At 38.4% G+C, this 288,358-nt stretch overlaps 1 protein-coding gene across 2 annotated transcripts; it reads left to right on the top strand.

The window, feature by feature from the left end:
* The first annotated feature begins 159,765 nt into the window (after positions 1-159,765).
* CDH6 (cadherin 6) lies at positions 159,766-284,530 on the top strand. Of its 2 annotated transcripts, none has more exons than XM_014866309.3 (12): positions 159,766-159,959; positions 228,343-228,705; positions 252,631-252,925; positions 256,809-256,928; positions 258,882-259,049; positions 261,166-261,353; positions 263,431-263,684; positions 269,211-269,347; positions 271,760-271,881; positions 272,917-273,034; positions 273,165-273,416; positions 278,295-284,530. In XM_014866309.3, exons 2-12 carry the CDS (start codon positions 228,478-228,480, stop codon positions 278,783-278,785), a joined length of 2,373 nt encoding a protein of 790 aa, XP_014721795.1. In that variant the 5' UTR covers positions 159,766-159,959; positions 228,343-228,477; the 3' UTR covers positions 278,786-284,530. The 2 variants fall into 2 exon arrangements, with proteins under 2 accessions (XP_014721795.1, XP_044635397.1); XM_044779462.2 differs by lacking the exon at positions 159,766-159,959 and adding an exon at positions 160,082-160,220 and having other exon boundaries at positions 278,295-281,090.
* The last annotated feature ends 3,828 nt before the right edge of the window (positions 284,531-288,358 follow it).

Below are 288,358 nucleotides of genomic sequence, written 5' to 3'. Positions count from 1 at the left end.
GCACCCCCATGTTCATTACAGCATTGCTTACAATAGCCGAGAGAGGGAAACAACCCAAATATTCACTGATGGATGAATGAATGAAAATAATGTGATACAGACATAGATATATAGAATAGAATATTATTCAGCCATAAAAAATGAAGGAAATCCTGCCCTTTGCAACATGAATGAACCTTTAGGGCATTGTGCTACGTGAAATAAGTCAGACAGAGAAAGATAAATAGTATACGATCCCACTTATCTGTGGAACCTAAAAAAATCAAACTCATGGAAACAGAGAGCAGGTTGGTGGTTGCTGGGTTGGGGTAGGGTGGGGAATGAGTGAAGGTAGTCACAGGGTACAAACTTCTAGTTATAAGATGACTAAGGACTGAGGATATAACTTGAAACTTAGTGATCTTAATTAATACTGTATTGTATATTTGAAAGTTGCTCAGAGAGTAGATCTCACTACACACATACACACACACACACGAATTGTAGCTATGTGAGGTGATAGACATGTTAATTAACTTTATTGTGGTAATTATTTCACAATACGTACATATGTCAGATCATTATGTTGTACACCTTAAATTTACACAATGAGGTATGTCAATTATATCTCAATAAACCTGGAGGAGAAGAAAAGAAAGCTCACTTTCTAGTGGTTAAAAACATCCATAAATATGTAATTAGCATAGCAAAGACTTCTATAGCATTTACTATGCACTAGGCACTGTCGAAAGAGCTTAACACATATTAACTCATTTAATCTTCACAACAACCCTATGAAATAAATACTACATTATTGCTATTTTACTGATGAGAAAAATAAGGCACAGAGTGGTTGTTAACATGCTCAGGGCCATCCAGCTAGTAAGCAGCAGAACTAAAATTCAAAGTCGTGTACTCTGGCTCCATAACGCTGGACTGCTTGTCAATAATAAGTCATAACATAGAAATATACTCATCGTATTGTGGGAACACAGTGCAGATATATCTAATTCAGATTTATTAAAGAAGGACTAAAGAAGTTATTTTAATAATAATAATAACTAATATATACTGATTATGTACTAATACATTTTGTGCTTATTTACCATGTTCTACATACTTTAATTGTGCTGACTCATTTTGATCTCACAACAACCCCACAAAGTCGGCTCCATTACGTATTCCCATTTTACTAATGAGAAAAATAAAGGGTTTAGTAACTTTTCCAAGGTCACACAGCAATTAAGTGGCTGAAGCTTCTGTAGTAGTCAGAGCAGAACTTTGTCTCTAAAAATTAAGTGGCAGTAGCCCAGTAACCAGGTAAGTGACCAAGAGCATGGGCGATAAAGACAATAGTTTTCCCAGAAGCCCACCTTCTAGACTTTTTTTTTTATTTTTCCTTTTTCTCCCAAAGCCCCCCAGTACATGGTTGTGCATTTTCAGTTGTGGGTCCTTCTAGTTGTGGCATGTAGGACGCCACCTCAGCGTGGCTTGATGAGCGGTGCCATGTCCGCACCCAGGATTCAAACTGGTGAAACCCTGGGCTGCCGAAGCAGAGCCGGCAAACTTAACCACTGGGCCATGGGGCCAGCCCCTCTTCTAGACTTTTTGATTCCGTTTCATTGCCCATAATTTTTCTGGAAAGAGTCTTGAGAAATGATTACGTTACCTGTAGTATGGTTTGGCCCCATTAAAATCACAATTCCATTGATAAAGGGAAGAATGGCTATTGAGTAAGTAATCAGCAGGATCTGCTACCATGAGAGATGCATTTGAGGGATGGGGAGAGGAACTCATGAGGGGAGTAGACAGGTACATTATGAGAAGCATGTGAGAGCAGGATGTCACAGAAGCATCAAATGCAGCCCAAGTTCCAAGAACAGGATGACAGAAATACACCCACGGCATTTGGCAATCAGGACATCACCGGCGATGTTCGAATATAAATGGAACTAGAGTGGTAAGGGAAGAATTCAAACAATCCAGTGCATCCAAAAGTGTGAGCACTAAAATAAAAAAGTTTTAATACACCTGATACAAAGATGTACAAAGAAGTTAGGGCAATAGTTTATCCTAGGGGGACTGGCAAAAATAACTCTATGGTCTATCTAGAGATAACCTTATGTGACACTCCCTGGGCTACTCTACCTAAGTTTAGCAAATGGTCACTGCTTTCTGAGACAGACATGAGAAAATAAGGAGACTCTGTTTCCTTTACACTTTCCTGTCCATGAAGTAGTATTACCATCTACTGCAATGATAGAGAATGGGAAGCGGGCTCCCCTCCTTCAATTACATATTCTGTAGCCATGATTTCTTCCTTTTGCTTCTGGATTATAGAAAGTATATTAACAGCTATAATTGCAAGGCAGGTGGTCAAAAGATCAGACAGGCTGCTTTTACAAAGTACACACTCTATTTTAACTAGCTCTCATAATTTGTATCTTAGTTATTTGTATATTTTTTATCATATTCTAATGTAAAAGGCATTGAGATATTACTCTTAATTCCTAAGAGCATATTGGGGACAAAAAACTTACACTTTAATGTCTATTTTGGTGGAAAATGAGCAATCTTTTAATAAAGAGGAAATTTGCAGAAATATTTTATTGATTTTCTTGAAGTTATCCTGCATAAGGTGTCCTAATTTCCAAGACATGGAATATTTGCTATATTAACAATTTATTCAAAGTCCAATTTGTCTTTTCAAGTATATTTTGCACCTAGAAATCATAATAAAGTTTCATGTTAGAGATAAAAGTAAAGTTACTTTTTCAGATTTCACTTTAGTAGAGAGGCTCAAATGCCTCTCCTAATTTTAAGTCTATTAAAATTTATCAAATGTAGAGCATTGGTTTCTTTAGCCTTGTATAGCAACTAAAACGGAAACTTTGTCAACTAATTGTTTTAAGGAATGCCCATGATATGTACAATCTGTTGGGTTTAGGCTCTTTGTTAAAGTACCTTTCTGCCCAGAATGTACTTTTTCCCCTTTATCACATTTAGAAATATATATCTTGAAATATAGTATCTTTACAATACCACATTCAACTGAATTTAGTAGTCCCTTGGGAAAAAACTAGATCCAGTTATGAGAAAACAGAAGGTTTTTGTTAAAAATCTATTAGATTAAAAGCTATAGAAGTGTATTCCAGCTCTGTCTCAGCCTGAGAGGCCTTTTAGGAGGGTCTAGGGTCTAGACAACTTATGTGAGAAATAATTAGAGAAAAGATGAACATATCTGATGGTGTTCAGATCTTAGAGGGCACTTGGAGGGCATGATTTCTCCAAATATTTAGATTATTAAATAGTAGTAAGAACCAAAAATAAAAGATAGATTTCAGTATACTTTAGGAAGAAATTACTACGATTGGAAATATCCAACCTTAAAATTGATTAAATAGTGAATTCTTTTTCATTTGAGGGATTCAAACACTTGAAAACCAACTTAACAATGGTTGGTTAGATGATCCTCTATAGGAGAGTCATCTCCTGGCACAGCCCATGGGGTGCCATTCACATTTTTTTTCCCGTGTGAATGACATCTCACTGGCCCAGCTCTGTAAAATAGTTTAGAAACTTAGATCTTCATTGGGTAAGAAGATGAAGGTAAAGTATGTCACTGGAATGCAAATGATGGGGTTAAAAAAGAGAGTAAGTTTTGGGGAGGGAGAAATACCACATGACAGCCTAAAAGACCCAAGGGACAATAGAAAAGGGATTAGCCTGGTAGAATTCTGAGATTTCAAAATTGTGTAACCACACGAATAGTGGGTGGGTTTCTTACAGAGAGGGGATTTGGAACAGGGAACCAGTTTTTGGAAGAATTCAGAAATAAATAATGCTATTGGATGATGACATGAAGTCCCCATGGAAATGTGTGTAAGTTTTATCACCCCAATGAGATTGCAACCTATTGAAAGTCCAGACTCTCTCATAACTTTTTATTCTATCCCCCACCAGTGCTGAAAAGAAGAGTTTTCACAAAGTAGAATTAAAACACACTTGAATTGAACTCACCATGTTTTACATCATGCACTGGTTTAACTCAACATACATCTAGCCAGATTCTCAGTGTGTAAATTATGCCATTGGCATGAGAAAGGGACTGGAAACCTGCATTAACTTTTGTCAGCCACTAAGATACCATTCAGAAAATTACAGCTTCCATGGCTGAAATGAGTTAATATCCTGCCAAATAGAAAGAAATGTGTTCTCTCCATGTTGCCAACAGATTAACTTAAATGCTTGTAGTAAAGACCATTGAACCCATTCAATCAGGATTATATTTGACCAAAGTTGCAATTTCATCAAAGGATATTGTGAACAAGAGCATGCACAAGATTCCTATTAGACATAATTAGAGAAATGCACAGAAATGAAACTTAGATGATACAGGAGAAAGAAAAATAATGTTACAGACTGTAAAGCTGAGTATGTAATAACAGACACTTCAAATTTCAACCATGGAATTGTCTTCATTGTAGATATTGACAGATACAAAATATATTATCATATTAATTATTAAAGTCAAGTTTGAGTTCCAGTAAGTACCATAGTTAGTGTTCAAGAAGTGTTTACTGAATGAGTGTCATGCATTCATTTATTCTACAAGTAGATGCTGCAAATCAAGAAGCTTAGGGAGGGAGATAAACACCAATCCCATAAACGCAGATACGTGTATATTTACAAATTGTGAAAGGGTTAATATGGTTAGCAAGGGTCAGTATTGAAAGTCAAGAGAGTTTACATCCGGCTTCTGTTCTAGACTGAAAGGATAAGAGAGTAGAATCTTGTCTTTTAAATCCCTGTTATTAGCACACAGCACAGTGCCAGACACACGGTATATTAGACTTTGGACTGAAATCTGAAGAGCAAGTAGGAATTAACCAGGCAAAGTCTAGAGCTGAGAGTGGGTACAGTTGAAGAAACTTCCAGGGCCAAAGGAACGTATGAAAGATTCCAAGATGGGGAGGAAAATGGTGCATTTGAGGAACTTTCAGATCACTACAGTAGTTGGAAAAAAGAGAGCAAGGGGGAAAGCAACAGATGCAGGAGATCACATGTGGCTTTACAGCTCATGTTAAGGATTTTTATTGTTATCTTGAGAACAATGGAAAATGCTTGAATGTTTTTAAGAAGTAAAGACGCATTATCAGATTTGTTTCTGTCAAAATACCACTCTAGTCGCAGGGTGGAAAATATGTAGATTGGAAAGTAACTAATGGATGTCATTAGGAAAGTATTGTAGGCAAGGGATGATGCTAGCTCAGACTAGGGTAGTGGCAATGGGGATAAAGAGAAATGAATGAATTTGGGGACATAAGTAAAATTGATTTGCAGTATGTGGCAGACTATTTTTGGCAGTTATGAAAACATAATAAAGTAACTTTCCTTAAGGAGCTTAGATTCTAATTTGGGGAAAATGCAATACATATATAAAATACAGCATCATAATAGATGTTTATAAGCATAGAAAAGAAAAACAGCAGGGGTGGATGAGCCACTGCTTTAGATAGAGTGCTCAAGAGAAAGCTTCTTTGAGGAGGTAATGTTTGAGATGAGAAGTGAATAAAGAACAGGATACAGCCATAGAAAGATTTAGGGGCAAGACATTCCAGGCAGAGGGAAAAGCAAGTGCTGAGGTCTTCTAATAGAAATTATCTTGGTTTACTCAAAGAAGGGCAGGCAGACCAGTGTAACGAGCACAGCACGGAGAAAGGCTGAATGAGGCGTGGTCAGAGGTATAGCGTTCACTGTCATGGGAAACACAGGAGGATGATTGAATTTGGGACAGTAAGCCGTAAGTGCAATTTTAGACATGTTAAGTTTAAGGCACTTGTGAAACATCTAAAAAGAGACTTTTAAGTAGGCACAATATGTATGTGCAACACTGGAGCTAAGAGAATTCTGAGATCGAAATATCGGAGTCTTTATACAGATGGCAAATTAAACCGTGGATATGAACAGGATACTCTAGGCAGAATACACAGAAAACAGAAGGCAGCAAAGAATGGGGTCTTGAGGAATCTCAACATTTAATGGCCAGGTAGAGGGAAATGAGCCTATAAAGAAAAGGTGTCATCTGAAAGGTAAAAGGGAGACCCACCTAGCTGAAATCAAAGGAAGTGAGTATTTAAGGGGAGTGGTCAAGAGTGTCAGTTGCTACTGAGAAGCAGAGTACACAGAAATGACATTAGAGATAACGATTTCACTCGTAGTCTTAAAGAGAAAAATTTGGGGGAAGTAAAGAGAGAAAAAGCCAGATTCGAGCAGACTGAAGAGTGAATGGAAAGTGATGAAATGTTGCCACTTGGGTAGACGAGTCTATTGAGAATTTTGGATCTGAGGACAAAATTTAAAGAGGCAGAAGCTAGAAGAGAAATTGATTCTGAGACAGGTCTTCTGGTTTGGTTTGGTCTTTTATTTTATCTTCGGAGAGGAAGATGTTTAAGCATGTTTAGATGCTGAGAAGAAGCATCAGAATATATAGCAAGAGAAATTAAGGCAAAGGTCTTACTGATACCGAGTGCAAATGTATTTTCTCAGTCTTGTCATTATTTATTAGTTTTAGCAATTTCTTATTCTGAGTATATACAAAATCTAGGCAAAAGAATATTTTATATAGCACAAATTCCTATTGTTTTCATCATTGTCATAATTAATTTTCTTCTTTGAAAATATTCTAAGAAAAATAAGTGGGAAGTGTTCATATTTAATATGTACTATAAATATAATTATATACACACATACATAATTTTACATATACTTACAACATAATTTTATATATATACATACATATATATAATTCTATTTCCTAGATTTGGCTTTTCTTTACTAATTAATTTCATCATAACATTTCGTAGTGTGTATTCATTTTATATGATAATATTTTATTTAAGGTTGCATTCATGTTGACTTTTTCTTTCCTTTTAAAAAATTAAAGATTATAGGAAAAAAACACAGGGGAAAAAATTCTAAATGTATTTCAGCCAGCAGTTTTCACCAAAGAAATTTGAACTGAAAAAATATTAATTCATAGATACATTCACTACATCTTCATAATGGTTTTATGGTCAATATGACTAAAAATGAATAGATAAGAAAATCAATGAGAAAGAAAATCTCATTCAGTTGGTTCTCAACATTAAATGTTGTAGTCTGAAAAGATATAATATTCAAATATCTAATATGTGATGTTCGAATTCCTAAACCATCATTTAAAAAAAACAGACTGTACTATATGTACATTATTCCTCTATAATAACTATATGCCTCAGCATTAATGATTTTTTAATTTTCTGTCTTGCAAGGACAAATTGCAAGATAAGATTGAAGATATGTATGATGCAAATTATCTTGAAACTTGACTGACAAGATAAGGAGTTTGAGTTTCAGATTGTATCACAGTAAAAAACCTCTGAAATGTTTGACCAGCAAATGGAAGGTGTGTGATAAAGTGTGAGGTTGGTTGGCACCATTAAAGATTAATTCCATGTTCAATCATTCATTTAAGAAATATTTATCGAGTGTCTCCTACATACCAGACAAGGTTTAAAAAGGTGAAGCATGGGCCAAATGCCTGAAATACTGCTATTTCAAATCATGAAAGTCAGGGCAATCTTCTGCAATCTGATTTGTCTATCCAAAAAGGAATGCTGTAGGTATTTCTTGTGAACACGCTATGAGACTGCGGGATTTAGCAGAGATGGAACCAACAGAGAGTAAACATAATGAACTCAAAAATAAAGGAATTTATAAGGCACTGGAGATTCAAGAAGCAAATACATGACACAAGGACACCAAAGAATATGTTTGTCAAGAAACTTGTCTGAGGGGCCGGCTGAGTGGCGCAGCAGTTAAGTTCGCGTGTTCCACTTCTCGGCAGCTGGAGCTTCGCCTGTTCGGATCCGGGGTGTGAACATGGCACCGCTTGGCACACCATGCTGTGGTAGGCGTCCCACACATAAAGTAGAGGAAGATGGGCAAAGATGTTAGCTCAGGGCCAGGCTTTCTCAGAAAAAAGAGGAGGACGGGCAGTAGTTAGCTCAGGGCTAATGTTCCTCAAAAAAACAAAAAAGAAACTTGTCTGAGATTCTGAGTGACTATGTGCGTGCACTCACAAACTCACACGTAGCTATTGCTTTGCCTATGATAGCCAGATCTGACCAATGTGGAATTTTGTTCATGAATTCTCCCACTGATTGGCCAATGCCAAATGCTAGAGGTGCAATTGGATAATTGACCAGAGGCATAATAGTGATTGCCAGGAGCTTATGTGCCTGACATTCTAATAAAGAATTTGTCCTAGAGAAGACCAATCAAGTAATGATAAACTCATAGAAAAGGATAAACTTCAGATTCACCAAATCAAAAGGTGACTGAGCAACTGTGCCTATTGAGACTGCTCTGTTTTTTTTCTTTCTTTCTTTCTTTCTTTTTTTTTTTTGAGGAAGACTAGCCCTGAGCTAACTACTGCCAGTCCTCCTCTTTTTTCTGAGGAAGCCTGGCCCTGAGCTAACATCCGTGCTCATCTTCCTCCACTTTATTTGTGGGACGCCTACCACAGCATGGTTTTTGCCAAGCGGTGCCATCTCCGCACCCGGGATCCGAACCGGCAAATCCCGGGCTGCAGAGAAGCGGAACGTGCAAACTTAACTGCTGCGCCACTGGGCTGGCCCCCGAGACGGCTCTGTAGGTGGTGTCTAGCCTCAAGGCCAGAGCAAACCCCACAAGGTTTAGTGCCTGGTGCCAGAATGTACGGGGAGAATTCACCCCTTTCAGGTCTGAGAATCTTCCTCAAATGTAACTGAGATAAATCTAAATTTGAAAGAATACAATTAGGCTTAGAGATGGAATCTAAATAATTTCTTAACTGTGTGGAAATATGTTGTTAGTAAGAAACTTAACCAGGACCCTGAAATAACCCACACATAACATATTCTTCAGGTGCTGGCCCGTGACCTAGCAGTTAAAGTGCCACGAGCTCCTCTTCAGTGGCCCAGGGTTCACAGGTTCACATCCCGGATGCAGACCTGCTCCACTCATCAGCCATGCTGTGGAGGCATCCCACGTACAAAGTAGAGGAAGACTGGCACAGATGTTAGCTCAGGGCTAATCTTCCTCAAGCAACAAAAGAAGATTGGCAATGGATGTTAGCACAATGAGAATCTTCCTCACAAAAAAATATATATATATACTTTTCAGTTGGTGGGATATACATGGCCAAGTCTGAACCTAGGCATACACACAAAGAGCAATAGAGAAAGATTATTTATCATTACATGCCACAGTGAAAATTTTCATTGCTTCAAAGTATTTTATGAATATTTCTGAGGGATTGAACTGCTTGTCACAGTGTTGACATGAAGTCATTCCAATGTTCTTCTGTAGTAATGAATCCTGGCAAAAGTTAAGCACAAAACAATGAACTGACAGCACTGATATTTCTCCATACACTTTCTGTTAATCATTATTCACCAGTTATATATTTTTTTATAACTTACCGGTCCAAAAAAAAAAATGCAAGCACACCCACAGATGCTGGTGATTAATGATGAGTCCAGATATGTGTAAGGCTAAAGAACAAATGATTAACCACTTCATCATTGCCCCACTGATTTCGAGAACCATGTCAGCATGCAGGATTCTCTGAAAACAAACAGACTTACATACCATCAATTGGTTTCAGGCAAGATGTGGTGCTAATTATTGACTTTTTAAAAGGTGTCAGCTTTAACAAGTGACCTCAGAGGTCTCAGATACCATGAGCTACCACCTAATTCCCAGAGTGGCCAGAATCAGGGAAATATCTAAACTTTGGGCAATCTCCAGTGAGAAGAGTCGATTCTAGAGAGTCTGTGCAAAGTGCCTGACCTCAGACAAAGGATCTTGTTTACAATCTTAGTCATGCAGACATGACAGCTTCTGATGTCGGTGTGTAAGCAAAAAAGAAAATGAAGCTTATTTTAAATGTACTGAGATCTAGGGGAAAAAAAGCACGTTTTATGTTTATGGAATTCTAATAGTTCAATTGCATTCTATGAGAAGTTTATCATCCTTCCATATATAATATGCATCTGTCTTTGAAATAATTGCATATATTGATGATACCTTCACACACACGACACTTTTATGCTATATGCTGTGTACTTTGTTTTCGACTGATTTCCTATTCTTAGCTTTTTGCATTGAGGATTAAGACAAATTTAAAAAATAATTGCTGTAGGTACAAACCCTAGCCACTTTCATCATAGTTATCCAAACTTTACCAAAAACTTATAGTTAATCATACTCTTTGGCTAAGATTCTAATCTAGTCTTTAAAAACACTCTAAATTTTAAAGTGACTGGTTACTTAGATCAAGTTATTAACCTTCTTGGTTAAGATATGGCATGATATTTGTACAACTTTTCCCCAAAATAATACTTTTTCACTTTCTTCCAAAAGTTTTCACTTTCTTTCTCTTTCTGTCCAAAAAGTCAGATTTCATACATTTCTTCATTGTTTTTAAAGTTTAAAGCTCTTTATCTTACAAATATTTCATCTTAATAGCCTGCTATTCTCCAAGGCTGGAGGATTTTATAGAACTTTACTCAAAATACTTGTGAAATTCTTAGGATTAACAATGATTGCTTCAGACAATGGGCAGAGGTAAGAGGTATAAGAAATAATTTTATTTATGATTTTATTTCTGTATGTACTGCCACCTGGGAATTCTGGCAGAAGAATGGTGCTTTGGAAATGTAATTTATTAATAATTTGTTTCATAACTGTTTACAGAAAAAAGGAAAACAAAAGGATCTGTGAAAAGCCATAAAATTCCCCAAGAAATTGACTCACTGATGGTGTTAAGTATTCACAACAAAAATAAAAGGACAGCTCTTAGAATTGCTCTTCTGACCACAGAACCACATTGGCAACTCCCAGCCAGGGTGCACAGCTTCTTCAGAGCAGACTACATAATTTTCCATGGTACAAATTCACTAGACAAAGTTTCTGCCTCACCCAATATACAATTACGGATTACCGCGGGCCCTTATCTCCTAAATGCCTTACTGTCACCACTCCTTACTCATACCGTTTCTTTTGGGAAAAAAAAGGCAATCTGATACAAGGATGACTTAGAAATAGTAATTTGAACTTCAGCAACTCATTTGTTTGAATAAGTCACGCAAAGACCAGGAAATATTTATTTTTACCCTATCAGAAATGTCGGACCTTTGTTGCTACAGGCTGTCCAGACTAAAAAGGATGTGGGGAAGCTTTCATTGATCCATAGATGAATGGCAGAAATGAGAAAAATATTTCCTGTGAGAAAAATTTAAAAGAATTGTGGTTGTTTAGCTGAGAGAAGAAAATGTTAAGAATTTGCCAAATTTAAGTATGGACATCATTTTAATTTCGGGAAGAAGGAAGGAGCATTGCTGATTAATTTTTCTTAAATTTGTAGTGTTAAATTAGAGACAGTTCTCAAGTGTGGCTGCACATCAGATTATTTGGGAGATGTAACAAACACTGCTGCCTAAAGCTCATTCTTAAGTCTGTGGAGGTGAGGGGTGCCCGGCACCTGTAGGGGTTTTTTACTTTTGGGGTTTTTTTTTTCTTTTTTTCGAGGAAGATTAGCCCTGAGCTAACATTTGCCAACCCTCCTCTTTTTTTCTGAGGAAGACTGGCCCTGAGCTAACATCCATGCCCATCTTCCTCCACTTGCATCTGTAGTTTTTAAAAGCTCTCTAGATGTTTCCAATGTGTAGCTAGGGTTGAGAATCAATGTAGAGAACATTTACATCGTTGAAACCAGCTGAGGAATTAAGGAAGACATTTTAGGTCAGTTTTTCTCAAACCAGGGCATCTATCAGCATCAAGATCATCTGAAGAGCTGCTTTGAAATGCACAGGACAGGCCCATTTTTCCCACACCTTTCATCCAAACCCATAACATAACATTCTGATGGAGACTCTCTCCTCATCCAAATATCAGTCAGGCTCCTCTGAGCCCTCTTCATGACTAGGCCTTGACCGTGGCCCTCGCTGGACCTGCCTAAGCCAATTTTAGCAAGAATCCTGTTAAGCCAGTTTCGAGAGAATCCATCACCGGTTGATATCTGATGACCCTTGATATCTGACCAAATTCCTCATCCTCTACCATCTCGCCCTTGCTATCAGATCACATTGGCCTGCCTTCAGCAAGAATTTTTAGCTCAGTTTAGCAAGAAAATTTCCCCTACCCTTGATGTCTTCTCTTGATAATTTTCCATCCACCAACCTAACCCCTACGTCTTGGCTAAAAATCCCCATTCATTCCTGTCTTTGGAGTTGAGCTCCAGTTCTCTCTCCCCTGTTGCTACAGTCTTGACACCTATTGCAATAGTCAAGAATTTAACAAGTGTCAAGAATTTAACAAGTGTCAGAATGATTTTTCCTTTAACATATGACCTTCTGAGGCAATGATATTGGTAGCCTTCCTCCTCTTATGCCCAAATTGGAAAGCACTTCAGTCAGCCACCCAGGTGACACCACTCTAAAATGTGCTATCACTTGAGTGCTATGAACTTCAGTTCCATCAGGGTCCCCGGGGAACAGTGCAGTAGAAAATTGTACGTATAAAGAAAGGATATGTGCTTTTTTTTCCCAAAAAGATAAGAAGAATAAATGTGGCCCAGCAGTAAATATTGTAGAAATAAAATCCCTTTGGGATAACAGAAATGCAGAACTGTAAAAACGTATAAAGAGTTTGATTGATGGTTTTGTTAGTAACAAGGTATGTATTAAAGAGAGAGAGGGGAAAAAAGCAACAAAATAAGAAAAAGAAATACAAGCCAGCACTTTTAAGAGAATATGATTTCAGAAACGGAAAGGAATATTAAAGTTCAGTTCCAAATCCAGAATGGGATCGTGGAGAGGAGGCCAGGTAACAGATTCCTGAATCAGGACCCGCAGGTACAAACGTCTTTAAGGAAAGCGGATTATCTTTCTTTAAATATGTTAATGATTGACCTTGAAATTTAAGATGCAGCAAAGCTGCAGCTGGTAAATATATTCATCTCGATAGCAGACATTAGCTACTGTTTCACTTCCCATGTGATGCACCCTTCCAAGACATGGAAATCACTTTGTAATGTTTTTCAAGAAAAATTCCATAAAAATAGCATTAAAACACATAAAAGAATTTAAATTTTCAAGAATAAAATAGAGAAGGCAACTTTATATCCTTATTAAATTAATGTGCCTGAAAGCTGGGGACTTAACCAGATAAGCTTGCAAGGTCTCTTCCATTTCTAAATCTGTCTTTCTTCAGTTCGTCAGCAAGTTTATGGAGAATCTATTTTTAGACTTATTTTATAGATGGGAAAGTAGAGGAAGTAATGGTAAATGGACTTCCCAAGGTGTTAGAGAGGATGTCTATCTGAGTTAAAATTATGATTTACGATTCCTTAATTGCCCAACTAATTACCGAGCCTGCTGTTAAAAGCACTAAGTTATACTTTATGAATATAAAGTTTGATGCACACTTCCTCTATCAAGAGAGTTACATCAAATAGAAAGCCTGATCTACTTTTCATGGGTATTTAGAATTGAATGTTGCATCAATTACATGTGGTTTTGAGAAATATGCTGCCCACAATATGTAGGATAACATATACAGGACTAACGGACACCGTTGTGAATTCTTTGATCTTTGACCTTTCTTGCCTTTCAAATTCTCTTTAGGATGAATTAAACATACAGAATATACCCGCACCAAGGTAAACCAAGAGCTTGGAACACCAAAACACTTGGTTATTACACGCATTATCTGAAAAAGGACGACAGGCCTACATTTTATTGAACAGGTGTTGCACCAATTTGAAGTTTTAAAACTTCGAATCATTCAAGAAATATGAAGTGAGTGCTTCCTCTATGCCAGGCACTGAATGGGAATGTGCAAGAAGGCAGCTATGAGCTGAGAAGGGACCTAATCTGACTTGTGTTCAGCAAGGATCACTCTGGTTGCTGACTTGTGAATAGATTTTAGGGGGTATTATAAGCTGAATTATGTCCCCCTGAAATTCGTATGCCAAAGTTCTAACCCTCTAAAGGAAAGCAGACTTTGCCACCCCAAAATACGTCTCTTTGGCATATTGATTATATGGAGCTGATTATTTTTAAGAAACAGCAGATACAAGAGAAGCTCTGAAAACTGACTAGAAGTTACCCTTTTGTAAGAGAAATTTATCCTTATAAAGGAAATCTCCATTTGTAAGAGTGTCTCCCTCTCTGTACCAGGAAGAGAAGGATGACTAAATCTCTAGAAACTCTTACCAATGGAGAAGGCATGGACTTAAATCTGCATAATAACCGTATCTTTGTTATTTGTTTGTTGTGCTTTTCCTGGTAACCTCCTATAGCTGGCCTCCCTCCCCTCAACATCTTCTTTTCACTTTCGTTGGAGATGGTATTTAAGATGGTGGCTTGGGACGTTTAGGGGAGTTACTCAGTTTTCCTTGGTATCTCTCATGTTTACAGGAGGTATACATGTTATCAAACTCCTGTTTGTTTTTCTCCTGTTAATCTGTCTTTTATTATAGGGGCTCTTCAGCCAATAACCTAGAAGGGTAAAAGGAAAATTACTTTTTCTCCCCTACACCCCAGTACCTCAGAAGATGACTGTTTTTGGAGACGGGCTCTTTAAACAGATAACTGAGGTGAAATGAGGTGATATGGCTGGGCCCTCATCCAATGATTGATACCCTTATAAGCAGAGGAGATTAGGACACAGACACACACAAAGGAAAGACCACATGAAGACACAGGGAGAAGACTGGCCATCTACAAGCCAAGGAGAGATGCCTCAGAAGAAACCAACCCAAGTGACACCTTGATCTTGGATTTCCAGCCTCCAGATTGTGAGAAAAATAAATTTCTTTTGCTTAAGCCACCCGGTCTGTGGTACCTTATCATGGCAGCCCTAAACTAATTCCGGGAGCGATCCAGGGAAGGTACAGAAAAAAGGAAACTATCCAGGTACTATTTTAGTTATTCTAAAACTGAAAGGGTAAACTTGAATTCAGAAATGGCTCTCTTTCCATCATTTTCTTTAGTTAAAATTTTCTAAATGAAACAGTGATTATACTACAGGGATGCAGCATGAGTCTAAAGACACAAAAGAAAAGCAAAGGACTTTATCGTGATTATTTTCTTGCTTTCAATGCCTTTTGTTCATGGAATTAAAATTTTTTATATAATAAACATCACATAAATGTTTCCAGTAAAATTTTAAAGCTAGGAGAAGAAAATGAGTGGAAACAAAAAGTCGTGGGACTGAGGATTTTAAAGTACCATGCCCCAAATACTGTCTGTACAGTTGTAGCTGGCGATGTTAGGTCATTGTTATGCTCATGTTGCTACTTCTGAATCTCCCCTCCACGTAGGGCCATGTAGTTTATTAATTCATGAGGTTATTAACAAGCAAGGGCTTGTGCCACCCCATATGCGTGAAGAGTCAATTATTACGTCATCAGCCTTTGGGGGAAAAAAAAAGTAGCTTTATTTGTAAGATGGATTTGCAAAGAGACAAGATAAATATGCTCTCAGATCTGTCTCCTCGATCAAGGGCTTGGGGCAAAATTTATGGGATGAAGGGCAGGGCAGTCTGAAGTGTGGAGATAGATGATTGGAGGTACGGAGAAGAGGTTAATTGATGATCTGTGCAAGCGTAGTCAAGCTTCACGGCTCTTCAGAGGATACATGTTAACAAAATAGTGGTGTTAGCACCCTCTGAGGGTGAAGTTTTCAGCCTTTTCACATCGAAAGTGTCACTTATCAGGCATTTACGTAGGCCCAGTTGATGGGTTGGTGGTCTCAACCAGCCTGAATTGGACAAGCAGTCATTTCTCAGTTCCTGGAAAATCACTCTCCATTACTCTGTTAATAAGATGAAGTCAGTTGAACTGGTCCTAGAGGGCCCGTGGTTACATAGTCAGTGGAAGACTGCAAGGAATGAATGTCCTAGAGGTTGACGTTGCTCACAATTTCATCTCTCACCTTGATTTTGGCTTAGCTTTTATCCATGAACTTCTGCTTTAGGAGTTTAAAAACTGGGGTTATGAGGGGGAGAATTGTAAAAGTGGGCCCCAGGAATGACTCTTCTCTTTGAAGGATCAAAAACTCAAAAATTGTGTCTCCTTTCTCATTATTCACTTTCCTCCCAAATCAGCTAACTAACAAGGAAGCAAGGGGAGTGGAGGAAGATATCTCCCACAGAGCTGGTTACATATTAATAAATAAATCCAATTTTTCTCACATGCCAAAATGTGACCACTGGGGATCTTCCTAGTAAAACATTAACCAGTTCTGTCCTTATTGAAACAAGGCAATGAATAACAAGGGAGGACTTTAGCTCTAATCTGAAGCCATAAAACAAAGTGTATGAGGCATAATAATTCAACAAGAAGGAGATTACTGACCCTTCCTAGACTGGCAGCTCTTTAAATTAAGATGGCTCCTAAGAGAAAAGGTGAGGTCTTTACAGGTCAGGCAGCAGGCTGTCTTGTTAAAATTAAAGTTGAATATTAGTCCACTGAGTTTATAAGGAAAATGAAGCAAATATAAATAGGAAGAATAAAATTCTCAGAGTCGTGCAGTGAAGTATCACAAAACCAGACAGACTTATGTATGAAATGGAGCTCTATCACTCTTCAATTGTCGGACCATGGAAAATTAACATTTTTGAGCCTCTGTTCCCTTATGTACAAATGGGAAAATAATACCCACCTCGCAGAGAGATTTTGAAGATAAAATAATATATGTAAAGCATTTAGAAGATACAGCAAAATTACATTTTTATTTCTTCCTTTCTGCCTTTACCATGAATCTATTTATAGCATTGTCTGCTATCAACCAACATTTATTGAAGAGTATGAAAGTCAGACACACTTTCCAGTTTGTCAAAGTGTCCTCCAAACTCTGTCTTAGGAGGCCAGGGTGACCTGGCACAGGTTTCTACACTTTCTTCTTCCCACTTCACCTTCATCACTGTTTCTATCTTTATTTGCCATTGTAGTGTCTAGAGAAGGAGCTCTGGGCCATTCTAGTGGCTGGGTGAGAAAGTGTGGAAGAAAAAGTAATATTAATGGCATTGTTTGAAACATGGATATTAATTTCATAAGAAATACGCCTAGTAGTCAACTGAACATCAAAATGAAATATAAACTGGATGAAAATTATTTGTAGTTTATATATTTTCCTTCTGTTTTAAATGGAAGCAGTCCTCCTGAAAAATTCTAAGGAGAGAGGTTTATGAGTAAGTTGCCAGCCCTCAGTACGGGCCTGATAGACTGTAGGTACTCAGAAATTATTTCAAATGGAACCCAACTGAAGATCAGCAGGCATAGAGTTAATTAAAAGTGTAGAGGTACTCCCAAATTTCAGGGGACCCATATTTTGATTTAGACAAAGCATCCAACATAAGCTCAAAGAACAAATAACGACACATTGAAAAATGCCATTTCCAAGATGAAAAATGGCTTGGGAAAGAATAAATACTAGTAAGAATGCAAACTTGCACCTAGTTTTAGGTCTTGTAGGAGATAAATCTTACCACTGGATTAGGAACAAGGAAGAAGAGACTATGCGAGTATGAAGAATAAAATAATGAAACTGGATCACAGAAAAGTACAAATGAGGGCCACCTGTAGCAAAGGGCAAACCTCATGGAAATAAAAATGTCAAAAGAGATGAGTTAGGTAGGAAAGAATCCACTGGGTGTGGAATTGGGCCTGGCAACAAAGGTAAGTGGGAGACTTTTTGAAGCATGCTCTAGCATAGTCACTATTCTAAAAGAAGAAAATATTTCTGATAATGAGAAGAAGGCATTAATCTTAGGAAGCGGCTGTGGTTGTGCCTGGGGTATGAGCATGAGGATCAGCAAGAATTCCTGACATTCCATCATCTCCTGGCAATATGGAGACAGTATCATGACCCCAATAGAAACAGCAGGATAGCACCCAAGGAGGTCTTGGCCATGGTTTTACAGGAAGTTGACTTCTAGGAATGGCTACATAATTTGCAGGACCTAATGCAGAATGAAAATGTGTGGTGCTGGCTGGGAGCAAGGAAGTCAATCTTTCCTTCCCATGGGCCTGCAGCCCCACCCCACAACAGATAGTTGTACCCCAGTGTATTGCAATGTCTACGCTGTGTTGCACTTGGTACTTGGAAGGGGAATGGGAAAGCGTCTGTCTAGGTCAGTTCAGCCTGCTATAACAAATTACCATGGACTAAGTGGCTTAAGCAACAAATATTTATTTCACACAGTTCTGGAGGCTAGAAGTCTGGTGTCAGCTTGGTCTGGTTCTTGGTGAGGGCCCTCTTCCTGTCTTTTTGCTGCAGCCTCACGTGGTAGAAAGAGAACTAGGTAGCTCCCTGGTCTCTTCATAAGGGTACTAATCCCATTCACGAGGGCTCTACCTTCATGACCTTATTACCTCCCAAAGACCCTACCTCCAAATACCATCACATTAGGTTGGTTCCAACATATGAATTTTGAGAGAGAAACATTCAGCTTATTGCAGGCCCCCTGCCAAGTTGACTGCACAATGCACCATGGCACTGCCAGGCTGGGTAGGAGATGGTCACAGCTTTATTCCACAATGAGACACCAGGAGGCATTTGCCTAACCCTTCCCTTCCTTGTGCTAATGTCCAAGCTCCCCCAGAAGCAGAGGGCAGTGGCAGAATGCAGACATGTCCTGCCAACATGACCCAGGGGATGGTAGTCATGGTGATGCACGAATGGAGAGGCCAAGAAGAATCCAGAGCAGCAACTGGTGGGCACCAAGAGGCAGAGAACCAATTCTGGGGAGGTAGGGAGGTAGAAGTGGGGACCACGCCTGAGCCAAGTCTCCGAGGCTCCAAGGCTCAGAGCCCCCAGCACATGCTCTAACGTTGCATTGAAATTCACTTAAAGAATAAAAAGTCAAAGACAAAATTATTACAAATTTCAAGACTGCAACCACAGAGCATTAAACCCCAAGCAAGGGATGCTCCTGAACATGGGGCCCTGAGCAACTGCACTGGTCACTGGCCATGAAGCCCACTCTGCCTGTTATGTTTTTCTCGGTGCAGTGGCTGGATGTCTGGTCATAAACCATTTTTCTTCTAACTTCTCCAAACTTAGAGTAATTGTGTCAATCTCCAGCCCTCTTTGCCTTCATCCATTCCCACTCCGTAATAATGCATCCTCTTACTATTTGCCTTGATCCCTTTCAATTGTTTAAAAAAAAATCTGAAACATCTATAAAATTTTAAAAAGAGAGAACTCTTAAAATTGTTGTGTGCTTTCTTTGACCCTACATCAAAGAGCATAGAACTTTTTCTATTCAAAACTAGTTATTTTTATCATTGTTATCATTATAAAATCATGCACTTACATAGTAAAATACATTTCAAGAAATACTAAAAAGCAGAAAAATTAAAATCTCTCAAAATTCCCATCCCTGGAATCACTTCCAAGAGTAAGATTAGTTCTATTTAGTTCTACTGGTTATTATTGGGGTAGCTTTAAATAAAATATTTGTACCTTTAATTTTTGCTTTGTCTACAGTAACAAGATTCCGAACTCCCCTTAAATTTCTTCCAGTCATGTTGCACTGCTACGCTCTCTTGTATGTCAATTCATCATCTTTCCTTTTTCTTTTATCCTGAAGACATACTGGGTAAATTTTTTATATAGCATGCTATGTCTAATGTTTTTGGTTCCTACATGCTCAAAATGTAAATTTTTGTATAATATTTAATAGACAGGTTGAATTATTACTGAGAATTACAAGTTGACTGTCATCTTTGCTATAATTTTTAAGTCATTGCGTCATTGCCTTTTAGGATCCAGGGTTGCTAAGACTGCTGCTCTCTTTCCTGTTGTAAAGGAATTATCTTCATGTCTCCAGAAGCTTCTAAGAATTTTTCTTTTCTCTTGGAATTTTGAAATTGAAACAAGATATTTCTATACTTTATTTTCCTTCTTCCATTAGTTCGTCTTAGTATTCAGTTCACCCTCACGGTCTCCTGAGACCTGAACTTTCTACTATCGGGGGGAAATTTCTCTTGTTAACTTTTACAATTATTTCTTCTTCTTATAGAACTTATAGTAAGACTTGTTCAACTTACTTTTACATTTTTCATCTCTAAATTTTATCCTACATTCTGGGAGAGTTTGTTAACTTTATCTTCCATATAACCTATTTTGCTTTCAGCCATGCTCATTGCGTTAATCATTCCGTCCACTAAATTTTGTACTTTGGCACTCGTATTGTTTAATTCCCAAAAGTATTTCCCATTCTGTTGTCCCATTCTTTTTTGGAAGTGGTATCTTCTGAAATCTCTGTGGGATTAACAGTTAGCATTTTTTTTAAACTTTGTGTTTGGAATTATCTCTGTTTCTTCTGAGATCATTTGTTATGTTTTCATCTTTGTGCTTCTCTTTATGCTATTTGTTTTCCTTAAAAGAGTAGTGCTCCTAATGTTTGTGCATTTATGAGTGAAGTTCTAATTGATTGAGTTAAACAATTGGCAAGAGCTTCCTTTGCATTTACATAAGTTGCCCCCTCCCACACCAAGACTAGTCTTTAAAATAAAGCTTGGTTACATGTCCTAAGGCTTGGAAATGGGTAGTGTGTGTCCCAAAGCAGACTTGCCAATGGGAAATGGGCACCATGAACAAGCAGTCAGGTGGAGAATTTCCACAACTGAGGGAACAGCAGTTCAAAATTCATCAACAGCTCAGTTTCAGTATACTGGCTTTGTGTGTGTGTGTGTGTGTAGTAGTATGGAGGTGTGTGTTCATGCGTGTCCGTTGGTGAGGTTCTGAAGCTATGGGGAGCTCTACCATGCTTCTCTCTCGGCTCCCCACATTAGGAGTTAATGCCAGGCAAATTGGGAGGTGTCACATCTTTAGAGAAGGCAGCAAAGTCATGAATGGGAGCCTCTTTGAACATGCAAGAGGAACGGCTGTTTCCAAAGCTATTGCTAAGTGATTTCCCTGAGAATTGTCCTTGGCCGGGCCTATTTGTTCATGCCACTGCTTTTATTGGGGACTTCTGTTCCGAGAGCTTCTCCAGGCTCTTCTGGGAAAATGTGCTTGTCCTTGGTCCTGTTGGCTGTGATTCTCTCACTTCTGATTTTTCCATCACTCCAATTCCATCTGCTTTTTATCTTCATGGAATTCCTCAAAATGAAGTTGTGTTTTCCAAGGCAGTTTTGATTTCTTTCCTTAAAAAATATATTTTCCATCATTGCAATGAGATCTTTGGCAGGAAGGAAGATAGAAGGACATGCTTGAGTTATCGTCTTGAACCTCCAACTGCTTGATCAATTTTAACATTAATTGGTATAAAACTTGGCCTTAAATTAGTGCCCGTTTAATATCTGAGTATTGTAATTGGCTACAAAATCCCTATCAAACTCTTCTCCTTTTCAGTCAGGGAATGAGATCCAGTCATGGCTGTGATTGAAATATTAGACTTAATTTATCATGTTGAAAAAAGTTTCAAAGTAAGTATAGACACACTCAAAGAACAATTGTGACATCTCATTTGGGGAACAGGCAAAGATGAAACGTGGTTAATAAAAGACAGCAACATAAGTTAAACTGAGTTGGGGGAGAAAATAAACTGTATCTTTCCTAAGGGTAAAAGCATTAAAGGGAAAGTACTGCAAGAGATACAAGACACTTGATTGACTCTAGATATACAGAAAGCTAAAAAGAAAGGGTGGATTGAGAATAAATTACAGGGAAATGGTGGTTAAAACTCCATATATGTGAGAGTACATTAATATCTGATCACTGTTCAAAATGCCAGGCACTCGTATAAAGCAGCCACAATTAGACACAGCCTTATTAATTAACAGTTTACATTTTCAAGGTGCCTCATTACTATAATTACTCACAACAGATCAGGAAAAGACTTTTCTCACATCTTACAATGAGTCAGCATTAGAAACAGAGATCTGAATCCTCAATTCTAACTTAGTACCTTGACCGTTTTGATCTCATATTACTTGAATATATTTCCTACAAAGAAAGAACGAACATATTTATAATTTAGGCACAGAGTTTCCATTAATTTTGAACATGGCCCCATAATACAATTTAGCATTGCAGTTTCTAATGAAAGGACTAATACAGTAGATGTGAAAGAACATAAATTAATAGCTAACAGGTTAAAAATCAGCAAAATCTTAAAAGCCCATCTGTCAAATGTTGTGCCACTCACTGAGATATTGTAAATCAATGAAATGACAAATATCAAGCTGTTAACTTAGAAAGTTTATATCTTCTGTTACACCATCATGGAAATTGGGTCAGCCAAGTGTCTGGAGATTCAGAAGATTTTTTTTTTTTTTAATTTAGAACTCTTCAGGGTTGTTTTTTTTTTTTTCTGGTCAAAAAGCATAGCATTCTAGTTTTAAAGAATTTTTTAATAGAGAGCATTCCTTAATAATGACTACAGAGTCAGGTCAGCATGTGATTTCCAGCAAGAGATACCATTACTGGTAGAGAATGAACATAATAGTGCTTCTAAGTACCTTTTAGCCAAGAGAGTTTGATCTCGTTATTTTGTTTAAATTGCTAGAGCCATACTTTCATCTTTCTTTGGTCATGTTCCCAGAAAATGGTGATGTATTTAAGCAAATAAATAATTTGTATCTGTTGTTTCAGAGGAGTAAGGAAATGACAAAATTAGTTTTTTCCCCGGGTCAACATGTGCTTTGTGAAAATGGGATAAACAGAAGATGACTTGAACAAAATTGGAAGCTGGCCAATGGAAAAAGAAAAAAGACTTCTCTTTGATATATCTGAACACTCATTAAAAAGAAAAAAAGAAATGACTAAAAGGTAACTCACCCGCCTTCATCAATACCATGTTTCACGAGGAAGAGATGAATTCTCCAATGGTGAAAATGATGATCTTTTCCACACCTGAAACAGGAAGAAAATCTGAGATAGTCAAGACTTTCAGAAAACCCATTCTAATCTAGTAGTGAAATGGTCTGTCCATCACCCATAATCATACATTTTTAATTGTGTTGACATCTCAGAAAGACCAATTGAATTTCTCATGTTTGGAAGAGTGCTATAAAATAATATGAGACTTGCACTGATCTTAAATCCACCATGATAATATAATTTAAATTTTTCATTGTATTTTTTCATCTTATTCCATGCCATGTATATGGTTAAAATACTTATAGTTGTTTTTCTCATAGTTGTTTATTTCCTTTAAAATGGTAAAATAGAAATTATGCTTCTAAAGATAAAAGTTGAATTATTTTAGAGAATTCTGGTCAGTAATCAGGATTATTTTCTTTACTAACTAACTACTGACAACTACTATAATTTATTTCAGGTGAACTTTCATGTTCTAAGGGAGAGGGGAAAATGGTGACTATAGTTAATAATACTATATTGCATATTTGAAAGTTGCTAAGAGAATAGATCTTAAAAGTTCTCATCACAAGAAAAATAAATTTGTAACTAAGCGTGATGATGGATGTTAACTAGACCTATTATGTGATCATTTTGCAATATATACAAATATCAAGTCACTATGTTATACACCTGAAACTAATATGATGTTATATGTCAAGTATATCCCAATAAAAAAGAACTTGAAGAATGCATCTAGATGATGTCTCAGAATTTAACCTCTTTATTTTACACATGAGGGAAACCAAGGCCCAGAGAGATTAGGAAATGCAGTCACACGGTTATTTTATTTCGTTGCAGAGCTGAGAATTAAACTCAGAACTCTGACTTTTGGTTGGTTAGCCTTTCCACAATATCATGTTGCATAGTCTTACTTTACAAAGATTTTAAAAAATACATGAAATGAGATGGGAAAAGAAATTAAAAGCAACTAAGAGCTTCTAAGGAAGAGGTAGATTAGTGAAAATAAAGATTTTTTTTCCCACTCTTTTTTATGAAATCATGTTTTAGATTTTAGGTTGGGTAATTATGTTTCTATCTAGAAAGAGTCATGATCAGATTGCTAGATATGTGACATAAAGAAGGATTAAGTCCAGAAAGTCAGATTCCTTTGTTTTTCTTCACAGAATGGCTGCTCACCTTCTATTTTTTGTGCTGTAACCCACTTTCCAAATGACGTTATTGCCATAAATAGATCAATGAACCCATCGTAATAAATCATTACCAGGTCTTCGAAAAATAAATCCCTAAAAGACTATAGATAGAATGTAGTTCTTAAAGAACTAGACATAAGAGCAACAGGTAAGACAAGTCCTTTTGGGAGAAGTTAAAGTGGCATTGCCACTGGCAGAGCTACTAGTTGATGCATGAAAGAAAACACACCTTAATATAAAGTAAGATTCTGATGGAAACATGAGATATTACCAAAGTCCAAATAAGTCCATTCAGTTACAATCAGAAAGAGGGAACTTATAGGATTCTGGCAAGGGAAGTTCTTTGGATAAACAATGGGGATGTGAAAGGCAGTTCACAGAAACAGAGCTCACAGTGAAAGAGAGAGAGGATTACAACATGGCATCCAACACCTGCTTTCCTCTCTAGAACCTGTTTTAAATTTCACACTCGAGCATCCCTGTTTCAGTTATTTACTTTCCTGCCATGAGATTTGTGGAGGACCCTAATAAGTAAATAAATAATGCAGTGACTCCGACAGAGACAAAGATCAGCGTGGAGAATAAGAAGCCACAGATTCATTGGAGGAATCGTTAAGAGGGTCAGAGACTGTTTTCAGCTCAGAAAGTCTATTAGTTCAACTTCTGAAGCCAAGAGGAGATTTTATGAAATCCAGTAGAATTTAAACCATGGGAAAAAGGAGAATAATAGCAATAAAGGTATTTTATCTAGTTAGCCCTTCTTGAAAATTCCACAAGCGAAGACACAATAGAAATATAATGATGGGTTTAATTCAGTAAGTCTGTGTAAGAAGGAATATAGCAAAGAAGAAGATATGATCACGGACAATTAAGTCTTGACATAAGATTTTTCTCTGATGTACCTATGATCTGATGAAGGAAGTGTAATTTGTAATCATCCACCCCAGGTTTTTTTGTTTTGGTTTTTTAGCCATTAATTTATGATACAAATAAGCAATGAGAAGGAACCTCAAACAGTGTCTTTGTTCTTCAGGTTTCATTTGAATAAAGAACAGTAACTTTAATCTTCTTCTACCCATATGTCTTTAATATGTTAGCCAATAGAACTAAAATCAAAGTTGCTTTAAATAGCTGTCTGAACTGTCTAAAGTAAACACAAAAAAGTGTTTAGCTAACATACAAATTGTCAATTTAATATCACCATTCTTTGAAATATTTTCCTTATGAGTCATAGTAACCAGATAGAAAAGCATTTGCAAAATAAAAAATAAACACAGGAAAATAAAGAAACTTAAAGGAAGATCATCTTTCCATGAAATAAATTCATTTCATAATATTAAAAAAATGGAAAGCAGCAGTTTCCAACACGTGCAAAAAAATAACATACATTACACATCTATATACATAAAAGTGTTCAGTAATATAAAAATATATAACAGTGCTGCTCAAAGATACAGATAGAAACATTCCAGATAAGAACAGAATTTTAAAAATCTGAAGTTTTCCCTAGGCAAAACTGTTTTTGCCTAAATTTAAAAACAGAAGTCAACAACAAGAAATATCTCAATAAAGGAGAAAGGAGAATCTCTTCAATAAATGGTGTTGGGCCAACTGGAAAGCCACATGAAAAAGAATGAAAGCAGACCATTACCTTACACCATGCACAAAAATGAACTCAAAATGGATTAAAGACTTGAATGTAAGACCCAAAACTATGAAACTTCTAGAAGACAGCATAAGCAATAGGCTCTTTGACATCAGTCTTAGCAGCATATTCTCAAGTACCATGTCTGACCGGGCAAGGAAAACAAAAGAAAAAATGAACAAATGGGACTACATCAAACTAAAAAGCTTCTGCACAGCAAAGGAAACCATCAACAAAATGAAAAGACAACCCAACAATTGGGAGAAGATATTTTCAAACCATATATCAGATAAGGGGTTAATATCCAAAATATATAAAGAACTCATACATCTCAACAACAAAAAAAAACAACAATCCAAATAAAAAATGGGCAAAAAATCTGAACAGAGATTTCTCCAAAGAAGATATACAGATGGCCAACAGGCATATGAAAAGATGCTCAACATCATTAACTATCAGGGAAATACAAATCAAAACTACAATGAGATATCACCTCACTCCGATCAGAATGGCTATAATCAACAAGACAGGAAACAACAAGTGTTGGAGAGGATGTGGAGAGAAGGGAACCCTCGCACACTGCTGGTGAGAGTGTAAACTGGTGCAGCCACTATGGAAAGCAGTATGGAGTATCCTCAGAAAATTAAGAATAGATCTACCATATGATCCAGCTATTCCACTGATGGGTATTTATCCAAAGAACTTGAAAACACAAAGGCATAAAGATATTTGCACCCCTATGTTCATTGCAGCATTGTTTTCAATAGCCAAGACTTGGAAGCAACCTAGATGCCCATCAAGGGACGAATGGATAAAGAAGATGTGGTATTTATACACAATGGAATACTACTCAGCCATAAGAAATTATGAAATCCAGCCATTTGTGACAACATGGATGGACCTTGAGAGTATTATTCTAAGTGAAATAAGTCAGAGGGAGAAAGTCAAATACCATATGATCTCATCCATAAGTAGAAGATAGAAACAATGACAAACACACACATAGCAATGGAGTTTGGATTAGTGGTTACCATAAGGGAAGAGGGGGAGGGTAAAAGGGGTGATTAGGCTCACGTGTGAGGTGATGGACTATAATTAGTTTTTGTGTGGTGAACATGATGTAATCTACACAGAATTCGAAATGTATTATGATGTACATCTGAAAGCTGTATAATGTTATAATCCAATGTTACTGCAATAAAATTTTAAAAAACACTTAAATTTCAAGGATAAATAAGCAATCCAAGAAGCATCCTAGAAGGAAAAAAAATAAAACAATGTTAGCCTCAGGCTTTTCCTCTGCAAAAATAAATACCAGAATGTAATTATATGCAAAAAAAAAATCCTTCAACTTCAAAACCAGTATTTCACGGATTAATTTTATGCTAGCCAAGTTACTCTTTACATCAAAAAGGAAACTGGAAGATATTCTAAAATCTGAAAGATTCAAAATATTTATCATCCTATTATTTTCTGAAGGAATCATATTTTTTTAGTATGAGTATATCCCATGCAATATTTGGGATACACTTATACTGAAGTAAAATTTATTGTTTATCTGAAATTCGTATTTGACTAAGTGCCCTGTATTTGATCTGGAAACCCAGATTATGCATAAGTGAATTAGACTGGAAAAAAAAGGAAACAAACTGGTTATATAAGGAATTTTTTAAATAGCTATGAATTTAGGCTACTATGTAGAAACTACCATGTTGAAGTCACCATGGTAGTACCAAGTAGTAAGCACCTCTTAATTCCAAGACGTCTAGATCCCCTGTGTGGTTCTAAACTAGGGGTTTTCCAACACAGCCAGGGACTGATAAAAACATATGGGAGAACCTTACCCTATATCATAGTCAGCTATTTGGAGCTGACTCCAAATGTTGGGAATTTCTTCTACCATCTAGAAGATTGGGTTGTGTCATTGCTTCATCTCAGACAAAAATGCTGATAGAATCTAACTCTTTATGTAGCACATGAGTCACCTGTATTCTGGCCATACAAAGTACAGCCTATATTCTCTTCTTTTCAAATCGAATGTTCCTGAGATCTCAATGCCTAACTTAGAATTGAACTGGGTGGGTCTGCATCACCAGGTTATGTCCCCTTCCTCAAGGGACTGAAGTTTTTGACATCTTTCTCTGTTTCCTGATGACTCCCTCTCCCTAAGCACAAACTCTCTTTGTTCCCAGCATGCACTGCAACACATTACCCTCCTGGGTGGAACAAGTGCCAAACTATAGAAATAAATAAATAAGAACTCCAACCAACAACTACTGCAAAAACTCACTATATAGTCCATATCATAATAAAACATCAAGCATAATGGCAGTTATGAATGTGCATTAAACCAAGAAAGTAAACCAAAACTAAATTCCGGGAATTTCACTTAATTAATGTAAAATTCACTTTAGTATTCATGTATTATTGTATTGTAGGAGAAATAACACTCCAATATTACTTGCTGTTTGTATCTTTTGTTCCAAGATTGTATTAAAATTCTAACCTGCAGCTTTTTGAATTTATAACTATAATTTAACCATATTCAAAAATAACTCAAAAAGATCAAACGCTTTCTATAATATTGTACATTGCTAATTGATTAGATAACGATGATCCAGAAACTCTAAATTTTTAAGTTTAAATCACTCAACATGTACTGATCACCTGCTTTGCACGTAGGACTCTGCTAAGATCTTTGGAGAAATCAGATACATGGCACTGTAATATGATCTTCCTTTGAATTACAATCTAATTATCAAAATAGGAAAGTACTATGATATAAATTAAAAATGTCAAAATGTAAAATACTTTCAATGACAGTACAATATTTTCTGAATTTTTCAACTAACTCTGGCTCTCGATATCTCCTACACATGTGCTTTTTAACAAAACAAAAGTGTCATGAGAAAAGTTAATTAAGGATGGAATTAAGAATTCAGCAATGCAGTTTCACCCTGCCATGCTTTCCTGAGATGAGCTCTTCCTAATCCTGCATATGCTTTTCCTCTTGCCCCTTTTGCGTAACCAGGTTTGCACAAGCCATAATTACTACAGGGTTTGCTGCATGGCTGCTGTATCTGTATGTGCTATTTTTTGCAACATCTCTCACCTTTTTACAGCTGATGAGTTTGTCGTCAAATATCTGCATGCTCAATTCCGTTCTGTCAGGTTCAATTAACTACTGCTGGGAACAATATTGGATCTCATGACCTAGTTGCTTCTCCATCTCCTTAGTGATTGCCAAATGGAACAAATACCCATAATCGAAAATAAAGACTAAAGAAGTTATTTGAGCAGAGGATAAATTAAGGGATAATCTACTACCAAACAGGGTAAGGAAAGCATCAGCATGCAGAGAATGCAATAATCCCTTCTTAGAACTCCCTTGACCTTTTCCATGGCTCACATGCCCTCCATGTGCCCATAAGGGCCTCTAGCATTTCCATGCTTAAGAAGCTGTTTTCAGTTTTGCCTAAAATCGGGTGATTCTTTTGCTTCTGTCATATTGTCTTCCACTCATCCTATGCACTCAGAGGTCTATAGAAAATTTTTAAATTGAAAAACCTTCTAGAGCAAAAGGGTTATTGTGAACTGAGTAATTTAATTCTTTGACTCTGGAAAATTTTTAATTTTAAGGGCAAATGGAAATGTGCGTATCATGCTTCATGGTGTGATAAGGGACATTTGTCTATGCCCTTCAAAAATATGTGTTTCATGGGGCTGGCCCCGTGGCCGAGTGGTTAAGCTCGCGCGCTCCGCTGCAGGCGGCCCAGTGTTTCGTTGGTTCGAATCCTGGGCGTGGACATGGCACTGCTCATCAAACCACGCTGAGGCAGCGTCCCACATGCCACAACTAGAAGGACCCACAACGAAGAATATACAACTATGTACTGGGGGCTTTGGGGAGAAAAAGGAAAAAAAATAAAATCTTTAAAAAAAAAAAAAATATGTGTTTCATAATGCAAAAAAGAATGAAAAAACTTTTAATAGGTCAGTTTTATTGCACTATCTCACTGTGCTCAAATCACATTGGTTGGTCCTTGTGTAAGTATTCATAGCCAGAAACCCCCCTGTCAATGTTAATATCCCAAATCAATTACACTGTGAGTAAAACTCAGGCTAAAACTCACTGTGAAGCAAGAAAACATAATAATTTAGTGCAATAAAAACTTCATACTTAGCTATAAAATTCCAGGATTTTAAAGTGCTCTAGTTGTTTAATTAACGTAAATAATCAAACATAGCTCAGGCCCAAACTCCCTCCTTTCACTCAACAGTATGATTTTTATCCAAATTATGCTATGACTGTCTCAGGTCCTCATTCCAAAACACTGCAGCAGAATTGACCTTAGAAAGTCAGTTTCCACAGTGAGAAAATTTCTAAGCTCCTTTGACCATATTTCAAAGGAAAAAAAGAAACCAATCTTCTTTAAGAATAATGACTTCTTTTTTTAACTTCGTACCATTCAAATAGTTAAAGAATCACTTAATTTACAGATACAATGATGATACACCAACCTAAAGAAATCCACAGTTTTGTTAAAAAGCAAACAAAACAAACAAAAACAAATAGACTGCATATTTAAGAAATTCTTTTCATGAGAGAACTCGAGGGTTATAGACAAAGTCTAAGTTCTGGTGTCCAAGCTGACAGAAAACATTATTTGATGAAGATTTTTATAAAGTTCCAACAAATGCAACAATCTCTACATGAGTCTGACGTTTATTATAGTCAAGCCCAAATGACTTTAAAAGAAGCAAATTCAGGACTCTCCATCAATGAAAGATTCCTATTTTGTAAATCTGATCTTTCAGTTTTTTCTACATGGTGGAATATTGCAAAGTTCACAAGAAGAAGCAAATGGTATTGGAAGCCGTGGACCTCTTTGAAAAGTCTCCCCAGGAGCAGGGCAGATAGGCGCCTGCCGTCAGATACATCATCCTACTGTGATGTTAATAAGATGAAGGATACCAGTACAAAAAACAAAGTAATTATAGGGGGAGGAAAATACTTTCTATTTCATGGACTGCCTCTCCATGCAGCCTGCGCTTCAAGGCAAGTGCTTTTGTTATCCTAAATACACACGTTAATTAAACGTGCCTTTAGAATTTTGCCCTTCATTAATAGGTCAGAGGAGAGTCACGAAAGGGAAAAATCACTGCCAATTGTACAAGTTACTAGAAGATGCCTGACCTCTAAACTTCTCAGTTCTTTTGTTCTGCCTTTCAAGAAAGTTGTTTTCCCACCAATTTTTCAAATACACGTCACAAACGTCAATGCCAATTGGTTACCAGAAACAGCATGTAGATTAAAGGGGTAATAGACTAATTGGACCATTTTATGTGCACCTGGAAGTAAAACAAAGAAAATGGAAATAGAATATAGCCATGGAATTCCTATAAAATTTATTTGGCTCTTCACTGATTCTCTTCTGTAGGAAATTCATGTCTGAAAAGAGATCGAGTCACCCCTGGCAATCAGCCAAGTGGGAAATTCTGTATTTAGTCTTTCTAAATTGTCACAATAATCATATGATTACTTAGCTTAATATGGTTTCCTGAATATATAACTGAAAAGGAAAGAACTGAATTCTGATTTGCTGAATCCAAGAAGGTCTGAAATTCTAAAATGAAGCTCTCGTGCAGAAGCTTGGCATGAGTACATTTCCCTAAATGTATCAAGTGAGAAGCATGGAGATTGTCAAGAAGTAGGGATATTTTGCAAAAGGAGCAAAGCATGTATCTAGATCCCTAGTTGGTTTAACTAATTGGTGTGGAGGGAAGTAAATTAGTGTCCCTAATGCACATAGTTCAAAGCCTGACAACATGGGAGCGCATAGGTTATGATCTGATGCTACATAATAGTAGCTGTGCCTTAGACGAACATTCTGGAAAGAAGTTAGATAAAACAAGCATGTGTCCCCGACCTTAAGAAGAATCCCTTCTAGAATACTGTTTCAGCCCTCTGCATATATGATTTACTTGATATTTGCCTGCTTTCCAGAGCTTAGAAAATAGGGTGTTTTTTTTCAACGATAGAGAAAGTTTGAGCCACAGAGACGTAAACTGCTACAGATAATACATGAAAAGTAGTGCTAAATATGCCATAGACTCTCTCCCACAATTCTTCAAGAATGTGCTCTGTGATATATAATTGCTTCGTGGAGTCAGGCTCAGCGGAGGAAAAGGCTGGGGGGTACACTCAGGGAGAAGACGTGAAAGGGAACGCCATTCTTTTGGCAAGTCTCTTATTTCGCTCTTATTGCAAGGAAAGCACATCCAGTCTGTACAGATGTGGAAAATGTCCTTAGAATAGAAAATCTTGGAATTGGAAAAGAAAGCAGTGGTCACCTAATCCAATCCCTCCCCATGAGCAGAAAATGACCGTGAAAGATCCAGGATTTTATAGCACTCAACACATCAAGTGATGAAGAGCTCTCTGCCATTGACAGGCGCAAATATTTTTGGACAACCGTGACTGTGAGAAAGTACAACCTTTTACAGAACCACTATCTCCTGCCTGTGGCTTCTCTCCATTGGTTTATTCCCTAGGACTTAATCCAAAATGCTGATGAAAATATTAAACAGGGAAGAGTCAGCGGCCTTCCTCCAAATACGCAATGATCATCTGGTCGACACTCATTGCTTAATCACCTAAGGCTCACCTAATTGTACCAGCCTCTGTGTGAAAGTGGCTCCCTGAAATTCCTGAGCTGCACTGTAACAACCCCAACAAACTTCAGCAGAGATTTGGCAAGACCATTCTGAGCAATTTCAATTTGGCTGTGAGTTATTAGCACTTTCTCTTTTAAGTATCAGCAGACCATCTCTTCTAGAATTTGGCTCGGCATAGAGGAAGGGTGCCAAAGCTGATTTCATACACTTCTCAATGTAGTCAGGGTTAACCCTAGACCTGCTTAAAAAAAAAAAGTTCTAATCTCAGCATCCTTATAAAGTTATAATTATGCCACAGCTTGAACAATTGAGAGGAGAAACTGATTTGACACTCAGCAATTCCACATGGGACAAAATCTCTTATGAGACCATTTACGTTTTTAGCGATGTCTTAGAACATTGTAAAACAATGACAACAAAACATAAAAATTGCACTGGAAGACCAATGCTTTAAGATACTATTTTAGATATATTTCTACAGAATGTACGTATCGACCACTTTTTACTTCAAGCTCTTCCCTTAGCTTCAGCACCTCTACTCTCACTGTTCTCCAAACTTCTATGACTTCTGTTAGTCCTTTTCACCATCTTCTCTTCCTCCAACTATCCTTTATTATTGAGAGTGTCCTCATTTTCTCTACATTCTTTCCTTCAATAATGTCTTCTCATAGCTTCAGCAACTACCGAAAATCCAGTAACTCCCCAAATCTGTATTCCAGCCCTAAGCACCCCCTGGAGCCATGGACTCGTGAGTCTAAAACCCCATCCTCTCTCATCCCTGCCTTCAGATCATGCTGGTCTCTTTCTGGGTTGCCCTTTCCTCCCACCTTTCCCGCTGACGTAATTTGCTCACTCTTCATAGTGCAACATAAATGTTCAATCACGCATATTAACTGGCTAATACTCACTGCACTATATCTGCTATATGGGTGCTTTTCTCATCCCTACACCAGAAGCTTCTTGAAGGCAAGAACCGTATCATATTCATCACTATATTTCTAGGACTTATAACAATGAACGAATTATACTAGGGGCTAAATGAAATAGTTGAATTAAATAGAATATGAAATGAGTTTCTCATGAAGCAGTGAAGGTGCTGGTACTTACAACTCAATCACTGAATATATAAAGCAAGTGCTTTTCCACAGGAGTATTTGGTGTGCATGTCTACAAAGCATGCATGGTTTATCCCATCAATGGCCTGTGCTTAATGCTCCCTAGGTCCCGAGGTGTGGTAATCTGTGAAAGCACTGTACCAAACTTAAATTCCTAGCATGAGTGCACAGATAATAGTATCTGAAGCCAGACCTTTGCCTTTCTCTTAGAATAACCCGACTACCACATTCTCACAGTAAAACAGAATATTTGTCAAAGTTCGCACGATTTCTTAGTGAAATATTCTGCAAGGTATGAAATGTAGCCACCTCTAAATAAATAAATTGTTGCCTAGCATCCCAAAGTAAAACTGAGCGAGAACCTGTATCTTTTTAATGCAAATTAACATTGAGAATGTTACGTCCCCCAGTCCTTCTTGTGTTTTCTAAATTCACAAGATTAAATGCTCCGAGTGTTTGTTTCACGGGCTCTAGATGTTCATGGCAGTGTTGCAGTGAGAACCACAATAGCTCACAGAGGACTCCAGGGCCTCAAGTGGCCACAGAGAAATGTGCGAGGAGTGGTTGCAGGGACAAGAGGTAAGGGCAGATGCTGAAATGATAAATGGAGCAAATTTTCCAGTAAAAAGAATGAAAAGAGAAATTCGTAGCAAGAGGAAGAACCCGAAAGCAAAGGAAACTCATAGGACCATATGAGACAGAATACCCCTCCTGGGGCATGGCACCGTAATAATGGGAAACACACTGAAGTAAAAAAGGATGAAGGCGTTAGGAACTAAGAATGACTCTCTGCTTCAGCTGCGTGCTGGGCCTGGGCTGGCTGCTCTACACACTGGCTCCTTTTTATAAATGAAATATTTATTTTGAGAATAGCAGCTTCCTCTCTAATAAATTTTATTATGGACTGAATGTTTGTGTCCCCTCAAAATTCGCATGTTGTAGCCCTAACCTCCCACGTGATGGCATTTGGGAGGTGATTATGTCTAGATGGGGTCACAAGATTTGTGACCTTACAAGAAGAGGAAGAGACCAGAGCTCACTCTCCCTCCCCGATGTGGGGCTACAGAGAGAAAGCAACCTCTGCAAGGCGAGAAAAGGGTTCTCACCTAGAACTCCACCATGCTGGTACCCTGATCTTGGATTTCCCAGCCTGTAGACCATGAGAAAGAAATATCTGTTGTTGAAGCCACCTAACCGATGGTATTTTGTTATAGCAGCCCGAGCTTACTACACAAATCTTATGTATGCCCCTGTATAAATAGCATTCTGCTATAAATGAAAGAAGTCCAACTAATGTTTCTCTGTACCACCCACTTCCTACTATAGAGATTCTTAAAAGTGATATCCAAATCATCTTATTACTTGTCTTTTCTTTAAATTATGCATATTTGCACAATATGCAAAATAAATGTGCATAGCATGGCAGAGGATGAACCAGGTTATACGTGAGTATAAAATATATTCATTAAGGAAAAAAATTTATCATGTAGGATCAGCAATATTAGTTGGGACAGTAAAATGAATATGTACTTATATATAATTAGAGGAAGTATTTCTTTCATCTTTCTCCATTCCTTTGGCACCTAAGTACACAAGAAATATTCTCTGAAGTCAATGAGCACCATCTACCAGATTTGGAGGACACGATGTTGAGAATAATTCAAAAGGAGTTCCATTTTCTAACTTATGGATCGATGCCTTAAGAATTAACAATGTACAACACAATAGGTAAAAATGAACAATGTAATAACAAATCTTCATGTGCCATTATATGACCTTGGGTTTCTCATAATTATGTCCTTTCTCCAAACCTCCTTAAGGCTCAGGTACACTCAAAACAGTACTTACCAACAACAGCAATATTTTACATCATAACCATGTGAAATAGTAGCAACGTAGATGAGAATATAAGTAAAGGTTATCTGTAACAGTTTCCCATGATGCTTCATAAAATGATACCTTTTTAAAAAAATATATCTCAAGGTACATAATATGCAAATACATAAAGATAGAAGCTTCTGTTTGAGAAAGCTCCAAGTGATGAGAATGAGGGCTGCTGTTAATTGTTCCATATGACACTAGTAACCCTCTGAAATCTGAGGGCCCTGGACATTTTTAACGTTATTTTCCAGCTTTCAGTGGTCAGAATGGAAGGAAATCCACAGCAGTTCCACTCCCAGTTCGATAACAGCCCCCTGGAGCCCCTGCTCAGCCTCTGTCACGAAGGGATAAATTGGCTGTACTCCATTCTCTTCTACCCCACACCTTTTCCACTTCTGAAGAGGAGAGTTGTAGATGCCTAAGACCAAAGTGAACATTGTCACCAGCTTCTAATCAAGGTGTTTGTTTGCTTTCTGCAACATAGATTAGCCCCAGTTCCGTCTCCAAAAGGAGACCTTTCCTAATCTGCTTGTCATTGTTGAAGGCACCACCATCCTCTACTCCCCACATCTTTCGAGCACAGGTTGACACCATTTCCCAGTTAGCACAGTACTGAATCCCTTATGGATTTGCAAAGAACATTAAAGAATAATATTACCATGGCTGCAAGCACAGAGAGGAAGTGCAGATGCTAAATCTGCAGCCCATTGCCATTTCCTTTCATAACAACTTGCAGTTGTGCAAATTAGTATATCTCCTGAATGCCTTGAAAGGAGCAGATATGAGTTTAGTGGGAGTTGTGGCTCATTGACTTTAGTGAGAGCGTATGACTCAAATCCTCTGAGTTTTATCAGGGGATGAGTTAGGTTAGGTTAAAGCAAACCTTGGAGCATAATTTGATTGGTTTTTCCTCCATCAGTGATGGATGCTTGATAATCACTTTCTGCCTATTATATCAATAAATCAACTGCAATTCAATTTTAATCTGTAAATAAAGTTAAATCAGGGCTATGAGGATATTACACGCCTGCATTAGCTACTTAGAGGTGTCATTACTGTCTGTGGTTATTGAGCCGAATGTCGTTGTTTGAGTTTTGAAGTTCTAGTTTTAAAGAAGCTGAGACGAATTGCTGAATGTTCTTACAAGAAACGCCATACACTCTGGGAAATTCGTACCTGCCTGAAATTGCAAACATAAATTATATAATATCAGAACAAATAAGGATTTCTAGCTTCAAGCACCAAGTGATATTATCTTCTGATTGTCAGTAGGCATGCAGGGAACACAATATAGAATAAAGCTAAATGCTCCTTGCAGAGAAGGGGAAAAAAATGGGCTAATACTCCCATCTCAGCCTGAGAAACTAAAGCTAGAAAAAAATCCAGTCTGTCAACCTGGCATGCTGGACTGTACTCACTTGGACCTCATCACAGGGCAGTTTTATAGCACCTAGTACATTACGGTGCTCACTAAATATCACAGAGCACTACTAACCACTTCGCACACGTGGCAAGGCACTGTGGGCTCTAAGTCTTTGACATCGTGGGACAGGTCTGCATGAATGCGAAGCGCAGCAAGCTGGAGGAAAGCAAGCGTCAGCCCGGGAGATGCAAAGAGAGGCTGGCCAAACCTCTGCGAGGATGACGAGAGAAAGGACAGCCCAAACGATGGCGACCACTGCCTTTGGCCTGTTTGTGTTGACGGAACAATTCCTCAGCCTTCTGTGACTAAAATCTACTAAGAAAATACCACAGCAGGGGCCGGCCCCATGGCCAAGTGGTTAAGTCTGCACACTCCGCTTCAGCGGCGGAGGATTTCACCTGTTGGGATCCCGGGCACAGACCTAGCACCACTCATCAGGCCATGCTGAAGCGGTGTCCCACACAGCACAACCAGAAGGACCTACAACTGGAAGATACAACTATGTACTGGGGGGCTTTGGAGAGAAGAAGAAGGAAAAAAAAAAAGATTGGCAACAGATGTTAGCTCAGGGCCAGTCTTAAGAAAACAAAAGAAAATACCAGGGCATAATTTTATACCACTCATGTTTGACTCACCAGATTTCATGTCAAGTTACTGAGAAGTAAACATTCCAGAATGGTATTTTCCATTTAAGCTGGGTTATAGAAGTCATGCAGACACATTCTGAACAGGAATATATATACATATATATATATATATATTTATCACATGAATAAAAAATATTAAAAGAAATCAGCCTTAACCCCTGTTAAAAAGCTGAACTGAGCACATTTACGCACCAAATTAAATGTGGACAAGACTTCATATGGATTTCAGCATATTAACCAGAATTTACCTTAAAAAGAAAAATAGATCTGGACAGACAATGGACTTTTAATATAAATGTAATTTTCCTATATCCTGTTTAACTTTTGTGTTGTCAAAACCACTTCCCTTTGAACCACTTATTTAAATTAAATCATCAAGCCTTAAATATGTTTTTGTAAGTTTGCTTGGTTATATTATGGGAAAAAGTTGAGGAAAAGAGAGCTCACCACCAGGTTACTGGGCACCAATGTCAACAGACTGAAAGTCCAGTTCCACTATTAAAGCAGCAAAGAAAACAAACACTAATTCGTATGCAGAGTCCACAGCACAGGATAGGAGAGCTGAAGGAAATCAAGGAGTAGACCTAAAAGGGATTCATGCATCTGCATCTGCTTTTCTGGATTATGTGTCAAAACGGGTTCGTGAGTAAATCCTGAGAGCATGTGGTGGAGACACATGCTTTTATCTCAGGGTATGAAAAAAATGTGAAAGGAAATGAAAAAAATTATAGATAGACAGTTGGAGATAGATATATATGGGATGTACACATGGAAATAGATATATAATAGAGAGAGAGAAAACAAGCATCTCAAGATATGATGATTACATAAATTACAAGGGTTCAAGTGGCCCACTCCACAGCATTCAGGAAAGAGTGTTAGAAATAGTTACATCCAGCTTATTTCACAGAAATTCCTGGAGTTGACGCCACTAAGTTCACATTCAGACTCTGCATGAGTATGACTCCCTTTCAAAGTTTAATCAAAATAGCCCAAGATTCAAAACAGCATTTTAAAATCAAATTATAAATAGGATCATAAGAAATGTCCTGAAGCTGTGCCTCCCGAATCGTCAAGGTCACATTAAGCTATGACTTGGTCCTGTTTTAGTCTCAGGCATATTCAGTTTCACGGACTGGAACACACTGTTGAAAACTAAAGCTTTGCTAAGCCACTAGCAGTTTTTCATTCATCAGTGGGAGGAAGGTGAACTCCACAGACAGAAGAACCACTCCCAGGCACCGCTCACTCCAACAACATTCAACAAATGCATATTGTGTGATTTCCCACGTGTGAGACTCATTACCCAGAGCTGTCAACACCTCCTCCACCCACTGGCAGTCTTAGTCAGCTGTCAAGCCCATCCCTTATATCCCCACCCCCCCCACACACTGATTTCAAGTCTTGGGAAAATGTACCGTTCTTCAAAATAAGATGGGGCCCCTTCTCACATACAGTAATTTTCAGTTAGCTAGCATGTTAACTTTGCCAGAAAACTCCACAGCTTTAACTAATTTTGGAAAACTGGTATTTAACAAATTCATTCCTATTTTGCTTATCTGGCTTTCCATACACTCGTGAGCAACCACAGCTTATATTCAAAATCTTCCATTCTCCTTCCTGGGACAAGTGCCATATAAAGAGAATCAATATACAATCTCCTTTCAGAGAAAAGGATATGATAATGTCCTCTGTTTCACGACACTAGCCACCCATCTTTGTCAAGTGTGGAACATTAACGAAAGTGGAAATGTCATATTCCATCTATGTGATAGAACAAACTGAGAAAGGTTCTAATTTCTCTTTACCATTAGACAAGTGGGCTTTACTCTGATATAAGGAAGTTAACGAGTAAAGGAGATTGAAATCTTTCCATTGGAGACTGCTCCATTGTTGCCCAGATGTCTCAGCACTACTAGAAATAATGATTACTTGCTTACAACTAAGCTGATATATATCATGCTTTTATTAATTTTTCCTTAAAAGAAGAATAGAAGTAATTCATCAACTGAGTAATGGCTCAAAACCTTAATTTTTACCACAGTTGTAGAATGTAAGTGTTGGAAGGGCCTGTACACAGCATCTTCTCCACGATAATAACCGTGACAAGTTGTGATTCAACTTGTCTATGGTAGAAAAATACTTCCCAGAAAACTCGATCATATCTTTGGACAACCTTAATCATTAGAAGTTCTTTCCTTTAACCAAAATGTTAACAGTAGTTACCCCTAGGGAGGTTGAATGAGAAAGAGCTGTGAAGAAGGCTTTCACTTCTATATTAATTGAATTTCTCGAAATGATAATGTATTAGTTTGTAACTCAAAATAAGTAAATAATAGGTGTTTCAAAATTTGGCTTCATTTACTTTCCACTCATTTATCTCTGTTTTCCCTAATAAGGACTCCAAGAAGCACAGATGAAACTCTTTCCATTTGGTCCCGTGAAGACAGTCTCCTCAGTCTTTCCTTGTCTATAAAGAACGGTCGTACTTCCTCCACAAGACATTTTGTTGAGTACTGTTGGGAGAAATTCTCTGTGGTCTCACATTTCTGCACATCATGCGAACAGAGGTATTTACTGCCATTCTTCCAGACGATTTTTTCGACAATGTTTTCATAATGAAGAGTCTTAGAATATAGAAACAATGTCTCCCTCTGGAACAGAAGGCAGGCATCCTTACCACCCATTATAAAAGATTTGGTTTCCCTAGGCTTATGGTTCCTCTCCTGTAAAAGAACCCACTATAAGTACATGTGTTACTTGGTCCTCTTTGCATTGCCCTGTGGGAACTGAGGCTTGGGGAACAGGCACCAGAAAATCCAACATTCCGGGTACTACTATTGCTTTTGACAATAAAATCCTTTATTTCTGACCCAGGAGTCTCCTGCCTTCTGCCAGCATTCATGAAACTGTCAGGCTAGCAAATAAGCTTGCAAGGATGGTAAAATCTCAACCTTTCCCAGCTTCTGACAGGTACTGTACACAGTTGAATTGAAAATATGTTCTTATTCTCTAGGAGACTATAATTTTAAAATGTCATACTTGTAAATTTTTGAATGAGATATAATTGGAGAAGCTTAAAACTATATTTGAACACTTTAAAACTAAGGTATAAAGAAGGAGCAGAGTTATAGTGGTCAGAAAGTCTGCTCAGCAAAAACTAAAACAGAATCATCAGATATATTAAGGAAAGTTGGAGTGTCCTATGATTGTGAAAGGAGCATTTTTATTTCAATGATCTAAGATAAACTTGAAGAGCTTTAGAAATGGCAATATTTTATCCCCATAACCTGTAACTCAAAAGCTCCTAAACATCTTGCCTTTTCTGTTTGTCTAGAGGATGCTCATGAATCATATCATAGAAACAGCTGCTCTTCCACTCCATGTCCCAGCTACTACACAGTGAACCCCTCTGGTCTTCTGAGGTCTGCTTATATAGCTCCCTCCAGAAGCCATTCCCTAGGGTCCCTGTGGGGTGAGGTGGAGGGATGGCAACAGCCAACTCCAATGACTTGGAAGACAAATTTCAGTCACGCTTTGTGACTGCTGAGTCATTTCCCTTCTTCAGTGAGCACTTGGGGAGCTCAGATTTCTTCAACTAATTGAGCACTTAATATACAGCTATAAATTAATCACATTGAAATGGTACTGATTATTTCATTAACTCCAAACCAATCCAATCTAAATTGTCGCTTCTTTAGATCTCAACTGCCAAGTTTCTTCTTTATCTAAAAATATTGATTCTGATTTAAAATATGCTTTGAATTACACATGCAGATAAATAAAGATTCAGTTTCTGTCGAACTTTTTGGAAATACAGCTGAAGGAGGTGTGTGTTTCTGATCCATTTTTTTTCCTGCAGCATATACGGCAGTAACTGCAATTTGTAGTCATGTGAATAAAGTGAGGTCAGAACACATTTTCATCCCACTGGTCCCATGGCAGACTGATGAGTAAAAAAGCTCTTTGCTCTCCTATTTTTCTCTTTCCCCTGAACGTCTTGACTGGCAGGCTGGTAGATAATCCTGTTCAGAGTTAATGTGTAGTAACAGGATTGAGGGGAACTGACTTAAGAGGCTTTCATCTGGGTTGGGACATATCGATGCCATATTTAAAGATGCTCTCTCTGTTCACCCTTGTGAAGATAAATGTCTGAACATTGAGCTTAAAAGCAAACCGGAGAGAGGCACTCAGAGATGGGTGATGAATTCTCGAACCGTGGGAAGGAGCCTTTGCCAAAGAGGCATGTTGCTTTGTAAAGAAGTGCAGTGTAAAAGAGAATGGAAAAAATAATTAAAATGCTCTTCCTTCTCTGGTCTGTGTTAGCTGGAAACCAAATTCTTAACGTGTGTAGAGGAAACTCAGCTATTTTAACTCATGAAGAGGAGTCCTTTTGAACAACAAGGATGATGGGATTCATACTCCTCTGCCCAATAAAATAGACCAAAATCCTGGCTGGGTAATATATTTGGCAATTCATCAGCTACTACCCTGTGCAGAAGCATCTATAATCATAAAATACTATTCCAGTCTTTTATCAGCATTTAACATGATAGTCACTCTTATCTCAAGAGTTGGAATATATGAATCTCAAAAGTAAGGGACTGTCTAATACATCTTTGTTTTCTTTCCCTTCAAAGCCTAGCTCCATGTCTTTTCATTAGGACAATCTCAACCAGTATATGTTCATGTGATTTGCTAGTGGTATTTGAGAGTTTGCAAAGTGGCCTAATGGTGAAATTTAAGCATTGAAGCAGAAGAATTTATAGTGAGGATATACCCTTCCCTTAAAAGCCATTAGTTATCCATTTGGTTTTCCCAAAGAGCCTGAGGAGACAGATGGCAAAAGGGTAGCATAGGTTTCATGGAAGTGAAAGTGGAGGGGCACCAACATCAACACCCCCTGGCTTCCTTGAGGTCTAGATCCCCCATTATTCTGACAATATCCAGTAGTCCCCCTTATCCACAGGGAATACATTCCAAGATGACCTAGTGGATGCCTAAAACTGTGGATAGTACCAAACACTGTATATACTATGCTTTTTCCTATACAGACATACCTATGGTAAACTTTAATTTATAAATTAGGTACAGTAAGAGATTAACAATAGTAACAAATAATAAAGTTGGCTTTGGGGCCATCATTAAGTAAAATAAGGGTTACTTGAACACAAGCACTGCAATATTGCCATAGTCATCTGATAACCGAGAGGACTACTAAGTGACAAATCTGCAGTAGCATATACAGCATGGATATGCTGGACAAAGAGATGATTCACATCCCACGTGGGATGGGGAAGGACAGCTCCAGATTTTATCATGCTACTCAGAATGGCATGCAGTTGATAACTTATGAATTGTTTATTTCTGGAATTTTCTGTTTAATATTTTCAGACTGAGATTGACTGAGGGTAACTGAAATCTCAGAAAGCAAAACTGCAGATAAAAGGGAACTACTTATTGTTCCACTCTACTGAATTGGAATGCAATTGCTTTTTATCAGTAAATAAATATTTTAACAGTATCCTTAAGGTATTCCTCCATGCAATAATCTGACCTACTGTATCCTCAGGATATGTATGTGCTCCTTGAATTCTCTGAATAAATATACATTACTCATTTTGAAACTCTCTCACTACCAGTATTTGCTCTTAACTTCGGTGACTTGTTTCAAGGAGATGCCACTCCCCATTTTAGAAGGTATATTTTAACAATGCTAATATGCCTCAAAGCACGGCATGCTAATGTGCTGCCAACGACAAGAGATAACTTATATCATCACCATCTTTTTTCACAGGATATAAGTTGATTGTACCATAAGCTTCGTGAAAGCAGTCACCATATGTGTCTTGTTCCCTCTTGAGAACGAAGCACCTAGAATTGCACTTGATTCATGTAAGGCCCAATAAATTATCCATGAATGAATGAATGAGTTAAACCGATGTGATTACATTTGTGATTTTAAGAACCCTGAATTAGGCTATTTTACTGGATAGACTTATGCTACACCAAAATCGTCTTGGGAGTGTTTCTGTATAAGGCATTTCCTTCCTGGATTTCCTCCAAAACTCCAGCTCTCTGATTCTGACAACTTCAAATATCTTTAATGATTTCTTTAAAGAGCAATAAAACGGCAGGCTACTAAAAAGGAGATAACTGTACCATCCCTGCTCGTGAATGGACTTAGCAAGCATTTAAGGAGCCTTAACATCAATCTTCCACAGCTAGATTTATAACGCATCCATTTTATGAATTGCTTTGACTTAGATCCTAAAGCCCCTAGGCACAATTTTGCAGGCAGTTCCTATGACACACATACATTAAACTCAGAAGCAGGAAATATGATTTTCCTAGAGGCTGGTATTCACCTACTTTGATTATTCTGCATAGTAAGTCAGGTTATGTTGGCAGGTCATTATCTGATGGATATTGCCAACTATAGGAGAAAAACAGGGCAAAGGGGCCTTACATTGAATAAACTCAAACACATCTAAACCATGGGAAATATTTTATTAAACTAGAGGCAAAAATTAGAGTTAATACCTTCAGCATCTATTCTAGCCTAAGCACTGAATATTCATTTGTGCCTTTTTAGAGTATTTAAAGAATCCACGCTTTATGAAGAAAATAACACAGTTAAATGAAGTACTAGACTTTTCATTTTGCCTTTGAGATTGCAGATTGATTTGTTGAGGTCCTCAGGTCTCCCCGAATAGGTAACAATTTCTAAAAGACACAGACGTATTGGTCAAATGTGACCTCGAATGAGTTACCTATCACACTTCATCTCTTAATAGTACACAAATCAAATATCTTTACCACATCTGTATAATTTTTAAAACACTGTTTTGATATATTCTTCTTGATATGCATATTTGGCAAGCCCATCACCACTCCCTCCAAAAATGCTTTACAATTAAGTGTAATTGTAAATGAAATCAAAGGGTCATAGAGGTTTATAGTTGGTAGATACCGTGTAATCATCTTGCCAATCCTCCCTCCCACTGTATCTGTCATTATACCATGTCTGACAATTTCGGCTTTAATTCCCCCACATAGGGAACTCAGTAGTTAGCAAGATAGCCTACTCCATTACTAAGCAGCAGTACACATGAAAAAGAATTTCTTATAAAAATAACTTCCACTTCTACTGCACTTTATGTAATTTACAAAGTGTTTTTACTTATATCATCCCATTCTATCCTTATGACACCAAGGCCTAGTAGGAATTATTAATCCTGTTAAAAAAGAGACAACGAGCCCAAAATGGAGTCACTGTATGAGCCCCACATCAGCAAAACAAGACTTAATACCCAACCTAATTGCAGCTTCAGCCTCTCCCAGGAATGTAAGCTTTAACCAGTCAACCTGGAGTTACCTGGTCAGCACTAGTGAGGTAATCTGCCCGAGAGATCTCTTCCATTCCCCTCAGAAGGGTCACTTTCCTGAAACAATGCATTCTTTGCTAAGAATTTCCTTTTTCCATCTCTTTTCCACCTTTGAAAACCTTTCCTTTTCTACAGCTTGGCAGAGCTCCTTTCTGTTTGCTAAATGGGATGCTGCCCAATTCATGAATCATTGAATAAAGCCAATTTGACCTTTTAATTTACTCAGTTGAATTTTTGTTTTTAACAATCCCGTTTTCCAAATAAGAAAATTGAAGCTCAAAAATACACAAACATATAAAATAATAGAATGGTCTAATTTTCAAATTTCAAGCTATGAAACACAACAGTTTACAGATCTGATAAATATATGTCTTTGGCAACTGCCTTTATTCTCTCCAAAAGCAACCCCTGGCTTGAGGTAATATTGCTTATTTAGATTTTGATGAGGCTGCAGAATTAGTACATCCTTCAACCTGCGGAGGTCGGGGAGTATACTGCCACCAATGGATCAAGCATTGTGCCAGAAGAGCTGTTCCTACAGAGACCCCCTGGATTTGGCATGTGTATTTAAGATACACAAAGAACATATTAATGACTTATCATGTCTACAGAGCTAAGGATTGTACATTAGTAATTCTGATTCCACAAAACAGTAAGCTGAGAATTAGGAAATACCCTTTTGGGAGGCTCTTCCCAATATCTCATAAAGTGACAGGCAATAAATAGTATCTCAAGTGCAATCACCATCTTAAAGTGAACTTCAAAGAGTAGATTCCGTATTTTATAGTATTTTCCATCATCATGGGTATCCCTGAATGTGCAAGTACTGTTCTACCATTTAGCCAGGAGCTACATCCAGAGAGACGAGTCAAAAGTTTACTGATTTTCCATCTAGGGATACAAAAGAAGTCATTTCTTCAATTAGAGTACAATGACACTAATGAATGCACTCTGGTTGTTCCCTCTCTTACAAGACTTTCTTATCTGGCAGCTCCAGTGATGTGATGAGAAGGCGATTTGCAAGTCTGATTTGGAAGTTTTTGATCACAAGAGACTGGGGAGGGTAAAGTTTCTGCTTACAGTCTTAGGGACATTACAGAAAATTAGCTCTGGTAATATACTGAAATGATTCAAATAGAAATAGACTCTTAACTTTGGGATCCTTCCTCTTAATGTGCACAAAAACTATGATGTAAATGAAGACTTTATGGTTATTCTATAGAGACTTCTGTTTAGTAACTGAATCTCTTCAAATTGTGCATTATTCAGCTCTCTGGTCAGTGGGCAGGAAAGAAAGAGAGATATTTTCAGAGTTTCAAATATTCTATTCCTCTTTGATGAATTTGAATCGACAGTTCTAAACAAGTTTTAATAATCAATTGCAAGATTTTTATGCAGAAAAAGTAAGTTAACTAATTTGCTTTATCATCTTATATACACACATAGCAGCATCCATCATACTACTCTCCCATATTGTCTTGATTTTAAAACACTGAACATCTTGGAAGTAAAAATAAACAACGCACATCATTAAAAGAAGTGTTATTTCTGGTCCATGTATTAGAAGGTAAAAAATCCTACTTAAATGCTATATTAAGCAAGCTGTCGCACTAAAGTATTATTCATGAAACTAGACATAATGATAAAAGCAATCAACTGATAGTATTATGGGTAAGTAAATGTGGAAACAGTCAGGAAAATATTTCTTTGCTTTATGGTGCAAAACAAGAATATATGCAGCTTATTGGTCCCTGAAAGACAGATGCATATAATGTAGGCTGTGCCACCATGGAGCACATTCTATTAGACCTGTGGTGAGGCTGAACCTCATCAGTTTTTGGAGGGGCCACCTAAACTCCATTTCCGTCTGGGTGATTGAGAGCACTGCCAGGTGGCAATTGGCCAGGTGCACTGAAGGAGAATAAGATGTCAGAAAGGCAAGAGGTAATTTGTTTTCTCCTCTGGGGTAACCTGGATACCTTCTTTTTCTCCAAACTGTTAAGTTTCAAGGAAATATGTCTACGCTAAGTTTTGAATTATTAAAAAGTTTCACACTCATGTGCCACCTAACGTGGATGCATTTGGAGGTGGGTGTAGATCAATTTTCTATTCCTAATTTTTAATTGAGTCTAATGAGCAGAAACGACCTAGAAGGCCTTTAGCCTCAGGAGGAAAAGCATTAAGTAGATCTGGGGAATGAGATACTTCTCCTCGCATGAATATTTTTTATTTCAGACTCTGTCCCTGAATCTGCCAACATGACAATGCTCTTCAATAATAAAAAAGACATGTTCCGGGCTTTTGCAAAGATGACACCTGCTTGACTGACAGCCTATTCCTGGATGCCACTTCCTCGGCTCTAGTTACACAGCAATCTGTCAGCCACTTAGAAGACATGCACTCTTTAAACCACTAAAGAGTTAATGTATATTATTTTTTAATCTGATAAAATTAATGTATCTCCATAATTCTTGGGGTGGTAAAATTGCTCTCCAAAATAAATAATTCCATTTAAAAGTTAATTACTTGATTAATGTGTGTCTTCTTATGACACTTGCTCTTTATTTACACAGACAGAAGAATCTACCACTGCAGCTTGTTTTAAATCTCTTTATTTACTTCCTTTGTTTGGTCCAAGAGATAATTTTTCACAGGTTCTCAACACAGAAATCAAAACATTATTCTACTTTTCTGTTATTGGTTGTTTAAAAGATCTGCTCTTAATTATTGACATGAAAAGAACTTGATGATTGAAAGTGGATGAACCATTTTTCACTCCCCTCCAGGTGGGTAGAGCTGGGAATTATTTTTCATCATTATAGTAAAAACATTTTACATTTGGTTGGCATGACAATGACATAAGAGCTCTCCTTGGCTCTTTCTGAAGCAGCTGGAAAGTGAAAACCTTTCAGCTCAAGACACAGAGTCAATATTTTACACTCACTAACATTAAAAGAGGCCATGTGGGCAAATCTACATACATAGAATATGCTTCATTCAGAAGCAAATTAATAACCAGTATTGTGTGGCTTTTCCAGAGCAAAAATAAAAGCATAAAATAATGCAAAAACTCAGGTTTTATGTTTGGAGAGCACTATGGGCATTATGGACAAGGTATCATGGATTTATTCCATCTGAAGATTTTTCACATCAGTGGTAACTCTATGTAAAGACTCAAGATTGACTATTACATTGTAATGAATAGAATCCTTATATAAAAGTGGTCTTCCTTTGCCTTCCTCCATCTCTGAAGGTTCTGAACATTCCTGAACAAACGGACAATACATATGCTGGAATGAGCAATCAAAGAGAACTTTCACTTTGTAGATTCTATTTCCATAAGAAAATATCTTCTATGTCACTCGTATAGGATGGATCTGTCAATTAACCCTGGGTGATGGAATGGAATATGGTGAACTGGGGACAAGGGGGAAAAATTAAAGGAGCAAAAGATAAGAGGGAGAGAGTAAACCAAGGAAGAAGGTATTGGGTATATGTGCAAAGGAACCAACAGAATATGGTCACTCACAATAGTGATGCCTTCTCTGTTTCTCTAAAACATCTACAAAGCTTTCTCTCTCATTCTAATAACTCCAATGAGAACATGCATTTTTATTTGTCTAAAAATTTATTTAATTTCCTTTTTTTATTCCTTAAAAAAATAAATAAACGTATGTCTAAAGCAATAGTAAGAAATGACAGGAAAAAAATCTATCAGAAAACTAAGAAACAGAAGAGACTCAGAAACATTTTTTAAAGATAAACGTAGAGAAAATTGGGGTAATACATTAGCAAGTATTTTGGAAGATAGAACATGGGAAACTTTTTTAATTTGACAAACTGACATAATTTGCATCCATTCATCCAGAGTCACTTTATAGAAAGTCAGAAATAAAACCAAAAGAATAGGTCCACTGATTGTGTTATGTTAGTTTCCTATTGCTGTGTCACAAATCACCACAAACTTAGTGGCTTAAAACAACACACATTTATTATCTCAGAGTGTCTGTGGGTCAGGAGTCTGGGCATGGCTCAACTGATTCCTCTATTCAGGGTCTCAAAAGGCTGCAGTCAAAGTGTCCACCAGGCTACATTCTCATCTGGAACTCAGGGCCTCTTCCAAGCTTCTGTGGTTGTCTACAGAAGTCAGTTCCTTTCAGCTATAGGACTGAGGCGTTCAGCTTTTAGAGACCATCCACATTTTCCTTCCATATGACCCTGTCTCAGTCTGTTTGGGCTGCTATAATAAAATACTATAGACTGGGTGGCTTATAAACAACAGAAATGCATTTCTCACAGTTCTGGAGGTTGGAAGTCCAAGATCAAGGTGCCAACAAATTTGATGTCTAGTGAGAGCCCACTTCCTGGTTCACAGATGGCCATGATATTTTCCCTGTGTTTTCAGATGGTAGAAGAGGCAAGGGATCTCTCTGGGGTCTTTTATAAGGGCACTAATCCCATCTAATCGCCTCCCAAAGACCCCACCTCCTAATCACTAAGCAGCTAGGATTTCAATGTATCGATTTGGGGAGAACACAAACATTCAGTCTACAGCAGATCCTCTCCATAGGCAGTTCCTATCACTGCAGCTTCTTCAAGGTCATTAGCAGAGTCTCTTTACTGTATGCTAACAAGACAGAGCTATACATGTATGTGGATGGATGCAGAGAGAGAGAGAAACCTAATTACAGAAATAACATCCCGTCACCTTTACCATATTTTGTTGGTTAGAAGCAAATCACAGGTCTTGCCCACAGGGGGAGGGGATTATCCAGGGAATGTTCACGGAGCTACCCTAAGGTCTATCTGCCACACTTGAGAAAAGAATTTTCCATAAGCTCATACTACAGAGAGCATTCCTACATGTCCAAGAAGTCTTTTCCTGGCAAGCAACTCCCTATTTAAAGGCCAAATCATTCCCACAAAAATACTTATTTCTGGTTCTGACCACTCCCCAAAAACAAAATGAGAAATATTCCAGCATTCAATGGAATGTAACTGTTCACCAATGCACAACATTACTAAACAATGGCATGAACCCAGGTGATGACTATGTTTCCAAATTACTACTGCTTGATGATAATCTAAGATGGCCTCAAAATGCCTCGCTAATATTTCCTTTCTCTGATAGGAATGCTTTATTATGTGAAGAGAGCTGTAAACATGCAATGAAATGGCCTTATGAGAAAATTAATGTCTCTATCCAGGGCCAGGATGGTGAAGGCTAGAACCCAGTGGTATGCTTGAACGGTTATTAAGGAATGTCCATGCCTCTAAGTGCTCATGCAGACTTCCTTAATATATATTGTTCTCAAAAAAGACAACAATGGCTCTCTTATCTAACTCATTGAAACTGTCAGTTGATGGAATGTTCAAAAATAAAATGGGTTAAAGCAGAGATTTTTTAAATGTGAAATTTTTCATAAACATTTTATTCAATCTAAAAACAAATAAATGTACATTTTCTTGCTATTATTCTAATGTAAGGCCAAGATAATTTTTAGAGTGTATAAGATTACTGATTGGATTTCCCTGTTGTCTTTCATCATAATTCATCAAATTCATCCATATTGCATCATCTATGATTTCTAGTTTAGTTTTCTTTAAAGTGGAGCAAGAACATAAAAACACTAACAAAGTTCAAATTTTAAAGTAAATCTTCTAGATTTTATTACAGTATGCACTGCATAATGACATTTTTTGTCAACAATGGACCACATATACAACAGTGGTCCCATAAGATTAGTACCATACAGCCTAGGTGTGTGGTAGGCTATACCATCTAGGTGTGTTTAAGTACACTCTATGATGTTCACACAATGACAAAATCACTTAATGATGCATTTCTCAGAACTTATGCCCATCATTAAGCAATGTGTGACAGTATTTATTTTACGTATGTTTTATTCACATCTATTTGGATAGTAATTCTTAGCAACTCATACCTACTGAGTCTTCCAAAAGCATTTGACATGGTTTTCAAAAAAATCATCTCCCTTACATTTTATATTCATATTTTACTAACATCATGTAATTAATTTTCAAAACCACCACAATCAGTTCACCACAACCAGTTCAAATGACATTAACTGGTTTAGGACCAAGCCCAACTAACTTTTGGTAAGGGTCTTAGGTGAGCAAGTGGACTAGATATAATCAAAGATTATAATCAAATGATCAACCAAAGATATAATCAATATGCACACATTCAATAAATATTTGTTGAACACCTACTGTGTGCTAAATTATGGAGGTCGATGCTATCTACCCTGTAGAGAAGGTAAAAATGAAATGGCTGCCCTTGAAGATTCCAATACAATTACTTTGTGATGTACCAGTGCACTTATGTAATGTTTACAGCATAGGAAGGAAAGGATTGCTATCTTCTTTTTAAAAAGATTTTGATGTTAGCCTGGATTCTGGCAGGTGCTGAAGAATGGGGAGAAATTCACTGAGGTCCTAAGGTTATTGCTTGATGATTTATGACTCATCAGTCCTTAGTTGAAAGTGCCCTATCAAATTCATTTTTTAACACCAACAAATATGAGGTTGAATTGTAAAATAGGTTCCATTTACTCCAATTTATTTTATGTAGTTATGCTCAAGGATGCATGAAGGGGCCTGCGTTATGTGAAAAATTCTTCCAAAGAGTAGCAGAGATGGAAATTTACCCTGGAAAAACCACAGGGGTATATTCAACTCTTCTCTCCTGCACCCCATATATAATCAGTCACCAAGTCATGTCGCTCGAACCTGTCCATTTCTCCCCTCAAATTTAGCAAGTCACTGCTTTAGCCTCTTCCTCCTAATCTCCTGAAAAATTCTCTATCCTTCTTCCTGACACCAATCTTCTACCTCCGACCCAAATCCGTAGTGCTTCCAAAGCTCACAAATCTGCTTATATGATTCCCATTTTTAGAGCCCACTATGGATCTCCACATTCCAAAGAATACTGACTAAGCTCCTTCAAATGGAGCCAAACGGGAGCCAACCCACATTTACGATATTTTACCAGCATCTTCTATGCTTGTTCCCAGTCATCTAGTCTAAGTCCAGCAGCATAAGTCCTTCTCCATTCCTTCTCCAAGGACACAAACATTACTGTGTCAGTTTGTACCGTTGCAATTCTGTTCTGTTTCTGAAACGCACTTTTTCCCTAAAATCTTGGCAAACTTTCACTTATCCTTCAACATCAACTCTTTAAACCCTTACTCAAATCTTCCATGAAGAATTTGTTCATAATATTTTGAGCAGCTTTCTTTTATTGTACAAATTTTGTTGCACAAGTATTTACTGAATCCCAAACAGGGGGCTGGGTTCTATAGAGACAATAGTAAACAAGACCACAATAGCGCACTGTTATTTTTTTATTCATTTACTTATTGCCCCTATTATGCTGTGAACTCCTTATTCATTTTTATATCACTCCCAACTATCTAATGTAGTGTACACATGCCCAGGCATTGCACTTAAGTTTATTGAATGAATGAATGAAGATTAATGCTATTAAATACAATAAAGTCGTTTTAGAAATTTTAGCAGCAAGTTTCCCATGCACTGTCCTCAGGGCTTTAGGAAACAAATGGGGCAGCATTCTAAGTTGAATAGCCTTCCCACTACCTTGGACTTTTTGTTGTAACACAATTTTTCTGTTCTTATAGAATTAAAATACTATGCCTTTATTAATTTAAAAATCTAAATGGATAAAAATGCCTTCACACTATTCTCACAGTGTGTTGAAGAGTAGAAATTGTAGTGATCAGTTCACCATTTAGTATTATAGACACATTGTAAATAATCAGATTGACGTGGATTTTCAATGAACTGGCTATTTCTTTTTTAGTCAGCAGTTTTATGAGTCACATTTACCTTTTCTAAATCTCCTGTCCCAGTTGGGTTAGAAGGCAGATTAATTCCGTCTCCTAATGCAAATGTGAAGCTTTTCATATCAAGTTCAACTCAGGAGCACACCTAATTTCTTTACTTTTATGCCATGTACCACTTTTACATTATTTCGTATACTGATGGCATGATTGACATGTGGTCAGAACTTGTCTGTTCATTTTCCCTTTTAGTCAATTGAGGTTTACATCAAAGCTTTTAGAGATAATTGAAGATCATAACTTTGTTTACTCATTTTCTTGAAAATCTCATTTACCTTTGATTGTTATCTGGCAAACCTTTAAAGATAGGTATTAATTTAATTGTGTGTTTTAATACCTTGCCGTGAGCATAGCCAGCAGTTTTAAGACAATCCTTTTTCTTTCAAAAGAGCGGAAATGAGAAGGGGTAAAAAGCCAATATTCCTAAATTAATCCATTATAAAAATGAATTTTCTGTTACTTCTGAATATTTTGGCAGAAAATTGCAGGGAAACACTAGCTGTGAACACTAAGATCTTTTATTGGCTTGGAAACATACAGTTCCTAGGACCAATCCCGCTGAAAATGTGCAACTCTTCAGGATGCTTAGCTTAAATAACAGTTTGCTATGTGTTTGGTTATTCACTTAAATCCCTGAAGATGTTGGGACATTTTAATCACAAGCACTTGCTATGGCTACTAGTTTTCCTGCACTATTTTCAAACATTTGAATCAGTGTCACGTGGACACTTTGAAAAGCAGAATTATAAGATCCAGGATTTTGGTGGGGGCAATGTAAGTAACTTGGGAACCCAAATAGGATAGCATAATAGCTATTTGGCAACAAGGGACAGGGTGATCTTTCTAAAACCGAATTTTATCCTGATAGGAATAGTCTAGTTATCTAGAAACGGAAATGTATAAAATTATCCTTGTTGAAAATGGAGAACTGATGTGTTGACGGTACCAGTTGGAAGGAAGAGTGGAAAAAGAAGCTTTGGATTATCCCAGTAGCATAATGCACATACAGTGGAGGAGAATGGAAGAGACTGTACCTATGAAGGAAGGGTTGAGAGACGTTGACGGTTCCCACAACAGACTGATTATTTAATTGCATCCAACATCTATGCCCATCTGCCCCTGGATAAACATGCAAATATCTGTAGTCTAGTTTTTTAAATGACTAAATGAAGGGCAGCACAAATAAGAGAGAAAGCTGCTATAGAGCCTTGAGCAGAATATTGGCATAAAGAAACAAGACTGCTTTAAAATATTTACATTCTTTGCATTGCCCTTGCTTAGAATTCTTACACATCAAACCAGTGACAAGTTCCAGACGGGGATGTGCTAGGTAATTATCTAAACTGGACCACAACTGAGACGTCTCTTCAAAACCTTTTTTTAATCAGAGACATCCATACATGACCCCTCAATCTCCACCCTTGCCTTCTGCACATGGAAGGAGAAAGAAGAAGGAAAGAAGCAGCAGAAACCACTGAGGTTGAGATGCTGCCATACATAACGAAGACATTAGAGAAGAGAAAGTAGCTAAATAAAATCTCTCTGATTCTTATCAAATTTGCGGGCAGTCTTGGGGCGTAAAGGTTTGAATAATAAAACTAAAATATTTTATTGTGTTCGCATTTATTAACTTGATCAAGGTTACTAATGTTTCCTGGGTAAAGTTTGGGGCTAATGCACAAACAATATTTCCAAATAATAGCACTACGTGGAGCATTGTTGACCACCACATATCTGTCAATTTCATTGCTGACAAGTAAATTTATGCTTCCAAAATACATAAAAACATATTTATTTTGGTTATTAAGCACCCCAAGCGTTAGTCAGGACTTTTTTGGTTGCAACTAACTGAAAGCCAGTTTGAATTAACTGAAGTAAAGAGGAATTACTGGTAGGATGCTGAGGTAGCTTTCTGAATCAAAGAAGAGCTGGCCAATAGGAGGGCAGCCTCACTTACAGGTACTCCAAATAACAAAAGCACATCCACCACCAGGTACAGTTTCTTATGACTGAGGGAGGCACCATTAAAACTGCTGTGAATTGAGAAGATACCCAAGATGTGTCCACAATACTCCTCTTGACATTTTAGTCTCGCTATTTCCTGATTACGTTTTCGTTTGTTACTTCAAATCTTGGAGGGGCAGAAACTGAAAACGTACATACATTTAGGCAATAGGGAAATAATCCTTCCTCCTCTCCATTCCCCTCCTCCATCCTGCCTCATATTGTGTAAAGGTAAATATTAAAAGAAATTTTGTCCAATTTAATACAAATACTGAGGAAATGAAAATCAATTTAATGAGACAATTGAATGTTATTTATGCTCCATAAATTTACTCTTCTTTCATAACTTCAGTCCCACTAAATATATTCTCTTCCATGTGTTTTAGTTAACTTCTTTCTTCAAACAATACATATAACTATATAAAAATATTGGGGCCGGCCCGGTGGCATAGTGGTTAAGTTCACACTCTCCACTTCGGCTGCCCGAGGTTCAGAGGCAGGTTCAGATCCCAGGCGCGGACCTAGCACCATTCATCAAGCCATTCTATGAAGGCATCCCACACAAAATAGAGGAAGATTGGCACAGATGTTAGCTCAGCAATAATCTTCCTCAAGCAAAAAGAGGAAGATTGGCAACAGATGTTAGCTCAGGGCCAATCTTGCCCCCCCCCCCCACTAAGAAAATCATATTACATACATTTGTATTTAGTACCTTTCTATTACTCTCTAATTAAAAAGTAAAATAACTTCAGAGAAGCTATTCTCTCCAACTTCTGCTTCATGTAACAGCCTTGAGCTATACCCAGATGTTCAGAGAAAACGTAGCTTCTTTCTTTCTTATAATATATTTGATCATCCCACAAGCTGCTGGATAGTTGCCTCTGAGGGCAGACTTTAATTTGCCAGTTTATGGTACCATACAGCAATCCCTTTAAGATAAATGCTTAGGTTTTTAGGTTTCAGTTCTTCCCCCTCTATCTCCACGTTTCTGGTCAACATGGCACCAAGGAATATGGGAGGTGGGGAGAGTAGGGGAGAGGGTCGTGACTGGATCTTCACTGATCACTGCTGGAGAATGACTGGTCAGATCTGCTTATAGGACTGGAGGCCAGCAAGGTGGCTGGTCCCACACAAACAGGGAAGATCACAGGCATACCTATAGCCATTATTAGTCCATGGTCCTGGATGCTTGCCCCATGCAAGTTGCCCACACTCTGGAATCTTAAGCTCTACCCAAGATCTTGTTGGGCCCCCGGCCCTTCACCATTTTCGGCTCATCTATCTCACTGTCCCTGACCAGAACACCAGCTAGTGACTTCCTGAGATGCTGGAGAGCTGTCGGGGAGGGCGGGTGGGGGGCTACTGTTGAGGAAGCACGCCATTGGCCTCTCCAACCACCAAGAGTCTTGGCTTCCCTCATACTTTTGGAAGTAGTTTAAGTACCCCCATAAGCAAAGGAAAGTGAGGTCTGTGAGCCCGAGCTCTTCTTAGTCTGTTGTTTTTCCCCCCCACAATTCTCAAAATTGGGTAGGGTGAAGGCAAGCTTCTGCTTCGTCTTTGGTATCATTAGTACTTTCTACACCACAGAAAAAACTCTGTAACATGAACACACTACTTAAGGGAAACATGTTTTGAATGAATAGATTCTGCTAAAATTATCCTCATTAGAGTCATCATCTTCCAGTCCCCAATGCATGCCCTAAGTTCCAGCCACCTTAAAGCTTATCTTTCTATTGATTGCTCCCCACTGCTTGGAACATATCCATCCCATCAGCTACCTGAGTAACTCTTCTTTGTCCTCTGTGTCACTTCTGAAGGGGACTCCCCTAAATCACTTTTCTTGCTTTAACCCGGCCAGAATAGCAACTCCTGTCAAAGCATCCTGTCCTTTGCTCTCACAGTGCTGGAGCTGCTGTCTCTATCAGTGCTGGGCAGTAGAAATATAATGCAAGACACAAATCCAAGCTGCATACGTAATTTCACACTTTCTAGTAGCCACATTTTAAAAATTAAAGAGAAATAGGTAAAATTAATTTTAATAATATATTTTATTTAACTCAATATATTCAAAATATTTCAACATGTAATCAATCTGAAAATTAGTAGAGAGTTTTTTGTTATTGTTTGAAATCTTCAACATCCAACGTATATTTACATTTACAGCACATCTCAGTTTGGACTAGCCAGATTTCAAGTGCTCAATAGCCACGCGTGACTAGTGGCTGCCATACTGGACAGCTCATCTTTGTGTGGCAGAGTCTATGTAAGCTTGCATAGCACCAGTGGGCACTCAGAACATGTTTATAGATTGAAGGGTTAAGAAAATTTCCTTTTAACAAAGAGTTATAAATCTGGGTGAATATTAAACACTTCTGGGAGTTCTAGTTCCAGGAAAGAAAACTGAGTCAGTGTTAATTAAATCATTCAGGAAAAAAAGAAAAGTGAAAGAAATCCAAAAGAAAAATAGCAAAGAACAAAACGAGGTTAATAAGGTATCTTCGCCACTCAAGAAATTTTGTTGAAAAACAGTCAGAACACTGAGAGGTTTGGTCTGTTCCAAAGAGATTGGAGGCTGTATTGCTTTTCTTCATCTTTCTGTTCTGACTTGGAAGAGAAAGAAAATTTAGTGATGTGGCTGGTAAAATACGTAGCAAATTAGAAATCTTGCTGGAACCAGCAGAAGACAGTTCTCCAGAAAGGTGTTAGCTCATGTGTGGGGTAAGCTCCTAATTACAGATCTGCCGCCGGAGGGAACAGACTGGAGCTGGCACAAGAGCCTTTGAACACATGGGATTTTTCAAGAGATGCATGAAGCCTCTCCCATGTAAAATTCTTAGAGGCTAACTTCTGCTCAAGTTACATGAGTGAAACGCTTTGAACCGCAGGACTCAGGAGTCAAAGAGATTCTGACTCTGAAATAGATGCATTTAGTTAAAGTTTAGTGCAGTATGAATAGAACAGAAGGCAGTTGTGATATGAGGGGAGGAGCCCCATTTGTGTCTTGGTTTCTATTCTATTGTTCTTATTTTAAATTACTAATTTCTATAACATTTTCCTAGTAATATTTTTAAATACTTATGTTATCCAGTAGTCATCCTTTTGTATACGAAAAGCAAAAAATAACAGCATAGAGTGGCTTTATCTGGAGGAGTTTGAGTCTTTCACTTGAAATGCTTGACATAAATAGGAAAAGAGCCAACTACTAGTAAATGCCCTACCACTTGCAGCTATAATTCCTTACAAGATTTTGAGTCTTAACAAATTGAACCCATTTCATTTCTGCATAACATCACAGAACCTACTCTAGTAAACGCCCTGCTATGTTTAGTAAAAGTGTTTGATTTGCTTTGTTCGCCAAATGCCAACATTTATTTAATTCAATGAAGGGATAAAACAGGCCATTGTTTGGGTATTATATATTCATAGACAGTTTGATTAAAGTACCTTCATTTTCAAAATGCAACAAGGCCCTTATCTGTAAGTATCCAACTTTTAGTTGTTGAGAAAAAATGGGAACTGGAATACATAGTAATTGAAATCTACAAACAATCTAACATTTTGCTCTAGCAAGATGTTTGCCATCACTACTAAGAAGCAGTAAAAAGGACTGATTTAAATTCCACCGTGGATTTCTTATGGACTCCATTACCCTTGTTATCATTGTCCCCATTAGCACAGATAATTGAGAAGTATGTGTATCTCACCACTAAATAATGAAATCTCATTCTTTACCTCCCACCCAGCACAAATTGCTGCTCATCCTCAGTAAATAGCTATTTACAAAAATGATTTACATGCTTGTGCACAAAGCTCCATGCTCTATATTATGGTGACATTCTTTTAAAAATGTTTTTTAAAACTAGTGATATGGAAACTGGAGCCATGAGTCCTCCTGAATTAGAAGGTTAATTGTTTAAGGGAGAGGCTTCCTCAGAAACATTTCAAAGATTTTTAATCCATAAAGCACAGTTGCATCTAGGATGCAAGGTAACAAGAAATGCAGGCCAAAGGAATAACACTTGTATTCAAATGGGGTCCAAGGCAGCAAAAGGGAAGAGAAGGGAGCGGTTAATTAGGAAGGGCTCATCTTGCTCTTTTATTATGTTGTTTATAATTTTGCCCTAAAAACTGGCCATCTTAAGTGGTCTTGTCACTCTGTACTAGACACTAGACATGAGCCATGAACGAGATTTTTTGGAAGGTCATGTAGTACCCCAAAAAGGCCATCCCCCCAAAACTCAACTCTTTGAGGAGCACAGGTGCCACACAAGAGTGTGGCAAGTCATTGGTGGCTGACAACAAGACTCAGATATCAGTGTTTTAGAAAATCAGCAACAGATGGAGAATTGAGCACTTAAGTTCAGGCCGTCAGAGGAATAAATAGATACAGGATATTACGACAAAACATAGGGCCAAAGCAGAGGAAATAACTGAAGGAAAGTTTCCAAGAGACCAGCAAACTAAGGGTCTTATGTAGAAATAGGTTAATTCTTTTTCAGGTTTAAATAATAGTTAAGGTCTGGCTATCGTGAAAATTGCTCAAATTTCTTTCAACGTTTTATCTATCCACATTCTCTCTCTGATAATTATCTTCTCCCAGCTAGACAATTGTCATGCTTGCCTGTGCCTGAAAAGTCTGGTTGGTATGGTGACATAAGGTGAGGTTTTGGAGTCGAGTGACCTAGAGTCCCATCCCAGGTTTGCTACTTACCTGCTCTGTGGAGACTCAGGGCCTCAGTGCCACCATATGTAAAGTGGGGATCCTTGTTCTGAGTAGGAATTTTCTACCATCTTAACATCCTTCCAAGATTTGTCCTCTCACCTTTAAAACAATCCCCCAAATTCCACTCATTCCAATCCATAAGGCTTTGCTCAATTAAGTAGATCAGACCCTAGAACAACAGACATTCCCTCCCCAGCACAACCAGCCAGCCTCTGAGAAATACAACCCCACGTCTGAATCAAGAAAGATAGTGGCTTTCTCTCTGGCTCCTCCCAGCCCAATTAGGCCCTTCAAACAAGTGAACCTGGAGAGAAGGTGCTCAAGGCAGCAGACAGAGTGTGGGGAAAGGCCAAGACTATTTATGTTCTCTCCCTCCGTCTTCTTTCAGTCGTTGCCAGGAAACACCTAGCGGAAGGAGTTTCTGAAGGTTTTAATCATAAAAATGCAGCTTCGCTCTAACAGAATTTAAGTTTTTTTCGGGGGGGTGTAGATAATTCAGTGTGTGAACCCTTTTAGGAAGATCTCTCTCCAAAAGAGTTCTTGTCTGGAACTAGATTTCCTAGTGGAATTTCGTGTGAATTAATTCATTGAGTTTTTAGAAAATGCCTGGGTAGGTTTTAAGAGTCACAATTTCCCATTCAGATGTTGTGCTAGTTTTAACCTGTCAGGTTATAAATATCCAAGTGAGCTCTTCTCTATTTTTAAATGAATTTTTTTCAATCAATTGCCCTAAAAAAATAGTCAAGATACAAAGCCAGCAAATCTAGCAAATTCTTCCAGTTGCAGTTTCTCAGAGTAGTCGTCTCTTTTTAGCTTATGCATTCATTATGAATCTGAAATAATCATAAATCTACTGAAATGCTATAGCCAATGGAGGATAATTAGATTCACTGACATTGACTTATCCATTCAGTACCATATGAAGCACCTTTGTAATAAATACTAATTGCCTTCAGAACATATGCTAAGGGCAAATGGCAAAGGTGTAGCTGAAAGTCACTAACACACAAATCCTAATCCTTCCCTCCATGACTCTGCTTCTCAGAGTGACGTCCCCAGGACTGCAGCATCAGCATCACCTGGGAGCTTGTTGAAAATGCAAATTCTGAGGACTCAGCCACAGACTTACTGAATCAGAAAAACTCTGGGGGTGGGGTCAAGCAGTCTGTTTTAACAAGGGCTCCAGGTGTTTCTCATGCACACTAGAATTTCAGAACCATTACTCTGACTCTTCCTTATTGAAAGTATTGTGCTCCTTCTTAATAGCTCCATACCCAGATGATAAATATACTTGCACACTTATCAGAATTGAATCACATAACCGTTTACATACTTCTCTGGCCTCCAGGCAGAACCAACACAACACCTTTTTCATGAAGCCGTCTCCCCAGGGGAAGCCCAGTCACACACCTAAATCCTGCCCACCTTTCAGGGCACTTCCAAGGAGGCATCCTTACCCCTGCTGGATTCTATGGGGTCCTGTCCCCGAACATTCTCTCATCACTCCTGTGTTAAGCCCATCCTGGCAATTACTGCAATTTCTGGTAACTTCTCTGTGAAGGTATAAACTATATATTCTTCCCCATTGGATCTCCAGTGTCTACCGTAGTGCTTAACATGTTATAAGTGACCAAATAAATGAACAAATGATGCCATCTTTAAGCAAGTAGACGTAGTATGAGATTTATAATTCAGGTACAATATAAATTATATAAACTGTTCTCAGAGACTCTAGGATAAGAGGAAACAAAGACTTAATTTGAGGAAGAATTTTCATCTACTATTATCTATCAATTAGCTGTTTTGTTAATTTTTTTTACATGTTGTCAGCAATCAAAGACATATTTATTTGAGTGTAATATTTGATCCTGAAGAAGTCAGTTTTCCTTGTGAGTCTTCAATAATAATTTGAACCAAGACATAGTTTGATTTTATCAACATCAAAAAGGTAAAGAAAGTGGTAGGTATATGATACAGAAAAAGAATACCAGGCTTTGGTCTCAAAATATAGATTTCAGTCCCGTTTCTGATACTAATAATCTGTCCTGTTACTTTGGGAAAGTTAATTAACCCCAATTGTTTGATCTTTAATAATATCTGCCCAATCCACAACAAGAAGTTAGTGACAGAATCAAAATAAATGCTGACTGTGAAATTGTTTTGCAAATTTGAAAGCACAATACAAGCATGAGGCATTACTATTTGTTACCATTTGGAAAATGGCGTAGTTAGGCTAACCAAAGCCTAATTAGCTTAATCAGTGGAAGTGGAGAGTCAAGACTCCACAAGGAGACATACATGTTTTCTCTGTGATACAAGATTACATCTGGTAAAATGCACCTTTGGACTATTTATGTAAAAGATCTAGTACTTTCTATGACTGGTCTTCCACAAAATGACATTTTTTCCAAACTTCCGGGTTCTAATGTTGCCTAAACTGTTCTAACAGTCTTGGATTAGTAACCATAAATTCCTGCTGAGTTTTTAATGAGAATTCTACACCAAACTAAAATTTTTTAAAAAATCAAACAGCATAAGTAAAATTATGAATCTGAAATTTATATAGAAATTAGAAAGTAATCTGGAATTAAGACAGAGTTTATATTTTAGGTCAAGAAATGGCTGGAATCTCTTTTCTTTCACTATCTAAATTCTAACCTTATTTCAAGTTCAGTTTAAGCCCCATTCTTGGCATAAAGTTTCCCCCAAATCTGCCACCCCATAGTGACATTTTTCTTTCACTACGTTCTTTAATGTTTTGTGGCTGAGATTGTTAACGTTCTCCAAATATTGACATTCAGCCCTGTATTTCCAAACCCTTCTCAGAGTTAGACTAGAGCTAATGGACCCTAAGAAGAAGGGCTGTGTGGGATATTATACTTCCTCCACTTTTCTCCCCCTCTGATAAGCTACCTTGGAAGGCACGGATGGAATTGCCTCAAAGTATATCAGAAGACTGGATCCTGAAAATCTGGACGGAGGAGAGATGCCCTAGAACACTGCCCGACATGCACTGACTCATGTGTGAGTGGGAAATACACTTTATCACGTAAAGCCACTAAATTTAGGGATGTATTTATTATCACAGTCTAACCTTGCCTATCCTTACTAAGAGAAGTGTATAATAGGCACTGCACAAATTTGCAGTAAATTGTATATTATTCTGCAATGTACTGGATTTCAAAACTTTAACAGAAATGGATAGCACAATCTTTCTCTTCAAGGATCTGTAGCCTAATAAAAGAGACAGATTTATAAAGAAATTGGATTGATCTTGCAATGTTATATGTGACCAAGGAAGTATACATGTGATAATGAAAGGAGTATTATGAGAGAGCATCTAATGCTCTCTATAATGAAGAAGGGGAGAGATTCCAGAAAAGCTTACTAAAAGAAGTAATACTAAATAAATGTTCATTCAATTCAATGACAAAATGTGATGCTCACTTGCTTTGTGCCAAACACTCATTTAACAACTGAGCCAGCTGTTAAATTTTGAAGGATAGAGTTTACCAGAAGGAAAAAGAAAGAAGGTATTCTAAGCACAGGACGCAGTATGGACAAAAAACCAAGAGACCAGAAACAAATGGATTTATTCAGATTCTATACACTATTTGTACTGACAGAGTGTAAAATGTAATGATACAGGAAATAAATATGGAGAGGTGACCAGTTCAAGAAGGGTTTTAATTACCACAATAAGGAATTTTGATTTTAAGCTGTTGACAATGGAAGCAAGAGACATCTCAAGTTTATGTTTTAAAAAGATCACAGTCTTGTCATTTCTGTTTAGGAGGTGATCATGAAACGAGAGATCCAACAACAAGGCTATTCTGAGACAAGAGTTGAGGGATTAAGAGATGTGATTAGTGTGCTGGTAAATACTCAACATCTGGCTCTCTGGCGGAAGGAAAGTCTAATTTTTGGCCATTTTTAAGCTCCAAAATGATGTCATTGAACAGTAAGTAGGGAAGAGATGCTCATAGTTGTACAAGCCAGCTTCAGCACACAATATTGAGAAAACACCATTGTATTACCTGAAAATGTCTGGCACACAGTAAGTGCATAATAAATAAGCATTTATTGAATAAATGAAGAAACAAATGCTTATGGGAATAGAAAGAGAAAGGGAAAAGCAGATTACAGAAATATTTATACATAGGATTAGAAGTATATGGTGACTAGAGACAAAAACGATTACTACTAACAATAGGAAATAATAGGAATTAATAATAGGAAATAATAGAAATACTACTAATAATAGGAAAGATATTTAACCTCACTAAGCCTCAGTCTCCTTATCTATAAAATGAGTATAACAATATTTTCCATTAGCCCAATGCACAAAACATTTTTCCCACATAGAGGGAATAGAACATGCAAAGAATATTATAAATAAAATAGTTTGACTTTTTAAGATACCCATGCATAGTTTGTTGTATTTGGAGTGTCAGATGTGAAGGATGACAGGATAAAGATGAGGTTGAATGGAAGTCAGAGTCCAGATCTTTGAGGGATTTTATGCCACATGCTGGCACTTTAGAACTACAGACTATAGACAATAGAGGACCCTTAATAAATAGCAAAGCCTGGAAAACATAATCAAACATGCATGTTTGGGTCATTCTGGGTACCATGTAAAGGCTGAGATGCAACAGGGAAGCCTGGTGAACTAACAAACCTATTTCAGTAGCTCTGTTAAGGGATAAATGGCTAAACTAAAGGATTTTTAAAAGGTTTTGAGAAAAGGAGACAGATTAGAAACATCCAGAAAATAGACTCAATAGGATGTGGTGATCTGTTAGGTACAGAAGGTAAGAAATGAAGGCCATTCTGCACGTTTCTCCATTGGAGATTAAGTAGATATGGACACCACCCAACAAGAATGATGGCAAATGAAGAAACAGGAAGTGGGATAAGGATGTCCAAAAGTTCATCTTTGAATTTGTTGAATTTGATATTCTCATAGAGTCTGAGGTGGTGACTCCAGGAAGTCTAGAATTCTGAGAAGAGGTTAAGTTCTTTTCAATAGCGAGCGTCTCCTTCAAACAATCCTATTTCCGTGAGCTTCTTACAACCACTCTATGGAAATCTGTAAATTGATCCTCAAGGAGTACTGGAAAACTTGAAGGCACCTCGGTCATCCTAAAATTCCAAGATGTTAAAAAGAGAAAAAAACATCAGAGGTAAGTATACATTTCCTACCATTAAAGACAGTAAGGTTATCTAAATACTGAGTCAAGTTACAAAGATAAAATTGGGAGGAAAGTCCTAAAATATCTCTTCACTCTTGTATTCTTCAATTCTAATCCTACCTTTAGAGAAGACTAAGGCAGCCTTCCTGTATTTGCCTCCTTCACATAAGACTAGAAACTGTTTTAGAGATAATAGTTTCCTGGGTAGCTGTTCAAAACCAGAAAGTGGGACAGTAGAGATCCAAGAGGGACTTTTTTTTAAGCATGCTTATTATAGCCCACCAGGGATGTTATTGGAATGGTAGCAAAAAATCTTTAGAGAGCAGAGAAACATTCATTGCTTATTTTATAAATCTCCCCCAAAGTTCCTAAAGGCTAATTCTTTTCTCACCCAGAGTTCAAAGTCTGACCACCAGACAATGTAGTTTGAAGTAGAAAAGTAGGATGGAACAATCTCTATACTTTGAAGTCCCAAGAAAGGAGGATCATTTCAGGCACTTGGAGCACGCACCAGACACTCTTTCTTTCCATCACCACTGCTATCAAAGAGTGTGGTTGAATGGAACTTTAAAAACCCTAGAGGAAAATTATCTTGCTGCTTTCATATCTAGATTTGCTTCCTCTCAAATTATAATTCTTTCCCAATACGGAAGACCCATTTTCATTGCCCTAAAATATTATTTAAGTCACAAAAATGAGTAAGCACAAAACGTTGTTATTCCATATATCTGGCGAAGCTGAAAAATTTTGTGTTGTTTTGTTTCCAAAGGAAAAATATTTCTGTATATTTTAAGCCCAAGAGATCTACAAAGTTACAAGTTATAGGTAATGTTGCAAAAGACTATAATATGGTATCACCCTGCAGTTACTCTTTTTCCCCAGCACACAATGCAATGGGGTGTGTGTTTCTTACTCACTATATTGTGCAAGGTTATTAACCATTATCTTCCTGTTTCTCCTCTTGTGCCCTCCAGCTTATCTTTTTAAAGGCAGCCAGAATTACTTAAATTGCACATCTTTATAATTAATGGTTATAAATTGACTATCAAGCAATTAACGGCTTTCTAGAAACTGTGCAAACGTGGTAGGGTTTCAAAAGAATAACCTACATTGTATTTGATTAACAAGCCTGGTGGGTTCTATGTAAGTTGTTCGATAGAAGGAATTTGTAGTATCTTGGACCCATGATGTCATGAAGCCAAGTGCCTTGCACATAATTGACACTCAGTCTGTCTTTTAAAGAAATTTCTTACCACCACTCAAAACGTGGCTATGCATTCTTAATTAGTGATTCTGCCCCTTCGAGTGATCTCTGGCTAATATTTCGAAGAAAAAAAAAAAAGGAAAATGAGTAAAGTTACTTCTGGCATAAGCATTTAAGGCTCTCAGAACCAGAAAATAAAGACTGGCATAAAGAATTGATAGTTGAGCCGGGAGAGAGGTGAAGCTAAGAGAACTGTGAGAGCAAGTGGACATTAGCGCAAAACTTTAAAAGGAGAAGGCAACTTTTAAGCAGCATGCGAGTGAGTTGTAAGTCTCTTGTGATGTGTGTCTCCAGAAACCCCACTGATCTCAGCATGATTGACATTTATGAGAATGACCTTAAGGTAGGCATGAGGCCGGTGGGTTTTTTTTCTTGCTTGCTTGCTGCTTCCATGACTTAAAGGAAAGTAGTTTGAGGTGTCAGTTGCTGCACTGCTAATCTTCTCCAGGCCAGCATGAACGGAGCACTAAGCCCAAATTCCTACCTGTCTTTGACAGATGTCTAGCATAGGCGGCTGCCCTTGGAAGGCTGGTGCTTTCGGGTGTAACTTACTCATTTGCTGCGTCCTCCACATTCCTCCCCAGATCTGCCACTTTTCTCATCAGGACTTGTGCCAGAATGTTAGCATCAGATCTGCTTAATGTCACCCTCCTGTAAATGGACCACAGTAAACATATTGGGCAGTCTACAAGAAACACTGGAGATGAACAATTTAGACTTACTATCTGTCAGTGAGAGCAAGAACCATCTGGACAGGCAGTTAATGATCGGCATTAGAGCAGCATGCACCGCTAGGCTTAACTGTAATCTTTGGGCCTCAGTTTAACAAATGTAGGGGAACTGAGAGCGGATTTGAGCAGTGTAGCAAAAGATCCCCTGAGGTCCTGAAAGAATGAGATGAGATTGTGTCTCACGTGGCAGTAACTAAAACATCCACACACCGTCACTCTCAAACAACACCCACAGACTAGTTTTTAGGGCAAACACAGAAAAAGATTAAGGTAACTGCTCTGAAAATTTAAATACTCCTCTCTTCCCTCATCACAAAAAAAGAGAGATTTTGCCTGAGCTACTCAGATACCAGAAACCTGCTCTTGACCATAGAGAATCCATAAATTCTTACAGGGTTCCTGGGGATTGGCAAAAAGAACTGCTATTTATTTATTAGCCTCAGCTTTGGGATCACCTCTAGGAAGAGGAGTGCAGGAAGAGTAGAAGCTTTTATCCAGGCAGAGAGGAAAGATTGAGGTTCGTTGCAAATATTCCCACAGATCAAAGGGGTAGTCCTGAAACACGAAAATCCATTTCAAAAAAGTGCATTTAATACTTCTGAAAATTAATGCTATGATGGTGTTTAGTGGCAGGTCATTTTATTTATTATGTTGCAACTGAGTTTCACAAGCATTATCTATTTAGTTTTTTCAGATCGAGAAACTGAAGAAGTAGAGAAAGTGAGGCTGTGTATACATATATATATTTTTTAAGATTTTATTTTCCTTTTTCTCCCCAAAGCCCCCTGGTACATAGTTGTACATTTCAGTTGTGGGTCCCTCCACTTGTGGCATGTGAGACACCACCTCAACATGGCCCAACGAGTGGTGCCATGTCCGCACCCATGATCTGAACCAGCGAAACCCTGGGCCGCAGCAGAGTGCACGAACTCAACCACTCAGCCACGAGGCCAGCCCTGAGGCTTCATATATTTTTAAAAAGAGAGTTCATCCTGTTATGGGTAATGACACCCAATATGAGTTTAATATTTTGGTGGTTTAGTTTGTTTGTTTTCTTAAAGATTTTAGTGATCAGCATCTCTAGTCTAAACAAAAACAAAAAACAACTTCATATACATGGTCAAAACCCCATAATTTAAAAATTAAGCAAGTATCCTTGGGCTTGAGATTAGACCTTATACCCTTTGTCTTTAAGAGCATGCTGCCTCTGAACCATTCCAGGAACATTTGTTCAAACTGAACAGCCACATGTCATCTACACGCATCAAAGATGGAAAACACATTGCTTGCCTGCTGCCACTGTCCCCATGGCACTTTCCATGGCAAACTTTATTAATTGACTACTGCCCTTTTTCCCAGTGAGCTCAGACAAAGCTTCACAATCCTTCTTAGCACAGTCATTTCTAATCATTGTCTTGGGAGGTGAGTTGAACCTATTTGACATCCTATATAAGAACATACGATTTTTGTCAGAGATATTTCAAGTTCCACGGAAAATATTTTAGGTGAGAGAGAAGAAAGGAAGAAAGGAAGGAAGGAATTACTTAGTGCCTGGTAAGTATAGAATGTATACGTTGGATATGTTGACAAAGATTCTTTGCTTGACCAAATTTTAATTCGCCTCCTAAACCTTGTCATAGGCCCATCTGTGTACTTCCTTGGAAAATCCAGGTTTAGCAAGAACCCTGCTCCATCAGTTTAACCAAACCCCCACCCTCGACAGCTGATCAGGTTCTTCATCCTCCACCGTCTTCCTGGGGATGTCTGATCATCCAGTTCTTCAGCAAGAATCCTATTGGGTCAGTTTAGCCTAATTTCCCTCCTTACCCCTGATGTTTCCTCTTAGTAATTTTCCATCCACTGAACCCCACCTGGATCCATGGCTATAAATTCCCACTTGCTCATGTTGTGTTCGGAACTGAGCCCTCTCTCTCATTGTAAATCCCATTGCATAGTCCCTAAACTTATTCCAATAGTCCCCCTACTCGAATAAAGTCTTCTTTACCATGCTTTAACAGGTGCCATTGAATAATGGTTTCTTTAACAATGCTATCTTGTTTAACTGTCACAACAACCTTTTTATTCTCAATTAACCAACAGATCAAAGGCTAAGAACCCATAGCAACTCAAAGTCGTGTCCTCCCACCCTCCTTTCCTATATGTGCATACACCTAAGCCCCCTCCACCGTGGAGTCATGTGATTACAATATAAATTAACTTTATCACTACATAAAGTAGAAGAGATGCTTTGAAACATCATTTTTAAAAGCAGACCATGTCCCTTGGCAGTTATCTCAGATATCAAAAAGCTGGCAAGATAAAGGCAGGCTTTGGAGAAGCGTGTAGCACTTCTTCAACAAAGATGAAACAAGCTACACCATTTGAAGTGCCTGTGAGGACATGGCCATCGTCATCCTTGGTCCATGTGGCAAGTGCAGAGCTAAAGATGATGAGGAAGGAAGAAAGTAACCCAACCAATGTATCTGCCTCACGCATCTGCTAATCCTTTCTAAAAACTACCACTCACAGACCCAGGTTTTTTATTGGAAGCACCACTCTTTATCAGCACTACACCATTCTAAGCCTTGCTTCAATGATGAATAGACTGCTGCCTGAAATTGCTCCAAAATGAGAAAACGTAGTTCTATGACTAGACTAAAAGCTGAAAACACTTTTTCAGGAGACCAGGGAAACTGAGTTTCTCTTTCATTTCTTATGGGAACCAACATCCTTTTCTTTTAAATTTCCTACAATTGTGTCATCTAAAAGGAGTGATTCTTGGAGCCGCTCTAGGGGTGTAGTGGTTAAGTTCACACGGCCCGCTTCGGTGGCCTGGGGTTCACGGGTTTGGTTCCTGGGTATGGACCTACACACCACTCACCAAGCCATGCTATGGAGGCATCCCACATACAAAATAGAGGAAGATTGGCACAGATGTTCGCTGATGGACAATCTTCCTCAAGCAAAAAAAGGGAAGATTGGGGCCAGCCCCATGGCTGAGTGGTCAAGTTCGCACACTCTGCTTTGGCAGCCCAGGATTTTTCCAGTTCAAGTCCTGGGCACGGACATGACACCACACATCAAGCCATGCTGAGGTGGCATCCCACATGCCACAACTAGAAGGACCCACAACTAAAAATACACAACTATGTACCCGGGGGCTTTGGGGAGAAAAAGGAAAAATAAAATCTTTAAAAAAAAAAAAAGAGGGGTGGGAGAGATTGACAATAGATGTTAGCTCAAGGCCAATCTTCCTCACCAAAAAAATAAATAAAAATAAAAAATAGGAGGAGTTATTCTTCACAGTATTGGTGCCTTTCATAACAGGCTATGCAAATCTTTACCAGCGAATTATTTTTACAAGTGAGACTGGAATCTTAAAGAGGTAAGATAGCTTAAAAGTTGGCTCAGCACTTAAACCCAGATTTGCCCATCTCCAAAAACATTTTTACTTACACAATGGTGGTAATCAGACCTCTATGAACTTAGAGATGGACATTGTCAGTTCAAAGATTCTTTGGACTGCTCTCTGCCAATGGTGCTTCAATCTACTCCTGACCAGTTCAACCAAAAGTTACGATTTCAATGTTCCTGCCCCACTGAAACTTCAGGCATAGCCTTCGTATCATAACCATCTTCTGGGTCTTCAAATACTAACAACTCATATTTATAGCACTTCATAATTTAATAAGAATATCTACATCCTTTATATCTTAAAAGTGAGGAATAGTATCCATTTCTTACAGATCAAGAAGGAATTAAATATCCTGCCCAAGATGACAGATAAGGAAAAACTCAGACTTGAACCTAAACTTGTGATGACAATTCCAAGCTTTCTTCTATTAAATTATGCTATGAGGTGGAACTTGATATGTGCCAGAAGAGGGAAAGAGAGAAAGGGTAATGAGAGTTGAAAGGGCAAGATTGGAAATAAGTTATTGACATGGTGGCATTTGAACTGTCTTAAAGGATAGATAGTATTTTAACATGTGTGGAAAGGAATGCCAACTAAAAATGAGGAAAAACAAAAGTATTTGAAAAGGGACTGACAAGTTCCATGCATCTGTAGCATCTTGTATATGATAATGTCAGGTGGAAAATTAGTAAAATAAAGTGGTTTGGGTACAGATTATGAAGGAACACATAATCCATGCCAAGAATCATGGATATTTTTCTTTGGGTAAAGGATTTTGAAAAGACGGTATAATGAACGGATTTGTGTTTTGGGAAGATGTTTTATTTGAGGCACTGTAAAGAATATGTGGGAGATAGCAGAAAGAATGAGGTGTCTGTGCTGTTAATTGGATAAGAAATTAGAGAGTCTGAAATGAACCAAAGTCCTTGTGGGAATGAGTTGCTGGAAAGGATGAAGGATAGCAAAGAAGAGGAGATCATGAATGAGTTTGAAGCTCTTAGTCTGAGCATCAGAATGAATGGCAATCCAATTAGCCGAAGTAGGAGATTTAAGCAAGAGGGAGAAAATTAATCAGTTTGGCTTTGGACCTACTGAATTAGGTGCCTTCATCCTAACTGGTTGTTGGAAATAGGAAAATGGAACCCACTGAATCAAATAAGAATAGATACATTCTGGAGTCCTCACTTAGAGGTGTTATGCACAGGCAACAAGGGGCAATATACTTGGCTTTAAAAATGGTGCACAGAGAGAGAGCTTTGAAAAATCTCGTTGAAAACTGTTTGAATGCGAAGGGCTTTTTGTTGTCTTAAAGAGCTTGTATTTTGGTTATAGGGAGCCACTGAATACACTATTTGGTCATGACAGTTGGAGGCTAAGCCAACACAAAGAGCTGGAAGAAGGTGGGTTCGGGAGTATTCTGTGAGTATGCTTATTAAAACAAGTACGGAAGGTGCCACGGCTGCTGGCCTCACGTGGGTTCTCCTTCTCGGTTATAAAACAGCACTCAGCAGTGTGGCACGTTCTCATTCTTGGAAAGAAGTTTATTTCCAAAATTAGGTTTTTCATCTGAAAAGCTTTTGAGTCCCACTCGCTAATTAGGAAGCCACGCCTCTAAACAGAATCTGACAGAACCCATTTTATTTTTGCTTTCAAAGGGAAGTTTTTCAGAGTTTGTCATGTTTTCAAACTGTAAGGGCAAAACATAATTTTCAAATTTTAGGGTAGGGACCCTGAGTGGTAGGCTAGTTTATCACTCATGGCACCTAGCTCTAAACTATTTATGAGCAAATTAAAGGAAGACAAGACAAAGTTTTAATAATGTCAAAATTATGCCTTATTGTCCGGTATGATAAAGGGTGGAGAACCTAAAATACCACTGGGCCTTAACAGGGAAACTATACCGTTAAGGACTAGCTCTAACACAGGTTTTGTTGATGCTGCAAAACTTCCAACTGCTAGAATGGTTTTTTTTCCCATCTATTTGAAGCAAATGCTAAGTGAAAAGTGACAGGATGCTGCGCCTTCTAAGGGAAGTCTGTGCCTGTTGGAGAAGAGTCTGCTATTACGGCTAAGATAGCACTTCACCAGCTGAGGCTGGCATCAAAGAGGAAAAGCTGTGCCCCACCTGGAAATGAAGAGTATGTTTCTCTTTAGAATCCCAGAGAAGAGAAAAATACTGCAGTGACCTGCCCTCCAATTAAATCATGAACGCACGTTTTCAGCAGCACAAATCAGGACTCCCCTCAATCTTTGGGACATGATGTGCTCACAATTGTTGTTGACATCTCCTGGCATCTTGCACCCTCTCCTCTCTCCTCTTCACATTCTTAAGTCCTCCCCATCCCTTAGAATCTAACTCAACTCCATCTCATCGGGGAAGATTCGTTTCAACCTCTCCATCCAGCCCACTCTTTTCTCTTGCTCCTTTAACTTTTCATCATTCACTGGGTATGAGACCACATGTGTTTGTGCTTCATGAACTAGCCTTTCCAAAGCATTACATCTTGCCTCTCCGATAAGGTCTTAAATTGCTGGAGGAAAATACAGTACTTCCCCCTTATCCATGAGGAATACATTCCAAAACCCCCAGTGGATGCCAGAAACTGTGGACAGTGCCGAATCCTATATACACTTTTTTCCCCATGCATGCATACCTATGGTAGAGTTTAATTTATAAATTAGGCACAGCAGGCGATTAACAACAACTAATAACAAAATAAAACACTTATAACAATATACTGTAATAAAAGTTACCGTAGATCTTAGCAACCTCAGCATATGATTTGTTTCCTTTCCTTATTAAGTCAAGAACTTTCACCTTTTCGCTTGAAGGAAGAACTTTTCGGCTTCTCTTTGGCATATCCGAATTGTCAGCTTCACTACCCTTGTGGTTTGGAGCCATTATTAAGTAAAACAAGGATTACTTGAACACCAGCATTGTGATACTACAGCAGTCCATCGAGTGGTCCACTAAGTAGCGGGTAGCCTGGACAGCGTGGACATGCTGGACTGAAGGATGCTTCACGTCCCAGGCGGGAAGGAGCAGAAAGCCGCGAGATGTCATCACGCTACGCAGAATGGTTCACAATTTAAAAATTATGAATTGTTTATTTCTAGAATTTTCTATTTGATATTTTTGGACCCCAGTTAATGGAAACCGTGGGTAACTCAAACCTAGGAAAGCGAAACCACGGATAAGGGGGGCCTAGTGTAAGAGCAACCTGTCTTACTGTGTACAATACCCACAACTCCGTGAGTACTAAGTGCTCAGCTTCTTAATCTCTTTCTTGAGAATGGATCAATTTATAAAGAATCATCTGTGAAGTTTTTAAGTTCAGCACCAATGTAAAGATAAATTATTTTTCCCCTGGGCAATAAATCACATAACCACTTTCCAAAACAAGTATTTTCTAAAATCAAGGAGGAAAGGGGAACGAATCAACCCCCAATGGGCAGTGGGAGGGACGACCGTGTACAAAAACAAAGCATTTATTGGGATCTACATTTTAAACTTTGCAACCTTCAATATTTTAGGAAAGATATTCCTTCTGGGCTTAATAAAAACTGAAACCAGCTACACGAAATGAGTACAATATAACCACAGGAATTGTAGGCTGATTCTGCAAAGAACACTGACTATGCATGGCAACAGGCTGTGGGGTCCGCCAGCAAGTAACTGAGCATTTTTCCAGGTTTATTATTAAAAGTCCTAGAAAGATCGAGCACTATTGTGTCTTTAAAAGTCCTTTGCAGCTCAGCTTGACCAAGTCTAAAAAATGCTTGATTATAAAGTGGAGTTTAATTCTCCCTTTAACGACTAGAGTTTCCAAGCCACTTGAGTAAAGAGAAGGGCTAGAGCTGCTTCTTTTCCTGTCCTCGCTTCCAATTAATTTGTAACAGGAGATTTTCGTTTCCCTTGTTGCGTTTTGGCCCCTGGCCTCACCCCAGGCCATACAGGTAGAATAACCCCAGGAAAAAACGGGAGGCTTTCTGTGCCTAATTGGAAGTGAGCCCACACACCCACTCCTTCTTCTCGGAGCTCTGGTAGCACTAGCAACATTGGCCAGCTTCCCACTTCCCCACAGCCTTCCTTCAATTTCATAGAAAGCAAGAAGAAAATACAAGATCACGGGAACAAACAATTGTACCAATTGGAACAATTGGAAGACCAGTCTAAAATTAGTAGCATTTCTAAGAATTCACAATTATCCCAAAAGGGAAAAAACAGAATCACAAATAATCTAAAACAGATTTATATTTTACTAAAACATGTATTCTAGTATTTGAGAAGCAAAAGCTGGCTATTTCTCTTGTAGGTGCTCATTGCAAAATTCAACCTTGCCTGCATTCTTTGATAATCTAGGAAGGTAACTATAATGTCTCCTGTTGCCATTGTAACAAATTACCATAAACGTAGTCGCTTAAAACAGCACAATTGTATTCTCTTACAGTTCTGGAGGGCAGAAGTCTAAAATCAAAAAATCAAGGCTTTCTGAGGGCTGCATTCCTTCTGGGGGGTTAAGGGAAAATTCGCTTTTATCTCTTCCATCTTCTGCCTGCATTCCTGGGCTCATGGTCTCTTCTTCCATCTGCAAGTCACTCCACTCCAACTTCTGCTTCCATTGTCACATCTTTTTCTCTCTGATTCCCGCTTTACTGCCTCGCTCTTATGAGAACCCTGGTGATCGCATTGGAGTCACCTGGATAGTCCAAGATACTCTTCTCATCTCAAGAGCCTTAAGTTAATCACATCTGCAGAGTCCCTTTTGCCATGTAAAATAACATATTCGCAGGATCCAGAGATTAGCACGTGGTTGTCTTTGATGGGGAATTATTCAGGCTACCACAGCAACCAAGTGCAGTCTATGATCAAGCATATGTACAGAGAACCCATATAATGCACAAATGATCAAGATTTGGCTATAATTAACAATTTAGGACTTAAATTAAATGACACGTTTAATTGCACAGTAACATGCAGCTGGACTGCAGATTTCTAAAATATACCCTTCTTTTACCCCCTAAACGTCTTTTTCTTCTTCTCATATGTTAGATACAGAGAAATAGAGTAGGAAATAGACGGGAAAAGGGTCATCTAAGCTGATGGTTTGTATATGGAAAAAATCTCTTGAGTATGACCTAAGCCGAAAAAAAAAACTTTTTTAAAGACTTTGATGAAATGTTGCAAAGTGCAAAAGTGAAACCTATTCTTTTTTACAGAAATGAATTCTCCTATCTTTATGTCCTGGGTCTTTCTTTTCCTAAACATACTGTTGTAGTGGAGATAGAAGCTCAGGAAACACTAAGCAAATGTCAGCAGATTAGCAAAGGTGATTTAGATATATTGCGTTGATTTAGTTATCAACGCTGTGAGAGATTACCTCCACTGATCACAGCAGCTAAGAAGACTGAGTATTAATCAGCTAATGTTTGCAGCTCTTAGGGAGAAAGAGCTAGTAGATAGGAAGCAGGAATTATAAAGAGAACAAAAGGAGCATTAGTCAGACAGGTAGGAATAAGTAAACATCATAAATTAGGTTAATAACAGGACTCTATGTCTTTCTTTTCCTCCTACCTTGGAAAACCCTTAAACTGAGGCTTAATACACTCTGTGTATATTCACATACACTCATTTAACACCTGCTCTATTCGTTATTAACTAAAATCAGTTTCTACAGTCTTTAAATAAAGTCAGGAAACCTGTTTAAAATTCTTGGCCTAATCCTTATGAGCTTGTTCTATTCATTTGGAAGCCCGTGTATAATCATGAAAATAAAATCAGAATAAGTGGATACCAGAAGACCAGGCTTGTAGGCCTAGCTCCTCTGCAAACTGCTTCCATGACATAAAACAAACCTCTTGTCTCAGTGTGCTTCGAGAGCCTTATCTGTTAAAATAAAATATTTAGTCAAAAAGCATATTATTTAGTAAATTAGAAATTGAGTGCATATCCTTCTCACTGTATGGTAAATATAATTTCTCCATTGATGCTAATTATGCCACTTATACCATAAATTGAGTTGGAATATACTAAAAGAAAAAAATGGAATTCACTTTTAAGAAAATATGCTTGCGGGCTGGCCCAGTGGCACAGCAGTTAAGTTTGCACATTCTGCTTCAGAGTCCTGGGGTTCACCGGTTCAGATCCCAGGGGTGAACATACACGCTGCTTGGCAAGCCATGCTGTGGCAGGCGTCCCACATATAAAGTAGAGGAAGATGGGCATGGATGTTAGCTCAGGGCCAATCTTGCTCAGCAAAAAAAGGAGGATTGGCAGCAGATGTTAGCTCAGGGCTAATGTTCCTCAAAAAAAAAAGGACACAAGACAAAATAAAATAAAAATAAAGAAAATATGCTTGCTTGGGTCATGTAGGAAAATATAAGAAATGCCAATATAAACATACTACGTCTCATAAATATGTTATCTAATAAATAAGAGAGGTTGGCAAACTCATACTTACCATGTGTTTTTATAAATAAAGTTTTATTGTAACAATGCCATGACCATTCCTTTGCATATTGTCTATGGCTAATTTCAGGCTACAGAGACAGAGTTGAGTTGTGGTGACAGAGATCATACGGCCTGCAAAGCCTAAAATATTTATTACCAGTCCATATATAGAAAAAGTTACTGACCCCTACCTAATAAAACAAAATGACACAGGACCAGTGATAAACTTTATATCACACATTAAAATCAAATAAAAAATTTTGAAGCACAATTTTACTGATTAATATTCTCACTGTATATATTTCTCCACGTGTTATATACAAAGTGATGTCTCTGTATCAAATAGTTTGTGATACATTTTTTTATTTGGTTTTCTTTTCTGGGATAGTAGCTAATTTGCTTTACTTTTATTATGTTAAATTGAGTAAGGATAGGCAACAGTAATAAGCAATCCCCCCCCCTTATCTTAATGACTTGTAACAACAAAGGCTTATTTCTCACATCTCCTGGGTCAGCTGGGGGTTCCATGTGCCCTCTCTCTGGGAACCAAGCTGACAGACCATTCCATGCAGACGGGTTCCCATCAGTGCAGCAGAGAGAAACAAATGGCACACTGTCTTTTAAAACTTCCACTCAGAAGGGATAGATCCCCTCCCCTCCAATCACATTTCACTCCTCAAAGCAAGTCACGTGATCATGTCTAATTTCAAGGAGGGTGGGGCAGCACAATTCTACCACAGACCCAGAAGGAGGAGAGCTACAATATCTGAGATAAGCTCTTGTGACAGTCATTGTAACTGCCAAAAACAACATGAAAGAGAGATGGAGGTAAAAGTCTCTTTCCTGTGGAGGCACTGCATCCAATATGGCACCACCATAAGAAGGACAGGACTGTAATTGCACCTGTAATTTACCAAAGTCTAGATTCTCTGGGTCTAAGTTCATAGAGTATTGGTAACAGTGCTAAACTATTTTTGCAAAGGCTGTGACAAAGATTTCTTTAGCAGTGTGAGGAAGTATTTCTTCAGCTAAAATGTTAGTTTTAGTTTTCTGAACTCTTGGACATTTCTGAATTCCATTTATTTGATATTCAAAATAATTCCTTGGTTCTTTCCAACACTGAAAAATAGCAGTTGAAGCTTAGCTGTGAGTTCTCTTAATGTCTATAGAAATTTACTTGCCACACTGAGTAAAACGTACTTTTTAAAAAAATCATTTTCTCACTATTAAAAAGAGCATTTAAATCATGGTCTATTTTTGCTTCTAAAATTACTTTCCTGCACTTTTTAAAGAAAGCAAACAATCAAAATAGAACTCACAAATGATGTGCCACCTTTTTTATTTAAAAACCTATTAAAAGGGAATGAACTTGGCTTTACTTAACATGTTGCATTTACATATTAGCTACTTAACATAATTTCACTTTATTGGAGCAGGCAGACATAATCAAGGGATTTGTGGCAAGATTTCCTTTTGAAAGTTAGGTCTTTAAATCACATTGACTAATAAAACTCCTGATGCTACGCATCAGAACAAAGGATATCCAAGTCATAAACTGTTTTTAAATTGAAAAAAAAGGGAAGTGGTTTTGTTTAAAGTCAGCCAGATATAGAATCCATAGCAAATCCTTTCTGTTCAGTGAACACTCTTAAACTCTTGTTACAATACATTTAAAGTTTAGCATGTAGGCGTGGGACTATTCTAGACCGTCAGTATACAGTATTTTCTGCAGTAATGGCTTAAGGAAAAAAATGTATCTATAAAATATGTACTGCTTTCTTGGTCAGATATAAGTTGATTCTATTTAATGCAAGATTATTTTCAGTCTGGGTGTCTTCACTATTGATAAAATAGACTGTGGATGGGCTCCTTCTAGCTGGAGGGACCATATGCATGAGAAAGTGCTTGCAGTGAAGATGACATATGTCATACCATGTGCCAAATACCATCCTAGATCTGGAAGTGACAATTTTCTCATATACACTGGCACTTGGAGCTCTCTAGCTTTGGATTTATTTCTTCTCCATAAGAGCTCAAATGACATTATGTGTGTTTCTGAAAAGCTTTGTAGGAGGTTTTCTGGCAATTAGCTTTATTACGCTTTGTATTTTTTGCCCTTTAATTAATATGCTTTGTGGACTATTTTTTGTTTAACCTCTCAAACGTCAGACATGAGCTTGAATCGTCTACTTTATAGTCTTCAGTTTCCTAAGGAACATGCAACCCATATCCTTGTGCATGGAAAACAAATACAAACTTTGCTCCTTTATCTAGAAAACTAAGTTTTTCTGGAAAATGGGGATAATTCTGCTATGCTGTGTGCCTTCGCATTCTACTCAATTCACAGAACTCAACATGCTGAATGGCCAATTGCCATTTTTACTAATGTGTCTATTTATCAAAATATTTATTTTCAAAAAGCAACTAGTTATAAGGCTTATAGCAATTTATATAGGATGAGATGGTTTCTGACATTTTGAGGATTTCTACAGAGTTTTGTTTGACTGATTTTTATTTCAGAATTTCATATGAAAGTTTTTCAGTTTATGCTGATAGCTTTCCAATTCTCTTCTATGTCACTCTGCTTTTCAAAAATTTTAAGGTTCTTTTACCAATTTTTCAAGTCGTATATCAACATTAATACACGATCTCTAGCAATTAGTAGGCAAAATTTTAACAAGTAACATGGTTGTTCTTGTCACTGCCTCATTCAAGTTTGCCCATCTTTTAGCATGTTTAAGGTTTTAATATTTTTAAGATTTAAGAAAATATATACTTTTTTTATTCTTTTATTGCTCTTTCTCACTTATACTTTCTGTCTCGTCACTGTTACTATATGGGATAGTGACACCTTCCATGTGTTCTCACTTCCTTTCTGTTCCTTTGAAAGATTTGTGGGTTTTATGTTGAACATCTTTTCAAACCATTACCGGGTCAACGTAGTCCACTTATTAGAAATCAAAATTTTTTCTGTGACTTGATTATTTTGGCCACTTCTTATTTCTATCACATGTACTTAAAAGTTATTTACTTTCTAGTTTTTTAATTTTAGAAATGTTTAATATTTCTGTGCCAATTCCTTAAATTAACACATAAGCCTTAATGTGTGTTTCTACCCATAAGTTTTTCAATTTCAATGTGATGTGATTATTTTTACACACTTTGAATACTCAAGTTTTTGGTAAATGGACAAAATTAGAAAAATTGGGAAACTGGCTATTTGAAGAATTGGCCATTCAGTTAAATAATCAGTTATAGGACTGGTTTTGTATGAGTTGGCCTGCTTCTCTGGATCACAGGTGTTTATAGTGATGAGTAAAATGGAGGATATGAACATCCAAAACACACACGTGCACACACACACACATATACAAGATGAGTCATATTTTACTGCCTCTGCAATTCTAGCATTCACCCCAAGTTTCAAGTATCATCTTTCTTTGGTATACCTGGAAAAGAAAAATTTCTGTCTCATTCTCTTATTAGTGTTCACTTGGAAGTGGCCCCCATAAACAAGTGCACTTCCCCACCAACCCAGCTTCACCTTGGATCACGGCTCACCTCGGTGTGATCACCACTGGAAATTCCTAGACCCAAGCATTCCAATACGGGGCTTTTTCTTTTCTGAGACCAACAGAGATGTTGTGTGGGGCAGACAACACTTCTCTCTATAAGCTCTGTCCTTCAGCAGTTAAAAGGAATTGCAATGTAGGAAGTAGAAATGGAATGCTGAGCAACAAAGGCGATTCCTAGATTCTGGGGGTAAAAGAGAAAGAAGCTAAATCCTTCAGAGGGAGTATTCTCTGGGCATCACTCAGTCCCAATGTGGCTCCTCATCTTCTAACCTCTATCATGTCACCTAACCCTACCTCACCTCCTGCCCAGGAATTTCTTTTGCCACCCTCTACCTCTAATATCTATTCCTCTAGTCTGAATTTCAGTCCAGAGCAGTGGTACCCAGCCCTGGCTGCACATTCATATCACCTGGAGAACATGCTAAAAATGTCAATGTGCAGGTCTTATCCAGACATTCTTATTTAATTGTCCCTGGCACCTAGAAGTGGGTTTTTTTTTTCATTTAAAGTTCCCCCAGTGATCTTAAAGTACAGCTCAGCCTAAGAATACTTATCTAGAGAGAGCTTCCCAAACATTTCCATGTCACGTTATATACGATAATGATTTTTGTGAAGCACACTGGGGTAAACCTGAAAGGCCGCTGGAAGTTGGAGACAGTGTGGTAGTTTGTCGGGGAAGATGGGACAGGGAGCAGTGGAAAGCTCCTGCCTGACCAGATCCCTTCCAGCCGTCTAGCCAACAAAAATGTAATGGCTCATGATCTCCATATGTGTAAGCCATTTTTGACATTCCCATTTATTTGCGGAAAAAAGGGCTTGGTTGCTGCCTAGGGCAATAATCAGGACAGATTCCACAGGTGGATCAGGAATGGCTATTGGCACCCCAAGTGCTGAAACACTGTCCAGCCCAGGACATGACAGGCATTGGCTTTCCTAGTATGTTTCATTTGGAGATTACCCTCTGGTGTGAATTATATGCACATACTTTCCAAATTGTTCATGGAGAAGTATCAAAGTAAGAATCATCTAAGCCGGTATCAAAAGCGGGAACTATATAAGTGCTTTTATTACCTATCATAAAGAAGACCCACAGTCCATTTCTAATAAATGCGAGTTGACTGGTTGAAGTCTATATATCCCAACCCGCTACCATCAGTAAAAGCCCATAATCAAACTCCTCAAGCAGTGAAATTTGAATAATGAGAAAAAGACTAGAAATTCACAGGCAACAAATTATTAATTTTAGGAGCTTCTTTCTTGCTCGGATAGACAGCCAAAGCTCAGTCACTCCTCCTCACTCAAATCAGAACTAGGACGGAGAAATGGAAGGTCCAACACTAGGAGCCCAGACACCACCACGTCACTCTAGAGGATGCTGAACTGACAGTTTCTGTTTGGGAAGAATCTGCAGCAGATTGTCCTGAATTTAAATAAATTGGCTTCACGGAGAGAGGGAACAGCACATGCTCACACACGGTCATTCCAGCACAACAAGCTGCAGAGCTTAAGGCAGGAAATAAAGGGACGATGGTGAACAGACCCAGTTGTATACTTTTTCCTTAGCCAAGGTGAGAGGACCACTTTGTTTGCATACACCATGTTAGGTCCTTGTGTTTGGTTTAAATAATAACACAAGCCAACTGTGCAAACCCACTCAAAGCCTCTTGGAAGTAAGGCTAGCCCTGACTTTATCTTGCTTTTTTTCATCTGATCCGTATTTTTACCTATGAGAATTAGGGTACTCAAAAGATTTCCTATTTCTTTGTGTTTTTTCCTTCTTCTTCTTCTTCTCCCCAAAGCCTCCCAGTACATAGTTGTATATTCTAGTTGCAGGTCCTTCCGGTTGTGCCATGTGGGCCACTGCCTCAGAATGGCTTTACGAGCGGTGCCATGTCCGTGCCCAGGATCTGAGCTGGTGAAACCCTGGGCTGCTGAAGTGGAGCATGTGAACTTAACCACTCAGCCACAGGGCTGGCCCCAGATTTCCTATTTCTATGTAAAATTATGTGAATATTTTTCTAATAGCGACGACATTTGCCTATAGATAGCAGAAAGAAAAAAACGACTGGGAATGCATAAGGTAGCCCTTCCTGCAAGAGAAATTTGACAATGGAAAGCATGTTCCTTTTTCCTGCTATAATAAATGCAGACTTTGATGTCCAAATGATATTACTCATGCATGCCATCCTAACTTCCAAGCAGTGGATTAATCAGAGCTGGGCTTGGCTAATGGAAGCTCAGATGAAGAATATAACTTACTTGGAGTAGGCAACATCACCTTTCATTTTTGTGGCTTTAAATGTTATTTAGTTTATTGAAAGTAGAAGGGCCAGAAGTCTTGTTCAATAAGGGCAGCAACCCAAGGGATTGATCCTCTCTGTTTGTTAATGTTGGCCCTTGCTCTGTTTTCTCTAATGGAACTAATACGGCTCAGGTTGAAGTTACTGGTGGACAATATGATAGAAGTAGAAAAAGAGGTTACTCAGAGGCAAAAATATGGGAGCCCCACCTGGGACAGAAGTTGACAGCTCTGCAGGATGTCACAAGGGTCAAACATGAGACTGTCTCAAACCAAATAAAAAATTAGATGAGGGGAGTGGTGGCCTACAAAGCCTGGCTTAGTCTAGTCTTCTTGAGTTCTTCAGAGGGCAACGAGAGCAGCATAATGTAAATTGGCATCCTTTCCCAATCTGAATGGGCTCAGGTTGCAGGAAGAAGCAAAATTGGACCTGCATCTACCCAGGTTAAGTGGCCAACTTGGGAAGATGGCAGCAATCCCATGAAGCAGGAGCTGCCATGATTGACTCAAACACTCAGTGATACTGCTTGAAAATGCACTATTACACAACCTAGATTTTATGTTTTCTCAGTTGTTAAAATTATTTGAGGAAGTTTTGCAGAAAACACTTCCCTATCGTATAAAGAGCAAGCCCTAGGCAGGGGTGCGATAAAGTGCAGTCCAATTCTAAGTGCAATTATCAGAAATGTGTGGTTGTGATTCCAGTTTCCTTAGGAGGAAGAGCAGTCCATGTTATGGAAAGTTGGAATAGTGACCTTAAACATTAAATCTCTGATCACTCTGGGAAGCTCACAATGCATGTATCTGAAAGGCCACAAGGAAAAGCCTCTCATCCTCTGAACTCCAAGAGGAAGGTAAATTAGAGAGAATGCTGGGGAAGTGGCATATCAGAAATTATCTACTGCAAGAGCAGTGCAAATTTACAGTCAAAGGAGCCAGTCAATCACAGAGTTCCCACCACAGGCTGTCTTTATTCTAACCAGGTAGCTCAACCTCTTTTAATTGTCCTGCTCAGCAACTTACTATTGACACTCCTAGAGTGCACTGAAATGAAATGGAAACCAGAAAATTTGCCTTTCAGTTCCCTGGTAGTAAGTGACAATAAAGTTTAATTTTGGAGGTGCTGTTACACAACTAACAATGCACTGGGGACAAAGGAGAAACTCGGCCTGTTTACACAAGGAAACAGGTACAGAAATGTTTGTTGAACGTTGTCTATAATAGTGCAAGACTGGAAACACACTAATTGTCCGGCAACTGGCTAAATACATTGTAATAATATTCAATACAACATGGCTCAGCAGTTAAAATACATAAATTTGAGCCACATGTTTCAAAAATCTTAATATTGAGCCAATAAAAGAAAAGGAGGGGCCAGCCTGGTGGCATAGTGGTTAAGTTTACAGCTCTACCTTGGTGGCCCAGGGTTCGCAGGTTCAGATCCCAGGTGTGGACATAGCATGGTGCGTCAAGCCATGCTGTGGGAGCATCCCAAATAAAATAGAGGAAGATTGGCACAGATGTTAGCTCAGGGCCAATGTTCCTCACACAAAAAAAAGAAATTACAGAATAACACTTCATAAAAATGCCACTTGACTGAAATGCTATATTTTATTTATGGATATATGAATTTAATAATGATAAAAACAGGCATGGGATGGGGATGATAACAAATTTAGGATAGTGCTTATTTTGGAGAAGGCTAGGCATGAATGGGAAGAGAGAGATAGTGGTACGCAAGTGACTTTAATTGTTTCTGCAGTGTTTTATTCCCTTGAAATAACTGAAGCAGGTTTGGGAAAACGTCAAGATTTGGTTGAACTTGTTGGTGAGCATTATTCCCTATTATTTTCTATACTATTCTGCATGTTGGAAATATGCTGTGAAAAAAATACTAGAAATCAGTGTGTGTGCCAGGGGAGGAAAGATTGCAGTGGAAAATGGCAACATATTTAAAACATGGGGCAAGAAGCAGAAGAAAATTATTGATGATGGTCAAAAGATAATGCTTCTGGGTTTAGCAATTAGACCTGGTAGAGAAGATGTCATTTTAGAAGAATAGACTGGAAGAATTGCAGTATTGTACTCTTGTTTTTAGTATTATATTGTAAAATGCATTATAAAATAAGAAAAGAAAATGAAGACCAATCAGAAAGAAATGTGTTATCAATGGCATCTTTTTTCACAGAGCAATCAAATCAGGAAGACAAGTAAAAGTTAGGGGGTGTCGCACAGGTAGATTGATCAGGGAGGAAATTCAGATTAGAGGAGGGAGCTGTATTAGAATTACTAGAATACAAATGTGTCAAGTTACTGAGTTTAGAGATAAGTATCTAGGCCACCAAGATCTTGTAGGAAAACAAATATATGGAGAGACAGCAAACAAAAGGGTAGAGTTTTGCATTTTCACAACCAAAAACATGAGAAGAGATACAAAATTATGGGAGTTTAACCAAATCAAGTTCTGGTTTCCCTAAAGCATGTATGGTGCCCACATCCCTCCTGCCAGCCTTGGCTTCTTCCCTTTTCCATGGCATTTTACTAAGAAACCTCCAGAAAGACAGTAACTAGTTCCTTGAGGTACAAAAGCACCTGTCCTGGCTGGCGCCACCACGGAGGAAGGTTAGAGAAACTGTTACCGAACCTGAAGTGAGTTCGCTCACCCATTGCACAGCAAGCCAATCTCTGACACCAGGGGTGGTGGAAGAAAGCAGGAATTTTACTTTTGCACAGCGCTGAGCAAGGAGAGAGGGCAGCTAACGCTGAAATCCCAAACTCCCCAAAAAGCTAAAAGGACGGGTTTTTATTTGGGGTTTTAGGTAGGGGAGGGGGAGCATATGGCCTTGCTGGTCGGAGCTTTCCCACCAGCCTGTCTTTGGCCTTGAGACACTTGCAGAGAGGAGGGAGCTCATGACCTTGCTGGTCAGCAGCTTTCCCACCAGTCCATATCTCTTTGCAGGAGGAGATAGTCCAGGTGCTTGTCCTTGATGGTGTCTGTCTCCATGGAGGATAGTGGATTCTGGAGCCAGGAAGCCAGAGAGTAAGCAGGGAATGAGTGTTTTGGTTTTAACCCCATATATGCTGGGTTTAATGTGGGGAAACTGATATCAGGGTCCGTATCAAAACCATTAGCCGGGATTTGTAATGAAGCAAATGGTCCGAGGGGGCAGAAAGAAGAGGAATCAGGGTTCTGGTTGTGGGTACAGGTCACTGATCTGCGGTCAGCTTGCAGCTGCATGTTAAAATCCCAAAGAGAACAAGGACTTAACATCGGGCTTTCCATGAGAACTCACACTCGTGCACACACTTGTACTCAGACACACAGTTAGGAGGGGTGGCCTGTAGAGAGATGTGTAAACCATGCTAACTATAATCTCTAAGGAAGGGCCCCACATCAGTTGCCCCTGTCACCTTCTCTACAAACCAGGTTCCCATTGTTCTTTTCCCAAGTACCAGAATACAAACTGTGAGATGAGAGTCACAGATGATCAGCTCGGCTCCACCACCAACTGTGTGCCCTTGAGGCCCAAAATGGCTGAGCGACTTGATCAAAACTCCGCAGGCGGTCCATGGTGGGTCTCCTCTTGTCTGCTTTCCTGTTTGTATATCACTACCTCTAAAAATAACACTGATTTTTTTTTCTGGCACCGATTGATGAATGACGAATTGTCCCCATCTTTTTTCAGTCAATTGACCCAACAAAACAAAACAGTTTTTAAGCTCATTGTTGGTTTCTTTGCATATTGGACTGGCAAAGAGTCTTTGGGTGTATTTCACACATTTCGTTCTGATGAACAAATTCCATGACGCTGCAAAAAATAGAAGAGAGTTTTCTAGATCATAAATTCCATATCAAGTATACTTTGAGAATTAAAAACACTTTCCTGAAAGTGGTCAAAATATTTTAATTGCATTTGGCACGGCCCATAATATGCTATCACATGGCAAAGGCCAAAGTATTTGGGATTGAATGAAACAGGACGATCGCTCTAGGCTTTTAACAAAAGATACACCGTTGAGAATAGGCACTCTGGTAACAAAAAGCCACTTTGTTTTAGCATATATTTTACTCATGGTCCTCGATGCTGTCTGTACATGCAAATCAACGAGAGAGCTTTTAAGATATTCTGACGCCAGGGCACCATCTCCGACCAATTACAGCAGTCTCTCTGGGGGTGGGGACCAGGCCTCGGCATATTTTAAAAGCTCCCTAGGTGACTCTAATATGCAGTCAGGGTTGAGAACCACTGATTTAGACATTGCTGTCCCAATTAATATTTAAACAGTCACAGCCCGTTGGCCTCTCTAATCCAGTTGCATTACCACCGGCATATAAAAGATTATTTTTTAAATACCATATGAAAAGACAGATCAATGGGCTCTTGAGGTACAAGTTACTCTATAATCCTTCTGATGCACTGTCCATCATGGTAGGCCTCCGGTGTTTTAATTCATCGCCTGTGCTTTTGTAGAACCGAAAGCGTTAATCCTTTTTCACAGACTCTAGTGCAAACCTTGATACTGAATAATCCACTGTGTTGTGTGTTTAAGATCTCTGCTTCATTAAGTGACCAGATATTCCTGGCAGCAGAAGAGTGGCAAGATGTCAACCTGAGCTTTGCTGAGCCAAAAGAATGAGCTTTTACCATATTTCTAAAGATGAATGTGCTCTTAGAGCATGTCCATTAGCCCCAATACTCTAATGAATGTATGGCTTGACGGACACAATAATTGGCATAGTTCAGAGTGTAAGAGAATCAGTTTGATGAATCAGAATAAGGTCAAGTGAAAGAAGAAACAAGGATTTAGTTTGCACATATTTCTAACCATAGCAACAAGAAAGATTAAAGAGTAAAAAACAAGATTAGGTAGACTTTGATAATCCATCAATGTGGGGCCCCCTCATCTCATTAACACTAATCAATAGAAAGGTGGCTACGCTGTAAAACAGTGGCACTCAAGTTCCAAAGAAGTCACTGCGTATCCTAGCAATGTCTTTTTTTCTTTAGCAGTCTGGGAATCTTATCTATTGTGGCTAATCTCTGGAATTTCTGGCCTTATCTCCTGATTACTACCCAATGAGATAGCTCACTTAGGAGAGCCTAGGATTTTATTTCCCCTTGGGTTTATCACCAACATTTTCCTCTTAAAACATCAACCCTGACCTTAAATGTATCAGGGCTTTCTCTGTTGGCTCTGGAAACAGTCACAGCGCTCAGGTATAATTCTTCTGATTGAAATATGTTTTGCTTCTCCTCTCCAGTGAAACAATAAAGGCAGATTGCGGAGCAAGCCCTTTTATTCCCCCTAAAAGAAACTGCTGTGAACCACAAAAGAGAAATACAAAAGTAAATTGCTTCGAAGGAACAAGAGGCCTGCTCACTCATGCTGGGTCATACAAAAGAGACTTCCGTCTGTCTTGGCAATAACGAAGGGGAGTCTAGTTCTTAACCAAGCTTGACATGTGTCTGAGACAAGACATTAGTCATGCTCGGCTTCATCTTCTCAGGAATCTCTTGTTTAATTTAACTCAATGAATTTGGATTGTGAAGGAGGAGCTGAACCTAACCCTGAGTTAGACAAAAGAATCTAAATAGGAACCTTAAACCATTTCTACCTCTTCTGGGTTCTGACCTTACTGTAACAAAGAAAAACAAATCAAGCTAAAAGAATGCGGTATCTTTCCTTGATAGAATCATGAACTGGAGGGTTAAAAAAATGAAATAGATCGTGATAAGCTATTTGGAATTTTTGATAATTGATAAGTATCACATGACCTATTTTTAATAAATTCAAAACATTTGGCTTGAAAACACACGCAGGTAGAAAGTTGATGTGTATGCTACTGACAGACAGGGACGGTGGGCAAAATTACCGGCTTATAATGCTAGGCCAGCTAAAATCATGCAAATTAGATTTGACCTTCTTTAGTTACTCACATCTTTATTTCTCAATTAGTCAATTAAGAAAAATGTGTTATGTGAGTACTATGTTCTCAGCATTACAAGACACACAGAAGACTTATATGACCACTTCTACTTCAAGGAGCTTAACTTCTGGTTGGGAAGCTCAAAACACCATTAAACAAGTTATGAATCAGCAATGGGCAAAGCATGTGAGGCTATGTTTGAGGGAATTATAATTTATGGAGTCCAACACATTCTCTTCTGTATTTCAGTAGTTTTCTATTTATTGGAGTTCAGTGACAATTTGACTCTGCCCTTATTTGAGGACTGGTACTCATCCCGTTGGGAGAATTCTCTCTGTGAAATATTCTTCATTTTATGTCAGATCAACCCAATCCAACCCAATTCAGTATTCTCTGGTAGCTTCCATAGATTTTTGACCCCATTCACAGTGAAAAATGTATTTTACCTCATGATGCCATACACACTACAGTCATATAACTGACCGAAAATTTTGCTGAAATTGTTGTAAGTTTTACAATGTGTAATGCCCTCTGATACTTTCTATCTGATTCAATTCTGTTATATATCCTTTTTTAAAAAAACTGCTGATCGTGACCCACTGAATTGATTTTACCACCCACTGACGGGTCATCCTGCTACAGTTCCAATGATAGCGCTTAAGTCTAGATCTTTACTTTGCAGGGACCTAGTGAAATGGGTCTTGAATTTAAGGATCACATACTCCTTAAATAAATTGCAACTGGTTTTCCAACAGGGGCTTTAAAAACATGAGTTGGCTTCATAAGCACCTGTAAGCACGGTGGGTAGACATTTGCTTGAATCAGCCCTATGTCTGTATGCACCCTCTACTTTCAGCTTGAGTGGGTCGGAAATTTCTTTTCCCATCCTCACCATCTTCTGGGCACTATCGCCAACTTTTAATATTAAAACTGAAACTTCATTAGACAAAATATATTTTGATATCTGGCTTCCACCACAGTCCCAGTGTTGTTACGTAGGGTCAATTTAAAACAACAACAACAACAAAGTGCCTCTGAGCATGAACAATGTCTGCTGGCTTCCTTGGCAGGCACAACAAACTTAAGGGTAGACCTCCTCAGTACAGTTCTCCAAAGTAGGAAGATCTTTAAAACATTTGGCCTTAGGATCCTAGAGTTACAACATTCTCTGATTGAAACTGAAGTTAGAGAGAGAGAAGGGAAACATAATCTGTTTTGATGCTGACAACTGAGTACGATACTCAAATTAAATACATAAAAATCGTAATGAAAAATATCAAATTACTTTCAGTTTAAGGGCAGTAGTTATTCATTTAGAAGTACAGTATAGATATTCTGTGTTATTACAGGAAAGATACATTTTATCACTATTTACATAGGGGACACAATTAACCAATTGAATTAGTGCTAGACCTAGATTTGTTACAATTTGTTTACAGTCTTACATCCTAGGCGGAAAATGTAAACAACGTTATTATTCATTCAATAAGTATTTATTGAGCACTCACTACATCACAAACACTATCCTAGGCTATGAGGAAACAGATGAACCAGGCATGGTGCCCAGCTGTAAAGACTTGTAGTTTTTTGGGTGAAGGTGGCCAAAACACCTCAACAACAAATAAAGTAAATGAGTGTCAAATAGTGTAATTGTGTGCAGAGAATTTCAAAAGGTGATATGATGGTACTGTGTGGCTCCTTCAGATGGACTGGCTGGGGAGAAACTCTCTGCCAATGGGACAATGTGACCAACAGCTGAATGACTACAAGGGGCAATCCTGAAATTATTGGAGGAAAAAGAATTGCCCAGCAAGAGAGTTCCTGCTGGACGAACTGAAAGAAAGCTAGTGATGTTGGGGTGTGGGGGGCAAGAGGAGGAGAAGTGCAAAAGCAGATCAAAGAGAAGGCAGAGGCCAAATTATGTTTGAATTTTATTTGAAATATTATGGAAAGTCTTTACTGTGTTTCAGGCAAATCTGACTCATGCTCTTAAAGGACCACTCAGACTCCCATGTAGATAGTGAACTGTGGGGAAACAAGAGTGGAAACAAGGAGACCAATGAGAAAACTACTTTGGTAGCCAGGAGAGAGATGACATTAGCTTAGACTAGGATGACAGTGTCAATAGCTTTGTTAGTTGGAGATAATGGATGATGCAGCTGGTCTGAGGGTGAAGGTAAAATGATGCTACATAAAAAATGATGTGTGCAGCATGTCCTTGTGTAAATGCATCAAGATTAAAGCAGAAAACAAACACAGGGATAAAGGAGATTTCACCTCTCATTGCTGTGCACGTTTTCAAGATGCGAACAATTGAAATTCAGGCATTGTCTTCATGTGGAAAGTCTCAGAAACCACCATTGTTCTTGGGATCCTTGTTAAAATAGAGCATCAAACATGCTATGACTTAGGATAAGAATCTTTCATGAAAGAAACTTGGTTCCATAAAGAACTCATTCACCACAACAGAATAAGAGATTAAAATACTGTAAAGAAACTGGGAGAACTAAGAGAGAAAAACAGTAAAAAATAAAATAAATAACCAAGAGACGTTTCTAGAAAGTAAAGGAAAAAAGGAGCAGAGGGAGGGAGACAGCAAGAAGTCAAAAAAATGTGTCCAAATTCTCTGGTCAAACCTCTTCTTACCCAGCAGGCAACAGGTCAATCCACGACTTCTACAACTCAGGATGGTACTGTGAAAGAGATCATCTGGGGCCTTTCGCAAAAATAGTCATCAAATATTTTTCAAAAATCAAAAATATTCAGAGAATAGAATTGAATTAAACTTAATTTTACAGAGAAAGAATTTTTGCCTTTTATTCTCACTAAGAGCTTTATTGGCTATTTTAATTCCATGCTAATCACAAAATTTGAAGAGTTAAAATAAACTAATTTCACAAGTGCCTTGGAATATGTATCTGTCATCCATCTCTCTCAATGGATTTATATTCAGGAAATTTCTGTTTGTGAACTTCTTTTGTTAGTCAGTATGTGGAGATATACCTTCTTGTTAGAAATTAAAATTTTTGCAGTTGGAAGATTTTGTACCTTAGGTTACTTTAGAAACCATTACTTAGATTACGTTTAAGTTTCATTACTGAGTTAAATAAATCACCCCAATTCCCTCTCTTATAGAGTCACAATGTTATAGTCTGAAAGTGCTCCTCCTCAAGGCATATACTTCATTTTGCCCTTACTTTGGCTGGCTGCCTTTTACCTTCATAGTATCAGGAATTAATTTTAATCAGAATTTCTCCTCTAAAGGTTTCCATAACATCAACATTGTAGTAATGTAGCTTTTTATTCCAAAAAGGAATGTAGTTAAGTTTCCTTAGGCCATAATGTTCATAATTTTCTTAAAATAGGCTTTTATAAAAGGCAAAATATTCTGTCTTTTTTTCAGAACTCACTTGCTCAAATTATATAAATACTTTCAGGTCTAATACCATTGATATAGCCACATATTTTTTGTCAGCTTCGCCTGATTCATTGTTCTTGGCTTGTTCCTAGAGCTAATATCAAAACTGTTGAAGAAAAAAGTCTTCTTGTAACACCAAGCGCCAACCTCTGGTTCTTCTCAACTATGCTGTGGTTATCTCAATCTGTGTCTCAGGAATTAAACATACTAGTTTCAGCTTTCTATCCACGTAATTATTCTTAAAAAAGAAAAAAATGTCCCCACCTGTTCTTTATGATTCAATCTTCAAAAGGTAAAATTAAGTAGAACAAGGATGATCTTATATGTATAATTTAAAATAAAGGGGATTTGAGACCTAAATTATCCAACTAAGTGCTTAATTGTTCACTTTCAACTGAGGAGATGACAAAAGAAGAGGGAAAAGAAAAGAGTAAATTCCTACAAATAAAACACAATTTTTAAAAAAAAAACATGAAAGTGTATTTTCAAAAATAAACCCAAATTTTTACTTGTCTCTATATCTTGCCAAGAGTATAACCCCAAACAAAAATTTTGGAAAAGGGTTTTCTAGATATCCCATGGCCATTCTCTCCCATTTCATGGTCAATAGGACCTTATCATCTTTGCATAGTTGACCTGTGACAGGCAAAAAATAAATAAAATGAAACAAACAAACAAAAGCTAATGGATAAAATCTAAACATCTTGTGTGTGTGTTATAGTTTCCAAAGCTATAATGAATAACTGAGATTCAGCCTTTCTTTAAAAAGAAACTAAGCAAGACTCTGCTTCTGCCCTCTAGAGAAGGTTAACTCATATCAGAAAGAAATAACTCACCTGATTCCTTCTTTCTCTGTATAGATGGTGGAAGAGGGGGAATTGAATTGGTAAGACCCAGAGCACACCCCTCAGTCCACTGTCAAGCACAGGATATGAGTGAGTCTCCTATATGCAGGGCTAAGCTTGGAGGGACTAAAAATTCTCCTTTTATGCCCTTAATAGAGTGGGAGAGATTGGGGCATGGGGTGTTTCCAGGGGCCAGGAGATAGGAGAGAGATTGATTGAGAGGCAAACATCTTGGAGGCTAGAGACTGCAGAGGAGAGTTAAGGATTTTAGAGAACATATGAATTGTCTAATTATCAATTATCAATTGCCTCCTACATCTCTTCAAACCATCGATGAAGTCCACTATAATGTGGACTTGCTAATGTGGGACATGTGTGGGAGAATCAAGGAAAAGGAACCTTGTCACATTTGGGACACCAAGGCATACAATAGGACAGCACACTCGAAATGGTGAAATGACTCATACAGTTGACACCTGCAGTTGAAACCAGAGATGACTAAAGAAACATAAGTCATCCCTCAGAATCCCCAGAGACCTGAAAGGATGCTAGAGCCCAGTGACATAAGTGTTGAGGTTAATCAAGCCAATTTCACTTGAGTCTAAATATTAAGAAGGAAGGAAGGAAGGAGGGAGGGAGGGAAGGAAGGAAAGAAGGAAAAGAAAGAGGAAGGGAGGGAGGGAGGCACAAGGGTACCTCACTGAAATTTGGGTTATGTGTTTCTTTAGGGTCTGTAGATGATGTTAGTTCCCTTTATAAAATATAACCTTGCTGGCACAACCATCTCACTAATACCTCAAATAGCATCAGACCAGAGGTTGACTGGCCTGGCCATTTTTAATTACACCCACTTTAATAAGGACTATTTAGGCAGATATTACAATTATGACTTTTAAATTGTTTCGCATATGCTATTAATGCGTATCTATTTCCTTTCACAAATTCACTGGTTTCATAAACACTAATTCTGTTCCTCCCATTTGGATTTTCTTACTTTTCAGTAAATACTGCATTGGGCTTTAAAAGTGTGTTAAATATAGGTGCCAGCCCTGTGGCCGAGAGGTTAAGTTCACGCCTTCCGCTTTGGCAGCCCAGGGTTTCACCGGTTGGGATCCTGAGTGGGGTCATGGCACCACTCATCAGGCCATGCTGAGGCGGCATCCCACATAGCAGAGCCAGAAGTACTCACACCTAGAATATACAACTATCTACTGGGGGCTTTGGGGAGAAGAAGAAGAAAAAAACAGATTGGTAACAGTTGTTAGCTCAGGTGTCAATCTTCAAAAAAATAAAAAAGTATGTTAAACACAAAGTCACTCTGTTCATTTAGCCTGTTGTTTCGATAATTTGAAATGATTATGACTGAAATGTTTGAAGGATGATTTCAATTTTCTGAGCCTAGATAGGGTGATCTGTATATATATGAAAGAAATCCACGTTATCGTTCGTTTGTTCTATATTGGCTTTTGGGGTTGGGGGGAGCAATGACCTGACATAATTTAGTATGCACGGTATGTTGTTTTGTGTTTTCCTGTAAGAGAGAGGTTGGCAAACTGTGGCCCTTTGGACCAAAAAATAATAATAATAGTTTTATTGGGATACAGCCAACTCATTCATTCACTTCCTTTACGATGGCAGAACAGAGTAGTTGCAACAGAGACCGTATGGCCCACAAGGCTAAAATATTTGCTATCTGGCCTTTTACAGAAAAAGTTTGCTCACACCTGCTATAGCACTGTTAAATTAATTAAACAAGGAGGCACTAGACTGAAGTGGCTCTAATGCCCTGGAGGTCTATGTAAGCAAACTGAAATCTAAGCCTGCAAATGCCTCAAGGTTAGGAAATCAAAACACTAAGGACAACCAATCACAAACAGCCAATCAATGATTTACCATCCTTGTTTCTGCACTTTCTCTATGTAAGTCTTTCCAGAAAGACACTGCCCAATTCGAATGGATAAATGCTCAAATAAACTTAAATTTTTTAATATGCCTCAGTTTGTCTTTTAACAGCACGTTATTCCTAGTAGTAATGGTCATGGTCTGGGTAGTGCTCAAAAACACTTCATAAAATATCTTAATTCTGTAAAAGTTTATTAACATTAAATCCACCTGGAATTTTCCCTCTGCCCCTCCAGATTCACTCTCCACCCTTCACCCAGCTCTGAGCCCTAGGAGCTGACCTTCATGAATGCAACAGCAACAGGTTTCTTTGCCCGTGGCTTCCTGGTGGATCTGGGAGCCATCAGTGGGAGATCAAAGGGTGGGATGTGAGATGTGCTTTAATATATTTCCTCCCTCGGGTGCCTTCCTGCCTGGCAGCTGTTGAGTTGGCTGTACCCATCCGTGTTCCTGTCTGCTAGTCCTTCCTAGAGCTACAACCACTCTTTCTGGGTTATGGTAACTACTCTCTCCTCTGCCCACCTCAGACCTAGCATAAGGTCTGGCAGCTCTTGTTTGCACAGGGGAGCCTCATCATTCTCAGTTGAGGTCCCCATCCTCACATGTAAACATGACTTCTGTTAAAGTCTTATAGTTAGCCCACTGGAGTGAGCCTTTTCCTACAAGGACCCTGACTGATTCGTAAAGTAACCCTCCAAAGCTTGTGCCCAAGTAGATATGGGTTGAAATGCTACATATTTCAATTACTAACCGTGTGATTTCAAGCAAGTCGTTTTACCTCTCTAAGCTTTCTTTGAAAAATGAGAATAATAATACCAACTGCAAAGAGTTGCTAAGAGAATTCAATGGAATGCTGATAAAGTGCTTAATACAATACCTGGCACTCAGGAAGTCCTCAATAAATGGCAACTATTATTGTTTTTCGTTTTAAGCATCTATCATATTCACACATCAAGAATCAAATGTGTCAAGAATTAAGTAAAGAATGCATAGGAACATTAGTATTATTTTAATAACTTTATGGCCAATTCTACCAACGTTATTTTCTCCAAGTTCTTTGCTTCAAATTAGTACACTGTGTTACATTAGAGCATTGATTCTCAACCTGGGGCAATTTGGCCTCCTCTTCCCTAGTAATGTCTGGAGACATTTTTTACCGTAATAACTTGGGGGTGGGTGCTGCAGGCATTGAGTGGGTAGAGGTCAGAGAACATGCTAAACATAATACAAGGCAAAGGACAGTCCCCCAAAACAAAGAATTTTTCAGTCAGAAGCGTCAATAATGTCAAGGTTGAGACACCCTGCGTTAGAGGATGATTTGGGGCTAACTTTTTCAGGGACTCAGGAGAGTGAGGAGTCCAGCCAACTTCATGTTCCTCACACCATCAAGTTTAGAATAAATATACATGCCGTGTAGTGTGGGAAGAAGGGGGTTTTCTTAACATTTAAGACCAACATGAAAGATTTTTCATCAATTGGCAAATCCCTAAAAAAAACAGCCATTTAAATAAATTTTAAGCAAATAAGTCTTTTAAGTTTCACCACTCACTAAATGTGGAAGTGAGCAAGTGGTGCTAACACCCATTTTAATAATGTAAAAGTGGAGGAGAGAAAGTAAGTGCATTGTTCATCATCCCCAAAATTAATCTTAATACAGGTGGCTTCAATGATCCGTTGTAAGTTCTTCCTCATCCCCCACCCTACTCCCAGTGTCCTTTTCCTCTAAATCCTGTCACACAGAGATGCATTTCTCCTGAGCTACATTCCTTCCCACTTTGCCCCACAATTTCACACACTACAAATGCACCAGAGCTTTAGCAGTTAGTCAAAACAGGAGTGTTTTGGTTTTGAGGGGAAGGGATTTTGGGCTTTGGTTTTGTTTGGGTTTGGATTTTTTGCAAAGCGGGCGATACTCCTCTTCCTACTTTTTTGTGTTACGTCTATTAGTGTTAGTACCAACACCGTGCCTGAGAGAATCTCTAGTCATTCAGCTCTTTCAGCTTTTGTTTAAAGTCATCCTTCCTCTCACACCCACTCAAGCTCCTTACACACACACTTCGCAGGACTCAGCGCCCACAGGAAGTTGTCCGAGGGGGTCTAGACTAGAAAACAAATCAGCTGCAAACAACAAGATGCCATGCTGAACTTAAAACCCCTGCTTCCTTCTGAAGATTAAGCCTTTGTCGAGGGTCAAGTATGACTGCCTTCCTCCTTTCCTCAGAAAGCATTCTCTCCCGGGAAACTTCCGTTGTCCTTCATGGAACCAGTGGGCAGTGCCCTGCAGGGCTTCAGACATGCCCAGACATGCCTGCATCCAAAGTGTTCGGCTCAAGCCAGACCCTAGCTATAACAGTATAGTACCTTTACCCGAGATGTAATCAAAACCATTGGCTTCAACCCTCCCTGACTTGGAAAAATAGATAATAGACCAAATCTTTGCTTACTGACCCTTTATTAACTGCAGTTCTTGTCAAATAATTAGTATCCAAATTTTGAACTTTGTAAAATTAATGCTAGACTAGAAATCTCCCAAGTGAACATATTCAATAGAAACTATGGAATATACTCAAAGGAGTAACAATCAGATGATTCTGCAGGTAAGTGCCTTTATGGAAGCTAACACTTATTATGCAACTTTAGGGAAAAATACAATAAAACCCTATTATGAGATGCCTTCCTATATCACTAATCCAATTACAATGTGGGACAAAATTGTATTTCTGTGTTAAAATGAAATATACTTTATTTCTCTTCCTATGATATAGAAAGTAGATCGAGTTATTTTCCTTGGTAAAAGTGACTTAATGGTGATGAATTACACTTGACTACCTTAAAATTAATTCCTGATATATTGCATTATTTTTAAATATGTGAAATAAGAGCAGAAACCTATTTTTTGTACTGAAAAACTCCTATTTCCTATTACTGTGTTAATGTGCAGAGCAAGAGCAGTTTGTGTATTACAATTACATCTTTTTCTCTCTAGATTCAGCAGAAGATATGCTAAATTTTAGAAGCTCAAACAGAAAGAACTTAGAATAGGTTTAGAACTGTAAAGATGAAATGCAGGAGTGAATATACAAAGAGGTAATATTCAGGGTCATTCTTGGGCTTTGTCTCCTGGGGGAGTCACTTCCAATGGCAGCAAAAAGATTTGTATAAAGCGGTACATTGCACACAACAGCAGGGTGACTGTCTATGATCATGGAATCTTGGAGATAGTGGGCTGCCAAGGTTCAAAGAATGCACAAAGAGGACTGCACAACAGCTTATGTTCTAAGAAAGAACGTCTGCTATATATAAATGCGGATTGAAGAGAAAAGTGGTATTTTAGCCATTTTATGAAAATGGAAAGTATTAGGTAAACTGAGCCCATGTTCTTCTTGGAGTCAGTTAATGTGATTCCAAAAACCATTCTGCTCAGTTAAACATGCCTGAAGAAGTTATATTTTGTGTAAATGTACTTCACAGCATGATTAGAGTTCTTTCAAGGAGATACCTTATTGAATAGGTTTTTCAACTTCACATGTTCACATTCTTGAAAGACTAATGGATCCTTCATTAAAGAGATCACAGCTTTTCAGGTGTCATGCTTGAAGACACACAATGAATTGGTCATTAAGGAGATTCAGCCACGCAGAAAGGACAGAACAACTGGCCGACTCTTCTAATGACTCAAACAATGTTGGCAGAGCCACTTTCACTTACAGGCTGGTTTATAGTTGCAAAACAAGCATTAATTTTTCAGACATAACAACTACCTGAAAGAATCAACCACCTCAAAAGCAAGTGTCCACATTCTGGAGAAACAGTTTGTACGCTGGTGTTTTCCATCAAACAGATCTATTCGCACATTATTGCTGTCCCATCCTATTTCTTTTGACCATAAAATGTTATGCATCTTACACATAAGAGTAATCACACTTAGATAATTAACTGCTTTCTCAATAGATCATATGCATTCCAAAGAGCACACATTTAAGATTATTATAATATTTTGAAATAAAAATGCATTTTGTGCTATCTCAATTGCTTCATGTGGATTTGTTTACCTTAGGCTGAGTCAGTTTTGATTGTCTTACTAGTAAATGAAAGACACTTGACTTGCCCATTGTGTCCAGTTAATCAAGTCTTCACCCAAAACTAGGATTCTCTAAATATTTGCACTTGAGATTTTTCTTGTGTCTGGCTGAAAAGTAGACAAGAATTAAGGAGGAAACCCATTCTCTGGCAGCAATTTCACAATCCTCTTCTCTGCCCCTTGCCGCTGTCATAAGGAAAAAGATTCTGGTTGAGGCTGTTCTTTCAAGGATAAGCTGACAATTTGCTAAGCCTGTGTAAAAGCACTCTGGTAACTTCCAGATTAATTCTGATATATTTTTTTTTCACCTTGTGGTACTTCAAGGCCAAATGAGCCTTCAAGGAGGTCATAGGAACGTAAGAACATAAGAAATGCCATAATAGGTCAAATTAATGAGCCAGTTAGTCTGATACACTTTCCCGGAGAGTGGCAACAAGATACCTTTTGCGCATGTTGTCAATTTCAAAATATTTGAAGCTATAAGCAGGAGTGTTTCTTAGATCAGCTATCTATTTCAAATGTCTGTGGTTCCCTCTATTAATATGTAATGTGTCTTCACCCATAAATTCATTTAAACCCACCTGATGATATTTTAATCATGCACTACTTTTTATATAATGAGCTCTATAAATCTGTTACCTTTAATTTGGCCTAAACTACGTGCTTCACATTTCCAAGGGTCTCCTGACTGAAGTATTCTCGGAGTTGGCAGACCAGTAACTGGGATTGTGTGTACTCCGTCTAATTGAGGTTGCTATATTGAGTTGATTACATGTTTAAATCCTCCCAAACAGGTGGTTACAGATTATCCATCTATAACTCCTAGTGCTTCTTGCCAGCTCTTTATTGGCTGGGGTCAATAAGTTCCTTCTTATAGTCTACTTAAATATTTTCTTTTTTTTTTTTTTCTTAAAGATTGGCACCTGAGCTAAAAACTGTTGCCAATCTTTGTTTTCTTTTTTTTATGCTTTATCTCCCCAAATCTGCCCCCCCCCCCCGGTACATAGTTGTATATCTTAGTTGCAGGTCCTTCTAGTTGTGGCATGTGGGATGCCGCCTCAGCATGGCCTGACGAGCAGTCCCATGTCTGCGCCCAGGATCTGAACCAGCGAAACCCTGGGCCGCCGCAGCAGAGCGCGTAAACTTAACCACTCGGCCACAGGGCCAGCCCCTTAAATATTTTCTGTTAGATAGTCTCCTTCTTTCTTTCTTTTCACTAGAAAAGGCAAATGATCAGGATTCTCCTCACAAAAAGTAAATAAGCAAATAAGCATTGTTTCTCAGAGTTTAACAACAGGAGCTTGACCGCCAAGGAAGCAGGGTGTGCAGCCAACATGGGTCCATGAGCAGCTGGGCTTGTGGAGATGTGTTTTTAATTGACAACAAAAAATTAGCAATTCAAAAACTCACTGAAAAGGCAAGAATAAGGAACAAGAATTTGTATTGTATTCTTTTATCCACAAGAGTAAAATAACTTTGGTACAAGATCTGTGGCATGTTTCCCATAAAAGAAAACACAATGAAATGAAATGACATTTTATCAGCTTGAAAGGAAGCAAGTGTTTGATATAAAAAGGAAGGGAGGGGCCATCCGTGTCTTGAGTGGCAAAAAGGTCCGTATTATTGTCTCAGCTCTTGCTAAACTGCCCTGTGGCTTGCCTCACTCCTATAATAATTTTTGGTTGGTCTAGAAGAGAATAGCTCAATCTTAGAGCTGGAAGGGACCTGAGAGACATTTTCTTGTTTTATAGATAAAGAAATTGGAGCGCAGAGAGTTTAAATGGCTTTCTTGCAGCCACGCAGCTGTTTTTTGGCAAAGCTTGGTGTTAGATACAAGAGCAGCCACCACAAGGCAACCTCAGATAGCAGGGCTGCCCCCGCCCCACGGGGATGGATGGATCTGTTCTTTCTTGGGACCACCTAAGGTCATGACCAGGATAACGTCTTCTTTTCAATAAGACTTTGTTTTCTTCTAAACTCACACAATACATGCACATATTTACTGGTTAATTAAAAAGAAAAAGGCAAAACAAATACACTCAAATCCTACCTTCATTTCTCAACCAACCGAGTAATCCAATAAATTATGTACTTTGGGATTACTTGGGTTAGACAACATTCCCTGCATACTGTATGAGATGTCTTTGATTTCAAACATGTTTTAAATAAATAGTTCTATCAAAATAGAATGGCCTTAACTTTGAGCCCTGGGAATAAACAAATAGTCTCAATCAATGACACTGAGACAATCATTTAATATTTTTCAACAAGCTGAGAAAAGAAATATTTTCATGCCTACGACATTAAGTCAGAAATAGCCTTTGGCACATACTTAGCTTGGTCTTTTCAAAGGTTGTGGGAAAATATGGGGAAAAAAATATAAGCAAAATTAGCAAGGCTACCATGACAACAAGCAAGGACTCAGAGGCAGAGTTTAAACTCTGGAAATCTCAGAGGAAAGGAGAGGAGTGTCCCTGGGACAGTTCATCAGGGATGAGGCATCAAGCGTAAAGAGAATTATTGCTAAATGGACAGATACTGGAACAGATATTTATTGTAATGGATTTCCTGTGGTGTGAAATTTTATCAAAAGGGCACTGTTACTGAGGAGAGACCATTTGCCTGAAATTATAAGTGTTTTTTGCTGTATTGAACTCAACGTGGAAACATATGTCCTACATTTTTATTTCTGTGGGCTGTCATTTGTTTTTGTTCAATGGACACAAGAAGCTGTGTGTTTAGGAGTAGGGAAAAATTATGTGAAGTTTTTTTAATTGAGTTTGCCAAAGTAGTTAAGTCAGGACTCAGGAGTGAAAATCAAGACTTCCAGTGCTCTTTCTATCACACCATGATTTTTTTTTCTATTTGAATTGTAAGCCTTAAATACTTACATACATTCATTCATTCATCAACAAATATTTATAGGCAATTACTGGGTGCTGATCTTCTACAACTGTTGGGAATACAGGGCTAAACAGGAAAGAGAGGGTACATTACATACTAGTTGACGGGAGCAAGAAAAGAAAAACAAGTAAACCAATAAATAAACAAAAATAAGTCTAGACAGGAGGACCAACAAGTACAAAGGCCTTAAATCAAGAAAGAGACTAGCATGCATCAAGAATAAGAAGAGTCAAGTCCACCTAGGACACAGTCAGCCAAAGGGAGCATACTTTGTGACAATGTTTGAGATAGGGTTCAGAGGATTGTAGGAGGGCATGGGGAATTTTCCATTCTTGTCCCCAACCAGCTATTTTTCATAAATCTGTCAGAAAGATCTAAAACCACAATCTCTCACCAGGATTGTTGCAGTAGAGATAGATTCTCTATTCACAATGAATATTGAAGATAAAACTGATAAGACATGACGATGGCTTGGATGTAGGATATAAAGGAAAGGGAGCAGTAACAACTCCTACATGTTTGGGCCAAGACAGTGAGTAGATGGTGATGTCATTTACTGAGATGGGTAAGACAGGGAGAGAAGATTTGAGGGAAAACTGCCTGATGGACATATCAACCTTGGGGCGTCCATTAGACATCCAAATAATAACAATATGGCCAGGTAGACATTTAAATATACAGTCCATAGCTCAGGGGAAAGGTCAAGTCTGGTGAGATAAACTTGGATCTCATCAGCCTATAGATGACAACAAAGCAATGGGCCCAAATGCGGTCACCAGATGTGCAGAGAAGATATAGAACCCATAGCCTAGCCCTGGGCCACTTCAAAGTAGGAGTGGGGAGTGGAGGGGTCAACAAGGAGCCTGAAAAGAAGATGTCACAAGGCAAGAATGAAAATAAGGTTAATGTGAGTAAGAGAAACCAAGAGAGGAAAGTATTTCCAAAGAAAAAGAGTAGGCAGCTGAGTCAGATACTGCTGAGAGGTTCAGTAAGAAGAAAGCAGAGAAGAGTATGTTGGATTTGGCAACAGGTAGGCCATTGGTGATAATTAAGATGAGTTTCCCTGGAGTGACAGAGATAACCACAGTTTTGAGGGGATTGAATTACGAATGAGAGGTATGGAAGGAAAAGCAGTGAGTCTAGGTAAACATTTGTCCAACAAGGAAGCAGAGTTTTGTTCTACAAGGAAGTAGAAAAAACTGGGCACCTACTGCAAGGAAACAGAAAAAACTGAACACTACTGGAAGCAAATAGAGAGGGAAGGGATAAAATTTGAAACCATTAAATTAACCAAAAAAGATTCGGGGTAGGTAATTACAATCAAATTTATTTTTACCTCCTGATCTTCTTCTGGATTCTATTCAGGGATTACTTTCTTCTCCTTTGCCTGGATGTAAACTTAGGCAAGACATGACTTTTCTAATAATTCTTAGTAATTCCGAACTCCTACCTTACATCACTAAACATGATCTCAGTTCGGTAGTTAGAATGTCCAGTACCATGTAAGAATCAAAGCCTCCAATTTCATTCAAAGGAAAGACATATGTATATATTATGGTTCTCTGGAAAATTTGTAGAAAGAAGTCTAATCTTAAATACAATAATGCCCATAGAAATAACACGCTGTAAATTCCCCGGGTGACATAAGAAATGTTGGAGAATGAAGTAAGCTGCTTCTTTCTCGCTTCCGTCCCCTCCCATGGCTGGCTGCTCTTTCTCATCATTTCTGTGGTTGGAGGGGAGGAGGAAGGAGGCAGAAAGGAAGGGAGATAACGAGTGCAGCAAACGGCTCACATGACTGGTGCTGTTGTAAGCTGGCTTTGTGCTCTTTGGCTCAGTGGATGTTTAAAGTTGTCTCTTCTGTGGGACTTTTTCATGGATTCCTTGGTGATCCCACACACTTGTGGCCTCTTACCTGCATTTCCCTTGACCAAAGGAAAGTCCTCTATTGTAGAGTTCCTTCATCTCTCCCCAGGCCATCTTCATCTTCTTCTTCCAATCCTCTAAAGATGATCCTATTAGGTCCAATCAGCAGGGAGCTCAGAGCTGCCTTTTCTCATCTATGACCCTAACAAACCCACAAGAAACACTCCTGCATTCTTTACCCAAACAGACCCTGGAATTACAGTTAGAATTTAGGCAGCACAATTTTTCTTCCCGTTGGTGTTCTGAACCATTCCATCTCTGCCTGTCAAGTTCTTCAGTAAGAGTTGCACACTGCATTCATTAAGACATCATCATGCTCTCCAAGTTGTCTCTTTGAGTGTTCTCTCGCTTACCCAAGATGCGAGGCAGCAGAGGGAGGAGGAAGACTCATCTCACGTGGGCTGCTCTGTTCAAAGAAATCTCCAAATTCTGCTTTTTATTCTGACCTTTTTATATTCACAAAGTGCGTGTAAAATTTAAGGGTCATGTAACCACTTTTCTAAAACTCCTTTGGAAATTCTGCATTTGGTTTTGCACCTACTCTGGAATGTGCATGTATTTTATTGTGGTACTCAGCTGAAATTGCAAATTTAACTCTTATTGCAGATTTTTCTTTTTTAACACAGGATAGTCCAAAGCGAGCTCAAGATCGATGTGAATGATCCAGAGAGAAAATGATCCAAAATGATGCAAGAAAGGAAGGAGTAACTGTAGAAGGAAAGTTCCTGGAGTAGGAAAGAGGAGATCCAGAGAGCTGGAGGACAATGTGATCACGTGTATCTCAAGTATACCAGTACTCAATGTTTCCAATGAAAATTTTTCAAAATTTAAATATGTAATTTAATCTTTTATAACTATGAAGCAAATACTGATGCTTATGTCTGTATAAATTAGTTATCAGTAATAATTTAGTAGCTTTATGTAAACAATACTGGACTAACAAAAGTTTCCAAATATTTCAAAGATACTATGAGCATTTAATGTTTTAAAATAATTTTATAGTGCTTCCCTTTATCAAAAAATATTTAAAAGCTTCACAAAGTCTACCAGGATATACCAGAAAAACAAAATTGGTACAGACCTCTAATCCCTTATCTGAAATGCCAAAATCCAAAAAGCTTGTGTTTTTCATAGTTCTGGTGAAAAAGACCTGAACCGAAGACAGGCTAGTCATGCTCTCTGTTTATCTCACGTACTGTGAACATTCATATGCTTGCTGAAAAGATATTCATCTGTTTGATCACAGGATTTTTGCCCCAGACCTTGCTGAAAGTATTACATAATCTATAAGCATGTGCACAATATTACCTTTCTAAAACTGAGGGGCAGGTGGGAATCTGAATTCTCAAGCAATTTTGTCCCAAGAGTTTTGGATGGAAGATTGTAAACCTTTAGTATTACCTAGAAGGTAATATTTTTGTGAATTTAAGACTACTTAAGCATTTAAGGAAGTCCAAATTTATAGAATTCAATATAAAGCAGAAACCCTGCTTTGGAGAAATCATAGAAAAACCTTTTTGTGGCCTTGTCTTACCTATATCACCAATAGCGTGCAAAGGTTCCATGGAGCAAATTAAAGCAAGCTATATTGCACTCTCTCCGAAGAAAGCTGGGCTTTTCTGCTAGCTTCTTTATTTCATCTGGCTTACAACATTAAGCATGTTAATAACCAGAGCACTTTTGGAAGTCATTTGACCAAGCCAGCCTTCAGACCCCTGGAGCCCAAGCGAAACTGCACAGTAAATCTATTGTAGTAATTTAGAATATGCATTTCAAATACAAAGGGAATCTACATTTAATCTATCTCTAAAAATCATATCTTAAACTCATTGCAAAGGAGGATAAAGTTTATGGTGCTTAATCCTATCCTTGTGGAATTTTGGCTGACCATCAAAATACCTTTTGATATCACAAATCTGTTTTAATCTTTAAAAAGTTCTGCACTGGACCGAAAAGGTTTTCAAGAGCGATGGTGCTGAAACTTGTGCGGTCAACCATCGTATTTGGAGTCTGACATCACTCGCTGGGTTATCACCTAAGAAAAATAATGCATTCAACTGCCTGAGAGTCCCGACCACACAAATGTCTATTATCTCCTGTATTAAAACTGACTCACAATTAAAGAGGGTAAACACAGAGATGTGTAAATATTAGATAATATTTTTCAACCTGAGATGTGGAAACAGAAACTTCTAAAACCTTTTAAGGACAAATAACCTATGAAACGAGCTGAAAAACGCACATGTTGCAACTCAGTGCTGCTTTATTCATTCCTTTGGAAGCCTGACTGTGGGGGAAACAGGATTTTTAAAAAATAATTTTCAATAATGAAAATGTAGCAATTTCGCTTAGAAGTTGATAAAATGCATAAATTTTATTAGAACTCATGTTAAAGTATCCAATGTACCCCGGTCAGCCTGCCTTCTAAAATATAAGTACTGAGAATAAAAATATAAGCTTAATAGAGGACTGGAACACAGGTGCTAATTATATTCCCAAAAAAATAGGGTGATAGAGAGAGCTCCCCATGAGGCTATTGCCGTGATGCTGGCATCTTTACTGTGTCCAAAACTGTTATTATAAGGTGATGATATTCATTTAGGTTTTGTGTACCAGCTTCCTTTTCTGCATGAATTTCTAGAAATTATCATTATAGAGAAGAAGGAGAAGAAGGAAGAGAAGGAGAAGAGATCAAAATGAAGAAAGCAAATGGTCCATAAAACTCTCCCACTTACATATCCTAATCAACCAATGTTAACACTAATGGCTGCTTTATCCTGAGAGGCTGGGATTTTTTGTTTGTTTCCTTCATCTCGCGTCCTGTTTTTCTTGGTTGTGTTGTTGTTTCGTCTACATTTTTATTTTCTTATAGACTCTGCACCTTCCTAAGAGTAAGCACTTCATCCTGTTTTTTGAATTTCTGGTATTCAGAATCAATAAAAGTAAATAACAAAAAAGGCTTAGGAAGTAATTTCCTAAATATCCTTACTAAATACAGTTAAAAATAAACAAGCAAGAGTTCACCAAATGAGAGGATGTGTAGTTGGCATTGAGTTTGAGACTTTCAAACTCGAATCCATTAAAAGAAAAAATCTGAAATGATCAAATATACTAGAATAACGTGAAAACCAGCAGAACCTATTGTTCAGATACTTATTTTTCTCCGGGAGATAAAATTTGCTTTCCTAGCTTGTCTTCCAATGACTTGACAAAATAATGATATGATGTAAGAGCATAAGGCTTGCAATTCAATTATCATGATTTCTGTTTTCCTGGACCTTGATGTTAGATGGAGCTGCCCAAGTTTGCGCTGCATATTGTAAAGAATAGTGCCTCTGAGGTCAGAGCTATTGGTACAGTTTTATTTCCCCTACGTTTAATTGGGAAGTGCTTGTTTCAGTCAAGCTCACTAATTTTGGTTTTCACTATGTTGTCCTTCTTTCATAATTAAAAATATTAAAAAATAAAAAAGGCAGAACAAATGGAAGTAATGAAAATATCTATTCAGTAGTGATGCCCCTTTCTGGTTAACACGGCTGAAAAGAAACATAGCGCTGTCAGGAGGTACTATACAGCCGTAAACATTCCTTCAGTTCCCAGGTAGGAACAGTAAGCAACCTTTCTCATATCCTTTCGCCTTTGTCTCTGACTATAATGCTTTCCGATTCTATTTAGGAGTGTGTCTAACTCATTTTTCCAGCTTAGCAAGACTTTCCCTCCAGTCATCTCCTATTTCCTCTCTTGCTGTGAGCAGACACATCTCTGTAGAAGCCTGTTGGTCCCACTGATTATCTCCTTGGACCAATTGTGCACAGGTCCAGCTCTGGGCCACCAGGAGGTTGTCTGCTCCCGCCAGGAGCAAGCCTTAATTGAGTGGTAATAAACAAACAGGGGAGGTAACTCAATAACTGAAGAGAACACCTCCCAAGCTTCAAAGTCCCTGAAAAACAAAGGCAGCATTTATGAGACAGTCCTCTTAGAAACTCCTCTCTAGGACTTTTTTGATGACATTTTATAAAATAGAAGCCTAGCCTAGGGCCCTTTGTCTACTATTTAAAAATCTTTATTGTTGAAATTAAAAGAAATTAGAGAATAAAAGTCTATTCTTTATTAAGAAAATAATTTAGAGTAGATCCAGTTCTTGACCTCACCACTCATTATACTTCCATTAAGGGCATTACTCTCCATTTGGCTTATTGGTCACTTTAATGCTAAACTTTTGCTCAAAAAAGTATATGCCCACCTTTTATTTTTTTAATTCATACTAAATAAAAATGAAATTTTTTGGCTTATATTTCCCTAAACCAATTTTAAAATAGCCTTTTCAATGTGTATTCAAGCCAATAAAACCTGCCTACCACCCAGGGTCATTCTAATCCCTTCCCCAAAAGCCACTCTCTTAATTGCTGCCACAACAGTGTTGTGGTTTCCATTTTTCTTTTCTTTTGTTCCTTTTTTAAAAAAATTTTTGAAATCTGTCAGTGAATTGACTGACACCAATGGAAGAATATGAATACACCAAGTGATTATTAAACACACTTAAAATGATGTAATTTTTTTTTCTTGTTACAATCTTTTTAATGTGCACTCAGTTCAGAAGTGAGAAAGTATATGTATTTTCAAAAGAAGTCAAGAGAGCACAAATAAGAGGGGGAGCTGTATCTCGTTTATTATAACCAGTTAAGGATTATACTGTATTATTCCATCACAGACAATAAAAGTAATAGATGCTGATATCCAGGGGGAAAAAATTACCATTTGATTATCTCAGACTTCATACACGTAGGAAAAGCAAACTGTTCACCTAATGTGCACAGAACTCTTACTGTCCTGTATGCAATAATTCGCATGTTGCCCTGCAAGCAGAGTTCAGCACTCTTTAGACTTCCTGAAGAAACATGCAAAAAGAACAAAGGGATCGTTTGTAACAGTTAAAGCTTCTGTCTTAATATCCCCCATCCATCCCAACTGGAAAAAACCCAACCCACAGAAACATAAAAAAAAGTAAAAGCTTTTTGTGTGTTTTGCAAACATGGCTTCAGGAAACGGTCCCTAACTCGCCTTTCCAATCGCATTTCCAGTTATCACTCACAATGGTGACAGGCTTCAGGACCATTCTCAGAGATCCCAATTCTCCTTCTGGAGTAGGGTTGTACCTCTTGCCTACCTGGCTGAAGTTTGTCGCATCATATGACTTGCTTTGGCCAATGAAAGGTGAGCACAAAAGAATTGTGTCACTTCTCAGAAGTTCTAAGATCACTATTCTCTTTTCCCGGGGAAGTTCACGTCCAAATGAAAGGAGCATCCATTGGCTTTGACTCCTGAGGGACAACGATGAATGGTGCTCCCCTCTGTCAATTCACAATGAACATGTAGCCTGAACAAGAAGCAAACTTGTGTGCTGTTAATCTACTAAGATCTGAGGTTTTGTTTTTTTTCCTGCAGCCTAACTTAGTGGACCCTAACATGCCATCTCACAGAGAAACATGAGCACTCTACAAAGGACAGCAAAGTCAGCCAACATCATAACGGGTTTATTCAAAATAACACAAACCAAGTATCCCTACAAATCTATAAAAGGCCATTGTTCTTTATTTTATTTATTTATTTAAAGATTGGCCCTGAGCTAACATCTGTTGCCAATGTGTCTTTTTTTTTTTCCTTCTACTCCCTAAAGCCCCCCAGTACATCATTGCATATTCTAGTTGTGGGTCCTCCTAGTTGTGCTATATGGGAACCGCGTCAGTATGGCTTGATGAGTGGGGCTAGGTCCGCGCCCAGGATCCAAACTGGTGAAACCCCAAACCGCCAAAGCAGAGCACGCAAAGAACCACTCGGTCTCGGGGCCGGCCCTGTTCTTTCATTTTAAAATCCAAGCCTTGTGTATTTTAAAAGATGCATTGCTTTCCATTAATAAATAGTTTTTTTTATTTAATTGTAGTGAGATTTTCAGCAGTCATAGGGATTTAAAATAGTAGTTAACAGTAATAACATTTACCTTTGCATAGCACCCTAAAACAGTTCAAATTCCCATTTATGTTAATTTCATTAGGATTGAGGGAGGTGTGATTAGAAGTTTCTCAGTTTCATCGTGCATGTTGTACAGGGAGTAATATGATCATTCCTATGTCAACACTGATTGAAATGCTCTTTGAAAATAATAGCAGAGTAAGCGAAAACGCTAAACTTAAATGTTTAAAGGGAAATTAAATACTATCTCTATTGAAGAGAGAAAATGGTTTTATTCTAGTACTCCAATGCATTATCTGTAAGAAAAAAATAGCTAAGTGTTAAACTACTTGTCCAAATCCCAGAAGTGGCTCAGAGAAATCATTTGGAAGTTAAAGAGCATTAGCTCAAGGTCTCGGTGTCCACTCACCAGAGGTGATGGCGTTGCAAATCCCTGCTGAATGGTGTGGCTTCATCAGACCTCTCAGGAAAGCAAAATCACAAAGAAAGTCCCCAAACACTCTACCTATGAACCACCAGATATGACCGTGTCATGAAGTGACCGAGTGTTCTGAAAAGCTGGACAAACAACACTTCTTAGACAGTTCTGAGTAACGCAGTTAACAGAGAAATGTGTGAACTCAAGGAAATATGAGGACACACAGCCATTCAATACCATTTAAAAATTCAACAGAAGAAAGAATCATATACTCTTTTGGCAAATATTAGTCCTATATAAACATGTGTGTGTGTACGCGTGTGTGTGTGTGCTCTATACCACTGTAGGCAATTATTTGACAAGTCTTTATTGAGGGCTTATTGTGTGAAAGTTTCTAGACTTAGCAGCATAGACAATACAAAGATGTTTGAAACACCTTGTGGTCTCCAAAACTTTACAACCTAAGCCATGCCAATTATTCTAAGTCTTAGGGGCATGATACATATCCTCCAGGGAGCTTTGCAACCCAGCCTATGCTTTGAGTATTGTAAAGACTTAATAAATACTCAGTTGAACGAATAAAACAATGGCTGAGAATGAGTCCGCTCAATTTATTTTTTATACGCAAACTGCAATTTCTGAAAACTTGCCCTTCTTCACTTGGGATAGTCACAAAGCCCCTTGCAATATAGGTTCTGTCTACCCCACAGCATGATGAATTTGTTACAGAAATATTGTGACAATTTTATAATAACCATGATACCTCAATTTAAAGCATTAATCAGTGCCATATATAATAGAAGAGTGAATAGTTGAGTTACAAATGGCGAAGAGGAAAAAAGGAGTTGAGATTATAATTTTAAGCAAGAACATGAAATACAATATCCTACAAGGTTTTGAATCAGCTTATTTTATTGTTAACTTGAAACAGTGATGACAAATCTTTGGTATTTGGTCTTTAACTTGTATAGTCTTTCTATGCCTAAAAATACAATAGGGAAAGTAACGTTTATCAAGTCTCAACCAAATAACAGATGGCATGTGTATGTATATTTTTATGTTTTTCTACCATTTATTCCTAATACTAGCTTTATGAAAAATAAAGCACATTATCAGGATGTTTTAGGTCGCAAGTAACTAACAAGCAAAACTTACTCAAATTGGCATAAAGGTTATCATCTCACATATCAAGGAGGATTAGTTGGTTAATTCAGTTGTTGACCCATGTCCTCAAAAACCTAGATTCTGCTCAAATTTTCTTTGAGCCATACTCAGCATCTCAGCTTTGTCTTCACAATTTCAGAGGCGATCCCTGTTGTCTGCTGTTCCAGGCAGGCACAAATACTTCCAATAGAAAAGGAAGAGAAGTGTCTCTTCTGGTGTGTCTTCTCGTCAGCAGGAAAGTCTCTCCCAGAAGCCCTGCAGCTCACTGCCCCTTCCCCCACATCTCATTAGCTACACTGGGTCACATGCCCATCTCTAAACCTTTTACTGGCAAAGTGATTGGTTTAGATGGTTATGAATTAGCAGGAGTCCAGGGCCTCCTCTCTAAGCACATGGCCACATAGGAAGCAGTGAGCACAACTCTTCCAAAATTAGAAATTGGCCAACAAAACACAAGATGGACATGGAGGATAGGAAACCAAGAGCATCTGTTACAGCCATATTCCCTTCCATGCACAGGCAATCGTATTATTCATGGATTCCTTATTTGCAAATTTTTTTACTCACTAAAATTTATTTATAACCTCAAAATCAATACTCACAGCATTTTTGTGGCCAGTCACAGAAATGTGTGGAGCAGGGAGAATTTTGAGTCACCCAATGGGAGTCTGTTCCCAGCTGAGGACAAACAGGGTGAATCTCTGCCTTCTCATTTCAGCTCTCATACTGTAAACAAGTGTTCTTTTCCCCGCCTATTTAGTGCCACATTTTTTCGCATTTTGTGCTTTTTGTTGGTCATTTCCCTATTTTAAATGGTTCCCAAGAATAGTGCTAAAATTCTGTCTAGTGTCTGGTGCAAGATGGCTGTGATGTGCCATACAGAGAAAATACATGTGTTAGATAAGTTTCATGTAGGCATGAGTTATAGTACCGTTGGCCATAAGTTCAATGTTAATGAATCAATAATATATATTAAGGTGTCTTTAAACAGAAATATACACAAAAAAATGTTATATATTAATCTGTTGATGAAAATATTGTGACCAGAGGCTCACAGGAACCTCAACCTGTATTGCCCTTAGGAGCAATGGTTCAGTATTCACTAATTCAGTGTTCACAGCAACTTTGCAGAACATAACTTCCACAAATAATGAGAATTGACTGTGTAGTAAAACTAAGATGTAACTAGGTCACGTCACACAGCCATGGTAGCAGGCCAGACCTAAATCCAAATCCTAGCAACAATGTTAAAGTCCAATTGTTAATTTGGACTTTATCCTGAGAGCAAAGGGAAGACAATGAAAGGTTATAAGTAGGGAGAAACACAAACAGACCTGCATTTCTGGAACATCATTCTGGATGTATTCTGGAGAAAAAATTAGAAAGAAGGAAGATTGAATTTAGGGACACAAGGTAAAAAGGGTATTTCATTAATTCAGGCAAGAAGTGATGACAGAGGGAGGAGAGTGGAGTAGAAAGCTATGGACTAGGATATAAAGTGATGTGTTGCTTAACGACCAGGAAATATTCTGAGAAATGCATCGTTCAGTGATTTCATCATTGTGCAAACTTTACAGAGTGTACTTACAGAAACCTAGATGGTATAGCCTACTACCCACCTAGGCTATATGGTATTCATCTTATGGAACCACCGTCCTATATGCAGTCCGTTGTTGACTAAAATGTTGTTATGCAGCGCATGACTGTAAATCGTCTTCCTCTGGGACAACAGAAAACAGAACCCCACAAAGTAAAAACTGGTCACTGAGAGAGGATGTAAGAGGAATATAGTGAAAAAGGAACAGTGAATTTTGAGAGGGAAAGGGGTGCAGAATAGAGATAAAAAGAGGAGAGAATGATCCAATTTCAAAATATTGCTGGTACCAGCTAAGTCTGGCCCAATTTCAGATTCTCATCTGAAAATCTTAGCAAGAACCTAGTTCACAGCCTCTATTAATATTAGAGCATTAAATTTTAATAAGTGGAAAATGGAATTCATAAGGTTTCTCAGTTGCAGCCAATAGGGAGTTGACCAGTCATCTGTGATTTTACACATCTCTTGGTTGAAACAGAGTTACAAATACAGAGCTGAGCATTGGGATACATCATGTAAATGTGTGACTCTCCCTGGAGGACTTTCTGTCCCCAAAGTAATGATTGAATTACAATTGAGTTATAAATATGATAGTTCCATCTGTGATCAACATTAAAATTTTCCTGATGTAGTATTTAAAGTAAAAATATATCCTAAAGCCTTCTGAACTACTGCACATTTGAATGTAGTTAAGTAAAATAAGAAGTATGATTCTTAATTTTTACTATCATGTCACATTTCAGTTGGAACATTTTGGAATTTGAAGTCTTGTCAAGTCTCCATGAAATTATATGAGAGAAGTAAAGAGGAGGGAGAGAAAGAAATGTTCACACTACAGGATGGTGAACTGTAGAATGCTGGAGCATGTTAAATCCTTTTCTCTATCAAGTATTGATGTCCATTGCATTGTTGTTCCTAGTTCTTATGATGTGAACAATCTTAGCTATCTCGTGATAAGAATATTATATACATTTTGCTATACAATATCTAAAACATTATTGATAATATATGGCCACAGGAAAACCTTTATATGCTGTGCATTTGAACCGTGTACTAGATATATTCATAAATGATAAGCACACATTTGGATAACCCACTCTATGATAATCTTTTAAAGTAAACTATCCTTTGAGACTGGCTCCATTGCCTAGCAGTTAAGTTTGGGGCACTCTGCTCTGGCAGCCTGAGTTCAGCTCCCAGGAGCGGACCTACACCACTCATCGGTGGCCATGCCGTGGCGGCAACCCACTTACAAAATAGAGGAAGACCGGCACAGATGTTAGCTCAGGGTGAATCTTCCTCAGGCAAACAGAGGAAGATTGGCAACAGATGTTAGGTCAGGGCGAATCTTCCTCAGCCAAAAAATAATAATAATAATAAACTAAACTATCCTTCAAAACTCTTAGCATTTCAGCAGGTTCATTAAAACCTTCCAGATAATACTATCAGTTACAAAGATGTTCAATGAAATTAGAAATAAGAAAATCATTTTAGAATATTTTCCAAGTGTTGAAAAGAGATATACACTAAGCGTGTCTTCAACTTTATTCCTCCTACTGTTGACTATTCTGCACGTGGTTTGTGCTAAGTATCCCATAGCTAGAATATGATATTTTCATATTATTTTATCAAGGTAAAATCCTACCTGCTATAATAGATAAGTCCCAACTTCTCTGTCGTTTAACATAACAAAAGTTTATTTTTCACAGCAGAATCATCCAGGGGGTTCTTGGTTGGGCAGGCTTCTACATGGTCGCTCGGGACCGGTGCTTCTTCCATCTTCTTTAGGGCTCTGTCCTCTTCTAGGTCCTAGGAGTCCTCTTCATTCAGCTGATGGATGGTAAAAGAGACTATGGCCAAGGCCCACCTGTTTCTTAATCACACTGATCTGGAAGTCACTTTTCTTCATATTTCACCAGTGAGAACTAGTCACACAGCCCCATCTACAAGGGAAAAGGAGCTGGGAAATGCTATGGGTAGCCACTCCCCAGCATCCTTCTGCGCTGGATAGGGCCCACAGACTGTTCAGCTAGGTGTCTCTACCACATGTCATTTGCATTTCTTGTCAATATCCTTTGCCTTTGAAGATCTAAAATTGTTACAGAGCAAGTCAAATCATCACACACATTCCATATGCAATGGATCTTTTTGGTATAGGACAGATATATCTGTTATGTCTCTTCATAACACTAAAGTAGACTTCAACTGCATCTGAATGTTTATATCAAAAATGGTGCTAATAATAATAAAAATAATAATTTAAAATTGGGATGAGTAAAATTTCAGCATATACAAAGAATGTTCATTCTGTCCCATCCTATCCTTGACACCACTTCAATGTTTTAAGTTTATGATGAGACATATTTCCCCATTTTTCCAAACAGAAAGCATAGAAATATTAGGTAGTGCTGGAAGAGTCTTTAATCCATCAAGGCCTTGGTTAGCATCTTGTAGGCTGAGGTCCAGCAGGATAATGACCTTGTTTACTTACATTTTTTCGGATCTTACCAAATTGCTAACGGAGATTTATACTGTCACACCCTGGCTCCACTTATCAAAATACCATCATTTGCTCTAAATATGACTTTAAGCAGTTGTGGAATCTAAATCTTACCTTTTTTCCCCACTGCTAGAGAAAGTACCCGTGAGTGAAGGAAAGTGAGTGCTTATCATTTGATTTCAAATAAACAGAACAGTACATATAAGGTTTGTGTGAACTATAAAAATAAAAATTACCTTGAAATGATCCTAAAGGTGCTTTAAGTCTAGAAAAAATGAATCCAATTTAAGATGAGGCAGAGAACTTACAGAGACAAAACAGAAAGGAAATAACATGCCTTTGGGTTCAAAAGAAATTATGTTGAACTTCAGCAATGGATCGGAAGAGAAGAAATAATGCAAAAATATGGATAACCAGGCTGCCATGATTAATAAAGAATGTTCTAGCTCCTAAAGGCCAATTAATTGACGCAATAATTTTTTTAAAAGCATAATAATGATGCAATGAAGTAAGGAGATGTTTCTTATGGGCACTTTCTAAGAGACAGCTGGTGGATGACATCAGGTAAGGATTCTAGGGTAAGTCTAGGGATACTGGTGGACAGACAGCATAAAGTGGAAGGAATATGAATCAAAACGTTTTTCGTCCTAGCATGGAGGTTTATGTCTAGTTCAAATGGAACTCAGATTTACCAGAAAACAGGGTTCAACCTTAAACTATAATTTGGTCTCCTTCACATTGCCCTGAAATTCTTTCAAGCCTTAATTAGAAAGTCTTGAGAAAGAAGTTTCTGTAGAATAACGAAATTCTGCTCTTTACAGTGAGGACACCCTGAGTATAAGTCTCATATAATTCCTGGCTAGTGTGCAACACACGTGGAATAGAATACTTTGAGGTTAAGAATGGCATTTTTTGGATATCAAGATAACCTTTCTGTAATAGCACAGTTTGGCATGCATTTGTTTTTAATTTAAAATGAGTTAAAATTAATTTTGTCTTAAAATTTTCATGCCACTTTCTGGGATGATTGGAGCTACCCTGGAGGGTGATGAAACTGGAGTGGGGAATCACAGCTTTAGTCTTTAGAGAGAAAGAAGCAATTTCCATAATTTCAAAATCATTTCATTAGTGGGAATATAGGGTCTGAATTTTCAAATCTAGGGAGCTGACCATATGCTCCCTCTCCAGTGAAAGAAATAGTGGCAAATTGCCACCATCTGACATGGAAAGAATTAAAGATGTATAGTAACAAGGAATTATAAACATGAATATAAGAGTAGTTCATTATGCATATCGCTTAATATAAATGTATGGTCTCTGTGTTAATACAAAGCTATTTTTCCCCTAAAGTTATAGAGTAATGTATCCTATCTTGGAGTTACCAATAGGTCAGCCAGAAGCTGAGTGCAATCAAGAGGGAAAGACTGAGAAAGAAAAATGCATTGTAAAATAGGCTCTCTAATATACTGGAAAGAGTCACTCCACAATATAGCAGCATCACCTGTGATTTTTATTCTGTGAATTTTTAATAGGACATCAGGTTCCAGTGGTGGCAATATTCACCGGAGACCAGATTCACTCCCTACGTTCAAATTAACAGCACAGTCTTAGAGATTTCTAGAGAAAGATATATAACGCTGTCAAAAGCACAGCATATTGTTAAATCATGTGTTAAAATAAGATCCAGAAGTCACAGTAAAAATTTTTTAAACTGCAATTGTGCAATGGAAATATTATTTCTAAAAAACATATATAGTTTCCCAAAACAAAATATGGTCTCTACTTAACATTTTTGTATCAAGCCATTTTAAAAGCATTCTTGCATAGAATTCATGGACTCAAAGCCACTTTCACACCTGATCTGAAAGCTCATGTCATCCCTGGGAGTTCAGGAAGGTAAAATTATATTCTTTTTACTCTTTTATAAAGAAAGAGGCAGAGAACAGATAGGTTCTCCTGTAGGTTATCCTGAGTCACAAGGCAGAATAGGGACAGATCCAGGAATTAAAACTCTAATGACCAATTCTGTGATAGGAAGGGGCTGTCAGGCATACACGTGGTCTAATGCACATTTTCACCTTTCAACATGTCTACAACATGGTTGGCCCAGGCAAACAGAGCCCTAATTCACTCTTACATTTGCAAGGTAATAAGCCTAAAATGAATTAAAAGGCATACCATGCCATGGCCTTGGGAAAAAACATCCTCTCTCATTGTCATTACAGAGAGAGACAAAATCATATCAAAGTAAGCTAGACAGTTAAAAGGGAATAGGAAATAAAAAGGAAGTGGCCAAGCGGTGCTGGTGGCAGCTGTCTGAAAGGGAACATCAGCAGGATCAAATAACAGAACCTTCTTAGTTGGTTCTTGAAAGCACAAACTAAAAAAAAAAAAATCACACACACACCGCTATGCTGAATCTAAATACACATCCACACACAGTTTTTAGTTTTAGAAGGTATAACGGCAAGCTTCTCACGGCAGACCAGATTAAGCACCAAAACCAAATGTCTTTGAAGTCAGCGTAGACAGTCACTTACGTGGCCTAGTTTGAGATGAGCTGAAAGCTCGCATCTCTTCGTGGCTGGCATGGGGCCTCAAATCTCCTCCAAGAAAGCCATTTCGGAGGATTCAGGCTCAAATGCAAACATGTGACAAGGAAGGGATAATTTTAATCTAGATTTACCCATTAATACAATAGTTTGTCAGGATATCAGGGAAAGAATCAGGCATTGTAACAAGCAGGGAAAAGAAAAATGTAAGTAGAGGCCCAAAGGAATGTACCACACCTAGAAGAGGCGAGCCCTGTCACTGGGAAGCTCAGCAAATTGCTCTATTTGGTTGAAAGACTGTCAATTTATGAAGCCTGGAGAGCAGCCTTGCTAGGCAGTAAAATAATAAATTCTAAAGAGCTCAAAGGGCTCCAAGAGAGCATGTTAAGTAGTTGTTCTAACCATATGCAAGGGGTTACCTGTCCAAAATCTTTCAGAGAGTTCCCCTTTCCCCTCCACCCAGCCCTGGCAAAGCCATTATACATCTGAACCCTGCCTATCTCTGGAAACTTTCACTCATAGATCCTTCTGCCTGGAATTTGTGTGCAAAAAACAGGGCTTTGGCAACTCAAATTGACTGTTCAAGACTCAACTCAAGGCATTCCTCCAGGAAGCCATTGCCCAGGCAAGATAACACTCCCCTTTTCCATGTCCCAAGTGCACCATATCCAAACAGATCCCAGTTAGAACTGTACTATACAGAGTACTTTAGAAAATTGGACAAAAACACATGCAGACCAGTGTGCTCTAATCACTGCCCCGATTGACTTACATAGCTCAAAATGCACAAAAAGCACCCAAGAAGGATTTTGAAAAAAGGCAATGCAGCATCCCATAATTCAGGTAACCAAAGAAGAAGAGTTCAGCCTTAAAAACAGAATCAAAATACTCGCAAAGGATTCGTATACAAGCGGGATCTTTTTATGTTTATTATTTTGTCCATTTCCAGAACTCTGAGTCTTGAGATGTTAAAATAATAAAATATTGTTAAAAGTAAAGGGGCTTTTTAATCCTTCACTCACTGGCCTTACTGATAATAGAAAGAAAAATGCAACGTGTAGCTTAAAGTTGGAAAAAATATAAGATTTTTCCACCCGTTGTGCAAAACTTTTCTTCTCTAGAAGAGCATATTTAGCCCACTAGTTCCTCAAAAAAGGGAGGGGGGCATTATTTGGACCTTTGAATTGAAAGTCCCGGCTTGATTCAAGGCCCCCAACTTAAAAATAAACAAACCAACGGAGTCAAGAGCGAATAGCAATTCACTGTGAAAATAATTAGCTGGAACAGCTAAACTATCGAAGTGACCCTTTCTTCAGGAACAAATCTGAAAAAATATAAAATATTGCAAACTGCTTAATTAGGCTTTTGGTTCTCTAGATTGTGTGTTTTTTACTTCAGTTTATTATGCTTCCATGATGGTAGCCTGTTTTTTCTACACTTTGCAGAGCATCCTATGTACCTAGGAAAAGACTGTTATTTGGAAATTAGTGAATAGATAACGAGAATTTGTTTGTTATAATTGATTCTGATTATAGAGAATGCTGCAGAGAAGGAAAGTAGGGATACAATGAGCTGACTTTAACCAACCATTGGTTGCTTACGATGGACTGTAACCAACCATGAAATAAAACTGTGTCACGTGAAGGTGTTTAAGAAGACGCATTACTGACAGCTGCAACATTTGAAATACACATGTAAGCACTATGTCTATTATTGGGTCTATTTTTAAAGTGTCAATAGGCTCTTCTATGAAATAAAATATTTTATGTCCTCTTGACTGATAGTAAATGGAACTGCCAATATATATGAGAAGTAAAAGTTTCCCCAAATTTTATTATGAAGGCTGCTGAGGAGAGTTAGCTCGGATGACCTTCACCCTTTGGAGACTCAGAATATCTCTGCTTTTCAAGTAGTTTGCTATATCTACAGACACCATCCAAGTTGGAATTAATAGCCTGAACATAGGCATGATTTAATCAAAATGTCCTTGGTGCCTAGTCCAGCATTTCAATTTAAGAATTGAAATCCAGTTTCTACATTTTAAAAATCAAATCCATTCTCTACGGAAAATTTTTACAAAACGTCTTGGCACCTGCAATGCTGAAAATAGATCCAGCCCTATTTAAGAGAAAGTAACGGCGAATCAGGGATTTGTGCAATGGCAGTAAAATGCAGTTAAGTGTGGTCGTGCCGGGTTTTAGTCTAGAGACAGGGGGTTTTTATAGCACATTATAAACTCCTGAAACGGGAGGTTATTAGAGGTTCAGTTCTCTAACTGTGTGGTTCTAGCAGGCTCTGCTCTGTTGCACACTTTATTCTCCTGCTGGGAGCTCTGTCTTCTGAGGTGCAGAGCACATCCATCAGCCTTTTTCAGCTGTTAGCGCACTTCATTTATTCCAGTGTTCCCTTCATCTTATTCCCTTGCCTCTGCCCGCATGGACCTCAGAGATCTACAGTTCTCTTTGGCCTCTTAACAGGCATAATGGATCACCAGCTGAACCATGATCACATAGCCCTTCTTGCTAGGAAATTATTTCTCTCTTGCTTCAAATGTTCTTTCCCTTCACTTGGTGAATCCCTTTGCTGCTGTTCTGGCTGTAGTCTTGCCTATATGCAAAGAGAGAAAACTTGGTCAAAAACGCTGACTTGCCTTTTGAAGTTCTCTCTCGAGTATTGGTCCTTTCTTGATCTTTTCCCAAAAATAGAGGTTTTATATATATATATACATATATATATATATATATATAAAATCTCCAACATGAAAATACTTGCTCAAGAAAAATGTGTTATTATCATCAGGTCTCTATTATGTATGTCCCCAATAGATTACTGTTCAATTATTCAACTATTTGTAAAATTAGCTCTGCTGTCTTATTAATATTAGAGTCCTCTCATCTTGAAAAGTACTTTCCTAAGTACAATATTCTGTTTTAGAAAAAAAGAAAGCTACTAAATTCTATGAACAACTAGAGATAACGAAATAGCAAAATTCCCAAAAAGAGGCAATCTCAAACCCTTGAGACTGTTAGCTATCTTGCTATACTAACGTCCATATCTGTTCCATACTATTTTCATTAATGAATGATGATTTGGTTGGTCTAACCCCTCCTGGAAGAGCTAAAGTACGTGCTAGTGGAAACATCACTAGATTGGTGACTAGAGACCAGAATTCCAGTCTCAGATCTATGTTGATTAATCAAATGGTTCTGGGAAAGTCACCTAAATTTTGGGGACCTCAGTTTCCTCATGTATTAAGAGTAGGTTGGAGTAGATCACTATGATCCCTTCTAAGACTAGTATCCTAGGAGAAAATTTTAACTAACTTCCCCTTTTTTCATTGCTTAACTCTCTCCTTTCTTTGTGGTCCTACCGGCTCCCTACTATGTCCCAAAGTGGTGGTCCATTTGGTATCAAAATTAACCTATCCTACAATGGGGCCCCTGAGAATTAAGAAAGAGCTCATGATGGAATAAAGATCCCAAGAATATCTTGACCGTCCCCCAGTTTTGTCCCAATCCAGTATTATACAATGGAGAGAATAAAAAAGGAACAGTCAGCCAATTCCTATTGCAAACATGGGGGCAGTGTAATTAATCTCCAGGAAGGACGGCTCTTGCATTTAGGAAAACATCTTGAGGGGCTTTTTGGATAGCAAAGGTTAGTTCCTCCCACCACTTGCACCAAAAAATAAAGGACTAAATTCGTTGAAAAGGTATCTCAAGTTTCTGCCCATGAAATAGAAGTGTCAAGGATCCCAAAAATTAAGGAAGAGATGATGTGTAAGGCAGCTTGAGAAAAAAAGGGATTTCTAAACACCAATCAATTTTAAGAAATATTTAGACTTCATGTTGAATGCGTCACATGGATTTACTCCCTTCACCACTCCATCTTCTTCTGCCACATTCCAAAGCTCTGGTAAAAGTCTGCTGCCCATAGCAGGCTTGCACTGGTGAAACTTGAGGCAGAAAAAGAGAGGTGGTGTCTAGTGTGGAGTGAAAGAATAGGAAAGCCAACAGAGCCTCAGGAGCCAACCGTGACAGTGGGAGTCAGACTGCAACACTCATTCACCAATGAAGGAGAGATGAGCTCTCTCCCGCCCTTGGGCACAGCCACCCTGACTGTGTTTGAACATACTAGAAACCTTCATAGTTCCTATCAGCATACAGCATGGAAGCTGGAATCACCATATTTAGCTATTAAAAGCTAGAATGACCCTTGAGGTGTGACGATGAAAGGGCTCGAGGTGACAGTCATTGACCCATCCCTGAACTCACTCCCTTAACCCTCCCAACACATTTCCCCAAAGCCTCATTTTTTTCTATTTCCATCAAATACTGCCCTCCTGATCTACTCAAATGTGAACATATTCCCTGAGTAAAACAGTTCAATATCCAGTGATCAAGAGAAGGTTATCTAGCCTCTGTCCACTTTGCAGGTCTCTGGTCATCTCTGTTGCATATCAGCACTGCTCCAGGAGAGGGGGCTGGGGAGAAGGCATGTGAGAGCCGTGGTCTTCTAGGCCAGATGACTGTAAAGCTGTAAACAGGATTGAGACAAGCTCCCCATAAAAAATAGGATACAGGCATCGATTCTCTCCCTCTACATCCTCTGAAGATTGCAAATCAGGACAAATCACTCTTTATCATCTCCATCTTTTTCTTTACCTCTTTCTAGCTTTTTATTACCCTCTTTCACACACACACACACACACACACATAATTACACTTGAAAAATCAGGTAAAATAAGAACATGAAAACTCGTCTTTATATGTTGCTTAATGATGACATATATCTCTTACTTTGCTTTTTCCAAATAGAAATAGCTTTTTTGTTTTTTATTATCCTTATCAATGCTTATCATAGGATAATTAGAACTGCCAAAATGGATAAAGGAAAAATAAAGGTCATTCGAGATGCTACTAGTCAGATAAAATCACTGTTTACATTTTAGAGCATAATCTTCCCAGTTTTTTCTAAACATGATGCTTATTTTTTCTTACAAATATTACATATGTTATTCATACTATTTTATACACACTTTTTTCAGCTAAAAATATATCATGGACCTCTTCTGATTTCAAAAGATAAATATGTGCCTTCTCATGGCTAAATAGTATTCCATTTTATAAATGTACACAAATCATTTAGCATCCCCAGTTTATGAATATTTAGTAGTTCTTTTCCTAATTTTTTCTATTAAAAATAACACTACCATGTTCATCCCTGTACAGTTATGCATTTTTTTAACTATTTCATGATGAAAGTTCCTAAAAGTGAAATTTTTTTATCAAAAGGTATTTGCATTTTTAAAAGTTTTGGTCCATAATACCAAATAACTCTCCAGAAAGATAATCTAATTTTGACCCCAACCAGAAAAGTATAAAATAAAAATCACACACACACACATCCTTGCCCACCTTGGAGACTATTAATTGCTTTCATTTCTGCTAATTTTGTTGTAATATGAATTCATTTGATTACTACTGCAAATGAGATTAAACATTTCTCCATATGTTAATCAGCCATTTTCATGTCTTCTTCTGTGGATTTTTTTCTTTACATGCCAGGAATATTAGCCATTTTATTTCATGTATTTTGCAAATATTTTTCCAGGTGACTATTTATCTATATTGTTATTGCCGTGGAGAAATTTTTACTTTTTACGTACTGCCATCTAGCAATACTTTTCTCTGCCTTCCTGCGTTTGGTGCCATACTTAAAAAGGCTCTACACAGATCAAGATTATAAAACCATTCATCTACATTTTCTTTTGTTCTTTTTCAATTTTCATGTTAAAACATTTAATGCCTCTGGAATTCAATTAGGGTAAGATGCAATTCTTTTAAACGAAATGGTCAGCACGTTGTCCCAACAAATTTGTCATCTACCCTTTCCTCCACTGTATTAAAATTCCACTTTTATCACATACTGAAGTATTATACTTATGTGGATCTATTTCTGGAACTTCTAGTCTATTGTGTTAATCCATATATACCTATACCACACTGTTTCAATTACTACTGTATTCTATTTTAATACTCAGAAAGTGTATCTCCCCTATTTCTGTTTTCTTTCTTTTTCTATGTTTTTCTCAGATATTTCTTCATCCAAGTTAACTTTAGAATCATTTGCACTTTCAAAAAAATATGCAGTGCTGTCTTAAAAAGAAAAAAATCTTCACTAAAGTAGAAATCAGATTGAATTATCTGAGAGAGTGGAGAGAAATTCTGACATAGTGGGAAGCCAAAACCTGCTCTTGAGGATTGACTCTCAACTAAAGCTACAAATTTGGCAAGTTTTTAGCCTCTCTGAATCTCAGATCTTTATCTGCAAAATGGGGCTAATAAAACCTACATGTAGTGACATCTGACGTACTCTTTGGTCACCCGTCACTGGAACCCCATTCCTAAATTTGGAGAATTCTTCACCTAAAAATTCTTGTGAGAGGCACTGCTCCTTTATAGAAAGCTAATAATGCTGGGTACTCACTCTTCCACCTTCTTTTGAAGCAAAGCTCAGTCGAGAGACCTAGATTCTGCCTGTCATAGGCACACACCCCAGTTTGAAGTCAGTAGCTGGTGAAACAAGGAAAAGAGTCCACGAAGAAAAATCTCTGGCCATGAAGGCAATGTCAGCAGTTGCTGGAGTAGCAGCAGCAGTAGTGTCTACGATAGAAACCCAGGGTAAGGAGCCGTGATGTCCTCTCTGAACCTGGTTTTCCAGGTGTCTCAGAGATTCCAGAAGGCTCTCTATATCCTTTCCTGCTTAAGCCAGTCAAAGTTGGTTTCTGTTCTTTGCAACTAAAAATCCTGCCTTATAACGATCCACCCTGGGCTGTCTGAGCAACGAAGTGAGAGAAAGCATGCATTCTCAGCATTCTTGATACCTTCCCTTTCTATTGACCTCCCTTCTACACCCTGATCTGTCCACCACAATGTTAACCCATAATGGACCGCAGCAATGAGCTCCATGCTCCCCTGGTTTCTAATTGAGTTCAGCCAACAGAAATCCCCAGCATGAGATGTGATGGAGGAAGGAGAGCTGGGGAAAAGTATTTACTCCCCCAGCTCTTTCTCTAAAGGCTTACTGTTCAGGGACTATATCCCTTCCTTGAGCTAGACCTCTTAGCAGTCAGTCCCCTCTCTCTCTCTGAGTTCCAGCTGTCCCTCAGGCCCAAGGGTCATGAAGACATTCTAAGTCTACTCTTACCAGCCCCGAGGTAACTCACAATCTCTTCCACAATTCTACACAATACCAAAACATTTTTTAATTGTCCTATTATTATGTTCTTCCCAAATTTCCTATTTTTACTGAGTTTTCTCCTTTTTTGCCTGGGCCCCCATATGCAAGCAAAAGCTCCTAGTACAGTGCCTGGCTGATAAGAGGGCTCCAGAAAACTTCCATGACTGAAAATATCAAATGTATTCCTTTTTTTTTTTTCCTATTCTGTTGATATGGTAAAGCCAAAGAGGCAAGAATGAGATGATTTAATTTTGTGGGCATCTGAAGTCCTCTGCCGTTTTCAAACAAAGTTAGTGGGGTCTTCTGCCTCCTAAGACTCAGAGCAAAAAATCTAGAAGCATGTCCCTCACATACAAATTTGCCCAGTTCATCATCCTCAGTAGACACTTGCACCAAAGTTTCTCAAAGCTTTGTTCATGCCCATTTAGGCCCACAGTAGGTGCCAGAGGGCGTACACACACATAGAAATGCCACTGCCACCTTCACTCATGGCTGCCCCTCCCCTGCTCCCCAAATGTAATAGGGATCCATCTAAAACTCAAGGACCTCCCTCACCCCTTCCACTGACCGATGTTGGGTCTGGCTTTTACGGATCACAGCACTCTATCAAACTGTGTGCAAATTTCTGCAGACTCTTTGGAGCAGCGAAAACTTCCTTTTAACTGAACTCTCCATTTTCGTATAATAAATGATAGTAAATGCTACTTGACTGTCCAGTTTTTTGGTATCAATATATGAGTGTGAAGTGCAATTAGCCATTGAAATAAAATTGGTAATGAATACTAATTACTTCATTCTGTGGGCTTTGGGGTAATGTATTCCAAGGCTCTCCTCATTACTTTGAGAAATTGAGAGGTGGCTCTATAGCGATCTACAGAAATTCTGAAAAGTACTTAAAGCGTCAGACATTAGCTGAAGCTCTGTATAATTGGATCTCTTCTGCACCCCTTGCACACAAGTTTTCTTGACGCAGAGCCCTGAATGCATAAAGAAAGGAGAATGGAGAGAGAAGAGCAGCTTCAATCTGCTTTGCTGTCATTTGGATCTTTCGAGTTTTGAATTCTTTTGGCAGCTCTAATGTAACAGAAGAGCTCTTCCTTCAGTGACTATAAAATCCCCACTTGGAATGTTTTTCTCACACAGTTATGTGAAACTTGCCAATGGCTACTTTTCTTAAAATTAATTCTCACCCTCGATAATGATTTACAGAAGTTTACTTAAGTGCTGATAGCAAATACTAAGAGCTGTAAAATGGATATCTTTGCCACAGAAGAAAAGTGCTATCTCTACATACTTAAATGTTCGAGAATCAAACACAGTTTCATTAGATTCCAAAATAAATATTGAAAAATGAAAAATGTCACTCTTTACAATTTGTTATACTCTGTGTTATTATCAGTAATTCCTGTCTATTGTCACAACAAAAGCAAAATGAAATCACTCTATAAGGATAGGAAATTCCTGACGTAAGGAGGATGCTGGTTGTTGGGAATACAGAGAAAATAGAAAACCTTTTTTTCTATTAGCTAGGCCCTTCAATTGAAGTAAAGCTAGATTCTGGTTTCACCTCTGCCACTAACTGCCCTCAAAAAAAATCACTTGACATCTCTTTTTTTTTGAGGAAGATTAGCCCTGAGCTAACATCTGCTGCCAATCCTCCTCTTTTTGCTGAGGAAGACTGGCCCTGAGCTCACATCCGTGCCCATCTTCCTCTACTTTATATGTGGGGCGCCTACCACAGCATGGCTTGCAAAGCGGTGCCATGTTCGCACCCGGGATCCAAACCGGAGAACCCCAGGCCACCGTGTGCGCACTTAACCGCAGTGCCACCAGGCCAGCCCCATATGTGACATCTCTTGATCTCTGTCATCTGAAAAGTAAGTTAGCCTAAATGATCTCAAGGAGCCCTCCCAGCACCAATTTTTTTAAAAATTCCCACAAAAATCCAGTAAATTTTACTAATGGGGAATTAAACCAGAACAAATCTAACCCCTTTCATTCTTTAACAGCAAAAATTGTTTTTACCTCATTTGAAGGTTTACTTCAATTTTTAAGATAATAATGATAACACTCTTTAAATTTAAAAGTCTTAGACAAAAATCAAAGTTAGCATCAGGTAACGCATGCTTTGCTTTTGTGCCAAAAGTATCTGCCATATCACAAGTAAGAAGACACTTCTTCATAGGTAACGTGCAGTCTCCAGCAGGGATGGAATGGAAAAAACATCCACGTTTTCTTAAATCTCACTCTAATCGTAAGATGTTAAACTCAGGGTCTCGCCATCTCTCTGCGGTGCTGCAAAGTTCATGCAGATCCTCGCAGAAGGGCTGAAGCAGAAGGCACAATGCCAGTGCCCTGGCCAGAGTCCTGCCTCCCATTATTGGACTCTGACTGCCCCAGGCTATGGATGAGAGACTGTGGAGAATGTAATGTGTGCCCCATCTGCAGCCCACACAACTAGCCACTTGCTCAGGTCTTCAGGATTGCCGGACGATGAATAGCGCGATGTGGAGCCATATTCTGTTCTATTCTAGTCCATTTATTTCTGATGAGCTCAGGAGCAAGTGGGCTGAATATATGAAGGTCAGCCAGCACCGTGGCAGGATGAGAGAGATGTGAGAACTGAACTTCCAGCTCCCAGCACTAGTTAATGGAAATAATAGAACCGGAAAAGATTGGTAACCGTTTGCAATGAGTGACCTCCCACTACAAACTAATACATTCATGTTTCTTTCGTTTTTGACTACTACTGTTGATAGAATACCTTGAATGAATCCATCAATCCATTAATCTGCTTTTTTTAGAACCAAAACGTGCACAGGAGAAGGTTAATTTGTCTTCTCTCTCTCTCTCTCTTTCTTTTCTCTCCCTGAAAACAGAAACAGCACTGGCAGGAGAGGCAGCAGAAAGGCAAGGAAAATCTGCTCCAGAATAAATTGGTTGTGCTGAAATATTTGTAATTAAGCACGATAACCAATTACAGAAATACCTGGGGTAGTTCAGTGATTCGCTCTCCCACGTCAGAGGTCTCCTAATCAATTTGAAATAACCAGACGCTGCTATAGAAAATAAGCAAGATCACAGCACTTGCTAATGAGTCTCAAAAATGGATTTCACTGCATGAAAATGTTCATTGTCAGGAGAAAGACTGTTTTCAGAATCTTGCAGGTCATTTCCATTTGCATTTGATTGGAGAAAAGTCCTTTGTTCTTTTCTCCCTTCCCACATCCTTTACAATGCTACTGATTTTTTTTTCTGGTGATTTAGTATTTTTGTATCAGTGTGTTGTACCAAGCCCTAAAAATACATCAAAATAAATCCTTTTGTGCTGAAGTAGCTAGTATCCACTTCAATTATTACTTAATTTCACTGTGTTGAATGGGTTTCCTTGAATTTCAATTTGCAGATGCATGACATGGAGAGAAACTGTTTGACAGAAGTTGCAGTCAAATTCTGAAAGCAACACAGAAGCCCCATCCGTGGTGTATCATGGACAATAGCTTTTCAACGGCTCTCAACCGCAACCCTCTCCTCGGAGATGTGAACTACAGTGGGCAAGCATTTTGAGGGCCACCATTCAGGAACATGGATAGACCTTTAAAACTACGTGATAGCATATCACAAGCCTGATGAGCATCCACCTTTGTACAGAAAACAAACATGGGCAGAAGAGGCAAATCCTTGAAAGAGGGGAGACCATGACACTTGATTTCTTAGAGGTAACGTGACTTAAGACATCCGCAGCTTTGCGGTGTCATGACCACTGCATCGTGTGTGAGCCATTCATAAATCTCTTAATAAGTTTATGGTTTAAATACTCTTTCCCAGATCCTACTAGGAGGAACTTGGTATGTTTCTCCTCTCTCTCCTCTTTGTCTTCTGTCCTATTCTTTTCCATGTCACACTCTCCATTACCCCTACTTCTCTCTCCCTGTTCCCCCCTCTCTCACTTTGTTCTTTCCTCTTCATTGTTCTAGCTCTCTGTGTATATTTGCAAAGCCTGTATGACAGAACTTGTTTCATCTCTTCACGCCTCCCTGAGGACCATAAGGAGCAGAAGACATGTGCTCCAATGTGTGCACCACTTGCTCGTTTCACAATGCTCTAACCACGCCCTTTCCTGTCACCTCTTTTAATAGAAAAAATTGCCATGCTCACAAATAAATGTTCTATTCAGAGAGGCACACAGTTTGTGCTAGGTAATTCATCGTCCAAAATTTTTTTGAATGCAAAGAAATTTTTGTCCCAAACTGTTATCAGAACTCTTGCTTGTCTTTTTTAACCTGACAAAGTACTTGGTAAATAGTAGGATCCCCTGTCTTTCTAAAAACCTTTTGGAAAATTCTCGGGTGCAATCCTTGAAATAGCTTTGCTTCTATACTTGGTTTTTCTTCCTTTGCTTTCTAATGATTTCCCTTCTCCTTTACTACCCGTGTAACACACACACACGACCCAAGGAAACTAATAGAATATTAATGATTAAATATAAAAATATGTACCTTTGCTGCAATGTTATTTCTTCAGCTCTTCTTATGGCTGCTTTCTTTGCATCTTTCAGTGTTAGCTTAAATGTCTCCTCCACAGAGATCTTGCCTGACCACTCTGGATACAGCCAATCTCCCTCCGCCCTGTCAGTGCCATTTTCAATCACGTAAATCTATTCTGTATTCTTAATAGTGCTTATCGGTGTCTAAAATTATCCTATTTATTTGTGTGTACATGTATTTACTATAAACATATCTCTAAATGTATATGCTCGTGTTTGCATATATATTTGTGCATGTGTCTATACGTATACATGTATGCGTATTCATTTGGGTATATATATATATACACACACATATAAGTATATACATACCTGTGTACGCATGTGTGGTGTGTGTGTAGCATTCCCAGAAAGTAGTTCCCCAGTTTATTGTGAATGTTCCTCCAGAGACAGGAAGCCCAAGGCCAGCCAGACCTTATATGTCAAATCACCCGGCCCCACATCAGAGTTCTGCAGCCATGACAACTTGCTGTGCTTTCATTTTCCATCTTGAAGTCTTTAGTCTCTTGCTGCTTGACGTTCCACCTTATAAACTCTCCTAGAGAATCACAGCTCCTGTCCATGATCTCCCAAGTGTCCTTTGGACCAGATACGGGATACTGCTCCTCTGATGCTGAAGTCAGCTCTCTTCCTCCATTGCAATCTCTACTGACCTTTACTAGATGTAAGAGGAGAAATCTCAGCCAGGGAGATCCCAGCCTCTGGGTCACGCAGCCTTTTTTTTGGAGCAGTTTTAGGTTTGTAGAAAGTACAGAGAGTTCCTGTATATCCCTCCACCCCCAACTCCCACACACAGTTTCCCTTATTATTAACATTTTACGTTAGTGTGGTACATTTTTTACAATCCATGAACCCACATTAACACATCAGGAAAAGACCATAGTTTACATGAGGGTTCATTCTTGGTGTTGTACATTCTACGGGTTTTGACAAACATATAATCACATGTATCCACCATTACAATATCATGCAGAATAATAATCTCACTGCTCTGAAAATCGCCTGTGCTCCACCTGGTCATTCCTCCCTCCCCTTGAACCCCTGCCAACCACTGATCTTTTTAGTGTCTCCATAGTTTTGCCTTTTCCAGAATGTCATATAGTTGGAATCATACAGTACGTAGCCCTTTAGATTGATATCTTTCCCTTAGCAATATGCACTTCAGGTTCCTCTATGTCTCTCCATGGCTTGATAATTCATCTCTTTTTTTTTTTTCTGCTTTTTTTCTCCCCAAATCCCCCCAATATATAGTTGTATATTTTTTTAGTTGTGGGTCCTGCTAGTTGTGATTTGTGGGACTCCACCTCAGCATGGCCTGATGAGCAATGCCATGTCCACACCCAGGCTCCGAACTGGCAAAACCCTGAGCCATCAAAGCGGAGCGCACAAACTTAACCACTCGGCCGTGGGGCCGGCCCCAACTCATTTCTTTTTATCGCTGAATAATACTCCATTGTCTGGATGTACTGCAATTTGTTTGTCCATTCACCTTCTGAAGGACGTTTTGGTTGCTTCTGAGTTTCAGCAATTATGAATAAAGCTGCTATAAACATTTGAGTGAAAGTTTTGTGTAGACATAAGTTTTCAACTCATTTGGTTAAATTTCAAGAAACATGATTTCTGGATGGTATGACAAGAGTATGTTTAGTTTCATAAGAAACTGCCAAAGTGGCTGTACCATTTTGCATTCTTACCAAAAGTGAGTAGGAGTTCATGTTGCTCCATATCTTCAGCAGCATTTGGTGTTGTCAGTGTTCTGGATTTTAGTCATTCTAACAGGTGTATAGTGGTATCTCATTGTTGTTTTCATGAAACCTTTATCTATTGGATTTTTCCCTCTCCTGAAAAGAAATTGCACAAGTCAGTGTTTTCCTGGGCAACACATATCTTGATTAAGAGCTGGCTATTAAAAAGTTTTTCCCTTAGAGTTAGCCAAAGTTGTTTTCCCTATAACTTTCAGATACTAATGCTGGTCAAACTTTTGAGAACATTCAATCCCAGACAAAAGTCTTTTCCTCATGATAAAAAAACCACCATTTGGGGCCAGCAGAGTGGTGTCGTGGTTAAGTTCGCACTCTCCCCTCTGGCAGCCTGGGGTTCACAGGTTTGGATCCCAGACACAGACCTGAACATCGCTCATCAAGCCATGCTGTGGTGGTGTCCCACATACAAAATGGAGAAAGACTGGCATGGAAGTTAGCTCAGGGACCATCTTCCTAGAGCAAAAAGAGGAAGACTGGCAACAGACATGAGCTGAGGGCCAATCTTCCTCACACAAACACACACAGAAACACCAGCACATTTCCTCTGAGTTTTCTCTTATCACAGAAAAATATTCATTTCACAGCATAGACTTGAGACCCTCTGACATTCTCTAACTACTTTCCCATTTGTCTATATCTCTCTGAAAATGCAGAACCCAGAACTGTACACAAGACTTCAGATAGAGTCTGACTGACGCCAAGGGAGCAAACTTCACCTCCTTGCTTCTGTTCTCCAAAAGTCTGACTCCATTGGCCTGTGTGGCAACCCTCTCGCCGATCCTTTCTGAGAATCTTCTTCACTTCTACGTGCAGTTGCTCAGCAGAGAGGTTTTTCTCTGCTTTGGTGTTGTTTTGTTATAAGGCAGGCCTTTACCTTCATCCCTACTAAATTTCATCCTGTTAAAGGAAGCTTGTCAAAACGGTTTCAGATTCTGATTCTGTTGTCTAATACATTTGCTATCCATCTCAGCCTCGGGTCATTTGCAAATCTGATAAGCACACATTCTATGTATTTAGACACATCATTGATACATGAATTTAACAAGACACGGCTAAAAGCAGAGCTCAGCAGCCCAGTGTTAGAACCACCTTCAGGCTGACATCTTCCAGTTAATCAGCAGCTGTTGATTAATTCCATATAAAGTGCCATGCTAGGCACTGCAAGGGATGCAAAGTGGTCCAGGTTACCCTTTCCTCAAGGGGACGTTTTCAAGGATTTTGAGCAGAGAAAAAACATAATTGAAGTATTTCTGGAAGATAAGCCTGACTGTGGAGTCCAGTAAGAATTGAAATAGCAGAAGTGGTAACTTAGAACACTACTATAATATTGTAAAACAAGAAAGAGAAAAGCCTGGACTACAGTCTTTATTTACAAAAAAAATTATTGTTCATGAATGAGATCATGTTATCAATTTATCTTTCATGTTCCTGTTAAAATTAAGCAACCTTACTAAGTTTTCAGATGAGACTAGGATTTACTTCTATCCAAATCAACAAGCAATGGATAATGTGTTTCCTGTATATCAAGCACAAATATAACTTTCTTCTTTCTCCCTTGACTCACGCAAAGGCCAGACACATACGCAACATATGCACAATCAACTATGGCATATATGATACTTTATTCTAATAATGTATCTGCAGTCAGGGAATATTTCCCAGAAAAAAGTGACATTGATATTCTATTGAATCAGACACTGGAAGGGTAAAATTTAGCTTAATTAAACCAATATTTTCACAAGGTGGGATATTGTAATCAAGAATAACTCAATAAATCTATAACATCTACAGTGTTGTCTCAAATTTCAGACAGTAAAAACTTCAAGCAGACATGTTGATCAAGTTTTTCCTCCCTTGACTGTAAGAATTTCTTGCTCCTGAAGATGACTAGTGCTTAAAAACTTTAGGGAAAAGACAGAAGCAAGTTTATACTCACAAAAAAATAAAAGTGTAAATTGCTAACATTCTTAGGAGGAATTAAAGATGAAAATGATTAACGTGTGGCTAAAAATAGGAACCTAAATGGAAATGAATGAGTACTTCCTTTTCTTGTGTTCTGTGTCTTTCTTGGAATCCCCTCTTTTTAATGCCTTGCCCTAGGATAATTTGTCTGGAGCAAAGTTCACTTAAGATATGCACAGAAGAACAAAGGATGTGATCACCAAGCAGGAAGCTTCTGAATACATTCCCTATGTCCATAAAACCCAAAGGCTCTGGAATGTCTGTCAAGGCAAATTCTAACTTTCACTTCCTGGGGAGTGCATTCAGAAGAAACAAGAAGAAAACAAAGGAAGGTGAGCCTTGTAGGCCTGCAGTAAAGCAGTAACTCAGACTTGAAAGCTAGCAAGTAAAGCATGCCGTTGAGTCACCAAGGGCTCAGAAACAAGCGTATTACCCCTGCCATTTATGGACCATTCTTTGCTTATCCACCACAACTCCTCTCTTCTCATGCTGCCTTTATAAAGCTGGTTGGCTGAACTTCTCCAAACATAAGAGCATCAGCACTTAAACCAGAGTAATAGAGTACTATCCCCACTGTTGCTCAAACTCACAAGATATCTGAACAAAGCTTGAGGAAACCTGTTCTAACTTTTTTTTAATATTTGACTCTTTTTCTTTAGTTTCATGAAGTTGTCATTCATCTCAGGCAGGCACTTTGAAATTTAGTTTTTTCTTTAATGAACTTATTTGGTAAGCATCGTTAAGAACAAAAAAATTAATATAATCCAATCAAATAATTCTATATATAGCTATTAAATGTGAAAACATTGCTAAATAGTTTAATGCAATGGGGGAAAAAGCATGAGAAACATACATTAACCTCCTAGACTTTTATTGAATTTTTGCTGAAGTGATAAGCAATTATAGAATTTTTAAAGAAATATGCAATATTTAGTTCCAAATCTATTATTTTCTCTACACAGAACTAATCAATAATCATTTCCTTTTAACCAGATTCTGTGTATTTTACACAATTCACGGTTAGTTTGAATAATATTATCCTAGTCCATCTTTCCCCATTGAGTTCTAGTTAAGAAATATTTTTTGACAGCTGATAGTACCAGGCACCTCCTAGGTCCTAGGAATGCAAGGGAAAACCTCAGAATTCCCCATGTTAAAGAAATTACTGTTTTGTAGGAAAAATAGACGTGTAGAGAGATGGTAACTATTTAATATGACTAATGAAAAGATACAGGTAATTTTGGAGTAACACAAAACAAGAAATAATTACCTCTGGATAATAATCAGGACAGATTGGTGGTGGGATTTATCTAGCCCTAATTTTGAAAACTCAGAACTCCACCTTAACCATTCCTAGGCATGACGCATCATCCTTTCCCCTGACAGAGACCCCAGGCCAATCTGGTTTAATATGGTTCTCTGGGTGATAGCCCAAACGAAAGGAATTCTACAGGATTCGAATTTGGTTCTGGTTCCGCTGCCTGGATTCTTTTATTAGATTGACATGGTCTTAGATCAGAAGAACAATGACCACTAAGGTCTAATGACCGTAGACCATAATGATAACGACCCCCATGTGTACTCCACAATGGCTCAGTGGGCAGAGGTTGGGACATTCGAAGTCTCTGTAATTTTTATAATGATGTTCCGTCCCTCTTGCACCTCACATTTCTAGATGAAAGCTCTAAGAGTAAGTGAGGGATGACTGGAAAAACGTAAAGATACTTGAAGAAGACATAACAAATTTGTGACCATGGAGGGAAAGCAACAACTTAGACATCTGGAAAGGGAGCATCTTAAACCCTGGAAGGTTCAGAGAAAGAAGGAGCTTCACACTAGAACCTTCCTCATGAAGGAAACACTACAGTGTAGATCTCCCAAGAACCTTAAATTTAGCTGACCAGTGAGGTCTTCCATCCCCTGTTGGTTGTCTCTGACTAGAATTTGCTCACAATTCTCCTCACGGAGAAGTCCATCAGAAACAGCATGCAAAACCTCCTGAACCTCCCATGCAAAATACCTATTAATATCTCCTGGTGTCTTCCCTTCCCTCTCCCCTCGTGTAAATCATTCCATGGGGCAGAAAAATGCCACCTGGCTACCAGTGTAGACAAACAGGAAAGATCAAACTGACTGTCCTCAGTCATTCTTTCTGAAATCAAGGACTATGCTCACTATGAAAACTGAATGGGAACCATAAGGCTTAGCAGCCAGCCAGAAGACCACATTGGAGGGACTGTCAACCTCTTCTCTGTGACCAATGTAAGTCCCACTTGGGAGGGCCCAAGAAGTGGAAATGGTACGTTCTTTCCAGAAGTACTTAGTGTAGTCCCAGGACTGTACTGCTTGTGGGGAAGCCAGACATTTACTTGCATCCCTCCCAAAAACACCTTGACTTGTACTTTAGGGGTGAGCATAAGAGACCAGCAAATGTTGGGAAAATACCACCAGTGGATTATGTAGCCAAAGGTTACTGTGAATATCTTTCCAAAATGAGGGCCTTGATTATTCAGGGGAGCTTCCAGGAGGAACAGATGACTTGCCATTTATGCGCATCCTGTGGCAATTATCCCTACGATGGGAGCCATCCAATTAGAAAACTTTGTACAAAATTTGTCCTTGACTTAAGTGATCAACAACACCACCTCAGCCCTGGAATGCATTCAGGTCAGCCTCAACTCCCTGGCCAGGGTTGTTACAGATGACAGACTTGCCCTAGACTTGCTCTTTGTGGGCCAAGGTCTATGCAATCAATAATTCATCCTACTGTATCTGGATTAATGTTTTAGAAAATGGGAAGTCAATACAGATGCATAAGGAGAAAGCTACCTGGCTTTCTAAGATAGATTCTCATAGTTTATGGGATGTGTTCACCCAGAGTAGCCCTAATCTTGTGAGTCGAAAGTTTCTACTTCAAACACTAATTTCGAATTTTTATTAGTTTTTTAAATTGAGACTTTTTTTTAGAGCAATTTTAGGTTTACAGAAAAATTAGACAGAAGAACGAGAGTTCCCGTATACAAACCTCTCTGCCCTCCGCCGCTACCACACACACACAGTTTCTCCCATTATTAACATCCTCATTAGTGTAGTACATTTCTTACAATCAATAAACCTACATTGACACTTCGTTATCAGCCCAAATCTATAGTTAACATTAGGGTTCACTCTTGGTGTTGTGCATTCTACAGGTTTTGCAAAATACACAATGTCATGTATCCTCCATTACAGTGTCATACAGAATAGATTCACTGCCCTAAAAATCTCCTATGCTCCATCTATTCATCCCTCCCCTCTGACTCATTCCCATCCCTGCCCCAGTCCCTGGAAACCACTGATCTTTTTTTGACTCCATAGTTATGTCTTTCTCGGAATGTCAAATATTTTGTATGGTACGGTGTGTAGCCTCTTCAGACTGGCTTCTGTCACTAAACAACATGCGTTTCAGTTTCCTCCATGTCTTTTCATGGCTTGATAGCTCATTTCTTTTTACCCCTAAATAATATTTCATTGCATGATGTACTAAAGTTTGTTGGCCCATTCACCTACTCTAGGACATCTTGGCTGCATACAAGCTTCGGCCATTATGAATAAAACTACAGAAGAGAGAATTTTTAAAAATCTATCTTTTCCTCTCCCTTTCTAAGGAGCCTAATTTTCTAGAAAATCCAACCTAATGGAAACCCCTCTGGAGTCATGCTTTTGCTTTTGTATTTTAAACCACAGCAAGGAAAAAATAGGAACTTTTAACAGTGACCTTACTTTCACAGAATACAAAAATTTGTTTTAATTTTGATCTGATACTGATGAACTTGAGTATCTTAAACTCAATTATTTCTATCTGAATTTTATTAGGCTGCCTGAGCAATTTGTATTTCCTTTCTTCCCAGGAGATTTATAATGATGTCCCATAAACTGAAAAATATCTGTCCCATACACATGTGTTCATATGTTATACATATGAGTGTAATGCTTCTCTTTGCAAAGGCGAGAGTATTTTCTCTAAAAGTCTATTTGTAAAAAAATTAATAAAACATACTTGAATTCTCACACTCAATTGCCACTTTTCCACAAATTAATTACACTAATGTCTAGGACTGGAATTCAAGCTAACAAGTCTACATAATGAGAATTTCATTTATAACCTTTGGACAGCCTCAAGTCCTGATTTGTTCGAGGACGTTCAAGCTAAGGCCTCATTATCCATTACTGATAGCTGTCAATAAGATAACATTATTTTATCCTGTGAGTCTTACATTGATTTTTTTAACCCAACGTCAGCTCCATTGAAAATACAAGTTCTAAATTAAACTGACAGATCATTTCCTGCCCAATAAACATGCAAACCAGACCAGGGAAGCCTATTTCCTGAGCACACACAGGAATGTGGACACTGTGTGCCTTTGCTCCTTGTCTGACCTCGCCAGGTACACAGCAGCTTCTTTGCTCAGGGCTGTGTTCCTCCTCTGCACACCTGAGTCATTTAGGCTCACTTAGTGCTGTGCACAAACCCCAGTAAACAGGCACAGGGCTGTCCCTTTGCATCAGTGGCTGCCCCCTCAGTCCTCCATAATGCGTGATTTAGCTACACCTCCATTTGTCACCAGGCTGCTCTGCATGTGCATCCTCTTAGGCTGGATTTAATGTTTCCACAAACTTTATTATATCACACTGCTTTTCACTTAAAATAATGTCTGCATCATTTCATTACTAAACTAGATATAAATTATTTTTATCCCTAGTCCTTTCAGTGGTATCACTTTAATATTATTCCAAAAGTCTTGTGCCTTTTCCTCCCTCTTGATGCTTAGCCAAAACTTCCAAGACTGACATCAAGGACCTTCCTGCCTATAATCTGAATTACGACTACTAAATCTCATGAACGTATCCCCAAAATGCTTTCAACATGGCTAACTTTTACTCCTATGTATAAGATCCTTATATAAATATCCACTTATGGGTCAATGTGTTTTGAAATCTGCCTTGGTTTTGGTTTTGACTTCACTTTTGTTAGCTTTTTACATCTGTTTTGGTCTTCTCTCTCTCTTTTTTTTTAAGAGGAAAGATCAAGAATATTACTGATGTGAGGGTCATTTTTCCTCGCAACTTCTCCTGAAGCAGTAGGTGAGCTCTTTCAAGGTCTGTCCCGCACGAGGTGGGAACTACTCTTCATCATTCTCCACCCCTCACAGGTATTAAGGAGGTGGTAACAGTTTGTAAAAAGGGTCAGAGGCAAACGTTTTATTTTACTTTATAAAAGCCAAGAAGTGCTACAGAATTAAAATATTAAAGAATCTTGAATAAGAGATTGTCAAGTCAAAAGTAGTGTTTCAAAGGAATTGATCTCCATAATTCCTTCTCTCTAGGTTTTACCACTAGCTTAGTGTGGGCAAAGGCCATAATCACTCCCCATCACTGATTGCTTAAATAAAGATTTTGCTTATGATTTTCCTGTATAAGAACAAAAGTGTTTCTTAGAAGTAACGATAACAGAAAAGCTGTGATATAAACAGGAGAAAAGTTCACAATCTGGCTATAAATTATCTCCCACATGGGAGGCATCACCTTGACATCATAACTATAAATTAGGATACTAGTCAGGACTTTAAAAAATTTATTTAAATATGAAAATATAAATGTCTCATTTTATGTATGCTGATAAAAGCAAAGAATAAACTTGTTCCAAAAGCCAATAACTGAGAAAATGGCATATGAAAGACAAAAAAGGAGTATGAGTGAGAAAGAGAAAGTGATTTTAAAAGCAATTTGGTATTTTAGAAACTAATTCCTTACTTTAAGAAATCAGAAGACATATTTCAATGCTGTGTTTTAGAAACAAGAGTACAGAGAAGTTTGGCATTTTAGTAACTGGAAATTTTGCCACACTTCTTTATTTGAGGGGCCACTGATTTTCTCCTTGATTCAAATGTCAATTTGACTGTGTGAACTATTAAAACTATTGACGGAAGAAAGTGCAAAAATGAGAGAAAGAAAGAAAGAAGGAAATGGTGCTCCCATTTAAAAAAAAGTCTTCACAAGGAGCCAGCCTGCTGGCATAGTGGTTAAGTTTGCTCCGCTTCAGTAGCCCTCGGTTCACAGGTTGAGAGCCCAGGTTTGGATCTACACACCACTCAGCAAGGCATGCTGTGGCAGCGACCCACATACAGAATAGAGAAAGACTGGCAACAAATGTTAGTTCAGGGCCAATCTTCCTCACAAACACACACGAAAATCTTCACAAGTTATTACAACACTGAATTAAAAACCAAAACATTTTTAAAATGATTTTTCCAATGATCAACAATCATTTCACAAAATCGATACTTATTGAGAGTTATTTTTTTGTAAGTAGTATACACTAACAACAAAAAAAAAAAGAAGAAAAGGCAAATAACTCTGAAATTAAGCATCAGTGATAGGAAGGCAAACATTCTCCCGACAGGCACAAATGTTCACTTTCTTGTTACCCATATCCAGTGTGGGGCACCCCTCAAAACCATGTTGTGCTTTGTACACCTACAATGGCCTTCTTAACCAGGTCTGAACTGCTCCTTTGGTGAGCAGACTAATGATCATTCCTGCTCTGATCTCATTGGAGAAATAGGAGTTGACAAGTTCCGTCCAGTATAAGGCCATGCAGACACAAACCTATCTCCCTAAAAAGCCCAAAATTCCAAGTCCAGACAATTACCTGTATTCTCATCCTTTTAAACAAAGTTATTTAAAGGTCCTACCTCGGCTTCTCCAACCCCACTCACCCTTTCAACAACTTTAAACTTTTAGGTACTTTCAACAATTGGGGACACATACTTCTCAATATTTCCCTAAGATTATACAGAAATACAAACACACATAGACATTTTAAAGAACTGTCATCATACTGTACATATTTTTCACTCATCAATATAGCACAAATATTTTTTATGTTAGTATGTATGTACAACTTTACCCTGTTCTTTTTAATGGTTACATAGACTCCATTGTAAAGATATGATGTGATTTATTTTACCATTTTCTTATTAATGGACCTTTATGTTTGGGAGGGACACATTTGTATTTGTGATGTTTTGAACCCATAACTATAGGTGAGATTCCTCAGAATGATACTTCTAGGTTATAGAAAATGTGCATTGAAATTTTTAATAGTTATTACCAAACTAATCTCCAAAGCTTTTACAAATTCCTTTTAACACACTAGTGTATGCAAAGGTCGTTTTCATGCCATAGCATAGCCCAACATAGCACAGTACAGAATGTTTTCTAGTTTTTTTCCTATTGCCCCAATCTAATAACAACAAAAGTGTATCCTGTCTTAATTTTCATTCCCTTAATTAGTATTTAAAGTGAACAACTTTTTATATGTTTATCCATCCTTTCCAGCTCTTCATCTCCAAACTGCCTGTGCATGTCCTTTGTCCATTCTTCTACTAAGGGGTTAATATTTTTTCTCACTGTATTGGAAGACCTCTTTAAATATTAGGAATATTTGTCACATATGCCCGCTACATATGCTACAAATATTTTCACATTAGCTGTTTGTATTTTAACTTTGTATTTGCTGTCGTTTACAGAATTTAGAACTTTAATGTACTCAAATCTGCCCATGGTGCTTTCTTTATGGGTTCTGGCTTCTGTGTGTTACTTAAGAATGCCACTCCAAACTTAGAAACATTTTCTTTGAATACTTTTTTTTTTTTTTTAAAGATTGGCACCTGAGCTAACAACTGTTGCCAATCTTCTTTTTTTTTTCTGCTTTATCTTCCCAACTCCCCCATACATAGGTGTATATCCCAGTTGCAGGTCCTTCTAGTTGTGGGATGTGGGATGCCACCTCAACATGGCCTGACGAGCGGTGCCATGTCCGTGCCCAGGATCCGAACCCTGGGCGGCCGCAGCGGAGCGCACGTACTTAACCACTCGCCCACGGAGCCAGCCCCTGAATACTTTTATAATTTTTATGTTTAGATTTCTGATCCATCTGTAGTTTCTCTGTTGTATACGGTGTGAGGGGGAAATCCAATTTTTTTTTTCCTTTTGAATACGGAATTGTCCAACTGTCTCATGGATTTGAAATACCATGCTTAACAAACACTAATTTTGCCAAGGTGAGAATGCGCATATGTGACCACAGTCCAGTTGGGTTCCATTGATCTGCATGTCTACTTAACTTCCAGTCTCATATGATTTTATTGCAGTAACTCTTTTGTCTCTTTAATATTATTGTGTGTACCTCATTATTATTAATTTTCTTGGAATTTTTTCTCTATGGACTTTCATATCAACTGCTGATTGGGATTGAATTATATTTTTTTATTCAGTTAGTAAAGACTGACATCTTCACATTATTAATTCTTCCCATCAAGGGAAAATTCTTCTGGACTTCATTTTATGTAGGACAAAAATGTTAAAAAATATTCTAATGGGTCCTAAAGGAAAAGCATTCATGAGAGTAAATTTTAAATCAACTCTCTAACACAGCAGGATATAATTATAAAGAAACTATGAAGCTAATTCCTTGAATCTTTTAAATCTGTACTTTGCTCTAAAATGAGCATAATCATTTGTCATTTTAAAGACTATTTTTTATTTTCTAACACTGCCTTTGCTTTTGTCCCCACCACACACCCTCGCAGGGGTGAAGGTATTGGACTAAACTTGGCATGTATAAAGATTTTGTCACAGAGATAATCAAGAGAATTGAAGACGTGTCATTTAAGACAGGCTCAGTTTAACTCAGGTTGCAACAATGCATGGTTTCCTCCTCTCTGCCCAGCCAGCAGGATGACCTGGTGCAAGGAGCTCAATAAATGAGCGATGGTGTGAAAAGATAGAGCATTCCATCACCTTCCTTATGACCTCTTTAACCCTGTTTCTGAAACTATCAACCAGGGAGACAATTAGTACCAGTTACATTCTAGTCTTGTGACATGGACAGCTATTCACCAGCAAAGAGACCAATTCATTTCATCCAGGTCGCTGAACAATCGCTGGATCATAAAGACTTTTAGTCACTGCCAAAGTGAACTAGGTTTGAACCACTAGACCCAGTTGTGTGAGTCCATCTATCATTGCCATGCCAACTGGTCACCCATACAGACATTGCATTAAATGCAGTAGCCTCCCAGATGATTTATAAGTTCTCCTCCAAATACAAGTGTATGGCTTGGATATGAAAAAAGTTACACAGAAAGGAAGTAAAGATGTTTTCTATGTCTCCTACCTTCTCATTCTAATCTATCTATTGAACGCATCATTATTTAATGCATGCAGTTATGAAGCTCAAATCAAAGACAATCCTTACTTCTCTTCTGTCTCAGTTTCTCTTGGGCCTTATGCTGCTCACTTCACGTAAATAAGACATACCCCCCCAAAAAATGATTCAGTTATAAAACCTATTATGGTCATCTTACAAAAGACAGAGGGTTGTAAGATCTGAAGGTCTAAGTTACAAAAGCTTTTATAACTGGTTTTTTTTCTCTTCCTCAGACCTAGATAAAAGTTCAGTGAAGTGGTTAATTGTCCATCCAAAGTAAACAATGAAAGATGATAGCTGTATAAAATAATAGAAGCCTGAAGAGTCTCAGACACTGTATAGCACTGGCAAAGTACATATTTTGGATACTGGCTGTGTGTCTAAATAAGATGTGAGGTCTGAATGGGATAAATTTTCTGAACCATTCCTGAGGAATATCTACCAGTGTTTCATCTTCCTGGGCTTTGGGTTTTTCTGTCAACCAACACAAATGAAGATAAGCCAGTCCTCCTCTAGGTAAGAGAAAAGAACAAAGCCTTCTGATTTTTTTGTTTTTTTCTGGTAGCTGGTGTTATTCTTTAATCTTGAATGGAGAGCAAGATCTGGAGCAGAGTGTAAATATTTATGATCTATCTTCATCATCACTTCTTCAGATTAATTCTATATTTTAAATCTGAATTCATTTCATTTTGTGGTGAAACTAAAAGAGATTGCTCCATTTAGTAAATGTTCTAAATGAAATCATAATTAGTAGTTTTCTGGTCTCCCTAGTTGCTATAATAGATGCTATAATAGAAATGGCCAAAGCATCTGTGCATCAGCTGTCAAAGTACCATCCAAAGCAGCAGGTGGATGCACTGAGAGAATCAGAGCTGGTAAGGTCGGTGATGGAGAGGAAGGTGGCCCTCAGCCTCCACCAGCCAGGAGCATCCTGAAGAAATTCAGTGCGCAGTCTGCAGGCCTTCGTGCCAGAAACCTCCATGAGTTCATAGCGTTTCTCCATTAGCCTTATAACAAGTCACTCATTTTAAAATAGAGAAGCATGTTTGCTGTTTCCTTAGTTCATCTCAAAGGAGTCCTCCGAGATGACTGGTATAATGCAATTAATCTTCCAAGAGAAAAAAAGATAATCTGCCAGTGACAAGAAAGCCCAAATTTGAGAAGGAATCCTGAAAATCCAACTCAACCATGCCATATTTTTATAAAAGGAAGTTCAAAGAAAAAAACCGAAATTTACTTTGGGCAGGAAGAATATTTTTAAATACCATGCAAATAAACAACACCATGTATAAACCTGAGGTTTTCAAGGTTTTAAAATACTGCTCCATGTTGCTGCTATGAAAGGAGTGAGTAAGTTAACCAAAAGAAAGCTCTCGGTTGCATTTCAGGAGCACATTACATGGGGGGTGAAAAATAGTCTTTAGTAACCATTGCTCAGTACAAGAAGCAGCATCTACTGAAAAGAGAATAGAATTTATACTGTAAATAAAATGCAAAGCTTCAAATACAAAGCTATGAAAATAGGAAAATAATTTCACCTGCTTAATGGGAAGTATATTCAGGACGTTTATTGTTTTTACTCTTGCTCCACAGAATATATTGCTCGAGCCTATGTTCCTGCCCCAGGAAAGAGAGATGACCCTCCTCCTAGTGCTTTACGTTTTCATTTCATCTTCAATAATGCAAGAATAAATGCATAAAATGGAAATGGACTTGAGTATGTTATGTTACCTGATTGAAAAGAAAGATTTGGAACTGCATGGCAGAAGAGCAAAAATGTATTCATAGGCTGAATTAACTTGCATTGATCACTTCCTGTGCCCTAGACACTGTAATAGGCACTTGACACAGATGACCTCAAAATTTAAAAAAAAAAAAAGACGTTTAAAAAATTACAGCCAGGGGCTGGCCCCGTGGCCGAGTGGTTGAGTTCACGCACTCTGCTGCAGGTGGCTCAGTGTTTTGTTGGTTCGAATCCTGGGCGCGGACATGGCACTGCTCATCAAACCACAGTGAGGAAGCGTCCCACATGCCACAACTAGAAGGACCCACAACGAAGAATATATACAACTATGTACTGGGGGGCTTTGGAGAGAAAAAGGAAAAAAATAAAATCTTCTAAAAAAAAGATATTAATAAAAAAATAATACAGCTACATCAGGGTGATGGAAATAGCGCCTAAACAAGAATTTCAGGTGAAAAAATCGTATGTAAGGGCAGGACAAGTCTCTAGAGCATGTAGGAAACAAGATCTTTCTCTAATTTCAGGCAAAAATAAGCTGAGGAGCGATACAATGTTTATTGGTAACCTACAGCACTGCCAGTGGAGCCAAGGCACTGTGTTGGGTGTTGAGTTACTGCAACTAGGAATTGAGACAAGTAAGAAAGGAAGGGTTGCGTATCAGAACACACATGAATCTGTGGGTTGAGAGGCTTGTTTGGTTTTTTAACAAACTGTAGTGGCAATGACACTCAGCTTTTAGTACTCAAAAACACATTAATGGTTTACTTCTCAACTAGATCATAAGTTCTGTGAAGGCGGGGACCATGTCATATAAATTAATTTTCCCCAGCACAATCCTTGATACACTCAGTAAAGGCCAGTTATTGAGTATTGATATTAGAAACTAGGAGAGTCTGGTATACTTGCATAATCAATGCTCAAGATGTTTTACATTTAAGAAAAGAACCAAGTGGGATTTTTTAAACATCCCAGTTATAGGGTTTGAATTATCCTAAACTGTAAAGAGAGAATATACTCTTCTCAATGCTAAACACCATCTCTAAGGACACATTATACTGTGGCAAAGAGAAGAAGAAGAGAAGGTACTTTCTATTTTTCCAGCACTGTCATCACAGGGAGATTATTGTTTTAGGGCCAGTTGACACTCCCCAGTGGACACCTAGACTTTTAGTCATAATTGTCCCATTTTACATCTTGTGAACTGTGAATTCAAGCCAGTCGGTTGAGAGTCCACACTGTGCTACAGAGAAATTCTACCGGTGTCACGTGGCTATGCTGCTGCCGGTCTTGTTAGCTAAGTCCTCCCTGGCTCAGCAGTGTTGGGTGACACTATACACAGCTGTCGGGAGCGGATCATCCAGAAACCAACAGCCAGGGGTGTTTTTAGAAAGCTGACATTGGCTGAGTGCTCATACTGCGCCTGTAACTCTTCTAGGCTCCTTACCTAGATTGATTCATACAATCCTCTAATCGACCCTATTAGGATGGATACTGCAGTCATCTCCAGCTTAAGATGAAGAAACTAAAGGAGAGAGACATTAAGAAATTTGCTTAAAATCACACAACTCCTCAGGAGAGATGCTAACATTCAGATCCAGGGCTCTATACTGTACCAGTCATCAGAGGTCCCAGCCACCACATCACTTTTGCTAAGAGCTCACGCTCCCCCTTCTTGCTTCCTGGAATATCTGACATACCAGCTAACCCACTGTTCACTTCATGTCTACGTCACAGTATTGGGGGCCCTAAGGACTATATCCTTTCTTCTTTTTCTTTCTTGTTTTTTTTTTTTTTTTTTGAGGAAGATTAGCCCTGAGCTAACTGCTGCCAATCCTCATTTTTCTGAGGAAGACTGGCCCTGAGCTAACATCCATGCCCATCTTCTTCTACTTTTTTATATGTGAGACACCTACCACAGCATGGCTTGCCAAGTGGTGCCGTGTCTGCATCTGGGAGCCAAACCGGTGAACCCCGGGCCGTCGAATGGAAATGTGCACACTTAACCCCTGGGCTACCGGGCTGGCCTCTGTTAAGTTCTTCTTTTTCACTTTGCCTCATCTTTAATGTGCCCCCTCTTACACCTGTCATACTTCTACTAGTTGTTTGTACTATGCTCTGTGCAATCCTCCTGTTTGAGCCTCAAACTTTTCCTTAAGGGTGTTTCCATGGTAAGGACAAAAAAGAAAGCATAGATACAGAAGCTATCGATGGATGCCAAAAATGCAAGAAGATTTGGTCTAATTAGGTAAACACAATACTCAGAAATTTCTTCATTGCCTTCACCAAGGGTAAGGTATACATCAATATATTCCTAGAGCCAATGGCCAAAGAATGCCAGTGCTATGTAAGAGAGTGAAAATAAAGTTAGTAAGGAGGAGTTTTTGATACCAGAAACACCCTAAAAGCAACTCTGTGTGACTGTTGAGAGACAGGCCTTCATGTTCCTCTTGTTTGTAAGGCTATGTCCCTGGTATAATGAATATTGCCCCCAAAAGTCACTTTGAAAAATTCTGAAACTGCTTTCCAGACCCATTCATAAAGAGTGTAAAAAATTTACTGTCCACTGCAGTCAGTGTTAATGACTACCAAAGGATGATAAATTCACTCTAATAACCTCCCCAGCTAGCCATGTAGGGTGGGCTGCCAGAAGAGGAACAGTACTCAGGCCAGACGCAGCAGGCTGATAGTTTGGGAATATTAACACTTCTCTGGATGGAATCTTCGGACTTCACTTTTTCCCCTCCTGTTCCTGGCTGATACACTACTGGATATAAACTTAGAAGTGCAGCATTGTTTATTTCTACATTTCTCATCCAAGATGTTCGTCTTTGCCTAGTTATTGTCAATTCCACAGTGAACAGAGGTGGCTTCATAAAACATAAAGGCAGTAGGGGGAGAAGGTTGAAGTTGCTGTAGGGTTTGATGTCATTTCTTTAACTAGGTAGGAAACTAGAGTTATGACTGTCAGGTGCATTTTTATGATTTCTCTTGTAAGGAAATAAGAGGTTGTGGGAGAGGTTATCTGTGAATGATCAGTTCCAAAACAGGCTTTGTATTTTCTCTTCTGTTTCACTCAAAATTAAGTAGAGTGACCATGTAATTATTTAATGTCCAAGCCAGAACACTTTCGACAGAAAATAAGACACTATCAATAATTCAACCAGTACGACAGGCATACACTGGAACTATCCCAGGCAAACTAGGGTGGATGATTACCCTAAAACTAAGCAATTCTACAAAATGTTCTTCTACTTGGAACTGAGGTTGCTAGACCTTCCTGTTGGTGCTGTCTCCCAACAAGGTGGGCCATCTGGCCAATCTTCATTAGATTTCCACACTTGCCACAGCCACAGCTGCTCCTTCGCCCCTCTGCAGCCTCCATCTCTTCTTCTGTCTTGTTATTACTAACCAGAATCATGGTTGCCCGTATAGGTATATATGAGCTGGAATTGCATGTATTTATTATTTCCCTAGCTAACTTATGCAACACTGCTGACCATCTTTGAGTTCTCCTTGCATATAACTAAATGCCATTTAATTGCCAAGTTTATTTTGCAATTGTAGTATCATTAACTCAGCAAGCTTGTCAGATAGTCAGAAAAGAGTGACTAATCAACTCATCAGCTACAGCTAAGACCATGGATAGAAATTTCTGGTGCATCAAGCTTAGACAATTTCTACTCCCTGGGAAAGTGAAAACGTAAGTTGGGCAACTGTTTTATAGAATTGAAACAAGCTGACTTTGCTTTCAAAATCTTTTCCTCAGTACCCAAAGTATGGAGAGAGTTGTAGCTCAAGAAATGAATAAGTGCTCATCCTACATAAAATTCTCACAGTATCTAGCTGCCAGAATAATCTAATAAAGTAATACCCATGGATTACCAGGGTACAGTTATTTGACCTATAGGCATTTTAATTTTAAAAGGAGGTTTGTGAAAATGAAAATGCGTTCAAGGCCCAAAGGAATGAATCTCCAAGTGAACAATTTCAGGTATTTGACCCACACCCTCATTACTACCCAGGAAGGAACAGTGCTTGATTTGATATGACTCAATTCAAATGCAAAGACACCTAATGAACTCCATCACTGGGAATCTACTATTCCACATAAATGAATTTTCCAAATTACTGGAACACCCATCAGCTTCTTAAAGAAATCCTTACTAGCTTTCTAAGGGAAATAACTGTAACTTAACTTTTCTAGAACTGCAGTCACCTTTGCGAGGATCCATCATTGTATTTCTGCTGTACTACCCTCAGCGTCTGCTTTTTTGTGGTGATTGTTGTTCTCTTTCCACTCAAGGTCAGCTGTCACTTCCACTGTCATTAAACTTCCATCTAACATCATGTCACCTCCTGTCCTTCTAATTTATTGCTGCAAAACTGCTAAGTGGTCAAAAACTAGATGTCGAATATAATTAAGGATGGTTTGTTAAGAAACAGTCACTTGGATACTGGGTAAGCCTTTCCTTTACCTGTTCTGGATTTGGAACTAAATTACCAAGAGTTCAAAATAGCCCTTCTAAGTAGAATAACGACTATCGCCCCTTACTAAGTCTTCCTTCCAACCCTTTCTGTGAAAAGACGTGATTTTCTTCTTCTCTTATTCGTGAGCCATTTCTCATCTTTTTATGATTTTATATCTCTCTTATTAGTTTACTAGATCTAAAAAAAGTTGGGTTTTTTCCCTTCCTTTTTAGATTATGTTTTAAGAACTTCACAAGAATAAAAAAAGTCAAAAAACCAAACAGGTGAAAAACCATTTGTAAACATCCTGTCTATTCAAAAGAACCTACACGTGATGAATTGTGTCTGCCTATGCTGAGCTTCAAGACTGTTCGAGAGATGAACAGGAAACTGGTGCACACCGCTGCCAAGTGTTCCGTTTCACTCTTGTGTTCCAAATTTTAAAATTCTTCTGCTTAAGGCAAAGTCATGCTAAATTCCCTAATGCCCGAATATTAGGCATTCTTGAGTTACCTTTGTTTGTGAGTTATCCTGAAAATAGCATTATAGAAGGTCCAAAACACTGATCAAAATAAAATGATGATTGGCACCCCATGGTTGAATTACACAGATCACAGAACAGCCATTCCATCTACGTGAACTTGACTGTCACCATTCTCTCTCCCAACACGCATAAACCAGAACGTCATCAGCAAAACAAAGCACAAAAGTAATTACCTGACTAATTCAAACAGAGATAAATTTCTTTTGTGTATGCTCCGTTATTTGGGGAATCCAGGCAGAAATGTCTCTGCTACCTGGATTACCGAAGCAATTACCTCAACCCTCTACTTCATTCCAAATCTTGTCAAAGAATATCCACTCTTGAAATTTATAAACAATAATATCTCTCAGCAAATTATGGAGGTAACATTTAAATCCAGCTGTTGATCCCTCCAAGGTAAAATTCACGGCATTTTATTCTACAGCTAGCTATGCAGAGAAAGGAAATGGCTGAGAGAAACGCTAAAATCCCAAGCACAAATTTGCTATAGAATTAATATCACAATTTGTCACTGATAATGAAAGCATATAAAACAGGTCCTGACAGCATGTTATTTCTGTTGCAGATCATTCTTTCTAAAATCCAAACGAGGTTTTCCTTTGCAACTGTGGAAATGATTTTTTCCCTAAATGTACAAAGCAAAATAATATTAATATTGTGGTTAGTAGCCATCTGCTTCATGAGAATTCTGTGCAATCATTAGTCTAAACTGATGGCATCATGGCAAGCTGCCATGTCCCACGAGGCCAGCCTCTAAAACCCGTCAACATCTTTTCATCAGTCTCAACTCTAAGAGGGTGAACCACAAACCAGGAAATCTGCTCTATGGGAAGATCCAGCTCACTAATTTCTGTTTTTAGATATTGAACCCCAAAATATTATCCCACCCCAGTCTATATTTAGAGGCACGCATCAGAAGGGCAATCAAATGGAACCACTAGGCAGCAAGGAATAAACACGAGGCATCTGGGTCCAAGGCCAGGTCCAGCAGAGCAGCCAGCAACCTGTGTTCCACTCAACAACAGTGGTTTTCACTACAAAGTCAGGAAAGGGTCAAGCTGTGAGGAGTTCAGCTTATCACAAAATCTCACTGAAGTGGCTGTAACTTTTAGTAAAACACCACAGAGGCAGCAACATGCAGAGGGATTCAAAGGAGGTGTGAACTAAGTAATATTTCTCACGACGTTTCCGCCATAAAAACTTCCAGCAGAAAATCTGAATTTAAATGTTTCATTCGATAGGCTATGTACTCTCTTACCATTTTTAATAGCTTGTTCTAATGATTTTCATTTAGAAATGCAAAAGGATGCTGTATTTTTAATGTTTAATCAATCTTCAAGAACTCTATGTTTGTAATCACGGGCCGTATGAATGTTAGTGGAATAAGATATGTGCCCAAAAATGATTTAGTAAGACACACCGTAACTACTTTTCTCTGATGTCATAATCACATAATCATTTTCTTTGGGGGTAGCCTGGATGTTCCCAGCAGAGGGTGGAAAAAGAGAGGAAGAGGCGGTGAGGAATGAAGGAGTCAGACTAGACCGTCACAGTTGAATGCAGTCTTGCAATACTTAGGCAGATAATTCAAGTTCCCCCAATCATCGGGCCTCACTGTATAGGAAAGTCCTGAGCGCAGGAGCAGGGGAGTGACATGCAATGACGTTGGGGTCTGACTACACATACGCATGAAACAAGTCACATTTCAAGAATTTACTAGTTTTCAGTGAAAAAGTGTTGTTTCAAGTAAGTTTCAATAAAGCTTAGATAAATGCACAAATAAAAATAATAAATGAAACTACTATCTTTAAGTACACAGTCTAACCATCATGGACAAACTGTCACATGAAAAATACTAAAAAGAAAATAAAACAATACAGGGACATATAACATCTTACTAGTTTTTGGTCTAATTTTACGTGAATCATCATTTATTTAAAATAAAGTCCTTTGAAGAATAATTATCAATTCAGTTTTGCACCGCTATATAATCTTATCAGATCTTCCCCCTTTTCGAGCAGCATCTCAAAGGAGCTGCGGGGGCGGAGGAGAGGCATGCTTTGTGCTTCCTTCTCCTTCCACTTTAGACAAGTATCATATTCAAATGAACAAAAAGTGAAATGAATCTTTAAAAATAAAGGGCTGGGGCTGGCCTAGTGGTGTAGTGGTTAAGTTCGCGCACTCCACTTTGGTGGCCCAGGGTTCGCAGCTTCCTATCCTAGGCGGATCTATACACCGCTCACCAAGTCATGCTGTGGCAGAGTCCCATATACAAAGTGAAGGAAGATTGGCACAGATGTTAGCTCAGAGTTGATCTTCCTCACCAAAAAAAAAGAATTAAATTAAATAAAAATAAAGGGCTGAGTTGTGGAGATCAGGCAGAAGACAGGAAGTTTCCATCACCCAATACTGGGGATGGTGGGCACATTAGTAGACTAACTGGGTATTTACTACATCGGTAGACAGTGTCTGCATTCTAACTCCCATGATCACTGCTCAGAGCCAAGTACTCCAGACCGTGGCCCGAATTTGTTATATGATAGGATAGCTCTGCCTTACTCTTCACTAAAATGTGATCATATTTTGCAAAATAAACAGAAGACCAGCAGAAACGTCACCCTCCTCTTCTGGTGCATATACCTCTTCATATCCACATAAAGCCTTCGGCTTCCTGCCTCATCAGTTGCAACTTGGGTCATATTTATATCTAAGAATAGAAAGTGTTACCACAACCATTTCAAATAAATATGATACCCTGCACCTCGTTAAGTATATTGAGTTCAAGTCATACTTAAGATCTGTGTTCAGATCCAACTGTTTGCTGGTTGTGTGACCTCGGATAAGTGATTGAATCTCTCTGAGGTCCATGTTCCTTATCTGTAAAATGAGATGAATATTGACCTCAGAAAGTCGTCATGAGAAATCAGACAAGGCAGTTATAAAGCACTGACTGTAGTCCCCAGCACATAATAGGCTTTGATAAATGGAGTGATTACTGACGTTTAAAAATGGGAAATTTCAAGCTTCCTGAGAATTTTAGGGTCTTGTCTTTAAGTTAAAGACAACCAGACTCTAAGCATAAGTTTTTCAAACCCAAGAGCTCAGAAACTAGAAATTTTCATCCCATCCCCAGGTTCTGGATTTAACTGTTGAAGATAAAATACTCTTGTTTCTAAATGCATTCTGTGGAACTCACACGGTAGCTTCTTGTTCATGATTCAAACTTTCTGAGTGTGCGTTGCCTGCCTGAAAAACACGAAGACTAATAATGTATGGACCCTCTACTGAAGAGAATTGTAGTAAACTCACAAAGCAGTAGTGAACACAAAGCCTTTTATAATCTGGAAAGGGCAATGTAGCGGGGGCTATGACCAACGGGCAGAGATAGAGTCGGTGGATGAGAGTATGTGCCACTCAGACGTGTGAACATCTGCTGCAGGCCAGCAGTGTGAAAGGCCTGGAAAGGAAACTCTCTCCATCTACTCACGGGCATGATACAGTAACTACTTCACAGAGTTGTTGGGAGAATCAAGAGAATATAAATGTAAGTTTTTAACACAATGCCTGGTGCATACTAAGTAGTCAATAAATGTTAGCTGCGAAAACTGCTTTTAAAGTTTATTATGTATTATGGACCTTTTCAGTTACAAAACATTGAGTTCTCTTTCAACTTTGTCATTAGAAATTTCTTATTTGTGTTGCTTTCGTTTCTAAAAATATTAACTGATTATTACCAACTTTGATAACCACTGAAAAATTTCAAAATATCCTTTAAATGTCTTTATCTGCATTCTTAAAATACTGTGGCTTGTGATGCTTTTCAAAAAGGCTCACATCCATGAATCTTAATGGGCTTAGTGAAATCTTCCACATGGTAATGTCCATGCAGATATGTGATTATCCTTATAAAGACTTTACTGGTCATAGAAATAGTAATAACCGTTCTCCTCAAATTCTCAAATTTTACAAAGAATTACTAGCTCATACCACAGTTTAATACCAATTAATAAGAAGGCATTTTAAAATATTCAATGTCTCATTAAGAGAAATTGGCTTTCCCTGTGGTTGTTCTTCACGACCATTATTCCAAATTAGTAATGGGAAGCACGTTTCAATAGAAAGGCCTTTCCTTTGTCCCCCTAGTGGCCACACACAAAATAGCAACATGTAAAAAAAAAAAAAAGACTTCCAGAATAACTACTAGAGTAGAAAACTATGTCTTTCTAATAAACTAAGGCCAAGAGACAAGGGGTTGGTCAAGACTACATCATATTTTAGTAAACCACCAGCATATGAAAATATTTTTTGATATTTTGAACATTATGATATCTGGAAAATATGGACTTAACTAAGATTCTTTTAAAAATTTCCTTATCTTTTAAAAATATCCTTATTGACACTCAACAGCTTTTTTTTCCAGTTTTCTTTTTTCTTCTAAGAGAGAAAATAAGTATAGTTTCCCAGGGGCAAAGAGAAGACCTCAGCTGTGACCAAGAATTCTGCCTGCATCCTCTGTGAAGGATTCTTTTTTGAGGACAAAGACTGCTCCTGAGGGTCCAGAAGTGCACAAAGACAGCTCTCCCCAGAAAAGACCAGTCAGAGTCAATGCATCTCTAGAAACGGCCAGGGGCCTACAATGTATAAGAAATAGAGGTCAGGAAATAAGTTAAATACTGATTCTCCTCAACTTTGAGGTACCTCCAGACAGGGAAAGAGTAGAAGTAACCAAGCACTGGGTACACACATGGTAGAGAATAAAACTGACCTTTCTTGATTTGAAAGGTAAGTTGCTTGTTTATCGGTAAGCTTCCTGGTGGCCCTAAAATTTAACAAAAGCACTTAAGGGTTTGTTTGGGCATAACGCAGTAGAGAGCTGAAACCATTATCCAGACATCTTGGGGCAAATAACAAAGGAGACAGTAACGTAACGCCAAGAGCATGGTTATCTTAAAATCAGAAATTCCTGACTATGGTAGGTTTCGATTTTCACATCACAGCATATAGATTGCGCGGTAAGTTCTGTGAACCTGTAACTCCCTGTATAGTGATTGAGTCCAGCTACTCACTTCACAGTGTGTGTGTGAATCTCACCTCCGACTCAAACTAACTGTGTGACCTTGAACAAGTTACTTTACCTCCCATTCCTCAGTTTCTTCATCTGTAAACAAAAATTATATTAATTCCTAGCACATAGGCTGTCAGATGGATTAACTGAGATAATAAATGTAAAGAATAAGTAAATGGCACCCTGTATACATGCAGTAAATGTTAGTGATTGTTCTTATCCAAATATTGTATGTACCCATTTTCTATACCGTAATCCTGAATAGAAAACAAGAATAAACAGCAAATGAAAACAGCTTCAGATTGGGAAATGGGAGGCGTGGATAGTCCAGTCTTAGCCCCTAATGAGATACGAGACCTTGGACAAAGCACTTAACTTGTGTGATCCTTGTTTTCTCATCTACAAAAATAAGACAGTTGGATCAAAATACAAGAATCTCAAATTTGACAAAGATATAAAAGATCATTCAATCCCAAGTAGCTGCTTGAGCTCATTTATAGCAAGTATTTGTCCAGTCTGTGATTGAATGCCTTCAGGGATGGGGCTCATCTCCATCCTGAAGCTGCCAGTTCCTTTCATCTTGAACAACACTAATAGTTTGAAAATTCTTCCATATGTTGACTGTAATCTACCATCTGCATGTCGTCAGATCTAAGAAGCAATGGTAGTAAGTTGCACCATTACTTCATGTGTCACCAAGAAAGATCACTGCCAATTATACCATGACATGATGCTTTCTTATCATGTCAATTTTAAGAGGTGTCAAAATTTCAGAGATGTGAAAATGTGAAATTATGGGTGTCTTAGAACCAATGAAATGCACTATCTTCCAGTGGCTTCACCAGATGGACACTAATTGAAGCGTCTGTCACATTGAAAGCCAGTCTAATTTTCTTCCATAGGATAGTTCCTCAAGTATTTGAAGAGTGCTCATGACCAGTTTGATCCTTCTCTTTTCCAGTCTTACCGCTTTTAACTCATATGCATGACCTTACAACTAGGAACGATCTTCAGTTTCTATCTACTGAATCCATTCTAGTTTATTTGCATCTCTATTTATTTATACATGTAAGCACCAAGCACTTTTTCAAGCACCAGGAGATAAAATGATGACCAAAACAGACAGATGTTCTACTTTCAATAATTCAATGGATATACAGTCTGGTAGATGAAAAAGAACACATAAGCAATGAGTCTAGCTAAAGTATTTCAGGTATTTTACAAAGTGCAGTGGAAACACAAGGGAAGGAGTGAACAGAGAAAAAGTATTTTAAGTGTGGTCCCTAAAGAGGAACAGAAGGCTCTAGGTGAGGTCTGGTCTATTCTGAAGAGAATGCTTATACCTATGCAGAGGATAATCTTCTTCTTATATTTGCCCTTGTCTTCTTTTTGACAAAAGCTGTGAAATTTTAATGCTCTCACAATTTATAAAATCCCAAAATATTATTGAACATATGTTATTATATTTTCTTTCCCACTCCAACCTGCCACTATTTCCATCAAGTGCTTCTATAATCGGGAGAGGGATTAGTGGGAGAAAGGAATTATTTTTCCCTCGGGATGCAAGTGTAGGATTTTCTTTTTATTCTGTTCTATACCCGTTATTTAAGAGAATATACTGATACATTACATATCCTCCTAACGGACTGTTTCTTCTAAACAAGGACATGCCCCTTCACTGACATAGTACAGTCTACCAAACTCAAGTTGTACATATCTTATCAGGCAAATTTAGATTCTACCACAAAGCAGTGAATAAATGTAAAAATGAATTTGGCAAAAATTGAAGTCCACTCTACGAACCCTGCAATGTCCAGAGTACTAAAATGATTGGTATAGGTCAATAACATTTTGCCGCTGTGCATTTATCTCATTTGGAAATCTCCTGGCTATTGTAATCTACCTATAATGACAAGTCAAATATAATGATCAAGAGGGAAATGTCTTAATGCATCTTGGGATCCAACTCATTTTAAATACATTGTTGGAAACTCTCCCAGGATTAGAAAACCTGGATAAGCATATGAAATTTGTGTGAATTTATTTTAGCTTGTATTGAGATGTCCATGGCTCTCACAAAAGGGAAATTCCATCGAGATTTCCTGTCTCCTTCGTTTCAGTTCAATAATACCCAGAATAGTTAAACCTTTTTTCCCCCTTAAACACTGGTGTGCATGTGTGCATGTGTGTGTTTGTGTTTGTGTATGCATGTGAGCGTGTGTGCACACACACAGGGCAGAGGTGGGGAATAGGCATTCATTCCTCAGTGAAATGCGCTCTCTTGTGCACACCATGATGATTAAGTGACAAGCATTGCAATGTATGCACTTTTTTCTGGTCGCAACACATTTAAGGTAAATTTTAGATGGAAGATTTGGATGGGTTGAAGCAAAACCACCCATGCCAAGATTCTTAATTAGGCACATGGTTTTAAAGTTGAACTTTTTTCTTCTAATCAAGAATAATTGTTGATGATCATGAAAATGTTTTTATCAGATAATCATTGCATACAGATGTATATTATTGAAAAGAAAGTCACAGAACTTGCAGTTATTTATTTATATGCATCCCCATTATATGGATAAGATACCCTCTTAATCATCTGAAGAGAGATTTAGTGGAAGTTGAAAAATCCCTCATCAAAATTAATATCCCTAGTAATGGTCTATGAAGGAGTTTTTTTTTTAATTGAAACTTTGCAAGCTGTAAAAGGGAGAGAAGTACAAGCAATTTTGACTGAAGCATATAAAATAATGAAGTAGCCTAAAAACTGATGAAATACTTCAGCTGTGCCAAATTACTAAACAAAACAAGAGAATTCGTGGAATGGGACATGTTTTGGAATGTCTTCCCAGAGCACAAGGACACTCTCTAGCTGCTGCCCCTCACTTTGGTCCTGGGAGCCACTGTATAAGTCAGCCTGCTACCTCCTTCCGCCCCAGCCGCAGCTCCAGCTGGCTGGTCCAGGGGAACACCTGATGAAGAAATTGGAAATGGAGCAGAAAGAGAAACTCTTTCCAAGAGGTAAGGTCTGGAACTGTCAGTGGTGCTGCTCTGCCCTGTGGACTGAAGGAAGGATGAGGAGGTAGATGTGAAGGCAGACAAAACAGCAGCAGAAGCCTAATGAGAAGAAAGCAGGATACAGCCAGAGTACGGATGGCTTCTCCATGTCTGCTTCCAGAACTTGCCAAAGGCCCTGCAGAATTTCCACTCTTGAGTTTCACGAGAAGATCCTACTTGATGATAGCAAAGACTCCTTCATTTGTTTAACTATCTCTAATTAACTTCTGTTGCTTGACAGTGTATTTTGGTGTGCCAGAGAATGTCCTGGAAACAGAGCTTATATGATACTAGGTAATCTTTTAACCTTAGTAACTCCGAGTTTTTTATCTCTGAAATGAGGATAAAATAATTCTGGATGTTTACATCAATTGTGTAATTGAAAATTAACAGTGATTGTGGTAAATGTTACTAGAAATTCTCAAAAATAACACAAAAACATTTTTAGTACAAAAAGTGCTATCCTTTACTTAATTTAATGCTGCCACTTGAACTGTTTAGAAGCAAATTGATTGTTTATCCATTCTTAATAAAAGGCAGTTGTCTTAAGCACCTTTCGTAGGTGGTTTAATGCGGTTTGAAGACTAGTATATCGCAAACAATTAGAGGTTTCCTTTGTGAGATTCTAACTTGTTCAAAGGGTAGAACATCCACTTCACTATTATCCCACTTTGACCATGAAAATAAGTTAATTTGCATATCTTTCTGCAAAAGGTAGTCTTGAAATGTGACATTTTTATTGCATACTTATTGCCATACTTATAATTATGTAAGGAATTATGATATTGCAATTATATTATATAAGTAATTATATATTTGCACACAGTTTGCCAGTAATATTTCTGCCTCTTCTGCTTACCAGTTTTATTGCCTTGGACATGTCACTTAACCTATGCATTTTCTTCATCAACCTATTTCCTCTGTCCTAATGGGGAAAAATTGCACCACTTGTTGAAAGAAGCACTAAATAAAATAGCCTATGAGAGTACTTTGTAAGCAGTAAACAAACATAAGGAGTTGGTATTTCTAATTAAATGTATAAGAAATTTATAATCTGGGGAGTGGACTATGACTCAGAAGCAGCCTTCTTCTCTCTTATCCTTTCTCCACAGAGTTTAAATCTACATGAAGAGGAAACGTTCAGCCTCTTTTTGTAAGTTGGTGGTAATTCTTCATTAGAGAAGGTCTTTTCAAGAAGGAAATTCAAAGTCTTTCCACCTTCCATGTGTGGAACATCTGTGTCTAAAACCATTCCATGCACACTTCTTTGAAGCACTGGCTGCCGAGAGGAAATACTTTGATTTGGGCTTTATTTAAATGCCTGAACTTCTGATGGAGAAACAAAAGATTTTCCAGTAAGAGCTCAGTTGGGAAAGAGACCATCCTGCAATCAGTTTAACCACTCAGACGCCAGAGTCGCCTGGATTTTCATTTAGAGCACCATGCAATGGAAATCTCCCCACGAACTTGAAGCATACAGACAGCTGGTTTGGGATGCTACCGACCCCAGGTGCAATCACTGTGGTGCTTAGATTTAATTTTCCTAATCCAGCAGCGCCCGGCTCCATCATGTCTGCATCTCATATGTAGAACGCCACTACTCTCATTTAATGATACTTTGACATGCTTAGGATTTTTGCAGCCTGGTTCCCTAATATTAGAGATTACTTTTTTTGTAACTATAAATATAACGATTCAAACTGCTACGTATACCAAAGAGTTTAATTGGGAGGTTGTCCTACTTCAGGAACTTTCCTGAAAGATCTTAAAAACGTTAAGCAGACCTTGAATTTCATTATGCACCCCTCTTCTCCAACTCTGTGGTATCCTTGTATTAACTCATTTAGAAAGATGGAAGCAGCCACAAGGCATTGGCGAGCCTGAAGGGTTTGGGTTTGGAGTGTTCCTGCAAGCCCAGCGAAGCATGGCTTCATGCTACAACATCCTGGGGTTACTCACTCCGAAAGAGTAACAGAGATCACAGGGCTCTGTAAAAAGCTGTCTTCCTGGAAGGAGAGAAGCAAAGACACATCTGAATGTACGTCTGCTTGCGTCTGGAGAACGCCTGTTTGGACTGTAAAGAAAAGCCACGGGTACTGTTATCTCGGGAGACCGGCTTTGTCTTATACATGCGCATGTTATGCGCGCTATAACACGAAGCTGGCCAACTGATAGCGCGGCGAGGTACTCTGTCCCTGGGAATTGTAATTGCTCAGTCGGTAAAAAGAAAAAAAAAGAACATCTGACCGTTGCTGATAATAGCACAAGGTGCATTTTGATAGTATAAAGGAGGGAACAGACGGAGTCACACAAGTTCTGAGTATGTCTTGACCCCCCAAAATATAAAAGAGGAAAAGAAAGGAAAGCCTGGGGCTGAGGGAGTGCTACAGGGAGCGAATTGCTCAGGACTTCAAACACAGGGAGTCATTCTGTCAAGGGGAGGGGGCGGGCGGGGGCAGGCACTGGGCCTCTCTAACAAAGTCCTCCTCTCTTTGCTCCCTCCCACTTCATTCACTTGCAAATCAGTGTGTGCCCACAAGAGCCAGTTCTCCCGAGCCCGTAACCTTCCCATCCCGAGAGCTGCAGTTTCAGCCGCGGCAGCAGGAACGGCAGAGCCGGCGACCGCAGCGGCGGCGGAGGCAGGAGCAGCCTGGGCGGGTGGCAGGGTCTCCCCGGGCGCAGGAAGGAGAGTAGAGGTGGGTTCGGTCTCTGTTGGCTGTGCTTGTGGCTGTGCATGCCTTTTCCTTTTTTTAATTCTGTAGCATTGATGGAAGCCAATCAGAGAGAGAGCCCTCTCCGCCCGATGGGTGCCGCACGCTGGAGTTGGGAGGGATGCTCAGCCTGCGAGCCTGGGTCGGGGCGGGCGCGCGGGTCCGGCTGCGCGGGCGGCGCTGCTGCAGCTGCCCAGGACCGGCGCCGCTTTTCGGGGAGCCTGGGTGCCGTTCCTCCGCCGTCTGGTAAGAGCGAAGCGCCGTGGGGCTGAGTGGGGGCATGTGTAACGGGGCCGCGGGGGAAGAACCGGCTGCCTTCCTCTCCGCCGGCGGAGGCTGCCAGGGGAGCTCCGGCATTTGCAAAGTTGGCTGGTCAATTACCAAGGGCGCTGGTGTGTGCAGGACCCGCACAGCCGTTTGGGGCTCGATTTATTTCCACCTGCTCACATCACAAGGGTCTGTGCGGGGACTGTTTTGGCTGAGTTACATTTCTTGGCTTTGGGGGCAAAATGGAAAATCGGGTAGCTTGAAAACTCCTGAATGCTCTCAATAAGGAAAACTTAAGCTGAAAAGATGATCTGGCTCAGAGAAAGAGCTACAGAAAACTGTTTGCTTGCACGTTCGGGGCAACGCCTGCCGGCTGACAGAAATGCTTGGGTTGCAAGGAAAGTCCAACATTGGACTCCGAAAATGGAGCACACTGTCCAGGGAAAAGTCATGTGGAAGATGCAGCTTGCTCGTGCTCCTCCACGGCTGGCCAGGCACAAATCTAAGGGATAACGCCTCCCCCGGACTGGCTGTAGAGCAGACCAAGTGCGCCTGGTTTTAGGTGTCCGATGCAGGAAAAGTGGAGCCCCCAATCCGTTAATCCCGGAATTTAATAACGGGGGACGTTGCAATGTTGTGTACTGCAGCGGCTGCAGAGTGGCATTACTTCTTCTGTAGTTAGATATTCTTCTGCCAAGAGTTATCGGAGATCTCGAGATGGGAGATGCTGGAGGGTCAGCGTGGTGCTGAGAAGTGTTGTCACTGCTGCAATAAAATCCATATTTTATAGGGAGTTGTATGCAGGTTCCTGTTAGTGCAAGGGGCTGTTCACCCGAGTTAACTACTGAGAACATTCAAGTACCAAGAAGTTTAATCATCTGGCATAGCCACACATTTCTCTCTCTCTCTCCCTTTTTGTTTTGTAAAGACATTTTAATTATGAATAGTCACACTATAGAGGTGTATCAGCCCGTGTCTTGGCCGGTCTTCACTTTCACTTACTGAAGCACATAATGTGGGAAAGAAGAGGTTTTTCCTGCAAGAATATTGCTGGAGTGGCTGGTGTGTACATGTGTGGCTGATCTGGAGGGGTGCACACGCAAAATAAGGCTTTCTGAGCATTTATTACCCAGGGGGGGCAAACTCCTCCCCATGTTGGAAAGGAGCACAGGGATATACCTAGTTAATGCACAACTCCTCTAAGAATGAATAACAAATATGCTTAAACAAGCTGTGGCCAAGAATTGCTTTTCCTTTCTTTTCTTGCTGATGCCTTGACCTGAAAAGGAAAACCTTTAGGATTCTACTTTGGGAGAAAAAAAAAATCTTTCCCAGGGTAGCTTTACCGTCATCTTTTGTGTAATAGCACTTGCATGGTTCTGAGTTTGCTATTTTAGAGAGCCAGAAAACAAGCTGTGTGAAGAAAGGGGATATGATCAAGCAGATGTCTTCATTATGTCATAAGAAGGAGGGCAAAGTTTCTGCCAGAGGCCAGATTTTCAATTCAGGGCTCGGAAACTTAAAAGAATCCAACAATTTAGTGGAAAATACAATCACACAGGATTGTATCTCACCCTCTTTTGCTCTTTGGTGTGTTCTAATTAAAAAGGTGTTGGGGGAAAATAAAAGGCAGATCTTTTTACGCTATTCTGATGGTTCACGGCACACTTCTGAAGCAGAGGAAAGATGAGAAGCAGCAGCACATTTTTGAAGCAAACTGACAATGGTTTAGTTCTACTGTACTTGTCTACAATTATCCTTTGCTGCCAGTATAAATAAGTGACAGACGGGTGTCTCTATAGGGACTTTTAATCCCTTTACTATCTGGCTTTTACATCAATTTATGGCAATTACATTTCTTAATGCTAACTCTGCAAAGCTAACATATAGAAACAAAATCATTTTCTACCAAGGTACCTACTATCAGGAAACAGGTACCTTACCTCCCACCCACCACCTCCATCAGCTTTGCAAGTAAATACTTACTCTGAGGCATTCTTCCTTTTTAAGAAAAAAATCTATCTTGCAAAATACGCTCTGAGATACTTGAAACAGCTAAAATTTCTAGAAAGCACAACTATAGTTCCAAGGCATCAAATGACACCTCCAGTTGCAAATGTATCAGTAAGTTGGAACAAGTTCTGAATATCTAATTAGGACTAATTGAATTATTGTCCCACATAGGGATTTTAAAAAAGAGATAAAATGTGACAAACATTCTGAATAAAACCATGTCTCTTCCTAAGGAATTGAAACGTGTGGTCCCCCCTTCTGGCCCTTACTTGCTTTGCAGTCGTGAATGCTAATTTACTAAGGCTGCATCCTTTGAACTATCGAAACTTTTTTTAGTTGGAAGGGACCTCTAGTGGGTCACTCCCTACATTTCTCCCTGTAGTTCAGCTGCATCATGGATGTTATCTAAGATAATAAGCACATAACAGCTTTTTCTGCAAAGACGAGTTAGTATTCTCCAGGCATTGCCTTGACATTTGCGCCAGGTCAAAATCATTATTACTGCTATCATTTGTGTAGTTCCTCTAATTTAAGGAACTCAAGAATATCTGTAGTTTTCTGGGTATCTAGACTTTTGGTAACTTTTCTATGATTCCATGATTCCAAATCACTATCGTCAATATGATATAAGACTTTCCTTATTTCTGACTTACCAAGACTGCACTTTTTTTCGTTCTAATTTACCTGAAATAACAATAATGGCATTACGGTTATGACTCAAAAAGTTCCACATGAAGAACCCCCACCACTAAAGAAATGTTTGCAGAAAAAATCTTAGTTACCCTTTCAGACATCCATGAACATTCACAAGTTTTATTGAACTAGAAACTTCTAATCTAAGGAAGTCTTCATTCAAATAAGCATATATTAAAGTCCAAAAGATGTTTAGATGCATGCGTCACCCTTATTCTGAGAGGTGTTTTTATTTCTCTCTTAGATGTATCTACAACACATTTTAGGTAACCTACTCCTTAAAAAATTCTGCCTGGAACTTAAAGTAAGATAAGTTCTGTGGGGGTGAATCAGGCTCTTCTGCTGACAGTCTGCAGGTTTCAACTTCCAATTTAAAAATCTGTTCTAAAGTTTGAAATGTGTTCCAAATGAGATAACATCCAGCAGAAGCCAGTTGCCTTGTGCTGCTTGCTTAGTCACGGCAGCCCATTCTTTGGGGTCGATCAGAATTAGGGTCTTGCTTATAAAAATAACAAGCAGTGACTCAGTCCGAATTGCATTTTTAATAGTGTTTCAGCCTGGCTAGTGTCTACTGAACTTACCTTATTTGCTTCACAAAAAGGTTAAAAAGTAGATAAATCAAACCTTCTCTGGTTTAATTTTTCTGAATAATGATTCTAAATACAAAGACTCAAGAACATCATGCTAATAGGGAAACTGCTGAAAGAAGAAAATTAGAACACACACACACACAAAACACCCAGTTGTGACACTGCTCCTTAATATTAGAGGAGAAATATAGAAATATAGGGCTTGAGTTGATTTTTTTTCTGCTCTTTTCATTCTTTCTTTTTTTTTTTTCTCCATTGGGATTTTTATTTTATTTTGAAGACAGATGAGAGGTGGGGGCTGTTTCCTGGATCTAAACAGTAATATTTTTGTTTGAACTCTCCTCTTATGAAGATTAACTGGCCTACATTTTTAAAAGTTCCTATTCCTAAGGAATGCTCCCTCTTGCAAAGCCATATGAGAAGTCATATGAGAAACTTCAGATTCTCCCTAATTAACTATAGAGCCAAATGTAGATAGTCTTTGTAATCCCATCACTCACAAGGTAGGAAGATAAAGTAAGAAGAGAAAAGTACAAATGACCCTTCAAAAAGACGGTGCACCTTCATTTACTACCAAAGTCAAATGGAATAAAGCTCTTTAAAGCCAAAAAGGTGGGTCAGAGAGGACCAGATACAGCCAGTATTCTAGCTGTTCAAGACTGAACTATCCAGGAAATTTTTAACTCTTCCAACAAAGAAAACTTACTAAAGAATGAATGTTCTGTGCACACGTGCCTAACGTAGAGGAGGCCCATATGCCGGAGGGGCTGTGTCCCCCATCACCGCACATTATTAGAGATTATTTTACCTTGTTTCATCTGTTTAATATCTTTACGCTAACACTGCTGGGTGCTCATTTCCTCTATTAATCAGATCAACTTGCTGAGATTTATAGGAGGAAGAGTTTCATTAAAGCCAAAATGTTACTATTAAATTTGATGAGCAGTATAAATGGGCAGCGTGGGTCCCAAGCTTTTCCTACAATAGGCAGTGTTATCTTGTGGAAGAGAACAACTTAGGAAGATGAGGAATATAAAGCTGGCCACCACAGGGGATGGTTTATCTTCCTCTTTCATCATGTGAAACAGCACGGTTTCTCTCTTTCTGTAATTTCCTAAATTGATAGATCTGCCCCCAAAGATGTCCAGGAGACCTAATAAGTTATAGGAAAGGAAAACAGCAAGGAAAAATTAAACTGAGGAAGCATCCAAGTGAGTAAAATGAAAAGAGATGAGGAGGTGAATTTTTACATAAGAGGGACGCACAAGAGTAGAAACAGAATCAAAATTGCCACTATTACACAGGGTGCTTTTTCCACTTTATAAATACTGCTGCTGTTGAATACAACTTTGTAAACACCATTGCATCATTAACGTGTTTCTAAACACACTTCTCTAGCGTGGAATGAAAACTTGAAATTTTTCCTTAAAAAAGTCTCCATCTAAAGGAAATCATGCTGCATGGATCGTAAAATAACCAGAGGAGTGTGTTTTTCGAAAAGTGACCTGAACTCTCATGAGAATCAGAGAAAGGCTTTCCTGGTGCTTTAAAGAGTATTGACTCTTTTCCTTCTGTTATCTTTATTGTCCCGCAAGCTAAATAGATAAACTGCGTCTCCTTCTGACACTTATAACCCGAAGTAACACAATAATGATACAGACCAGATAAAAGTCAACCATTTGAATCCTATCTATGGTATGCCATGATGAAAGACTGAACTAGCAAAGCAGCCCACCCCATCCCCATACATGCCTGATAACAAATATGGCATATATATATATATATATATTAATATAATATATAAACTATAGTTTGTTATATATATATATATACATGTTCAGCCAAGGCAAAAAATACTGACCAATAGGCTCAGAATTGTTATATATCCAAATAATAGTGATAATAACTATAAAGTAAACAATAATAAGTTAACCTTTACTGAACTTTTCTACATGTCACACACTGTTCTGAGTATTTTACATACAGTCTATGTAGTAAAAACTACACAGCAAGTCAAAAGGAAAACATTATACTTGCATCCTCTTTATTTTGCCCTTTTTTGGTTTGAATTTCCAGGGAATTTCTGTTTGAGCCAAGCACTTAATGAATGTGCTGTTAACAAACACTTGCGATGTCTTAGAATTGAAAGTGTGACTCTTTCTGAGAAATGCAGAGCAGCAGAGAGCATGGGAATGACCCCATTATATTGACCAGAGCAATGCAGATTTTAAGGCTGAGGAAAATGTTCGTAAGTTTCATTTTTGAAAAACTACTAGCAAGCATGCATTAGAATTTATAATTGTAGTAAAAAGGATTGTGTGGGCCATTTGTCTGAACATAATAATGGTACTTTTTAGAAGAGAATAAATTTTCTTTTCCTGCCTTCAGAAAGAGCCTCAGGTTGGAGGGCGTACTTCACAAAGGTGGCCAAAAGTGACAACTATTCATGTCATTGACAAGGTGCATCCCAACCTCACAGCAGCCTCTGAGGACATCAGTCCTTTCTCAATGCATTGACATACTCACTGTGCACATAGCATTTGGGACTGTGGGTAGAGTTGAGTAAGATTATGTTTATTTCTATCCTTATCTGGTGGGTAAAATAATTATTTTCTTCTTTTATGACCATAATTTTGCTATTTCATTACCATCACATTTCAGTATTTGTTCTGAATGATTTCTTTACCAAGTAAAATTTCACCAAAAAAAAAAGGAAGGGGGGGAGCGAGGAAGAGAGAGAAAGAGGGAGGGAGAAAGGAAGGAAGATATCCTCTTAATAATACAGTAATATTATATATGGTTGACTTTGATGAGCCATTTTCATTAAACTCTATTCTTTCTATTGCCCCCATTCATAAAGTCATGTAGTTAATCCAGCCTTCAAGGACAGTTTAATAATTAGAAATATAATCAGAGAATGTGAGGCACAGAAAGGAGCTTAGAGATGACTTTACCCAACAGTGATCGTTTACATTTCAGATAACTAATGACCAGAGAGATGAAGTGGCTGGTCCGTGGAAATACTAAACTCAATTCGATCTTTGCTCTCTCTCTTCTGTAACTTAACTTCTAGTTGTTGGGCGTAATTGCTTTTTATCATCTCCACTTGATTCTGGCTTTAAAAACTAAAGAGGAAATTTAAATCTACAATATTGTTATTTGTAAATATACTATGAAGGAGTGGGCACGGAAACTTATGGAGAAAATAAAGATTTAGGCTTCTTTAGGCATTTCATGTGTTTGTGCCATTTTTGTTAAGCTCCTGTTGGAAAGAAGAATTAAAATTTCCCTTCAAAATTTTGACCATTACTTGGAGGACACATGATAAAATTTAGGTTTTTGTTTTATTTGCAATGGCTTGATGGCAGTTTTGAGTGAGCTTTATCGAAATCAGAGATTCTCAGGCTTACCAAATTCAAGTGTCCATCTTTGAAAAAGAAAGTTTATCGCAGAGTGGTCAGTTATGAAAAATGATGACAACCAATTGTGTTTTTCATAAATCTCAATTTATTCAATTTAAGGGACTCAGACAGCAACCTTCCCACTTCTTTGAAGTTAAAATGTCAATTCTTTCAAGAAAGTGTATGGATAGATTATGTTATTGTTTCCCTCAGCAAAATTAAAATCTGGCAAGCAACCCAACGTCAACCTCCCCCCTTTAAAAAAAAAAAAAAAAGAGCTGTTAATGTTTCATGAAATCCAAAATTCTGAGGACCACTGGGGTAGATAGTGGATAACGTCATGTGGAAAAATGATTGACCTAGTTACCTTCCTTCTTATTTGGATGAATAAAAAGTAAAGGGGAATTATAATGATATTTAAAACAGCCAAAAAGATAAACTAAACAGAAGTCATTCAATCAAAAAGTATCCTTGGGTTCCTTAATTAAACCTTATAGAAGTGAATACTAAGGTTTGGAAAACCCAGCTCAATTTAACCACATACATTATAAAAAGGGTGTCTTTTTTTCCTAAAAGTGAACTGTATATAATTGTAGACAAATTTTATAAGGTGTTGATTGGTATTTTAAGGTATGCATTTTTACTTCAAAAAGCAATTGCCTTCTAGCATATAGTATAGATTTCAGTCCTGAAAATGAGCTTATCATATTTTTAGCTGCAAAGCTTAAACCTCTTTTGCAGGATTAAAAAAAAGAGTTTCATTAATCGACTATCATTCATTTTATAAAATGTTTGAAACTGCTCAATTTCACATTCAACTAAAATATTCTAGCTCTCCTTAGCAACAGGTTCTAATTTAACACAGATCAAAACGATGTGGTCAGACTACGTAATCACCAATGCAAAAGGATAAAACCCACCAAGACTGCACTGTTACTGCTGAATCCTAATTTGAACCAATTTGAGCCACCATTTCTCCCAGCAATTATTCTTATATTAAACTACTTGTTTAAAAGTACCTAGTTGGGATTTTGTCAGTGTTTCATAAAGAATTAATCCTATGAGGGTGGCCTTGTGATAAATATCAGTGCCATAGTTTCATTCTCTTTTTATTTTATCAAAAAGAAAAACGAAATGTTTGGGGTCAGATCTTAATTAAGACAGCAGAATGAAGGGGTCACTTACTGGTTAGTGTCGTCAAGACGAGGTGGTCCCAAACCTCCAGATCCAGGAAGTACTATTCTCCAATAACTTTTGCATTCAGGGAAAGTATATTTATCTTCAAGTAAACTGCCTCTGAAATAAGTGTAGGCATGCCAAATACGGGTCCCATATTTAAAAATTTTGTCTCACAATACTCTTTTCTTCCTCAAGTTTGCTTTTAACTCTCAGATGCCACATCCCAAAATATCTTTCCAAATAGCACCATGGTTTGTTCTTCTTAGAAACTTTTTAAATGTGTGTGTACTTTGTGTTCTAAAAAAACAGTGAAATTAAAGAGATGACCACAGTAGAGGGAAGGATGCTGCAAGATGTCTAGTGATCATGTGAATAACTGCTTTCTCACCAAGGAGAACACTAAATAGGGCAGTTACTTTATTTAAAATACGAGGTTGAAAGCTACATAAGAGTAAAATGCTCTCAAGCGACTGAGTTTAATGTAACGTAATGAAAGATTTTATGTAGTGGACAGAGAGAGGAGAAATTATTGCAACCCTGTGCTGGGTGAATTGGGCACTGAAGAACAAGAAGTTTGCTTTGTTCTTTGGACGTTTTAAGCATTGCTAGAGCATATGTTTGCCTCCCAGTTTGTCAGTAACTTAAAATGGATTTTTTAAATGGCTTCTTTTTCTTCTTTTTTCTATGTATGACAATCTTTTCATGATGGCTGGTTAGAGAAACGAATCACAGGAAACGAGAGCCAAACCCGCTCAGCTTTGTAACTAAGAAACATGCGCTAATATCTGTGATGTAGTGAAGAAAGACTTTAAAGCAAGGAGCAAAATTTGGGCTGCGTGTTAAACTCAACAATCCAAAGCAGCAGCCACAAGGCTCCGACTGCTCAGAAGGTACTGCGCTTGTCAAATACTTTCCAATTTAGGTTTTACCTGACTGACAAGGGCTCCTATAAACGATATTCAGCCAAGACTTTTGGAAAATCTTTGATTCCCCTGCACGGCAAAAGCCCACCTGATACAAATGTAAGATGCCTTATGGAATAAATAAATCCAGGCTGGGGAGAAAGGAGAAAATGGTTTTAAAACATCCCTTCTCCATCTCAAGATCACAGTCTTAAGATGAAGGCATTACTAGCAAAGAAAAGCACATAGTGAGGGCTCCATAAATGCCACTGGGTCAAATTCTTCTCATAGAAGCTGCAAAAGTTTCTCTTAAATAAATATTTTTTCCAATTTCTTTCCTTTTTAAGTTCATTCATGCAAGTGAAAAAATAGAACTTTTCTATCCCATGCTAATAATTTTTAATAATTCTGACTCCTTTAAAAGGAGGCAGTTTCAAAGGAAACCCTATCAATGGTGTCCTGAGAGCTGGAGGTACTAAGCATGTATATAGAGCTGCCTAGCTTTCAAAATCAGGCCACCAGGCCTCTTCTCCTCCAGGCGGACTCTTTATTAAACTTGGTATTAAACAATGTTGCCTGGAGCCTGATTAACAATTTATGCCTTCCTAAGCAGATTAGCAGAAGTCTGTCATTTTGATTTTTTAATTCCCAATTTGTGTTTGGGAACAGGATGTACCTCTGAATTGACACTTTCAATATATTTTAGTTTTCAGAATTCAAGGTTACACTCAACGTTGTTCTTTCGGAGACTTTTTTTCTTTTACAGTTTTAGTATCCATGTGTGTTACTATATATTTTCAAATATTTTCTGTGATAAATAAAGCAATTGCTTTTTGCTGAGTGACTTTTTCACCTCTCATTCACATAATCCTATATGTTCTTTTTAAGATATTTTGAATCTGCTCCTTGAGCAAAAATAAGAACGATTGTTGGGAAAATTGAGTAGAATGATAATAAAGGCTAACACTGAGAGAGCACTTAGAATATTTCAGGCACTATTCTAAGAGGCTTACATGAAATTAATGTTCACAACAATGCTCTGAAGTAAATACTGTCAACCTTCCTGATTTTAAAGACAAAAATGGGGGAACAGTGCAGTTAAGCAACTTGGCCAAGGTCACACAGCTAGTCCTTGTCAGAGCTAAAATTAAATCCAAGCACTCTTGATAGCCCATGCTCTTAACTATTAAACTCTTACGCCTTTTATGCTTAATATGTATGTATGTATAGATACACACACACACATATATCTATACTTAGATGATAGATTGATTCAAATGTATGTATCTCAAATCCAAATAAAGTCAGAGCTGTAGGAATATACAATATACACAATATATATAACATGTACACATTTCTCAGGACTCAGAAATATAATTAGAAAGAAAATACATCTTTCCTTTTCATCCCTCAATGAATTTATCAGTATATTCTCATAACAAGTTAGATCAATTAATGATAGCCCAAAGCAGATACCAGCCTCACGAGCCTTTTAGCTTTAGGCCTGGCTCTTCACTTTGATTTGAGTCAGTCATGCAACCACTTTACTCTTGGTCCCAAGGGGAACCTGGCAAGAGTGTTCAGAAGCTTCAGATTCATCATTCATTAATTTATTCATTCTATAATATTTATTGAGGGCCTCCTGTGCCCAGTGCTGGAGAGACAGAGGGTGACAAGACAAACATGCACTAGCAATTGGGGGAAATCATTAGATTCTTTCTTCATACCCTACAGAAGATAAATCCCAAATGAATGGAAGATTTAAGAGTACAAAATAAAACTGTGACTTTACTAACCAACAATTAAATCGATATTTATTTATAATCTTGGGATAGTAATGGACTTCCTAAGCATGAAGCCAGAACTTGAAAACAAAGCAAAGGAAGACAGCATCATTAGAAGACATGCTCTGTTAATAACAGGCCAATAGTACCAGCTTCGTGTATAATGAGTAGGACATTCAGAAGTGATTATATTTTGTCTTCTCCCCATATTTACGTCTTACATGAATGCAGAAATTAGCTTTTAGTTTCAGGTTACATTACGATTTGTAGAGTTTCTATTTATTTCCAGGTTTGGCTTATGACCTCCTGCTAACAGGTAGAACTATCACATCTCTCATCACTACCAAAAGCTTATGAGAGTTGCATTTTTGATAGTATGCCTCAGAATATTTTTCATGGTGTTTCTTTCACTAACCCCTACAATATTCCCCAATGAGTTATCCATACAGCATAAAGTCTTACATCTACTGATCAGTAGAAATACATTTCATCAAGAAATCATTTTACACAAGAAGACTAGCTGACATTTACTATTTAGGCAATGGGATTCCAATTCAATTCCATAAATGTTTAGTGAACACTTTTGTGCAAGGCCTTGTGTTGGGTGCCATGGATAACACCATGCTTTGACATCACATTGGTTCCAATATGTATTTAATATTAAACATGACTGTTCAAAACTGCCATTTTAGAAATTTATTTAATAAATAGATGGATGTTCTGTCAGGATTGAGTCTTTCAGTCATGAAATAGATTAGGATCTACCATTGCTAAATCTAGAGTTTAATCTATTGACACCCAAACTCAGTACTAACATTCAGCAGGCGTGCACCAGACAAGCCGTCCTGATTGCCTACGTCTGGTGTCCCCACTCATCTTCACCTGGCCAAATCTTATTGGATCTTCAGGGAAAAGGTCAAGAATCTATTTCTCTAGGAAACCTTCTCCGACCTCCACTCACTTATCTTGCTGTTGGCTTAGATTTCTCACTGCATGATCCTGTAACAATCTTTACTTGGCCTCAATGCAACTGTAAACACATCTTTCCGCAAGTCACTACCTGGTTCTCTAGGTCTCACCTGTCACACTGGAAGCATCTGGAAAACAAGGCCTTCGGGTCTTACTCTTACCACTAAGGCCTAGCACTGTTTTTTTGTTGTGTTTTTTTTTTTTTTTTAAAGATTTTATTTTTCCTTTTTCTCCCCAAAGCCCCCCTGGTACATAGTTGTATATTCTTCGTTGTGGGTCCTTCTAGTTGTGGCATGTGGGACGCTGCCTCAGCGTGGTTTGATGAGCAGCGCCATGTCCGCGCCCAGGATTCGAACCAACGAAACACTGGGCCGCCTGCAGCGGAGCGCGCGAACTTAACCACTCGGCCACGGGGCCAGCCCCGGCCTAGCACTGTTTTTGACAAATGACAAGAACACATTAGAGGTTGTTGAAAGAAGAAATGGAGAGTATTCATTTTGAAGTTCTGGACTATATTTATATGCTTTTACATTATTCATGTTGGATGTTAGTTTTCTTTTCTTGTAATCTGATGTCCTTTGGACACATTGTGGGAATACACTTAAGATCAAAAAAGTTGGTGCCAGCCTCCTAGACTGTCCAGACCAAAGTGGTACACCCCACAGAAGGGTGATATCCACAGGACAACCTTGGTGCCTTTGGCCAAATGTTTGAAACAGAGTTACAGACCATAAAACTGGTGGGTCTCCTAATACAATACTTGAGTTTTTTGTTTGGGATGGTTTCTTATCTAAAAGTTGAGATTTCTTTGGTCACTCTACCCTCAGGCATAGAATTGTTTACCGTTTTTATTTATGTGTTCAGGTTGAACGCTGTGGCTATATATTTTCTCTCTTTGGTGTAGGCTAGTATGATAAACTTTGGTTATCTTTTGGTTTATTATCCACCCATAGTAGTACATCAAACTGAATCTACAAAACAATCTATAGAACACTGTTATGTATATGTTTTATGAGCAAAATCATTTTTCTCTTAAATTCCTATCTAATACTAAATTCTGCATGCCTCGTTATAACCTGGAACATGGCTGTACAAAATAGATTGAATTCAATTCAACTGATTATATAGTCCTGTTCCATTCCTTAAGTGGCCATCAATGCGTGGAATAGGATCTTCATGAATATTGTTTGGCAATGAAATATGCAGTTCAGCCCAGCTCTATCTGAGCATGCCAAATGTTTTGTAAGGTTGTGAGATGAAGCAGGAGAGGTGTGGATGATGTTCTCTATACTTCCCCTACTTAATGTGATATCCATCAGCCTGAAGTCAAAGGTACATAGAGAATTTTCAACTTAGTAATCAATAGAATAGAAGTTAGTTTATTTTACATAAGTAGGTTTCCTAGATCAGAATGAGTACCATGGTACATTCTGGCAAATTTTTACATTCTATCTCACCACTATGGGAAATTATAACTTCCAACAAAAGGGAATAGAAACTATGGGCTCAGAAAAATGAGAAAAGTGATCTCCAACATTGTTTTTCTGCCTCTGCACCATTCCCTTGATTAACACTTTGAATCAGTAGCATCTCATATTAACGCAAGTCATCTAAACTGTGTAGGGACAGGCCTCTCCTATACTTCACATCGTCAACTTTAGAATGCTAAGTAGAGAATTAAAGGATTTTCAGGAGTGATTAAGCTAGTGGGGGTAAAGGGGAAGCCAATAAGTAAGCCTGTTAACAGTGGAAAGGTGATCAGAAAAGCAAGCTACAGTGATTCATGTTCAGCATCCTAAAGATCTGATTACTTCTTATTCTTCTCACTAAGTGTTTTCAGTGGCTGTATTAGGATGCTTTGGGCTACGGGTAAGAGAAAATCTCATTTCAAACTGGATTAAGAAATAAATAAAACCATATTTTACATAAGAGACCATCCATAGGAAAGCAGGCTCCAAGCGGTCCACAGATAAGTGGTGTGATCAAAAATTCAGGATCTTTCTGTTTCTCTATCCTGCCATCTTCAGCATCAAAGTCATTCAACCAGCTATTTCCCTCAGACTTTAAGATGGTTGTCACTGGCAATTGGGTTACATACTTCCTTATGCTTGTCTAGCAGAAGAGAGAGAAAAATCTCTCACAATAAAGGATTAAGGGTAGTGCCCTTCAGTCTGATTGAGGCAGCTCAAGTCATACAACCATTCTTAATATATTATTAATTGCTGGGAAATCCTATGTGCTAACTGGCTTCTTAAACTAAAGATCCATTCTTGGAATCAGCTTGCCTTGATTTGTGTATGTGTGTGTGTGTGTGTGTGTGTGTGTGTTTGAGGGAGGGAAGATACTTGAACCAAACTGGGATTCCATCAGAAGAAAGAAGATGAGAAGCAGATGCTTTCTGTAGTAGTCAATTAACACTGTCTACTACAATTTAGTCATTTGCATCAGCATTGCTCTAAGAGAAAAATCCAAGTATGATGTAAGTGAGGGATTCAATGGGATTCAGTTTAATAAACTATAGCTTTAGAGGTGACAGACAACAAGACCAAACCCCACCTATTCCATCCAGTGAGGGTTACCTGCAAAATGGCAACTAGAGCGATCCTAACCCATTTGAATGACCTTTGTTCTTATCTTTTATTTTACTCTGTGCGTGAAGTGGGTTTTTGGTGTATTTGTTTTCAGAACAGACGGACTAGAAATACATCACTGTCCAAAAAGAAAACATTTTTTCATCTAGGGAGTTGAGGCTTAACTAGCTGGAAGGAAAACATAATTTCATTTTGGTCTCATTTAGAAAATAACCTTAAGAGATTCAAAGGACACCATACCACGTGAGCACTTTCCTTGCTTGTGCGTGTGTTGGTGGGGGGCGGGGGGGGGGGGGGGATAGTGCTTGGCTTGAGTTTTAACTTTTCTAGCATATTCTGAAGTGGTTTCTTAAGCAACATTTTTGCCTTTAGCACTGTCCTGACTACTGGAGCTTTAAGAAACCTTTAAAAAGTGTTGTTTAAAAATAGTATCACAAAACAGTTTTCTTTTTTCTTTATAGCCCAAATCTTTCTTTAAGAACATATGTTTCTTTTAGGTTTTATTTGAAAGGCAAGTAAGCTGTAATGCAGCTGTTTATCTAAATTCAAGCCAAAACAGTATGAGAAATAATTATAAAATATAAAATGAAAACCCAACAGAGTTCTGCCTCTATTAGCTGGGTAATTTTAAGCAAAACTGAGGGTTCTGGGGTTGCTTTTTTTTTTTTACAAATGCATTTATGTGGATGTGATGTATGGCACACAACAGGACATTCCCGAAACATCCTGTAATAAAGTCTAAAATCTTACATTTTTTCCCTAATCTTATTTGTATTCCCTTCCAGCTGACCTTGCCACAGTGTGAGTGGCAAGTATTTAACTCTGACCAAAATGTCCTTTTTTGCCTAGAAATTTAGGTGCAGAATTAAGGAGCCATGAATCATAAAGCTTCATATTTAATCAGGAGATAAGCTACATGTGAAATTTTGAGGAAAGGGGGCACCTTTACCACTGAGTTCTTAAACTGCCCTACTTTTGCATGACAAAGGGAGTCTCAGGTTGACTGTGTAGGTGCAACTTCCCAGTCAGACAGATCACCCTGTTGGACATTTAGTGCAGTTTCTTCCTATAAAATGAGAATGAGAGTAGTTTCAGCTTCATAAGGGTGTTGTGAGGAGTAACTAAGATAATGTTGAAAAGAGCTCTACACAGTGCTGGGCACATAGGAAGCCCCCTTAAAATGTTAGGTATTTCTATTGCTGCTCCTGTTATCATTATTTCTTCCACATGTTCAATCAACTTGAGGGACTTGGGTATTTTTGACATGCTGCAAGCTTTTTTTTTTTTTTTTTTTAATTTCACTAATTGGAATGAAGCACATTTTTTATGTCACAAACGTAATGTGCCACTGGGGGCAATATGCCCATAATTCTACTCACTGAAACGTGTTTTGGCTGACACAGTGAATGTGCCAAATGTGGCTTCAATTCAGAATTTCCTCAAAGCCTCTTGAGCACTATTCCCCAGAAAATCTGCAACCCGAGCTGGGCTCCTCATTTGGGCTTGCAAAGGTGTGAACTAACTGCAGCCAAAATGAAGTCAAAACGGTAGATGCGAATTCTGTTCCGCACTTTGTTGCCCTGGCCCGTGGATATTACTCGAACCTGTTTGCCAGCCTGCCCTCCTCCACATGGTAATGACTGGAGGAAAGCAAGAGATCACAACTGTGGCATCAGAAACACATGGCACTCGCGTGAGAACGCACACACACACACGTGCACACACACACAAAACAGCTCTGCTACCAAAAACACCTCCGGTAAAATGGGAGAAACGAGGTCGTGGTTCAAGATGGTGACGTAAGAGGGTCCTGAACTCACCTTCTCCCACAAGTACATCGAATCTACAGCTGTAGGGAACAACTTTCTCTGAAAAAAAAAAAAAAACCCTAAAAACTGGCTAAGTGACAACAGGAGAGAAGAGAAGGCCCTCTTGGAAGCAGGTAGGGGAGGCTGGGACACGATCCCGCCATCAACCCCACTCCCTGTGCAGCAACCCACGGTCAGGAGGGAACTCAAAACCCCAGCTTCTCCCCACATCGGGCACCCCCAACTTTTAAGACTTGCACGTGAGAGAGGAACCCGCAAAACATCTAACTTTACAAACCCCAGGGCTCACGCCCATGAGACCCGCGGAACCGCAGCAGCTGAGAAACGCTCTTAAAGGGCTCGCGCGCTCACACTCACCGCCCGGGGCCCCAGTGGTGCAGGGGCTTCAGGACCTTCTCTGGGAGAGGCTCCTGTGCCTGTCTTGGAGCATCCGCCTGAGAGCAGGCATCTGATTTGACACACATAGGGGGGCTGTCGGGTTGCCCTCTGGGGACAGAGACTGGTGGGCACCGTCCCTAAGCCCTCTCTCTGCCTCGCTCCAGTTGTTGCGCACCTTCTTCGCGCTCTCCTTCTGCCAACTCCAGCGTTCCGGGGTCTCCCCAGGGGAGACTTTACACGTGTCAGTTGCCCCAGTATTTGCATCTGGCACCCAATTTTCGGTCTTCACAGCTGCTGCCTACCTCTGCTACCACCCCTTGATTGCCTGGGGGGCGGGGGGAGGTTACATTCCTGGATCCCACTGGACCGAGAGATGGTTCTTGGCAGGCGACCATCCCCAGGGCACTGCACAGACGGCTGACGGAACTTTCCCGTCTTTCAACGTGAAGGAGGCCTATTTGCTTGGCCTGGAGCTGGAAGCCTGAGGGGCAGGCTTCCAGTTTGGCACAGACCTAGGAGCCTAGGACATGCTCTCGGAATGCAAGCCAGTCCACACCATGTTTTAACCCTCCCTCTGCCTCCCACAGCTCTCTGGCATCTTCCGGAGAGGACCTTACACACTAGTAGGAGCCCCAATCTTTGCAGCCACTTCCCAGGGGGCACCTCTGGATCGCCTGGCACTGGTGGCCAGCTGGCTTATGCTTGCACTCCCATAGGGTTGTATATATTTGCATGAGCCTTTTGCAAATAAAACTTACCTTTATGTTTATAAATATAATTATATAACTATAAAACTTTGCAAAAGATCCTTTCTGTCATAGTGATAAATCTATTCAGAATAATTTTTTTATTATTTAGAGACAGAAAACATGTTAATTTCAAATTTCAATTCGTATATATAATTTTTGCAAAGTACATGTGGTCAATAGAAGACATTGAAGCAGAAAAAATTACGTTAGATTAAAATATGTGGGAGAAGTTGAATGGAAATAAGTTCCAGAAGAAAAGGAATGGTATAAAATTTCTGATTATTAAAATGATCTTTTTCACGTATTTTTAAATGAAGCATTGTGGCTATTGAATTGCTTTTGTATTAAGATTTCACTGGAAAATTTTAAAGTGATTTGATAGTCTCATTTAATGCTAATATTCGCAATTGGCCAGAAATTACATTACTTTCCGTAACTTAAACTTGGAGTAAAATATTAACTTAATGTAGAAGAAATACATAGACTTTTTTTTCAGTATCATTTTAATTGTGTGCAAGTAAAATTTTGAGGTTCCATGAAAGGCCAATGTGTGCATACCCCACCGCTCATGCTGCCGCAAGCTCAGCTGACATGCTTTTGCTCTGAGCTGCTAGTTCGTCCCTAAATTCATCAGTTGGGGCACTTCTGTAGCTGGCATTAGATTTCCCAGAGATCTAGTCCCGGTAGTTCTGCACCAAGCCCAAGCTAATTTCTGTGCACAGTTTTCTGCTAACATGAGGGGAGAAAACGTCAGACCTGTAGATTGCTCTTGGCAGGTTTCCCATTTTACGGTCTCCTGAAAACAATACTTTGATCCAAAATAAGACGCATAGACACACACAGAGCCAGATGAGTCTAATTCTCTGTTTCTCTAACTCTATAATATGCTTAACAGTATACTCAATTTACATTACTCAACACAATACTTAACATTCTAGTTTTCAACTTATAAATTCAGATTTAAGCGGTTTTATCGTTTTTTTCCCAAAAACAATGAGTGGCTACATGTAGTATATTAGTATTTGGGGGACTGCATCTGATGCCGCTCATGCACCATTTCAGATCGCCTCAGCTTCCCCTGTATCTCTTTCCAGCCACTGCCATGCTGACCAGTTCTGCACAGGTTCTCACCCGCTTCCTGCCTGTGCAACCTCACGGGGCTTTGCATCAGTCCTGTGCCAGGCACACCCTGCCTTCCACCCTGGGGCTTCTCTGTTGATGTCACACAGTGAGACACTGCAGGAACTTGTTCCATGCTAAATCATATACAACCCTGAAATGCAGACTATTTGTCCCTGGAGGTGAACCTTGGATATATGGGGCGTGGGAGCCTATGGATAAGTGTTTCTCCCTTTCTTCCCTGAAAACATGATCCTGAGATGCATTTCATAGGGTTTCTAGGATGATCCCCTGAAGTGGTGGCCAACTTGATAACACTTTCTTGTATTGGTCCTCCTCTCTCACTTTGCTGCCCCAAAATTCTGCTCTCTGGGAAAACACTCCCAAATAAAGTATTTGCATATAAAAAAAAATGGGGGAAATGAGTTACAATTCTAGAAATCAAGGCTACCAGCTGGTTGAAGCTGTTTTTCCATCCCAACTATGTGCCCCTGAAAACCTCCCTTTGCTATACCCAACTCCTATTCTTCCTACAGTCATTTATTCATTCATATTCACTCATTCATTCATTCATTCTTATGTTCAGTGAGTATTGATTGCTTACCTACGATATGCTAGTTACAGCAGACACAATGATGAATATAAGTCCTTTTTCCTTCACTGAGAACTTTACATCTCCAGGCAAATTCTCAAAAAGGACTGAGAGTGGGCACTTGGAATGCATTTTCCTCAAATCTGAAAACACAGATGCAAGCTGCTTCACTGGCTGAATAATGGGTGATGGGAAAGGACATTAGAACCCAAACAATGAGAGCATAGAGCAAAGGCTGCAATATACCCATCAGAAAGTCTCCCGAGAAGGACAAGTCGCAGACATTCAGAGGTGGGGCAGCATACATTTTACTGTAAGGATGAAAGAGTTACCATTAAAAGCACATCTCCAGACCCCACACAAGGGAATAGCTGTTTGTGTCGCCATCCTGTGCAGAGCTCAGCCGGAAGACAATGGTGCTGCTTAGCTGTTGGGTGAAGGGCTCTGGAGAGTGGGCGTCAGGTTGGTGGGTAAGGGAAAACAGCAGACTGTTGAGCAAAGGAGGCCCAGCCTGAGCAGTAAACTGCTGCTTAAACAGGTTTACGCAGAATGGGATGGTATGTCTTTTTAACAGCCCCTAAAAGTCTTTTTTAAAAGCCTTTCAGAAGTAGTTTCCTCTTTTCCTGTTGTACTGTCGGTTGGCAGATGCCTCTGGGAAAGGGAGATCTGCTTTCCAAAAGGCTATTAAATAATGTTGGTTAAAAATTTCTTTTAAAGCTATCTGCCGGATAGGACCTTGCCCTCTTCCTCCCGCCCTCCCTAGGGCCTTGTATTTTACCCAGCCCTTATTTGCCAATTACTTCCTTCAGAAACCTCCCTCGTTCTCTGATACCCGTGCTGACATAACATCCCTGCTATGTTGTCCTGGCAGTCAACTGCCAATTCTCATTGGAAAATGATTGCTAAACATTTCAGCACCAGCTCACAAGAAGAGTTCCCTCCTCTGCCCACTGGCACCATAGAAACCACCACTGTTCCTCATAATCGTGAGTCCAAACCCTTCTCTTTGTAACTCTCTACCCCTATGGCATTTCCTGGGTTCTGGAACAGCATGAGGTGAGGAGGGCCCATCTTCAAAGGACTATGTCTTACCAGAGGGTGCCTTCAGGACCAGAAAGGTGCACAGAAGGAATCTGTGCCTTAAAAAAAAAACCTAGATAGCAGGCTGGAGAAAAACCAAACACGCTCGGCAGTGCTGGTGATTTCGAAAGAGGTCATAGGACCATGTCAAACAACTAAACCATTCTTGTTTCTAACGTTTTCCAAATTTAATTCTGCAGGCCATTTTCATACATCCTAAGGGGAACAAAATATCATCCATATATTTTTTAAAAGGCACTAATTAAGTTTAGCTCTGACACCCAAGAGTAATGGTCTCTGACCTGAGTTCTGACCTCCAACTAGGGATTTCGGATGAGGCTAATGGCTGTTGCACAATCAGATCTGTGTCACATATTGCATATAGGTCAAAGGATGACTGCTCCCCACAGAAAACAAAAATAACCTTTCTAAGACACCATTTCCTATTAGCATAGGCCCATATGCTCAGGATCAGAAAGAAACTGTGTTGTATCTAAAAGAAATCACATTGGGAGAAAATCACATTTGAAGCTAAGGCGTTTGGCAATGGAACTACATTTCTGTAAGCCTTTATTTACTGACTGCAGATAAATCTTGACCTGAAATTAATGAAAAATGTGAGCATATCCTAGTAAAGTTTTGGAAACTCATATGAACTGCCAACTTTGAATGATTTTATGCTATGACTTTCCTCTTGCTACTTTCAAAATGTCTAGCTTCAAAAAGCTTGAAGCTTTGATGGAAAAAGCAGTGCAATTCATATTAGCTCATTCCTGAAATCCAATAGAAATGGGTCAAGTCACACATATGCATGATTAGATTTAATTGTCTTTTATCTAGTTGCTGCAATTGAAATTATAGTCCTGCTACTGAGGAGATATCTTACCCAATTTGGGATAAAGTGGCAAAAATGAGAGCTGTAAATGCTTTTCTGCTATAATTCTCTCTAAATATTCTTTTGAATGATGTCTATCATTAACTTTAATATATTTTAACTATAATTACAAGAAAAGTCCTTTAGTAAGCACCAATCAACTAGTTAGTGATGCTTTATATGATACTTTAGTTTTTGCTTGAAAATATTTAATGAATTTTTAAATCTTTTAAATACAATATCACGTAGAATTAGATACTACATTATTGAACTATAATAAACTGCTGTGACTATGAATATTATTCAACCCATCCTTCAATATAGTTCCTACACTGGATCCCTGAAATAATTTAAAACGTTTAATTTTCTGTTAGTAAAAACATGCCTTTAAGAATGCAGTGAGGGGCGGCCCCGTGGCCAAGCAGTTCAGTTTGCACGCTCTGCTTCAGTGGCCCTGGCTTCGCTGGTCTGGATCCTGGACATGGACCTAGCACCGCTCATCAAGCCACGCTGAGGTGGCGTTCCACATGGAGCAACTAGAAGAACTCACAACTGAGAATACCACTATGTACTAGGGGGCTTTGGGGAGAAAAAAAAGAGAAAGATTGGCAACAGATGTTAGGTCAGGGTCAATTTTCCTCACACACCCAAAAAAAGAATGCAGTGAAAGTGATAGGTTTGGGGAAACCAACAATACTTAGGAAATAGAAAATGTGAAACCAAATAGCATGGGGCCAATTCAGTTCTACCGTGTCAAAATAATGCTGATTGGAGCAAATTAACACTTTGAAGATGTAGCCCAATAGGCTTTAACTCTAATAAAGTTAGGTAAATTGAGAATTCTGTGGATGGTGTGCAGAAGACGCCTTACTCATTCCAATACTGTGAGTTTAATGTTTCCATTTCTAAACTAAAGAGCGTTGCCACATATAAGCAGATCCAGGGTGGTGATTAAGTTTAGGAGCCAGACTCTTATCTGGAGTCTCAACAGCTGCGTGTCCTTGAGTAAATCTCTCAATCACGATCACTTTCCCTCAATGTCCTACCTCTTTAAACTATTGTGAGGATTAAATGAGATATGTTGTAAGGCCATCACACAGTTCTTAGCTCACAATAGGTACTCGATAAATCTTGGCCATTTTAATTAGCATTATTGTTTGATTATTATTAATTTTTTATTATTGATTATTATTCTTTGCAATTAAAAACGACTCCTCCCAGACACACGCGTGCGTGTGCACCCACACACATAAGGAAACCAGCCAGCTCCCTTCATAAAATCAAACCTGGATCATCCAATTTGACAGTGGAAAAAGAAGCTACACGTGGGAACCAGGAGACAGATGACATAAAAGCTATTTTTCCTGACAATGACTATACCGTAAAACATGTTTACATTGTAAAGTGAGAGGTAGACTTTTTGATTTTTTTCGAAACCTGTGCCCTCCTACACCAGAAGTGTAAAGGAATCTTACACGTTTATAAGTTCTACCCGATAGTCCACTATATTATTTAAATCATTCATTTATGCAAACATGCAATACATTTTTAGAACTAAGGTCTGACATTTTTTCAAAGTCTTGGGGTTTAAAAAAATAAATAAACGAGCCAGTCTCTGGACTTAAGGAGTTTATTTGCAATCTAACGCTCATATTGTTGATTCGGTTGCACAAAACCATTACAGTAAGTCTCCTGGGGAAGAAAGACATTGCTGCTGTAATACAGGGGTTAGCAATCTACGGCTCAGGCCGAATCCGGCCACTGCCTGTTTTTGTATGGCCTGCAAGCTAAGAATGGTTTTCCCATTTTCAAATGGTTGAAAAAAATCAAAAGAAGAATAGTATTTTATGAAAATTATATAAAATTCAAATTTCAGTGCCCATAAATAAAGTTGTGTTGGAAGAAATCATTGGTGTCTTGTCTGTGGCTGCTTTCACACTACAGGAGCAGAGTTGAGTAGTTGCAGCAGAGACTGTGTATGGCTTACAAAGCCTTAAATCTTTACTATCTGGCCCTTAAAAGGAAAAGCCTGCCAACTCCTGCTAATAAAACGGGTAATATTGTCGCAAAAAAAAACTATACAAGCAACATCCAATTAAGAAACGGGTTTTTTACCAAAAGTTCATTTGGAAGTCATTGGTCCATGAGAACCAAATATTAAATGGGACTTTGATTCCTGGGCTAGCCCACAAATGCTGATTAACTTATAATTTATTTTAACTGTAATACTAAGATCCTGAGTTATGAAGTTTGGATGTAAGTGTCCATAAGTGGCAGAGAAGAGGAAGAAAAGATTTCCATAACCTTTTCCTGATTGCGAGGCTGTAGCTAGATATATATAGCTCTTCTCTGTGGGTGCACTTATGCTCTGTGAGCAGAGAGACCTTATATCATATATTTTTATATTCCTCATGGTACTTGGTGAAGAGTATTTGGAAGCACACAATATATACTTGTTAAATGAAATGGGATTTGTTTATTCTTAAGTAAGTATGTTGAATGGTCAATATGGCCTCAATATTCCCATATAGTTCCTGTCTGTCTCTTATTATTAGGTATAATTTTCATAAATTTGGATCTTTTTCTTAAAAACCCACAGTCACTTTAACTTTAAAATCTAGACCAACTTTTCAACTTTTGATTGCAAACCACACACAATAAGAAATACATTTTCTATCACAACCGAATCCATGCATTCATATATCTTTATAAATTACACAAAAGTTTCACCAAAAAAAAATGAACCTTTCTATATGCAAAGCTGTCTGTGCTATTATATTCTATTCCATTTAACTATTTTAAAATTCTCATCAGACTTAACTAAATTGATTTCCTGACGGACTAATGGATCACAATCCACAGTTTGAAAAGCTGGATCTAGAGTGTTTCAAAATAAATAGCTGAATACTTACTAGTGAATTAATGATTCAGTTCTTTGAGGACTGTTAACTGTGCACCTTAATAAATTCCTGGCCCAGACAGCACGCCAGACACTGGGATGTCATGATCAACAAGACACCCTCCCTCACCTCAACAGGCTGAATATTTAGGTGGGAAGGTAACAAGTAAAGAGTAAGTGATGTGGAGGTTGAACCTTGCTCGGCCCAGCCAGGGTACGCACAGGTTACAGTACCGGGTTCCCAGCAGCGAGTAAAGAAATCTGAGTCCCAAGCCCACTTTTGCCTTTATTTAGCTAATATTTTAATTAACTTTGGATTTCGGCCACGGCTTCTTGTTCTGCTATTTGGATAGATCTAATCACTCCTCAAAAATTTAAACCAGTTTTTGAGAGCAGAAAAAACTTTGAGATATATTTAGCTTAAATACAGACATAAATTGAGTGTAGGTATAGACGATATAGGAATTAGGCATTTGGAAGTTTGTTTGCTTAAGTAGAGATGGCATTTGTTTTTCTATTGTCCTTATAGTATTTTAAGTTCATTTTAATTCATTTTAATGACTAAATTACTAAATAATGTTATTATTATTTTAATACATTTGAAATTGCAGAGCATTTATAATCGTAGAAATACTAATTGGAAATATACCTACAATATCTTTTTGTAACCATTACTATTTTAAGCTTGATTATAATATATTATCCAATGATGCGATTAGACATTTTACGAGCAAGCAGAGAAATTCACAAAAACAAAAAAAGTACACAATACCAAATTGTTATATTTAAAATTATAGCTAAAAGAAAACTGTACCTGAAAGAGGTTTACCTCACATGTCTTAAAGATTTATAGGTAATTAAAGTAAAACATGGGTAGGTAATTCCAAATGCGCTGCAATTTCATCCATTTAACAAAGAACCTATTTTAGTGGTATAAATGTAAGTATGAGAAAGCACGGGGTTTTGTAGGTTTTAAAGATAATATACCTACTCCTATTTATTTTGATAGAAAATTCCTAAATATGTGCCTCCCACTCTTCCCCATCTTACCCAAGGCCCAGGAGTTAGCACTGGGCCCCCCTTGTGTTAGCCCCACATTCAGTCCATCAGCATCCGGTCATATCTGCTTCCCAGATGTACCCAGAATCCTCCTCCTCCTCTCCTCTCTCTCCACTATCAGAACCTAAGTCTCAACCCCCACTTGCTTTTGCCCAAATTACTTCAGAAACCGCCAAACTTTTCTCCCTAATTTCTCCCTCCTGGTCCTGTGAAATCCAGGCTTTACATACCGAAAGATTCATTGGTCAAATTTAAAGGAGAAGATGTTATTCACACTGCTTCAGAAGCTTCAGTGGTTCCCACTACACTTACCTGCCCTCATTTCCTACCACCCCTTTCTTGTACAGTACACTTCAGTCACATTTAACTTTTTTCTTTCCCAAATGTGATGGTTAGTTTTATGTGTGAACTTGCCTGGGCCACAGTGCCCAGATAGCTGGTCAAGCATTACTCTGCATGATTCTATGAAGGCGACTTTAAAATTGGTGGGCTTTTGGTAAAGCAGATTACCCTCCATAATGTGGGTGGGCCTCATCCATCCAGTTGAAGGCCTTAAGAAAACAAAGACTAACACCTCCCCGCCCCAACCCACCTCCAGCAAGAAGGAATTCTGCCAGCAGATGGCCTGTGAACTTGAACCGCATCTCTTCCCTGAGTCTCCAGCCCGCTAGCCAACCCTATCAGATTTTGGACTCCCCAAGCTTCCACAATTGTGTGAGCCAATTTCTTAAAATCAGTATAAATAGATAGATGATAGATAGATAGATAGATGGATAGACAAACAGACAGACATCCTATAGGTTATGTTCCTCTGGAGAACCCTAATACACCAAATATACCAAATCTTTCCTCACTGTAACACCTTTTAGCACCTATGACACTAGAACACCTTTTCTCACTAGAACACCTTTGCTCTTGCTATTCTCTGTCTCTGGAACTCCCTTCCCATTTAACATGGCTCAACATAGAACTGCCTTCTTCATGTCATCCATGTCTCAGCTCAAAGGAGCTCTCTCAGGCACTCCATCACATCACCTCACTTCATCTCCTTAGTGGAACTTCTCATCCGGACACAATCTTTACTTGTTTGTTTGCTTGTATATTGTGTGTTTCCCACTGACTGATTCCAAGCTCCATGAGGGAGAACACCTGTTATATCTTGTTCCCTGTTGGGTCCCCAGCACCTTGTACGATGCCTGGGACATAGTGAGCATTCAGGAAGTACTTATTCAGCAAATGAATGAACAAATTAAGAAAGAAAGTATTTTTGTTAAAGTTCAAATTACTGCCTAAGCTCTATTTATCAAGCATTAGGATCTGTTTAGTCCAAGAGGTCACTCTCCGCCCAGAGTCCACACAATGACGTAGAAAGCCAGTTAAATATCTCATTAAAAAGTTGTAGTTCCCCTGTTAGTTTCCACGCATAACTGTAGTACTTAAGTCTTAAATGGAAAACACAGATATATGCCAAAATTGCCTTAAATCTCTCCCTCTCTTTTTGTGTAGTTTAGTCTGATAAATCTAATTAAATCAGAGCAAAAACATTATTCTTCCTTTGTAAGCTCCCACAAATAAAAGCAGCTGTTTATCTTTTCTATGGCAAATCATCCCTAGTGGAGAGCACCAAAGGGTCTTGCCTGGGTGTGGACCTAGTATCAAAGGTTCTACCTACTAACTAGTTCTTTTTTCTTTTTTGATTTAATGAGACAGTATTGTCTATATTGCCAAAATCAAAGCAAACACTGATTTTTTTCATGTGAGAACTCAGGAAGCAGGACCAACTCCAACAGATATGCTAAATCCATCTGAGTGTTTAGAATATTTTAACTTCATAGACACATTCCACCACACTTGCTGGATCTCATATTATCTCACAGAGTTAATGTAGCTGATTAACGTGAGGGTGGCCAAATCCTCTATTCCTTCATTTATTGGCTCATCTGTTCATTCATTTCATTATGAAGCTTGCTAAGTGCTGGGTACTGAGCTAGATGATAAGTATACATTGGTGAATAACATAGACACGCTCTCAGCCCTTGAGAAGCTTACAGTGTAGTAGAGAAAGGAAAAAAGGGTAAGCAAATAAATAATTCAATAAATAGATACGTTATTTGAGAACTGTAATATGCGCTATGAAGGAGAAAGACATGGGTGGAATGATAGAGGATAACTAGGTGAACAAACAGTCTGATAGGGAAGTCATGAAAGTCCTCCTTTTGTTATTATTTTATTGAGGTCATATTGGTTTATAACACTGTGTAATTTCAGGTGTACATTATTATATATCAATTTCTGTATAAACTGCATCGTACTCACCCCCAGTAGTCTAGTTTTTATCCGTCACTATACATATGTGCCCCTTTACCCCTTTGACCATACTGTTTTCCATAGTGGATGCACCAGTTTGCATTCCCACCAGCGGTGTATAAGGGTTCCCTTTTCTCCACATCCTCTCCAACATTTGTTATTTCTTGTCTTGTTAATCATAGCCATTCTGACAGGTGTAAGATGATATCTCATTGTAGTTTTGATTTGCGTTCCCCTAATAATTAGTGACGTTGAACATCTTTTCATGTGCCTGTTGGTCATCTGTATATCTTCTTTAGAAAAATGTCTGTTAATATCCTCTGCACATTTTTTGATCAGGTTGTTTGTCTTTTTGTTGTTGAGTTGTATTACTTCTTTACATATTTTGGCAATTAACCCCTTCTCGGATATGTGATTTGCAAATATTTTCTCCCAGTTGGTGGGTTGTCTTTTCATTTTGTTCATGGTTTCCTTTGCTGTGCAGGAGCTTTTTTAGTCTGATATAGTCCCATTTGTTTATTTTTTCTTTTGTTTCCCTTGCCTGAGTAGACATGGTATTCAAAAAGATACTGGTAAGACTGATGTCAAAGAGTGTACTGCCTTTATATTCTTCTAGGAATTTTATGGTTTCAGGTCTTACATTCAAGTCTTTAATCCATTTTGAGTTAATTTTTGTGTATGGTATAAGATAATGGTCTACTTTCATTCTTTTGCATGTGGCTCTCCAGTTTTCCCAACACCATTTATTGAAGAGACATGAAGTCCTCTTTGAAGCACTGATATTTTACTCTCGAAGCTGAAGGAAGCCAAGAAAAAAACTGGGCTGAGGAGATCGAGATGAGTGTAGGGTACCAGGAAGTGGGAGCAGCAGGGGTATGAACTGAAGGGAGGAACGTGCTTGATCCGGTTTAAGAACTGATGGGATCTTTTTCTGTAGGATATCATCCTTCAAATCTTCTGGACTTTTTTCTTTCCTTAGCCTTTGACTAAGATCTTATGCTGCCTAGCCTGAATTCTCACCCTGTCCTGAGCACAGGGTGTGCAAGGGGGAGACATTTAAATGGCAACCATGTAGTTTGTCATGCAAATCGAATCTCTTGAACAGAATGCAATTTTATAGATGTCCTGGTGGTTCATTATGCAAGCACAGCCCGGCTGCCCAGTAACGAAGTCCTTTGTCAACTGCAGCAACTCGGTTTGTCTCCAGTCACTCCTCACTCACTAGTCAAGCACGCCAGCTCACTGCCAGAACCCTTTAGAAAGTACGCACTTCTGATTGGATGGATTGAATCAATAGTTCTTTTCCTTATATATAGTGCAATTGTGTAGGCCAAAATCAGAGACCTATCACTGGTCTTGCACCCGTCTCACATACATTTAGGTCATCTGAAATCAACTTTAATTCTATTCTGAAAGAATTAGTGCATAACATCTCCAAGGTACAGAATCTTGTGATTAAGTGGAAACAGTCCTCTAGATTTTTAGAAAATTAATCTCATTGATGAAGATTTTACTTTTTGATAATATTTTTATTGACCTTTATTAAATACTTCATTAAATGTCTTATTAAACATTTAAGTGTGGTTATCTCTCTCCACCTGAGAGAAGGCTGTCATCAAAGATTGATGCCTTGTGGAAGGAATTGGGAGGAATAAGAAAACTCTACTGAGAGTCGTGATGGAACTTGATGACTATGTGCCATCTTGCACTTGATTTCTTTTATGTAGTATTTGTTCATCTATAAAATAGAATAAATGCCATCTCTCTTATGAAAAGCATGAATTAACATATTAAGAGACATTAATGAGCTAATCAATATGAATGTTTGAGGTGTTGGCGGGAGGATTGTGAAGGAAAGGCAGCATGAAGTGGCAGGAAAAGCTTGCAGTGTAGAGTATTATACAAGAAACTGTCAAACTTTCAACCTGGTCATTACTAGTTATGAGTTTTTGAGACATTTCCTCAAGTTCTTTAAACTTCAATCTTTTTCATCTATAGGAAGTAGGGATCATAACTGCTAGACTTTTTGTATGGATTATTTGAGAAACCATTTGCAAAACCATCAAAGATGCTTGCTCCTCAGATAGTAAGCTCTCAGAATATGTGTTTGCCTTTCTTTTACCTATTAGTATTTTCTTTTTTAAAAAAGAAGATTGGCACCTGAGCTAACAACTGTTGCCAATCTTTTTTTTTTCTACTTTATCTCCCCAAATCCCCCCCGCCCCGATACATAGTTGTCCATCCTAGTTGCAGGTCCCTCTACTTGTGGCATGTGGGACACCGCCCCAATGTGGCCTGATGAGTGGTGTCATGTCCGTGCCCAGGATCTGAACCTGCTAAACCCTGGGCCGCCGCAGTGGAGTGCACGAACTTAACCACTTGGCCACGGGGCCAGCACCCCATTAGTATTTTCAATGAAGCTATGAAATGCCTTTCCCATTGTCTTTTAAGAATAGGAAAGACCTCCCAAACCAGATTTTCTGTAAAACTCCTTACAAGAGACATAAATCCTAAAATGACCCAAATAACATTTTTTTGGATAGGAATATTCACTACTTCTGGGGATGTTTTAATATTTGAAATATATGGCTTTTAGTATATGATATACAATGACCAAACTCTGATATCAAGTGAACATTCTTTAAAACTGACTTTTCCCTACTCTAAGAATGTAATCCTGCCATCTTGTAAAAGTGATTGATATGGATGTAAAAGTTAGCCCTGCATGTAAATCAGAGAGAGCGAACTAGATAAAAGTATGTGAAGTCCCTTATTTTTCTATTTGTCATACATATCTAACTTTACGTATTTTTATTTTATGTGGGATAATGCTACAGAAACTTTTTTAATTAAAAAAAAATTCCAAAAGAGTATATTAAAATGGGCTTAACATGAAAGTGTTTTCTTTTGATGGCTCAGATATCAGAACAATAAGAATCATTTCTGGGGTGCCAAGTTCAATGCTAAGACTTCAGTACACTTTATCTCGCTTAATCCTCTCAATATTTATAAGATATAAATATACAAATCTTCAGATTCATTGTACAGATGAGAAAATTGAGATGCAGAGAAGTCAAGAAACTTACTTAAGGTGGAACAAGTAGTTGGTTGATGATGGTTTTATAACCTAAATCAAAGTCTATCTAAGTCCACATAGCCTCTCTTCATTAATAGCACATGGCAAAAATAAAATTAAGCCAATCTAATATAAATTTAGGTTTTCAGTGTTTTGTGCACTATCCTGATTAATGCCATGATCATTAGATATTGGAAAGCCTACATTGTCTTGCAAAGTCCTTATTTTTTGAGCTGGTGAAGTCTTTTGTCCTTGTGCAACACCTTCAACTCTCCCTCTCTCTCTCTCTCTCTCTCTCTCTCACCCACCCCCACACACAAACACACACACAGATGCAGCTTTCTTTTTAGCAATCTCTTCACTCACTTAATCTATACAATGTCTTACAGTACCCGAAAAAAAATCCCCCATTTTCTTTCCCAGCTGACTTTTCTGCAAGCTCATTGATACCATCTTTATCTTTTGAGTAGTTGAGATTGGTATAGAAGCCCTTTTGAAAATGAGCCAGATTTTAAAGACATAGTTTCACAGTGTGGGATAAAAATTGCTCTTAAGGCTTCCTTGATGTATTTTCATCTCCCTTTCTTTAACTACTTTGCTCACATTGCTCTGACTTCGTATTTATTTCTCCTTGAAGAATTTGTTGTCACAAAAATTAATTACTTTGCCGCTAATAAAATTAGGATTTCAGAAAAGCGGAAGCTTTGTGACATTATCCCTCCTTCTGGGAAACATACTTGTGCTCTCTAATGTGGAACTTAGGAGTTTTATAAATCCAGTACTTTGTTTAAATAGTTTAATGAGATTCTTATTTTATTCTTTTTTGTAATTATTTGTAGAATGTGCAGCTCTCAGTGATTTAATTCTTAAAAAACTAATTAGCGTGCTATGGAATGATTTGTCTTTCGTTAATTTCCATTACATTACATTTTGGTTTTGGTGGTGTATGTTGCAGTGGGTTCCCTGTGGGCATCTCTGGATGAAATGCATATTTAACTGTGTCCAATATAGTGATTACTAATGAATGAATGAGTCAAAAGAAAAAAGGATGGATAGTTTGATGAGCCTTTCATTTAGAAGGCTGAAGTTTGAAATTCTATAAAGGAGTTAAAAATTTTCCTAAATAATTATTTTTTAAAGCTATACTCTCTTGTTGAGAAATATTGTAGCGCTGCATAGAGAAGGATCTGTCAATGATGATGATAATGTGGTGGTAGTAGTGGGGAGAAATAATAATGAAAGAACAATTACCAGCATTTACTAATTGCTTCTGTGGGCCCAACATCACGACATTATCTCATCTAGTCCTCGCAATGACCTGTTAGACATGTATAGTTATTATCCTCGTTTCACAAATGAGAGAAGTGAAACTTTGAGAGGTTGAGTAACTTATCTAGAGTCACATGGGCAGCTAGAGGTAGAGGGAAATACCAGGTTTCCAGAGACAAGCTTTTAACCACTCTCACTAGTGTTTCTAGTCTTTATGAATATAACACATAATCTCACAATGTTTATATTTCAGTCTAGTTCTCTGTATTTTTTAGCTCGTAATTTTAAGGCAGTGGTTCTCAGCGGGGGTGGTTTTGCCCCTGACAACCCCTCTCCCCCCGGAACATCTGGCAATGTCTGGAGGTGATTTTTTGGCCATTACAGCTGAGAGGTGCTACTGGCCTCTAGTGGGTGGATGCCAGGGGTGCTGCTACACGTCCTACAATGCACAGGCCCCCACAACAAAGAATTATCTGGCCCAAAAGTCAGTAGTGTTAAGGTTATGAAATCCTGTTTTAGGGAGGTGTCCAGTGAATGATTTTCTGGTCATCATGTCTTTATGTGGCTTGATTTCTGTTCTCACTGCTCTGTTTTGGTGCATAAATGATTCTGGGCCTTGTGTTTATGGGAGAGACTGCATAAAACAAACACAGAGGACTCACATCATCCCTTAGAGTGGTAGAGGGTGTAAGTAATGCATCCTTTGGGCTTGATGATATTATTATTGTTATCAATACAACATGAGAGCCCATTCTCAACATACACTAACCAACTATGTTACATATTCAAATGTTCATCATGAGACTGCGTGGTGGGTATGATTTCCTCCGTGTTGTGAATTAGGAACCCGATTAGTACAGAGGTTAGATAGCTTTCCTAAAGTTGCATATCTCGAAAGTAGATGGACCAGGATTCACATCCCAAGTACTGACTCCGTTCACCATACTCCGGTTATAATTAGCACGGAGATGTAGAGTACTGAGTGCTGCCCTAATCCTTTACCATACTACAGTGCAGTTTGTCCTCAAATAAAGTCTAACACTTCCCAGCTTAGATACAATTGGGTAGCCCATTGGATATGAGAGTTTGAGAAGAAATGTTCTCATTTCACAGAAAAATACATGCTGCTGGTATCTCACAAAGAAGGGATACAAATAGTGTGTATATTTAGGATGGGCTATGAGTGATCATCTATTCTAATCAGATGCTTCCCTTCTTGGAAAAAGAAAGCAAGGCAGAGAGAGGTTGTGCAACTTGTCTGTGCTCACACAGCAAGGGAGGGGAAGGCTGTGACCAGAGCCCAGGTCTCCTATTTTGGTCCCTTTTTGCATCTTCCCAGAGTGTGCCCACTGCCTTGACCCACTTCTCCCCACAGCGGGGTTGATGGTAGGAAAACAATTGGTTCATCCTCCTCTCGAACTGGTGAAATGCTTTTACAAACTAGAGACATAAACCCATTATCTTTGTTATTTTCAGAAATTGTTTAGGACCACAAATATGTTGTGGAAAATTAGTCCCTTGAAGAAGAAAGATGAGAACAGGGAAATCCGGCAGTCCTTAGCATTAGGCAGTCAAAATCACTCTGTAAAACTAATTAAGGATTTTGCAGTATTTTATGCTTCTCAGAATCACATGTGAAGAAATATGATCTCTTGACTTTCATAAGAAAATGGTGAGTCTGTTCAAACCTCATAATCTCAAAGCCTGAAAATGCCTCCTCCCTGGAAACTGCCTCTTCTCGCAGCACGGAAGGCTAGGGGCAGGCACGCTTCCCGTAAAGAAGGGCTCCTCAACCATCAAAGTTCATGACCTCTCTACCACGTCATGAGAGTGAGGAGAGAAAAGAGCGGAGGTTTCTTCTCACCCTTGCCTGCTTCACCCTGTTTCTTAAACTAAATTGGGCAAAAGACAAAGAAAGGGAAATATGAAGAGGAGGCACCCTCCACCCATCAAATCACATTTTCCCGACTCTCCTTCATGCCCTACACCACTCCACAGTGAATGTGGAAGATAATCTATTGGAGTTTGGGAAGAAAATACTGGAACTTCCATATTAATTATTTGTGCCACATATACTTTCAATTTATATTGTTTGTTCACTTAATAACATATACTGTATATTAGTACAGAAGTACATGGGTATAATTAGTAAATAAATATACATATTTAGGAGTTATATGCTTTACAATTTTTAGAGGTCACTATTCTGTATATTCTGGAACAGAAACATTTTCCCACTCTTTCCCATGGTTCTGGAACATAGACCTCCTCACCTCCCTGGCAGTGCATCAGAGGTGAACACGCTAGTTCTTTTACCTCCTACTAAACCTCACAGGCCAAGGCTTCCTCCAGAATTCACATCTCTGTGGCCTCCAACTCCTACTTTATTTCTCTAGAAAAGCAAGGCTAGATCCCGTCGCATCCGCAAGATGTGGTTGTGCTTCTCAGACACTCCTTGCCTGTCAACTGCCCAGCCTCCGTGATCCATCTACCTCCTGGGTCAAGGGACTCTAGCTGAGCCAGCCTCCACCTGGACGAGCAAAGCTTGAGAGGCCCAGAAAAGACAAGGATCTTGTATTGGTTGCCTATGGCTGCTGTAGCAAATTACCGCAACTCAGTGACCTGAAACAATACAAATTTATGATAATACAGTTTTATAGGTCAGAAGTTTCACTGGGCTAAAATCATCATGTCAGGAGGGCTGTATCCCTTTTGGAGACTCCAAAAGAGGATTTGTTTCCTTGCCTTTTCCAACTTCTAGAGGTCACCTGCATTCCTTGGCTCGTGGCCCCTTCCTCCATCTTGAAAGTCAGCAGTGTAGCATCTTCAAAGCTCTTTGTCTTTCTTCCCGACTTGCGTCTGTCACATCTCCTTCGTACCTTCCTCTTATAAGGACCCTTGTGATTACATTGGGTCCACCCAAATAATCTCCCTATCTCAAGATCCTTAACTCATCACATCTGTAATGTCTCCCTGCCACGTAAGGCAACATATTCACAGGTTGTGGGGATTGCAATGTGGACATCTTTAGGGGCTCATAATTCCGGTGACCACAGATCCTCTGTGCCAGGACTCAGGAGTTGAATCAGCTAAAGAAGGAAGCTGCATCACCTTGATTCCAAAGTTGGAGGAATGGCAAAAAGTATGATCCCAGGGTTAGCCATACCTAGATTCCCATTCCAACTTTGCCAATAACAAAGTTGTGTGATCTTAGGCATGTTATTTAATCTCGTCATGATTTGTTTCCTTGCCCATAATGTGGAGAAAATTACACCTCTTACAGGGCATAAAAATACAAAAGCACCTAGCATAATGACAGACCCTTAGCAGATGTTCAGTGAAGGTTAGTTCTTTTCCCATTCTGATGCCACAGCTCCAATCTCATGTAGTGCTAACAATCACATGGCATTTCCAAGTACCAACTTGCTCTAACCACGTCATCTTCCTTAATCTACACAACAGTCTGTGAGCTCCGCCCTATCTCCAGAAATTGAGTCTAATGAGGGTTAAAGGACTTACTCAGTGAGAAAGGAAGAAGGGGTAAGGCAAGTCTTTTGACTCCATGTCCTGCATTTTTCTGTGCTGTGTAACAGACTTCTTGCTCGCCACTTCTGGTCACCATACTGGTTGTAAATTAAATGTTTGGCCAGAATAGGTCGGTGTATAGGAAATGAGGCATATTGCCTGTTATCTTTGTGAAGTTTGCAGAAAAGCAAAACAGATGAGGAACTGTAGGCTCAGGAAAATATTTTCTCTCTGGAGCTGTTAGGCATTTGTAACAAGTTGTTAAGGCAGCTTGGCTCTTACGACTGTACGGCTGGTGCCAATTTGGAAGCTTTTATAGGTCTCTGGTTCCCGTGATATTATTGGCTAAACCAATAAGTGTGGTTAATTTTTTATGTAAAAAGAATTGTAACTCTGAAAATACTTGTGAGAATTAAAGAATCTCCAGAGTTCCACCCAAGGATTTCTTAGTGAAAGAATTAAGTCTGAGAAAGACAAATCCAATTGCCTATGATCATAGTAACTGGATTAACATTTCCCAGTACTTTATGTTACAGAAAATATGAAGAAGTTTCTATCTGTTTTTATTGTTCTTGTTCCTAATTGGGATTGTTAAGGTGCAGTGTAATTAGAGCCAAATGCTTTTTGCCCTTGGTGACGTAAGGCTCTTTGCTATGCATTCTCCTGTCTGGTGATTAACAGGTCCTTGACTTGGATCCTGGTATGACAATTAGGATTGAGCAGTGTCATCTGTTTCATAATTAAATTCTATCTTCCATATCCTTTGAACGTTGTGTTGGAATTTAATTGGCCGATGCTATCTCTGCCGCCACTGTGGCTTGTCTCCACCACAAAGTCAAAATAATAATGATCCCACTCATTGCAGAATACCCCAGTTGAAAAGAATTTGCTTTCTCTTTCACCCAGAAAGCCCTGAAGTCCCAATTTAGAAGCAGGAGTTAAGAAGCCTAGGGCCTGTGTATTCCCCCCAGTATTCGTTTAGGGTCTACATTGCAAAGTAAAAGATTGACTCAATATACATGGGGAGAAAGTCCTCTCTGTCCAGTTGATACCATCTCCCAAAAGATACAGAGAACGTACTAAGGGATGATGGATGTTGTGTAAACAGACTGCGCACAGGCTTGTCTGTGTAGCCATCACAGACAGAGAAAATCTCCAGAAAGCCTGGCTCATTTCCGCTCACTTGCCAGAGAAACAGTCTCTGTGAGTATGTATTACACTCTATATGTTAAACGCCATTAAAATACACTTCCAATTTATTTTTTAAGAGAGAAGACAGAATCATTAGGCTTCCTCAACAGACACATCATCTTGTTTCATCATTAAGAAAGCAACAGAAGGTGTTTAAGACCATGAGGTAACGTACTTATAAAAAACAAGAGAAGACACTTACAGGCAAAGCAAAAAGAAACAAATGTTCCCTGAAAAATGGAAATGATAAAAAAAAAACGAAATGATTTAAAAACCATCTGCAAGATAATCCTGATTCTGTTCTTAAATAGCACAACAAATCCATTCAGTTTAGTCAAAATCAAGATAACACTCAAGGCAAATTTGAGATGCATTCAAAAGTAGCTTAACAACATAGTATACCATCCAGGTAAAAATATTACATGTTAATTAATAAAGAAACAATTGTAGGAGATTTCATGAACTGTGAATGAACAGGTTGACATGAATCTTTGCAAAATGTTTAAAGTCATGTCAAGGCAAGCAAACTTTAAAATTTATGATCTAAGCATACAAAGAATATGCTAGAAGCATGATATGCTCTTTTTAATTTACTTCTCATCACATGGTCATATTTTCATTAGCGTTTTCATCTGTTGGAAGTGTATTCTAACGTAATACTCTCCTTTTCTTCTGGGCAGCAGTCTCTATTGCCTTGTTTTCATCTTTGGATGCTCAGCCTGTAGTGATTTAGGGGCCAATTGTTCACTTTTCTCAACTCTTCACTCTTGATGCAATTAAAATTAAAATATGTGCATAAAATTGATATTTTAAGCAAATCATTGTGTGTCTATATAGTGCCTTATAAGGAGAGGAAGAGTGGCCTGGAGCCCCCAGGATGTGACTTCGTCAGGCTTTGGGAATTTCTTTCCCTTTAGATATCCTTAATGGATGGCTGCTCTTTCATGGCCAGAATTCCCATGAATCATATTTAAAGCTATCCCAACTCATTTTGAATATTGCGTGTATGCTTCCTCTGAGGCTGAACCACTAACATAGAGAGACAAAGGGGCATTATCACATCCAGTTTTAGAACTCTGCTCTAAGAGGAAAAATATTCATTTAGGAGGGAGTGGTAGAAAGCTATCATAATTATGTTTCTTTTTAAATCACCCTGATTTGTTTCTCTTGTTCTCTGGGGAGTCTTTCACATCTCCCCATTCTTGACCTCTGTGTCAAATGACTTTTTCACTTCTCACAACTTAGACATTACCATTTAGCTTCTACTTCTGGTCTCACTCTACTTTGTTTCCAACTCTTTAATTAGAAATGGTTAATTTGACTTCTTGTCTCAAGGCAAGGAGAAAATGAGTCTTAAACAGTATTAAGCTCCCATAAATATTTCACTTTATGCTAATTCCTGTGCTTCCAGCTGAGCTGTTTGAAGTTCTCAAAAAAAGTGTTTCTGTTCCCCTCAATTAAATACATAACTGGAAAACAGTAAAATAATTATCAGTTTTACTACCCGGCACTTTTTTTCCAAACTTTCACTCGGGACATTTTACATTTTCCTTCCATAACATACACAATCCAAGCCCAGCATTGTGGGTGCTCTGTCCCAGGTCTGAAAAGAACAAGGAGACCAGGGCTTTGGAGAAATCTTGGAGCTCCCTCAAGTGGACACATGTTTCATGCACCCTGAACCTCTAGAAAACATTTTTGGCTGCACCTTCTATCCAGGAGAAACATTTAATTGTCCTAATTTAGAAGCAGGAGAGGTTTCCTCTTTAAGCTTGAAATATTCCAAAAATAAATGAAAGTTTGAACTAGTGTGTCACGTAAGTGAATATGAGTGGCCAATGAAGAAATATCAAGCCAGGGTTTTTGATTACTGGTTTTGCCTGTGGGAGTGTAAATTAGAATTAATGATTACAATATATTCTACTCATTTGGATTAAGTGCTAGTTGTTGAAATTATAAAAATAATACTTATATAGCACTTATACTATGTGCCACATATACTATGTGCCAGGCACTGTTCCAAGAGCTTTACATATGTTAATTCATTTAATCCTCACAGCATCCCTCCAAAGTAGGTACTTTAATAATTCCCATTGTACAGATGAGGAAACTGAGGCACAAAGACATTAAATACTCTTTCAAAGGTCACAGAGCTAGAATATTGAAGAGCTATTTTCCAAACCTAGGCAACCCAAAGTCCACTGTGCCATACTCTTAACAAGTAAGGAACAATTGAATACACACATACATGCACATGCATACGTAGACATTTATATACATACAGATGCACACACATATATACATACACGCATATTACACATCCATACAAATGCACAAGCACACTTACACACATGCATACGCATACACACAAACATCTAGAGAGAACATATATTATAAGCAGTATATTTTATACCAAAAAAATAACATTTTAAAGTATAAAAGCTAAACGAGGAGAAATATCTTATAAACATTTTTTTTTGGAGGAAGTTTAGCCCTGAGCTAACTACTGCCGATCCTCTTCTTTTTGCTGAGGAAGACTGGCCCTGAGCTAACATCCATGCCCATCTTCCTCTACTTTATATGTGGGACACCTACCACAGCATGACTTTTGCCAAGCTGTGCCGTGTCCGCACCCAGGATCTGAACCAGCGAACCCAGGGCAGCTGAGAAGCAGAATGTGCAAACTTAACAGCTGCGCCACCAGGCCAGCCCCCTTATAAACAATTTAATTACCAAACTTCACATACCCCATTTCCTTATTATTACTTATTGTTACTCATTACGGTTTCTGGTCATCTCACCTCCAACTTTCCTTCAGTTCCTCTGGCCTTGCTCTATTAAGACCGTTGAAAGTTGGCTTCCTCCAAAGCCGTGGCACGTGCTGTTTCCTCTACTAGAAACTTCCACCAGTTCTTCCCATGGGTGGTTCCTCATGATTCCAGTTTCTTCACAGAGAGGTCTGCCTTGACCTTATGTAAAATAGCCATTCTTCACTCTAATTCGGTATCCCTTTACCCTGTCCATTTTGTCTGCATAGGCCTTATCAGTGATCCAAAAATATACGACTTAGTTATCCATGCATTGTTCATAGTCTGCTTCCTCCACTAGCACGTAAACCCCACAAGGCAGGCCTTTGTGTCTGGGGCATATTAGGAACTTGGAAATTATTCTCAACAAATAATTGAATTATGAAATTTTCAATTCTGATGGCTCTTAAATGAATGGAAAATTATGGTGATAGTTAATATCTCAAAATTTCTTTTTCATAACGCTATTCTGTTTAAAATGTGTTCTTATAAATATTTTAACAATATATCATATTTTAAAGTCTGGAAATTTATAAACCTCTAGCCTAATAATAATTTTATTTAAGGGTATATTTTTATTCTTTATTAATATGTTACTCTTGTCTGATGTTGTGCCAAAAACTTATGACACACTAGATTTTTTAAAACATGCAAAGATTATGCCAGAATAATACCAGAAAAAGAAATATGTACATTTGTACATTTCTTTACACTGGGTTAAAATTCAAAAAGATTGTCTTTCTGTATTTTTTAATGGATTGTGTCATGACTTCAGAGTCTTGAGTATTGAGTGTATGTGTATTTGCTAATTGTCATATCTTTAAATTTAGCAAAATTATCACAAATTGATAATGACAAAGTATCACAAAGCGATGACACCAAAAGAAAGTTACTAAGAGCTAAGATGCTGTTTTCCTAATGTCTGCCACTCAGAACGCTATACGTCTAGAAGGGAAGGGAAAGTCATTCCAGTCTGCCCCTGGGTTCCCTATCAACTTGTAGATCTCACTGTAAATCACTGAACATTGGCATTTCTTTCTTTACATTCTTTGCTTGACTTCTTCTGTGACAACTTGCTCCCCCGACCTGCCCATGTATGTAGTCAGAGGTGACAGAGATAAATATGTCTTCTTTTCTAGGCTGCAGGCCTCCTTTCTTAAGCCTCTATTAATATAAAGACGATTAACACAAATTACATATGTACATGTATATAAATATCCATGTCCGAATATACATGCATATATACACACACATATACATAATGCATATACAGGCACGTATGTATGTAAATCTAGGCACACACACATATATATACTGTTTATGCATATGTATAACTATATGTATATAGTTATAGTTATATATACTCTTTATGGTCTTGAAGCCACATAAGAATTATTTTCTTGCTCTATTAGAAAGTTAGAAAAATCCCACTTTTTCAGCCAATATATTATATCGGAGCCAACAACAACAAAAGGAATAATTTTGTGATTTGAGTGGCTTCTCTGTGCCCATATATTTGTAAGGAAAAATTGTCCGGTGATTTCATTTCAAAGTTGACAGTTTTATTGCTGTCCGCTATCATGGTACATTTAGAGTTTTCCTCTATTTGATTTCTTCTGTTCTCCCTTACTCTTCTGTCTCCAGTTTGCTGTAATGACAGTGAAAACTAACTACTCATACCATTTCTCTGCAAGCAGCTACTGGACTAAGTGGAGAAAAATAAATTTTATGCACGACAGATTGCATAAACCCCTCATTTTAGAGAAACAAGACTCAAATGAGTAATTTACTTATAGCAATAAAAGCCAAATAAATAATTTCTTGTTTTCAAGGGACAAATGCAAGACAACCTCATTTCCAAACATAGTGTCTTTTTTTTAATCCAAAATGAAAGGCCAAGAACTGAATACACTGTAACACGTGCAAGAAGCTGTACTTTAATCACATTCTAGAATATTAATTAAGAAAATTATACAATTTAAAGTTATTATAAAATACCTGTTTTAGTTTTTGTGTTCCTTCGATCAGAAGAAGGGAATTGTGGACTTTTGGGGATGTTAGTTCACCTTATGTGAGTTTTGATGTTTGCAGTTTTATTTGCTTTTAATTGATGACAATTTCCTCTTTCTTGCCATTCATGTTTTGAACTATAGAACACATTTGTCAGATTTTTGAATAAGAAGCATATGTCTAAAAATACGTAACAATTTATCATGAAATATAAATTTTATTAATGCTTTAAGTATAAATAGCAATTTTACACTTTGTTGAACGATTTTCTTTTCGATATTCAATTGGCTAACTGTCAGTAATTTTCTTTAATCACAGGAAAATTAATGGGAAAATTTGAAGACACCTCTAAATAATGATAGTGCTCACAGCAATTATCCTCATTGTACTTTATAGTTTACTAATAACCACCTCAATCAAATGTCTTTCACTGAAACAAATCGCTCCACTTGATTTCGGTTATAGTTTATAATGACCCATGGAAGTGCCATAATATGCTCCCCTCATTAAGAAGCGATGTGAACACAATGTGAATGAAGGTGGTGTGAAGCACGGGAAAAAGGGGTAGATTTCTATCTGATCTACTAGGGTCTCAGGGGTACTCACCCCTTCCCAGGCTCGGCCATGTGGTGAATTCTGGCAGGTTTCATTGCCACATGCTCTGTCTTATCGCCAACGCAGTTAAATGCCCTCTAACTCTGTGACTAGTCATGTTGCTTTTAATCTGCTGGGACACTTTGGAGGATGAAAAGGAAGGCTCTGCTTAGAAGGGATCCCCTCCCCCATCGGCTCCTCTCTCCGTCGCCTAGTGTCATTTTGTCCCCTGTCCTGAACTTGAGTATTGGCTGTGAACCTGCTTTGCTCAGCAGAATTCGAAAATCTGGCCCTCATGCTGGGATTTCAAGTCGATATTTGTGTCCAACGTCTGAATGGAAAGAGGGCCCCAACTCACCATTCTCTCCCTTAACCATCTTTCATCACAGTTAGTGCCTTATTCAAGGTGATTTCTGATGCTTGGGGAGTGCTGTGGAGTCATGCTGATAAGATGGTAAAGAGCAAAACTTATCTCAGTTTGGAAGAAAATCCACATCGATTTGTACATTTAAGACTACAGTGCCATTCAGCCATCTTATATTTTTAAACATGTGAAAAAATAGCTGCTTGGCAAGATAGTATGTTTAAGAACAAATGAACCCAGTTTGTTTATTTAAATCTTGCCTTGCTCCAGAAAGGATTTAAGGAAGCTGAACAAGGTAGGTAAGTGTAAGGAATAATGTTTAATAAATGGTTAACAATCAGAGCTGTCATTTGGAAAACAATGAATCAGGCAAAGGGTTTAGGGCCTATGTTATCATAAGGCAAAAAGGAGCCCTGAGTAGGCTCCCAAGGATGATATATGACCTGAGAAATCTCTGTTCCCAAAAGGATGGAGGTGAAAGCAAATGGCGATAGCCACATGATTTCCCATACTCAATCAGCACCCCAGAACAGCACCCCAGAATAAAGGGCACAAACTTTGGACCATACTGTCCACTAGCTATTCATTTCTTGTCCTGAGAGATCATATTTTACACTGTAAACCTCAGGGTCAAGGGCGGGTTGGGGGATGTTTATTCCTCACAAACAGTAATAAATTGAGCCTCTCTCCATATTTAATCTCCAACCTTGAACTCAGCATTTTTGATAGGTTGACCCCTGGTCAACCTTACCCATATAATTAAAAATTGACTTTTTGTTCCTGAGACAGAGAGAAGAGAATGGATTTGATCTTTGTTCCCAAATATTTCTTTGCATGTGAAATATGTTTCACACCCACAATTCTTCTCTTCCACACAGTGTCCTTCCTCTCACATTTTTTCTGGGAGACAAAGCAGAAGCAGTGAGGTGGAATGGGCTTTTAAGTCACAAAATACCAAATCCATTTCTGATCCTCATATTGCTCACTGTGCAAACGTGAGCAGCTTACACAACTTCTCAGAAACTCCTGAGTCTCTTTCCCTTTGTTTGTACTGTTGTAGGTCAAAAAAGTTACTGTAATTGTGGCAATTAGTAAGAACATAGTGAAAGAATCTCATATGTGTTGAAGGGAATGAAAACCATACATTTCAAAGTGTTAATAGACAGAAAAGATTTAAATCTTTAAAAATGTCCCCAAGTCCTTTGAAGGGCCACATTAAAAGTTTCTAGTTCCTTCTATTTCTCTTTTTGTTGAACAGGATTAACCCAAGTATGAATAATTGAAACAAACAAAATAATATATATATATTTTTTTTGATGAGGAAGATTAGCTCTGAGTTAACGTCCACCAATCCTCCTTTTTTTGCTGAGGAAGATTGGCCCTGAGCCAACATCCATGCCCATCTTCCTCTATTTTATATGTGGGATGCCTCCCACAGCATGGCTTGATAAGCTGTGCGTAGATCAGCACCTGGGATCCGAACCTTCAACCCCCGGGATGCCAAAGGCAAGCACACAAGCTTAACCACTACACCACCAGGCCAGCCTCCAAACAACTTTTTCTCTTATTTCGTTAAATTACTATCACTTCAATAATATTGTTTTCTAATGTTTTCATTGATTGCTCATATGCAATATTTTAGGGGCATTAAAGGTTAAATAAGCTTTAGAGCTGAGCTGGGAAACTAACTCGTCTTTCATAATATTGTTTTGATATAAAAAAATCACTCTGAGAGAGATATGACACAAAAATTTAGAACAAAATCTACTTAAAAGTTTAGAGCTACTTGTTGATTAATCTTTCTATGGGGATAAAGTAGAATTCAGTGTTGATAGCTAAAGCATCTTTACCTTCATTAGCGTGACAGAATCCCTTTGAACAATGCCATCTACTAGAAATATAATAAGAGCCACATATGTAATTTTAAATTTTCTAATAGCCATATTTTTAAAAGTAAAAAGAAACAGGTAAGATTAGTTTTAATAACATATTTTATTTAACCTAATATATCCAAAATATTATTATTACAACACGTAATCCATATTTTTACATTGTAATCAATATTTTTAAAATTACTAATGATATATACTTTTTTTTGCACCAAGTCTCCAAAATCTGGTGTGTATTTTACCCACATCTCAGTTCAAACTAGCAACATCTCAGGTGCTCGAGAGACGTATGTAACTAGTAGCTACTGTATTGGACAGCACAGCTCTAGAAATTTTTGCTTCATCTCTGTGCTATGTATATATCAGCTTTTTACTAATCTTGTTCTTAATGGCATTTTAGGGTATTCAGAAGTTAAAAGTTAGTCTGAATTTGGGGTCATACACTTATTTCTCTATATACATTTAGGAAAAAAATAATACACTTAAGTAGCCTGACGCTCAAACTCAATTTTGACTGATGGCTAGAAGAATGGTGCCAGTTCATCCTTTATAAAATAATGGGGTGTGATATTGCCAGTTAGGTCATCTATTTCAACATCCCATGGATGTGTGGTTCTAGAAATCATAACTGTTCTTCTGCAGGGCATCACAATGACAGATACATATTGAAATCTGCTAAATGAGGAAACTTGAAAAAAAAATAGTATGAGAACTATAGAATTTTGTAGCTTGAAAGTTCCCTAGAGGATATCATCTCCAGCCCTCTTATTTTACAGTTGAAGAAACTGAGGCATAGAGAAGTGAAGAAACTTGCCGGTGGCCAGAGAACTTATTAGAAACACAGAAGACATAGAAACTAGATTTTTTGACTCTAAGTTCAAACATTTTATTTCATGAATAATGAAAATTGATTTAGTTATTGCTCACATACTTTAGATGATTACCAAATCCATATTTCTAATCCATACTATTTCAGTGGAAAATTATTTCTCCATTTATGTTAAGAATTTTTAAAAAATAAAATTTAGCTCATTAGAAATCATCAATATAAAGATGTGAAATGGTATAAAAGAGCATTCCCAGAATTAGATGTAAACAAATACTTATTGAATGAATGGTTAATAAACCCAACTTTAAAAGCAAGGTGAATTTAGGGTCAACCCGATTATAACAAAATGTGGGACTTGTAAATGTTGCTTCTCTTATCCACATGGGCAGTTTAAAGGCAGTGCATGTGATGAAAAGTGGAAAATCTGACAAGGCAAAGGGATAGTATTCATTTAAAAACTCATTTGCACAAAAGTCATGTATTAGAAGAGTCACAGAGAAATCCATGGCTCTGTGGCATTGGGATGAAACATGCATTCCTGTTTCCCTGGCCCTCACTTTATCAACAGATGGTCTGCCCTCTCTCCAGTGCGGGGAAAAAAAGCACATAAATTTAATACAGACAATTCTTCAAATGGTCTTTTAGATAAATGAATAAGATTTCACTGCCTTTCTCTTTTTATTCACATCCATTCATTACTTGTGAATTTTTCTGCAAAAGGAAATGAATTGGACCAGCAGGTCTCAAAGTATGGGCTGATGAATACTCAGTCGTCCAAGAGAATCTGGGGTAAAAAGAGAGTCTGTGGACTTAGAAGTCTGTGAAGTTCCGCTCTCTGTATCCCTGTCCTGAGCTCCACCAAGTTCCGCTCTCTGTATCCCTGTCCTGAGCTCCACCACACACTTTAGCATGATAAAGGCTGTGAGAAGTTCCGTGGTAAAGAGAAAATGATTCCCCTTTGTTTAATCCAGATTTACCCAAGTTATTTGATTCTAAAGGGTTTTTTCCACTATAACACCTATAAACATCCCATAGAAGTAGATTCCTGTGGAATACACCTTAGGAAATGCCAACTCTGTGTATTTCTTTCTTCAATTTAGAGGAAAGAAGTAGGAGCAACTGCAGCGTGCCAGACCAGAAGCATTGGTTCACGGAAGGCAGTGAGGGAATATTTCCACCAACATCAGCACCTGAGGCATCATGACCTTCACTGAGAAGCAAAGTGTGGTAGGACACAGCCAGATCATTTAGGTCACTCTTGGAGAGAAAACGTGATGCTCAACAAATGACACCATCCTGCTTACATCCCGTGAGCCGCAGCTCCATCAAGAACTCCTCCCCTCCTTAAAAAAACCTTATTCTTCTCAGACAGCCGCTCAACTGCCAAAAAGAAACAGCAATTTTTATGAATTAATATGAATTGGTTTCTTGCACAATTAGAAAACATAATGCTAGGATTCATTCTGGTTATTCTCACTGCTCATCTGGCAACAGAGTGAAAAGTAAAGAGTGTGTGACTACAGTGTCACTCGCAGTTGTGTTTAACAGAATTGAACAGTATGAAATGTTTTTTTTTTTCTTCAATTGCTATATTATTTCATGCTCTCTTGAATCTCTCTTTCCCACCCTGTTTATTTCGGGCAAATTCTGTAACCTTCTGGTTGTCTTGTTATTTTTATAGTCCCGTCTAGTCCTGTCCAATTGGAAGTTCCTGTGTCAGATCTGAGCTAAACCTCTCTCGCTTGCTTGGCCTCAGTCAGGCTGCAGTGCCAGCAACTTGGATCGGAGACAGACTATTTCTTCCTCCTTCCCACGAGTCTTCTGGTTCTAGATCCTCATGCTGGGTGCAGAGAAGAGAGAGATGGACAAAGCAAGTGTCTCTTGTCTTACTGGTCATGGTGTCCCTTGGCCATCAACATCGTTTTTGTGGCGGGCATTCAAATAAAGCTCTCACGTGGGAACCAAGTGTGATTTTTTCAGGCATCCTAAAAGGATCCCCAACTGTACAGCTTCCTAAGTTGAGAGACCCACTTCAGCTCAACCTCTTCCACTCTTTGGACATGGGACTCCTTGTGGTCTCTTGCTGTTTGGATTCCCTTATCCAGAAAACATCCTTCTGGGATAGAGCGCAGGCTTATATAAAGGCCCATGGCCACGTTCTCTTCTGAAGTGTGCTATTGACTCATGGGAAAATTACGCTTTTAAAGAGTTGGTAATTAGTTGGGTAATGCCAACTGCTATAACAGATAAAGCTGAGATTTTCAGGGGTTTAACCCAGTAGACATTTATTCTTAAGTAAAGCCCAAAGAGGGTGCCCTTGGTCAGGTGACGGTGGCCTTCTAATACACCGGCTCCTTCTATCTTTTAGCTCTGCCCTCCTCTGTACCCTGGACTTCTCAGCACTCAGCCTCTGAGGAAAGAGTGCAGAGGATTGCGCAGGCGGTTTTTATAGGCTAGGCCTCCAAGCAGCATACAATGCGTCCCTCACAGGCCATTGACAGACCGCAGTCATATGGTCACATCTCGCTACAAGGCAAGATGGGAATTATAGACTAGCCATGTGCCTAGAAGGAAAAAGGAAATGTGTTTTGGTGACTATATTGCAGTCTCTGCCATAGAGTTGTTCCACTCTTCTATTAACTTTTACCACCTTACATGGCAGTATTAGATGTCATTCAAACGGGCCCTGGGCTCCTCTTAGTCCCTATTATAATGCAACAACCCTATTTCTCCCTTGATAATCAGGATGAATTCCACAACACAGTGACATCTTTTCTCCCTTTTGGCCCAGTGGCATGGGGAACCCAGTAACCAGGCGGCAGTCTCAACATTCGATTAAATGGACCCATTGCTGTGTCCCCTAGTGGAGGCAGTTTTCCTCTGCGTCATGAACCAAAGCAAAGCCCAAATCTGTGGGATTGAGAAATAACATACTTACAGTTGAGATTTAGATGTAATAAAGAGAGTTGCCATTCTACCCCAGGAAGCCTGTTTATGGAGAAACTGCATCATATGTTAGTCACTAAATCAGAGCATCGTATAGGACAGTAACCCAGTCTCACAATGTTGTCTCCCAACTGCTGCTGTAAGTGAGTTTTCAATAGGCCAATCCATTCTTCTTTAAGGCCAGTTGGTTCAGGGTAATGTGGTACATGGCAAAAATCAGAGAATCTCATGGGCATTCACCCACTTCTTTGCTTTCTTTTTCCTATAAGAAAAGTTCTTGTGCAGAGCAATATTGAGTGGCTCACTATGACAGTGAGTATATCAATGTAAGTTCATGGATGGTAGTAGTGGCAGAAACATGGCATGCAGGGAAAGCAAATCTATATCCAGGCTAAGTGTCTGTTCCAGGAGGGAAGAAATCTGATAGAATTGACCTGCAACCAAGTTGCTGCCTGGTCCTCCCTAAAGAATGATAAGAATTATTTGGATTTTGTAGACAGCATATACCATATTTGGATATGATGCTCAAATTCATTCTCTGCTTAATCTGTAAGGCTTTGAAGAAGTCCCAGGCAAGCAAAGGATCCCTAATTCTAATCAGTTTTCAGGGCAACTCAACTTTCCCACCCCCATTGAGAGAAGACTATAGCATATATTTCTAGACCTATGGACCCATTGGGCCCACTGAGAGGAGGGCTTGATCCGCAATTCCATTTTCCCCTTGACTTCCAGAAACCCCCACTGTGATCACTGTACCACAGTAGTGTTTTGGTCCCAGGATTATCCTCAGCTCAGAGCCAGTATCCGTGTGCCCATCCCCACTCAGTTACTAAGGATACACTTGGAAGAGATAAACCCAAAAACTGAATCTCTGCATTAGTGCCTGATTCCTGAAACGTGAGCATTGTAATAGAAAGAGTCAAGTGGAAGTTAATGGAGATCCCTCCCTCTAACAAAGTAAACCAAAAGCAATACCATACCAGTGATATTTCAGAGATATGCCACCATCAAAAGTGTGAACAATTTGGGGTGTCTCCCTTTCCTTGTACACAGTACTCTGATAAATGGCTACAAATCCCTTGGGGAAGGCTGGGGTCCATAACGGGTCTGATCTCAAAGATTCCAAACCTCTTCTTCATTCACTAGGTTAGTAGATCTAGGAATTGCTTCAAGTCTTAGAATTCAGTTAGTGGCTTGGTCTCTATATGGGGTGACTCTGATGGCCAAATCTGGAATTTTTCAGCTCTATAGATCAAGAAGGATCTTAATAAACTATTTCAGTCCTAAGATCTCCGTGATTCATTAGCCACCACCAAAGATTTCTGCAAGTCACTCCTCTTTGATCACCACTCTGGCTGAGGTGTCTGTTATGATGCCATGCCCACTTTATGTCTTGAGGTCACATGCTGCACATTGCCTCTGCCATCCTGGTACCATATGGTCACTATGGCAACTAAGAAGCCCATTTCAATGGTAGCATCACCATATTCATCCCCAGCCTACAGAGAACAACTCTTTGGCACTTTGCAAGGATGCTGGTTTATTTTCTCAATATATTAATGAAGGGAATGTTCTCCAGGGCATCTGGAGCTGGCCAGGAGGCTATCTAGTTAAGGTGAATGAGCTGTAACAAAAGATAAATTGACTTCGACTTCCTATCTCCCTAAGTCTTTGGATTCCTTCTACTATGTTATACCAATGAATCTCTGGCCCCTCAACTTCATTCAACATGGGCCACTGCTGAGGCCAATTTTGAGTCAACCAACCATGCAAACAGAAACAAAAATATCTGGTAAGCACATCCATGCCTAATCTAAAGTTGTTCCCCCCCTACCTGGTATAACACCCTTAGAATCCATTCCAACACATGTTCCTCAAAATCTTGCAGTTCTTCTCCTGTGACAGCCTTTTTCTCCAGGGTCTGACTTGTAATTGGTCCCCTGGAGCCTTCTGAGGTCTGCTTCTGGATACACGTCTAGAGGCAATGAGGGTTGATAAGGTGGAGATATGAGGAGAAACAATATCCCCTTGCAAGGTAACTGTCCTGATTTGGGGCTACTGGGCCATCTTCAAGCAAGACCATATCAATCTCAACAGACAGAGGATAGGCTGCTTTTTCCAGCCATGAAGACACAGGGAGCGACTAGGGTTTTGGGATATTCAGGTCATCTGAATCTTCAGTGTCTCAGAAGATTTCAGTGAAAATAGCTCTTTCAGTTTCTACTTGCAGCCCTCTCCTCCTTAGGACTCAGATCGGAGTCCCTAAGGGGACACATCCAAATGGCAGCATCATACTGTGCTCAGAATCGTCCTTCCCATGTGATGGCTGAGGCCTCATTACAGGTTCAAGCTTGTCTGCTTGACGCTTCCTCCCTGAGGATGATTTCTCTCCTGGGAGGCATCACGTTGTCATGCTCACAGACTCTGGGCAGGCTGACCCCAAGAGTCTGCCAGGCACATCTAGACCCGTTGGAACCCCAAAGGTGAACACAGCTCATGCTCAAATCTGGAACCCTGCAACACATCTTTAAAACAAACCGATACCTATCCACTCTCTGTTCAACATAACCAAAGGCATTGCACAAAAAAGTACAAAGGAAATGTTTGCTTCAGATTTTACTTACAGGATTGGCACCAAGCCTGTAACTATCACTTTTAAAGGAAAAGTTCATGATGTGAATTTGATACAGTTTTAAAGTTCGTTTCTTTTTATGATGGTTTCAGACTGATTTTGTGCGGACTTGTTTTTATGGTCAAATCAAACTCTAAGTGCTGGATTACCTGCCAGAGAAGTTAGACGTGTTGCAGTGACTTAATTTCGGTGACACATTTATATATTTTTCAATTTTAGTTATCACAGAGAGTTTGCTTATTTTTCCTGACTGAATTCAGCCAGATTTGTGTATAATAAGGGTGAAGACTCTTCCTAACTCAGTTGAAGCTGAGCTACCAAGATAATGTGGGGAACAAAGATGTGGATTCATCTCCCCTCATGTGCAGAATTTATAAATGGTGCGAAGGACCACCTCACCAAATGGAGAAGATGAAAGGGATTCAGAGTGAAGATTCTGAGATGAGATTATTGAAGGGTGCTGTCATTGCCAAGTCCCCACCCTCCTTGCTAAGAGTGGCTGCTACCTTCCAATTGCAAGCCCAATCAGGAGAGACTTCCATATTAAGGGAGACATCAACGGGACCTCCCAGAGGACTGGGAGATGTGTCCCTGCAGTTGGGAAACACAGAGTCCTGACTCACACTGGAGGAAGGGAAAGCAGGCTGTGGACTGGGGTCTGGGGGACAAGCTGACTCATTATTTAAGTGACAGAGCCAGGGGCACTCTGCCTCACTGGGGTGGGTCAGAGTTTGTCAGGATATGGATGTGTGAGTGTTTCCTGGGGACACATGAAGACTAAAGCTGAAAGAACTGGCAGGGGGTCATCTTGGACTCCATAGAACTGGGCTGCCTGGAGGAGCAAGGCAACCTCAGTAGAGAGAGTCTGAAAGTGTCCAGGTGCTGTGGAAGGAGTCCTCTTAGGCCATCCTGAATAGAACCATATAGGCCTGGAGCAAGGGCTCTGTACAAGAGGGGCCAGAGGTAGGGAATCTTTAAGGAGCCCATCAAAGGGCCCCAAGAAAAGAAAGTCCATTTTAATCATATACCTGGGCCACCCAGAAACATCAGCTTGAACAATTTGACAGGCTCAGAAAGTGCAAAGAACTGTCCCATTACCTTGCCCTTCCTCCCTATTAACGACTTTGATGTTGAAAATAATGAATTGGAGGCTAGGGGCTGGAAGAGAGGGAATCGAAGAACCATATCCCTTTCTCTGCTGCGGACTTTCCAGCAGGAGGCAAGCCCGAACTGAGGAGGGAAGGTTTACGCTAAGTCGAGTTTGGGGGTTTGATCATTTTATGTGTATAACACAGTCTAATCACTGAATTGAGACGATAGCCCATCTACGAACCAAGGAAGGCCAAACATGCCATGGGCCCCAGGAACAAGTAGATATTACTTCCCTGAATGAAACACAAAGAGACAGTGGGAGACAAATTGACATTTCGATTTCAAGCCTTTCCCCGCTTATAATTATAAATGGGCCATCACAGAGTTTGTCCTTGTTCTTAATCGCCTTCTCTCTCTCCTCTCTCTCTCTCTTTTCCTCCCTGTCTGTCATCCACCTTATTGGCCTTTGTCCGGGATGAAATGTTAATAAGCACCATCCTACCCCTGTAATTTCCTCAACCCGTGTGTCCCAGCTCATGGGGTTAGAAGGGCTGATCGTGAGGAGGGGATGCAATGAGGTTTGTTTGTTTGTTTGTTTTCTGAGGAAGATTAGCCCTGAGCTAATATCCACCGCCAATCCTCCTCTTTTTGCTAAGGAAGACTGGCCCTGAGCTAACATCCGTGCCCATCTTCCTCAACTTTATATGTGGGACGCCTGCCACAGCATGGCTTGATAAGCAGCGCATAGGTCCACACCCAGGATCCAAACTGGCAAACCCCAGGCCGCCAAAGCAGAACGTGCAAACTTAACCACTGCACTTCCAGGCTGGCCCCACTGGGATTTTATGTTTGGGTTGAATAGTTGTTTAATCTATCAGAGTGACAGAAGATTGAGAACTGATACAAACAAGGGTTTTATTATTTACATCATGGACTATTTATTTATTAAACAATGATTTACTGTCATCATGGATTTTTACTTATAAGAAACGTTACTGAGCCTAAGCAAAGCACCCAACTGTCTACATAGCCAGCCGCCCAAAGCATGTTTTTATCTTCCTTCTCACTTAATTTGCAAAGCTGCCCACAAGTTTCTCAAGACTGTGAGATTTAACCTCTATTGAGCATATACCATAATTTCTAGAGCACTCTTGACTCTGAAGCTAACAATGTTTTCTTAGTGGACTCCAAAATAAGGATGTGTAGGATCCAACATAGAGTGGCATATGCTTTACCATTTAATATCTTTCACTTCATATTTTTCACGAAGGAATACAAGTGTGTTCTCTCCATCCCCTTCCCCCACCCCACTGCGCACCCCATTTCTCAGCCAATTAAGCTAAAAATGTAAATAAAAATGGCAAGGATAATCCATATGGGAGAACCTACCCTGCCTATGTTTCATTTCGGAATGAGATGAGGTGGTCAGAGAGAGGGAGCTCCGCCGATCACCAGGACAAATGCACTAGAAAGCAGAGTCTACGGAAGTCCACGTTGTCTGATGTTTCTCCCATGTGCCCCAGGTCAGCCCTTCTCATGCCTAGCATGAGGCCCGCGGCCAGACAGAGCCACAGTGTGAAGGGGACACCAGAGCATCAGATTTACGAGAAGATTTGAGGGGCAAAAAATGATTTTGGTAATAAAACAATTTAGATCTATTATTGAGGAGAAAGTAAAATAAGCATAAATGTTTAAGATAAAATTGAAGACTTGAATAAATTTCATACATTGGGTCTTGCCTTCATAACTCCCAGGGATCTATACTCAGGACATCTCTGCAGAAAACTCTAAGGATCAGCTAGCTACCATATCAGAAAAGCCATGATGGAAAAGAAAAGCATCTCAAAGGTTATCAATTCATCAGATCTTCACCAAAATATGACCTAATAATGGCTACTGTGTATCTACTCCTTCTGTATACTCTGTCATTTGCTCTCTACATTAATACCCTAGGACCTGAATATGAGCATCCTCAATTTAAAAGTGAAAAGGCTAAAACTTTAAAAATTACAAAAGGTGCCCAAAGTTACATAAGTAAATAAAAATTTCAACCTGTATCTGATGGACTCCAAACCCCTTCTCTTAGCTGGAATGCTCCAGCTACTTCTATCTGGTGGCATATAGGTTTGCTATTCCCACAGCAACTGGAGAGGATTGCCTTGGACAAGCAAACAGCCAGGGATGCTGCGGCGGGTGGCTTGGTGTCTCACAGGGCAATTGCAGTAACAATCTCATCAACCAAATAAAGTGCCAAAGTCATTTCTCTTTAGTTATAAGCATTGGGAAATGTCATGCATGCAGACAGCAATCTGTTGAGTTATGAAAAGTGGCAATTGATTCTATTTTTTAGAAACTTTTCACGAAAACAAATATTTTTCAGTTGGTGGGAGCATTTCGAGACATGGAAACTTTCAAAGGACTTGTCTTATAGAATTTATGATCAAAGTTTCATGATGCCCCCATCTTGCTTTTCAGATTTATAGAGTGCGACTTACTCTAATTGTATTAGCAAAATTAAAGATCCTGTAAAACTGACTTGCAGCCTAAACAGATATAATCAGAGAAGATAGACTTAACCAGAGAAAGAGGTGTAAGAGGTTATTTATTTGCTAAAATCTTATTCTAGAGATTTTCCCATATGGTTCAATCTAGTTTAGTCTTTTAAATCTTAGAGTCTGTCTTATATAAACAAAGGTGCCTAGCTAACATAAGGAAATTGTTTTAAAAGTTCTAATTAAATATGTATGCCATACATTTCTTCTTTTAAGCAATTATACTATTCACTTTGGCCTGCGAGGCTTTCTTCCTAATGATATTAAAACCAGAAAAAAGATTCATTGGCATGAATACGATATTTAACTGTTCAAATTAAAAGCAGACCTCAAAGCAGTCTTTCAAAGCCAGTATTTGAAATAACTTTTCTGTGAACTAAAGCTGGTAATGACTCGGGGCGGAGGGTGGGGAACACCTCTATGTCCTTTTTCCACTCATATCCAACTACTTTGGGACAAGGTATTCCCTGCTAATCATACATATTTTATTTTCATCCAACTTACTAGGCACCTTAATTTAAAAAAGAACCCCATAGTAAAGTACTTACTCAACATGATGAAAGTTCCCTTGCTTGTGCAATTTCTGTTTCATGACAGCCTTCTTTTTATATAGTTCTTTTCATCTCCTTACTTTAAGGACTTGTTTTAGACTATAATTATTCTCGAGACTTCAGGTTAACACAACCATTAAATCTTGTATAGGTGGATGATAAATTAGAGGCTAACAAGTTGTACTGATCTTTCTCTCAGAATTTTTCTTGTTTGAACTCAACCACCATAAAGCAATGTGAAGAAATATCTACATTCCGGAAAGCAAAACATACACACACATAAAATTATACTATCAAAAAAGCTAGATATTATGAAAGATTGTGAATTCTCTCTTAAAATAATTTCTATTGGCCTCTTGGCAGGAGATTTTGGGGAAATTTCTAGATAAGGTATGTCATAGGTTACAAATTTCACATTTGGTGGCTTTAACCATTTCAAAACATCTTGGTCTTCCCCTCCACCTCTCCAATGGGAAATCACCAAGTTGGTATTCCTTTAAAATAAAAATAACATGGAATGCAAAGGGGTTTTTTTCCCTACAAATAAAAATCCTGAAGTAAGATTATTTTCATTTTCATTTTCAAAAATGACACTTCAGAACTTATCAAAAATTCCAGAGCAAGCAAAATAAAGATTGTACCCAATTCCCTCTTTTTCCCATATAGCTGAAGCTGCATTTTATAGATATTTCAGTCCATAGCCATCAAAAAAAATTCTGGGACAAAAATCCTGTATGTGGGGCCTTTAATGCTGATCCTTTGAATCTTAATTAATGGTTGCCCATGACCTGGAGCACCAAGTATTGCACTTCTGGCACTATTCGTAGTTGGCTGAGATTCAATTAATTGAAATTTTCTGCTGTTGCTAAAGAAATTGTGAAATGGAGTATTTATAACCATAGATACCTGATTTTTATTTACAGTCATCTGAAAGAAATTCTACTTCAGTGACAGAATTGCAACATCTTCTAAAGTCAGGATGGCAGAAACATTTGACTCTTAAAGATGTTTTTAAGGTGTTTAAGAATATATATACATATATATGTATGTACATACATTTTTTTCTTCATAAGGAAAAAATGCTCATTTTACAAGAACTTTCTACTCTGTTGTGGAAAAAAACAGACAGTTACACTAAAGTGCATTAATCAATTGCTAATCAAATAATAATTCCTGATGCGCCAAATAGGACTATGGCTGAGCTTGACAATAGTTGATAGGACTAAATTATATTTTGGCTTAGTTTTAATATTCAGGGGAACTCATTTCATAATTGGTAGGTGTACAAATATGCTGGCACTTCAGGTTCTTATTTTATTAGGAAAAATACATTAGGAAATTCTATTTCCCCTGCCAGCTGAAATTAAAGAATAAGTCAATGGCATGCATAAGTACCAAAAGTGCCTTTTTCTAGGTATAAAATTTTCTTCTTTAACGAAAAATAATATGTAGAAGGAAAAGTTTTTTTGTTCTGTTTTTTAAGCAGGTTGCCTTTTATGATATTTTAACTTCATTTTTTTACTAATATTAACTGACCCAAAGACTGCAGATTGTTATATGTGCTATTCTTACATTGCATACGATCAGCTTGTGGTCAGCAATGATATCAGAAGCAATACTGGCCAAGATTTATTGCCTGCTTGCATGGCAATGTGGTAAGGGTTTTACATACTGTATCATGTTTAATTTTTATAACAGACTAGTTTTGGCTTAACTAAACTGTCTCACCTGGCCTGGCCAGGCCCATCGGTGTAATTTCAAATAGGATACCCAACAGAGCCTTGCTCCTAAGTCAGTGTCATTTCCCAAACCTACACAGACTGTGGCTTCTTCGAGAATTTGAGAAATTTGGTGATCAGTTTCAGCAATATGAAAACAAATTATAATGGGACCGATGTACGTTATGCTGTTTAAGAGAATAATTTCCTTAATAATGGTAGTGATCCTGAACAGGATATGTGCATTTTCTTTCTCCAAAAGATTTCAAAATTATTTTGGTTACTTTTTCTTCCAATTTTTCACAGAGCTACTGAGATAGGGCATAGCCCTGAAAGATTGATTTCATTTTGTTTTTCTAGTAGATTATCAACTGCTTTCCAATATTAATCTGGACTAACACAGGCAACCATGGATTACAATAATAAATGGGAAAAATGGGGATTCTAAAAAGATAAATAAAGTCCAAATGTTGGTGGCCTACTAAAATTAGAGCTAAAAACTCGATATCATCAAAATTTTTCTTTTTCAACACTATGCTCTTTCTATTAAAATGTATTTTTCTGTAGCTTTAGTTAAAAGGCCATATTACTGACCTATTAAAAGTGTGCCATCAGAACATTCTGATCTCCTACCATTGAGTAGATGAACGAAATTGAAAAGCGTTTGATTTGATGACTGCAGAACATCAAGTAACAATGCATAATTATTTTGAACAACAACTTCCAGCGGGAATTAGCTTTCCGCCGGCCTTCATTGTGTTCCGGTGCCCCATTGTTTATAATTACACATGTACGCCATAACAGTGTAGTCATTAAATTAGAAATTGAACTTCTTTGACAACTGCAGTAAAACTTGACAAAAGATGAATGTGATTTTTTTTGTGTGTATTTCCCTTCTTCTTCTTTCACTTATTTAAACATGTATTAATTAACTTGTTCTGGCAAGTGTTTCGTAAACATTGAACAAGGGCATTTCTTTAGTGGTATAATTAAAATTCCCTTTTTAAATGTTTTGCATGATATTTTATGCACAATTTGACTCAAGTAAACAGAGGTTCTAATTAAAGTTTTTAAATGGAGGCAATCAAAATTGATAAAACATCCAGCAACCCATTCAAGCACAGTGTCTTCCTGCCTGGTGGGAGTTTAATTTGATGGTCAGTTAACATTAGCCTGAATTAGTTAAGATGTCCCCGCCTGCACCCGCTTCTGCTTCAGTTCGTCTCAGGGAATAAACCTTTAAAGGCTGCTGTGCCTCCTCTAACTTGTTATACAATATTTATTCAATTAAATTTCTTCTAAGTTATTACGCCAGGATATTATGAGAAGCCTCTAACTTAGGTTATGAATCTTCTGCAAATAAAGTCTAACATAAAATGTATTGAATAAATGAAGCTATCCAAACATGAAGTGGGGCTTGGATTATTCTTTCCCACTTTAATGGCGTAAAGGCTTACACCTCTGTAAATAGTGCTGTCCTTTTGGTGAGAATAGCCACGGTAGCTTTTCAATGCTAACGCGTAAATGTCGAGAGCACATTAAAAAATCTGGATCATTATCCCTTTTTGCTATATTTCTGTGTGTGTATGTGTGTGTGTGTGTGTGGTGGGAAAGGTGAAGAGAGCTGGAAAAGAACTCATTTTGCCTGTAATGCATTGATCGACCTGAAGTGAAAAATATTTTAAGGAAGCTTCAAATTCCCCATCTTTGAATTACACTTTTTCCTTTTAGTGATGCTGTAAACAACTCCAAAAAGCAAAGTTTACAATAGAAGAATTGTTAGTGATTAATAAGTGACTTACTGGCTCCGAGAATCACTGATGTCTCTAATGATCTTTTTTCATTAGTGGGGATTAAAACAGATGCCTCCTGATGGCTTTCTTCAGACCTCCATGTTCTGTACCTGAGTGGGCCAGGGATGGGAGCAGAAAGTCATTTCCTCTGGCTCTGAACTGTAGAATTGGAGCCTGCTATCTGGAGGTAGCAACCACTTCTGCTTTTCAAGAGAAAAAGCAAAATATAGTAGTTTCCCCTTATCCAGCCTTCAGTGGATGCCTGAAACTGTAGATAATACCGAACCCTATGTGTGCTGTTTTTTCCTGTACATACACACCTGTGATAAAGTTCAATTTATAAATTGGGCACAGTAAGAGATTAACAACAATAACTAACAACAAAATAGAACAATTATAACAATATACTGTAATAAAAGTTATGTGAGTGTGGTCTCTCTCTCGCTCTCTCAAAATATCTTATTGTACTGTGCTCACCTTCTTCTTGTGATGATGTGAGATGATACAATGCCTATGTGATGAGATGAAGTGAGGGGAATGACGTAGGCTTTGTGACATCACCTTAGGCTGCTATTGACCTTCTGACAATAGGTCAGAAGGAGGATCATCTGTTTCCAGGCTGCAGTTGACTGCAGGGAACTGACGTGGCAGAGACGGAAAGCTTGGATAATGGGGGACTTCTGTAAAATGTAACCTCGGCTCCAGGGAGCATCTGCCGAACGCTGGGGTTCACTTAGCAAACCTGCCCAGTTCTCACACTCAGTTACTCTCCCAACCTGGCGTTTTTTAGTTTTAGTAATAAAGGTGGTCTTTTGGACTCCATCTAACACTCTTTTGTTTGATTTCTTAATTTTTTTGGAATTTGGAGAAGAAAAAGAGTGCTATTTATCAGGTGCCTCCACTGAGACCCTACGACTTCACTATTCTCAATTTGAAGATAAGAAATTTGAAACATATTATCAAGTCACTTGCCGACTCCTCAAGATTAACAAGTATTGATGCTGGGATACAAAGAGGCGAACTGGCTGGAGTGTGCTTCTAACTACCGTGCTGTTCCATCCCTGGCCCCAATTTCATACATGAGAAACAAAAGCTCAGAGAGGTGGAGTAGCTTGCCTGAGATAACACGGAGAGAGAGAGAGACAGTGAGACCCAAAACTCAGCTCTTCTAAATACCACTGTAACAGCTTTTGACAGTCAGTTTGCTCATATCGGTTCTACCTATCCATGCCTTTTCAAGGATTGTTACACCAGGATACCAAACCAAACCTTCAAGAGAACTTGGACCTTGTTTTAATGATTCAAGGTCATCATTATGAATATCCATTGCTAAATTTGTAACACGGGGACACCCTCAAGGGCTGTGAAGTATTCATATGTTCATTCTTACCATCCTCAGTCACGTCGCCATTAATTCACACGTTTAGTCATTCTCATATTCAGCCACTCATGCTTTCATCCATACATTCCCTTATTTTACAAACGTTTCTGTGGTGTCACTAAGTGCAGGCACTGTTCTTGGCATAGGAACTTAGATTGTTGCCACTCCTTCTGTTCTGTCTTAGTTCTACCTGCCTTTTGTAGCCACTCTCTCCGCGCCTTTCAGCGCCCCCTGCCTACTAATATTGGTGTTCCAGGCTCCAGCTCTCCTTACCGTCTCTCTTTAATTTGCGGGGGATTTAGAAATCTGGTGATAAATGCGTTCAAATTTTGTCTGAAATGAGAATAAATAAAACCTAGATGCTGTTTCCATGAGCGAAATACAAATGAGATAGCAAATGTGGTGATTAAGAAGGAGCCTCTAGATTAGCCAGGTTTTATCCAAGTTCTGCCAACACTAACTGTGCGCCCTCAGGCAACGTTTCCAGTCCCTCTAAGCCTGTGTTTTTCATCTCTAAAGTGGAGGATAAAGTGATGGTTTCCATCTCAAAGGATTGTTGTTTAAGGTTTTCATGTTTGTAGAGCATTTATCCCCTTACCTGGCACAGAGCAAACGCTCCTTTGCTGTTCTTATCTAGTTTATAGGTTTTGTGAGAACTATTTTTATCTCTCAGAGACCTGTATTGTTGTTATATTTTTAGGGGAGTCGTGAAAACTAAACTCTAAGGTCCCAGCTATCTTGAGTGCTTATTGTGGGCAGCAGCCTTGCCAGGGTCTCCTCAGCGTGAGTTTAGGGCAAGGCCGCCAGTCTGATGCCAGGGCTAGGGTCCGGCTCATTACATACTCGTTGCATGACCTAGGACAAGTTGCTCAGTCCCTCTAAACTTCTGTTCCTCATCTGCAGAAATTATAAGAATATTATCCACCTCACGGGATTGTAGTGAGAATTAAATGAAAACATGTTGGTGACGGGCTTTAGCGCAGGGCTAGCACACAGTACATTCACGGATGGAACACAGCAAATTTAGCTCATATTGTTATTGACGAGTTAGACTTCATATAATTTATAAAAGACTTAGAAGTTATATCAGCAAAAATAAATACCACATCTCCACTCCTCAGAACACTTTACATGAGTATGAGCCTTAAGAAATCATCTGTGATTGCCGAGTTTCACAATGACTCAATGGTAAACCCAACCATATGACTCCTTTTGCAATTTAATAAAGTTAAATCTGTTTTGAACTCCTCACACCCACGAAGGTACCCTTGTCTCCTGCTGGCCCCTAGCTCCCAGCCAATACTCTCGGGCTGCCCTTTCATTGAGCTATTGAAAGAAGAGCAAACTCGTTGAAATCATTCACACTAACGTGCAAGTGGGTTTTGACATCTTCCAGACTTGTTCAATCTTCATTGTTTTAAATGGCTATGCATCCAAAAGAATTAACACAGCTGCCGGAGAGCCTAATATACAAGCAGGGAGTAATATGAAACCAAGTCTCTCATACATTTCTGAAATCTAAACATATAGTTTGCTACAGAAATGTTTAAAATTCATGCCATGCATAGCTAATTAAAAGTATAAAATGCTTTCTCTTCTCCTTTGTTCGCATGAGTAAATCTTTTGGGAAAAGACAGTGCAGCATCCACAAGCCCAGAGGCCCTCAGGAGCCAGGCAGTATGCAAAAAGGAATGAATCAAGCGGGTTTAGGAAAACCAAAGGGAAAGTGAGATGGCAAACTGGCAATTGAATGGCAATTTAACACAAGGGGGTGGCGGGGACATCAAGAAAGATCTATGGGGGGGCCGCCTTGTGGCATAGTGGTTGGGTTTGCAGGAGTGCTTCAGTGGCAGCCCGGGGTTCACCAGTTCGGATCCTGGTGCAGACCCATACACGGCTCATTGGTCCATGCTGTGGCAGCGTCCCACATGCAAAGTAGAGGAGGATTGGCACAGATGTTAGTTCAGCAACAATCTTCCTAACAAAAAAAAAAAAAAGAGGGAGAAGAAGGATCCCTGGGGAAGCTCCTGCACCGCTTTGGGAGGCTGTTCTCTCCCCTCCAGAAATAAAATAAACTCAGAACTTCTGAGGTTTCAAGTTAATCCAGAAATAGGCATGTACTGATCTTCAAAGAGTAGTGACTGATTTCAGTTTCTTAATTGTAAAAGGCAAAACAAGAAGTGGACAAGAGGCAAACCATGGCCCAGGATGGCCAATGAGTATCCTCTGCTAAACGTTCTTTTTCAGTTTAGGTGGTTGTGACCATCTTAATGTTAACAGCTAACATGAAGTCAACCATTTTATCCTCACAGCCATCCTATGAGGTAGTGCTATTAATATCATCCCATTTTATAAACAGAGAAATTGAGACATACGTTGGTCCCCTTCTCACCCAGCCAGTGTTGGATGTGGCTGAGCTTCTAACCCAGATATGTGGCATGCCAGAGTCTATTCTTAACCAAATGCTGATACTTCCTCTCACAATAAAATAGTTTGGATTTTTCCCTCCATGTGGAAAAAGAACTTTATCTTTATCCTCTGATTCAAGCTTTTGGTTTTTTGTCCCAAGTGAGTATTTCAAGTCAACAAATATTCCTTGAGCCTCAACTACATATAAAACACCATTTTATGTGCTGTAAACATTTCATTTTATCTTCATTAATGCAATGTGTGGAATATGATTTTAGAATGAGGGTAATCCTGTTGAAATAGCTTCATCTGGAAATACATCAGTTTGCAAACAGATTGGCATATTATCCACAAATATAAACATTTACAAAAAAAATCAGGGATCATTTGATGGCTGTTGCCATAATGATTCATTGGCACAGGAGAAGTGCTATGTGACGAGAGATGCCAAAGCTGTTTGATACATTCCAGTGGAGTTCATTACACACACGAAACGGAACCAATTTTACTCAACAGTGACTTTGACATTTACAGAAAAATGAAATGGAGGTTTAGAAATGAAGACTTCATGTGAACTCTCTACTAAAGATTTTAAGTTGGTTCTGTCCTTATGTCACCACTTCTAGAATCAGCCATGATCTATATAAACTTATTTTTATTCACAGCAGGTGGCAACCTATTCAAAACAAAGTTTCATGAGTGATCAGAAAATTGATCTTGAGCTTAATTGGCTGTAAAACTCTTCTCCCAGAATAAATGACTATATTTTTAAAGATGTACTTGTAGGAAGACATGTGTCCCTTTGCTTTCACTCTGTTTAATTCCTCCTGATATCACAGTTCTGTTTCTTTAATTTGCTAGGTTTTAATGGAGTATACACCATGCTTGTCCCCATTGCACCCAAAGACAGTGTGGGACTAGAGAAATTTCAGGCTCAGAGTTGGACTACAAAAGAGTCAGGAGGGAGGTTAGAGAGTTGTAAATAAGAGGTTGCCCCGTGGATGAGTGGTTGGGTTCTCACTCACCCGCTTTAGTGGTGCAGCATTTCACTGGTTTGCATCCTGGGCACAGACCCAGCACCACTCATCAAGCCATGCTGAGGTGGTATCCCACATAGCAGAGCAAGAAAGACCTACGACTAGAATATACAACTATGTACTGGGAGGCTTTGGGGAGAAGAAGGAAAAATTTTAAAAATGAAAAAAAATAGTAAATAACCAGCTGTTTTCTATTTCATTAATGATGTAATGTGAGAAAATGTACCAAAATTAATAAGGGATTTACAACATATATGCTAAAAACAGTGTGTTGCTGATGGCTTATGCCAGTGGGTTAGGATGACTTAGCATAGATGATATTTTCAGAGTGTTTTCTGTGAGCAGCGTCATGCAAAATACTATGCTACAGTATTTACATGCAACACCGCTTATTTGAAGAAACATTTCAAAACATTCCCTTACAATGGTAAATGGTTAAAGTATATTAATAATGTTGCTTTATTGAATACTGACTGTGCTTTCAATGGCAAAGTTAAGGGTCTGCATACTAAAGGATGAATGTGCTTGGTTCAATTTGTAAGCCTAGATAGCATTATAATAATATTGCGCTGATTAGAATTAATCAAGAACACCAGAACAAATGAAAGCTGTCTGAATTCTAAAACTTTAAAGTAATCATATTGCTTTTAAATCTACTGGCTGACTTGTTTGTCTGTAAATAGTATAATAGAATCAGTATCTCAAAACCAGACAATACAGTTGAGTCATTCAGACTATTATCAAAGAGAAGTCACTGGAGAAGCAATTCAATCAATAGAGAAGTTTTCCAATTAGCATATTAATTATTTGCAAATAAAAGGTGATTCCACAGTACCCGAGGGAACTCAAGACATTGCAGTTTGTCTTCTCATTCTATATATCCCTATGAAATATTTTTACATTATTAATTTCCAATAATCTAGGGGAAAAGGTTTTGCTAATCAAAGGAAAACTTCAGCCCAGCTTCTGCATTAATTATCACATACTCTAAATTGGTAGAATCTGAATTAATGAGGCCCGGGCTCCTCCTAAATGGCATGCATTAAATAAGCTGGACTTGACTATACATTCTTGTGAAGATTGAAGTATATATGCATATTGGCTGCCAGGCAAATAAATTTTCAAAGTATGCAATTACAAATGCTATGCGGGCCCTGCCCCGCTATCCATAAGATGGAAGATGGAAGATGTTTACATCTTAATTGCCCTCTACACATCACTAAAAAAGCCTTCTGCAAAGATTCGAACTATTTTTCTGAATCATTACTTTTGCATAACAGATTTCAGAGTATACAAACGATAGCCTATAAGAAAGAGAAAGGTCCCCCCTAAAAAAACCCAGATCCCAGCAAAAAGAAAATTAAAAGTAGAGTCATGGTCTATTAGATAATCTTTTAAGCCCGTTGCCAAACTGTCGTCAGGCTGTAATTAGGCTGTTAGTTCAAGTTTCATTTTTATGGAGTTTTTGATATTTCTAACTGATTTGCTCTTGATGCCATGAGGGGATGGGGGCAAAAAGGTACTATATCTACTTTGTTTTGCATTCTTTCCCCTCCCAGCGTCTAATGTTCGAGTTCTTTCCTGATTAAATAACCATGACTGCTACTTTAAAATTCAGTTCTTTGTATGCCCTTACTTCTTGTCCTTTTGGTTTACTTCCTGACATCTTCCAAACGAGCCGGCACGTCTCATTATTACTCACCACGTGGTTCTCTTGTATTTTGACTGCTCAGAAGTCAGCAGCTTCCCACGTTTCTCAAAGTTGTCTTCCTTTGCTTGAAGTTATGCCCATTCAGCGCCTTAAACATCCTGGGCTTTGCATCTAAGGCCATGCTTGGAGTATGATTGTTTGTCATTGGTTTTTTTATTTCATGTTTTTAGATAAGTATAATCTAAAATATCTATATCTTTCATTTTAACTGCATCAAATTCTTATCCGACATAACATTAGAATAATGTCAGCATGTTAACTACAAGATGTCTTTGTCTAGTACCGTCTTTACCAGGGCAAAATTACTAAGTTGAAGCTAGTTCTGATTTATTTTTCACCTGAATAAAGTAAAGATGATTTTTAAAACATGAGCAGAGCAAAGGTGGAAAGGGGAAAAAAAACATATAGATTCTATGAATGAATCCGTCCTCCGGTGAACTTTCTTTTTTGCCCATATCCTTCTACATGCAGGCAGTGGGCATAAAGCTTCTCCCTTCTCTGTTTTTACACTAGTACTGTGGAATCCTAAACTGAAGTCCACACAAAGGAAAACAATTAGCAAATGGACTAATTCTTATTTTTAAAGTGTTTCTATTCTTTAAATTTTAAAGCAATTTGACTTGCTTGGAAATGCTTCTTGAAAGATAAAAAACTATTTAAGCCTAAGAGGGAACTGTGCTATCTTTTGCAGACTTTTACAGTGTGCCATAGATGGATTATATACAAGCAATGCAAATAATAGTAACAACAATAGTAATAGAATAATAATAACCCCTAATACTTATAATTCCTTACTAAGCGCCAGGCACCAAGTGCATTGCATGTAATGACTTATTTAATCCTTACAACACCCTCTGAGGTAGTTACTGTAATTATCCCCATTTACAGGAGAAGAAACTAAGGTACAGTGAGATTAAGCAATTTTCTCAAGTTCACAGCAACTAATGGGCAGAGCCCGGATTTAAACCCGGGCAGTCTGACTCCAGCATTGATAATCTTAACCACTACGCAATCCTGCCTATTAAGAAGCATTAAATGAGAATTGCTAAGTTATATATTCAACAGTTTCCAGTTTGTTGGGTTTAACTATAGAATCGCACAGAGAAATCTATCCCTCTGAAAAGCGAACACCAAATATGAGTGGATCTTAGTAATTTTAGTAACTTTAGTGATTTTGCACATTGAGTTTTTAACAAGGACGCACCCTGCCAAGCTGATACAAAACTTGCTGGGTTATAGCAAAGCTAGATGTTCTAGCGTACTTGCTTAAATATGCATCACTTTAAAAGCTCATTAACAACTAAGCAGAAAAAAATATGAAATACTTGACATTTGGGTATCTGTGATATTAAAAAGAACTAATATTTAATATTCAAGTGGCAACAGCTTGTAGAGTTTGCACACAACACCCACAGGGATCGATTTTTCTTTAAAATGGCCTTTAGGAGCCTGCCTTTTAAACAGCTGACACCTCCGTTCTCTGCATCCCTCTTTCCTGCCAGCACCACGGGGCACACACTGAGTGCAGCCGCAGAAGTGTAATTCTTCACTGCAGGATTTGTCTATGCAAATAATGGAGAATGTGGGAAATTAAGAAAAATGTAATTTCCACTGAATCAACCTCAGTGAAATCTCTACTACTAAAAATGAATAGATGTCTTTAGAGGGCTTTTCTCCATATGCTCTTTCAGTGCCCTTTATATACCATCCACGAGAAGAGAGAAGAGTCGTTGTCACCTAATTGAGCATCAGTCATTCCACACCTGTACCAAGGCCACATAATGACAAGTATACTGTTGCCTGGCATTTTTCCAGCATGACTAATTGTCACAGTACTAATTTACTCACCTGTGGAATTTTCAACTTCCTCAACCTGCTGTCAAAAAGATACATAATAACGGAACAGAGATTTTTAAATGCTGAACACTATGAAATATTTCATTTATATTCTAACAGAAAGCTTTCACGAAGCCACGTATTAGGTAGCTAAAATTATTTATTGCTGGGGTAAAAAAAAAAAAAACTGGTCACGTATACATTTACCTAGTAGAGTAATAGGAGATGAGTGAACAAATCTTTTCTAACACAAAGAAATAAAAAATACTGATGAGACTACTTTGAACGTGTTCCTTTATTTGCATTTATTTAGAGTGAATGTATCAGTTTAATTACTATTTTCTACATTACAGTGCAACTCATTTCTTTGTCAATATTATTTAAGAAAATACTTTTCCTTTATCAAAGAGTAAGATGAAAGAGTAATTTGTTGGATTTGTCTTTTTAGGAAATATGGAAAAGTTTAGGATGGAGATACAGGCATGTATTACTTTAATTACATAAAATAGTAAACCAATGTGCGACATCTTTGCCAAGCAATCTGACCCAAGGATTTTTTAAGTGCTAGATTATGTCCTTGAAAAAGAATATTTGTCACGGAAAATTATTACCCACAAGTATAATGATAGCTGACATTTCTGACCATCCCACAGTCGATTGCTCTGTGACAGATACATTTGATACACCTGTGAAAATTACATGGAAACTGGCTAATTTTAATATAAAGGCTTGATTGCTTATGATACAAGTAAAATTTAGAGATTAAAGCCTAGGATTTCCTAAAGAAATTTGAATAGAATTGTTCATTTAATTCTTATATTCTTTTCTTTTTCCAATTTGTTGTTGTTGTTTGGGTTTTTTGGGTTTTTTTTTTTTTTTTTGAGGAAGATTAGCCCTGAGCTAACATCTGCCACCAATCTTCCTCTTTTTCTGAGGAAGACTGGCCCTGAGCTAACATCCATGCCCATCTTCCTCTACTTTATATGTGGGACGCCTACCACAGCATGGCTTGACAAGCAGTGCATAGGTCCACACCTGGGATCCGAACTGGCGAACCCCGGGCCGCCAAAGCAGAATGTGCAAACTTAGCCACTGCACCACGGGGCTGGCACCTAATTCTTATACTCTATTAAATAAAAATTCTGTAGGTTGTTCATTAACCCATCCCATAGTGTTATTAGGTCATATGAGGAAAAAAAGTTTCCTGGTCAAGTTTGGGAAATACTGCATTAAATGTAGGTTTACCATCATTGTTACAAAATTTCACATGAGAAACTTCAATATGCTAAGATGCCTCCTGAAGAGAAGGCGTAAGGTCTTTTCCAACCTTTTTTGACCCAGACTGTTCTATTCCAGCACATCTCTGAAGCCAAGAGTCTGCAGAACAGCTTCTGCCTTGATTTATACCTACACATCACAGGCACTCAATACACTCTCACGAAATTTCAGCATTATCCACTTTCAATTGAACTGAAATTGTCTGTGATATTCTTTGCCGCAGACTGGTTCATGAGGATAAATATGCAAATAGAATCAGAAACACAAACTTGTTTCTTCTAACCAGATCTCGGCCCACATCCTCAGAGGTAAAAAAGTGGTGAGATAATCCACTCTGGCGTGTTGACCTACAGCAACACTATTACTTAAAATAGGATTTTTAAGTGATAGAAAAAGAGAAAGGAAAACAGCAGCTTCCTACGCGGCACATGCCTTCCACTTAGCATATCTGAAAGACTGTTTTCCTCATTTCAAAATTGATAGCCAACTTATTTTTGTTGGTTTGCTATTCAAATTTCTGTCCTCTTTTTCCAGCGCTTATTTGCTCTAACACTGAATTTTAAGCATCTCTAAAAATGCATGATATGTTATTATTCTTTCCAGATATCCTCTGAGTGCCAAGCAAAGAACATTAAGGAAGGGAAGAGGAATGAGGCTGGATAGAGTGCAGTGAAACGAGGTGCTTCACGGAGAGGGGTACCCATACCCACCACCCAGAGACGGGACTGTGTCACCAGAATGAGAACTTACCCATACTTCTTGCTGCTCTTTTGGGTCGGTCAGCCCTACCCAACTTTCTCAACTCCGTTATCTAAGAGGACTAGTGGTTTCCCAGCAAAGAAAAGGGCCCTGGAGCTCTCTGGAAACAGCAAAAATGAGCTGAACCGTTCGAAAAGGAGCTGGATGTGGAATCAGTTCTTTCTGTTGGAAGAATACACAGGATCGGATTATCAGTATGTGGGCAAGGTAGGATTTCACTGGGCGCTTTGACATTCTGGTTTTAAAGGCCTGAAGAAGTTACTTCTAATAAATAGACGGGGAGGATGTGAGCTATACCCCCAATACAGTAAGAATTGTTGCTTATCTGGTAAGACTTTTTTTTTTTCCACTTGAGTAGTTTCAGGAAGAAGACTGTAGCAAGAAGCTGAGAGATGTTAACACTGCAACAAAGAGAAATGCTCCAGCTGAAAATGAAACGCCCACCACCATCCGCGTAGGATTATCATAAATCCTTTAATTTTTTACTTTAGCTTGAAAAATGTGGTCCACCTATTCTTTAAAGTAGGATGTATTAAAAATAGGAATAGAGCGATTAAACCGTAAGGAAAGGAAGGCTCCTTTTTCTTATTCTGAAAGCAAACATTCTAAGCTTTAGTCCTTTGGCCAGGTTCAAATTAACCCTTTCTTAACTCTGCTACCTACAGTGCCATCCCGTTTTCTGAGCAAATGGAGCCCTTTGTCCTCAAAACCCACCCCTGCCTTAGATTGGGTTATTGTTACTGCCGCTGCTACTGCTGTTTGCTCTTGTCTCAAATAATTGACAAGAACCAAGCATTTCAAAAGCTTGTGATTTCACTGTGACAAGGTTCACAAAAGAGAAAAATGGTAATGTAAAGGTGTTATTTCCACATATCATCTAACCACTTTATTGACTCCAGAAGCGGAATGAGGAGGCATCACTTATGATAGCCCTTACAGATTCCGGGAGCTGAGTCAGGGAAATCGCTTGGTTGTACTGTCTTGCGGGTTCCACTGAAATTTTATCATCGACTACATTTTTGTTGCAGAATATCTGCATACTGCAAAGATGTAAAAAAAAACAGGAATACAAGTTTGTACTTTGTAGGTTCTGTGTTTCATAACATGGTATTGATAAGAAAAATAATTGTCACACACCCCTTACATAAACTGGGAATGAACAGAAAAGAGATGATAAAATGTCTTCATTTATGATTACAGCTACAATTTTAAATCATTTACCTTAGGATATCATACAAACATTTTGCAGATTCCAACGGCTGCATGTTCACACTTCAGTTTGTTATAAAATATCCCTGAATAACCATGTGCAAATATTCTCTTTAAGTATTTACCACTATAAATGAAAGAAAGCTACCCATGGCTTGGGCTGAGGTCACCCGGCATTGTTCCAATGAAGTGAATTATTAATGTAGAATAAAGTAGGAGAGGAAGTATTCGGTGAAGGGGTGAATGAACATCAACACAGATCCCCAAGGGTCTAGCCTTGTATTTGCTGTGAAATTCACACGCTGTGTGACTCCTGAAGAAAGCTAGTCACTTACTTGTACTTCACTCCATTTCCTTTGTGAAATTTGAACAGCGCTACATTCATAGGGTAATGGTTGTAAAGAAAATAATAGGAGCAATAATCTTATGATCTTTAAAGCACTTTCCACAACACAAATAACATTATTGTCATAGAAGATTAAGTTTTTAAAAGTGCTTTGTCTAAATAATTGACCCCCTCCTTTTTCCTTTCTGCTTTTTCTTCTCAAATTTGTGATGTCATTTTACATCAAAAATACCATGTATTTTTAAGGAAAGGTGAGGCCATATCAGGATATTAGAAGCAGCAATGGATAAAACCACATAGGAATCAGTTTTACGATTATAATTGTGAGAGGTAATAGTGCCATGGGGAAAAGTTTCGAGCTGTGGATTCGTGCAGATCCAAGGCTGCATCACTGTGCTGCGAATTGCCAGTTGTGCGGCCCAGGGCAGATTATTAACCTTTGCAAGCTTTAGTTTCTTCATCTAGAAAATGCATGCAGCAAAGCCTACCTCATGGAGTTGCAGTGTAGTTTAAGTGAGACAAGAACTAGTAGCTGGCACATAGTAGGTTCATAAAAAAATTATTATTATAATTTCTTAATTATAAAAATCCATTGTATACATTCTATTAAATCTATCTGTAATGCATCAAAGTGCAATGTTGATTTTTATGCCATTGCAAAAGTAAAATGAGGTAATTAACGGATCTCTCAGTAGGTGGAAAATGCAGAGGATGTAGAGGATGGCAAAATCCCTTCGCAATCACAGCTTCAACTCGATTGGTTGGATTTGGATATTTTATTGGCAGCAAGATAAATTTCCCTCCCTCACCATCATCTGCCCCTCCTCCACCTCCTTGGCGTTATAACACATAAGAGAATATTCGCTGGGAAAAAAGTCAAGGGCAGTAATTGAAGTTGTCATAGTTGCCAGCATTGCTGCATCAGATGCAAGTAAAAGGCGTTCTTGCACTATTGACAGGGCGTTTTCCCAAATCTGTCTTTGGAGTTATGTTTTATCAACAGACAAAAGGATTAGACTATAATGTGGTTTTTTTTCACAATTAAAAATAGACAAAAAACAAATAAATTTTTAAAAAGAAAAAACAGTTTGTTCCTCAAATGGCAACAAGTTGGTCCACAGTTAATAGCTTTATAATAAAACAGATATCTGATGAGGTTATCTGGATCTACCAGGTCAAGAATCTTATGGAAAAAAAAAAGAGATAAGACTATAGCAGAAGTTCCAAAACTTTTTCAGTCCACAATGCCCTTAACATCTCAATAATTCTTTTCACAGTGTCCTTAGGCCAAAAGAAATAGTTAGGTCCAAACAAAGTAATAAGTTTTTATGTTTTAACAAACAAGTAACTGAAAAAACTACACATCAATTTACAGAAAAAATAATGTTTTTATTTCATTCTTAACCACAGTTACAGTACTTCCAATTAAATGTGGGCTCCTACTGGGCACTGCCAACTCCTCAGATTGAATACTGCCCCCTTGTTTCCTTTTCCACATTGATTTTTGCACTGTACTTGCTTTTCCAAAGTGCCATAGGAAACCTGGCTTCGTAAATAGGATATGACATCATCGAAAGGAATGTAGCACCACCTACTGTTGAAACTGTGGACTGCCCTGAGCTAGTAAATCACACAGTAGACGACAGAGCTCAAGTTTGCTGTATTTCCTTTGAAATTTTAAAATATTTCCTTGTGTTGGTGGGTTCCCTGTTGTACCCCAGGGTGCCTCAGTGTACCCTCTGGGAACAATAGGAGTGTAGTTAGATTGTCACATAAAGGTGTACAAAGACTAATAGAACCTTAAGTCATGCTATTAACCCTACTAAATAATAGTCACTTAGAGCCTAGCCTTAAAGCTTGAAACTGAAAAGATTGATCTGTACACATAATGGGTAGAAGCGTTAACTGAGGAAAAGTAATGTGGTTGAGCAAATTGCTCTTAAAAATAGAAGAAAGAATTTTTTCCATTATTAGCATGTTTATATTTCTATTTGTGTTCACTGGTTCCCATTATTTGGAATAAGTCAATAGGGTGGACAATGATAATTGTGGAGTGAGGAAAATGTGAGAATGGGCATGGGAGCAAAGGGCTATCAGGTGTAGAAGGAGAGAAAAAGAGTCATGGGCATCCGAGAAGTAACAGAAGATGGAATCTGGAGGCTGGAGTAACAAGGAAGTGAATAGACAAGATAATACTTTAAAACTGAAGGCACAAATTGGCAGCAAGACCTTTCTCCTCTTCTTGTCTTAATGCTCCTCAGCATCTCGCCGTGCCCAGTAAGGTTAATGCAGAAACCTGGACTCGGCAGGGTTAGGGAGAGAGGCATCTAATGCAAATAGAAGTGGGGAAGGCCAATTATTGCCGAAATATTGACAACACAAATTCTGATTTATCAGAAAGTCTCAATACTTCTACTTACCTAAAATGGTGGTGGCAGGTAGGAGTAACAGTAGGAAGAAGTGGTCCTGTATTGGGCAAGACTTTCTGAGCTTAAGATGTAGATATCGATACGGATAAGGAATTTGATTTTTTTACATGATCATCTGAGGGCAACTTGAGCTAACTTATCATAAGCAGCATCTATCTGTTGCACCTGAGAGCTTGTTAGAAATGCAGACTCTTGCACCTCACCTGAGATGTATTGAATTTGAATCTGTAGTTCAACAAAATCCCCAGGTGAACTGTATGCACGTTAAAATTTGAGAAGTGCTGCTTTTAACAATACCTTGGCCTGGGTCTCACCTCTCCAGAGATTCTGATTTAGTTGGTTTTTAATAAAGTATTTGTGATTCTAATATGTGGCGAAATTTGAGAACCACTGCCTTAGGAGAATTTTGTTGGCAATAATCATAACAAAAGGTGGCAAGCTCACTGATAAAATGGGCATCCACAAAGAATTACGGAAATAGAAAGGAGGGGGGCCAAGTGGGCTTGGGGATTCAGCAGAACTTCCTAAAGGAGGTGATGATGTCGGAAGCACGTCTTGAAGGAAGAGCAAGGGTGAGCTCTAACTGCAGAGGGAGAATGACCAGGACTTCCCCGTTAACTGGATGCGGAAGCCAAAGAAGAGAAAGCAGGAGGTTTAAAGAGTCAGAGATTTCGAGACGGAACAATCCACATAGTGAAAGTGTCCATCATGCCAGTACAGAAAGCAGAAAGAGGTGCATATTTTCTCCTCAAAGGCTAAAGGGGAAAGTATTTGATTTTATACAAAATCCACTTGTTATCTTTGACTTATGTAAACTTAACAGAAAAATAAGAGGCAAGCATTGTAATTCCTCCTTTTCAGAAAACCCCACGCCCCTCCTGCCAGCTTTACATCATGCAGCAATTCCTTGATGATGCTTGGTATATAGTGTAAGATGAAGTTCAACAAGAAAAGAACATAGGTAGATATAGAGATTAGATTTTGACAAGGTGGGCATTCATTAATACAAAAATGAATATATTTTAAATCTCAGAACCATGCAAAAGTTTAGGCAAAAGAGTTGCATATTACCATTAAACAGCGCACAGCAATGCTTAATTTCCTTGTCTCCTCCATTTTATCCTTCACTGTTCTTTATCTTCTCCTTCCACAGAATGTATACATAAAAATAATCTCCAACAGAACCATTTGAGATGCTTCTATTTTTAGTACCATACCAGCATACTATTTTAATGGAATTTGATAAACTGTATATTTTCTGATGTTAGCTTTTTGGAAGTTCGTGATCGTTTTTCTTTGAGGGAGCTTTCCCAAAAATTTATATGCTGTGCTTTTTTCAATATCATGAAAATTGTGGTTCTATTTGAAGCTCTAACGTACAGATCTTCCTAATATGCCTTTCTCTTGAGTCTTTAAAATTAATGTCTACCCAATTCAACGAAGCCACTGTTCTCAAGATAATTAGGCAGTAATGTTTTAACAGCCCATAAAAATAAAAGTTGTCAGCCATATACACCTTTAAAATTAGGGATGAACAATTATTTGTTCCTATAATTACGTGATCATCCAAAATCAGTAAACATGAAGCAATTTTATTCATTCTGAAAGGCCATTTAAAAGATGCTGTTGATAAAATATTGCTTTCTTATATTCCTTTAATTTTTTTTTTCCTGAAAAGAGCATAAGCTTAAGTATTGAAATCTCCTGGCACTAATTTGATGGGTGATTCAGAGACATCATTTAACCACTTTCGCTTCAAACAGCCGTATCAGATTAAAGCATCGTCATGGCTAACATTTACTGAGCGTTTCTTTATTCCAGACACTCAAAGTGCTTCAGGTGTGTTATCTCACTGGCTCAGCACAGCAGCCTTGAGGCCCAGAGATTATTTATATCCCTGTTTTACAGATGAGTAAACTAAGGCTTGGAGCAGTCTAGTATTTTAGCCCAAGGTCTCACACTCTTGGAACTTGGCAGTTGACCTCTGTCTGACCTCATCACTGCTCAGTTACATTCCCTCCCCCGTATGCCCACTGCCTCGCAGAGCCATTGCTAGGCATAAATGAAAAAATAATTGCAAAACATGCTTTGGCACTCAATGATTGCATTCAACTCCAAACCACAAATACCTACTGAGAACCTGCTTTATCAAACTTAAGGATAGAGAGAAAAAGAATTTCTTTTAAAAGAAGACTACTTTTAGCGAGCTACACAAATATGTTTGCACTATTGTTATTTTGCAAGTTCCTTTTACTTTTTCTTGATTTTAATTTCCAGAATACATCAGTGATATTCAAAATAGTTACATGTGAGCATTTTAAAATTACATATGCAATTAGTGGCCTTTTTGGTCATGATGAAAAAGTGTCTTTCCTTTTTATTTCCCTCGATAACCTTCTCTAAACTTCTGCTCTGGTTCAATGACCCGCAATAATCTTTTCTCCCTGAGTTAGGACAAGTGCCTTGGGCACATCTTTCTTCTTCATCATTTAAATTTAATGCTCAGCCATTTAACATTTTTATATTTCAGCTGGTTGGTGTATTGAAGAGCACATGCATTCACTCGCTCATTGAATGGACTTTTAAAAATGTTTCAATAAGCAACTTCCCAATGGCCAATATCAGCAGTAATCTTCATTTTTTTTCCCACTGTCAGCCAACTGATTTCACTTTCTTAATGACAAAAGCTTCAATTTTCTATTTGATACTAAGCAAATGTCCTGTGTAACAGCAATTCTGAGTCTTACACTTCCCTCTATGCACAGTTACTCATGTGGAGAGCAGAATAGTTAGAATGTCTGACGTTGGTCATAAACCCAAAGGCAATGTTCAACTGCCTGGATCACACAAGCAGAGTAAAATATAGAAAGCCATACAAGGACTCAAATCCTGAATCTTCCAACTTCCACATCATTATGCCTATGGAATCCTACATCCTCTTGCTTGTAATTCAATTTGTTGAACAAAATGCAGGGATCAAGGTGAATAAAAGAGAGTTAAGGGTTCAGATCCTTTCTGTTCCCACTGAGCTACTTTACCTCCTTGCTCCACAAGTCAAACAGAGCTTCTAGAGTTGGAAGGCTATAGAGACTCTATATGCTCATAACAAATCCCCCAAATCTATCCTATAGACATTGTTGAGTGTTTCTTTACTGATTACTTTAGCTTGTTTGTACTATTATTAAACCATATTATTATTACTATTTAACCATATTATTAAACCATATAAATACTTGATTTGTACCAAAGGTCTTCATTTTTTGTCATATTTTGGGTCCACCATAGCAGATGGGAATATAAATATGCAAAATGCCAACATGCTGGTTTTCATTTCTTTTCAAATCAAAATTCCTAATTATCCTTTTATTTCAAAAAATCAGATAAATATCTCTGACATATTGGTAAAGATTCTTAGACCACTGATTTTTTCATTTCCACGGATATGAATGACAGAGTTAGTAAATTATTTTAAATATGAGAAGCCAAAAATATACTGTAACCAGAATTGTATGTTTAACTTTTAGAGAGCCCTACCTCTCTGGTCAAAATTAAAAGATGTCTTCCTTATGCTCTATCCTCTTTTACCAAAAATAAACAGATTTTTGGTAGGAGTCCTGCCTTTAATAACCATCACCAAATTTAAGGATTATATTTAGATGCTCATGTGTCACTGGAACCTCAAGGAGGCATCTCTTTTTGTGTAGATGTAAACTGCTGGTAGCAAATGCCACCTTCCTACAAGCTTTCATTTTGTCACTTATTAAGATGACATAATGTAACATAATCTTCATGAGCATGCTAAATATATCAGCATTCTTTGCAAACCTATCTTTCCATCTGGAATTGAAGAAGAGGTTGAAAGAACATACAGAATTTCCCATAAAAGAATAAGAAAGAGATTTTTCCTTATAGCCTTTATTGACAGATAAGTAAAGTAACATCTATTCTCAAAGGTCAGTATAAGGAATCAAATTTGAAATTATGCAACCTGGAATAAAAAGAGAAGCAGCATGCCAAAATACTTCACAGGGTAAATATTTATAGTTTCTTCTAGTTTTCTATTCACAGAGAATAGGTATGCACAAGAAAAGAGAGGCATTTTAAAAGATTAAAATGTATACATGTGTAAAATAGAGGAATAAATATTTTAGGTGAATTGGTGTGTTTCAGAAGTGCTAAGGGCAGTAATGGAGAAACAACAAAAAGCTTGAAATATCACTCTGGATGTGGGATTTAATGCTGACTAGAGGGAACGGAGATTGGAGTTAAGAAAGCAATTGAAGAAGTTATCTTGGCTATGGCATTTTGAATAGATATGGAGCAAAAGTGTTTTTTATTCATTCAATAATTATTCACTAGAGAATGTAAAGTTAACAGCATAGGCAGCCTACCTATATTTGAGCCCCAGCTGCACTGTGACTACCTGGGTAATATTGGGCACGTTATTTAAACTCTCTCTGTCTCCCATTTCTTCAACTGTTAAACGAGGGGAGTAATCAAGTTACTGAGGTGAAGCCTAAATAAACTAATACACAGAAAGAGCTCAGAACAAGGCCTGGGGTATCATGCTCACTAGTAAGGGACTGTTGGGGTGGGGGGAAAATCCCCTTCTTTCCTTCTTGTGTTCTTATGGATGGACTAATAATAAAATCGACACAAGACCAGATTAACAGGAGAAAACCCCAGTTTAACACATATGTATTGGAGATCATAAAGAAATGATTCTCAGAGAGTGAACAAAGCAGGCAGTATATGTTATCTTTTACACAAAGAAACAATAAATTTCAAAGAATTGACAAGACAAGGAAACTTAGGTTTGAAGTATGTAATTAGTGAGGGATTTAAGCAGAGTTTAGGCTTGAGGTAGTAAATTAGCAAGGTTGGTTTGTGCAGGCTTCTCAGCCCTGAGTCCTCCAGCTCTGGGGATCAGGATGCAGGGAGACCACCTTCTCATGGGAGATTATTTCTTGCTTTCAGGGGAACAGAGACAGGAGGGTCAGAATGCCCTTTTTGCTTCTCAAGTCACTTTAATTAAAATAATCAATATGCTATTGTGGGATATTTTAGCATGGCCTGCCCTGGATCCCAAAAGTACTAAGTGAAGACCAGTATAAGGAGAGAAGGAGCCTGCTATCAAGGCCTTCAAAACAGGAAAGGTGAAGAGAAGGAAGAAGCAGGGGATGATTCCGCTCATGTTCCATCTCCTGTGAAGTCAAGTATCATGGGCCAGAGACGGCGTCAAAGCAGCTAAGGCAGCTTCAAATACAACTCATCAGCACCAAGTCAGAGGGCCAAGTATATACAAAAATAGGAAGTTTTCTAGTGGTTAAGTTCGCACACTCTGCTTCAGCAGCCCGGGGTTCGCAGGTTTGAATCCTGGGCACAAACCCACACACGGCTCATCAAGCCACACTGTAACAGCATCCCACATACAAAATAGAGGAAGATTGGCACAGGTGTTAGCTCAGGGCAAATCTTCCTCACCAAAAAAGCAAAACAAAACAAAAAAATAGGAAGTTTTCTTTATTACCCCAACCAAACGAAAAATAAAATGCACACTACACTTCTCGTTATTTGATGATCCTGTAAACTTTTATAGATCCTCCTATTAAGGCTATCTATCATTGCATTTTAAAACATCATCACTTTACACCACAGTTTGGAGTTTATATTATTTAAATTGTTGTGAAATGTTAAAACTCTGGTTAGGTCTTGTTATTTTTTCAATAAAAACTTTAATGCATCCAACAATTCAAAAAATGACTATTGCACTTAGGGTATACTAATGTTTTAAGTTGGAATTATCATAGTTAGGTTGTTAAGTTGGAATTAATATCATGATCTCCTTATATTTTTGAACCAAAGCTTTACTGTGGGGAAATTACTCTTGATTTAATTATTTAATTACCCTGAATGCTTCTCCTGTTTAAGAGAAAAATAATTAATTCCTTGTGTAAGGCTGAACTTTGACCTTCAATATATTAAGCAGTGTTTTATATTGCATCTCAGGGCTGCTCTTTCAATTAATACTTTAGATATTGAATTTAAACCTTCAAATACTTATCTCTTTGTAAACTCTGCAAGACCCTAAACTACTTGCCTTGATCATCTTTGTATCCTTAAAAATGCCCACCACCGATTTTGCACAATGACCACAAAAGATAAAAAGCTGCCATGTTATCTAAAAATAGCCTCCCAATTTATTGATGTGGATGGTCTGATATGTTTATCATTAATAGTGTTTTGTGCCATTGGATTGACAACTTGAAATCCAGTCTTTAAAGTCCAAGGATATATTAGATAGTAAACATATAAACCAAATTTATTATGAAAGTCTTCCCATGGAAACTACCTCTGGAAATTTCACATCAAAATGACACAAATATTTTATGATACAATAGGAGAAAATTCAGCCTTCCTTAGTGCAAACCAGAGAAACTAAACTGTATGTGCGTCAACTAACAAGAAAGATAAAAAGAAAATATATAGCAAATAACATCATATCATAAAAGTTCGTTCCTTTAAAAGTCCTTTAACACATTTAAAAATGAAAACCAGACATTGTTTAGGGTCTCAGTAGAAGAAAGTTTGAAACAAAATGACAAAAAGACAGAGTTGACCAATAGAAAGCAAATGTTTTTTTTCTTAAAATTCTTAAGATACATTGTGCAGACAATTCAAGTGCTCAGCAAAAGAGAAATCATTTAACACCTGAGAATGTTGATTGCAATGTTTCACAAAGGAAATTAACTATAGAGAAAAATGTGATAATACAGGGAGAGAAAAATTCTGTATAATGGCTAATTCTTTTTTTTACCAACTGTATACTCTTCTAATCAACATATTTTGAGCTCTTGCAAGAAAAATAATCCTTTCTGGAAAAATCTCATCTTAACTCTTTCTACTATTTTTATTATGAGTACAGCTCAGAAGAGAAACATGAAAGAGGAGAAGCAAAGAAAATTCTGCTTTAAAATACAGTTATGCAAAACTTTAGCATTTTTTTTCCCACAAATTGTGAAGCCTGGCAACCTGGCTCATTTCCTTATTAATCTATAGCCTAAGGCTTCTTTTTGTTTTTTCCATTGAGGGTAAATACCCTCCAGAAAGCAAACTTCCCCTCTAGAAATCAAGTAAAGCAGAATAGACTATAAGAAATTACTTTCTTATCCTATTTGTATCTTGAATGTTCTATCTATCCTCCCATCTGTGTGTATTACATAAAAGGAATAAAAGGGAAGAGCTATTTACCTTTGTTTAAACCTATGACCTTGGTGATTACCAATCCACTTGCCTCTTAATGGGAAAAACGTTTTCAAAATCAAGTCAAAAAATTAAGTGACTTGGGCAAACCTGAGTGGCAGGACTTTATTCAATTTTATCTCCTTTTCAACAGTCTACACATCACTCTCTAGAGTTTTAAAATCGTAACATGGTAGTCAGAATCTTTACTGCAATGCAAACCGTCAAGTAGCTTCTAAAGAAGGGGAGCATGTGGGATGGGGAGAGACAAAAGAGAAAACATAAGAGAAATCATCCCCTGGCAGGTGAAGAGGCATTCAAGACTGGTTTTTAGCAGAGTTTGAGCCATGATAATATTTTCTCACATTTGATCAGGGTTTACAGTTTATGAAGTGCTGTCAGGCGTACAAGCGCTCTTTGAGTGATCCGCATAAGCGCTCTTCCAGTGGAGCAGGATTAAATCCTTTGGAGTGAGAGGGGTTAAGAGACCCCGTTGCCATTGCCAGCAAAGTGCTGAAGCCGGGGCTGGAATGATTAAGTCTAATACTCTTCCCTTATACCACATTATTAAGATACTAAAGTAGCAGAGAGTATTTCAGCTTTTTTGGGCAAATGAAACAATAGCATCAATGCTGACAAGCTAGAGCTCTGTGAGAAGAGCACTCAGGTTCATGGTACTAACATCACCATGAGGAGACTTTCCCCAGGGTGGCCAGTCAGATAGCACATATTTCTGTTCATTGATTGTTCCACAGGTAGTTCAACAGGGAGCTGTTCAAGTCATTTAAGAATTTATAAACTGGTTTCCAAGCAAGAAAAACTAATAAATAAGCTCATAATCTCCCAGAATCGCTCACCTTGATCGTATGAGTAGGTTACAGAATTCAATTTAATCATCACTCATTAAGCACAGGCAGGATGCTTGAGAGTTATGAATCTGAGCAAGAAATAGTCTCTCCCCCAAGCAAACTAATTGTTTTATAAACTTATGGCTTTAACGTTTTAGATCCTAAGTAAGAGTCAACATAAGAATATTACCTTCGAAGAAAAACACATTTTGGGAAAAGTCCATTAGCTAGTGAGGAATATAATTTTTTAAATTTCTGCCATTTGAGTCATCATGCCTTAAATGTCTGCATTTATCTATTAATATTTTCTTTCAAAGTGAATGTGTCAGAGAGAAAGGGAGAGAAAGAGCGAGGGGCATGGGACGCACGTGTGTGCGTATGCCCTTAGAGTTGGCTATTGCTGGAAAGATGATGCTGTGAGGCAAAAACGTAGGATTGTAGCTGGTGAGTTACAACACCTTACTAAATCAATTTTTGACTGGGTATCTGGCTCTCAGCTTGATTTACCACTGGCTTTTTGAAAATGAAAATGTTAAACTAAGCAGGAGCTGAGACTAATGTCACAGTCTGCCAAAGACCTTGGACGTCTAGAGCCAAGCAAAAGGCAGTAAACAATGCCTTTTTGGGGAAGTAACTTCATGCAGTGAATAAACCAAAAGACATTTGTTTAATTGATAAATCCCAAATGAACAATAACATCTATTATAGTTTGCATCATTTGTGCCAATAGAATTTACGAGTAACTTAGCCTGTGGTCTAATGTAATAAATACAACGAATCCAGAAACATTTATAATCATCGTGGGGAGTGTTGTTCGGCAGTATCCTCTAGTGTGAACGAGCACAGACTTTGGAGTCAGGCAGATCTTGGTATCCTTCCTGTCTCTGCCCTTAACTTTGGGTAAGTTACTTAACCTCTCTGACTTCAGTTTCTCAAAAAAAATGGAGAAAATAAAGGTTAGCTCCTAGAGTCTTTGTGAGAATTAATTGATGTAACACGCGAAGCATTCTTGTAGTACCTGACACTTAGTAAGCGCTCACCAAGGGTTAGTTTTCTTCCCTCTTGCTGGGATTCTTGAAGGACCACAGACAGTTTCAGCTCACCTTGAGTTCCAAAGATAAGGAACTACTGTCTTAGTTTCCTACTCCCGCTGTAACAAATTACCACAAACATGGCAGCTTAAAACAGTACAGATTTATTATCTTACAGTTCTTGAAGTCAGAAGTCTGAAATAGGTTTCACTGGGCTAAAATGAAGGTGTCTGCAAAGTGTCCTTCTGAAGGCTGTAGGAGAGGATCCGTTTCCTTGCCTTTTTGTGCTTCTAGAGGCTGCCTGCATTCCTTGGTTCATGGTCTCTTCCTCCATCTTCAAAGTCAGCAGCATAGCATCTTCAACTCTCTCTCTCTCTCTGTCTCTCTGTCTCTCTCTCACACACACACATACATACACACACACACATTCTCTCTCTCTCTGACCTTGGCTCCATCATCACATTTTCTTCTCTGCTTCCCACTCTCCCCTACCTCTTTCCCTAAGGACCCTGGTGATTACCTTGGGCTCACCTAGATAATCCAGGATAATCTTCCTATCTCAAAATCTTTCTCTTAATCACATCTGTACAGTCCTTTTTTTCAAGTAAGGTAACATAAGCACTGGTTCCTGGAATTAGGACGTGGACATCTTTGGGAGAGCTATTATTCTGCCTACCACAACTATTATAGCACCAAAGTTTTGTTCATTTAATAGCTATTCTGGTACTTTTGACATTAAATTCAAGGTATTGAGTGTAAAAAAGTAAATGTCAAGAGAATTAATAAATTTCTCCTGAGTTTAGGTTTAAAATTCTTTCGCTTTTAGCACTTTGTCAAAAATTCTCCTCCACATAACACAAGGTCTGTTTCAGTGGTTATTAAATCTAACAAAAGATAAAAGACTGAACTGAGTGGGGTCATGTGGAATCTCTGCAAATGCAGAACACTTTATGGTATCATTTGAATGTTTTTTAAAAGTTACAAGGCACACAATGAGGAAAAAGATGGAAGGATAGAAAAATAGATTAGATAGATAGATGGATGATAGATGGATAAATAGTAGGTAGGTAGATAGATAGATAGATGATAGGTAGATAGATGATAGATAGATAGATAGACAGTAGATAGATAATGCAATGTCTGGAGATATTTTTGGTTGTCACAACTTGAAAAGTGCTACAGGCATCTAGTGGGTAGGGGCCAGGGATGCTGCTAAACATCCTATAATGTACAGGACAGGTCCCATTATCCTGTGGTAACAAAGAGTTACCCAGACATAATGTCAATAGTGCAGAGGTCCAAAAATTCCTGAATTAGATAGATCTTTGTAATTCAGCACTTAAAACATTGTTTCATACAGAGTGAGCCTTTAATGAACATTCATAGAACTGAATGTAAAAATCCAGAGAAAATATTTGTGTTGTGGTTTATGGAATAGGGTGTCAGACTGCCTGAACTCAAATCCTGTTCCTGTTGGTTGTATGATGCTGAGAAGTTACTTAACTCTTACCTTGCCTTGGTTTCCTCATCAATTAAGAGGGGATAGGAAGAGGATCAGGATGGCTAACAAATTGTATAGTCTATGTAATGAATTCAGCAGATTTCCTAGCCCATAATACAGGCTTAATAAATATCTGCTATTACGATTTTCCCAAATCCTAGCCAGACTAATTGCCAAATGATGAATCATAAAAGAAAATATTTTAAAGATAAAATATTTCTATTATAAAAATTAATCAAATTATTTATATTGTACAGAAGAATATAATTTTTAGGTCATTATAAGAGGCAACATGCTGTAACAGAAAAAGAACATGGGACATGGAGGCAGCCTGGTCCTAGGTTTTGTCAGAAAAAAAGAGATTTTTCTAGGTTCTTTTAGAGCCCATTTAACATATCAAGAGATGGGCCTGGCCAACTAGAATAAAACTCACAAATCCCATTTGCAAATGTAGTCATTGAAAATTATTGGTGCCAGACTCTGGGCTGCAGGTCATGATTCTACCCCAGTTATCTTCTTAGATTTTATAGTGGGAATTGGCTCTTCCTCCAACCAAAACTCATGTCGTGGGCTATTACTGAACCCAAGGGAGGGATTTCACATTTCCAGCTATTAAACACATAAATGCACAGCCCTGCACGTATCTGATCATTTCTACTGCCCTGAGACAGTGTATCTGAAGTCCCAGTGGGAAACAGTGGCAGGTTTGTGGGTAAAGTCTGTGGTGAAAGCTGAGTGGTTTTTGCCCACTTCCCTTTGGGGCAATCATGTAGTGAGAGAGAAGCCCTTTTAAGCTCCCAGGAGCCTTCTCAGGCCTCTCCAGGGCAAGAAAAGGATAGATGATCCCATACACGATACCTACCAAGAAGAAAGCAAGTCTGACTAGGACCACATGTACCAAAGGCAATAGAGGAGCCACAGCCAGACATCAGGGCGTATGTGATGACAATGGGGGAGGCAGGATGGAAATAGTCACCTTGGACCTTGGAAAGCTGAGATCACGATTCTATCTGCCAAAACCACAGAAGCCACTGAGGAAAGTAATGGATGAGAGAGAATGTCAAGAGACCAGCGGGCCAGAGGGCAGTACTAGGACTGCCCTTGGCTCCAAAAGCCCCCGAATTTCCCTCTGATTTGGGCCATATGGGTCTTTCTTTTTCACGCACCCAGATCTCATCTTAGACTGGATAAGAGGGAAGGGGAGAAAGCAGACACCAGAAAGACTGGGATTGACTTGAAAGAGTTATCTAAAGAGACTGTATTATTGCATCAGGCAGACATTATTGGATTGCACTAAATTATTGACACAATAGTCAACCTAATATCGAGCTGTTAATACTCAATGAGATTAGAGCTTGAGGAATAAGCTATAAAAACAAAAATTAAGGAAGCTGCATCTTCCCTTGCACATCTGAGTGCGGTGTGAAAAAAAATGTGACCCTGCAACGTAAGGGAAGGAGTGTTTCTATTTTAGCTGACTTTCTTGCTTTTATTACCCCAGGTGCACACTCAAGGCCTCCTCTGATTTTCCATCACACTGAGCCTTGAAACCATGCCACTTGCTCATACTGGTTGCTAAGTTATTTTTCTCCCATCAGTGATCTAAACTTCTCCAAGAAGTCTTCCTAAACTATCCAAGAGCTAACACATTCCCTGACTCCACTTTGTCCAATTAACCACTTCCTTCTATGCTGTTCTCCACTTTCTCATTTACCTTGTTATTTCTAATACTTAATAAGAGTACTCAAGTGTCTGATTTCTCCTTTAATTTGTATCTTTTACATGTGAGTCCGTATTTCCAAGCTTAAATTGCAAGTTTGTACAAGGCAGGTCTTAGAAGTTTTTTAGACATTGCATTATGCAGCTCTTCAGGCCAGTAAGTGTTTTAAAATGGTCTTCGTTGACAGTTAAATTATTTTTATTACGGAACAATGTGTCCATAAAATGGGGTGTTTTTCATTCATTATCCATTAGTTTCTGCAATAGGATGATACGTGACATATGGTTAGGTTACATCTTTAAGCTTCTTCATCCTTAACAGGTGACTTCTGCCCCAGTACCCAGTACGTGTAATGGTCAACGTACTCAACATACTTATAACTTGTCAGTTCTTTTCAACAAATCCAATCCAAGTTGGCTTTATTATTGTATTGATGTTTAATTGGTTATTTAAAAAGGTTTTTTTAGACCTGAGGCAATAACTTGAATTCTTCCTTCAGATTAGACTATGTAATTGCTCATTTATCCAGCAACTTTGTGAACGTATTTTCTTGATACAGAGAGTTACCCTAAAGCAAGAAAGAGGATGGGGGACACTAAGATTTATTGATTGCCTTCTATGTACCAGGAATTTTCACTTATTATTGATGTCATATCCAATTTTATCTTTACGTTCGTTCATTCATTCTTTGTAATCATTAATTACTGAAGATCTATAATGTGCCAGTATATTGGGTGCTGAGAATACAGAAGTGAACCAGACAGGTTTGGTGCCTTCCTTCATGAAACTTGCAATCTAGCTGTTTGCTGACTGAAACAGGAAAACAGGTGTAAAACAAGTCATCGAAACAAGAGAATGTGCTGATGACTAAGTGAGGGATAAATTGTGTACATCAGGGGAGTATAACTTATACTAGCAGCTTAGGGAAGGCTTCCCTGAGGAGATAAAGATTATGAATACCTGGGCCGGCCCGGTGGCCCAGCAGTTAAGTTCGCACATGCTGCTTCGGCAGCCCGGGGTTCCCCAGTTCAGATCCCAGGTGCAGACATGGCACCACTTGGCAAGCTATCCTGTGATAGGCATCCCACATATAAAGTAGAGGAAGATGGGCACAGATGTTAGCTCAGCGTCAGTCTTCCTCAGCAAAAAGAGGAGGATTGGTGGCAGATGTTAGCTCAGGGCTAATCTTCCTTAAAAAAAAGAAAGATGATGAAGACCTGGTATATGAGTTGGATTAACCAGGTGATGTTCAGAAGGACTTTATGCCATGGAGACCACATGCAGGAGGCCCAGATATGAATGAGACTAATGTATCTTCAAGAAACCTCAATAAGTATGCTAAAACAAGGAGAGAATGGTGGTTGATGAGGCTAAAGAGAGCAGCAGGGAACCAGCACCATAGTGTAGTGGTTAAGTTGGCATGCTCTGCTTCAGTGGCCCGGGGTTTGCAGGCTTGGATCTCAGGCGCAGACTTATGCACCATTCATCAAGCTATGCTGTGGCAGCATCCCACATCCAAAAAAAAAAAAATAGAGGAAGATGGGCACAGATGTTAGCTCAATGACAATCTTCTTCAAGCAAGAAGAGGAAGGATTGGCAACAGATGTTAGCTCAGGGCCAATCTTCCTCACAGAAAAAAAAAGAGAGAGGGAGAGAGTGGCAGAAACTGTGGGGGACTTTGGATGCCACGTTAAGGAGTGAGCAGGAGGGCTTTATCCCAAGAGTAAAGAGAAAACACTGAAGGATTTAATTAGAACAGAGGTGACATCTTCAGAGTTGGTGGTGTTGTTTACAAACAAGTTGGTCTAGTTACAAAAAGGAAAATAGATTGAAGGAAGCAAGACTGAGTGTGTGTTAGGAGGGCCTCACTGCAATAGACTAATGAGAAATGGTGGTGGCTGGACCAGAGTGGCACCAGTGGAAATGGAGACAAGTAGGTGAGTTAAGATACGGGTAAGAGATAGAATTGGCAGGAGTTGGTGGCTTAATGATGTGAGGATGGAGGCAGAGGGGAGGGTGTAGGATGACTCTGGTCACCTTTACAGAGATGGAACATACAAGAGAAGGAGCAGATTTTGGAGAGAAGGTAGTGAGCTCAACTGGGAAGTACCAAGGGTAATTTGTCTAAGAGACTTGCCTGAGAATCAATTGTATCCTTGGCTCTGGATCTCAAAAAATGGTCTGTCCTGGGGTTATATAGAGATTTGGACACTAATGGCACATTAATATTAGTTGAATCCATGAAAATAGATAGATAATCTCATCTGGGGAGAGTGTGTGAAATGAGGAAAAACAAGGACCTGAAACATAGGCCGAAAGGATACCAACATTTAAGGGACAAGTAGAGGAGGAGTACCTGGCAAGACAGATTAATTATTCTGAGTTCTGTCTTATAGATGACAAAATAAAAGCTAAGACAATTTCATTAATTTAATTGATTAATAGGAAAGTCAGAATTCAGACCCAAATCTTTCCACATTCTGAATACTTCCTGTTTATGATGCACGAACAGTTTATTGAAGCATATCTCTAAGCCAGGCCTTCTGTTAAGCATTTTACATACATTATTTTATTAATTTTCAGAGCAACCTACCTGTAAATTAAGTATCATTGTTATTGTTATCATGTAGATGAGGAAACTAAGTCTTGGAGAAATTAACTAAGTTCCCCAAGGTTATACGACTACTACAGAGCATGAATTTATACCCATTTCTTTCCCTGCCCAAGACCATGCTTGTAACCATTATGATTGTACTAGGTAAGACAGTGGTTCTCAAACTCGAGCATGCATCAGAATTACCTGGAGGGCTTCTTCAAACACAGATGGCTGGGCATCACTCACCCCTTGAGTTTCTGATTCTGGAGGTAGATGGGGCCTGAGAATTTGTGTGTCTCACTAGTTCCAGCAGCCTGCGACAAATAATATGCTGCCATCAGCACTTTAATTTGTAAAATAATCATCAGCTATAAATTAGTTAACTCATACTAAATCATTAACATGCAAATACAGCATATTAAAATATGTAATATAAAATTTTATTAAAAGATATTTTTATTCACCCAAACCTATGATCTCTAAAATAGAATCTATTCTTAATCCCTCCCATGTACAAGCAAGGTTGAATGTCTTCCTGACATAAACTCTACCAGCAAGCTCTTCACACCCTTCACAACGCTAAGTATACTTATCAGCATCATGTGGACGTGCATTGTGTAGAGAGACGTATGTAGACATACATACATCTATACATATACATATATATATTGAATTCAGTTAAGCCTTAATTTGTCCTAACTTGATCGTAGATTTACTTTCCTAATTTAAAATAATATTCAGGGCCGGCCGGGTGGTGCAGCAGTTAAGTTCGCACGTTCCGCTTCTCGGCGGCAGGGGGTTCGCCAGTTCAGATCCCGGGTGCGGACATGGCACCGCTTGGCAAAAGCCATGCTGTCGTAGGCGTCCCACGTATAAAGCAGAGGAAGATGGGCACGGATGTTAGCTCAGGGCCAGTCTTCCTCAGCAAAAAGAGGAGGATTGGCAGTAGTTAGCTTAGGGCTGATCTTCCTCAAAAAAAAAAAAATAATATTCAATCTATTTGGCACAAAGGTGTTCTTTCTGCTGTAACCCCAGTTTCTCTACTTGGAGAGACAACCTCTTTTCACCACAGCTGTTCTCTAATTGTCCTATGACATCTCAGATTGGAAATCATTACATTTCTTAAAGGGCCAGATTACATTTGCACTATATTCTGCAAGCATGCTAGTCATAATCCAATTTTTTATTTCAGCAAAAAATCACGTAATTCCTTCCTTAAGCCCCTTCAGGCTGTTGTAGGTACTTCCCCATGTACCACATAGGTAAGCTTTTGTTTAGATTCTGTTTTCTGTCTCAGCCACGCATGCACTTAGAAGATTCAGTTTGGTTACTGACCTCCATGTGACGCAGTGACATATATGTCATGGGAGGAATGGGACAGCACCAGCTCGCTTCATAAACTACTAAAAACCTGTATGATTAGTGTTATACCTTTGAATTTGAGTCAAGATCAAGTTGGGAGTTGGCATAAAAAGATGCTGACCCTGCTTTGGTGACACCCTCCACGGGACAATGTCTACAACCCCAAATCCTTGTATGTATTTGTCAAGGGGCAGAATTTTAAAAAAAGTAATCAATCAACAGAAAAACAAAGACCAAGGGCTCCTTCTGGAACAAAATGCTCAGGTACAGTGGTAAAAAGTCCTGCCAGCCCCCAGATGACATGTGACTTTCTGAGGGAAGCGGATAATTTTTACTTGATGGTGAATCGTTAAAAGAGAACCAGATGATTAAACTTAATGGAACAGCCACATTAAACTGAAATTAGTAAAAACATGCCTCGGGCAGCCTACAACCTTTTATTTGTTGTTGTTTAACGTCTGTCTTTTACAGTGGCCATGATGAATGACATCACAAAAGAAAAAAATCCAATTAAAATCTAAGTGCTCAATAAACCCCTAATGTCTGGTTGTCACCAGTGCTTTCCCCAGCACTGATGTCTTCTGTTTCCTCTTTTCCCCAAGGAAAGAGAAAAGAACTGGCCCCAGGGGAATTCAACAGAAGGGGAGGAGAGTGGGGAATGAATGTCACACAAAGGCTTCTGGAGGGTTCTGCTCTGTGCACTCCATCAGCACAGACACTGCACTTCCAGAGGGATGAGGTTAAATTGTTTTATTATCAGACAATGCCTGAGTGAAGAGATGCATTTTCCCACTAGTGTTCAAATATTGATAAATCAGATTGGGATCTGCAGAGCAATCCCTGTTGGCACTCTTAGGTGGCATCCGCGCTGCCCTTTTATATCGTCTTGGGTGTTTGTTCTATAAGTCATTGAAATGGTCTCTCCTGACAGCCAAAAATAAGTTTCTGATTACTTTTACCTGAATAAATCTTGTGACCAGATGTGGTATTCACCTACTAAGTGTGCAACAATTACATATTGAAAATGATGAAAGTACCGGCCGAGGGGAGTCTATAATCTAGTGGAATGCAAAATATAATAAATTACGTGGAAAGACAGCAGTTGCCACACGGGAGAAGAATACTGGCTTTTGATAACAGATTTTACCTTAGAGATACTGTGTGTTTGTAAAATTGGGCTTTCAAAGTCCTCCAAACAAAGTTCTCAAAGTCAAAATAAGAGCAAAACAAGGGGACTGGCCCTGGGAACATAGTGGTTAAGTCCGGTGTGTTCTACTTCCATGGCCCTGATTTGTGGGTTCAGATCCCGGGCACAGACCTACACCACTTGTTAGCCACGCTATGGCTTATAATGAACCAAAGGCTAATAATAGTAACAAATATCTTAAATTTGGAAGATGCTTTATAATTTATAAAACACATATCGTGCTTTTATCACATTTAAGTAGCAATTAATGTAGTATTTGTCTATAGTCCCTAATTAGATTTTTCTGACAGCCTTGTCCTGGAGCTCTATTATCCTCATTTTACTGATAAGGATCCCAGTGCAGGGAGGTTAATTGACTCAGCTACAGTCTTCTATTTGGTGAGTGAGATAGAATGAGCACAGCCCATTCTTGGGACTCCAGGCACAGTGCCTCATGCACTGTGACAGGCTGCTAACCATGGCTGCCTTGGAGCCAATCCGATGGGCAGTGACGTTGGTTTCGTTACTCATGACTTAATGAAATAGCTTTTTAAAAGCACTCTTCAGTCATTAGAACTTGACGATGGAGAGTTAAACTTTCCCCAGTGGCTCTTTCTGTGTAATCATGGTTTCAACATTTCCTTAGCCTATCACGTTACACAAATCACGGAGAGCCCTTGTTTTACATTGCTTATTGCATTTGTCTCACTTCTAAGCAATTTCCTCCCCGTTCTCATTTATCTTCCATAATTTCTGCCAAATTGCTTTCAAGGCTACTAATTGTATGAATAACATTCTCTTCCTCAAACTCTGCTATTAAGTGGCATTATCTGTGTGGCATTGGACACAGTTTCCCTATCTCTAAAAACGAGGAGGTCGCACCAAATAATCCATAAGCCCTCTTCTTGGGCTCAAGTGCAAAGTATTCTGACTGTTTCACATGCGCTGCGTGATTTTGGAAACACTATATAAGCTGAAGCCTCAGTTGTCTTGACTCTACAATGATAGATGCAATTAGCTCACAGTGGAAATGGAGAACTATAATGGAGGATATCCACATGGGTCACACCCGAAAAGGATTCTTTATACAAGAAAGTTCAGGAAAGCTAGATGAAATAAAGTCATGTACAGTTTTGAACTATAGGCACGCACACAGCCTTTAACATGTTAATGGCCACTGAGCAGCTCCAAGAAAGAGGCAGAATCTGAAGTACTTCCCAAATGTATTGGGCCCCAGAACTCTTTCTCCTCAGGAATATCATTTTGTATACGTGATGTTCCATGGGATACACTCTTAAGAAAGACTTGTTAGTTGATTTTAAAAGTCCCTTTTTGCCCTGAGATTCTATCTTCAAGTGTGTTTGTAGATGCTACCCTGAGCATTTCATGCGGTGTTAATCAAGAGGACACAGAACTGGTTTACCTGTCACTGTTGTTGCTGTTACTGTTGTAACATGGCCCACATTACTCCATTTAGATGGAATTGAAATCAGGTAAAGATGAGCAGCCTTCCCAGGAAAACTAACTTGTCTGTATGTAGCTGACACTTATTACTAGGGGTTAAAAATAGTTCTCCTCAATAAAAGGCACTTTTTTGAAAACTTGTGAATAAGGTTAGATTGTCTGAAGACCTATGAGATACCCTGCTAAGATGGGAAAGGGGGATCAAAGGAAACAACAGGAAGTCCACACTGTGGAAATCAACTTTGGGAAGGTAACGTGGGCTGCTTTCCCAAGTTCGGATCATCATCTCCCACTTCAGTAGTATCTTCATGTTCACTTAATTCAACCCTTTACCGAGACCCATTTCATTGACTGTTAATCTTCTCAGAGCCTCTCCTTGATTACCTTCAGGAGCAGCGGATCCACTACTTCATAAGCAGACAATTCCATTTTAGGCTGGTTCCACTTTTTAGAAGATCCTTGCCTATATTGACCTAAAATCTGAATGTTAAGTGTTCTTGTTCTAGGTGACCTTGTAAATTATCTAGACAAGGAATTTTCAAGGCATTGTTCATGACAACACTTAAGATGTTTCTCAAATGGCTTAAGTTGAATTTCATAAAGAAGTAAATAAATGTCACCTCGTCCCAGAAAAGTGATTATAAACTCCATCATATTAGACTCAAGGAGATTGATTAGCTTCCCTAAATTCATCAAGATAGGGAAGTGTAGAGGCAGAATATACCCAGGTCTCTCTGATTCAGGAAACCAAAATCCTTTTCTCAATAGTATATCCCTTCTATAGTATGTCCGTGTACGTAAAAGCAAGGAGGAGCGTATATAAGGAAAATCTGAAAGCTATAGTGAAAATAGTTTCATTCCAGCCAGGCTAATATGTCCTTGGGCATCTTGCTATTGCTCTGGCCTTTAGTTTTCTCTTCTTCAAAACAAAGATTCTAACCCCAGGTCATGGGTGGGAAAAAAAAGCATTACCAAATTTTCTCCAAGCCCTGTTCTATAAATTTCTGTGATTATAAGGAAACATATTAATTAATGAATGGTATTTACTATTGAGGATTTAAGTAAATAGTAAAAGAAAAACTTGCATCTCTTAGAAAGGATTGAGTGAAAGTCAACAGAGCATGCATCATAAAGACAAAAACAGTTTAGGATCACATGCGTGACTTTTACTTTCTTTAATTTTGTTTTTCTACACTAGTTACATTCAGACCAGGATAGAGGAGATGGATCACTTAAATATATCCTTTCAGGAGATGGAGCAGGAGATCTCTTCATTATCAATGAAAACACAGGGGACATACAGGCCACCAAGAGGCTGGACAGGGAAGAAAAACCCGTTTACATCCTTCGAGCTCAAGCTATAAACAGAAGGACAGGGAGACCCGTGGAGCCTGAGTCTGAGTTCATCATCAAGATCCATGACATCAACGACAATGAACCAATATTTACCAAGGAGGTTTACACGGCCACCGTTCCCGAAATGTCGGACGTCGGTGAGTGAGATGTGGTTTCAGCCATACATTGTTTCTCCTCTAGTATAACTAAACAAAGCATCCTATGTGTAAAATTTACTGACCTGAATGAGTTTGGATGCTAAATTCAAAAAGTATCATATTTCAAACAGTCCATATATGTCCTTTTTTTTTATTGAGGTATAATTGACATACGTCATATTAGCTTCAGGTGTACAACATAATAATTCAATATTTGTATATATTGCAAAATGATCACCACAATAAGTCTAGTTAACATCTGTCACCATACATAATTACAGAATTTCTTTTCTTGTGATGAGCACTTCTAAGATTTACTCTCCTAGCAACTTTCAAATATGCAATACAGTATTGTTAACTATACTCGCCATGTGATACATTACACCCCTACGACTTATTTATTCTATAACTGGATGTTTGTACCTTTTGACTCCCTTCACTCATTTCACCCACCCCGCTACTCACCACCTCTGGCAACCACCAGTCTGTTCTCTGCATTGTTGAGCTTGGCTTTTTGTATTTGTTTTTTTAGATTCCACATATGAGTGAGATCATACAGTGTTTGTCTTTCTCAGTCTGACTTATTTCTGTTAGCATAATGCCCTCAAGGTCCATCCTTGTTGTCACAAATGGCAAGATTTCATTCTTTTTTATGGATGAATAATATTCCATTATATACATATACACCACATTTTTGTTATCCATTCATCCATTGACAGACACTTAGGTTGTTTCCATATTTTGGCTATTGTAAATAATGCCGCAGTGAACATAGGGGTGCATATATGTTTTCATGTTTTTGGATAAATACCCAGAAATGGGATCAATGGATCATATGGTAGTTCTATTTTTAATTTTTTGAGGAAACTCCATACTGTTTACCATAGCAGCTCCACCAGCTTATATTCCCATCAACAGTGCACAAGGGTTCCCTTTTCTCCACATCCTTGCCAACACTTGTTATTTCTTATCTTTTTGATTATCATATATGTCCTTTTTGTAAGTGCACTTGTGTTTCGTCATATTGCTCTAGTCTCATTTTATCGTTATTTTTAAGAAAACAGCATTTTCTGTAATGGTGAGGTTACGAAAAGTGGCAGGGTGAGGGTGGGAGGAAGAAAGGGAGACCATCTCATCTACTTCCTCTCCTGCTCTAAATCCCCACTCTATTTCCTGGGCTGAAAGATCGCAGCCTGTTCTATTTCTCTTAGCCCATATTGGAATTAGAATCTCCCCAACGGAAAACAAAAGCCTGAATTTACAGTCCAGACTAAAGAGTAATGACAATTGCTTTAAGTAGCTGTATACTTGGGAAAGTGACGCAAAGAAATATATTTTTTTAAATCCATAAACAATAGGCAGATGACATCTACGGGATATATCTTTTACTAACTGGTGGAAATTAAGAGACTTTCATGACATTAATATGGTGAATCAATATTTTGTGCACAATTCTACTAAGAATTTTGAAGTTAATATGTATGCATTTAATTTGCTTAGATTGGGAAAAGGTAAACAGAGTTTAAATTAAGAAAAGAATTCTGCCAACATCACTCTCAGCCACATTAAAATACTTCTTGGGAGACAGTGACAAATTTTAAACTACTTGTATAACGGGTTATTTTTATTTTCACTCTGTCAAATTCAAAAGGGCTAAATTACATAATAAAAACTCTTCTATAATTCTGTGAGTCAGATATCAGAGCCTTTTTAGTTCACAGTTCCAAGACTTGGAAAATACCTAATCCATGGAAATGCTGTAAAACATCTAAATTTTTCTCATGAAGAAATTGCTCATCTCGTTACTTGAAGTCACTTTTTTTTTGTTAGAAAAATCACAAACCATCACCAAAGCAAGGAGGGGGATTAGAATTCTTTTAAGAGGAAGATTTGTTAGGAAAAATGTTTTTCCTCTAGGTGGTGAATTCAGGAAGAATTAAGGAAGGATTGTCTCGTCATCAGCCCCACCCAGGGCAACCATAACCCCATGTGCACGTTGTCACGGCACAACTATGGGGCTGTCGTTCCCTCTTGAAGTCATCACAGAATTAAATATACATTACAAATATCTGGGGATACCTGGCAGGAATATGTCTTGAGAAGGGGAAGCCTTTTTCTGATTTGCACATAGGCACAGCTGTGTTCACGTTCATCTTTATCGTAAATTAACGTGTCATTATTCTGACATATAAAGCCATCTTAAAGAAATTACACAAAGGTAGTGGGACAACAGGAGGGTGCAATAAATGGACTTTGGTGTCAAACAGACTGAGTTTGAAACTATCTCTATTAATAAGCAATAATGTGGCCTTGGGTAAATGACTTGATTTCTCTGATCCTCCAGTTCCATATCTATAAAAAATAAATAATAAATGTCAACTCTTAGGGTTTAGCATGAGGATGAAATGAGAGAACAAGTGCAGAGTCCCCAGAACAATATCTTGCAACTAACAGGCACTCAAAACGTCCAAATAATCATATTCTAAAAGCAGTCAAATTCGTATTCATGTCAAACAAGAATGAGGGTGTTTGTTGACTTCTACTATTAGCTCTTGCTCTAAAATCTATGATGCTCTCATTCTGCCCACCTCGCTTGCCAAATTACAAGGCTGGGTGCTCTATCCTACGCATCAACATGCTATATCCAGAACATCCAACCCCAACGCAGTACAATATATTTGTTCAATGAATGGAATTGGTTAGATATTACAAAAGTAATGTAAAAATTCTCATATTCCCTAAATGTAATTTACCTTCCCTTTTCATGGACAGGAGAACTCCAGCAGTGTGCTCACCATTTATCTGATATGAATAGCAAAAGTTGGCCATAAAATGATCTTCATCAGTGGGTCTTACCCTTTTTGAAAGTCACAGACCCCTTTGAGAATCAGATAAAATCTAAGGAACTTCTCTTCAGTGAAATATCCATGTAGGCCTGCACATAAAAATTTGCATGCAATTTCATGGGGGTTAGAGATACTTTGAAGGATGTTAGGCAACTGTGGTCCCTAAAATAAGAATGCTGATCTAAAATGTCATAGACTTCTTTGTGCATTTAATTAAAATCATCTTTTATAATTACAGATTTCAGATATGTATGCTCTGCTGTTCAGTCAATTATTATTCAATCCAAAATTACTCTTTTAAAGGTTCAAAACATTTCAGAATCTTCAAATAATCACATAGATTTATCATTCAGGATACTTTTATTTGCAAGTGACAGAAAACCCAACTCAAACTCGTTTAAACCATAAAAGTATTTATTGGTCATGTTACTTAAGTTTAGAAGTAAAGTGTGCTTTGGACATGGTTTGATTTGGGTTGTAGCTATTTCTCTTTACTTTTCTATCCTATTCAGCTTTGTCCTCAGGCTAGCATCTCTTGAGGTCACAAAATAGCTGCTGCATTGGCAGGCTCCACATCAGCACATTACAGTCCAGGAGAAAGAGTACCTATGACACGGAATTTTCATCAAAATCTAGAGTGGCCCCCTGATTGGGCAACCCCTAACTTATCCCTGTGGACAAAGTAATGCAAGATGCCGATTGACTCAGGCCTAGATAACTTGAAAGAATCACTGTAGCAAGAAGCCAATCAAATCCCGCCCTTGGAGATGGGTTGGAATCAGTTCTACTCAAAGTCATGGTCATTCCCATGCTTCTCTTTTAACTAATCCTTACATTGTTTATAAATGTTGATCACATTCCTTCAGAGTGAGAAATCCAAGGCTTTATAACCTAGTGTCCTACTGAGGTCCTCCACTTCCTTGCTATGATAGTTTTGTAGAAAATAAGATCTTGCTTTTTCTTCGTGTGTGTATATCAAGGATCCATAACGTAATAAACCCTTAATTTATTTCCAATTCATGTTTCTGTCATTACAGGCACATTTGTTGTTCAAGTGACTGCAACTGATGCTGATGATCCAACATATGGAAATAGTGCAAAAGTTGTCTATAGTATTCTACAGGGGCAGCCCTATTTTTCAGTTGAATCAGAAACAGGTTAGAATTCCTTTTTGGTCTTCTATTTACAATCTGTAATTTTAACTGACATGCTCAGCTGCGATAGCATATTTTTTTCAATGAAAACAATCAGTGTGATTGAATTTTCTTAGATTTGTCTGCCAAACACCAGTGATATATTTGTAAATATGACATCCAGATCATTTTAATTAAGAAATCTGACAATGGGTCTTTCACCCACCATGTTTATTTAGGGTAGATTCAGAAAAATTATACATTGCTTTATTTTTTCTTCCAGTTTTGGATGAAGCTAAAAGATCAATTTCTTCTAATAGCCATTAGGGTTTTTTACAAATATTCCAATTCTTTTTTTAGTTATTTGGTAGGATTGCATCTCTCTATCCTGCTCTGAAGCTAGATGTAGCCATATGATTTATTTGGGCCAATAAAATGTAGCAGGAATATGAGTCACTTCCAGGCACAACTTTTAGACCTGGTGCACAAGCCACCACGTTCTCTTCCTCTGTGCCACAGTGATCATAGATGGAAACCACTGTTGACATGCATCTCCAGCCTGGAAATCTGGGTGTTATCAAGAGCATGGCTTCCTGCTGGCCTGCTCAGAGCATGAGCAATAAATAAACTTTAGTTGTGTTTAGTTTGCCCTGTTTGTTACCACTTTATTGTCTAGCCTAACTAACTGATACAGCCCTAATAAAGCGGATTGCCTTAATAGAATCCTTTTTCAACATCTCATTTTTCTACACTTTCTCCACAAACTATCATACTATCTTATGATGAGTCATTTTTTAGTAAATATTGTATGTACCATCTAGTTAATTCTGCATGTATTTTTGCTATCATAATAGTTTAGTTCCTTTTATACATTTTTCAAGCATCCATTGTTGTTAGTAGAAATCCACACCTTTCTAGGTTACTACATCCAGTTGGAAATCAGTGTATTAAGAGGTGCAATGAACTTAGAAAGAATCTCAAGGGGAAAGAAAATGTTAAGTTGAAAAACAATGAGGATAGAAAATTAGAATTATTCAACTTAAAGGACAAAAGGCTAAGGTGGTCTCCTGTGTTTAAACAGAGAAGTACTGGTATTTGGAGAACAGAAAGCAGCTGCACTTTCACTGAAGCCAGGGCTAGAGGAATAAAAATGACCTGTTGTCTGAGGTCTTCTTGTTAAAAATTTAAAAAAAGATTCAGCTTCATTAGTTGTTAAGCACTGAATGTGCTACCAGAGAAGGTTCTAAAGCCTTCTCCAGTGATTTTTGAAGGCATGTTTTTAATTTAAGCATAAACCCTACATAGAGATTAGGCAAACTTTTAGAAGTTCTGTCAACTGATTCTTTTATAACTACCTAACAATAGAGATAAATTTAAGCTAAGAGCGTTGGTCACTGCTGGACCAGTTCAACTAATGTTCACATCAGCTTTAGGAAAACTTAAATTCTCTAGGATCATATAAGACGACAATTACGAGAGAACTGATGCTGTGTTTTCTTAAGATCATAGTTTTGTGGTTTAAAAATCCTCAGAACATTCGTTATGGTTGGTATATTTGCTGAGCAATTAGCCAATTCAGTAAAGTGAAACTCAAGAGTCAGTTCAAGCATATGGCTTTCTTCACAATTTCCTCATAATATACCTAAATGTCTTTTATCAAGCAGCTAAAGTAGTTTAGCATTGTACCACATGCCAAGTTATATTTTGCTGTGTCATCTTAAAACACGTAATATTTGTACTACTTACACTCTGTACTATCGCAGGATTTGACTTGTACTTATTCTCATTCTCCTTGTATTATAGGTGTTTTTTTCAATGTTTCTATCTCCCCACCATGGTTGTAATTTCCTTCAGTATAAAGGCTGTACATAAAAATGACATTGCATACTGTGGGTGACAATCTATGTTTGCATAAATAAATGATTCCATAAAGTATTTTTAATGCCTCGCTTTGCATTCTGAATTTCATATCCATAGGTATCATCAAGACAGCTTTGCTCAACATGGATCGAGAAAACAGGGAGCAGTACCAAGTGGTGATTCAAGCCAAGGACATGGGCGGCCAGATGGGGGGATTGTCTGGGACCACCACAGTGAACATCACTCTGACTGACGTCAACGACAATCCTCCCCGGTTTCCCCAGAGTAGGAACATTTGATTGAATGGTTTCTGCAGTGTGCTTTCGTAAAACCCTAACTTTAAGAACAACATTTATTTTCCATTATCGTCAAAATTAGTGCACTTATAATAACCAGCACTTTATTAAAAATGAGTTGACAATGCTTATGCTCAGTAGATGTGAACATTTATGTTCCTGTATTGGTAATTAGCTGAGCAATGTCTGATATGACTGTTGTTATAAGGACAACATCATTGTTTTATTTTTCCTTATTAAAAATACTACCCCAGACATAAATTTGCTTGTGCAGAACATACGTATCAGGCATGCTGCTATTTGTTAGGAACAATTTGACTTTAGTTTTGTGAATTTAATCAGGCATGTAATCGCTTTTAAATCCTCACGAAGCTTTGTAAGGGGAGGATTTATCATTTTAATGTTTCTAAAAATACAACTGTGGAAATAACCACGTACTTAATCCATTTGTAATCATAAATAGTTTTCTACATTACAGTTAATTGAGATACCAAAAGATATCTCTAAAATCATTAACTCTCATGATTGGATAGGAAGGAAGAAGAAGGAAAAACAACGTTCTTAAAGGCCCATTTTGTATTGAGCTGCACCCTAGACCATTTCACAGAGCACCTCAAGAGGCTACCGGTTTTAATGTAATTTTTCTTCCAGGAACAAAATTCTTTTCTGACCATGATCCTAAGAATACTCAATTCTGTCTTCCAGGAGAGAATAACTGCCCATCATTAAATAGAAAACCCACTTACTCAGTCATGGCCTTTTTCTAAAGCTGGTCAGCTACTATGGGCTTCTTTCATAATGGAGATACACATGGGTCAATAGGAAAGAGTTTTATTTTCTTTACTTTTTTCAAATATTTAATCACAGTTAGCTAAATGCAAAACATTAACAGAACAGCTAACTAATTTCTGATTTAAAGGGTAGAAGAAAGGGTTTTTGAACCCCAAAAATTTCCCCCACAGAAGCATGAAATGAAAAGATCAGGACCACCACCAAGACTTTGCCCAAAAACGTCCTTTTCAATATGGGGATGACATTGAATTCACTCGCACCCTGATAGAAGGGGGACCATACCTCACTGCCCTCTCCGCGGATAGCCTGTGATCTTTACTGAATAACATATCAAGGCAAGAGAGGGGAGACTACCTCTAGAGAAAAACTTGGCCTCTTTTATCATTTTACCAAGGATGAACCCAATATTTAGTGGGTTAGGATTATTGAACAACTATATTTTAGTGGTGTTGTAGTCTGAATTTTTTCCAAAACAATTTGCATGAGTGGTTGGCAAAATGTAATGGATGAGAGTAGAATAAGTTTTGTGTTTATTATTTTATCTTTTGGTCCTAAGTCCATGCTGGCCTGGCAGATCTAAGTTGAAACTCACATGTAGTTTCCTTAAGCTAATTTTGTGACACAGGCACATAAGAAAAGTATCTATGTATGAAATATAGGTTTTCAATTAGTAATATAAATGCAAGAATGAAAGACATCTATACATAGAAAAATACTGTAACAAAATTCTAAAGAAAAATCAGTCAGAAAAAAAATTAAGAGCTTTCTTTCTCAATGTATTTATCTATATTCCTCACTGCAACCAGACCAGCTCCACGTACCAGTGAAAGAATGTCTGCTTAGATACTTTCTCCAAATTGCTGTAATTCATTTTCACCTTCAGTTATCATTAGCAATGACAGAAAGAACTCTTTTAAAGAATATCTAGCCATTGGCATGAAGTCACAGTTCAGGTTACATTCTTTTTCTGTTCTTTCGGCTAGATTACATTAGCAGGGGGCTTGGAAATCTGCGCCCTCCTCTAACAGTTCGGTCTTTCAGTCACACTATAAACTTGGAAGCCTATTTCCAGGACAAGAAAAGTGTTCTCCATTTGCAAAGAGACAGGTCATGAAATAGAAGAAATATTCTTAACAGTAATGAAAGTCAAGATGTAAGGAGAATAGGGTGCCATTAATTACTTTGAAGAAAGCACAAATCTGCTGGCATCTGTGGTAATGTCTGAAAGAACTGTTAGAAAATAGGTTTTGTTTTTATTATGATGGGCATATACTTAGCCTGTGTCTGACTTATCTCTGTCTGGTGATTAACAGGTACCTACCAGTTTAAAACCCCTGAATCTTCTCCACCGGGTACACCAATTGGCAGGATCAAAGCCAGCGACGCCGACGTGGGAGAAAACGCTGCAATTGAGTACAGCATCACAGAGGGAGAGGGGCTGGACATGTTTGATGTCATCACTGACCAGGAAACCCAGGAAGGGATTATAACTGTCAAAAAGGTAATGCCATTTATTAATATCATACAAATGGATGCATTTACTTTTCTCTGGTCCCCAAGTATCTGGGGGCAGTTACATCTCACATGAACGTTCCTCTAGATTCTTATTTTACTAATTATTTCTTTTAAACACCAAGTATAATTACATTCAGATTTCTTTGGTTGCCTTTTAGGGGTCCTCAATAATCTGATGCATTCATCAATTCCATACTTTCAATAAACTTTCATTGAGAACCTCCTAAGTAAATAAATAATACAAACAACTGATATACAAAAAAGTACATAAGTAAATAACATAAATGAACAATAAATTAAAAAACAGTGCCAGACGCTGTGTTAGATGCTGGCTGTAAAACAGTGCGTTCAACACCAAGATCTCTGCTCTCAGGGAACTTCCAATGTGGGGAGAAAAGAGACAAGGAAGTCAATAAACAAACGCATATAACTACAAATTCTGACTCATGCTTTGAAGGAAAATAGCAATACAGCAGTGATAAAGATGACCTGAATTAGAGAGAGAGGAGATAGAAAGACCACAAAAATAAACTAAGTGACACAAATTTCCTGCAAGCTTTTTAGTTACTTTTCAGAACACAATAAATTTTTTATATACTGAATTCCTATTTTTCCCCTATGTACTTATTCACTATTTACCCCCCAAAATTCTCCAGCACCCTGGAGCAGTATACAAAAGTGTGGCAAAAAATGTAAAACCAATAAACTATGTGCTTCAAAGTGAAAAGTAATATTAACCTTGGTTACTTTTTTAATGATTTCACTTTTATCATGTATGGTGTCATATCTTCTCTCTCCTTTGCCACACTCTTCTATCTGCTGGTAAATATAAGCAGAGGTGGACATAAAGAGCAAGAAAATTTTTTCCCCTTAAGCTTCAGATTACATGTCTTAATATCTGCAAACATAATAAAACATGTTTAAGTGACACTCAGACCAATGTTTTATCCTATAACATAATTAGGAAGCCTATTAGTGTGCATTAACCTCTTTAATTTTCTTGGTGCCTTATCAGATTCAAACTGAAATTTTGCCTAGCCGACTAAATCACATTCACTAACATCTTGATTAATTGTGTTTCTAGTGAGCCTTGTCATATTATCATCTAAAACTGAAAGTCAGCAATAAGCATTTGGGTTCACTCCGTCTCCGGAAACAGAGATGCTTTCCCTAAAGACCTCTGACAACAATGATCGTTACTTTCTTTGGCAAGTAATTCGCCCAATGCCCTTATCAGGCCATCACTTGGAATATTTTATCACTTCATACCAAAAAAACATTTTTAATCTATTTCATCTGAATGAGGATGAGGGAATCATGATGCAAACCCATGCTTCTCAATTCTAGCTGCACATTAGACTCGCTAGGGGAAGTGTTTAAAAGTATAGATTCCCAGGGCTGGCCCCATGGCCTAATGGTTAAGTTCAGAGTGCTCCAACTGGGTTCAGTTTCTGGGCATGGGCCTACACTACTTGTTGGCTGCCATGCTTTGGCAGTGACCCACATGCAAAATAGAGGAAGACTGGCACAGATGTTAGCTCAGGCAAATCTTCCTCAGCAAAAAAAAAAAAAAAAAAAAAAAAAAAAGTCTAGATTCCCATCCCCATGACGGGTATTTGGGTTTAATGAGTTTAATGGTCCAGTGTGGGGCCCTGATATTGGCAAATTTGAAACACCCATTAGGTGTTTAATTAAAGCCAAATGTGATGTCTGACACAGAATAATCTACTACATATTTGCCAACTTGCCCCTAACATGGTTTCCTCTAGTCAAGTACAAGGATTTTTTTTAAGAGGGTTTAACAGACTCCTGCTTCCAGGTCCCCTTTCCTGCCCATTATACCTTGAACCCCTGCACCCACTTTTAAGGCAACAGCGGACACTGTTTCAGCCCACACTTCCAGCAGGATTGTGTGGCCTCTGAACTCCCATGCCATTACCCAATATCACACTGTGTAGAGATGTGTCTAGGCCATATGATCGCATTCATTTTTCAGTGATTTGCACTAAAAATGATTCGTGTCTTGGCTGCTATAAATATGTCCCTTCTCCCCACCTCCCAAGCTCTTGGACTTTGAAAAGAAGAAAGTGTACACCCTCAAAGTGGAAGCCTCCAACCCTCACGTTGAACCCCGCTTTCTCTACCTGGGTCCATTCAAAGATTCCGCCACAGTTAGAATCATGGTGGAAGATGTCGATGAGCCCCCCATCTTCAGCAAACTGGCCTACATCCTACAAATAAGAGAAGATGCTCAGATAAACACGACGATAGGCTCGGTCTCAGCGCAAGATCCAGATGCTGCCAGGAATCCTGTCAAGTAAGCATACTTCTGTGACATGTCTGTTTCATAAGTGTCAATCGATTTATATTCAAATATATGCCTGCAAGTTCGAAAAGATGAATCCTTTTTCTCTAATTAGACAGTTGTGTCTTCGTGAAAAACTGCTCCAAATAGCACCTTCACTCTCCTTGCTCAATGTAAATATTATTTCAGCAGCAGCATAAACCCAAAAAACACAAAATTGGAGGAGACAAAACATAAAATGAGCTATAAGGAGTTTACTGCTTACTTAGACGTCAGATAAGGTAACGCAGCTGAATGGCCTGAGATTTTTTTTCTTTTAAGATCTTATATTTGTCAAAGAGTGGCATGGAGAAAGCATTGTGATTTTTAACAAACAAGGCACTGGGCTTGAGAGTCTGTTTTTCAAATGTGGAAGAACCCATCATGTAACACTTAGAGAACAGAATTATGCTCCATTTGGATGCATAATTTTTTTTCTTTCACAGACGTGAATAAAAACAAGAACCATTTCATGATACATGTCTGTGAAATCTTGGGAAAATTAATAGAGCTGAATCTAAACTTATCCTATATAAGTAAGTTCTGTTTTACCTGCACTTTCCTTCCACCTTAGTTGTAAATCATGATGCAAGGAAGCCTCATTGCTCTTTGAGACCACTGATCCTTCAGTATTCTAGAATCTTATCACAAAGACGCTGGAGGAAACTAATCTCCAGCTTTTAGCCAGTAGCTTTGTTGACTAGATGAGAAAAGGGCTAAACCAGAATATCATTGTGTAAATTACTCCCCAGAAAGAAAGTAAGCAGACTGAGAAGCTAGAGGAATTCTTGCCAGTGAGTCCACAATATATTCTGATCAGGGTCTTTGCTCTGTGCCAATCACGTTCTAGGCATTAGGGAGTCAACAGAACACAATACCAAGTCCTGGTCTCGTGGAACTTACATTCTAATTGGGGCGGATAGAAATAGGCAAGCAATAAATATGTAATATGTCAGGTGAAAATAAATTGTAAGCAGTAAAATAAGACAGAGTATGGAAACAAAGTGTCTCTGGGGTACTATTTTAGATAGCGTGGTCTGGCTTGGCTTTGGCGGGAAATCATCTGAGTAAACATTTGAATGAAATGAAGGGATGAACCATGCTGATAGCTGGGGGAAGAACATTCCAAGAAGAGGGAAAAGCGAGGGTAAGGTCTGATACCAGCACTTGTGTGGCATATAAAAGAAGTAACAAGGAGGGGCTGGCCCGGCAGCACAACGGTTAAGTGTGCACATTCCACTTCAGTGGCCCGGGGTTCGCCAGTTTGGATCCCAGGTGCAGACATGGCACTGCTTGGCAAGCCATGCTGTAGTAGGCATCCCACATATAAAGTAGAGGAAGATGGGCACAGATGTTAACTCCTTGGCCAGTCTTCCTCAGCAAAAAAGAAAAAGAGAGGAGGATTGGCAGCAGATGTTAGCTCAGGGCTAATCTTCCTCAAAAATAAAAAAGACTGACAAGGAGGCCTATATAGCTAGAAGAGAGTGAGCGAGGTGGAGAGTGGTAAGGTAGAGGCAACAGAGGGGGGCTCTGATAGGTGGTGACTGTGGCAGGTTCCACTGGAGTTTGTAGGCCCTAGTCAAGATGGGGTTTTATTCTGATTGAGGTAAGAAGCCACTGGAGAGCTTTGAGTAGAAGCATTATCTAATCCAAAACTACTCTTTAAAAGGATCACGCTGGCTGCTGGGTGAAGACTGTTGTTTCAGATAAAAGAGTCTGCGGCTCTAAGGGGGTCACTTTCTAACTTTTCAGCCACTGAGCCTCTTGTTCAAATGAAACCATATGGCAAGTCCCACATCTGAAATACAAAAATGCCTGGCTTACTTTCAGAGAATAATTTTAAATCATTGGGAAAATAGTCTCTGTTGTGTTATCATTCTACTGGACTATCTGTAGACATCCTGAATTGGACTATGGTCAACCCACAGTAGACACATGTGAGCTCCACAGGTCAAGTGTTCCCCCATATACATAGAATATTAATAAGGGAAATGAATGATGGCCTTTGCTTGTATAACACAAATAATTTTAAGTACTTTCACAACTATTCTAGCACTTGGAGTTTGTTCTCCAACTGTGTAAGAAAAATATCTTAGCAAGTCAATGTCAAGACCAATTTAAAAGTATTAATGCTGGAAGTTTACAAATATGAGCTCTGGTTACCTCTTTGATAAGTCAACATGTTTTTGTTGTTGTTGTTTGCTGAGGAAGATTAGCCATGAGCTAAGGTCTGTTGCCAATCTTCCTCTATTTTGTATGTGGGTTGCCACCATAGCACGGCTGCCGAGTGGTGTAGGTCCGTGACACAGGCTGTCCAAGCAGAGTCCACGGAACTTAACCACTAGGCCACAGGGCCAGCCCCTCAACATGGTTGTGATTGAAAGAGATAATGTCTTCTGAGAATTTAGGTGGCATTTTTATATCTATTTTTTTTTTTATACTGAATAGATTTTTACGCACTGTGCTCTTTTATGTTTTAATGAAAGAAAGTAGTTAGTTTGTCAGGCTGGGTTTGCTGTCATCTAACTTTGAAGTTTTTTCTGCTAGCCCTGCCTTGGTACATACAGATTTGAGCTATAGATATAGATTAAAGAAAAGTAGTACACATAGATACATTGGTATATAAATGCATGTTCCGGTAATTTCTTTCATAGGATAAAATTGATTTTTATGTTAGAAAAGTACATCCAAACACAGTTTTTGGTTATTCAAGACATAAATAATAAACAACTAGGTGCTAGACAATATGTGAGATGCACAATTAATACTAGAGAATTCTTCCCCCAAACATTGATATATCATGACGCAGGCACAAGTCTTTAACTCTTTAATCACATAAAATAATTTTGTTCCAATCATTATTACGTTATCACAAATAACCTTTGATTTCCATGAAAGAGTCTTATAAAATATCACTGTGAATACATATTATGAAAAATTTACATGCAAACACACTTCCTTTCCTAACCCACAAATCTTCCTGACTTGAGGATACATTAGAAGACAAATTGTTGAGTCAAAGAATACAATAAAGTTCTAGAAAAAAACAAAGAGCGAGCTACCTAGCAGAACGATCTGCCACAATCATGGTGGGATTGATTACCTTGTTCCTTATCAGATATGATTGCAGTTAATGAGACTGGATGGCAAATATCCTGGATATAAATTGAAATACTTTGGAAAGAAAAACAATAAATAAGCTTTTGTGTGCAAGCATTCGTCCTAAAGAATGTTGACATTTTAGGTACTCTATTAATTTTTAAACCTCCCAATTAAAGAAAAACATATATACAATTTTGGTATTTCCTAAATAGTTATTTTCTCTCTAAAATTGAAAGCTACCTTCAACTAAAAATTCCTCACTCCATACCCTTTATTTCGAGGCTTGATGGGAAAATATGATGACATGTAAAACTTAAAACTATAGCATGGAAAAAAGGGACAAAGAACAAGAAAAGATGAACGCTGTATATAATTGTAACAGCTTGTAAAGGCAGTAAGTAGCGTGTCTTAATGTTGACATTTTTCATGAGGGAAAAATATATTTGTAGATAATTATTACATTTCTTACAAAGTCTATGGATATTGAGATTTCCTTTGGGTAATTACTTATATGCTATAATTATTTATCTTTCTCAAATTAAAAATGAAGAAAGGTAATCAAGTAAGTTCAGTGCTGTTGACTAAAATTCTTTTTTTTTAATAATTGACTTGTATCCCTGTATAAGTTTAAGGTGTACAGCATAATGACTTCACCTGCATATATTGTGAAATGATTAGCATAATAAGTTTAGTTAACATTCATCATCTCATACAGATGCCAAAAAAAAAAATGGTTTTTTCTGTAATGAAAACTCTTAGGGCTAAATTCTTAATAAATTTTGATGCATGAATGGCAAAAACATTAGTTGTTTCATCCGTTTCAATCATTTTGATAGTAAAACATTAGGTTTATATAAATTGAAACTAAAATTCTAACTCAACTTTACAGATAGAAGGATAGATAGATATCCATTGTGAACTTCATTAATTCTCTTTAAAATCAGGCTTAAATGGCCTATAATAATGGAATATCTATTTTATACAGATCTCCTGCTAGATAAAAAGATAGATTTTATTAAGATAAGATATACTGTTTATTATAATTCACTAGTTACATTTTAAAACAAAATTATTAATTGAAATATAATCTCGGACATGATACACTATTGCAAGTTAGTAACGGGTTGATTTTTCTTAGAGCATTCATAATAATTCCACGTGTGTATGACTAGTTAAGTCATTTACTTCAATTGTATTTCTACTGAGCTGACGTTTTTAAATCTCCAACCATGATATAAATTTTGAGAATCAAGCTGAAATGGACAATTTTTTGTTCCTAATGGCCTTAACATATCAACTTTCTTCTGAATGTTCTCTTTAATGCTCCCCCCATACAACAGAGTGTACACATACTTAGCCCCTTATGTAGCTTTTCCAAAAACTAGTAATAAATGTATAAAGAAGACAACATTTCTCAAAATCTACTAGTCTTCCATTAATTTTAGTATTGAAGACTCCTTCTTTGGTTTCTAAGGTGGCACGCTTGGTTTTCTTTGAATTCTCTAAACTCTCCTTAAATATTTATTAAGTTCCTACTCTGTTCTGGGCATTTGTTCTAGTCCCTGCGCGTTTCTACTGTCTTGTTCATCCTTTAATTGATTCTGTCCTTAGCATTTTTCTCCCTTCGCTGAACATGCTCTTCCTAGACAGTTGAATAGGGAATCTAGGTTGTTAGTCCGGCTCTTTGCCTTGACCTTCACACTAGATATCTCTTCCGGGACTTTTCTCAGCTTCAACATAAAACTGAAACTTATGATCTTCCCCAAATCCTGTTCTTCACTCCTCTTCTATCAGTTTGTGTCAGCACCATCCAACCCTTCTCCTCAATTCAACCAGTGATCTTTGTTAAACATGATTTGGCTTGTGACAGTCCCTTGCTTAAAACCCATTGGTAGATTCACGTTGTGCTTAGAATAAATCCCACCTCCTTCCCACAGCCAGCCTGCCCTTCTACCGTCCAGACTGTGGCTGTGTCCCCAAGCTCATGTCCTACCCCCACTCCTGCCTCACTAACCTCAGCCACTCTAGCCATCTTCTGCTTCTTTCAACGTAACAATTTTAAAAACAAAATGGATAATAGAAAAATAGCCAATAATCCTCCTATGTACACACACATTAAAGTTCTGAGATTCTAAAAGCTTGAGTTAAATTACAGCAATTACTACACAAACTTGGTCCAAATTACTCAAAATCATGCAACTTGTCTAATGGGTTTACTATTAAGATCTCAATTGTAAAGAACTGATTTCTCAGAATATTTTGCTTAATGTTAGGGATATTCAAATATGTGCGACAGGTAGAAAAAAGTTCATGGAACAGATATTCCTGGAATGGTTTTAGGATGTGAGAACAGCAAATACCAAGAAAACCTTTTAAAATTCAAGTCTGCATTTTCAGGTATTCTGTCGATCGACACACAGATATGGACAGGATCTTCAACATTGATTCTGGAAATGGTTCAATTTTTACGTCGAAACTTCTTGACCGCGAAACATTGCTATGGCACAACATCACGGTGATAGCAACAGAGATCAGTAAGTACAACCTCATACCACTGTTGCCCCCGAGTGACAGTGTCCCAGCAAGGGCTGGGGAGGCACGGCTGAAATTCGTCACCGTGTATTGATGATCGTGCTCGATACATGTTGAGGGAAAGAGCCCTGTAACGATTCGCGGTAATGTTTCTTCTAGACATGTGTTGGTTTATTCACAAATGCAGAGGCAACTGTGGGAGTTCCTCAGTTTGGAAACAACAAAATGGGAATGCATCTCTCCAATGAAATTAAATTGGTACATGTTGGATTTGATTCCAAAAAGCTTATAAATCAGAACGTTACAGAATCAGCTGAAAGAAATGGGCTCCCGTTAGAATTGGGGGGAGGGGAATCGAGTATATTCAAAAATGAAGGCATCCTTTAAAATATTTTGGATATTCATCCTCTCACTTTCTATAGAATTTCTATTTCAAAATCATTACAGAATTAAGAGAGATACATTTTAACTCTTCCATGCACCAAAGTGAGCAATACAAACCACCAAGTGATCCATAAAATGTTTAGAATGAATTTTATGGCAGTCCCCACAAAATTTAAGGCGAAGAAAAACAGTGCCAAAAGAATGCTTCAAATAAAATGATTATACACAGTGAACACTGTGTAATGTAAACACAATGTGTAGACCTAAGTACATAAAAGAAAAAGGATCTGTAAAATAACATTTAAATGTTTAAAAAAAGGCGCCTAAATTATAGCTCATTTTTTAGTTTTAGTTTTGATTTGGCTGAAGGACATTGAGTAGAATGATAAATAACCAATACGGGCAAAATGAAGTGCTGTGTTTTGATAGTGATAAGAACCCCTCCTTATAAATTTTCTAGGTAGGAATTTGCTTTCCAGAATCTATGTGGAAGGACTAATGTGGATACCAGTGCAGAGCATACTTAAAGCTTTAAATTACAGAATTATTGCCCACTGAATAGGGCCATTTTTATTACATCATGAAATAATTTTGATGAAGTAGTCATTTCATGTGTATTTTAAGCTTTGTGTGTAAAAATTTCTGTTCTTAAGATTTAATGTTTCTGTGATATATTTGAAAGTACTAATGATAAAGACCTTTTAAAACTTCAGCAGCTCTGACTTTGAAAAAATAATGTGAGCAAAATTGTAGATGCAAGAGAGCTTAAGAATCTTATTGTCCAAATTTCTTAACTACCTTTGATATAACAGAAGCCAAGAGCTTGTATAAAACCAGCTCTCTCCTACCCCAGGGCCTTTGCACTTGCTGTTTCCTCTATCTGGAGAGCCAGAAATATTCATATGGCTTAATCTTTCTCTCCATTCATGTCTCTGAACAAGTGACATCTCATCAGAGAAGCCATCCCCGGTCATCCCATTCACAGTAGCACCTCCATCTCTCTCCAATCCCTTTTTCCTGTTTAATTTCTCCCTCGCATTTACCATCTGACACATTATATATTTATGTGTTTACAGTTTGTCTAGTGCCAGGAAGCAGGATCTTTGTTATGTTCCCCATATGTCCCAGCACCCCAAATAGTAACTGGCATGTATTAGGTATTAGAGTCTCACTAAATATTGATCAAGTGAACAAATGAATAGACATGTGAGTGAAGAGAGCTGAGATGAGAGATTCCAGTTCCTGATTCTTAGGCCAGGAACCTGTCTTCCACACAACCCAGGAGATTCCCACAGAAGGCCACCAAAATACTTCAGTTATCTCAGGTCTTCAAACTTTGATGCTGCTCCATCATTCTTCTGGGTGAACTGCCTGGGCTTTGGAGTCAGACAGACTCAAGTTTGAATATAGGTTCTTACTATCTCTTACTTACTTGCTTCTTACTATCTCTATGAACATGGACAGATGACCCAATTTATATGTGCCTCAGTTTCCTGATCTATACAATGGGGGCAACAACTGTATCTACCTCAGAAGTTTCTAAGGATGAAATCAGATAATATAGCAAAGTGCTTAGCACAGTATCCAGCTCTTGTTCAGCACTCAGACTAGAAAACTAAGACCAGTAACAACCATTTGGTCTCCTTCATTTCCTCCCCTTCTTCCTTGTGTCCAAATTTTTCCCATCTACCTCCTTCCTTGGCTTCCTTTAAAATCTGCCTCTAAAATGCCTTTCCTAGACAGCTTTTCTTTATTTTGTGTGACTCTTGGGTTTATTATGCAGCTGCACGGTATCAACACAAGTAGCTTTGTCTCCTAGCTATTTCCATTGGGTGTATCCAACTCCAGAAGTATCACATGATCTAATTCTACTTTTTTGTGACGACGTTGGTACATAATGCCCTGCAGAACTCACAGCAGATTCGGGGAATCTGTGTATGAATGAGAAAGAAGGTGTGTGTGATTATTGTCTAAAGGGCATTGGTGATGAACATATAAATGCCTATTCCTTTCTTTTTGGCATGTTGCAGATAATCCAAAGCAAAGCAGCCGAGTACCTCTATATATTAAAGTTCTGGATGTCAATGACAACGCCCCAGAATTTGCTGAATTCTATGAAACTTTTGTCTGTGAGAAAGCAAAAGCAGATCAAGTGAGTTTCATAAGAAAGTAAACTAATTTCATCAGATTAATTTAGGTCTTCTAATAATTCAGATGATATATAGAGCTGAGGGCTAGTTTTGAATTATCTATGAGGTGGATGATCACAAAATTAATACTATAAATAAGAACCAGGATGGATGTATAACTTGCATAAGAGAACAAACAGTTTTTAAGAACTGGAAGTTCATCAGTCTCAAAGACTCATGCTGATTCCAAATCAGTCTTAAGTTTTCATTAGAATAGATTAGTCACAACTTTATTGGAAAAATCTTTATTGGTGAGCAGATAACTTTAATTACCATATATACCGGAAAGTATATCTATACCATATTTTACTACTGCCTATAATTCATAGTTGCACTTACTTACACTGCCCATCTGTACAAGTAATACAAATTCATGAATGTTTTACTGTTTTACACATTTGTCCCCACCTGAAATAGGTCTTTTCTGCCAATGATATAAAAATTATGTTACGGTTTGTCAAAACAGAAGTGCACTGTTAAAATACATGTTAAAGTGGGAAGCTCAAGTTACGTGTTTCACATACAAATTTTCTCTTTAGTTTTTTTGCAAGTTGATGGCTTATGAATATGCCAAGATTGCATTTCTAAACAGGCTGTCCAAAGAATGCCCCCATTTTCTTCACTTGCAATGTTGTCATAGATCATTGTGATATTTTATAGCTTTGTACCACTCTAGGGCAGTGTTTCTCAATTAGGGTGATGTTGCCTCCCAGGGGACATTTGGCAATGGCTGGGGACATTGCTGATTGTCACAAGGAGGGTGTTACTGGTATCTAGTGGGAGGATGCTTGGCTTGCTGCTAAACATCCCACAGTGCACAGGACAGCCCCACAAGAAAGGAGCACCCCTTGCTCCACTTCCATTCCATCAATTGTTTACGTGGTGTGGATTCCACATAAATTTTCTAGAGGTTGTCATTTTAAAATTGCGATTAGAAATCATTTAGTCAAGCAATTTACTGCAAAACTGTAAGAAACACTTTATGGTTTTGATTTTAGTTGATTCAGACCCTACGAGCTGTTGACAAGGATGACCCTTACAGCGGGCACCAGTTCTCATTCTCTTTGGCCCCTGAAGCAGCCAGTGGCTCAAACTTTACCATTCAAGACAACAAAGGTAAATGAGCCCAAGTTACCCTCTCCGTCTGGATATTTATATCTGTATCTCTACCTATCTATTCCTACCACGATTGATCCAGTTCATGAATGTATCCACATACATTCACCACTTTGCTTTCTGGTTTCAGACAACACAGCGGGAATCCTAACTCGGAAAAATGGCTATAATAGACACGAGATGAGCACCTATCTCCTGCCTGTGGTCATTTCAGACAACGACTACCCAGTCCAAAGCAGCACTGGGACAGTGACTGTCCGGGTCTGTGCATGTGACCACCACGGGAACATGCAGTCCTGCCATGCGGAGGCCCTCGTCCACCCCACGGGACTGAGCACGGGGGCTCTGATTGCCATCCTACTGTGCATCGTGACCCTACTAGGTAAACTGCTTCTCCCTGCATCCTATCTCCCCATGCTGAGGGGCACTCACTGTTACTGTGGCTCTCTAGATTTATCCGCCTCCCCCATTAAGGCATACAGCCCGATCTAGGTGAGTAGAGTTACACGCTGAGATTCTGTGTTGTGCAACCATGAACTGGTTTTTGCTTGAAAATGGCTTTGGAGAATGAACAGATGCGAAGCTTGCCCATGTCTTTACCTATCCAGGGAATCATTCCACCAAATGAATCTCTTGTCCCTCAGACTGGGAATGAATCGGGGGGGATTTGAGGGCAATATAAACATGCCCTTTTCATTTCATTTGTTGTTTAATATTTTAACCTGGCAAACATTGTTAAATTTTAAAGAGTGAAAGTTGGATGACGGCCCTTTCTACAAAGGTAAAGTTTAAAATCAATGGGAAAGTGGGAAGAAGAATGTGATGACTTTTTTTCTCTCATACAGGATGATGAAATTTTCTTTAACCCAGCAAACTTATTTTGATCTACCCATTTGAATAACTACTTTCCTAGCATTGCTCTCTGACTGCCACATCCACAATGTCTATTATTTCTCAGCATCTCAATAATAAATAACTTCTGTGACTAAGGAAATAAATCTGGGACCTAAAAGAAATGAATGTAATAAAAGCAAAAATCAAGGTCTAACAATGATTCAAATGAAATTTTTACCTCCAACCAACTAACTAGGCACACAGGTTGAGCTCAAAATGCTCAACATACTCTTGATGTTGTGAACTAAGAAATCAAATGTTAGCTAATGCAGTCCTTCCAAAAATAAAAGTAAGATTTTTAAAGCTTGCCTACACAAGAGGGAAAAAAAGGAAGAAGTTAGAGTTAACCTAGATTACACAGTCAGGAAAAAACTCTTTAAAAAAATGACAATATCGTGACTTTGAGAAGAGTAAGGAAGACTTACATTTCTCCAAGAGAAGAACGCCTAGGGATCCCTGCTCAGGAACTTGACATTCCATATCAACTTTGCTAATTATAACAGAAGCCTTGAAACTCCACCACAGAACTGTGATTCTCTTTGTCAACTAAGATTTGGGCAAAGTATTTTAAGATATGAGGATAAATAAAAACTGACTATGCAAAGAAAAAAATTAGTGTCTCTAATGGTGTGAGTCTGTAAAAAAATTGTTTTGGAGAAGAAAGATATGAATATTCTTTTTTATTTAAAAAAAGGTTATTTTTAGAAGGGCTGGATTGGCAGGCTGTTCTCTGGTAGAATTCCATGGACTCTCGTGGCCTGTGGAAGGAGAGCTGACTCTTATCTCACAGAGATGACTCTTCCTTTCCCTCATCATCTACTCATTTTCTCTTCCCCCAAGTTTTTCCTTCTAACTAGCTCCCTTTATCCTCCCATTTCGTCTCCTTCCTCCAGTGAATTCGCTGTCTCATTGCTCCTAACGTGCCTCAGTGCTTCCCACATCTTGTGGAGTCTCTTCGGAATTCTGTACCTCATAAAAAAGGAGAAAAATTGGATGTAACCTTTACTAGGCTCACATCATGGGGTAGACACTGGGCAAGATGCTTTACAAATGTTTTTCTCATTTAATCCTCAGAACCATCTGGTATATATTTATCTGCGTCTTAACTATGGCTTCCAAGATGTGAAGTCATGTAGCCAAGACACACAGCTAACAGGTGGTAGAACTAAGTTCCAAACCCAGGTCTTCTCTCCCTGAGCCTTGGTGCTTCCACACTGCACTCTACTTTCTCTGTGAGCTTATAGAAAGCAGGGTAACTTCCAGGCTGAAAGAGAGCCTGAACTGAAAATAAGGCAACTGAAGAATGTGGAAGCAAACCTGAGAGCTAGTAAGAGAAGGAAAGCCACATGGATATGGGAAGAAATCAGCAGTCAGGAAAGTGGATCATGTGGCCTCTGGTGTTTTATTTGCAAAAATAAAATATAAATAACTACTACATTTTGTGTCTCGATGGTGCCTTAGAATTTACAAAACTTTCACATTTATTAACTCAATCCTGACAACAACACTGGGCACTGTTATTGCTTCTCTTTCGCAAGAGAAGGAAACAGACAGGGCACATCGTTTAAGTGAACCTAGATCTGTTGACCTCAAATGCCTTGCTACCTTCTAGCTTTATGATGAGATTTGAGCAGAAATTGGTCCAACTCCCCCCCACCCCCAACCCCAACGAAAATCTCACTTCTGTCTTCTGGCCCCAAGAGGGTAGAGAAAAGGGAATGGCTCAGTTACTGGGAAGAAAGCATATTACTTTCTCAGAATGTTTTTGTTCTACGTACTTGGAACTCACGTCTTCCATTTATAAAAGTTAGCTTTGAGAAAGATCTCTCTTCTAGGCAGTTAAATAGTCAGGAAATCCTGTTCAGTTGTGCTTTGGGCTAATAAGAAAAGATACGGACAGTTGTAGCTGTATGAGAATTCGGCAGTGAATCAATGTCTTTGAATTACTGAATGTGCCCTTTCTCTCTCAGACAACTGCACTGTCAGGCGTGCGTAGGACTAAAATAAAAGATACAGGTAACTTAAGCTGGGGAAGAATTAGGAAGTGATAAATGCCTGCTATCTTGCCTTATATGACCAAATGAACCTGTGGTACCTCAGAGTTTAATTCTTTGAGAGACAGTTAGCTTGGTTCTATTCTCTAATCCCAAATGCTATCCTGATTTACAACCCTCCTGTTCTGCAAATCCATGTCATTGGTCACAGTGGAAACCAGCACTAAAGGTAGATTATGAGCATCCCTCTGCCTGAAGCCTTGGAATTTCACACCCACCCAGACCCCAGGGTAAAGTGAAGGCCTGCAGAAGCATGCACTGCCCCTACATGACTTGGCCCTACCCTGCTGCTCTGCTCTCCCCAGATCCCTCTGGTCCAGCCACAGGGTCTCCAGGCTGTTTCTCAAACACTCCAGGCGCACCCCTACTCCAGGACCTTTCTTCTAGCTCTGTCCCCTTTGCCAGACAGCTCCTTGGATAACTCCTCATGTCTTTGCTCAAATGTCACTTCCTCAATGATGCAATCTTTCCCCAAAAAATATATTGCCCCTCAAATGTACACAGCAGCACTCTCATGCTCCTTTCTCTGCTCTAAGTTTTCTTGTTTACATTGCACTTATCATCTTCCAACAATTTCCTTGTTTATTAGACACATCGTTTATTTTCTGTCTCCATCCACCCCCACCACCCCTCCTGCCCACCTTCTTAGGGCAGCACTCACGATCAGTTTTATTGATAGTGCCTAGAACTGTACCTGGCACAGAGTAGGCACTACCTAGATATTTACTGAACGAACCGATAAATAAATACCCTGAATGAATGGGACAAATGTGGCATCAGGATACTCTCTGGCAGCAAAAGAGAATGTGTGCAATTACACAGCCACACACTTGAAAATGAACAAAGTGTATTTCCTTTAGAAATAGTCTATAATCCCAACATGCTTCACAGCGTGGTGGTTAAGACTGTGGGCTTTCTAGTCTGACTGAGCTGGAATTCAATTGCTTGTACCTGTGACATTTCTAAGCCTCAATTTCCTCTCCATAAAATGGGGGTCTAATGATGGTATATACTTCGTAGGGGTATCATGGTAATTAAATGAGATTCAGTATGTAAAGTACTTCACACAGTGCTTGACATATAGAACTCTCTAAATAGACAACCAATTCTTATTAATACTATTAACATCTGAAACTTTAACATATAGACATACGGGTGAACATATATCCTTTATTATATAGGTAGATATACACACCCACCAAAAGCCATTATTCTGTAATTTTTATTGCAATAATTCTATTTTCATGGTTCATGAAAACGGGACCATGTATGGATGAAAGAATAAAAAAACATTATTGGTACTCCCTGTAATAAACTCCCCTGGACAAACCCCGTTTGACAATACATCTTCTGCCCTGGATAACTGTTTTCTCTCTAAGCTGTTGCTGTTTTATTTTCCCACCCATATGTCCATTTGTAGACGTGTCTCTCTACAGGTAGCCAGCTGTGTTCTCCCCGGCCAGCTGTGAAGAAACACCAGGAGCTACTAAAACACAATTCTTGCTTTGTGTCTAATTTGAGTTGAGAGGAAAAACCAAAAGGATGAACACTCTGGGCAACAAATTTACAGAATATAAACCTTTGGAAGTTTTGAGTCCCCACTTAAATGTGTTTATTTTGTTTAGCTCAAACAGAAATAATCTGGCATGTGTATGATAACCTGCCCCCTTCAAACGGGCTGGTCTTGAAGTCCCAAACGGCTTTTCTGAATTGTATCTGGGTCTCTCCACGTATTATCTGTTCTAACATGTCCTTATATGTGGGAAAGGTATGCAAATATTCACATCTCGACTTTAGGTTTTAAACTAATTTTACACTTTTCTCAGAAAAAAAAAAGGAAGGCATAGTGCAAAAGTTATTTTAGATGTGGAGTTATGCAAACCCTTCAACACATCTAGAAGGTGCCAGCCTTGTGCTTATAAGCGGCTTCAGAGCATTTTAGGTGTTTAGCATAATTTGCACTCAACACAATACTCTCACTGTGGTTGAGCTTTCTTTTATTATTATTTTATTTTTTTCTTTACCTTAAAACTAGTTTGCCATTTCAAAGCAAAAAGGAACTACTGACAAAATATGACGGTGTTTTGTCCTCCACTTAAATTGCAACCCTCTTTCAAATATTTACTCCATTTCTTTGGGTCCTAGTTTGATCATGCACAGAGGCGAGTAGATGCTTCAAGAAAGAAAAGTTGAGTCTGCACTTTCCTAGAGAACTTTTAAAACTTCGCATTGGAGCACAGTGTTCTTTCCTGGCACTAATTGGGCGGCAAATTAACTTTTCCTTCCCTTTTCTGTTTTGTTTCTGCCTCCAGTGACAGTGGTGTTGTTTGCAGCTCTGAGGCGGCAGCGGAAAAAAGAACCTTTGATCATTTCCAAAGAGGACATCAGAGACAACATTGTCAGTTACAACGACGAAGGTGGTGGAGAGGAGGACACTCAGGCCTTTGATATCGGCACCCTGAGGAATCCCGAAGCCATAGAGGACAGCAAATTACGCAGGGACATTGTGCCCGAAGCCCTTTTTCTACCCCGACGGACTCCAGCCACTCGTGATAACACCGACGTCCGAGATTTCATCAACCAAAGGTTAAAGGAGAATGACACGGACCCCACTGCCCCGCCCTACGACTCCTTGGCCACCTATGCCTACGAGGGCACCGGCTCGGTGGCCAATTCCCTGAGCTCGCTGGAGTCAGTGACCACAGATGGAGACCAAGACTATGATTACCTTAGTGACTGGGGCCCTCGCTTCAAAAAGCTCGCAGATATGTACGGAGGGGTGGACAGTGACAAAGATTCCTAATATGTTGCCTTTTTTCATTTTCCAATACGACACTGAAACATGTGAAGTGGCTATTTCTTTCTATTTATCCACTACTCCGTGGAGGGTTCTCTGTTCTACCAGTTCCAAAAGTCAATGGCTGCAGTCCGTGGGGATCTAATGTTAGAGACTTTTTTCTAGTACACTTTTATGAGCTTCCAAGAGGCAAATGTTTATTTTTTAGTGCATCAGTTAACCATGTCAGTCAGCCCAACAGGCCCCAAGCTGGAGGAGAGGACAGAGAGTAACATTTTCCCTTGTTCTCTTAGGGCAAGTTCCGAACACGCTCAATTCAACTGGCCTGGTCTTTTTACTACACTCCGTTGACTCAGGTCGGCTGACTGCTCCGCCTGTACACATCACATGCTAATGGGATGAGGGATTGTGCTTTAATGATTAAAGATAGAGTTTTAGTAAGAGAAATGAGGAACAACTTCACAGTCGTTCCTGGTGTATCAGCCCACAAGGAGATAATGAACTATATATGGGTGTGTGTTTCCATCACAAAGAATTTAAAACATCTACGCATCCTGTGTGTTCTTCAAGAACTTTTTCTGACACCATTGGCTATTCAAAACATCAGATCCACCAATGTTTTAAGATTCTCATTCCTCTTTAGGAATAAAAGCAAATTAAATGGTAGCATTCAAAAACAACCACCAAAAAACAAAAAACTTAGTAAGACCTCATTCTTTGCCGCTAACTTCTAATTTGTTATATATTAGACATGCAGAAGTTTGCCGTCCCACCATATAAAGGAAAAGGGAAAATAGCTAACAATGTTAACAAAATAAATATTTAACATACTTTAAACTTTGGGCCACCAAATATATCACAGATTACTTGAAATTGTTTCAACCATCAGTAGGCTAATTACAAATAAGTCTAATTGTTTAAAAGTTCTTGAAGGAACTTTTCTGAGATAAATTTTAACTCCTTGTCTGTAGTTGTCCTCAGTATTATTCTAATATACTTGAATGTAGCAGTGTGAAGTACAATAATTCATATTCTTAAGATACTTCTTACACAGTTAAGTTGCATTAGTAAAGGTAGATTAAATAAAACTCGAATCCTGCTCTCGGAGTTTAATGGGGAGGTAAGAGCCAGCCACACTTGAACCTGATACCCTGTCCTTCACGTCCAGAAACATCTATCTATTTATATAATGTGATAGATATAGATGAACATTGAGATCATGGTGAAAACCTACATATAACATATTTGGAAGATGCTTACAAAGGGAAAAACTCGGATTCCCTTCAACAAGAGTGTTTAAGATTGTAATTAAAATGATAGTTGACTTTCAAAAGCATTAATATTTTTTGATTGTTTTTAACTTAGTTTCCATGGCAACCCTGCCAGCCTTGTCTTTGAGCTAATGATAAAGTAATGGTCTCAAACTATGACAGAAAAGTACTGTACAATCCATCCAATCTATTATTTCTCTAATTATGCAATTAGCATCACAGTTATTATCCAGAAGACCCAACTGAACTGAACTAATCCTTTTGGCAGGTTCAAATCATTTATTTCATACGGCTGTTCTAATGACTTTTATCATTAGAATCCTACATCGTGCAGTCATCAGAAATTTCCAAAGTACTGTAATGAAAACATCCTTGTTTTGAAACCTTTAGGAAAAAAACAGGCTCTGTATATATATAATATGTACTCAAGAATATGCTGACTTCAATTATTAGTCTTAGGGATTTATTTTCAATTAATGTTAATTTTCTACAGATAATCTTAGCGTAATTTCCATTGGGGGATAATGTCATATCAGCACATATTTTCTTTTTGGAAACACATTGTTGTTTGGTTCCGTTTTAAGTAGGCATATTACCCAGGAAGAAAGACGGCACCTTTAAAATAAGAGAAATGTAGTATTTTGGGTTACCCAAGTAGAGTGAAAAATTTTTACAATCGTATTATCCTTGTGCTTCCTGAATGGTTTCCTATTTTCTAATAGACTTCCCTGTATACTAACAAGTATGTCATGCTTGGGCTATTTCTTGCTTTCAGGGTTTTCTTTTGTTAGTTCTTCATACACACACGGACATATATACACATACAGAGGAATGCAAACAAAATACTACAAGAGGGCTTCACTGTAATGAATCAATGTATATCATAGACACAGGTAAGTGTTGAAAAAAGATAGCTTAGTAAAGTTAATTAATAAGAACTAGTTATTTATAGCAATAGAACAACACCTTAATTACATGACTTATTGTAAAATTAAAGAGCTCTCTATCCTTATGTATCATGTCATGTAACAAATTGAATCAAGAAAGAAAGTCCTGTAAAAAGAAACATATCATCAAAAGTCTTCTTTTGAACTTTTGGCGTTAACTTGAACGTCGGAGGGTTGACACTAGCGACTTCCAATGTTTAAGAGTAAAGTTTACTCTTTCCTCAGAACTGAAAGTAAGTAGTTCTGTCGTGGAATATTTGAGATGTAATTGGCAGGATATTTTATCCCTCCCTGACGATGATATGGTATACAAGAACAAAATGATATGACTAAATACTGAAATAACTGTCTAATCTCCTACCACAAAACCTGATGATCAAGTGAATCTCTAAGAAACTCGATACTTTGAGGCTGGAACTGAATATTTAGCATGAGGGTCCTGTAAGTATCAAGGTGGGGTAGTATTTTCCTATAATGAAGACTCTTTGATGTCATGGATACAATAAGAGCCACAGTTCCATCATTCTAGGCAGGTCTCACTTCCTTCCCACCAAAGTATCAGGTCAGGACTCAGGTCAACATGAATGATTACTGGAGAAAAAAATTAGTTTTCAGCTCAGTTTTCACATTGTCTCTGTCCTGATATTAGATGCTGGTGATGAGAAAGATGGAAGGAAAGGGGAAAGAGATAAAATTTTAATATTTTCTGTAATCACTGAGAAGCTACAATTTATTAAACATAAGCAGATTGCTTTTGTAGGTTGCTTCAAGGACTGTGAGGCCTTTCTGACATTTTTTTTTCCCTCCATTCAAAGGGGAGAGTTTCTTCAAACCATTAAGATGTTCCCTAGAATATGCTGAAATTTTAAAGACATTAAACCATTGTGCATAAATTTAAAGCCCCTGCACTTCATGACCACTTTCTGCTGAAAGACCTAGAAAACATTTGTCCCCAAATAAAAGAAAAATCAAATGGGAGAGAAGCAAAGATGGCTCCATAGAACCATAAGAGAGGGGATCTGGGCACAGTAAACATATGATTTTTACAGAACTTTCTTGGCTTTATGGTTTACATGGAAAAAGGGAGGTTCGAATACAAATTGACTCCATTTTCAGATGGAACAAAACCTGGTGATTCAACTTTAACTTGGTAAAAATGTTTTTGGTTTAGTGTTCATTTTCAGGTCCCAAAATGTTGTACAAAAAGTTCTTAAAGTTGAATCTCTATCTTAGAAGCATCTAAATTTTATGGATCCAAACTAACTTTAGAAAGTTTCCATTACTTTCTTTCTTTTTTTTTTTTTTTGATGAGGAAGATTGTCCCTGAGCTAACATCTGTGCTAATCTTCCTCTACTTTGTGTGTGGGACACCACTATAGCTTGGCTTGATGAGTGGTGTGTAGGTCTGTGTCTGGGATCTGAACCTACGAACCCCAGGCCACTGAAGTGGAGCGCACAAACTTAACCAGTACGCCACCAGTCTAGCCCTTACTTTCATTTTTAAGTAGATAAATTTTAGATGTCCTGATTTGCTAAATAATACCTTACATCAAATGCTTTGCCTTGAGATGTTTATTTCATTGGAGATAATAATGTATAAACTATGCACTGGGCCTTCCTCAATTCTATATACTTGAGGACAAAAATAGTATGCAGTTGAAAGGAAACAACAGAGCTGATTCTTGGGCACAAACTGAATATTTAAACGAGGTACAGCTAAATTCATTTTCCTCAGGAACAAAATCACCAAATAAATTATTATATCCTAGTTATTAGGTTTAAGTGGTGTAATTTCTTTGGAAGAATGCTCTGAAAAGTCACGATCCCCACTATTTGGAAAGGCATCCTCTGAAAAGGATCATTTTAGTTTAATTTTATTTTTTATGTTTTTATCTAGATGAAATCTTTTTGAATTGTGAGCAGGGATTAAAAATCCAAACAGGCTGCTGTGTTTACGTTAACAATACAACCCAGCCTTCTTCATCAGATCATAAGAGTGGAAAGATTAAGACTTAGAGTGTGGATCTTCAGGAAGATGAACTATTTCCTAAGGTCTGACAAGCAGCTCTGTTTTCCAGAGAATACAGAATTTCAGTATGGTCTCCTTAAAAGTTCAGTGACTATTACAGTTGCAGCATTTTTAATCTGTCTTTGGCATCTTTATGGAATAATTTTCTAAAGGGATAATTCTCTACTAAAAAATAGCAGACCCCGACCATATTTAATGTTCAAAGCAATACCCTCCAAGAAAGGAAATACATTGACTCACACACTTGTTAAAAGTTAATAAAGAAATAGCTCATTTTTAAAGTCAGAAGTTTATGGTCTCTGCATCGTCAGTTTAATTTAAGCATTGCTGAGACAATCTTTAATCTCCTCCCCATTTTGTAATACCTTATTTATGATGCATTTTCATTTTTTAATTCGGGGGGAACGTTAGCCCAGCAGAGGCAGCAGATGAAAGTGCCGAAAGGAGGTCAGATGGAAACAAAGCTATTACCCACTGTATTTCAGACAGGACCGAGGCACTTAGCTGAAGAGCCACTGGCTTATTAGATTAATTTCAAAAGAGCTTTTACAAGTTACTTAATTCCATTTTTTTTTGAAGAACCCATGGACCACAAACTCAAATTTCTCCTCAAATGGGGTTAATTTGACAAATGAGGCATGGACCCAGCATTGTGCAAAAAGCATTCCACTCTAATGAGATCTTGGTCTTTCTTACAAGACTCTGCTATTTATGTAAATATGTCTAGAGGCACCTTCTATAAGCTTTTAGTTTTCTATGATCTATTAGTGTTTATTAAGGAATCAGATGCATAGAATAACTAGGCATTCAGGGGGAATGTTGTGTGGCAGACGTAACACTGATCTGCTCAGAAGACACATAGGAACACTTCGAAAGCGTTGTACTGTTTTGTTTGTGATTATTCTCATTGCTTTGAAAGTACACTGCATAAGAATAGGCCTTATAATAAATGCTATGTACGTCTTCAGTAGTACCAAGCTAAGGCAATTTGGCGTTCCCCTACTGTGATTTGTGATTTTAAACCCAGAAAATAAAAGCTTTTTGGTATTGATTGTTTTTAATTAAAAACACTCCCAAGTATAAATTGAAACTGATGCCACCCTTGAAGATTTACTGGCCTGGAGCATTCAGTTCTGTATCACTCGTGTCTTTGGGAGCGAGAACACCTGATGGAAACAGTCACTGCTCAGCTTTCATCCACATTTGTAGTTAGGGAGATTTTCATAACTTCACAGTTTACATGAGAAAATTTTCTGTATTAGAAGAACGGGGTTGAGACAATTACATTTTAGCTCAGTGTGGCCGGGCCTTTTGTTGTAGTCAAATGGCAAACACACACTCCTTGAAATGGCTTCTTTTATTTTCCTTTGTTTTCGTAGACGTATAAATTCGAAAAGAATGCAATTTAAGAAGTGATTTCTCACAAAGAGTAAATATGCCTTTTGCAAATCAATTTTTGTAACAAGTTATTTATATGATATTACTTAATAAACTGGTTTTTTTCTAACTTGTTTTTTTTCAATTCTCTCAAACTATTGTTTGTAATCAGAGATTTAAAAAATGTACATGTTGATACACACTTTATCTTTCCCAATCTGCTATTTTAACCTCTCAGATAGCTAACAAAAGCCAACTTGTTTTATGATGATTCGCTTGTAAACAATAGTTTCTCCTAGCCAGCAGTATATATCGTTGGCACTGCCCTGCAAACTTCTTACTGCTGGGATGCCAAGAATTCTAGTGTTATTTATGGAATTGCAGTATTAAGAAGAAAGCTGTTTATCCTCATGGTAATTGCTTTAGATAAAAAAGGACAGTTCTTTATTTTTGCCCATCCCAAATCTCTATCCTTTATTTCACTCCCACAAAAACAATTGTCTATGGATCTTGATTTAAAAAAGAAAAAGAAATAGCAAGAGCCAGACCAAAGGGAAATAAGAATAAAATCCTTCCAGTATTCTGATACTATGAGTAAATAAAATGTTTTTAGCATATTCAGAGCTGTAATATTTTATATGCTTTTTTTTAAGCTGCCTCTTGTTTCTACAGAGGCCATTTCATAATTTTTTAACTGGGAGAATTCATAGCTTTGCAAAGGAGATTTTTCATTCATTCATTCATTTGTTTAATATATAGTAGGCACTCCACTGTGTGCAATGGAATATTCAATAGGAAGCCAGATAGATATATTTTCCCTCCTCTCCAGAAGCTCATGGCCCAGGAGGAAGGGCTGCCATAACCTCATAACTATAGTACCCACCAAAAGGTAGCACGAAGATGTCTTCAGAGAGGTACAGATGAAAGTGCTATAGGAAGGAGAAACTGTTTCTGCTCTGGTGCAGGTGTATGTGGGAGGTTTAACAATTAGTAGAATTGAGATAAAGGGAGATAAAGGGAAATAAATTTAAAAGAATAGCATGGGAAAGAGTGAGAAGAGAGGGATACTTGAGCAATGCTATGGATCTCAGCTGAGGTTGCCTGAAGGAGATAAGGCTTGGGAAAGTCACATGGCACCAGGACACGAGGGATCACCAATGCTGGAGCCCCTGATTTTTGTTGTTTTGTTTTCACTTTTGATTTTGCCACTTGGTTTAAAGATAACTCGGTCAGGAACAGAAACTCATGGAAAGGAATGATGCTATTAGAAATACACTTTTTTGAAGGATATATACATTGTGCAATAGTATGCATGGTGCACTAGAACAAGCCCCTCCTCAGCCATCCCACCCCAGTCCCAGTTCCTCACCACCCCAGGGCAAGCAGAGTCTGCAGAATCTAGGAAACTTCCCGGACTTAATGATAACATAAGCAGGAAGTGCAATGTGCTGTCTCAAGGACCCAGTTCAGCAAGCAGATTCCTGCAAACACTTAGATAGGCTAAGCCCTTTCCCATCACCATAACAAACCACTTCCTATAATAATTACTGGTATGCATTAGCGTAATTCACTCTAGCTGCTGCAATAGACTAAATCTCCATAAAGTTTATGTCTCACTCATGAAGTTCAGGGTGCTGGTGGACTTTTGTCCCTCTTGTAGCTATGTCATCCAGAGCACCCTGACTCCAAGGTTTAACGTGGCAGAGGAAGAGAATTTACTGGATGATCATTTGAGATGTTTCTAAGAGGCAGGGCCTAGACATGGCTTACACCACTTCTGCTCACATCTCATTGGCCAAGACTCAGTCATGTGGCCCCAAACCAACTGGACAGAGGCTGGGAGATGTAGACAGACAAGCACATGTGTATCTGGTGAGAACATTTATATGTATCTGCCACATATAGGTTCAGGCTCTGTCAGTCTTGCAACATCTCTCCCAATTCCCCCCAGTTTCAGTCACCATAAAAAGCCATATCCCATAATAATCATTTGGGTGTTATCAGAAGAGAAAGTAGGAAGTCATTTACAAATTCAACCTTCAAGTTGAAACCCCCTTTAAGAGGTGTTTGTCTTCCATCCCTGACTCCAAGGCCCAGGGTAGATATTTCTAATTAATTGACTCATGGATCTTCTAGATGTCGCCTGAGAATCCCTAACAGGTATGCCCCAGCAGCCACGAGCAATAGGATAATGTTGACCTATTTGCCAACCCAATTTAAGAGATTAAGCTCTCCATTGAAAGATTCATTTTCTTTCAATCTAACTTTTATTGTCCACTCACCACTAACATTTGGGAAGAGCATTTTGGTCCTGAGATTTTCAAAAATTTGGAATAATTAAGGAAGCTAAATGGCTCAGTCTGCCATTATAATTAGCTCACATCTTTATTTCACAAATATGGAGCAACAAGCATGGATAAATTTGTTTGAAAAGTTCAGATGTTAATTGCAGGTTGGTTGATGCATCTCTCCTCGGTAATACTCCTGAACCTATTGATTCATTCTGCAAAAATCATTTGAGAACATACGATGGGCCAGGCACGGATCCAGGAGATAGTGATACAAGGGTAAAAAGACAGACACCCCCTGCCCTACACGTGCCCTTCCCACGAGGACTGCCATGATTTAATCTTCCATTGTTAATCTTAGTTTGCTTGACTAGACATTTTGTGCTGAATGACATCCTGATTCTTTTGATCACTTTGCTGGGTCTCATATTCCTGAATTCAATACTTTTCCAAATATGCCATGAATAGATATGGCTCTTTAAAAGAAATAGATTGTCTCCTACTTCTGTCTATAATATACTTGTTCCTTTTTTAAACTGTCTCCCTTGACATATTAGATCATCTTTATTGCTTCCTGAGCCATTTAGTCTCAAAAACTTAACTTTTAATGGCAAATATGTCTTGTTTGCACATTGGTAAGAAAATGTCTCCTTATAGTCAGTAAAGGATAAGTTTTATTAAAGCTTTTAACTTTGCTTAGCTGCCTGATAATAATATCTTACTTTTATGCAGCACTTTAGAAATAACTATCATGCATATGATTTGATATAACTGTCACAGAAGCCCCATACAAGAGCGTGTATCATTCCCATTTCACCAACAAACAAAGTGGGGTCATTTGTCCTTAGGTCTCATCACAAGAATTAGTATTAAACTCACTTCTTGTAACTCAGGCTCTGCAATTCTGCCACTGAACCCCACGTTTTCCCCTTTGTATGCACAGTCCAATCTCATCAATTTGAGAGAAATATTTATTGGGAGAAGAAAAGGATTCTTTTTCCTTTGTGCAAATTCAGATGAGGTTGGATTCTGCTGATGACTGCAGCCTCAAAGACATTCCTCTCCGTAACATCAGTCCAAATGCTCTGGGAAGAAAACAAGAGGCTGAAAGCAAAATTCTGCCTATTAACTCCAATTACCCAGCTGATTCCGATTATAAAATTGGAACAGTGTTCCCAAAGATAAACATTCCCAAGAAATATAAAATTCCACACAACACTGCAAAAGCTCTAATTGTTTATATAATGATAATAATCTTGACAATACTGATATTTCAAACATCAAATTGTGGTAAGCCCTCTGCAGAGCAGCAAAGCCCTATAAGAGAAGGAAAAGGAAGGGAATGATGACTTCCTGTCACTCCTTAGGCGATTCAGACTCCATGACTGAAGGAGGAGCTGTGGAGGAATAAGGGAGACTATTCTAGCCCTGAGCACCCACTGAATCCAGGGACCCACCCCAATAATGTGGTGTCTGTGATATGCCCAGAAAACCCAACTGCCCAGTTAGGTGGTATGTGTGTGGCAGAGCAGTAGGTACAGATCTCAATTTACAAACTAAACGTATTTTCTACACTTTTCTACAACTGAACTTCATTTCTGTTTTGAACCCTGATTCCTATGAGCAACAGAAACTCAACTTTAGTCATGTAGGGTCCACACTCTTTG

The sequence above is a fragment of the Equus asinus genome, chromosome 10 (assembly GCF_041296235.1).
Source record: "Equus asinus isolate D_3611 breed Donkey chromosome 10, EquAss-T2T_v2, whole genome shotgun sequence".
In the NCBI taxonomy this organism is placed as follows: domain Eukaryota; kingdom Metazoa; phylum Chordata; class Mammalia; order Perissodactyla; family Equidae; genus Equus; species Equus asinus.
Note: the sequence above shows the minus strand (reverse complement) of the source record. Positions and strands in the feature narration are given on the sequence as shown.

Bases quoted from the DNA above. Each gene is read 5' to 3' on its own strand.
- CDH6 (XM_014866309.3), top strand. From the start codon at position 228,478: ATGAGAACTTACCCATACTTCTTGCTGCTCTTTTGGGTCGGTCAGCCC. The intron at 252,926-256,808 runs GTGAGTGAGATG...CTGTCATTACAG, and splicing joins TCCCGAAATGTCGGACGTCG to GCACATTTGTTGTTCAAGTG. The intron at 269,348-271,759 runs GTAAGTACAACC...GGCATGTTGCAG, and splicing joins GGTGATAGCAACAGAGATCA to ATAATCCAAAGCAAAGCAGC.